Source organism: Rana temporaria, chromosome 6, assembly GCF_905171775.1.
Source record: "Rana temporaria chromosome 6, aRanTem1.1, whole genome shotgun sequence".
NCBI lineage: Eukaryota > Metazoa > Chordata > Amphibia > Anura > Ranidae > Rana > Rana temporaria.
The window spans coordinates 23,583,507-23,871,864 of record NC_053494.1 but is presented as its reverse complement, the minus strand read 5'-3'; the positions used below and the strand labels follow the sequence as shown (position 1 = coordinate 23,871,864).

General features: G+C 43.6%; 4 protein-coding genes across 7 annotated transcripts in view; 2 read left to right on the top strand and 2 right to left on the bottom strand.

Moving 5' to 3' along the window:
- Nucleotides 1–55,272: 55,272 nt before the first annotated feature.
- Nucleotides 55,273–131,703, top strand: MSLN (mesothelin). The gene is made up of 35 exons (XM_040356456.1): nucleotides 55,273–55,445; nucleotides 62,795–62,991; nucleotides 65,726–65,829; nucleotides 67,378–67,493; nucleotides 67,929–68,090; nucleotides 72,079–72,284; nucleotides 74,737–74,831; nucleotides 76,496–76,611; nucleotides 76,709–76,864; nucleotides 80,048–80,253; nucleotides 81,533–81,627; nucleotides 81,995–82,113; nucleotides 84,948–85,103; nucleotides 86,553–86,758; nucleotides 87,976–88,070; nucleotides 88,186–88,316; nucleotides 90,773–90,894; nucleotides 92,252–92,405; nucleotides 96,192–96,404; nucleotides 97,421–97,582; nucleotides 100,039–100,185; nucleotides 102,906–102,955; nucleotides 103,686–103,806; nucleotides 103,940–104,025; nucleotides 109,251–109,383; nucleotides 112,722–112,918; nucleotides 115,192–115,282; nucleotides 117,344–117,455; nucleotides 118,984–119,168; nucleotides 121,925–122,071; nucleotides 122,396–122,526; nucleotides 124,110–124,243; nucleotides 127,502–127,596; nucleotides 129,286–129,493; nucleotides 131,317–131,703. The coding sequence occupies exons 1-35, from the start codon at nucleotides 55,323–55,325 to the stop codon at nucleotides 131,385–131,387; spliced, it is 4,842 nt and encodes a 1,613-aa protein (XP_040212390.1). The 5' UTR covers nucleotides 55,273–55,322; the 3' UTR covers nucleotides 131,388–131,703.
- Nucleotides 131,704–139,438: 7,735 nt separating this feature from the next.
- On the bottom strand, nucleotides 139,439–235,615 carry LOC120943252. Its single transcript, XM_040356455.1, has 31 exons — nucleotides 235,499–235,615; nucleotides 231,328–231,424; nucleotides 228,720–228,763; nucleotides 224,368–224,547; nucleotides 222,385–222,587; nucleotides 215,979–216,085; nucleotides 213,711–213,826; nucleotides 212,034–212,201; nucleotides 201,768–201,970; nucleotides 201,575–201,678; nucleotides 198,179–198,297; nucleotides 195,583–195,741; nucleotides 195,024–195,223; nucleotides 191,683–191,789; nucleotides 188,338–188,456; nucleotides 188,085–188,246; nucleotides 185,056–185,267; nucleotides 183,712–183,815; nucleotides 181,526–181,641; nucleotides 177,369–177,533; nucleotides 174,751–175,256; nucleotides 169,380–169,483; nucleotides 168,013–168,128; nucleotides 166,418–166,576; nucleotides 164,257–164,462; nucleotides 160,630–160,724; nucleotides 157,576–157,691; nucleotides 155,132–155,296; nucleotides 150,905–151,107; nucleotides 149,526–149,629; nucleotides 139,439–139,658 (listed from the first exon to the last, which is right to left on the bottom strand). The coding sequence occupies exons 2-31, from the start codon at nucleotides 231,383–231,385 to the stop codon at nucleotides 139,507–139,509; spliced, it is 4,572 nt and encodes a 1,523-aa protein (XP_040212389.1). The 5' UTR covers nucleotides 231,386–231,424; nucleotides 235,499–235,615; the 3' UTR covers nucleotides 139,439–139,506.
- A 14,297-nt stretch (nucleotides 235,616–249,912) lies between these two features.
- On the bottom strand, nucleotides 249,913–259,285 carry RPUSD1 (RNA pseudouridine synthase domain containing 1). The gene is made up of 5 exons (XM_040355587.1): nucleotides 258,698–259,285; nucleotides 256,099–256,222; nucleotides 253,726–253,828; nucleotides 253,510–253,611; nucleotides 249,913–251,079 (listed from the first exon to the last, which is right to left on the bottom strand). The coding sequence occupies exons 1-5, from the start codon at nucleotides 258,877–258,879 to the stop codon at nucleotides 250,697–250,699; spliced, it is 894 nt and encodes a 297-aa protein (XP_040211521.1). The 5' UTR covers nucleotides 258,880–259,285; the 3' UTR covers nucleotides 249,913–250,696.
- A 5,695-nt stretch (nucleotides 259,286–264,980) lies between these two features.
- Nucleotides 264,981–288,358, top strand: part of CHTF18 (chromosome transmission fidelity factor 18) — a 90,787-nt gene continuing 67,409 nt past the window's right edge. Inside the window, exons 1-7 of one of the 4 annotated variants that reach the window (XM_040356454.1) lie at nucleotides 264,981–265,127; nucleotides 268,521–268,736; nucleotides 270,644–270,785; nucleotides 272,094–272,289; nucleotides 275,146–275,244; nucleotides 283,807–283,859; nucleotides 288,111–288,249. In XM_040356454.1, the coding sequence (XP_040212388.1) occupies nucleotides 265,037–265,127; nucleotides 268,521–268,736; nucleotides 270,644–270,785; nucleotides 272,094–272,289; nucleotides 275,146–275,244; nucleotides 283,807–283,859; nucleotides 288,111–288,249 (936 nt within the window). In that variant the 5' untranslated portion in view covers nucleotides 264,981–265,036. Of the gene's footprint in view, nucleotides 265,128–268,517; nucleotides 268,737–270,643; nucleotides 270,786–272,090; nucleotides 272,290–275,145; nucleotides 275,245–283,806; nucleotides 283,860–288,110; nucleotides 288,250–288,358 lie in introns of all 4 variants that reach the window. The other 3 variants (XM_040356452.1, XM_040356450.1, XM_040356451.1) reach the window with 3 other exon arrangements.

Genomic DNA, 288,358 nt, shown 5'->3' with positions numbered 1-288,358 from the left:
GCGTGCGTTAGAGTGCCAGCAACAATTCTAGCACTAGATCTCCTCTGTAAATCTAAACTGGTAACCTGTAAAAAATTTCAAATCGTTGCCTATGGAGATTTTTAAGTACCGAAGTTTGGCGCCATTCCATGAGTGTGCGCAATTTTAAAGCGTGACATGTTAGGTATCTATTTACTCGGTGTAACATCATATTTCATATTTTACAAAAAAATTGGGCTAACTTTACTGTTTTGAAATTTTTTTAATTCATGAAACAATTTTTTTCCCAAAAAAAGGCGTTTGAAAAATTATTGCGCAAATACCGTGCAAGATAAAAGGTTTCAATGACCGTCGTTTTATTCCCTAGGGTGTCTGCTAAAAAAACATATATAATGTTTGGGGGTTCTGCGTAATTTTCTAGCAAAAAAATTATGATTTGTACATGTAGGAGAGAAGTGCCAGAATACGCCTGGTATGGAAGTGTGTATAACTGCCCGGTATGGAAGAGGTTAAAGGGGTTGTAAAGGTAATTTTTTTTTTCCTAAATAGCTTCCTTTACCTTAGTGCAGTCCTCCTTCACTTACCTCATTCTTCCATTTTGCTTTTAAATGTCCTTATTTGTTCTGAGAAATCCTCACTTCCTGTTCTGTTTGTAACTCCACACAGTAATGCAAGGCTTTCTCCCTGGTGTGGAGTGTCGTGCTCGCCCCCTCCCTTGGACTACAGGAGAGTCAGGATGCCCACTAACACACAGCTCCTTTCTCTATCTGCAACGTAGAGAGCGTCCTGACTCTCCTGTAGTCCAAGGGAGGGGGCAAGCACGACACTCCACACCAGGGAGAAAGCCTCGCATTACTGTGTGGAGTTACAGACAGAAGAACAGGAAGTGAGGATTTCTCAGAAGAAATAAGGACATTTAAAAGCAAAATGGAAGGATGAGGTAAGTGAAGGAGGACTGCACTAAGGTAAAGGAAGCTATTTTGGGAAAAAAAATTACCTTTACAACCCCTTTAACCACTTAAGGACCGCCTCCTGCAGATATACGTCGGCAGAATGGCACGGCTGGGCACAAGCACGTACCTGTACGTCCTCTTTAAGTGCCAAGCCGCGGGCCACGGGCGCACGCCCGTGGTGTGCACCCGCGACCCAGTCCGAAGCTCCGTGACCGCGGCCGCGGGACCCGCGGACCCGATCGCCGCCGGAGTCCCGCGATCGGTCCCCGGAGCTGAAGAACGGGGAGAGCTGTGTGTAAACACAGCTTCCCCGTTCTTCACAGTGGCAGCTTCATTGATCGTGTGTTCCCTGATATAGGGAAACACGATCAATGACATCACACGTCCAGCCCCTCCCCCCTACTGTTAGAAAAACATATGAGGTCACACATAACCCCTACAGCGCCCCCTAGTGTTTAACTCCCAAACTGCAATTGGCATTTTTACAGTAAACAATGCATTTTTATAGCATTTTTTGCTGTGAAAATGACAATGGTCGCAAAAATGTGTCAACATTGTCCGATGTGTCCACCATAATGTCGCAGTCATGAAAAAAATCGCTGATCGCCGCCATTAGTAGTAAAAAAATGTTTTTATAAAAATGCAATAAAACTATCTCCTATTTTGTAAACGCTATAAATTTTGCGCAAACCAATCGATAAACGCTTATTGCGTTTTTTTTACCAAAAATAGGTAGAAGGATACGTGTCGGCCTAAACTGGGGAAAAAATATGTTTTTTTATATCTTTTTGTGGGATATTTATTATAGCAAAAGGTAAAAAATATTGCATTTTTTTCAAAATTGTCGCTCTATTTTTGTTCATAGCGCAAAAAATAAAATACGCAGAGGTGATCAAATACCACCAAAAGAAAGCTCTATTTGTGGGGAAAAAAAGATGCAAATTTTGTTTGGTAACCACGTCGCACGACCGCGCAATTGTTAGTTAAAGCGACGCAGTGCCGAATCGCAAAAACTGGCCAGGTCCTTTACCTGCATAAAGGTCCGGGTCTTAAGTGGTTAAGGAAGTACACCTCTCGTAGTCTACTGTATGTAAGTTGCATTTTTTACTGTTTCTAAAAGTGTCCTATCGCTGGAAGAAGAATCTGTTTCATGTAACTGCTAGTTATTCTTATAATAAATGCTTAAAAGGTAAATTGTGCATGTTCCCTTTCTAACCTCTGCCACACGCTAAGCACCTTGCATCAAGAAGGATGCCTAAGCTATGATTAATTTGTATAAAAGAAGTTGTATATTTCAGTAACATATATCTCCCAATCTACTGATTGTTTGATATGAGCTTTTCAGGAAAATAAATCTCTGCCTATGCATTATTTTATCACTCTTTTATCATTTGAATTGCTGAGGCTTATTTTAATCTGCAAACTGCAGTAAAGTTTATTTGCTAGAACAGCTTTCAACAAAAGAAATTCAACTTTGTACAGAATTTGTTTTAGCCTTCTGATGCTTGGACTAAAACCAATGGCCAGATTCAGGTAGGGCAGCGTAACTTTGTGCGGGCGTAGCGTATGGTATTTACGATACGCCGCCGCAAGTTAGAGAGGCAAGTGCTGTATTCACAAAGCACTTGCGTCCTAAGTTACTGCGGCGTAGCGTAAATGTGCCGGCGTAAGCGCGCCTAATTCAAATGAGGAAGAGGTGGGCATGTTTTAGGGAAATTAAGCATGACCCCACGTAAATGACGTTATCAACGAACGGCGCATGCGCCGTCCGTGGACGTATCCCAGTGCGCATGCGTCAGATAGAATGCCTAAGATACGTCAAACACTGCCTACGACGTGAACGTAACTTACGCACAGCCCTATTCGCGTACGACTTACGCAAACGACGTAAAAAGATAGGCTTGTTCCGACGTCCATACCTTGCATGGGCTGTGCCACCTAGGGAGCAGCTTTATCTTTACGCCGGCGTATCTCTTACGTAAACGGCGTAACTAATTGCGACGGGCGCACGTACGTACCTAGCTCATTTGCATATTCGATGCGGAAAACAACGGAAGCGCCACCTAGCAGCCAGCGTAAATATGCACCCTAAGATACGACGGCGTAGGAGACTTACACCGCTCGTATCTTAGCCTAATTTAAGCGTATCTGGTTTCCAGAATACGCTTAAATTTACGACGGCGTAGATTCAGAGTAACTTTCTCTGAATCTAGCTACAAGAGTCTAAATTGTCAGAGATTTCATGAGAATTATACAACACCCATGCCTCCTTGAGGAAATATGGGGTAGTGCATCCCTATTAAGCTACATCAAAGAGAAATGTGTGTTCTTCAATGTTTGATATCCTATTATATTGTGTAAAATGAATCAGTAGAGAATATGACAATTTTTTTTCCTACTCAGGTCTTTCAAGCAGGAAATTATGTTTCTTGTGGAGTGGCCAGTACACATTCTGTGTACAGAACACCTCCATTTATAGAAACTTAGCAGCTGCAAATTGAAAAGAAAAGGTAATTTTTAATAATAACATCCAATTACAATATGACTTGTATCACAATTGCTATATTATTTTTTCTTTATTTGCTATTTTTTCCCCCGTGAAAGTGGAGTTACGCTTTAAAGAGGAAGTAAACCCTCTTTTTTTTTAACCACTTAAGACCCGGACCATTATGCAGGTAAAGGATCTGGCCCCATTTTGCGATTCGGCACTGCGTCGCTTTAACTGACAATTGCACGGTCGTGGGACGTGGCTCCCAAACAAAATTGACGTCCTTTTTTCCCCACAAATAGAGCTTTCTTTTGGTGGTATTTGATCACCTCTGCGCTTTTTATTTTTCATAAACAAAAATAGAGCGACAATTTGAAAAAAATTTAATATTTTTTACTTTTTGCTATAATAAATATCCCCAAAAAATATTTAAAAAAAAACGTTTTTTTCCTCAGTTTAGGCCGATACGTATTCTTCTACATATTTTTGGTAAAAAAAATTGCAATAAGCGTTTATCGATTGGTTTGCGCCAAAAAGTTATAGCGTTTCCAAAATAGGGTATAGTTTTATTGCATTTTTATAAATATTTTTTTTTTTTTACTAGTAATGGCGGCGATCAGTGATTTTTAGTGACCTCCTTGAAGTCTCTAACACGTAGAGAGCATCCTGCCACACAGATGTAGTTCCCAGGAGGGGGTGAGCACCTCACTGACCACCGCAGTAAAGCCTCCCTTCACGGTGGTGAGTAACAATCAGACAAGCAGGAAGTGAACAGAACAGAGAAGAAATAGAGCAACTTCTGAGCAAATACAAACAATAAGGAAGTGAAAAGAGGAATGTCTGCAGGTAAAGGATGCTTATTATGAAAAAAAAAAATCCTTTACAACCCCTTTAAGTATACCTAAAGGTTAAAAAATAAGCAGAGAAGGATTAGAACACCTGTCAAGTTTTTATTGCTCTCTCTGCCCCTGTTAGGAAGATTCACTTACCCTGTTTGCCATGTTTACTGGTATTATTAAATGTGAAAGAACATTTCAGATTACACCCAGAACCATGCCTGGGCTGGCCATAGGGCATACCGGGCATATGCCCGGTGGGCCGCATGTCACGTCTCCCCCCAGTGTAACATGCAGGGGGTCCAGAACTGTTAGGGGGTGTCTGTGTATCAAACTGTGGGGGGCTGTGTAATGTAAAGGGGTCCAGAGGTGCGGTGCTATGTAATGTAAAGGGGTTCAGAGGTGCAGGGTGCTGTGTAATGTAAAGGGGTTCAGAGGTGCAGGGTGCTGTGTAATGTAAAGGGGTCCAGAGTGCTGTGTAATGTAAAGGGGTCCAGAGGTGCTGTGTAATTTAAAGGGGTCCAGAGGTGCAGGGTGCTGTGTAATGTAAAGGGGTCCAGAGGTGCTGTGTAATTTAAAGGGGTCCAGAGGTGCAGGGTGCTGTGTAATGTAAAGGGGTCCAGAGGTGCAAGGTGCTGGAACCCCACATGCCATCATTAACCGCCACATGGTTGATAATTAAAACAGGCACATCTAAGTATGCAGGCATCCGGGGTAAAGCTGTCCACATAGACCGTCCTCCTCACCGCCTTTGAAGTCGTCCCTTCCATGAGTTGTTCAAGTCTCGCTTTCAGATCGCTATACTGCAGGGTAGTCTTCCTGGGCCCACGATTTCAGACTGACAGCAGTGAGAGCTGTTGGTGAGGAGGACGGTCTATGTGGATCACTTTACCCCAGATGCTTGCATACTTAGATGTGCCTCTTTTAAACATCAACCATGTGAGTTGCTAAATGTTGTACCTTCATTAAATGTAACCATATTGCTACACTTAGAGGCTCCTCTCTTCTCTTTTATACTCTGTAGCTCCTGCTGGATTTTGCTTCTAATACCCTTGTGGAGGCTTCCATTTGTGGATGAACATTTTATGGTTAAACAACCTATCACATTGCTGTAATCTTTTTATATGGACTATAAACTGAAGGACTTATGAATAAATGGTTGTGGAACGAATCATCTGAGTTTCCATTATTTCATATGGGAAAATTTTCTTTGCTATACAAGTGCTTTGGATTACAAGCATGCTTCCGGAACGAATATTGCTCGCAATCCAAGGTTTTACTGTAATACTAAAAATTGCATGAAAAACAAAGAGAAAACACGTGAAAGGCTTCATGAATAGAGTTGAGCGTTTGACGGATGTTCGGGTTTGACGGGTTTGGCCGAACTTCGGAAAAAAGTCCGGGTTCGGGACCCGAACTTGACCCGAAGTTGACCCCGAACCCGAACACTATTGAAGTCCATGGGGACCCCAACTTTTCAGTACTGAAATGTTGATAAAAAACGAATGGAAAGGGCTAGAGGGCTGCAAATGGCATCAAAATGTTGGTAAGAGCATGGCAAGTACTCTGCAAACAAATGTGGATAGGGAAATAACTTAAAATAACATAAAATACATAAAAATAAAAAATAAAATCTTGACCTAGGAGGACGAGGTCCATATGGAGTAGGAGGTTGAGGTGACGGTGGATGTGGCGGTGTAGGTGGAAGCCACGGTGGAGGAGGACAAGGTAGCCAACACAGGTTTTTGTTTTTAATTTATTAATTTTTTAAATTAGGGTACACTCCAAAAGAGTGAGAAAGTTTAGAAATACAAGAATGGCTGGGTAAGGCCGACCCGGTATACGTGTCTATTCTGCACAAGGTACGGACAAGTCCTGTGGGATCCATGCCTGGTTCATTTTAATGAACGTGAGCTTGTCCACATTGGCTCTGGACAGGCGGCTGCGCTTGTCTGTAATAACGCCCCCTGCCGTGCTAAATACACGTTCAGATAATACACTGGCTGCAGGGCAGGCCAGCACCTCCAAGGCGTAAAGGGCAAGCTCAGGCCATGTGCCCAATTTGGAGACCCAGAAGTTTAAGGGGGCAGACCTGTCATTCAGTACATGTAGGCGTGTGCACACATACTGCTCCATCATGTTGGTGAAATGCTACCTCCTGCTAAAACGTTCCATATCAGCTGGTGGTGCTGTTTGTTGTGGCATGCTGACAAAGCTTTTCCACATTTCGGCCATGCTAACCCTGCCTTCTGAGGTGCTGGCGGTGCCCCGGCTGAGTTGGCGACCTCATCCTCCTCCTCCTCTGCCTTCGCCTTGTGCTTCCACTGTGCCCCCGCTGTCAGGTGGGAAATCCACCAGCAGCGTGTCTACCAGCGTGCGCTTGTACTCACGCATCTTGCGATCACGCTCCAGTGAGGGAATTAAGGACGGTACATTGTCCTTGTAACGGGGATCCAGCAGCGTGGCCACCCAGTAATCAGCACCTGTTAAAATGTGGGCAACACGGCGGTCGTTGCGGAGACACTGCAGCATGTAATCGCTCATGTGTGCCAGGCTGCCCAGAAGCAACGAAAAGCTGTCCTCTGTGGGAGGTGTATCGTCGGTGTCCTCTGTATCCCCCCAGCCACGCACCAGTGATGGCCATGAACTGGGCTGGGTGCCACCCTGCTGTGAACATGGTTCCACCTCCTCCATCTCCTCCTCCTCATCCTCCACCTCGTCATCCTCCAGAACTGTGCCCTTGCTGGACAAGTGTGGACCTGGCATTGTTGGTGCAGGAACCAACCCTCTGAGCCACTTGTGAATGACTGGCCTGAAAACCTTGGAAATGATCCCAATTCCTCCTCCTCCTCCTCCTCCTCCTCCTCCTCCTGTGCCACATCCTCTTCCATCATCACCCAAAGCGTTTTTTCAAGGAGGCATAGAACTGGGATTGTAACGCTGAGAACGGCGTCATCAGCACTGGCCATGTTGGTGGAGTACTCGAAACAGCGCAACAAGGCACACAGGTCTCGCATGGAGGCCCAGTTATTGGTGGTGAAGTGGTTTTGTTCCGCAGAGCGACTCACGCGTGCGTGCTGCAGCTGAAACTCCACTATCGCCTGCTGCTGCTCGCACAGTCTGGCCAGCATGTGCAAGGTGGAGTTCCAGCTTGTGGGCACATCACATATGAGACAGTGATCGGGAAGGCCGAAGTTACGCTGCAGCGCTGACAGGCGCGCAGCAGCAGGGTGAAAACGCCGAAAGTGCGCACAGACGGCCCGCACTTTCTGCAGCAGCTGTGGCATATCGGGGTAAGTTTTAAGGAACCTCTGCACCACCAAATTCAGCACATGCGCCAGGCACAGGATGTGCGTCAAACCGGCTAGGCCCAGAGCTGCTACGAGATTTCGCCCATTATCGCACACCACCAGGCCCGGCTTGAGGCTCACTGCCGCCAACCACTCATCGGTCTGTTGTTCCATGTCCCTCCACAACTCCTGCGCGGTGTGGGGTTTTTTCCCCAAACAGGAAAGTTTTAAAACTGCCTGCTGTCGTTTACCCATGGCTGTGCTGAAGTTGGTGGTGAATGTGTTACGCTGACCGGATGAGGAGGCGGTAGAGGATGAGGAAGCGGAGTAGGAGGAGTTAGCAACAGGAGGCAAACTGAAGCACCCTGCAATCCTCGGTGGTGGAAGGACATGCGCCAAACTGCTATCCGCCTCAGGCCCAGCCGCCACTGCATTTACCCAGTGCGCTGTTAGGGAGATATAACGTCCCTGACCATGCTTACTGGTCCACGTATCCGTAGTTAGGTGGACCTTGCCACAGATGGCGTTGCGCAGTGCACACTTGATTTTGTCTCCCACTTGGTTGTGCAGGGAAGGGATGGCTCGCCTGGAAAAGTAGTAGCGGCTGGGCACGACGTACTGTGGGACAGCCATTGCCATCTGGCTTTTAAAACTCTGCGTCACTACCAGACGGAATGACAGCATTTCAAAGGCCAGGAATTTTGAAATGCTGGCATTCAGAGCCAGGGATCGCGGGTGGGTAGGGGGGTACTTCCTCTTCCACTCCAGTGTTTGGGAGATGGAGAGCTGAATGCTTCCATGGGACATTGTGGAGATGTTTGGTGAACCAGGTGGTAGTGTGGTAAAAAGTAAGTTACAGCGGCGTAGCGGATCTCCCATACGCTGCGCCCATGCAATTCTACGAGGATCTGCCCCTAAGTGTTTATCTCACACGTACAGATATGGAGGAAACACTGCAAACATTGGAGGAAACACTGCAAAATATATTTTTTGGCCCTAAATGGGTGTTTTTTGAATAGAACAATAGAAGAACAGTAGCTAAAGTGTTTATCTCACACGTACAGATATGGAGGAAACACTGCAAACACTGGAGGAAACACTGCAAAAAAAATTCCCCCTAAATGGATGTTTTTTAAATAGCACAATAGAAGTAAAGTATCTAAAGGGTGTATCTCACAGTAACATATGCAGTGCTGGTGTAACTTGATTTCTGAAGCAGGACTGACTCCTATCTATTTCTCTCCCTACAAGCAAAAGCAGGAACCTTTCCCTAAAGTATCTATCTCTTGCTGTGCTATGTAGATCGCTGAGTAATTTGATTTCTGAAACAGGACAGTCTGACTCCTATCTAATTCTCTCCCTCAGAGCAGCAGCAGCAGCCTTTCCCTACCCTATCTAAAGCAGAGTGACGAGCTGTGCTATGTGCCTCTAGCTTATATAGAGGCTGGGTCACATGCTGGGTCACAAGCTGCACTGGCCAATCACAGCCATGCCATTAGTAGGCATGGCTGTGATGGCTTCTAGATCACACAAGTAAAACAAATGGTGATTGGCTGCCCTGCAGCGCGCCATTACATTGCCGAACACCGGACCCGAACCCAAACTCGGGTACCAAAAATCCAAAAATCCGGTACGAACCTGAACTTTACAGTTTGGGTTCGCTCAACCTTATTCATGAACTGGAGTTAGAATGGGCACAACAATTGAGGGAGTTTCGCACTGCCCCTCGGGTACACTAGAGCAGGGGTCTCCAACCCCCGGTCCGCGGCCCACTACCGGGCCGCAGCCTGTTTACTGGTGGGCCGTGAAGCCTCCGGTGCGGCGGTGGCGGGCGAGCAGAGAGATCGCCGCACAGAACGCGATCCGTGGAGCGCACTGCTGCCTCTGCCTTAGGAAAGGCCACGGCTTCGGCCTAGCTCCGGAGCGGTCGGCCATCTTGGTACACCCGGCGGCTGCCTAGATGCGCGCTGACGTCATCACCCCTCCCTCATCTGCTCGTGGATCTTCTAGCCGGCTATTCTGACAGAGCGCGTCATTTACAGTGAGTTTTGGCAATGTTGGACTGGCTATTACAGTGAGTTTTGGCAATGTTGGACTGGCTATTACAGTGAGTTTTGGCAATGTTGGACTTGTTTTTACAGTGAGTTTTTGGCAATATTGGACTGGCTATTACAGTGAGTTTTGGCAATGTTGGACTGGCTACGACAGTGAGTTTTGGCAATGTTGGACTGGCTATTACAGTGATTAGTGGGGGCAATGTTGGACTGGCTATTACAGTGTTGAGTGGGGGCAATGGTGGACAATACAGTGATGAGTGGGGGCAATGGTGGATGTTACAGTGAGGTGAGGGCAATGGTGGATGTTACAGTGAGGTGGGGGCAATAATTCTTTTTTTTTTTGCTGATCCGAAAAATGATCCGATCCATGACTCTGATCCGAGGATCGATCCGATCCGTGAGTTTTTTGATCCGTTGCACCCCTAGAAGCAGGCGAGCAGAGAGATGACATCATCTCCCACTGCTCGCCCGCATTACCACTGTTCCGCCCACACAACCCGGCCAACGTATCAAGGTGAAAGTGACAGGCACTGTGGCAATCTGCATCTGGTGGCATGTGGCAATCTGGTGACAGGCACTGTGGCAAGCTGCATCTGGTGGCAGATTCTGCATTATGAGTTTAACTATTTAATTTTATATTACAATATAAAAATAATGCGCTTCAATCATCCTTTCACCATATTAACCATGGTGTTGTGATGATTGAAGTGCTAACACCAGCCATTTCCTGACAAATTGGCAGCAAAAAAACGCATTGTCGGCCCGCATCATCGGGCCTTGGCACAATTTTGATTCACAATGCCGGTCCCCGGTGCCAAAAAGGTTGGGGACCACTGCACTAGAGTACCAAACAAAAGCACACGGAAGTAATTTGAAAGCCTGAATAAGAACATTTTAGGATTGTGCTGCAGGGAGACTTGATGTATTTTTATCCATTATTACGTCACACACAAAAACAGATCTCAGCAGGAAATAACTAAAAAAACATTCCAGTGATGACATTTGAAAGAAATATGATTTGTTTCTGGAAATTATGAAACAACTGTGAGTGAGTGGACTGATCCTTAAAGCATATCAAAGGTCAAAATATAAAATAATGCAGTGCATACTCCCAAAGAAGCCGCTGGAATTTTTCCAAGGTTCTTCCCCAATGGATTGACCCACAGCCAGGCACACGATCTCAGCCACACTTTTCCTCAAAAACCAGTCTAGGGGTGTTGTTTTTATTTTTGGAGAACTTGGATGGGGTTGAGGGAATTGAGTTGGAAACTCCAAAAACATAACTTGAGGACAGTGAACTCCTTTCTGAACAGCTGAAGCACAAGTCCTTGCCTTTTGCAAGCTGTGGATTTGGCGTGTAATAGAAGCAGCTAATAGCGGACTTTTCTGGTTGGGATTTGGGGGGGGCAAGTGGAATCCGTGTATGGTGTCCGTGAGCGGTCCTTGCGGGGTCTGCCGCAGCTGCATTGACTTTTTTCTGAGTCCACAGCTCTCTAACTCACTGAGACCGTCCCTCCCTTACCACCGATGCAATGGCTCAGACCTTTGGCTTGGCCGCTCGGCTCCAGTCCCTCCTGTGTACTGTGTAGAGAGAGATGTAGATTCGGCCGGCGTGGCACCGCCCACTTAAGTGTAGTGGTGGTGGAGTGATCTATGGGACTGTCTGGGGCAGGGACTGTGCTGTGCAGCGGCCGCCCAGTGCGGGAGAGAGAACCAGAGAACTGGCAGGAAGCTTGAGACGAGGAGGACTCGTGGAGTTGAAAATATATAACCGGTGCTGGCTAAATATATATATTCTTTGCAAGGAGAGCCTGGAGTACCTGGTGGTGCAGGAAAACTTGGTAGCACTGGGAATATAGGTGAAAAGGTAAGACTAAAAGGGGATCTATGGGGACCTTGGCCTGCTCTAAAGGGGGATCTATGGGGGACTTTTTAAATTTTTTAAACATTTAAAGAATTTGAAAATCTTTTAAATATTTTATAACATTATACTGCAAGCACTCTTTATATAAATGTTATTTTAACCACTTAAGGACCAGAAGAATCTCCCCCTCAATTACGGGCCATTTTTTGCGATACAGCACTGTGTCGCTTTAACTGACAATTGCACGGTTGTGCGCCACTGTACCCAAACAAAATTGACATTCTTTTTTCCCACAAATAGAGCTTTCTTTTGGTGGTATTTGATCACCTCCTGCGGTTTTTATTTTTTGCACTATAAACAAAAAAAGAGCGTACATTTTTTTTAAAATGTATATATTTTATACTATTTGCCATCCCCAAAAATGTAAAAAAAAAAAAATTTCTTCATCAGCTTAGGCCCATATATATACTTCTACCTATTTTTGGTAAAAAAAAATTGCAATAAGCGTATATTGATTGGTTTGCACAAAAGTTACACAGGGCGATCCTCAAACTAAGTACGCTTGGCCTTTTACCTATCTCACTGATTGCGCCAAGCCAAGTTCTGCACATGCCCAGTGAGCAGCAGATTCGTGCGCGCATGCGCAGTACGGCCGGCCCTTCATTTGCATGGGGTCACGGCTCATTACAATGAAGCACGCCCACTTCATTCCCACTTGCAATAACCCCGCCTTACGCCTCGGAATTTAAGTTACACTTGCGCAATTTTGGACGCAAATGCGCTGTGGATACGGCACTTACGACACAAAATGAGGGCGCCTTAACTTAAATGACATAAGTTTTGACTAACTTAATTTGCGCCGCTGTTTGAGGATCTGGCCCATAGTGTCTACAAAATAGATTTCTTGCATTTGTATTTATTTTAATTTGTTTACTAGTATTGGTGGCGATCAGCGGGACTGCAACATTACGGCGGACAAATATAAAAATGCACTGATTCATGTATAAATGTCACTGGTAGGGAGGGGGTTAACACTAGGGGGCAATCAAGGGGTTCAATGTGTTCCCTACTACGTGTTTATAACTGTGGGGGGATGTGACTTACTAGAGGAGGAGGCATATCGCTGTTCTTACTTAGTAGGAACAGTCAATCTGTCTCTCCTCTCGTGAGAGAATGATGCCCCCCCCCCCCCTCTGAAAAAAGTTCTGCGGACGCCCATAGACCGATGTATGAGTGCTCAACCTGTGGCCTTTCAACGGAACTAAAACTCCCATTATGCCTCTGCGTTTGAAAGTCATGCTTGCAACTGTCAGCCTTGCAATGCATCATGGGACTTTCATGGTAGTTCTGCAACAGCTGGAGGGCCACAGGTTAACCCCTTACCCCCAAATCACATACCTGGTACATCATTTGACTTCAAGTGGTTCTACCAGGGTGCTGTTTTTTAAAGCCAACGGTCGGCTCTCTTGTAACAGCAATCGCAGTGGCTAACTAGCTCCTCCTGTGACTCTCTCTGGCTCTCCCGTCCCACCAGAAGACCTGATATACCAGCTGGCATGTCCCCCGGCTGGCTGGAGACCCATACAGAGCTGGAATCAGTTTTGATCGGGTCTCCGCTATGGTAACCCAGACGCAATGACAAAAAGTCCACTGTGTGATGATTTATAGGTGACAGGTTATTTTTAATGTGACATGCAGGGCCAAAAAGGCCCTGCATGTCTCCTCTGGACTCCACTTGATGTATTGCATTGCATATCGCATTGCAACACATCCTCTCCCGGCTTTGTTAGCTGGGGAAAGTGACAGGGTGACCAGGAAGTGACGTCATTCATGTCACTTTCTAGGTCACCAACAAGAAGGGGAGGAGAGAAGATGTGTGTTCGCTGCTCTCCCTCCCCTCCACTTACCAGCAAGTGGAGGGGAGGGAGAGCAGGTGGTCTCGGGCACAAAGATGGCCAAGCAGAGCCTGGAAAACTTGGTGTGGGGGGGTAAGTACCGGGGGTCTGTGGAGGCAAACCTAGAAAGGGTTAAAAAATAAAACAAGGGAAAAAACTCATACTGACAGGCAGCCTCTAGGAAAGGCGTCTGTAGGCACATACCTAATGTGCCTAGTGGAAAATCTGGCCCTGTGTATAACTTTACCGCTCTGTACAACACATGCTCTGTGTATTGCTGTTCATTGGCAGAGAACATAACTTTCTCTGCCACAGGCAAACAATTTATCTTTTTTTTATTGTATAATTTGTATTAATTCAATCAAATTAAATGAATTGCGCTACACTAAGTGGCAGGGCCTCTCCCCTGTTTTAATTATTGTCTATGAAGTTGGCAGGTGTTCTTGCCACATCTGGGTTGTTCTTGCAACATCTGGGCATTTTCTTCGTTCATTCAAGCAGATTTCAATAAGAACGTTAAAAAACTGTGAATTATATTGTTTTTGGGTTTGGAGACTTGGACATTTACACATCTGATTTCATGCTTTTCTTTGGTATCTTTGGAATAGTAACTCTGCAAGCCTTTCTATATGTTATATGCTTTGCGCAAGCTTGTAGTGCCCTTGTCCCTTGCATTGTTATATTGATGTAGCAATGTCAGTTCTTAGTTGATGAAGTAATTACATTGTGAGTTTTGAATCAAATTAACAGGTACCAACTGGATCAGTAAATATGTTTCCACATATGCTGCTTGTCTATAGTCGATTGATGTGGTTACCAGTGGCGGCTGGTGCTCAATATTTTGAGGGGGGGAGGACAAACCAAAGTCAACCCCCCTGTGGGAGACGGATGGGAATGTGGCGATCCCCCCCTTCCCGCGGGAGACGGATTGGAATGTGGCGGCGATCAGAGGCCTCCTTACCTTAGGAAGGAGGCAGATCAGGCAGACATGGATCCAGGCTACAGCTCCTCGCTCTGGAGCCCTCGCTTCTCCTACAGGCCGAACCGGAAGTGGGTCCTCACTGAGACCCGATAGGCCGGGAGTCCTAAGACTCCCTGGCCAATGGGGTCTCAAGAACTGCTTCCTAATTGGCTGGGAGGAAAATCAGGAAGACAATAGCGAATATTAATTGACTATTGTCACACAAGTTTGTGGGCTCTTGGAACAGTGCTCACCCTGGTGACTCACAAGCAGCATCACTGAGACCTCCCTCTTCTTTCTAGAGCTTGCTAGAAAGATCTGGAAAAGAGAAGGAGAGGTGGAGCTGCCTGGGGTGTTTTAGGGAGCCCTGACCAATCCCCAACCTGGATTGGCAGGGGGGCAGGATTCCTTAAATACCCAGGCTCAGCCCAGCTGGGGAGGAGCTGTCAAGTGGAAGAGCTTGAGTGAGAGAGTGTGTCGGGGCCTTTAAGGGAGCTCCCCAGTCTGGGGGAGGGGGGTAACTTTGGGCTAGGCTCGGATGCAGTCGTGGCCACCTTCAGGAACGCATGAAGAGGTCCTGGACAAGAGAGAGCAAAGAGAGGACAGTGGGAGACAGCACTACTGAGAGACTCCAGGGAGGACAACTGGTCACAGGCAAGGGGTACAGTCAGGAGGACTGGGGAGGCATGCCTGAGAGGTCTGGGAGCTTGCAGTCTGAGATGGGTGCAGAACCAGAAGTGTGGACTGTGGTGGAAGGGGCAGTGGAAAGAGACACCTGCAGTCATAGGAGTACTGGATTTGGGAAGTGGAATTAAAATGAAAAATAGTTTTCATTTCTTTTTTTGCAAACAAATATCTGAAAAGTTTGGCGTGCATTTGTATTCAGCCCCCTTGAGCCAATACTTTGTAGAACCACTTTTTGCTGCAATTACAGCTGCAAGCCTTTTTGGGGATGTCTCTACCAGCTTTGCACATCTGGAGAGTAATATGTTTGCCCATTCAAAATATCTCAAGCTCTGTCAGATTGGATGGCGAGCATTTGTGAACAGCAATTTTCAAGTCTTACCACAGATCCTCAAATGGATTTAGGTCTGGACTTTGACTGGGCCATTTTAACATATGAATATGGTTTTCTTCTATGATTGCCCTGAATTTGGCTTCATCCATCTTCCCATCAACTCTTGTAAGCTTCCAAGTCCCTGCTGAAGAAAAGCATCCCTACAACATGATGCTGCCACCACCATGTTTCACAGTGGGGATGGTGTGTTCAGGGTTATGAGCAGTGTAGCTTTTCCGCCAGACATAGCGTTTTGCTTTTAGGCCAAAAGTAACATTTTGATCTAATCTGACCAGAGCACCTTCTTCCACATGTTTTTTGTGTCCCCCACGTGGCTTCTCACAAACTGCAAACAGGACTTCTTATGGCTTTCTTTCAACAATGGCTTTATTCTTGTCACTCTTCCATAAAGGCCAGATTTGTGGAGAGCACGACTAATAGTTGTCCTGTGGACAGATTCTCCCACCTGAGCTGTGGATCTCTGGAGCTCCTCCAGTGCTACGATGGGCCTCTTGGCTGCTTCTTTAATTAACGCTAACCTTGCTGGGCCAGTCAGTTTAGGTAGAGGGCCATGATTTGTTAGGTTTGCAGTTGTGCCATACTCTTTCCATTTTTTGGATGATTAATTGAACAGTGCTTCGTGAGATTTTCAAAGCTTGGGATATTTTTCTATAGCCTAACCCTGCTTTAAACGTCTTCACAACTTTATCCCTGACTTGTCTGGTGTGCCCCTTGGCCTTCATGATGTTGTTTGTTCACTAAGTTTCTCTAACAAACCTCTGAAGGCTTTACATTAGAGCTGTATTTATACTGAGATTAAATTAGGTGACTTCAGAAGGCAATTAGTTCCACTAGATTTTAGTTAGGGGTATCAGAGTAAAGGGGGCTGAATACAAATGCACACCACACTTTTCACATATTTATTTGTAAAAAAAATGTAAAATCAATTATAATTTTCCTTCTATTTCACAATTATGTGCCAATTTCTGTTGATCTATCACAAAAAATCAGTACAACTCAATTGAAAAACAAACTGAAATCTTTTAGGGGGGGGGGGGTAAAAAAAATATATATATATGGGGGTTGCATAAGTGTGCACACCCTCTTATAACTGGGGATGTAGCTGTGTTCAGAATTAATCAATCACATTCAAACTCATGTCAGTACACACCTGCCATCATTTAAAGTGCCTCAGATTAACCCCAAATAAAGTTCAGCTGTTCTAATAGGTCTTTCCTGACATTTTCTTAATCGCATCCTACAGCAAAAGCCAAGGTGCGCAGAGAGCTTCCAAAGCATCGGAGGAATCTCATTGTTAAAGGCATCAGTCAGGAGAAGGGTACAGAAGAATTTCCAAGGCATTAGATATACCATGGAACACATTGAAGTCATCATCAAGTGGAGAAAATATGGTGACATTACCAAGAACTGGACATCCCTCCAAAATTGATAAAACGACGAGAAGAAAACTGGTCAGGGAGGCTGCCAAGAGGCCTACAGCAACATTAAATGAGCTGCAGGAATATCTGCCAAGTACTGTCTGTGTGGTACACGTGACAACAATCTCTTCACATGTCTGGGCTATGGGGGAGAGTGGCAAGACGGAAGTCTTTTCTTATGAAGAATTTTCATATCCACTGTACTTGAACCATAATAGAGAAATTGAATTTACCGCACTTTTATGGTGAAGAGTTTATGCTGCTATTTTTATCATAATACGATGGTATCTCGTTCATCCAGAATAATGACATTCTATCAAGGCCATATAGGGTAAATGTACAATAAAACACAGTAAAAAAGGGTATTCCTCGCAGGTGGGTTTAAAATGTATATTAAAATGCTAAAGGGGGGAGGGGAGGGAGGTGTGTTATAATTATCTTACAGAAGCTAAGTCACAGCATATCATATATTGTAACTGCAATCTGTATTTGCCCAATGTTGCAATATAGAATGTAACAGAAAGCCTTAAAGCCCAAAACATATAGGGCTAGATTCAGAGACAGTTACGCCGGCGTATCAGTAGATACGCCGTCGTAACTCTGAATCTACGTATCTACTGGAAGCGTATCTACTGGAAACCAGATACGCTTAAATTAGGCTAAGATACGAGCGGCGTAAGTCTCCTACGCCGTCGTATCTTAGGGTGCATATTTACGCTGGCCGCTAGGTGGTGCTTCCGTTGAGTTCGGCGTAGAATATGCAAATTACTAGATACGCTGATTCAGAAACGTACGTGCGCCCGGCGCATTTTTTTACGCCGTTTACGTAAGGCTTTTTCCGGCATAAAGTTAGTCGAACAAATAGCTGGCCTAGCCAATGTTAAGTATTACCGTTGTTCCCGCGTCGAAATTTGAAATTTTTACGTTGTTTGCGTAAGTCCTCCGTGAATGGGGCTGGATGTAATTTACGTTCACGTCGAAACCAATACACTTGGATATGTCCACGGACGGCGCATGCGCCGTTCGTTAAAAACATCAATCACGGCGGGTCACCAGTCATTAACATAAAACACGCCCCCCTGTTCCACATTTGAATTAGGCGCGCCTAGGCCGGCCCATTTACGCTACACAGCCGTAATTTAGGAGGCAAGTGCTTTGTGAATACAGCACTTGCCTCTCTGACTTACGGTGGCGTAGCGTATATGCGATACGCTACGCCGCCTCAAAGATATGCCAGTCTATCTGAATCTAGCTAATAGTCCCATATATGGGATGTGCAACAATAAAATATATGGGCCGGGATTCACGTAGATCGGCGCATCTTTAGAGCGGCGTAGTGCATCTCATATGCGCTATGCCGACGTAACATAGAGAGGTAAGAACAATATTCACAAAGCACTTGCTCCCTTTGTTGCACCGGTGTAACGTAAATTGGCCGCCTAATTCAAAGAAGGTAATCTTGTGCAGTATGTCTGCAGTCTCTGGTAATCTTGTGCCATATGTCACAGTCTCTGGTAATCTTGTGCAGTATGTCACAGTCTCTGGTAATCTTGTGCAGTATGTCACAGTCTCTGGTAATCTCCTGCAGTATGTCCACAGTCTCTGGTAATCTCGTGCAGTATGTCACAGTCTCTGGTAATCTCGTGCAGTATGTCACAGTATCTGGTAATCTCATGCAGTATGTCACAGTATCTGGTAATCTCATGCAGTATGTCACAGTCTCTGGTAATCTCCTGCAGTATGTCCACAGTCTCTGGTAATCTTGTGCAGTATGTCTGCAGTCTCTAGTAATCTTGTGCAGTATGTCCGCAGTCTCTGGTAATTTTGTGCAGTATGTCGGCAGTCTCTGGTAATCTCGTGCAGTATGTCACAGTCTCTGGTAATCTCATGCAGACTCCAGTATGTCCGCAGTCTCTGGTAATCTTGTGCAGTATGTCCGCAGTCTCTGGTAATCTCGTGCAGTATGTCCGCAGTCTCTGGTAATCTCGTGCAACATGTCTGCAGTCTCTGGTAATCTTCTGCAGTATTTCCGCAGTCTCTGGTAATCTTGTGCAGTATGTCCGCAGTCTCTGGTAATCTTGTGCAGTATGTCTGCAGTCTCTGGTAATTTTGTGCAGTATGTCCGCAGTCTCTGGTAATCTCGTGCAGTATGTCACAGTCTCTGGTAATCTCATGCAGACTCCAGTATGTCCGCAGTCTCTGGTAATCTTGTGCAGTATGTCCGCAGTCTCTGGTAATCTCATGCAGTATGTCCGCAGTCTCTGGTAATCGTATGCAGTATGTCTGCACTCTCTGACCGTCTCCTGTAGTATGTGTATTAATGTGCCACTTTACTTGCTCAATTATTTGGGATTGCTCCACTGCTCAGTGAGTGGTAATGATGTGCATTAACCGATAGCAACCAATCAGTGAGCACTAATAATTTGCAGTAACCTCTAGCAACCAATCGGCAAACATAAATTATGTGTTGTAACCTCTAGCAACCAGCCAGTGAGTAGTAAGGATAGGCTGTAACCTCTGGCAAACAATTGCAATCGCTACGTGATCTGCTGCAGTAAACAGATTTTACATCTATCTGCTATTTTTTTGTATGTCTCAGAATGGAGGGGGGGGGGGCCAAGAAAATATTTGCCCAGGGCCCAATCAAAATTAAAGATGGCCCTGCCTGTTCCCATACCTCCCAACTTTCTGAGATGGGGATGAGGGACACCTATCAGCAAAAGTATGTAGGCATAGGACACACCACGTCCCCTTAAAGGAGAATTGTACAAAAAAATAAGATTGGTTAAACCCACAAGTGCTTTTTTTACCACTACTATTTCTTTATATTGGCTTTTGGAATTTACAAATGCAGCAATTTAGAAATCAGATAAAAGGTTTAGCGCTGGGAAACACTTTTTGATAGATAAAAAGTGCATTTTATATACATCTATATAGATCAGACCAAAATGAGGGACAAATGAGGAGAATGAGGGACAGGGGGACATTGCGCCAAATCAGGGACAGTCCCTCGAAATCAGGGACAGTTGGGAGGTATGTGTTACTACTATACCAACTCGCAAAATCCGTGCCAAACCTGGGAGCCAGGCCCTTAAAAATGGCTGCTGGAGTCACATGGGGGCAGTAACATCCAATTGGATAGCTTCCCCAGTGACCCAGGAAACCATAGAGGAATCATGTTCCTCTTAACTTCCTCTCCAACTGCAGTGCCACTGCGGAAAAGCACCACCTGCAGTGGACAAAGTAGACTGCACCCGCCTACAGTGGCATGTTTGCATCCTTGCATTACAGACCCATATTTGTCTCCCACAATTTCCCTTTATCTACAGCCTCAGAAAGAGCCCCATAGAAGTCTTTAAGGCTGTAATGAGCAGACGCTGCCAAGACAGGGAGACTCGCATTGCAGGATATAAACAAGGCCTTGGCCATCGGTTCAAGGTTACAATGCAACTCTAGAGGAAGGGTGGGTTAGAATAGGTCAGGGTAAAGGGACAAATGAATAAGTGCACTTATCCTTTAAATTTCGTGCAGTATTTTGTGTCTACCACCAGATGGTGCTGCAGCTTTACAGAACATACTGCTAATGGCAGAGTTATGAAACCAATTTTGTATCAGTGGCATTTGATTGACAGGTGACCTTTAAAACACAAAAGCGATACATGGAAATATAATCTAAATACATTTATGACATGACTTATGAAGTTTTCTTCTGCATGAAAAATAACACAGCAAGCAATCTACTTCCTGCTTGTCTACCGTCTCCAGGGGTGGACTGACAACTCATGGGGCCCCCGGGCAATAGAAGATTATGGGGCCCCTGGGCTTACAGATGGCCACCAAGCCAGGAGGCAGTTCAAAGGCGGGGCAGCTAAAATCTCGGGATTTTCACATCAAAAGCATGTTGGTTTTGGACATATCAGGGACAGATGTAAAAAAACACAGATTTTTACATACTGTCCCTGGTTTTACCGAGCCTGGCAACCCTGATGGGGCCCCCTAGTGGCATGGGGCCCTCGGGCAGTGCCCGAGTGCCTCAATGGTCAGTCCGCCCCTGACCGTCTCATAAAGTCCTCTGCTTACTTATACAAGGTAGCCAGACTCAGTAAGAGCTTAGAACTTAGTAAATTTTTCCCCACATACTTATTAAACAAACAACATATCAATTTGTTTTAACATGATAATTAGATAATAGATCATTTTATCAATCGGACAAAACATGGTAACCACAGAGCTGGTCAACAGCAGCTGTCATTTCTGTAACCTGCATTAGCCCAGTAGGTGCAGGATTCAGAAATGGTAGGCGGGAAATATATTATTCAATTGCTGGATGTTTTTCAAAGCCATCCCTTAACCGGTTAAGACCCGGACCATTATGCAGGTTAAGGACCTTGCCCCTTTTTGCGATTCGGCACTGCGTCGATTTAACTGACAATTGCGCAGTCGTGCGACGTGGCTCCCAAACAAAATTGGCGCCCACAAATAGAGCTTTCTTTTGGTGGTATTTGATCACCTCTGTGGTTTTTATTTTTTGCGATATAAACAAAAATAGAGCGACAATTTTGAAAATTTTTTAATATTTTTTACTTTTTGCTATAATAAATATCCCCCAAAAACATATATATTTTTTTTTCCTCAGTTTAGGCCGATACGTATTCTTCTACCTATTTTTGGTAAAAAAAAATCGCAATAAGCGTTTATCGATTGGTTTGCGCAACATTTATAGCATTTACAAAATAGGGGATAGTTTTATGGCATTTTTATTAATATTTTTTTTTACTACTAATGGCGGCGATCAGTGATTTTTTTCGTGACTGCGACATTATGGCGGACACATCGGACACTTTTGACACATTTTTGGGACCATTGTCATTTGCTATAAAAATGCACTGATTACTGTGAAAATGGCAATGGCAGTGAAGGGGTTAACCCCTAGGAGGCGCTGTAGGTGTTAAGTGTGACCTTATGTGTGTTTCTTACTGTAGGGGGGCAGGGCTGGATGTGTGACGTCAGTGATCATCGTTCCCTATATCAGGGAACAGATGATCACTGATACTGCCACAGAGAAGAACGGGGAAGGTGTGTTTACACTCACCTCTCCCCGTTCTTCAGCTCCTGTGACCGAATCACGGGACACCCGCGGCGATTGGGTCCCTGTGGGCGTAGTCACAGAGCTTCGGACCGGGTCGTAAGCGCGCCGCCGGCGCCGGCTCGCGACCCACGGCTGGGCTCTTAAAGAGGACGTATATATACGTCCATGCGCCCAGCTGTGCCATTCTGTCGACGTATATAGTCGTGCGGCGGTCCTTAAGTGGTTAATCTGCAAAGAATTGGTGGAAGAGAGATGGGACTTTCAAGGTGCCAAAAACACAACATGAATGTATAAAAAAAATATCAAAAATTGTATTTAAACATAGTTAAAATCAACATAATATCATCATACAATATCCATGCGATTAGAAAAAATACAGTAACTCCAGCTCTACATGTTTCATCAAACGATTGCTTCTTCAGGAGACTTTGACAGATAATGTGTAATCACTGAATGATGATGAATATCTTTTGAAAGGGACTCCAAGTTAGGCCTGTCGGTATATCCAATACCTGTGGATCCTTAAAGCGGAGCTCCACCCTAAAGTGGAACTCACGCTGATCAGCACCCGCCCCCCCTCCGGTGTCACATTTGACAGGTATTTGCACCCACTTCCGGCCACATGCCACGGGCAAAAGACGGGTTTTTCTGACTTCCCGTCTGTCCCCCGTTGTGTGCTGGGAACACTCGGCTCCCAGCACACAGCGTGTGAGCCAATCGGCGGGCTCAGCACGACTCGCGCATGCGCGGTAGGGAACCGGGTAGTGAAGCCGGAGTGCTTCACTTCCTGGTTCCCTCACTGAGGATGGCGGGGGGAGCAGCAGAGAGACGAGCGATCGCTCGTCCTCTGCTGCTGACGGCGCTGGACTCCAGGACAGGTAAGTGTCCTAATATTAAAAGTCAGCAGCTGCAGTATTTGTACCTGCTGGATTTTAATATTTTTTTATACTGGCACATCCGCTTTAATTGCTGGAAAAATGGTATAGATCCCTGGAGATTTGATCATATTTCTATAGCCATCAGTATGAATGTACTACACAGCAAAGTATTGCCAAACTGACACCAGTCCTTAATATGCTGGATGTGGCCTGCAATATGGAGAGGCAAGGGATTTCCACATGGGAGATTGTAAGCTTCAACGAGAAGGGCTCTCTGATTCCTACTGTAATAAAGTATATTGTAGTTGTACTGTCTACCTTCAAGTTGTAACGTGCTGCGCAAACTGTCGGCGCTATATCCTGTATAATAATAATAATTAGCAACTAAAGCACCATTTTCCTTCTGCTCTGATAGCAGAAGCCACATACATACATTTCATGCCAAGATCCTGGATCAAAACTCTCATGCCGCGTACACACGATAATTTTTTCAGCATGAAAAAAAACGTTGTTTTCAGCATGTCCAAAAAACGACATTTTCCCAACTTCATCATTAAAACGATGTTGCCTACACACCATCGTTTTAAAAAAATTATCTAGCAAAGCGTGATGATGTACAAAACACGTACGACGGCACTATAAAGGGGAAGTTCCATTCGCCTTTGGGCTGCTTTAGCTGATTCCGTGTTAGTAAAAGACGATTCGCGCTTTTCTGTCTGTTACAGAGTGATGAATGTGCTTACTCCATTATGAACGGTAGTTTTACCTGAACGAGCGCTCCCGTCTCATAACTTGCTTCTGAGCATGCGATGTTTTTTATGTCGTTTTAGCCCACACACGATAATTTTTTACAACACGAAAAACGACATAGTTTAAAACAACGTTAAAAAATGCAGCATGTTCGGGAAAAAAAATTGTCGTTTTTCAGAACCTGAAAAATGATGTGAAGCCCACACACGATCATTTTAACCACTTAAGCCCCGGACCAATATGCTGCTAAATGCCCAGAGGCGTTTTTACAATTCGGCACTGCGTCGCTTTAACAGACAATTGCGCGGTCGTGCGACGTGGCTCCCAAACAAAATTTGCGTCCTTTTCTTCCCACAAATAGAGCTTTTTTTTATGGTATTTAATTGCCTCTGCGATTTTTATTTTTTGCGCTATAAACAAAAGTAGAGCGACATTTTTGAAAAAAAAATCAATATTTTTTACTTTTTGTTATAAGAAAAATTGAGTAAACTAAATTTTAGTCAAACATTTAGGCCAAAATTTATTTAGCCACATGTCTTTAGTAAAAAAAAAATCCCAATAAAAAAAAAATAGCTTCCTAGCGGCAACAGTGACACTAATACAGCGATCAGAAAAATGATCGTTTAGTGACACTGGCAATAGGGAGTGAAAGGGTTAACTAGGGCGGTGATCAAGGGGTTAAAACTTTATTAGGGGGGGGTACGTGGCTACCCTGGACCTAACACTAACTGACTGTCACACTAACTGTCACACTGACACTAAATGCAGTGATCAGTACATATATGATCACTGCATTCAGTGACAGTGTGACAGGGGGGTGGGGGGGGTGATCGGAAGGGGTTAAGTGTGCCTATGTGTCAGTGTAGTGTTGGTGCGACTTACTGTGTGAGTCTTCTCTCATCTCGGCCATTTGAAAATACCGCCGAGATGAGAGCTGCATCACTTCCTCTGCCTATGTTTACATTTTACAGGCAGAGGAAGTGACACGGCGGAGGCTCGCGGGATTGGCTGGGAGCGATCACGAGGGGGCAGACAGAAACGAACAGCCGCCCCCTCGAGTCGAATCGCTCCCGCAGGTAAGCCGCCCGCCGCACGCAGCGGAGGGGGTCCCGATCGGACCCCCGACCCGCTAGAAGGCAAGGACGTATATATACGCCCTTCTGCCTGTACGTGCCATTCTGTGGACGTAAATAGTCGTGCGCGGGCGTTAAGCGTTTTTGAAAAACTACATTTTTTTTCATGCCGAAAAATGATCGTGTGTACGCGGCATCAGACACAGTTATTTTTGGAATCTCCAGATCCGCTTCTAGTTCTCGCACTGTCAGTCGCTGATCTTTGTTGATTGCTGCCCGTGCACGTTCAACATTTTCACGTGTTCTGCTTGTTGCAGGCTTTCCAGAACGTGGATCACTTTCAACAGATTCACAACCATCATTGAAGCATTTGTGCCACAATTTTATTTGCGCTGCACTCATTTCATTGTTCCCAAAAGCCTTCTGAATCATCTGAGCAGTGTCCACGGAGGAACGTTCAAACTCAACACAAAATTTGATGTTGATTTTTTGCTCTACTCACTCAGTCATTTTGACGGCCACACAGTACACATGCTCACTCCATGGCGTCTAGCATTTCCACTGACTAGCGCAGTGAATTTGTCAATGCTCACACGTGTGCATTTCAGTATATTCTCCTTGGCTGCCAATTTACATGAATGTCACGCAAACCGTGTTCTCGTTATATTAACAATGGCTGGACTTTTTCCAGACAGACTTCATACATGTGCAAGGTAATATGCTCTTAAACAATGGTAGTTGTCTGAGTCACTACCACGTGAGTCATGTTAAAGACATGAACACAATCAATGACAATAACTAGCACAGGGTGGGGCCCTTTTCTCGATTGTCTCTTAACGTCACATTTTTTCCAGCTATGGTTCATAAAGATGTTTATAATACAACCTAGAAAGTTGTATAACTAGAGGGTCAGAAAACACACACCAAAATTACAACAGTTCTATCCACTTGTTATACTATAACCATGCCAGTGATCTTATGGAGAAAACACAACACCTAATCCAGAACCTAAGGCAGCACCAACAATAGCCAAGCCCGAATAGGGATTCTAACCATACCCTAGTCCAGGGGTGACCAAACTTTTTTCAAAGAGGGCCAGATTTCATAATGTGTACATGCGTGAGGGCCGACTATTTTGCCTGACATTTTTTAAACCATTAAAATTAAATGCAAATTAACGAATACGCTGCCCAACGAGAATTATCCTGCCTTTGTGGCTGTGTGTGGTGAAGAGTCTAAGGATGAGCTCAGGCGTGTTATTTGGATATACCGTATTTATCAGTGTATAACTCGCACCTTCACTTTAAGAGGGAAGTTTCAGGAAAAAAATACAATTTTAAATAATGAACTGTGAAGCAAAATAAGGGTCAGTGCCCATGAATGCAGCCTCACCATTGCCATGAATGCATCCTCTGAGTTCAGCCGGATCAATGCCCATCTACAGCCTCGGAGGGGACAGGACGAGCGCCAACGGATTACTTACAGAAGAATCTCCTGTTTTCTTGGTGGCCTTCCTATTACAGAGGCTGCCAAGTAAACAGGAGATTCTCCTGTATGATATCGGACAGCACTCGTCCCACCCCTCTCCCTGTCCCCTCTGAGGCTGCCAGAACGATAAATACGATATATATCTTTTGTGGCCCCCCAACGAATCCCAGTGTGCCACGCGGTGCTCTGGGATTCGTTGGGGGCCACAAAAGATATGTATATGTTCAAATTACCAGTGGGGCCACATTTGGCCCCCGGGCCGGACTTTGGACATGCCTGCCCTAGTCCATCCTGCCCTAGTCCTTCTGCCAAGTAAACAGGAGATTCTCCTGTATGATATCGGACAGCAATCGTCCCACCCCTCTCCCTGTCCCCTCTGAGGCTGCCAGAACAATAAATACGGTATATATCTTTTGTGGCCCCCCCAACGAATCCCAGTATGCCACGCGGTGCTCTGGGATTCGTTGGGGGCCACAAAAGATATGTATATATCCAAATTACCAGTGGGGCCACATTTGGCCCCCGGGCCGGACTTTGGACATGCCTGCCCTAGTCCATCCAAAATGTTACAAATATTTTTGGCTTTAGATAAATTATAAAGCGCCGAGTTGCCGAAAGAAGCCGAACTTCGGTGCGGCTCTATACGGCGCCTGCGCACCGACGTTCGGCTTCTTTCGGCAACTCGTGACGCGCAGTATGCGACGGTCGGAAGCCTGTCAATCAATTAGGAACGCCCAGTCTTGCAGAAGACATACCCGGAAGCGGCGGTGAAAATACGGAATGTACGGGGGAAAAAAAAAAAACAGCCGATTGTCATTAGGACAACTCAGCTGAATGTAATGTTAAAAATTTATTTTTTGGGTGAACCTCCACTTTAACTATTAATCAAAGAAAGGCCGGCTCACAGCATTCTCCTTTTTGTCCTCATAAAACCAACTAGCATACATAATTATAATCATTGTGCTCTTGATACATTGAAATCACTTGAAACGAATGGGTTACCCTATTCATAACACATTTTAATGAGTCCCAGTGAAAAAATATAAATTAGTATTTAATATATTATTATTATTATTATACAGAATTTATATAGCGCCAAAAGTTTATGCAGCACTTTACAATATAAAAGGGAGACAATACAGTTACAATACAATAAAATACAGGATTAAAAACGGCCCTGCTCAGAAGAGCTCACAATCTATTAGGGTGGTACAGGTGGTACGAAAGGTTGTAACTGTGAGGAATGAGCTGATGGAAATGGTAAAAGATTAGTTGGAGGTGTGATAGGCTTCCCAGAAGAGATGAGTTTTCAGGGATTGCCTGAAGGCAGCTAGAATAGGAGTTAGCCGGACAGGTTTAGGTAGAGAGTAGCAGAGGATGAAAGAGGCTCTGGAAAAATCCTGGAGATGGGCATGGGAGGAGACAAGGGAGTTTGTTTGGAAGGTGGAGGATTTCCTTTCTATCTTTTCACTGTTCTGTGGTTCCCTTTGGTTTGATGTCACCATTTTATTTGAAGGAGATCAGTGTATTTTCAGCCACCAAAACTACCATTTGATGCGTCCTTATAGGACATTGGTTTTCTCAAAAAAACTGGGACTCATTGAAATGTGTTATGAATAGGGTAACCCATTCGTTTCAAGTGATTTCAATGTATCAAGAGCACAATGATTATAATTATGTATGCTAGTTGGTTTTATGTTTGAATTATCACGTTATTTGCGTGGCTTATTTTATTGTACATTGGTCCTATTTGTGTGTGTCCCACATTTAAAGCTGCATGCATATTTGCTTTCCTGTTAATCCACTTGACAGCGCAGTATTACCACATTTTTCACATTGCTTCTTGTTCTCACCTGATTAGGACTGGAGTCGTGGAGGAAAATATGATGCGGTTCACCTCTGTTCCTAGGGAAAGAAAAAAAAAATCAGACAGTCTCTGCCCAGTGCTAAATTCGAAAAACTCAACACGCACATAAAGCTGGAGTTGTGCAAGGTAGAGAACCTCCAATCAATTCTATTATTGATAAATCTGGGAGATTGAATGCTACATAGTTACATAGTAGGTGAGGTTGAAAAAAGACACAAGTCCATCAAGTCCGACCTATGTGTGTGTTTATATGTCAGTATTACCTTGTACCTGTATATCCCTGTATGTTGTGGTCGTTCAGGTGCTTGTCTAATAGTTTCTTGAAACTATTGAGGCCCCCCCCGCTGAGACCACCGCCTGTGGAAGGGAATTCCACATCCTTGCCACTATCACAGGCCCAAACAATTTTAAAATGTCATTAAACCCAGATTATTAAAAACGCTCAATATATGTCCTACTGTTGCTAAACACAATGGGGCAGAATATAGTATGCTGATTGATTTCACATTCACAAAACTCGCAAACAAGTTTAGTTTTAATATAAATTAGTATTTAATATATTATTATTATTATTATTATTATTATTATTATCCAGAATTTATATAGCGCCAACAGTTTACGCAGCACTTTACAATATAAAAGGGAGACAATACAGTTACAATACAATAAAATACAGGATTAAAAAGGGCCCTGCTCAGAAGAGCTCACAATCTATTAGGGTGGTACAGGTGGTACAAAAGGTTGTAACTGTGGGGAATGAGCTGATGGAAGTGGTAAAAGATTGGTTGGAGGTGTGATAGGCTTCTCAGAAGAGATGAGTTTTCAGGGATTGCCTGAAGGCAGCTAGAATAGGAGTTAGCCGGACAGGTTGAGGTAGAGAGTTCCAGAGGATGAAAGAGGCTCTGGAGAAATCCTGGAGATGAGCATGGGAGGAGACAAGGGAGCTTGAGAGTAGAATGTCTTGAGAGGGGCGTAGAGAATGGCTTGGGTGATATTTGAAGGCAAGATTGGTGATGTAGCTCTGGCCAGAGTTATGAATGGATTTGAATGTTGTGGTTAGTATTTTAAATTTAATTTGCTGGGCGATCGGGAGCCAGTGCAAGGATTGCCGGAGAAGAGTGGCAGGCACTGAGCGGTTGGTAAGGTGAATAAGTCTGGCAGCAGCATTCATGATAGACTGGAGAGGTAGGCCAATGAGAAGGGAGTTGCAATTGTCAAGGCAAGACATAAAAAGGGAGTGAATGAGTAGCTTGGTGGTTTCATTTGTTAAAAAGGGGCATATTTTAGAAACATTATGAAGGTGAAGTCTACAAGCTTTTACTAGCTCAGATTTAGCCTAGGTTCACACTGCTGCGAATTCAAAATCACAGTAAAATGCGCGATTTTACCGCGATTTCGCGGCCGCGATTTTGCCGTGATTTTTCCGCGATTTGCCGCAATTTCGGCCGCAATTTAATGTAAATCGCGGCCCGAAATCGCAAAAAGTAGTACAGGAACTACTTTTTGAAATCGCAGATGCGGCGTCGCACTGATTAGGACAGTGCCTTTGCCGACAATTGCCGCCGATTTGAGATGCGATTTTGACATGTCAAATCGCATCTCAAATCGTTCCAAATCGTACCCAGTGTGAACCAGGGCTTAGAGAGATTTAGTTAATTGAATTGTCAGGGCTGGTCTCAGCCCTTCCTTCTCTAAGCGGGCCGCTCAGTTGTCTGCTAAGTGCCAGCTCCTATTTCTCCACAGTGACTCACCTGTTGATGATTTCCTGCTCGTCAGTCCTGCCTACTTAAGCCATTTATCTCAGATGATTTCTGTCTTTGCCTTGGTCACATCACAGAGACTACCTCCTGCATTCCTGTTAAAGACTTGCTTGGCTGACATTCTTTCTGGTTCCAGATCCTGCTTGCTGTTCCACTATGCTGATCTCTGGCTCCCTGACATTTGGCCTGTCTGACTTTCCATTAGACCCGGTTCACACTGGGTCGACACGACAGGCGGCTCAGCCGCCTGACGTGTCGCGTCCCATTAAATGCAATGGAACCGTTCTAATAGGAGCGACGCAAGTCGCTCCAACTTAGAAAAAAGGTTCCTGTAGTATTTCGGGGGTGGCTCGGGGCGATCTGCATTGACTTCTATACAGAAGTCGTTTTGCGAATCACCTCTGAAGTCGTCCTCAGGACGACTTGCAGAGTTGCCCCCGAAGTCGTGCCGCCTATGTGTGAACCTTTTTTTATTATTATTACATCTGTCTCGGTCTGATTCATGGTTTCTGACAGGAAGTGGTGCGCCATCTATGCTGATATGTTAGTTATTAAGTTAGTAATGCGAGAGGAAACTCAGGGAGTGAGGTGAGGAGCAGACAGATAGATTTGGGTGTCATCGGTGTATAGATGCTATTGGAAGCCGTGAGCTGTTTAAAATGACCAAGGGAGGATGTGTAGATAGAGAAAAGAATAGGTCCAACAACAGAGCCTTGGGGGAGTCCCACAGAAGGGAGGAGGGGACAGAGTTCAAGGTACAACTGAAGGAGCGCTGTGATAGGTAGGATGACAACCAGGATAGAGCAGATTCTTGAAGGCCAAGGGAACAAAGTTTATTAAAAAGGAGCAGGTGGTCAACAGTACCAAAGGCCACAGAGAGGTCAAGCAGTAGGAGTATGGAGTAGTGGCCATTGGTTTTAGCAGTTAGTAAATCGTTTGTGAGTTTTTGTAAGGCAGTTTCTGTGGACTGCTGCAAGCGAAAGCCAGACTGCAAGGGGTCAAGCAGGTTATTTTCACTGAGGTAGGAGCTAGGGTGGTTGTAGAGATACAAAGAGATATCCATGCGCTGGACAACGATGATTGGGACGATGTTTGGGATTTCCCCTTTAGCTCCCTAGTTTCGTTGCGAGACAGACTTGTGCAGTTTAAAATAGTACATAGAGCTTACTGTACACCTCATAGGCTTCATAAAATGAAACCAGGGCTCTCCGCAGAGTGCTGGAGGTGTGGTGTCTCCCCGGGGGACTTTACACATATTTTCTGGGCTTGTCCTAAGATCCAGCAATATTGGACTGAGGTGCTGGATCTGATTGGCCTGGTCGCCCTGACTACAGTGCCAATGACGATGGAAGTGTGTCTTTTGGGCCTGATAGGGACACTGGTGCCGACTGTTGCAGGGAGAACTTTGATTGGGTTATTACTCTTTTATGCTCGGAAAAATATAGCTATGCATTGGAAGAAACCCACAATGCCTTCCATGGCTCAATGGAAGTGTCTCATAAACGAGAGCCTTCCCCTGTATAAGGATACATATGAAAATAGAGGGTGCCCCCTGAAATATGAAAACATCTGGCGTACGTGGCTAGCAGAACCTACAACGGCTTGAAGAAGTTACGGAGTAGTTTATATATATATATATTTTTTTTTTCAGCTTATAGGTACTATGCAAAAATGGGGTAAAGAAGGATTGTGTGCCTGATTGGGGAATAGTTGCTTCTGATGATGGAGGAGACGTCTGACATACTGGGTATCAAACTGTGTCCCGAGTACGCATATTCCTGTCATGAGTTGTTAAGATTGCAAGCTAACAATACAAAGACTTGTTAAGCACTATCTGACATGCTGTTTATGTCCCTGATGTTTTTTTTTGTTTTCTTTGTCTGTTGTTGTTGTTTATTGTTCAAAAATGCAAAAAAAAAAAAGATTTATCAAAAAAAAAATTCAATTTGGGTACAATGTTGCATGAGTGCATATATGTCATTCAACCAGAAGAGAAAATAGTCAAAGGCCAAAAGAACATTTGATCAGAATAGAAAATACTTTAAAAAACATTTGTTTCTGCCTTATTCTAACAACAGCCACAGCTGCACTAGTTTTAGTAAATCAACCATTGTATATAAAAAAAAAAAAAAAAAACAATGGGATAATGCTTTATTTTTACATAAAATGTTTTTTTTTTATTTTTTTATAGAAAAGACTTGACAGATTTGGCACTTGAACACTTTTCCATTTTACTGGCCTACTGACGATCTAAAAAAAATGTAGTTTCTGTGTTTATCTTTGACATTTAAACCTCTAGTATATTTCAATGGTCTAAGAAAATGTCACTGTACCAGTTATGTTATCACAAGGTAATGCTCAGATCCTGAAATACTGGAATGCTTTATAAAGTAAGTTTCCTTTTCCTTTTGTCAAACCACACCCAACAAAAAAATCCCCCTAGCAAAATTCACAAACCAGCGTTAAATAAGAATTTTCCCCTCTGACATGAAGAAGCTCAAATGAAATAAAGCCTTTTCTATATATAAAACATGGTAGGGAATCAAAATAAGTCACTGGGCCAGATCCACAAACGAATTACGCCGGCGTATCTATGGATACGCCGCGTAATTTTTAAAATGCCCCGTCGTATCTTTGTTTTGTATCCACAAAACAAGATACGACTGAATCTGGGCCCGTCGGATCGTAGGTGCATATTTACGCTGGCCGCTAGGTGGCGTTTCCGTCGAATTCCGCGTCGAGTATGCAAATTAGCTAGATACGGCGATCCACAAATGTACGTCCGGCCAGCGCATTTTTTTACGTTGTTTGCGTAAGGCTTTTTTCGGCGTATACCGCTGCTATATGAGGCGTATCCTATGTTAAGTATGGCCATTGTTCCCGCGTCGAATTTTGAAAATGTTACGTCATTTGCGTAAGTCATTCGCGAATAGGGCTTTGTGTAGAATGACGTCAATGTCGTAAGCATTGGCTTGTTGCGGGTTAATTTCGAGCATGCGCACTGGGATACCCCCACGGACGGCGCATGCACAGTTAAAGACGTATTAACATAAAACACGCCTCCATCACATACATTTGAATTGTGCGCCCTTACGCAGCCGAAGTTACACTACGCCGCCGTAACTTACGGCGGAAATTCTTTGAGGATACAAAAAAATACCCGTAAGCTACGGCGGCATAGCGTATCAGAGATACGCTACGCCGGATGAAAGAATGCGCCGCGCTACGTGGATCTGCCCCATTGACTTTGCAAAATATGAGTACTCTTTATTTACTGTGCTGGGATACAGTCCTGGAACTGACACCAAAAGAGCCCATTTAAACCTGTTGCCCAATAACCCGGCCTTTCTGCCAGCCCTACGATCCTCTTCCTTCAGCCCTTGGAACAAATATGACCACTGTCGACTCTCTCAGGTCCTCCACTCTGACCCTTCTTTAACTGTAGCTAACCCATCTAGTAGCTCCCTGCTCACCCCTCTACAGTGGTTGAAGAGGCAATAGACCTTATCATACATTTGATCTATCACCCCACTAATGGATATAAACAATGGGCCGACCACATTTAAATCCCTACTATTACAGAAAGATCCACCAAAGCATACCATTTCCCATCTATACTCCAATATCCTAGCTGCTGCCCACCCAGACTTCCCCAACTATACGTGGATATGTGAAAAAGAACTCTAGCTTACATTAAACCTGCATATTGGGAAAAGTATTTCAAGTTGACCCACAAATTATTGCTTGTAATCAAGACTCCAGAAAAATAGTTCAAACTTATAACCAGGTGGTATAGATGCCCCTCTGTTCTTCACCATTTCAATCATGCAGCCCCTGAAACATGTTGGCAGTACCTCGCATCCAAGGGCACCATGCTCCATATATGGTGGGACTATCCCAGGCGTTTTGGCCATTTTGGCTGTGAGTCTTCAACGTCTACTGTACACTAATGGCAACTCCAATCCCACTTTCCCCTATGGTGGTGCTCCTCTTCATGACCCCTCAAGTCTACAAAAAAAAGATGTCCTTTGTAATTTTTTAGCCGCAGCCAGAACGGTTATACCTCGCTATTTGAAAACAGCCACTACACCTGCCCTTGTGGAATGGACAGTTGAACTCAATGCCATAAAGGATTTTTAACATTTGCGCAGGAAACTGACAAGGAAGAACAATTTAAAACAACTTGGCTCTTTTGCTTTCCTCCCATCCATTGTATTCTTTTATCCTCTGCTTCACTTTCTTCTTCTCTAACTTTTGGTCTAGCATGGATAAATCAGATCTTTCATTTTGATGATTGGTGCTTCGTTTCTGGTTCCACAAAGTTTCCATTATTGGTCCAATGTTGGACACTGATATTTTGACCTGTTATTGAACCGACATTACATTTTCGCACCTAATCTTGTTTTTGGGTTTGGATTTTGTCTAGCACTTGTCGAGCAAAGAACTTTGTTTCCTGTCTATATTCCCTTAGACCACTTGTTTCTATTATTTTGGTTTATGTCCTTGGCAAATCTTATTGGGCCAGATCCACAAAAGGGATACAACGGCGTATCTACTGATACACCGTCGTATCCCTGTTTCTATCTTTGGAACTGATCCACAGAATCAGTTTCCAAAAGATAGGGAGAAGATCCGACATGTGTAAGGGACTTACACTGTCGGATCTTAGGATGCAGTACCGCATCCGCCGCTGGGGGCATTTCGAGTCGAAATGCCGCTTCGGGTATGCAAATATGCAAATTAGCACTTACAGAGATCCACGAAGCTTTTCAGCTTCGTTTTTTCTCCGTAAGTATTAGTTTGCAATCGTAAAATTAGGGCTGCTTTTACAAGGCCTAAACTGTTTAGGCCTTGTAAAAGTAGACCCTTCTATCCCGCGTCGCCGTCTTTTTTTTTTCACATTTTTTTTTCCCGGCGCAACGTAAAACCGCGCTAAGCACGTCGGGAAAATGACGTCGTGAGCATGTGCAGTACGGCCAGCGCGGGAGCGCGCCTAATTTAAATGGGACTCGCCCCATTTGAATAGGAACGCCTTGCGCCGGCCGGATTTAAGTTACACAGCCGAAAATTTCTAGGTAAGTGCTTTGTGGATCGGGCACTTAGGTAGAAATTTTCTGGCCGTGTAACTTAAATTGAAAAAGTTACGTTGCGCCGGGTTTTTGTGGATCTGGCCCATTATGTTCTTTAATGGGGGGAGAAAACACAATAAACATTATATTTACCTAAAAAACAACAACTTGGGTCTCCTAGTCAATGTTTCATTTCTCTTTTGCATTTAAGGATTGGATTAAGGAGGATACCAAGCAAATCTCAAACCAGCCATGATGGAGTGACTGCAATTCCTCTTCTTCCTGTCTAACCCCCAGGTCGCCCTTCTCCTTCTTTCCCACTTTCTTCTTCAACTGGTTTATTCTCCTTGTCAAAGTATCTTTATTGAGTTGATAAAGAATTGTACAAGCATAGTGAAGAGAACAAGTTACAAGGAGAAGGAACTCTTTAACAAACAAACATAATCATTGTACATTGCAAAAGTCACTTATTTCAGTCAGCCTAGCAATGTATACAGTAGCAATAGTGACTGAATAACTGGCTACCTAGGTTCACTTTGCATTACTTCTTTTAGCCATTGTACGCTAAACTGGGCCTAGGGCCATGTCCCAATGTACAGTCTTTTGGTGAAATCGTTGGGAGTTTCAACGATATTCAACATTGTAATAGTAGTTGCGAAAATAACATTGTTAAGCTAAGAACATGTTTCTGAAGAGGGGGGGGGGGAGAAGGGAGGCAGAGAAGAGAGGGGTTGAGGAAGAGGGGGTCTGCAGGAGCAATCTGAGTTCTGAAGTCCTTGCAGTAGGTTGTTAAATTGGCTGGGCTACCATGGCTGTAAAACATCGTTATTCATTGCATTAGGAATTACATATGTGAACCAAGTTTTCCATATTTTCTCGAATCTGGTGATCGTATCCATATCGATTGCCATCATTTTGGCGTGAGACATTGCGTTGTTCATTCTATTTGTCACTTCATTTAGTGATAAATTAGGTGACTTCCAAGCCTTCGCGAGTGTCTGTTTCGTGGCTGTAAGAAGCTGCAGAATTAGTTTAAATTGCATATTCGACACATTGTCAGGTTTTAGGTTTAGTAGCGCCATTTTGGGATCTAGGGGAATTGTCTTTTCGAAGCGGGCGCTGATAATATAGAACATTTCTGACCAAAAAGATAGTGCTTTTGGACACGACAACCAAATGTGAAAATATGTCCCAGGTGATGAGCATCCCCTGAAACAGTGGTCCGGGTAATTTTGCACATATTTCGCAATCCTGACTGGCACTAAGTACCATCGAGTGAGAACCTTGTAGTTTGTTTCAACCGCTATTTCATTCAGGGATGCTGATTTAGTGTTATTCCAAATTTGTTTCCATTCTCATGCGTCTAGCTCTAGATCTAAGTCCTTTTCCCATTTACACACATAAGGTAGTTTCTCAGAAATGGAACTGGTCCGACTGGTTTATTCTCAGTCATCACCTCTCTACCCACTACTGGAAGCTAGTCTTACATGCTCAATTACCCCCTTTCTGTTAACGAAAGCACATGATAGCTGAATTGTATTATTTTTACTGGTCTTCTGATGAAGGCAACCTTTAACCAATGTGATTGGGCTGTCTACTTCCTAGTTACCCCCTAGATGACATGAGATAGTAGTGCTTCAGCATTAGTTCCTTATGTCTTTCATCACCAGTAACTTAGTACCAATGCAAACAAATTTTGATGTGTATATTCTATCTCTAGTGGAAGATATGAACCATGGGGGTAATCCACAAAGATCCGGCGTAACTTAATTTTTTCCATTTAAGTTACACTGCTTTAAAATTTCTACCTAAGTGCCCGATCCACAAAGCACTTACCTAGAAATTTTGGGCTGTGTAACTTAAATTCCGCCTGCGCAAGGCGTTCCTATTTTCATGGGGGCGATTCCCATTTAAATTAGGCGCGCTCCCGCGCCGGCCGTACTGCACATGCTCGTGACGTCATTTTCCCGACGTGCATAGCGCGAAATTACGTTACGCTGAGCTTTGTGGATTGCGACGGGTCAATAAAGTTGAGTCGGGAAAAAAAAAAGATACGCGCGAAAAAAAAAATTCAAAATAAAAAAAAATCGCGTCGCTGGACAGAAAGGTCTGTTTTTACAAGGTGTAAACAGTTTACACTTTGTAAAAGCAGCCCTAATTTTGCGTTTGCAAACTAAAACTTACGGAGAAAAAACAAAGCTGAAAAGCTTCGTGGATCTCCGTAAGTGCTAATTTGCATACCCGAGGCGGCATTTCGACACGAAATGTCCCCAGCGGCGGATGCGGTACTGCATCCTAAGATCCGGCAGTGTAAGTCCCTTACACATGCCGGATCTTCTGCCCAACTATGGAAAACTGATTCTGTGGATCAGTTCCATAGTTAGGAAAAGGGATGCGACGGCGTAACAGCAGTTACGCCGTCGTATCCCTTTTGTGGATTTGGCCCCATATCACCTCTGTACTATTTAAATAGGCTGCCTTGCCATAATGTATTAACAGAACACACCAGTTTGGCAAAGTGTAAATGGGCCTTTCTTGACATAAGTATTTACCGTATATGTGAACTGGGATTGTACAATCAGAATGTGCATGTGCTCACTGATATTTCTTCACAAACATTTGAACTTTACAGTTTTTTCCTTTTTTGCTGTAGGTTCCCCTGCATGAGCTTTGAACTGGAGAGAGTTCAGAGAAGAGCAAAGGAGAATTTAATAAGGGGGCTGAAGTACCTTAGCCATGAGAAACAACTACAAACATTAAAATTATTCTCCTTCGAGAAGAGACACTTAGGGCCAGATTCACGTAGCTGCGGCGGCGTAACGAATTACATTTATGTTACAACGCCGCAAGTTTTCAGCGTAAGTGCTTGATTCACAAAGCACTTGCCTGTAAACTTGCGGCGGCGTAGCGTAAATCCGCCCGGCGTAAGCCCGCCTAATTCAAATGGGGCGGGGACCATTTAAATTAGGCGCGTTCCCACGCCGAACGTACTGCGCATGCTCCGTCCCTTAAATTTCCCGACGTGCATTGCGCTAAATGACGTCGCAAGGACATCATTGGTTTCGACGTTAACGTAAATGGAGTCCAGCGCCATTCACGGACGACTTACGCAAACGACGTGAAATTTCAAATTTCGACACAGGAACGAAGGCCATACCTAACATTGGCTAGACCACCTAGAGGGCAGCTTTAGTTTTACGCCGCGTATCTCTACGGAAAGCGGACGTTCGTGAATCGGCGTAACTAGTCATTTGCATATTCTACGCCGACCGCAATGGAATCGCCACCTAGCAGCCGGCCTAGAATTGCAGCCTAAGATCCGACGGTGTAAGTCTTAGGGCTATCTATGTGTAACTTGATTCTATGAATCAGGCGCATAGATACGACAATCGTATCTCAGAGATACAACGTCGTATCAGGAGATACGCCGTCATATCGCTTTTGTGAATCTGGCCCTTAAAGTGGTTGTAAACCCCCCCAAAAAATAAAAAATAAAAATAAAAACCTGCAGGACAAAGGCATAATGAGCTAGTATGACTAGCATACTAGCTCATTATGAATTACTTACCTTAGATCGAAGCCCCCACAGCGACCCTCGTTCCTCTCCGCCGCCGCCATGATACCTGGAGTGACTTCTGGGTATCACCGCTCTGGCACTGTGACTGGCTGGAGCAGCGATGAAGTCACTCCCGCGCATGCGCGCGGAACGGCACGATCCCTGCACATGCTCGCGTTTCTGACACTTTCCCATTCAAGACTCGGCGCGCTCAGTGCGCCTGCACCGCGACGTAGACATCGGTGCCCGATTTTCTGCAAATATCTCCTTAACCATGTAGGCTAAGGAGATTTTGGAAGCACCTACAGGTAAGCCTTAATGTAGGCTTACCTGTAGGTGCAAGTAGTATCAGAGGGTATACAACCACTTTAAGAGGGAATATTAGGAGGAAACTATTTAACCTAAGGTCTCTAAAGAAGACACGCAGCTACACAATTAAGTTGGAAATTACCTTTTAATTTCTTGGTGCCAAATGGATATCCAAAACAACCCTAATAACAATTATTCTTCACTAAAGTAAATCTGGTAGGAGAACCTGATATCATAATTTGGCCTTGTAAAGCCTGATGTGAATTTGGCTGCATAGAGCGCCATAGCTCATTTTAATCCAGATCGCCCTGAAGGAGTACCAAGCAGTAGACCAAACTTCTCTGACACAATTTTCTATTTAATATTGTATAGAAATGGGGCTTAGGGTACCCCAAGACCCAAGAGACCCCAAAAAGAGGGAGAGCAGGCAAAGTGGACTATTCCGGTACAGAGTAAATAGATCAATTCAAACGAGAATATATCAAAATTGGGTAAATTTATTGACACAGTATCAAAAAATATAAAAAACATTAAACATCACAAACGAATAAAACAATACACATATCGTGACAACCATAACAGTCACCGAACATATGTCCCATTGGGAGAGTAGAGGTCACAATATACAAGATCTCTACTAGTTTCGTGACATACATCGTTTCGTCAGGAGAGGTTCTATGAGCAAATATTCCCGTTGGCTCAAACGTTCAGACCACCGAGGAGGGTGTCCTATGGCGGCCAGGGGGGTGGATGCGAGGATGGACCTAGCAACTGTATGGGGTACCAAACAGTAATCAAAGGAGGGGTCCCGGGACCACGGTCCCGGTAAACACAGTGCTGTAAAGCACTGGTTAATGGTGATGAGATTGTGTGCACACAAGGTGAGAGGTGCTATTGTAGCGTACTGATGTTACCTGATGCCTCAACAGTGAATGTGAGTATGGACTTTAAACTCGTGGAGTGGATATTTCCCGGGACCCGGCATCCAACGCCATTTCTGCATTAAGGTACAAAATGTCCCAGTAGCAGTATGGCAACCCATCGCCTTTGCCTAAATACTTATCTAACGTCTCACATGCTGTGCCCTGTCTGTAGTGGCTATCTCCTGTCTTCCTGCATTTGGCTTCTGGTGCTGTCAATGAAATCTGCCCCCATAACCAGCAGCTTGTTACAGAGGCAGACTCAAAAGAGGAGGAGCAGAGAGGTGAGAGGATCAGAGAAGAGACATTTCTGGCCCAGAGCAAGAAAGCATAACTTGTTTTTTATTTTGGGTAAAAAAACTATGTTATCCCTTAGAACCACTTTAGTTACTGGTTATTCTAGTACAGTGACCTTGTTCCATTAACATAAACTTCAGAGGCTGTATGCAAAGACCAACCCTACGACCCTGCAATGGAACATTCCAATGTATTGTGTCCCAGTCAGGTGTTCAAATCTTTTACATCTTTGTTATCACTCAGAATCTGGAGACACACCCGAAATATATAATGTTAAAACACAATACTTGTTACATCCCTCCCTCACACAGAAGAGCTGCCAGCTGCAAGACACAGGTGAGCACCAGGTATCTGTATAAAGCCAGGGTCACATCATATAGAAACAATGGCAGCAAAAGAAGACCAAGTGATCTATTTAGTTTGCTTATTCTTTATATTTGCTTTATTTTTGTGTTTTTTTAACTTTTAGATCAGATATGTCGTTAAAACTCACAAAAAATTAAAACGAAAAACCAGCATATTAGCTAAATCCATAAATTGCACCAAAATCCAATCCACATTATACTTGGATTTTAATTGCAAATGATTTTAAAGTACATTTGTGTTGCTTATGATCACACATTTACAGAAAAATCACCAGGAAAACTAAAACATATTTTTTTTTTTTTAGACCCTGACCTAGCAGTAATGAAGTCTTGTACCATGTTAATGTGAAAAGTTTGTAGTTTAAGTGATGCTCTTCATAGGCCAACTTACGTTATTAAAGATGTACGCTTTTAGGAACGCTTAGGTTCCTTGCTAAAGCCATTATATAGTTCTGAATTCAGAATTCTGATATATAAGACAGAAGTTTGGGGTATTATTCTATAGCAAAAGAAAGCATTCAGAAAAAGTTAATGTTTTAAACAAAAAAAAAAATCGTAGTTAATAAACTTGAAGGAAAAGTCACTGAGCTATCAAACATCTATCTCTTAGATTTTACATTTATCTCAGAAATGTGTTATCGGAATGTCATCATTTTATGTCAGCATCCTAATTGTTTTATCTTAGAATTTATTTATCTCTGGTTATTTATATATCTCAATTTTAAGAGATCATAATTCTTAAAAGTCAGCGATAAAGGTAAATTATCTGACATTTGAAAATCAGATTTACTTTTTCTGTTAGTTCCAGGGCTAATTTATTGACATTAAGAAAAAAGAGTTTTTGAAACAATTTAGAAATTGTACATTTCAATTTACAAATTGAGTAGCAAATTGTAAATCTCAATTTATTAATTTTGTAGCAGATTAATGATAATTCAAAAAATATTATCATTGATTGTAAAACTTGTTATTTGACTTTAAATGAATAGTTTTCTTATTGAAAAAAAAAAGAAATGACAAAGATTACATTGAAGTCCAAAATGTTTGATGGATAATTTGCTCTGACTTATTTGTTGTAACTTTGTTAAAAAAACTAGTTTGGTATATAGGCGTTGATTTAGAAGTAGAAAATAAAATGTTTAAAAAGGTTTAGTTAGGTCTTTTGTGCTGATAGACTGGACTGGATACTGTAAAACATTTGTTGGGGGCAGATCCACAGAGCGAGTACGCCGGCCTATCTACTGATACGCCGGCGTACTTTCAAATTACCCGCGTTGTATCTTTAGTTTAAATCCTCAAACCAATATACGACGGCATCTGGGTTAGATCCGACAGGTGTACGTCCTCGTACGCCTTCGGATCTAAGATGCAATACTTCGGCGTCCGCTGGGTGGCGTTCACGTCGTTTTCCGCGTCGGGTATGCAAATTAGCTATTTCCGACGATCCACGAACGTACGAGTGGCCGGCGCATTTTTTTTTCCCGGCGTCTCTAGTCGGCTTTTTCCGGCGTATAGTTAAAGCTGGTATTTTGTATAGTTAGACCTGCAATGTTAAGTATGGCCGTCGTTCCAGCGTTTATTTAGAATTTTTTTTTTTTCGTAAGTCGTCCGTGAATCGGGATGGACGTATTTCACGTCTAAGTTTAAAAAAATGACGTTGTTGCAACGTCATTTAGTGCAATGCACGGCGGGAAATTTCGTAACGTAGCATGCGCAGTTCATTCGGCCCGGGGACGCGCTTTATTTAAATGAAACACGCCCCCTAATCGCCAATTTGAATTCCGCCGCCAGAGATAGACTACGCTGCCGTAACTTACGGCGCAAATTCTTTGGGAATTCGAACCGGCCAAAAGTAAGTTACAGCGGCGTAGCGTATCTCACATACGCTGCGCCCATCTATTTCTATGTGGATCTGCCCCTTTTTTGTATTGTTCCACATATATTATATATATTTAGTTGAAATAGAGGGACAAACTGCCTACAATTTTAAAAATATCAATGGCTTGTGCAGGGACCCAGTTTGGAGGGAAAAAATATCCTAGAATATCTATAGAAATGTTACAATATCCTTAATATTTGAGTTGGCCTTCAGCTCCCAACCCTTACCTGTACTTTCTAGCCTCCCAAGTACAACATATTTCCAGTTGGGAACTAGAGGACACACATCAGTATTCAAGAATCTTAAAGTAATTTTAAAGGCTAAACTTAAAAAAAAAAAAAATTATATTTTCTTGCTCTGTGCAACTGTATTGCACAGAGCGGTCCCATACCCCTCCGACACTTTCCGCTACTCCATCCTCCAGGTTCTCCCCCAGCAAACCGTGTGTTAAGGGGTACCTGTGTGGGCATGTTCCAGAGCCAGATTGTGTGTGTTCATGGACACACACAGAGTCGGTAAGCCACACCCCTGATCCCTCCTCACAGGGGCTTGACTGACAACTGCAGGAGTCCATGGCTGTTACTGCTGCTTGTGTCTCCATTGAGGCCAGAAAAAGGAGTGGTGCTAGACATATGCAGAATGAAAAAAATTGTTTTGTTTTGATTCGTTATTTACATAAATTTGTTTAACTCGTTTAATTTTGTTTTCAGAATTTGTTTCATTTATTTGAATTTTAATTGATTCAAATTCCATTTGAATTGCATTTAAATTCGAGATGAATTGCATTTGAATTTGAATTTATTCTATAAAAAAAATTGACATTTTTATTCTTTCTATCCCATTCTGTTCTATTGTTTTTTCTATTTAATTATAATATTTTATTTCCTGTCCTATTCTTTTATTTTCTAATATATTCTATTCTTTTGTATTCTATTTGAATTCAAATTTATAGTTTTATATTTTTATGTTCTATTATTTTCTATTGTTTACTTTATTATTTTCTATTCTATTATTTTATATTCTATTCTTTTCTAATTCATTTTTTTTTGTTCTATTTGAATTTGAATTAATTCTATTCAAAATTCGAATTTTGGAAGAAGGATACATGCTTGCTATTTTATTTTTCTATCCTATTCTATTCTATTATTTCCTATTGCATTCACATTTTAATTTACTCTATTTGAAATTCAAATTTCAGAAGATGGTTATATTATATTTCTTTCTATTCTATGTTTTATTCTATTCTATTCTGTTAATTTCCTTTATTTTCTATTCTATTGTGTTCTGCTCTTTTATTTTCTATTCTATTTTGTTCTGTTTTACTCTATTCTTTTATTTTCTATTCTATCCCTTTATTTTCTATTCTATTTTTTCTATTCTATTCCTTTATTTTCTAGTAATTTTTTCTCTCTTTGGAAATTCTCATTCAAACTATTCAAATTTGAAAATGATTCAATTTAAAAATTATTTGAATACAATTTGAAAACTATTGGACTATATCGGAATCATTTAAATTCGTTACTATTGTAATTCGGAAAAATTTGTCAGAATTTCAATTCATAACGAAATGAACCACATCTAAGTGGTGTTACAGCTGGAACCGCGCTTGATCTGAGAGGAGTTAGATAAGTCTTTGGGGGGGGGTAAGGAAAAGGTAAAGATAAACATTTTGGCCCAGATTCACAAAGCACTTACGCCGACGTACAACACGTTACGCCAACGTAAGTGCCAATGTGCGCCGGCGTATGTGTGCGGCAGACCCACAAACCAACACCCCGCCGACGTAGCTTGCATACGCCGGTGTAGGGTGGGCGCACATATGGACTGGGCACATGTTGCTGCTCCCATTGATTAGCCATTCAAACATGTAAATGAGGGATATGCACCGATTCACGAACGTGCGTGTGCCCGGCGCATGCTACGCGAGATGTGCGTAAGTTGTACATCCGGCGTAACGTTATTCCCCATAAATGACGTGCAACCCGGCACAGGTCTGCACCAGGGAACACAAGCCGGCGTATTGTGCGTTGGACGTGTGTCTGGCTGGGCGTACGTTATGTTCATGGCGTACGTGGTGATCCGACGTAGCTTAGGCAGTTGTGCCGGCGTGGTTGTGAGCAGGCGCAGGGGGGGTGCTGTGTATGCATCCACGTCACGGCGCATTTGCAGTTCGTAATATGTACCTGTCTGGTGCTCGGCCCATCATTTGCATGGGGTCACGCCCACTTCCACCTACACCAGCGTGCGCCTTCAAAACCTACATTGCTGAATGCAATGCTTGCCTCTCCGCATTATGTTGGCGTGGCGTACGGTGTTTGCTCTACGGCGACGTAATGTGCACCTTGCTCTCTGTGAATCTGGGCCTTTTACTTTAGAACCACTTTAAATATCCATATTAATCCAATACCTTAGATCAGGGGTGCCCAACCTTTTGAAGAAGTTAATATGGAGTACTGCTGAGCCAAGGCAGTGGAAAGATTTTATAGCTACAGTATGTGACAGAGGTCCAAATATCCAGGAAAGGTCTTTGGAGCATTGGTGGCACATGAGTGGAGCACAATTTATTTTGTAATAATTAATTGCTGCCACCATATGTCTTCACAGGATTGGATTGGAAAATTATTTACCTTTTTCTGGACTTTTTGTATGTGGACTTTATCTAGAATCGTTGGGCCAGATCCACAAAAACCTGACGTAACTTAAAAAATCCCATTTAAGTTACACTGCCTTAAAGTTTCTACCTAAGTGCCTGATCCACAAAGCACTTATCTAGAAATTTCAGGCTGTGTAACTAAAATTCCGCCGGCGCAAGGCGTTCCTATTCAAATGGGGCGAGTCCCATTTAAATGAGGCGCGCTCCCGCGCCGGCCGTACTGCGCATGCGCGAAGTTACGTTACGCCGAGTTTTGAGGATCGCGACGGCTTAAAAAAGTTGCGTCGGGGAAAAAAAAAAAAAAAATTACAGCGTCGCTCAGCATGCATTCCTGAGGGAGAACTCCATGCCAATTTTCAAATAAAAAACCGGCATGGGTTCACCCCCCAGGAGCATACCAGGCCCTTAGGTCTGGTATGGGTTGTAAGGGGACCCCCCCTACGCCGAAAAATCGACGTAGGGGGTCCCCCTACAATCCATACCAGACCCGTATCCAAAGCACGCTACCCGGCCGGTCAGGAATGGGAGTGGGGACGAGCGAGCGCCCCCCCCCTCCTGAGCCGTGCCAGGCCGCATGCCCTCAACATGGGGGGGTTGGGTGCTCTGGGGCAGGGGGGCGCACTACGGGCCCCCCCACCCCAGAGCATCCTGTCCCCATGTTGATGAGGACAGGACCTCTTCCCGACAACCCTTGCCATTGGTTGTCGGGGTCTGCGGGCGGAGGCTTATCGGAATCTGGGAGTCCCCTTTAATAAGGGGGCCCCCAGATACCGGCCCCCCACCCTAAGTGAATGGATATGGGGTACATCGTACCCCTATCCATTCACCTGTAGGCAAAAAGTAAAAGTTAATAAACACACAACACAAGGCTTTTTAAAATATTTTATTATTCTGCTCCGGATGCCCCCCCTGTCTTCGTTATTAGCTCAATTACCAGGGGGGGCTTCTTCTTCCGCTCTCCGGGGGTCTTCCACTCTCCGGGGGTCTTCGCTCTCCGGGGGGGGCTTCTCCGGACTCCGGGGGGCTTCTTCCATCTTCTCCCCTCTTCCGCTGTTGACTCGGCGAACCCCGGTTCTTCTGCAGCTCTCCAGTGCCTTCTTCTTCAGCGCTGGCTGCCTGCTATGTTTGTGTGTTAGCTCGATTTCAAACAGGCAGCCGGCGCGGTCTTCTGTGGCGTCAGGGTCTTCTCTTCCTTTCTTCCGATGTTGCCTCGTCGCCTGTTGTCGCTGCAATGATGGAAGCGCGCCTTGCATCACATTTATATAGGCATCACCGTCCCATCATGCTCCGGTAGGTACCCACGTGGTGGGTGCACGTGGGTAGGCACCCACCACGTGGGTACCTGCCGGAGCATGATGGGACGGTGATGCCTATATAAATGTGATGCAAGGCGCGCTTCCATCATTGCAGCGACAACAGGCGACGAGGCAACATCGGAAGAAAGGAAGAGAAGACCCTGACGTCACAGAAGACCGCGCCGGCTGCCTGTTTGAAATCGAGCTAACACACAAACATAGCAGGCAGCCAGCGCTGAAGAAGAAGGCACCGGACATCTGCAGAAGAACCGGGGTTCGCCGAGTCAACAGCGGAAGAGGGGAGAAGATGGAAGAAGCCCCCCGGAGTCCGGAGAAGCCCCCCCCCGGAGAGCGAAGACCCCCGGAGAGTGGAAGACCCCCGGAGAGCGGAAGAAGAAGCCCCCCCTGGTAATTGAGCTAATAACGAAGACAGGGGGGGCATCCGGAGCAGAATAATAAAATATTTTAAAAAGCCTTGTGTTGTGTGTTTATTAACTTTTACTTTTTGCCTACAGGTGAATGGATAGGGGTACGATGTACCCCATATCCATTCACTTAGGGTGGGGGGCCGGTATCTGGGGGCCCCCTTATTAAAGGGGACTCCCAGATTCCGATAAGCCTCCGCCCGCAGACCCCGACAACCAATGGCAAGGGTTGTCGGGAAGAGGTCCTGTCCTCATCAACATGGGGACAGGATGCTCTGGGGTGGGGGGGCCCGTAGTGCGCCCCCCTGCCCCAGAGCACCCAACCCCCCCATGTTGAGGGCATGCGGCCTGGCACGGCTCAGGAGGGGGGGGGCGCTCGCTCGTCCCCACTCCCATTCCTGACCGGCCGGGTAGCGTGCTTTGGATACGGGTCTGGTATGGATTGTAGGGGGACCCCCTACGTCGATTTTTCGGCGTAGGGGGGGTCCCCTTACAACCCATACCAGACCTAAGGGCCTGGTATGCTCTTGGGGGGGAACCCATGTCGGTTTTGTTTTTACAAATTGCCGTGGAGTTCTCCCTCGGGAAAGCATACCAAATGCCGTCACTGGAATGGGCTTTTACAAGGTGTGACTAGTTTACACTTTGTAGAACCAGCCCTAATTTTACACTTGCAAAATAACACTTACGGCGCAAAAAGGAAGCTGGAAAGCTTTGTGGATCGCCTTAAGTGCTAATTTGCATACTAGAAACGGCATTTCGACTCGAAATGCCCCCAGCGGCGGATGCGGTACTGCATCCTAAGATTCGGCAGTGTAATTCAATTACACATGCCGGATCTTCTGCCTAACTTTGGAAAAAGCCTTTTGAGGATCGTTTCCAAAGTTACACACAGACTGAACAGCAGTTAAGTCGGAGTATCTCTTTTGTGGATCTGGCCCGTTGTTTGCATGTATGCCCCTAAATGTGTAGCCTCGTACACACGGCCGAGGAACTCGACGTGCCAAACACATCGAGTTCCTTGGCCAGTTCAGCACTGAAGCCGCCGAGGAGCTCGGCGGGACGAGAGCTCCCATAGAACAACGAGGAAATAGAGAACATGTTCTCTATTTCCTCGCCGAGCTCCTCGTCGGCTTCCTCGGCCGAAAGTGTACACACGACCAGTTTCCTCGGCAGAATTCAGCCAGAAACTCGGTCGGAAGCTGAATTCTGCCGAGGAAACTGGTCGTGTGTACGGGGCCTATGACTGTGCATAATACTCACCCATATGAGATATCTTCTTTCACTATTTTATTCTGTTATTTTGATACTGTGTTGATTTGTATAATTTAAAGTGATAACACACCTATTTTTGATTAAATGTTTTGTAGCTGCAAAGCAGCATTCTGTGAGATGAAGGTGGAGCATACATAGCCACATGTTATAACTGAATTCCCTGGTTTGCTTGACATCCACAAAATAAAGTCTTATGTCACGATTGAGATGTTTGCTGTTATAAAACAAATGATGTGGAAACTCTACAGGTTGGCAAAAATAAACAACAACTTGTGAGGAACAGTTGACATTTTTCAGCTTCAGTGCCACATACTTTGACACCTACATATTTGGTGTGTATTTTTAACGCATCTCTCTGGTTGTTAATGCATGGAGAGAAAAAAAAACAATCAAATCATTTCACCTAATTCCCACAACCAACTCCCCCCACTACCATGACAGTGCAGAAATTCATTGTGACGGAACAGCCCTACTTCACCAAAAATTTGGTTTGCCTGGTTGATAGCTATCATGTGAACCCTGGTACACACGACCAAGGAACTCGACGGGCGAAACACATCGTTTTCCTCGTCGAGTTCCTTGTTAGGCTGTCGAGGAACTCGACAAGGCAAGTTTCTCCATTCCCGTCGAGGAAAAAGAAGACATGCTCTCTTTTTGGCTCAACGGGATCCTCGACAGTTTCCTTGTGGAAGAATGTACACACGACCGGTTTCCTCGACAAAAAAAAAATCCCAGCAAGTTTCTTGCTGGTTTTTGCCAAGAAACTTGGTCGTGTGTACGAGGCCTGAGACTAATGCCGCATACACACCATCACTTTATGTGATGAAAAAAAACGACATTTTCTGTGAAGTAAAAAACGACGTTTTTGAAACTTCAATTTTCAAAGACGAAGTTGCCTACACACCATCGTCTTTCTCACAATGTTCTAGCAAAGCGAGGTTAAGTTCCACCACGTTTTTCCATTGAAGCTTGCTTCGTAAGTAGCTTCTGGGCATGCGCGGATGAAAAAGCGTCATTTTAAACAACGTTTTTGCTACACACGGTCAATTTCTGTGAAGTAAAAGTTGACGTTTTGAAAAACGACACATAAAATTGAAGCATGCTTCAATTATTTTTGGTCGTTTTTTAGAAGACATAAAACAACGTTTTCCCCCACACACGGTCAATTAAAGTGACGTTTTTAAAAACGTCATTTTTTTTCATCACATAAAGTGATGGTGTGTACGCGGCATTATTTCATTAAACAAGAGATGTTTTAATTCCATTAATTATTTTAGTTCATGATAATTATTTCCTAAAATGATTCATTCCTAAATATAAATATTTTTTTTTACTTTGAAAATTTGAATACTTAAAGCGGTAGTTAACCATGGCTTTAAAAAAAAAAAAAAATACCCTGCAAGGCAATGGCATAATATGCTAGTATGCAGTGAACACCTTAGAATAAAGTCCTCCAGCGGTGTGCTGTCACCACTGAGAGAGCTTCCATCTTCACTCGGTCTTCCTTCTGGGTGTAGGAGCTCTGGCTGGGTGAGTGGCTGGGACCACAATGACTCCAACTTACCTTCCCGAACGCACCATCCAATCTACCATATGGTGTGGTGTAGCGCAATGCCAATAATACTGCAAGCACAATTATTGGTCTGTTGCAGTGCTTTAGGCAGCTCTTTCAATGCAAAAAATCCAGCCTATGAAGCCTCGTACACACGACCGAGGAACTCGACGGGCGAAACACATCGTTTTCCTCGTCAAGTTCCTTGTTAGGCTGTCAAGGAACTAGACAAGGCAAGTTTCTCCATTCCCGTAGAGGAAATAGAGAACTTGCTCTCTTTTTGGCTCGTCGAGTTTCTCGACAGTTTCCTCGACGAAAATGTACACACGACCTGTTTCCTCGGCAAAAAAATATCTCCCAGCAAGTTTCTTGCTGTTTTTTGCCGAGAAACTCGGTCGTGTGTACGAGGCCTTAGAGTGCTTTATCCAAGGTTTCAGTAAGAGACACCACAAAGCAACTAATTTCACTGTGCATCCTCTCAAAATTTTGGATTTACACAACATTTTAGTTCTGGTGACAATGGACAACAGGACAAATAGAGAGGTTGAATCTCTCCAGACAGCAGTCATTAACCCTTCCCTACTCTTTCTAAATGAAAAATTAAATATTTTTGGCTTTAGTTACAATTTAAACAATTTAGCTGTTCTCAACAGCATTTGGTAGCATTTACAGACTGGAAATGGGAGGGGTAGTAGATTTTTCTTCAAACATTCCATACAAAATGTAATTCTACAAACTCAGATAAGTGGGATTCATTCAGATATGTCCTTCTTATTCATTGGGTTGCCCTGATCGTTTTACAAGTTGCTATATTGTCCTGATCTTCAGTCAATGTAACAGTACATAATAACATGAGCGGTATCTGTTCAAATCTTTATCAGATGTAGCATTACTTAGTAATGTTGCTTTGGAACTGAGAATTTCTGCTATTATAAACCAGGAGAGGGTATTCAATGTATTCCTTATCTCACTAAGTACTGTGTCCACAGGCAGCTGATATCAACCAGAACCAGGATGGAGAGTCCGACCAAATGGATAGCATCACTTCTCTTCATCGGTATGTTCCAGATATTCCATCCTTATAACAGAATGTCCAAAAATACCTGAAGGGGTAGGAGCAGTCCAGTAATAGATCAGGAGACATATCTCTTATGTAGTCAGTGGAAGGATGGGGAATCTTTGCAATGGATACCCAGATCAATACCTGGAAATGCTTCACAGAATATACCCCCCCCCCCCCCCACACACACACACACACACACAAACGAATTTGAATCTTTGGGTTGTTCCACTTAAAGCTCAACTTTGGGCGCCTGGATTTTTGGACGCCAATATGTTTGAAAGCCAAGGGTGTTTATGCACGAGATGTTTGGTTTGATGAAAACTCTTTCCATCTTCGTTTTTCACTGCCCCTAGAAAGTACAGCTGTACTGGTGTTGTGCCTCCATCCCCCTCTCTGCTCTTTGCTAATCACAAAGCACAGTCTGGGATGATGCTGTAGCCAGTCAGCAGGAAGAAACACATCTACGACAGGGAGCGTGGAACTGTAATATGCTGACTTTGCTGGAGACTGGGTTCCATTCACAGAATGAACTTGCATGAGACATTTAGGTGTTAGGACTGAAACTGTCAATTCACTAGACCGTTTGTACAGTATTTACCGAACAACGCTGCAAACGCTCGGTAAATACCACATTGCCAGGCATTAAAATCCTTTCACAGGAGAAAATAAATAATTAAATTAATGCGGAAATCAAGTAGTGGTCCAGGCATGCAGTATTTGTGGAATGTGTACCTGTTGTTAAGGAGTGGGCGGCCGCCGTGTCCTTAACAACCAATGAGTCATCAGCTGTCGTGAGCTTCCCCACCGACAGCTAAATAAAAAAAATACTTGCCGGTGATAAAAAAAATTGGGAAAAAATGGCATGGAGTCCCCCCCAATGCATATGGATTTTGAATGGAACCTGACCACCAAAATGTAAAAATATAATGGCGTGGGGCCCCCTGCCCCTTACTTATTTAAGAACTGTTAAACGGCGGAGCTGGCAGACAGCGGGAGCCTTCGCCATGAGTAGATCTTTTCTTTTTTAGGGTCGCCATCGGCGGTGGGCTGCGTAATTGACGATGGATCTACACCAAGGGACATTCATTTTTATTTTTTAAATAAAGGACTTGTCAAAAACGATTTTTTTACACTACACATTTTTTGGGGTGAATGAGTAGGGGTACTATGTACCCCTACTCATTCATATAGGGGAGGGGTTGGGATCTGCGGGCCCCCATCTTAAAGTAGGCTTCCAAATTTCTGATAAGCCCTGTGCCAGCAGACCCCCACAACCACCGGCCAAGGTTGCGGGAAGAAGCCCTTGTCCCCATCAACATTGGGACAAGATGCTTTGGGGGGCATATAGCCTGGTATGGTTCAGGTGGGGGGGGGCACTTGCTCTACCACTCTCTTTTCGGACCTACCAGGCTGCACGCTCAGCTAAGGGTCTGGTATGGATTTTGGGGGGGGGCAAAGCTGATGGCTCAAGGACACAGTGGCTGCCTGTTTCTTAACAACCATGATGTTTACTGGTTGTTAAGAAGCCCGCTCCATAACAACTCTGCCCGCTCCATAACAACTGGTACCCATTCCACAAATACTGCAAGCCTGGACCACTATTTAATTTCCGCATACAACTAATTATTTATTTCCTTCTGTGAATGGATTTTGACGCCTGTTCATATGGTATTTACTGAGTGTTTTCAGTGCTTTTCGATAAATACCGCACAAGCGGTCTAGCAATTTGACAGTTCCAGGATCGCATGAGATATTTAGGCAAAATGTGTCCTGACACCTAAATATCTCATGCGAGTTCATTCTGTGAATGGAGCCCACAGTCAGGTGACCACATTATTATAGGACAAAAGGGGGAGATTTACTAAAACTGGTGCACTCTAAATCTGGTACAGCTGTGCATGGTAGCCAATCAGCTTCTAACTCCAGCTTGTTCAATTAAAGTGTAAATAAACCCCCCCAATTATTTTCAGTCAAGGAAGCTGTCACCTTTGCCTCTGTTTAATCTACAACTTGCATGATGCTGCATATGTGATCACTTATGACACCAGCCATTAGATGGTTTGACAGTTTGGTTGAGAGCACAACCAATGAGAATTTCTGGCATGTTTTTGGATGGGTTTACTTCCGCTTTAAGCTATGACAATAACACCTGGAAGCTGATTGGTTTCTATGCAGAGATGCACCAGATTTTGCACCATGCAGTTTTAGTGTCAGGTGACGGGCACACTGTTATTATGGGACATAGTGGCAGTAGAACAGCTTATTATAGGTCTCACTGGCAGTCGACTATCTTATTATAGGGCACAGTCTCAGATGACCACCTTATTATAGGACACATTGTCAGATGACCATGTTTTTTATAGGCCATACAGTGGCTAGCTTATTACATGACATCATGTCAGGTGATTTCCCTTAAACATATTCCTCAGAGGCATGGCAATACAAATGGCTCCTTTGTGCAAACCCATCTTTCTGGTTTTTCAGACAAATAGTTGGTATTCTAAGACATGTGAGAAAACCAACCACAGACTCATTTGTTTTCCATATTGTTCACATTTTTAGACAAGGAATGTTGCCTTTCCCGGGGCTATTGTGAGTTTAATTGTTGCTTTTGTTTTTCATTTCAGGGCTTTTTGTGACTTTATCTTCTGCTGCCAATGTCACGGTAAGTTCTATCTGTTTCCAAACTTGCATTTCCAGTAGATATTTTTTTGCGAACACATAACAAGGGAACATGTAATAAGAAGAAACCAAAAACATACAACATGACAAGACAGAAAAAAAGACAGAGAACTCATCCATGCACAATGTGTGAAAATTGTATTGAAATAATGATTGGGATAGATTGGGATAGACAAGCATCCAAAGAAATATTTGCTGCAAATTGCACTGCGTTTAAGGATAATTCCACCCAAAATGTTTATTTCAGTGCTTGGTTAGAATATATTTACTGTTGAGTCGCCTGACAGTTTCTTAAATCTCTCAAGGACTTTATTGGTGAGATCTCTGCATGGAGTTCTTGGGTCTGCACACCTGTTGTGCTCATTATGAGGAGCTTCCAAGTAGCCAAGGACTGACTCAGTACATAAGGCTCAACTTAAAGTGGCTCTAATCCTCAGTCATGAAATCTGAGCAAAGCACGTATATCTGTAGTGTTTACTTATCTGTCTCTAAAGCTCATAGTGTCGTTTCTCTCTGGTGCCTCGGTCCTCTGTTATCAGCATGAATCACTTTTGAGACGTTTTCACACATGAGATAACATTTGTATCAGGGAGGGAGCTCAGCAGACAGCTTGTCTATTCACAACACAGTTCTTCTGCTGTGTGAAAGGGGGGTGTGTTTCTTTCACTACCGTGAATGGGTATGGGAATGGGGAATGGAGTGTAAACCTTTATGTACCTTCAAGGAAGGTGATGGAGAACAAGAAGTAAGGAAAGGCAGAGTAGCCAGCCTGGGAGTAGAGGCTGTATGGACCTCTAAGAAGATGGTTCTCTACATTAGGGCCCATTGCATAAAAGAACCCTTCTATGGACTAGGACTGGACCATGGGTGTACAAGGCCTTGAGAAGTATACATGGGTGGTGGCTGGTAATGGAAGTTTCATTGGAGGGAGTGGATTGGTTGCTGTATGGTCTACCCTTCAAAGCAGTAAGTCCTCTACATTAGGGCCCACTACTTAATGAAATCCTCCCAAATACTGGGCCTGGACCATGGGTGTGCAAGGCCTTGCAAAGTATACAACAGCTTCCTTCCATGGCTTTGGCTAAAGCAAGTGTAAAGTGTATTGTGTGTAAAAGAGCAGGAGGAGGAAAATCAATGTTTAATGCTATTTCTCTCAAAAATCTCTGTGGTCAGTACCGAGCAAGTGAAAATATGTTATTCTTCTGGTGTTGGGCCCAGTGTGATTATTTTGCCTCCAGCCACAAGGGGCACTGACTCACAGTTCCCCCTGTGCTGCCAGAAATCAAGCATGTCTCCTGTGTGCTGTCTCCAGATGTCAGGCACCTAAAGTGTGCATGAGCTAATAGCTTATTCATGATTCTTTATACCTATAAAAAACAAAAGGAGTATCTGTTATAAAGATAGCAGCTACAGTATAACATAATATACCGAATATGATGAATATTTGTATCATCAGGATATCTGCATTTATACATTTAAATAGAATAATACCTAAATTCTGTGAATTCTATGTGAATAGTATGTTTTAAATAACTGCACAGCTAACATATTTTAATATTATTGTCTGTATTTATTCCAATAGTGTCCGTCCGGTCCTCTCAATGGTAAGTCTATGTTTACCAGCTATTTGTAGCAGCTTGCAATACATATTTGCAGATAGTTATTTATGTTAACTATTTTTTTTTTCCCTACAGAAACAGTCATATGCACTAATATAACAGGGTAAGTTTAATCATTTCTTATTAGCATGGTGCAGACATAAAAAGTTAATTAAACTGTCTAACACCCATGTATTGTTTGTTTAGCTGTTTAAATTGCCCCCAAAATCTTCGTACTTTAAAATAAATGTAATATGACACCAGAAGATGATATCGTTTTTATTTTGTTAGATCTTACACAGTTTGCTTTAGTCAATAAAGAGTCTTAGTAAAGCCAAAACTTTTTTTGTTAGTTTTGGATAGAGTTTAGAAGATAATTAGCTTTCAAAATGGCACCTGGCCTCCAATGTCCTGACACTCCTTTATTTTCTCTTACAGCAACATCAGTGTCATCGATGTCTGCTCTTCATCCTTCCAGCAGTATGCTTGTTTCAACGTGAGTATCTTCATTTACATGTAATATTATTGGTCATATCTGTGAATTGTGAAGGCTTCTTATCATGGGACACTGACATACCAATATGTTAAAGTTCACTTCCTTGTTATGCCTCTATTTAGAGCTCATTATTAGCAGCCCTTCCTGATGACATCCTGGTCAACATGTCCAACTGCTACCCCAATGATACTACTACAGATGCCCTGGACCCTGCATACTTGTCTTTGTTTTTATCCAAGTTGGACATGAACAAAACCAATATCATATTTGGAAGCCTAAACAACAAGGTAAGCACGTTTATTTTGGTGTATTTAGCTGAACTTCCCTTTCTGATTTTGTTATGTGTTAATAAAGTTGGAGAATTTTTATAAAGTTGGACACTGAAAAAAGCAACTAGGTTTGCCAACCTGACTCATGTTCAGGTACGGACTTGAGAGTTAGAATTTGGTTATGTGTTCTTTATTTGAGCTTTACTAGAATTTTCTGCTAATCATGTGACAAATAGGGCACAAAAAATATAAAGACAGTTCTAGGTCCTGCCACTGTCTGGATAGGTAGACAACACACAGGTTTTGCACTAATGCAGAGTGCTAAGCTCCAGAGTATTGTTTTGAGTGGAGAAGACTAGCTTGTGAATGTTCTCCAGGTTTTGTTATCCCTGATCGGGTTCTGAAATTTGAAGGTGTCAAAACTTATTGGTTGGACAAAGCTTTCAATCATGTGTCCAGGTCTTATTAGAAACCTGCAGGATGTGTGGCTGTACAGATGTACACACATGTTATATACAAGGGCCTGAGCATAGTTCAAAGCTCCCATTATTTGACAAGTTTACTTTTAAAAACAGGTGTGAGTTACTGCCAGGAGACTGAAGACAGAGATGTTCTAGTTGAGAGACTGCACTCCATGTTGGAGAGCCTGGGAGACTGACAGTGTGTCTGGGAAACTGAGAAAGCCAGCACAGCTAGGCGAGCCCAGGGGGCTGAGGGAATCTGTAGATCTCAGAAAGTGAGAGAGCCTCAGGTGCCAGGAGATCCCCTATCTAGAGGCCCACATCTATGAGAGGGCCTGTGCAATAGGGGACTTTAACTGAAGACTGAGTGAGCCAGGAGAGCCAGAGAGCCAGGACTGAAGGATCCTGACAAGAGCAAAGGTGCTGCTGAAGAGTAAGTCAGGTGGCTGAGTAGATATGTACGATTCGGTTCATAACGAATGGATTTTCGTACGAATTTGTTAGCATTCGTACATTCGGATCAATTCGAACATCCGAAGAGCTGAAAGTACTAAATAAACGAACAAGCGAAAATACGAACTTACGATTGGACAAACTTACTAAAATACGAAACACCGAAAAAGGAAAAGAACGAAAATTACATCTATAACCAATGATTTGCATTCCGTATTTTAAATCCTTTGTCTGTTCGTAATTTCGTATTTTCATTTGTGTGTTTTGTAAATCCATTAATTTGTCTGTTCGTAAATTTGTGTACTCAAATCGTTTTTTTCGAATGGGCAATGGGCAGTGTAGTTAGTGAGTGATGTATCTTACTTAATATCTTAGCCAAACAGCTTATCTCTTTTGTGTTGAGTCAAATTGGACAGTGTAAGAGAAAGTCTATCTTAATATGGATTAGCTGCGTGTTGAAAATTAAACTAAAATACGAGATTGCGAATGACCGCGCCGCAATGTATTTACGAAAGTACAAAATTATGAATCCATTCGAAGCGCGGTAATAGACACGAATCAACGAAAACCAAACAAAAACAATGTTATGAATCAATCGAAAAGGCAATCTCACATAAGTAACAATTACTAAATTACCAATAGTGTACCGAAGAAACCAAAATTATTATCTAACAAAATTACGAATTTCGAATCAACGAAAATAAATTAGACAGAATTACGAATCATTCAGTATCAACGAAAATAAAACTGTTACGAAATTACGAATGGGTCCGAATAGGAAAACTTGCGTCTTACGAAATTACGAATCTTTACGAATCTACGTAACGAGACGAAACGAAACAAAAAAAAAAATATTTTTTTGTTGTCCACATGTCTTTGGCTGGGTAATTTTTTCGTTACCTGTTTTTGCTTATAACTACTTGTAAAGCTAAAATCCCTGCATGGTCAACCTGCTGTAAAGACTTTGCTTTTTTTTTTTTTTAAGTGGGCCAGCAAGCCACAGTTTGGGCTAACTCACTAAACACGCTCACGAGTACTGAGTTGAACATGGACCATATAAGGATATATACTAATTCTTGTCATTATTCTACTACCCATTGTTAGATAAAATCATAAGTTAAAAATGCAAAAGCGGCCCTTTGCAACTGTGGCCTGGATACCAAGCTTAGAATGGCGCTCGAAGCTAGAGACCGAACTCCCAAGATCCTCAGATAATGCATCAAATCAAGAAAGCGTTGCTCTCCCAACAAGCCACCCTAGTATAGGCATTAAAATGGCTTCAGCCTGTGAATCTCTGCCAAAGGCATGATAATTGTAAGGGTCCTTATGATTAAGCCCAGGTGGGTGGGGCAAAATGTGTCAAGGACGTGGCCTTTGGCAGAAACTTACAAGCTGAAGCAGTTTTGATTCCTGTATAATGGTGGCTGGTTGGGAGAGCTGCGCCTTCCTGATTTCAGCTTTTTGCAATAGCTTCAAAACATCCTAGGTAGTCAATTGTATGTGCATGGAAAAGATGTCCCCCTTGTCCTGGATCTGTCAGGATGGATAGCAGAGGAAGAAGCCGGTAAATCTGTAATTTACTGGCTTTTTCCTTTTCTGAATGAGCAGAGTCGGTGATCACTGACACTGTCTATTCATAACTGAGCATCCTAAATCTTGTATATGATGTCTAAAGCCTCGTACACACGGCCGAGGAACTCGACGTGCCAAACACATCGAGTTCCTCGGCCAGTTCAGCCCTGAAGCCGCCGAGGAGCTCGGCGGGACGAGAGCTCCCATAGAACAACGAGGAAATAGAGAACATGTTCTCTATTTCCTCGTCGAGCTCCTCGTCGGCTTCCTCGGCTGAAAGTGTACACACGACCAGTTTCCTCGGCAGAATTCAGCCAGAAACTCGGTCGGAAGCTGAATTCTGCCGAGGAAACTGGTCGTGTGTACGGGGCCTAAGTTTATGAATGGAGAGGAGCTGCTGTCCATTCATTTTCAGTGCAGCTGAGGCTGCAGAGAGAGGGGCTGGGGAATCTGTGTCCCTTTCCCTGTCCCCGCCACAAAAAATATGTAAATTCTAAAAAATATTAAAAAAAGTTTTTGTAAAAAGCAAAATTGTAAAATTAAAAAAATTAAAATAAACTACTGACACTGGGATTGGTGCAACCCTAGCAAGAAAACCCACTACAGTCTAAATAACATAGTTGCCACATTCACATCTGTTCGGTTTCTGGAAGGTTGCATTTTTGGTTCCATAGACTTTAATGGAAACGCATAAAAAATGCAGTGCTTGGTTTTCTAATGTATTCTGCTGCGTTTTTGCTGTTTTTTCCTGAAATACAATGGACACCTCCCAAAAATGTAAAATGCACAAAAAGCACATTAAAAATGCATAAAACCCCCCTATGAAAAAAAACAGGAAAAAGCATTAACCACAGCCTGCATAGGTGTGAGCCAGACCTTATGCCGCGTACACATGATCATTTTTCGGCATTAAAAAAACGAAGTTTTTAAAAAATGTCATTTAAAATGATCATTTGTGGGCTTTACATAATTTTTCGGGTTCTGAAAAAACACAATTTTTTTTTCCGAGCATGCTGCATTTTTTAACGACGTTTTAAATGATGTAGTTTTTCGGGTGGTAAAAAATGATCGTGTGTGGGCTAAAACGACGTTAAAAACCTGTGCATGCTCAGAAGCAAGTTATGAGAAGGGAGCGCTCGTTCTGGTAAAGCTACCGTTTGTAATGGAGTAAGCACATTCATCACGCTGTAACAGACAGAAAAGCGCGAATCGTCTTTTACTAACACAAAATCAGCTAAAGCAGCCCCAAGGGTGCCTTCATCCGCATGGAACTTCCCCTTTATAGTGCAGTCATACGTGTTGTACGTCACCGCGCTTTGCTAGAGCATTTTTTTAAAACGATCGTGTGTGGGCAACGTCGTTTTAATGATGAAGTTGGAAAAAACAACGTTTTTTCGAGATGCTGAAAAACGTTTTTTTCATGCCGAAAAATGATCGTGTGTACGCGGCATAAGAAGAAGCCATGACATTGAATGAATAAACTCCGTGTGCACTGACACTTGTGTGATGGGATTTATAAGGTGTTGGCTTGAATTCTCACTTGATAAGTCTGCATGTTTGCGATGCCTACGGGCAAATTCTATTTCCTTTGTAGTCCAGAAATAATGTACTATTTTAGGTTGATGGAGTCTTGGAGTCCCATTGCTGGCTCTCCCAGATTAGTGAAAAAACTGGTTTATTTTCAAAGACTTTTGTGTTATTACATATTGCCGTCCATTATATGCTCACTGAAGAAGTTTCCGTATTTCTCAATATATATGTATACACCCTACAATGAGACTTGGAGTTCAGAAATAGGTCACGTCTGTCTAATAGACAAACTTTTATTATTTATAACCAGGTTCGCCATCAGGGGGGTACAGGCATTACACCTGTAAGGGGCCCGATGGTCCACTTCAGCCCTGGAAGGATTTACCCCCTTAATGACCAGGCCATTTTTTGCGATACCGCACCGTGTCGCTCTAACTGACAACTGTACAGCTTTGGTGGTATTTGATCACCTCTGCATTTTTTTTTAGCTATAAACAAAAAAAGAGCGACAGATTTGAAATAAAAACTATGGGCCAGATTCACAAAAGAGATACGACGGCGTCTCTCCTGATACGCCGTCGTATCTCTGAGATACGATTGTCGTATCTATGCGCCTGATTCATAGAATCAGGTTACGCATAGACAGCCCTAAGATCCGACAGGTGTAAGTGACTTACACCGTCGGAACTTAGGCTGCAATTCTAGGCCGGCCGCTAGGTGGCGATTCCATTGCGGTCAGCGTAGAATATGCAAATGACTAGTTACACCGATTCAGGAACATCCGCTTTGCCCGTCGCTGTAAATTTACGTCATTTCCGTAGAGATACGCTGCGTAAAACTAAAGCTGCCCTCTAGGTGGTCTAGCCAATGTTAAGTATGGCCGTCGTTCCCCCCGTCGAAATTTTTAATTTCACGTCGTTTGCGTAAGTCGTCCGTGAATGGCGCTGGACGCCATTTACGTTAACGTCAAAACCAATGGCGTCCTTGCGACGTCATTTAGCGCAATGCACGTCGGGAAATTTTAGGAACGGAGCATGCACAGTACGTTCGGCGCGGGAACGCGCCTAATTTAAATGGTCCCCGCCCCATTTGAATTAGGCGGGCTTGCGCCGGGCGGATTTACGCTATGCCGCCGCAAGTTTACAGGCAAGTGCTTTGTGAATCAGGCACTTACGCTGAAAACTTGCGATGGTGTAACGTAAATGTAATACGTTACGCCGCCGCAGTGTAGGGCGATTCTACGTGAATCTGGCCCTATATTTTTTACTTTCTGCTATAATTCGTATAAAAAAAAATAGATAAAAAAAATAAATGTATTCATCAGTTAGGCCAATATGTATTCTGCTACATATTTTTGGTTATAAAAATCGCAATAAGCGTTTATTGATTGGTTTGCACAAAAGTTATAACTTTTACAAAATAGGTGAAAGATTTAGGGACTTTTTATTTATTTTTTTGTGTTTTACTAGTAATGGCAGCGATCTGCGATTTTTAGCAGGACTGCTAATTTGACATTGCGGTGGACACATCTGACCCTAAGTGACACTTTTTGGTGACCAGTGACACCAATACAGTGATCAGTGCTATACAAATGCACTGATCACTGTATAAATTACACTGGCAGGGAAGGTTAACACAAGGGTGCAATCAAGGGCTTAAGTGTTCCCAAGGGAGGTGTTTCTAACTGTATGGGGGATGGACTGACTGGGGGGTGAGAGACATTTCTGTTACTGTACACTGTGTAAACACACAGATCCACGTCCTGTCAGGGGAGTAGAGACAGCTCGTTTGTTCCTAGTATATAGGAACACCGATCGGTCTCCTTCTCTAGTCAGTCCCACCCCCCCCCCACAGTTAGAACACACCTAGGGAACAGAGTTAACCCCTTGATCGCCCCATAGTGTTAACCTCTTCCCTGCCAGTGACATTTATTCAGTAATCAGTGGCTATTTTCAGCTATGATCGCTGTATAAATGTCAATGGCCTCAAAAAAGTGTTAAAAGTGTCCGATTTGCGCAAACCAAATATTATATACGTTTGTTGCGATTTTTTCACCAAAAATATGTAGAATACATAAAAGCCTAAACTGATAAAGGTTTTTTTTTGGGGGATATTTATTATAGCAAAAAAGTACAAAATATTGGCCCGGATTCACAAAGCACTTACGCCGACGTATCTCGAGATACGCTGTGTAAGTGTAACTATGCGCCGTCGAGATACGCCGATTCACAAATGTAGTTGCGCCCGGCGCATAATATACGCGGTTTGCTTAAGTCGTACGTCCGGCGTAAAGTTATTCCCCATATATGAGGCACAACTCATGCAAAGGTATGGACCAGTGAACACGTATTTTACGTCGTTTACGTAGTTCGTGAATATGGCTAGGCTTAGGTTACGTTCACGTCGTAGGCAGTGATTCGATGTATCTTAGGCAGTTGTTTCGATGTGATTCTGAGCATGCGCACTCGGATGTGGCCACGGGACGGCGCATGCGCCATTAGTTTTAAGTACTTCTATGACGCTTGGCCCATCATTTGCATGGGGTCACGCCTCATTAGCATGGCTCACGCCCACTTCCACTTACGACGGCTTACGCCGAGGGAACCCAGCCCAGTTTGGGAGGCAAGTGCTTTGTGAATTCGGTGCTTGCCTCTCTGCGCTACGTCGGCGTAGCGTATATTGGATACGCTAAGCCGGCATAAATATGCGCCGATGTATGTGAATCCGGGCCATTGTGTTTTTTTTCAAAATTATCAGTCTTTTTTTGTTTATAGCACAAAAAAATAAAACCGCAGAGGTGATCAAAAACAACCAAAAGAAAGCTCTATTTGTGGGGAACAAATTGACATATATTTCGTTTGGGTACAACCTCGCACGACCGCGCAATTGTCAGTTAAAGTGACACAGTGCCGTAACGCAAAGAATTGCCTGGTCAGGAAGGGGGCAAATCCTCCAGGGGCTGAAGTGGTTAATGACGGTGGGTTTAGTGACACTTTAAGAGGACTTACAGCTGCAGCCCCTAAAAAGCAAAGGCATTAGTATTGTAATACCACATCAAAATCAACATAAAGGTAAATGTCAGTGGAAGAGCCTTCCTAGTTGACCCCAGTGCCACCCTGTTGACCTTCACAGCAATTCAAACAGCATGAAGATTTCTCTTATTAGAGCTGCAAAAAGTAAAAAGTGCTGAATAGTAAGCCCACTGTGTTTGGCTTAGCAATGATAGTTTTCAGGGCATTTGCCCAATCTCCTACTTTGTATATAACACATTTAAAAATTTAATCAGCCTGGATGGTTGATGCAAGGAAAGTAAGTAAAAGCTGTAACTAATATCTTGTTTGGGTTAAACAGTTTTCCAGCTTCAGTCCAGGATGGAGGAAATTCCTGTGGAATGGGATTTGGTCTCGACTCATTCAGAATCTGAAAAACCCAGTAGGTCCTATCCAATGGATCCCCAGTAGCCTTCAGCCATTCCTTGTTCAAATTAACCCAGACATGGTGAATTGCCTGCAGCAGCAGAATGTAACCTGTGGAATTTTCCAGGAACTGTGAGTATCTTCCTAATAGGACCATTTCTGGCCTTCTAAGCTAAACAAACTGGAGTAGCTACCATTGCTGAGTTACCTTTGAAGGTGAGTGTTTTAGGGCCTGGCCTAAAAGAAGCATGTAGGCAAAGAAGTGTAGAGACACCCAATAAGCACAAATTTATTCTAGGTCACTAACGCACCAGCTTAGTATGATGGTTCTGACGCACACACCTTCAAAGGTAATGGTAAAGGTAAAGCAATGGCAGGTCTATCCAGAAATGTGCATTTTAGACCTCCATCTATTTCTGATAAAAGCTGGTGAGATAAAATCACCATGTTGGTTCACACATGCGATAAAAAAAGCTTCTAATCATCGGGGGGCCATTAAGATATATACATTGCAGTGTCTTCAGGAAGTCACTTCACTTCCTGAAGACGCTAAGAACAGCGAAACGTATGTCGGAGCGGAGGATCCATCACTTCCGGATCCTGTATGATACCCAAACAGGCTTTACAACCTAGAACGAGACTTGGACCGCACGCCATTGCTGAGGAATAGCCATAATTGCACATGCTGTAAACACCTAGTGCCAGGACAGGCACACCTTACTGCTTTTATATCAACAAATAAATATACTACATTATGAGACTTTTATCTATGTCTCCTGTGAAGTCATTTTTGTACATCCTAGCTCTATCCTGAGGGACCATCGGAGTGGAGTGGTGTTGGCAGTGGAACCAATCTGGTTTTCCAAATGCACATTTTGACCATCCTGTAAAAAGGGGCCAAACACCTCTGGTGAGTTGCCACCTTCCCACTGAGCATTCATGGTGGAAGTACTAGAAGTCACCTATATAGGAGCAACTTGGTTTTGGTGTTGAGATTATAATCATAAACTGACCTTATGCTTCCAATCTGTTGTTTGTTTTTTGATCCATATTCAGTGTTGCACATTTTTTGACATTGCTTTGAATGGTTTACCAAACCTCATCAATAACTTCATGAACACTTCCTTTTATTAGATATACACAAAAAAAACATTGCATACCTCCTAATTTTTTTAATTCCCCAATTTTTATAGGGTAATTATCATAGGTGGGTTTGATTTGCGCAAAAATATGCTCAAATTAGGATTTGGGGTGGTAACCAAAAGTAGTCAAATTTGGTAAATTTAGGATCAAGTAATTTCAAAGCCTTGCCTTGCATTGATTTCAATGTATCTAAAATAATAAATGTAGTTTGCTTATGCTGGCCCTACATATTGCAATTGAATTAACAACAAATATGTAGCATGATGGTTCACAACCCTGACACTGCATAGTTGTTGGAAAATCTAAACAAGATTGTACAAGGTTGTAACATTGGTGGCCAGCTATGAGCTACTAATATGCTCACTTGTAAAGGATCCAGAGGTTAATTTGTAAAAATATGAGACAGACACCTTAATAAGTATAATCATTGTAGAAAGGTTTAATATGCACATATCTTTGGATTACAGAGGGGCATTATTAAGGATCCCCTCTGGTAGCCAGTATTTAAGCAATGATCTGGTTACACAAAGATTCTATAACTACAGTCTGTAGAGTCCTAGACGAGGCTTACATCTTAGGGGTGGTTCCCCAATCCAGACCTACTGTAACCTTAAGGACCCCGGATGGCAACCCCCCTTTTTTTATATATATATATATTTTTTTTTATTATTAAAGGGCTCAGATGTCCCCAGGGCCCCATGTGGCAAACCCCCTTTTTGTTTATTTTTTTATTTTGGTTTATATATATATATATATATTTTTTTTTTAAAGGACCCAGAGGTCCCGGGTGGCAACCCCCCTTTTTTTGTAATTTATTTTTATAAAAAAGAATAATAATTTGTATATATATATATATAGGGCCCAGAGGTCCCCAAGGCCCCAGATGGCTACCCCCCCTTTTTTACATATATTTTTCTGTATTTCTTCTTTTTTTTGTAAAGGGCCCCCCCCCCCCCCCCGGCTTCTCAATTTCAGGTGGCAGCACCCCCCCCCCCCGGTTCTCTGCTCCAGGGGGCCCATGCCTGAAGCTGTGTAAGGGGCCCCATAATTCCTGATGGCGGCCCTGCTGGTCATTATTTAACCTGGTAGACAAAGGACATCTAGTGGTGGAGAAATACTGAAAGAGACTGAAAGAGACAGCTCCCGATTAAAGATGTGTTTTGCATAGTTCTTGTTTTTTTTTTTATTTCACCACTGACAAGGAGCTAATAAAAGAGAGATCTGTTGTATGTACTAAACTATTCTACATGTTAAAGGAGGAAGTAAAGTCTATAAAAAAAAAAGGCAGTCACGCCACGGCCTCCATTAGGAACGGCACGCTCGCCGTTGCTAAAGTGCGCCTGCGCCGTTGTCTACGGCGCATGCACCGTAGAAATTGGCGCCTGTGATTTTTTGTAAATATCTCCTAAATCGTGGAGGTTTAGGAGATATTTCTAGCACCTACAGGTAAGCCTTAATCTAGGCTTACCTGTAGGTAAAAGTGGTTGTAACGGGTTTACAACCACTTTAACCCAAATACAGTGTCCCATTTAATTTGTTATTTTACTTTCCACCTTCCAAACCTTATATAGCCCTTCAAAGCCTCAGCCAAGATTTAAAAAAATATTGACCTTGCAGTATCAATGTCTTTCACCAGTTGTCTTGTTCAGCTTACCAGTCCAAACTGATTAGAGTGTACAATGAGTAATTATGCTGTGTATTTTTAAAATGATCTTCTTTTCAGGGTGAAGAATCTAGACATGGCATTCCCCAACATGACAGATATGAAAAAGCAAGAACTGTTCCCCGCCCTGAAATCACTCCTCGCCAACCAAAAGAAAGTGTCAGGTAGATATAGTTTAAAATGCCATATCAATGACCACTGTTCTGGCTATTGTAGTGCTCGCTCCAAAGGAGCTGCTGAGAATATGCTCAGGTCTCCCTTGCTAGTACAGAGGCTGCTTGTCACAGACACAGATCCAAGCACACCGAATACACAGGCTTAGTCTAGACGATGTTTTTTTCGTGGATTTTATTTGCAGAAATGTGAACAGGAGGGGATTTAAGTTTTTAGGATACTCCAAAACTATAGCAAAAATCAACACTAGTACAAACTTCTTACGAAACCCTCTTCAAAAAATCTTAACTGGTGGTAATAAGGAGTGGCCAGTTCTATAGGTCCATCCAGTAACCTCTGGCACTCAATTTCCTGTAGCAACATGCACGCCTAATGCCGCGTACACGCGATAATTTTTCGGGTTGTAAAAAACGCCGTTTTTTTAAAATGTCATTTAAAACGATCGTGTGTGGGCTTCAGAGCATTTTTCGGGTTCTGTAAAAATGACAAAAAAAAAATTCGAACATGCTCTATTTTTTAACGACGTTTTAAACAATGTCGTTTTTCAGGTTGTAAAAAATAATCGTGTGTGGGCTTTAACGACGTGAAAAATCTGACCCGATTGGGTTTTGAACTAATGGTGTGTACACACATCAGACCATCAGGCCACTTCAGCGGTGGACCGATGAAAATGGTCCGTCGGACCATTCTCATCAGGTGAACCAGTCGTGTGTACAGGGCCTAAGGCCCCATGCACACTGAGCATTTACCAAGTTTATCTGAAAGCCTCTTCTCCTGAAAAGAGGAAAGCAGCATAAAAAGCATAAAAAACGTGCCTAAAACTGCATTTTGCAAACGTTTTTATGTCAGTTTAGGCACGTTTAGGAGTGTCAGGCGTTTGGGTGTTCATTCGTTCTATTGGCCAGAAAATTCATTTACTTGGCCTTTGAAATGAATGAACACTCAAGCGCTAAACGTGCCTAGAATTAGCTGTTTTTTTTTTTTTTTTTGCCCAAACACTCCTCTCCTTAAAGTGATTATAACGCCTTGAGCCCATGTACTTACCTGCTCTATGCAGTGGTTTTACACAGAGCAGCCTAGATCCTCCTCTTCTCTGGTCCCTCTTCTGTGCTCCTGGCTCTCCCTCCTGCGGAGTGCCCCCACAGCAAGCAGCTTGCTATGGGGGCATCCAATACGAGTCACAGCTCCCTGTATCCTTTCAGACATGGAGCTGAGGTTCAGCCCCACCCACTCTCTCATAGGCTAACATGAGGGGGGCGTTTATAGGCAGAAAAAGTCAAACACCCAGTGTGTTTGGGGCCTTATATATAGCCCCAGGACAAGAACAAATCGAGCAGGCCCCATATACATATACATAGCTCCCAACTGTCCCTGATTTCAAGGTACTGTCTCTGATTTGCTACAAGGTCCCTCTGTCCCCTTTTCCTCCTCATTTTGGTCTGATCTATATAGTTGATTTACATACTTAGTGTACAATATACTAGAATTTAAATGCTTGACATGAATCCAACTTCTTTCATTTTTGTCAATCTCTCTAGGATCAGCCTGCTCTCAGAACACTACCAGCAGTATGTGGATAAAACAGAATCTTGGAAAGTTTTCTCAGTTTGCTAACATGGGGGACTTTACAGAACTTAACCCCAATTTCACTGCTGTAAGTAAACAACATACCTAAATAAAAATGAATGTTAACTTGTCATGTTAGGGTAATTCACATGCTACACTTTCCACAAACTTTTTCGTTTTTTACAACATAGAACATATATCTATTGCCATGGTTCTCGGTTTTCATCCATATGGACTCCTTTATCAGCTCCCATTTTGTAGCTGCTAGGAGGTATAGGGAAGCTATGGAATGGGCCATGTGGCTTATCAAATAACAAATATTCCTTGTTCTAAAACAAAAAAGTGAAACATTATTTTTAAATATAACAAAATAAATGTATCCATCTCGAGGGGGTGGTTGTCATAAAAAAAAAACTGTTGCTATTTAAAACAGTTTACTTATATGTTACATTATGAGATTTAGATTGCATATTTATCAGTCACTTACTTATATTACTCTGGAGGTTGTTGTTTTGTTTTGCAGATGGATGCCTTATCTTTCCTAACTTTGCAACAAATTGCATACTTCAGCGTAGATTCCAACGTCACTAATAATTCTGCCGCAATTGGCAATATTTTGGCAGCCGTATCGAATGTTAGTTCAGTGCTTGACTTCCTGTCTTCTCTGAATGCTGCGGCCATGGCGGTAAGTGTTACCTGCAAGTACATCTACCATATTAAAGTGATACTAAACACACACTGTTTAACTTACATTATCCCATCTTTTTGTATGTGGATGATGACACTGTATTTATTTTAATTGAAAAAAAAGTACTTTTTTTCAAAATCGATATGCAGCTGTCACATGACCCAGCTCTCTCTCCTTGTCAAATTTGTTGATTGAAATTTATTAAATCAGGAAACAAGTTCAAAAGCGATACGGGAACATAATATGTTAGAATGCAATAGAATATTATAATTCCTTAATATAACTAAAGGTAAAATGTGTCTCATACTTTAGTCAAAAGATTAATAACTCAGAGAGAAGATTTCCTATATTATTCAAGAAAGAAAAATTCTAAACATTCAATGGTAATATAACAAAGTCTCAAGTTAATAATAAATTGAGATTATCTAGAGTATTTAGTAAAAGAAGCGTTAAGGGATTATCGCTGTTATAATTCAAGTAGGAGCAAATATCAGGAATTTTGTAGTATCATAAGAAACAAGGAATGCGATTAAAAGTAATGCTACTTGAACCTGATAAAGGGAAAGAAGAGGTACAAGAAAAAGGTAAAAGAAAGGTAAAGTAAAGAAGGAGTTAGAAAGGGACGAAAGGAAATGGAAGAGAAGGGATCTCTGGGGCAATGTGTGGCTTCAATCATATAAGTGTGGAAAAAATTAAAATGTAGTAAAAATTTACCAAGGCAACAACAAGAATTAATCTAAATTAGAAGGCAAATAGCGTGTCATCCAAGGGAGCCTAATTTTCTTAAATTTGGATATTTTGTCATGGGTTATAGCCTCTATTTTGGCATGAATCATAGCTAAATAACTAGTTTAGTTTCAGTTAATACCAGGGTAGGGGATTTCCAGGCTTTAGCAATTGTTTGTTTCGTGGCTGTAGTGATCTGTAATAAGAGTTTGAACTGATTACTAGAGAAAGTTGTCGGTTTTAAATTCAAACGCGCTACCAAAGGATCAGGAAAGATGGGCACTGCAAATAATGTCGAAACCATGTGGAATATATTTTTCCAAAATCTTTTGACATTTGGGAAAGTCCACCAGATATAAAGATGGGATCCAGGTTCAGTACAGCCTCAAAAGCAAGATGAGGAGTAATTGGGGCAAATTTTGCAATTCTGGTAGGGACTGGTACTGGTAAGTGCCAATGTGTAATTCGTTTCTAAAGCAGTTATATTTTATAATACAAAGGAATGTTTAGTGACCCAGCTCTTTCTCAGCCGGTCTCAGCCTGTCTGCAGGGAAACATCAGCGGGTGGAGCTTCTAGTCCTCAGTCCTGTTGCTGGTCACATGTTAAGAAAAAAACAGCCTTATTATGTGGTATGGGCTACCTAAGAGGCTATCTAAGGGGTTATCTAGGGGGATGCTCTGCCAAACACAGCCTGTTTTACCCCAAAGTTTGCCATTGCTAACCTTCTTCAAATGGCAGTTGCCTAGCTGGAAGGTTCAACACCTCAGAGTTAGAAATCTAGAACGAGCATGTAGCAGTTATGAGAGTCAGATGACAGACAGAGTTATTTATCTCTACCCTTGCTCCAGGGCAATGACTTCCAAAGTATAATTACAAAATATCAGGCAATTTACATTTTTAGAGATGTCAGCAAACCCTCTAGGTATTAAACAGAATTGGATGTTAAGAGAAATCTTTTAAATAATGGATTTTCAGAGAATTTAAAAATAACAGGTTCCAACTATTTTCCACTCGTAGTCTAAAACATTTTTTTAACAAAACCTCACTCTTTTGTACACCACCGTTTCCTCAAAGCCTTGCCCCTGGCACCCTTTATGAAAGCTGGCCAAACATGAACCCAAAATACGAAGCTCCCTTTTGTCTGCTTGCATAATATTATATTAAGGCGAAGTGCTAATATGGCAAAATTTTACAAATCTGTGAAATTTCATTTTCCTTTAAGTGCCTATTTACATTTGTTTTCTGAAACCACCTAAATGGAAGTCTTTCCAAAACATCTTGATAGTGTGGGGAAGTTTTAGAACATGTGCCAAAATGTTATTTTTGATGAATATGGTTAAAGTATAATGTAAGTCCTATAAATTTAATTTTTGCATGACAAAGGGCACAAAAGAAAGTCAACAGGTATCGGGGCGCTCGATACTCCCCCTTCCTTCGGGTCTAGATGTTGATAGTAAATAGGCATAAGACTACAAAACAGATTTAAAAAAAGATAGGATTCTGCTTATTTCAAGTCCTAATAAAACGCGTTGGCTTTCTTAAGTGATCTAATATCATGCAAAATAAAGATTTGCTGGACTTACATTATACTTGTGGTGCTTTTTCTCTCTCCACATTCATTAGCTACTTTGGGGACCTCCATGGATACCCTGGCTGACAGAGAGCTGCCTCCAAAATTTGGATCCAAAGCTTTAGCCATCAGGGGTTGAGCTCTCTACCAACTCACCTGTTGTCAAAATGTTTAATGCTGAGTGCTGACACTGTTCAGATTTCACCTCATGTCCTGTCTATTTAGTACGTGTCAGACAGAACCAATAGTGAGGGAAAATGCTCTCCCTCCTCAAAGACTAAATAGAACAATTTCATGCAGAGTGGTGAAGAGGGTGGAACTTCTGTCAGGTTTTTATCTCTGCTGTCTTCCCAGTGGGGATGCTTCCCCTCCATGTTTAAAAAAATTGTGAAGAAAAATCTTTTAAATAAGGTATTTTCAGAGAATGCAAAACATAACAGGTTCTAACCTTTTGCCACTCACTGTCCCTTTTAGTTTGTTTAAAAACACAGTAAAAAATGAATTACATCAGGGGGGTCCAACCTGCGGCCAACAGGCCGCATGTGGCCCAAGACGGCTATGAATGTGGCACAACACAAAATCATAAACTTACTCAAAAAAGTTTATTTAATTTTTTTTGTAATAATGCATTTACACTTAGCAAAAACATGTGGCTGAAGAAAAATTTGACAATGTCTCTGTAATGGAGTTTAAAGCGGTTGTATAGTCCATTTTGTAACGTTTACCTACAGGTAAGTCTATAATAAGGCTTTGCTGTAGGTAAAAAAAATATCTCCTAAACCTTTATGGTTTAGGAGATATCCCCCTTGCAATGGGCCGCTGACTGCAGCGGTGCATGCACACAGGGCATTCTTAGCTGAAGGCCCGGCAGACGCCGGACCTTGCCAGAAAAAAGTCTCCCATGCACATGCGCGGGAGTGACGACATCGCGGCTCCAGCCACTCACAGCGCTGGAGCCGCGATACCCGGAAGACACGCCGAAGCAACATGTCAGCTATCTCGGCGTGGACCAGATAAGTTACCGACGCCTCGTTCTAAGGTAAGTATTTCATAATGAGCTAGTATGCAGTGCATACTAGCTCATTATGCCTTTTGCCTTACAGGTGACAAAAAATGTTTTGGGACTATACATCCGCTTTAAGTTTTATCTTCCCAAAGAAAAATATCCCACTCTTCACAATCACGCCTTATTCATGTCATAAGCACCTATATTTGTGAGAACTATTTTCAAAGATGAAGAGCACAAAGTGCAAAATTACAACCAAAATATCGGATGAGCACCTTGAGAATTCATTGAGAAATGCTACTACATCCAACGAACCAGATATTGATGCATTAGTTTATCAAAAATAGTGTCACATATTGCACTAAATTTATGTTGCCCTCTTTTACTTTTATATTATAAAAAAAAAAAAAAAGGCTAGAAGTTTAATTACTCAGGTACATTATCTATATCAGTGATTGTTAACTTGTGGTCTGCCCGACTTTTTCTGCTCATCGGCTATCCTTCTTGTTAGTGTATTTTATGTGTGGCTCAAGACCATTCCTCTTGTTTTAATGTGGCCCATTAAGGTCAAAAGGTTGGACACCTCTGACTTACATCATAGGCAGTGTCTGGTAATCACAGCTGAAGCTAGAATTTTAAGATACGTATTGTATATCACAAAAATGTCTTCTTGTCTCGATAGAAAAATATAAGTTCACTACAACCACCCCTGGCTCAAGCTCTGTTGAACAAGACATTTGAAGCTCTCAGGGCCAATATATCGAGCTTTAACGCCTCAGATTGGACCCAGCTCTTCCAAAACACACTCAGCACGGTCCTGACTGAAATCACCCCAGATCAGCTGAACCTCATCCCTCCAAACCTCAGCTGTGGCTCCTTCCAGGCTATGTAAGTGTTAAATGCTACGTCAACGTGAAACAGATGTACAGCACCAGCCAAAACACGGGACTTTTCATTATGCAAATAGTAACAACCTTCCTAGTCACCAGCCGGCCAACTCATGTTCATTATTACTGGCCCATCTCTAACCAATAGCAGGAAAGAGCTAATGACTACAGACGCTGGTCGCTATTTGCATGACATAGTGTTCCTGTTTTTTTGGTGTTCTGGGGGTGTTGGGAAGCTTTACAACGTAAGTGCCATTTATGTTAGTTGTAGGGCCATCAATTTATTTAAGGCTGAACAGTAGATATTTAAAAACATTAAACTGGCTACATAGTTATCAAGAAATCATTACGTGTTTTTTTTTTCCTATCATCATTCTGAAAACGCTGGCTGCAATACTTTTTGAATTGCGAACTCGGAACATTCTGTAAATGAGTTTCAAATAGTGCCCAAATTCCGTATCTTTAAATTTGTTCTGGGTCAGTGACTCAGAAAGTTTTGAAGCTAAAGTTTATGCATAACAGGTGTAGGGGTTTAACGGTGAATTCCAGGTTTGGCATTTTTTTAATAGGTACATTGGTTCAATTTGGACCAATATAAGTAAGTATATACTATGGGTCTTCAAACTATGGCCCTCCAGTTGTTCAGGAACTACAATTCCCATCATGCCTAGTCATGTCTGTGAATGTCAGAGTTTTACAATGCCTCAGCTGGAGGGCCGTAGTTTGAGGATCCCTGGTATATACAATACCTGTGTGATTCCTATGGAAGCTGAAAATTACTGTTTTAGGCTCCTCTAGTACAGTGATCACCACTAGCTTCCCATGTCAAACAGGGTACTCAGGGAACCCTTTGAATGCTCTCAATGAACACAGACCATTCTCTGATTGGACAAAGTGGCTGGTGACATCATGATTTCCGCCTCCTCCAATCCGAGAAGACTGCATTCAGAAAATGCAAAGTGTTCCCAAAATGTCTCTCTTGCCAAGTGAAAGAGTGACCTTCTATTCTCACAGGCACAGGGGAGCCGCTTGGCACAGGACCCAGAAGCTGTAGTCGGGGTATATTGATACGTTAGTTTACTAAAAACAGTGTCATATATTGCACTAGTTTTATGTTGCCCTCTTTTACTTTTATAATTACAAATATGAAAAAATAAAAAGTTTTATTACGCAAGTACATTATCTATATCAGTGAATCATTAACTTGACTGACTTTTTCTGCTCATCAGCTTCTTGATAGTGTATTTTATGTGAGCCCAAGACAATTCCTCTGCTTTCAATGTGTCCCAGAAAGGTCAAAAGGTTGGACACCTCTGATTTACATCATGGGCAGTGTCTGGTAATCACAGCTGAAGCTGGAACAATTTTTGGAGCTTCTATAGGGATTCCACTTGCATGGCACATATATACTTATATTGGTCCAAGCTGCTCCAATGTAACTTCTTAAAAGTGTGGGAACTCCCACCCAAGATCCACTCCCCCACCAAAGGTCTGCCGCGAGTTATCGCAGGATTTAGAAAGAACTTTAAAGTGGAGTTCCACCCATTTTTTTATGTTTGTCTGTGCTGCATGCCCTAATCTCATAGTGTTCAAAATGGACAATTTTTATTTATTTTGTTGCTTGTAAATACCTTTATTTTGTAGTCCTTCATTACTTCCTCCTCCTTATTAGCCTAGGCAATTAAGTCACAAGGCTATTCGCAAGGGTTTCTGGGATAGGCATCATGTATCCCAGTAGTCCTTGCAAATAGCCTATTTGCATAGAGAAGGGGCGGCAACTTCCTCTGACACTCCCGTTGCTATGGAAACCTGACTGAAACCTATTACATCGCTTGTGCAGCACTGAGCCTGTGCGAGATCTGCAAGGCTGAAATACAGGAAGTCATACAGTCTGGCTTCATGATGCCCACACTTAAGATGGCCACGGTCTATTTCTAGATTATAAACTAACTAAATGCTCTAACAACCTAACAAAACGGACCTTAGTTTACAGACTAACTTTACTAGACTACCTTAAGCTTGTGTATTACAGGGGTATTTATATTTAAAAAGTGAAATTGTGGGTGGAACTCCCCTTTAAGCAAGTTCTTTCTAAATCGCCTGCCCCTGACAGTGACTCGAGCTGGGCATCGCCGCTTAGTGAAGGATTGTCTTGGGCGGCTCGGCTGCTCTTGGCTGCTCTAGTCCTGCAAAGGGAACTGCGTTCCTGCTGTGAAAAAAGTGCAGGGACTCCGTTCCCACGTGTTCCCACCGGACTTAAGCCCTGTTAGACACACACAATATTAGAAAGAACTTAGTGAAATTTTATAAAACACAGAGAGAAGTTTACCAGCATTCAAAATCAAGAATAGATACAAGGACAAACATTTCCAAGAACGAGCCTGATAAAACTGACAAAAAAATGGTGACAGCTGGCAACTTAGCAATTGTATTTTGTCCATTGTTTCTAACAGGATTAAAGGCTTGGACTCGAAATTCCCGAAGATGAATCCTGTAAAACAACAAACAGTTTTTCAAACATTTGTGAAACCTTACTTGAACAAGCAAGGTAATGTGTTTCAACCAAAATATATCAAAGTGGGACTTAAGTGTATCTGAGGACCATAACCTGAAAATGCTATTTCATTGAGATTTAATATTAGAGCTAACCCATCCATTCATCCATGTCTCCATGTTTTATTTTGTTAAAAAATCACTTTGAATGCCCCCCCCCTCCCACAACGTATGTAGCTTTGGCCATCTTGGGCAGATGATTCATGTAGCATTTACTTTATGGAATCCATCTGTCCTTTAGCTCAGGCATTCAGGCAGGAGTGTGTGCTTAGCTAAAAAAAAAACTTCTCCACAGACGAAAGACAGAGAAATGCCCATGAAAAAGCCATGTATGTATGACATAATTTAAGGCCTAGGCAAGAAACCAAGAAGCAACTTATGAAATGTATAAAAAGGGCTATAAGGTGACCAAATACCAGAACAACCCCCCACCCTCTGGTCCCCACTGTACTTATCTCCTGCAATTCTGAGTTCTTAGGGCTCCAGCAATATGCTTCACCAGTCCAGGGCATTGACTACCCTGCTGCTTTCTCTTCTCTCCCTCCAGCATTGCAGGGACCGACCAGACGGATTCTGATTGGTCAGTGCCATTCATGTGACAGTGCTGACCAATTAGAATCTGTCTGGTCCAACCTTGTACACCGTTGAAAAATTATACCTGTATGGCATTTTTTTTTTCTTTTAGAATCAGAACATAGATGCATTGTTGTCTATAGAACATTTTACATTTGAGTGGAGTAATTTACGTGCATATTGTACAGTATGCCGAGGCTGGCTTCTGAATGGGAGAAACGTGTCTCCACTGTTTGTGTTACAGGAGGGCGGTTTGAATGCTGTCTTGGAGTACTCAGGGGTACTCACTCATTCAGAGTGAAGGGTGCCGGTTGGGAAGAAGTAAAATTACTTACAGCTTGCCTAAGATTGGTTAGTCAATATATGAGATCCAGAATTTTTGGAAGCTTGCATCGACTTTGGGTGGGAAAGAGCATTCAAACCTGATTACAGGGACTTTGGTCCTTAAAGGGTTAACCTGCTAGAAAAAGAAAAGGAAGGGGTCAGCACTTGTCTGTGGGGTGGACTGAGGGAGTACACAGCTGTGTGAGAAAGTGTAGACTTACTCACAACTGAGACGTTATTTGCTGAGCTCCTGTGAACTTTCTAGTCCCCTAAGCAGATAGGAACCTTAAACCCTAGTGTAGGACTGGTATACTGGTGGTGAGCCATTATGTTACTTTCAATATACCAGAATTATGGACTGTTTGCATTTACTTTGCTGCAGAAAGCTGTTTAATGCTTGGTTTTGAAAAATGGCCTGCTGATGATCCTTGGCTCCCCATATTACAGTGTATACACAATAATATACACATGTACATGCATAAATTGCAAAACTGGCAGCTAGAAGAGGATGAATAAGAATATTCATGTGTACAGTATATGCATATACATGTTTACGCACATTTACGTCTTTCCTGGAACATCATTTGCGCTTTTTAATCCCGATCTTTCTGCCTGCAATATTCTGCACATAAACATCAGTAAATTATTACGTCTGTGTACAAGAGGCATAAAAGAAAAAATAATGCTGAGATGTTTTGAGGGTAAAATTGGGTTAGACCTGGACAAAAACATTACTATTAATATCATCTTTTTTTCCCACAGGACCTGCCTGCTCCCAGAACCTTAACAGTAGTGAGCTGATCAATCAAAACTTGAAAAACTTTTCTCAGTTTCTTGACTACTCTGATTTGCTGGCACTTAATGCAAACTTTTCTGCTGTAAGTATATGATGTCGAATGATAGTGGAAACACTGCTTGATGAGGTTCACCTTTAAACCACTTCTCTGACTTTGTAACCTTGTCTATGGCTTTCAGTTGAATGCATTACCCCTCCTGACTATACGGCAAAGGGTAAACTTCACATTGGGTGCAAACCTTTCAGCTGACCAAACTGCCAGCATTGCTGGGACCCTACAGAATGCTGGTGATGTATATGACTTCCTGGGCCAGCTTAATGACGCATTTAATGGGGTAAGTAAACTCTTGCTTGCCTTCTGTTAGAAAGTACCACTGTCTAGAATTCAAAAACTGTTTCTTAAGTTATCTTTGAGTAATCCACACTTTGGCATGTACCTTTTTGAAGAGTTCTATGGTCACAACACCTTAATTTTATAACATCCGCATTGTAATAACAATAAAAAGAATAGTTATATTTGACAATCTAATATAAACATACTTGAAAAATCTTCTTTCATGTTGTAAGTTTTGCCTGTCTCCTGACCGTCTCTTTCCACAACTTTCTAGATTCCCTGCTTGCTCTGCAGCTTTTTCTCTGCTGTTTATTTTCCATTTCTAAGAACTATATATCCTATATATCAAACTCCTCCTCTTAGAACTTGTGTAGGTCAGAAGGCAGGCTCCATTAAATGTGTGACACAGCAGTGCCTACTCACAGGGATGAGTGAATGTGTTGCACAGAATTCAAGGAAGTAAATGTAGCGTTTACTCCCGTAGGAGCCACTGGTATTATTCTCAGGTTCTTCCCCAGTGGATTGGCCCACAGCCAGACACATGGTCTCAGCCACACGTTTCCTCAAAAAACTGTCTTGTTTCTGTTGTTTTTATTTTTGGAGAACTTGGATAGGAGTTGAGGGAATTTAGCGATATACTCCAAAAACAGAAACTGTGCACAGTTTGAGGATAATGAACCCTGTTCTATTAAGCTAAAGCAGAAGTCCTTGCACAAAGAAAACTGTGGACTTGGCTTGAAGTGAAACAGTTAAATTTAGAGCTGAAGCAAAAGTCCTTGCATATAGCAAACAAAGGGCGTGGCTTGTAACAGAAGTAGATAATAGCAGGCGTCTCCAAACTTTCTAAACAAAAGAGACAGTTTTTTTGTGCTTCAGACTTTAGGCGGGCCAGACTGTGGCTAGTGGGAGTGGAAATTTTCCTGGCATCCGTGGGAGTAAACATCACATTTGATATTAAGTGGAGGAATAGTGCCCCCATCGTTGGTATCATTGGGAGAATTAGTGCCCCATTGTTGGTGGCAATGGGAGAAATGGTGCCCTATTGTGTCAGTTGGCAAAATAGTGTCTCATATCAGTGGGGGAAATAGTGCGCCAGGAAAAGACAAGCCAAGGGTTAACATCCAGCCCCTTGGCTTCATATTTGGAGACCACTGTTTTAGAGCAGCTAAGAGCATAGTCCCTTCACCAGGAATTAGATAAACTAAGCTGTTCAGGACACCAGACAGTGTCCCCTTTAGCATACACACAGCTGACTTAATAGCACAAGCGGGGTGGCAGCATCCCAAAAGTCTCTAATATCTCTAAGCAGTGTGAACTCACAAAGTGTTCAGGGAAAGCAGCAAGCCCTCCAAGCTAAACTAACCTCTCTGGGAAAAGGCCCCAGGCTCAGTGTGCTCAGAGAATATATACAGTCTCCCAGCAGTCTTCTGGGCCCTGCTTTCTGGGATTGGCCAGGACTGTATACATTTCTATGCTGCTTTTAGCATTGCTTCACACCTATCTTCCAGAGAATACAGTGAGCCAACTAATTGTACCTGACCCAGCAATTGGAGCCACACTGATACAATGAGGAAAGTTAAATTTACCTAATCAAAACACACACAGCTCCACTTAACATAGTGAGCCAGCACTAAATCTAGCTAATCCTAGCACCTATCTTAGATGGTGCTACATAAATGTGTGGGGATCGTCACAAGGTAAGTTTACAATTATTCAGTTTAATAGGAGAAGGTTTTAAAGCATTGAAATACAATGTAGAAATGTACATAATATTTTATATTTAGAATAAGATGTTTTAAGTGATCTACATCAAAATACGTGTGGACGAGCAAGAGTGATTTGGGGTTTTAGGATAACCTGAAAGAAGTTGAGGTACAGAGTGAAGCTTTAAAGAGGCCCTTTTCAGAAACCCAAAAAATTGAAGGTTAAGGCACATTCAATGGGGCAGATCCACGTACATCAGCGCATATTTCCGTCGGGCGTAGCGTATCTAAGATACACTAGGCTGCCGTAACTTACTTTTTCTTTTAATCCTCAAAGAATGCGCGCCGTAAGTTACGGCGGCGTAGTGTATCTTTGGCGGCGTAAGGGCGCGCAATTCAAATCGATGTGATGGGGGCGTGTTTTATGTAAATACGTCGTGACTCGTCGTAAACAACGTTTTTTTTTAACAGCGCATGCGCCGTCCGTGGGGGTATCCCAGTGCACATGCTCGAAATTAAACCGGAACAAGCCAATGCTTACGACGGTGATGTCATTCTACGCAAATCCCTATTCGCGAACGACTTACGCAAACAACGTAAAAAAATTCAAATTTCGACGCGGGAACGACGGCCATACTTAACATTGAGTACGCCTCATATAGCAGGGGTAACTATACGCCGGAAAAAGCCGAACGCAAGCGACGTAAAAAAATGTGCCGGCCGGACGTACGTTCGTGGATCGCCGTATCTAGCTAATTTGCATACTCGACGCGGAATTTGACGAAAACGCCACCAAGCGGCCGCCGGGAAAATGCACCTAAGATCCAACGGCGTACTAAGACGTACGCCTGTCGGATCGATCCCTCATTCCGTCGTATCTTGTTTTGTGGATACAAAACAAAGATACGATGCGGGAACTTTGAAATTACGCGGCGTATCAATAGATACCCCGGCGTAATTCGTTGGTGGATCTGGCCCAATGTTTTTAAGCAACATTTTTTCCTTTCCACAAACTTTTTATATTCACTAGCAATGTGTTGGATACCAGTCCTAGTGTCAGTCAACCTATAGGAGTGGGAAATATGTCTCCAGACAGTGTGGGCAGTCGCACTAGATGCTCATTAGTACAGAATTTCTTGCACTGTGGTAGGTTGCAATCAGATCTATCGAACAATGGTAAAAATTATGAGCCCCTACAATAGAACCAATATGTGATCGCAGAGGCCCCCTTACAGTAAAAAGTGCTTTCAAGTGGATTCACCAAGAAGGTCAATATTTATTTTAACCTGTTTTTACAATCAATAAATACCAACCCTCCCGAAGAATCCACTTGAAAGCAGGTTTAGTTGACCAGTCAAGTTTCTTAGTGGGCATGGCCAAAATGCATCAAACATCTTCTAGTTTACCGATACCCCAGATTGGATCTCTCTGCCTAGCTATAGATATAAGTTCTGAAGTATAATGTTTTCTATTGTTTGCAGAGAAACCAGAGCATGTTGCCGCAACCTTTGTCCCAGGCCTTGCTGAACCAAACCTTTGATGTTCTCAAGTCCAACTTCTCCAACTGGAACAGCTCAGACTGGAGCCAACTCTTCCAAAATAAGCTGAGCTTGGCCCTGCCTGCCATTACCCCAGATCAACTCAGTCTTATAAACCAAAGCATCTCATGTGACTCTTACCAAGCCATGTAAGTATCTACTCATTTTTTGTGGAAGGTTTGGTACTGAAGCTCCAGTCCTGGGCTTCTCTCTCCCATAGTCTGAGGTATGTTGCACAAGGACTGCAGGAGGCTGATACTAAGTCAAATTACGGCACTTATGCTGTTTTAAAAAAAATACATCAATATGCTACAATGATCGCCTGTCCATTAGGGGCGCATGGGCGCCGCCCCCTATCCATGCGTCCGGTTTCCTAATCTACATTTGGGGTGCCAGATGCATTGATTACAATGGGGAGGCTTTAATATGCTTCAAAATAGGGTATGCTCGGGGTGCAGAGCACTGTGCTCCGATCCCACCCAGTTGTGAGACCTGTCACCTGATTGACTGAAAGGTCAGGCGATCCTATTGGATGCCTAGGAGGAAGGAAGAGACGCACGGCAGAAGCCGTTATGATGCAGAGGAGGAGAAGGAGGAGATGCCCTCCCCAGCGCTGCCCGCTCGGAACCTAGATGGACCCCATCAAGTGCTGAGTGACGAACCACAAAATCCCAGATTGGAACCTGACTGGTGGAAGCAGGGGTTGCTTCCCACCCCACCCCCCCCCCCTCAAAAACAACACCAGCCGTCACTGCCACGCTGTATGCCAACAAGTTCCCATGTGCATGAGCCTTAATACAATTTAGTTGGCTTGCGCTTAATCCTTCCTAGTGGTAAATACAACCAGCCTCCGCAGTAAAGGACCATTAGGAAGAATCAGTTGAGAAATTGTTGAGAATTGCATATAACTCTTCACGCAGGGCAAGTTATAGAATTAACATCATATGCTTTTCTAAAAAAGTCAAACGTTTTTCAAACTATAAATGTATTAATTAAATATTCTTAAAACATAAAGTGACCCTGAAAATGTTATATAATTTTGAACTGCAGTTTTCTCGAGAGCTTTGTGTCTTTCAGTTCTACCTACTAATCCCCATTCCCTATCAAGGGAAACTTGAGGAAAGGCTGTTTGTATTTTCCCCTATTGTATGCAAGGGGTCTGTTTATAAAACCTTTGTTGCACGAATGTCAGAAACGTTTATGCAAGCTAACTTTCACTATATTTTTTTGAATAAATTAACTCCAGGATCATCAGCCCCATCCAGAATGCAGTAACGTTTCCAGAAACACCTCAATAAGAAAATATATCACATTTTGGACACTAAATGGAGCTGATGATACAGGAGTTAATCTATTCACAAACATATGGTGAAATTGTGATCAGTAGACCAAGTGTTTTACTCATTCATTTTACTTTATTATCCACAGAGTTGCAGGTTTGAACAGCAAATTCCCCCAAATGACTCCAGGAACCCAGAAGAATGTTTTTAAAAACCTGATCCAACCTTATGTGAAAAACAAAGGTAACATCCTACATAAAACACACCTGCACATCTTTCCTCAGGATCCTTGACTTATTCTTCATATTCTTTGCATGCCCAAACCAGGACTACCTATTAATAAGGCATCGGATTTAGTTCTGAACCTCAAGAAAAAACTCTCACCAAATCCATCACAATGTATGCAAAAGAAATGGCATGTCATTTCTTGGCTCTACAGTGGATTTAGTTTGACTTAGTATTAATAATAATAATAATAATAATAATAATAATAATAATAATAATAAAAATAATAAAAATATACCCCTATAAATGTATTTTTGTTATTATTTTCTGTGTAAAACCCCAAAGAAAAATTAATTATTTTTGGATTTCCCTTTGAAAATTTTAGGTCCAGCTTGTTCCAAGAATGGAAGCAGCAGTGTTCTCCTAAATCAGAACTTTGGAAAGTTTGCCGTGTTTGCAGATTATTCTGAGCTTGTCTCTGGTCTTGGCGATAAATTCAACGCTGTAAGTTTTTACGTTTTTTACTTTTTAAATAAAAATGGCAGGGTGTATACATACAAGAATATGTATACACAAGGGTGTATACATGCCTCTACCGCGATGCTTCACTTTGTGCTTATGGTAAAACATATTGCATTGGGCATTGGCAAGCCTGCTGGACCTGACCCATTCAAGTGAACCGGGATGCCCCGCAACCCTGCACACAGTTTGGCAAAAAAATAGGGTTAAGTGGGAGTGAGGAGGTGTCACATCGCCTCCTCACTGCCTGTCAATCGCCTCTGAAAAGTGATCTTGCACATGCAAATCAGTATAGCACATCACAAGTGCAAGATTGTTTGATGCTTATTATTAATACTTTATACCTATTTAAGTGTATAAATAAGTACTTGGGGCCAGATTCACGTAGAATCGCCCTACGCTGCGGCGGCGTAACGTATTACATTTACGTTACACCGCGCAAGTTTTCAGCGTAAGTGCTTGATTCACAAAGCACTTGCCTGTAAACTTGCGGCGGCGTAGCGTAAATCCACCCGGCGCAAGCCCGCCTAATTAAAATGGGGCGGGGACCATTTAAATTAGGCGCGTTCCCGCGCCGAACGTACTGCGCATGCTCCGTCCCTAAAATTTCCCGACGTGCATTGCGCTAAATGACGTCGCAAGGACGTCATTGGTTTCGACGTTAACGTAAATAGCGTCCAGCGCCATTCACGGACGACTTACGCAAACGACGTGAAATTTCAAATTTCGACGCGGGAACGACGGCCATACTTAACATTGGCTAGACCAACTAGAGGGCAGCTTTAGTTTTACGCGGCGTTTCTCTACGGAAACAACGTACATTTACAGCGACGGGCAAAGCGGACGTTCGTGAATCGGCGTAACTAGTCATTTGCATATTCTACGGGCGACCTAGCGGCCGGCCTAGAATTGCAGCCTAAGATCCGACGGTGTAAGTCACTTACACCTGTCGGATCTTAGGGCTATCTATGCGTAACCTGATTCTATGAATCAGGCGCATAGATACGACAATCGTATCTCAGAGATACGACGGCGTATCAGGAGATACGCCGTCGTATCTCTTTTGTGAATCTGGCCCTTGGTATAAGTATAGCTATCCAATCATGTTCAAATATGCTGTTTTTATTTTTTATTTTTTTCCTTGTATGTTTTTGGGTATTCCTTGCATAGTGAAGCTCCACCTCATTTACTAAGCTATGGAGCAACATCGCTTGCAAAGTGCACAGTCTTTATGCTTTTTGTAAATCAACCCCATTGAGTATGAGGATGTGACCCTGTCCTGCCCTCACCAGCACTGTACCTGAATGAGAGCTTCATTTATCCAGAGAGATAAGAGAGCTCGACACTGGTCCACCATGCATCCGCAAAGGAAGGGCAGAATGTCAACTGCAACAAGTAATAGAATAACTTTCTGTTCAATCTGATAAAGATTCAGCTCAAGGAACATGATGCAGATGAATGTAAAAATCATAGTAGTACTTACAAAAGCACAAAAACATTAATCTACATGAGCTGAAGAGGCCAAGCTGTCTCACTAGCATCACAAATGTCTATGTCTTATTTCGTCAAGATCCACTCTTTCTATGCTCAGGATTTAGGACTGAAGTCCAGTACACGCAATCCGAAAATTGGAATTAAAATTTCATCCGACGTACAATCTGCCAATTTTCGGATCGTTAGTAAGGTGCTTTTCGACAGCCGATTCTGTTTTTTCATTCGACAAAAGCTGGATGTGCAGGCTATACATTTTTTGTCGTATGTGAACTCAACGTCCAGTTTTCATTTTAAAGTGGAGCTCCACCCTGAACAAAAAAATCGAAAATGCTGCAAATTTTATTTTTATTTTTTGTACATACCAGAAGTGCCTGTTGCTAGGCAGATCATCCTAATCTGCCCATTCCTGATCCGCGGTCCGTCTTCTTTCTTCTCCTCCTCGCGCTGCCTCCTGGGGAATGAGGGAGCGGTGTCCTCTGGGACCTTGTGTGTGTCCCAGGAGACATCGCCCATTCACGTAGCGCTGCGCAGTAGGGAATCGGGCGGTGAAGCCACAACGCTTCACTTCCTGATTCCTTCACCGAGGATGGCGGCGGGGCAGCCGAGACCAGAGCAATTGCTCGGCTTCGGCTGCCATCATTGCGGGCACCCAGGACAGGTAAGTGTCCTTATTAAAAGTCAGCAGCTACAGTGTAGCTGCTGACTTTTAATCTATTTTTATTTTTTAACCGAACCTCTGCTTTAATTAGTACGGTTTTCATACAAATAAAAACGCAAGAGTACGCATGCTCAGAAACTAAAGAATACATGCAAAACTAGTCAACACATTACGTCACTTCTGAAGTTGTATTCTGTCATATGAGACTTTTCTTATGGTGAGTAACCTCTTCACTTTCGACATGAGACTAGCATGCACCAAAAACGGACGAACGGTCTTCCGAACATCTGATCGTGTGTACGAGGCTTAAGAGATTGATTTTCTAAAACTAGAGAGTGCAAAATCTGGTGTAGCTCTGCATGGTAGCCAATCAACATCTAACTTCAGCTTGTTCAATTAAGCTTTGACAATAAAACCTAGAAGCTGCTTTATTTCTATGCAGATCTGCACCCGATTTTGCACCCATCTGTTCTAGTAAATCAACCCCAATGTCTGGAGACAGAACTTTAGTTTTATTGTAAAACCCTCAATGGCTCCATTCTCAGTATACATGTAACTGTTCTTTTTTGAAAAACACATGTTCATGCACTGTTACAGATGTGCTTGGTTATAATATTTTTAGTAGGTAAATGGTTGTGTATAATTTGTTTTTTAAACTCATCTGTAGCTGGATGTCCTGCCCTCACTCTCTACGCCACAGTTGGCCAACTTTGCCCTCAACACGAATATGAATCCGCAAATTGCCAACAGCATTGTGGGCGCTCTACAGAACTCCGCTGATATGGACAACTTTCTCTCCAGTTTTAACGTGGCTCTATCATCTGTAAGTGACAACTAAACTCTTACTGGCTCCCATAGCTGTTATGTAAAGGCACAACTATGGGGGGAATGTAGGGAATGATCAATTCTTAGAGTTACTATTGTACAGTTTTCAATGTCTGTGTTCTGACTAAATGCCATCACTATACACAGCTGGACCAGAAAGAGTGCCAAACAAACAATCCGAGAGTCCAACAATGACTTTTTGGTTCAGCAAATGACCACAGAAAGGACAACAAACAGCCAATGCCTTTCAGGAGCCCGTAGAATTTTAATTTCCTCAGGGGTTAAAGTATAACTAAAGGCAATTTTTTTTAACTTTTGGATAGCATGAAAAAGGATTAGAACACCTGTCAGCTTTTTTCACTGTCGGTGTCCCCGTTAGGGAGATTCACCCTCTCTGTTTGTCTTGATTACCGATCTAATCGAAAGTTAAAGTAAAAGAAAATCCCGAATTTTGCGTTGCCCCAGAACAGTATTAGAGGGGATATCTTCCAATGTGGACACTGGTGACAACCAGAGATTTACTTACACTGGAGGGATTTCCTCTCACTTCCTGTGTTGGATATGGGACAGGAAGTGAAGGGACATCTCCCCAATGGCACATAGATGACAAAAACATTTATGGGTTATAATAACTGTAGCGCTTACCCCCCAAGAGGCTGCTGAGAATAAGCCCAGGTCTCCCTTGCTAGTACAGAGGCTGTCAGTCACAAACACAATTCCATGCACACCAACAATACATACTCAGTTTAAGGGATGCTTTTTAGTATTTATTGCAGAAAAACAGTAGCGGTGTTCAGGATACTCCAAAATGATGAATAGGAAGACAATCTTCTATCAAAAATACACATACAGTAGCTGCATACACACATGAAAATCCCAAACACAGGTCTTACTCACAGTGTCCTAGATGCTGTCAGCCACCCAGCTTCTACAGGTAGATCCTCAATGAGTGAGACAAAAGATCCTTCTCCACACCAAGACTTTAAGAGAGTGTCCTCTAACAAAAGTCCATTCGTAGCCTTTTCCAGGCCCTCAGCCCAGCTTCTGCTGAGGTCCAAACTGCAGTTCTTGTCTCACTATAGCTGTCTCCGGGGACATCATCCCCAGGAGGATTGGAACCCTCCTAGCAGAGAAATAAGATTCTGAAAAGGCCTCACAAACATTTATCAACTCTCCAGCCACCTTCTTGATGCCTCCTTTCAGGGATTGGCTGGGACATGATAAATATTCATTCTGGACAGTTGACTCTTTCTGCCCTTTTTTCTGAAAACAGAAGCAGTTTGGAAACACCCAAACTCCCAGATAGAAAACCCTGACTAGATAAAAACAAAAAAGATTCTCCATGTTGATGACTTATGTTTGTACTTGTATAAGGAATTCTTGTCCTGTAACTGTATTAAACATTTGATAAAGTTAGAATTTCTCTTGATTTGTGTCATGTTTACAGAACAACCAGACCTCTGTTGATCCAGCTTTGTCCAAGGCTGTGCTTACCCAGATCTTTCAGAATTTGAAGAGCAACTTCAGTTCTTTCAATAGGAGTGACTGGGCCCAGTTATTCCAGGATAAACTTACTGCTTTTTTGCCTGGTATTACCCCAAACCAACTCAACACCCTACCAAAGAACTTGCCATGTGACTCCTACCAGGCCATGTAAGTGTCTTGTGTAAAATGTAAAATGTATGAGGCCAACCAAGACTTCAATAGCAGAAATTAGGTGAAAGTCTTCAAGTATGTGTTAGTTGGTGGTAAATAAGTAGCAGTTGTTGACTGGCCAGTAACTATAACCGGTGTATCTAAAAAAGGATTATTCTTAAAGTTAAGTCTAATTCGAACCACTAAATACTGAGATCATTTTTTCATAATGGAGTTGGTTTACCTGCCAAAGGATTTGCATTTTTGTCAATCCAGTCCTGGGATTTACACAGCCCTACCAAACAGCATAGCTAGCCTGGTGATAGCAGATACGCCGTCGTATCTCTTTTGTGAATCTGGCCCTAAGATCATATCTTCCTTCCTATAGTTTGTAAACATATGAAAAAGGGGGTAAAAATAAATTATATAAGTTGCAAACATCCTAAACACTCCCACCAGGGAAGATACTCATGGCGGGAGGGGAAGCGAGAGCATGGAAAGATAAATAGATGCCATATGGTAAACTGTATTCAATTATTTAAATATATCCATATGCAAATATAGATATAGAAAGGCCCATAACTACCATCTACATCCCTACTCCCCATTGCTGAGAACCCCATTAAAATGTTGGTATGGGGCCCCATGAACTGTAGCTTTGCCCCTGCATGGATGATAGTAGCTCTTCATAGACCCTACTAAGGGCTTGCATTCAGCCTTTACAACTTCTTGTGGATGTAGCCATCAAGGGAACCTGGTTTAAGGAGGACCTGCAAGGATAGCCTTCATGATACACCGGAAATTGTAAATTCTCCCTGTAGATCAAGTTTGAAATTCTTGAGCCATTTTGTAAAGTTAAGCTGGTCATGGATGATTCGTTTTTTGGGTTTCTTTGACAACTGTTTTCTGCATGTTCCTTCGATAGAACAACTTCTGTTAAGATGGAATGGCCACACACTGATCAGAATTGTGGTCAATGTATGGCCAGCTTTAGATGTTTCTACTTTTTGTGTTACCCAGCGAGTTTGAATTAGAGATCCACTTTTTTCTAACAATGGCCATAGTGTAGATCGGGTAGATATCTATTCATGAAAAGCTTTGTAAATCCAGCAAGAGTTTGAACCCTACCCTGTTACCCTTGAACTCCAATTATCTGGTTTCCATGGATCATGCTTACAATTCAGGAAATAAACTCAAGACATTTTTCTAATGTTTATCTATCTTCTTTTTCACAGTTTGAAAGGCCTGGATACTAGTTCCCCCCAGATGTCAACAGGAACAAAACAAAGCACTTATAATACCTTTATCAAACCCTATCTGACCACTAAAGGTATTCAAACTTTTTATTTAGTTCTCCTGACTGTATTTCCAAAGCATACTATAGAAATAAAAATTTTCAAAAGGCATGTTTCTACCTGTTTTTCATTAATTGCTTTTTCTCATAGACACTTCTAATGCCATAGTCTGCTATAACCAAACCAACGCCAACTCCTCCGCCTGGCTTGTGACTAATATGGCTTCATTCTTGTCAAGCACAAGTGATGTGGATCTGATGCACTTTGCTAATGATACCATGGTAAGACTGGGTACCTCTTGCCCAAGGGCCCTTAGTCAGTTATCCAGTGATTTTATTTATTGTATTCTAATGAATTTGACAGTATTTCGAAAAGGAGAAACTTGAGTCTGCCAAATCAAACTGAAAAAAAAATGATGTATGTGTAGCAATACCCCTGAAGGAGCGGCTGGTTAGTTTATGTCTGCCGCTACCCCACTGTTCTCCGTGTTAGCTCAGAATCTCGGGTTAATCAAATTTAAAAAAACACGGCTGCCAGTCACTGAGTCTTTTCCAAAGGCTTTTTATTTAACCACAACGTTGACGGAACAAGGGGAATGGAGGGAGAGGGAAAGTTTAGGTACCTTTCTGTAGATCAATGAAACTTTGAGATCCCTGAGACAGGTGCACTCACTGTCGTTGGATCTTGCTCACCCGGACAGGCCCCTGCCACAGACCTGGCAGCCGGAATGATGCACGAACAGTCAAAGGTGATGGTCTCTGCCACGAACTTTATAGTATCAATAGCTGCTGAACGATCCTCTGCCACAGGATCCAATAATCAGAATTGTCCTCAGTAAACTCAGTTGCACAGTATGAAAAAGTTCCTTTAAGCCAACCCAGCAATACTGTGAAACAGATAGGTCAGGATGCGTCCTCCAACTGAGGCACCAGGCTTCTCTCGAGATACCAGCCTCCAGCTGTGTCCTCTCCAAGACGAATCCTCCCCCGGTTCCTTCAGTTGACCAGCTTCTTCCCGCAGGACAGACAGCATAGGATCACCCTCGAGCCAGTAGGCCCCAGATAGCTTCTGGGCCTACCTCCAGTTGAGAAGCCTCGGGCCAGCTGGCCCCGAAGGCAAAAGAGGAACTGTCACATTCCCCAGGTCAAGGTGACCATGAGGCGAGAGAGACAGAAAAATGGCATTCACACCTTAAGTACCCTCTCCCAGCATGCAAAGAAACTCCCACTAGGTTGGTTCTGGGAAAGAGCACCCAATACACTGTGACTGGCTGTAACTTCCAACATGGAACAAGAGGGGACAATGACACCTGCTGGTATCCGTGGGAAATACACTCAACTCAGTCAAAGCTGAAGCAAAAGCCAATTTAGCCATAAAACACAAATCTGAAATAACTACATTTCAGATATCCCACTCAATTTGAATAATAGCGCCTGATCAACAGGAGCAGGGCGCTACATATGAATGAGTACAGAGCAACATTCATATGTGTCTTTTATATCAACCTGGAGCTCAGCTATAAAGATGGTCATATAAAATGCTAAAAGAATTGAGGGATCCAAAAGAGGAACTGTTCACATTACAAAGTTGCCCCTACACTCTTTGTTGACCTTTTCATTTATATTATGTTATGGAGAATGTAGAAGAAAGAGTGCGAGAGCACCTAAAGCTCACAAATAGGTAGGAGCAGGGCTAGAAACTATGGCAGACAGACTTCAGCTCTGGAATCCCCAAGAGATAAGAATCAGGTGATTCACCACAGGAAGCTAAGCCTTATTACACTATATGACTAAAGGTTTGTGGACACCCAACAATCACACCTACAGTACATACAGTATAAGACCAAAACCAGGTGGGCCACCCAGCTGTGTTCTTTCGAACTTGTGGCAACATTTTGGGGAAGGTGCTTTTCTGTTGCATCTCGACCCGATTGACAGCTTCGGCTCTGTTCCTGTGTGCCTGTGTGCTGTGTGAAGGGAGTCACTTCCTTCCAATCAAATGTCAGAGCTCTGCAGAATGTGATTTTAGCTCTCTGCCCCCCTTTTTTTTAACAACTCAGACAAGCTTTATAATTTCTGGACTTTAAACAAAAGTAGGGAATTCAAGAAACACAAACCAGGGAAGCTCATGCACCAGTGCAATAAACTTCTTTATTGCTCAAAGATAAATTGACACTTCAATGCACTCACTTGCTCCCAGAATGACAACAAGCTCATCACACAAGTTTTGTGGGAATCCAGCTCCAGAGCCCCTGTAGAGACACCACTGAATATAATCTACTCAGCTCCATGCATATTCATTGTAAGGGAGAGAGGAGAGCGGGAAGCCGGCCACAACAATGGTATGTGTTTGGCAGTCGCCAGAAATATGGAGGACCAGCAGCCATTCAATAGAGCAGCGTGCACCTGACAGAGACTGTGCAGGTTGCCAAGGTTATGATGCATTTCGGTGGCTTGGCCTCCTTTTTTAAGCATGCTTTTTTAGTTGGTCACACCTGAGCATGAGAGTGGGATTAATGGTTAACTGGTGTAGGAAAAAGAATACGGCAGATAAACAGGTGCAATTTACTGTATGTAGGAGGATTTGTTTCATCTCTGTGTAGCACCTGAGGCCAGTCACTTCACTGGGTGTATGTAAGGGTTTACAACCACTATAATGTGAATGTAGAATTAACTATAAATGCCTGTAATGGAATCTATAAATGAATTTGATTCATTGCTGACTCTTTTCTTTGCAGCTGCAAATTTTTGCCAACGATGCATCCTGTGTTACACTGGCAAGTAAGCTGAATTTCTCTCAGAACACAGCCGTTTATTACACGTCACTTCTGACATCCAGCGCAAATTTCAATCTCTCCAGGTAATTAACTGAACCATAGATCACCTTCCAGTATCCTAAAACACACTTGTCACCACCCAACACAAAAAAAAATAAGAATGCATGCGAGTTATAAATTGATCAAGTTGTTGTTAGGCTTTTAGAACTTATCTGGTGATATGTGCAGTACAACACGGTTCTAATATAAATGTTTACTGATGTCGTAACAACTCATGCTACCTTGTAAGGCAGCCCTCAAAATTTCCACTCGCCTACTAGCATTTGGCGAGTGGTTTTAAGCTGGGGGCGAGTGATGACAGGGCTGCATGACCAATCTCCCTCCAATCTGTGCCTACACTTAGAGTCCCGATGAGATTGGCGGCCGAAGAGGAAAGGTGCATGCTCGGGAAAAGTAGTCTGTTGAGCCGCGCACAGGCAGAGCAGTACACAGGTGCTCTCCTTACAATTCTCTTTAAGCCATGGGACCTAACAGTATGACCTCTCTGAGCCTGCCCCCCTCCCCCAGGCCCCGACCAATGTAGCTGGAGAGGAGAAAGTAATGAGTGAGGTGGAAGATTGCAAAAATTACCACTCCGGTGCAGCGCTCACTGAAAGTTGCCCTGACATGAGAGCGGCAGCCTTCTAGTTTGTGCAGTTTTCTTCTCCTTGTGCTCTATGTAAGTTTAGCCTGAGCACTGTGAACAGACTGGTCTCAATGTGTGATGTGCGCTGTCAGTGTGCGCTGTGCTATGGTGTCAATGGCTGTGCAGTTGTGTGGATCTCAGCGCTGGATTTTACTCCCTCCCGCTGTGCTGCAGCTCCTCTCCTCTCTGCCAGCCTGAATAAAAGGGGGAACTGGGGACATGCAAGCGTGGAGCCGCACACACAGGCTCCTGATGATGAGATGAATGGGAGAGAAAGAGAGAGGATTGATGGGAGTTGCAGAGGAGACAGCAAGAGAATGGGGAAGAGACCCAGTTCTAGTGCCCTGTCCCTCTGGTCTGCCCCCAGTGCCCTGTCCCTCTGGTCTGCCCCCAGTGCCCTGTCCCTCTGGTCTGCCCCCAGTGCCCTGTCCCATTTTGTTAAAGTTGTTGTTGGTAATATTTAATTTTGTAACTTGATTCTGCATAAAACATTGTCATTCCATGAGATAATCTACGAGGGCGTGTTTACGGGTGCAATTAGGCGCAGGGCAGTGTATGAATTAGGTGGGGCAACTGGTGGCGAGTAACTCTTGAGGCCTGGCTAGTAGCTCAGGGTGAAATTTTGAGCCCTGTTGTAAGGTATTCTGTTTTATTTACATTAGCAGATTTGTCATGTTCTGCTAAATATACATTGATGTACACATGTATATGTATGTTTACTTTTTACCTAATAAAAATCTTTTGTGTTTTTCCAGTGCCCCTCCGGTATTCCTCTGTTTCCTGAAGCCTTCTGCACTCAAGAACCTGACTGTAGCTGATTCTTTAGCTCTTACCAACAAAATCAACAAGCAATGTTTCACCACTGCTCCAGGGCAGGCAGCTTCTAACCCCACCACTGAGCAGCTGCAGGTAATGTTTTTCTTTATCATTTGTTTTTATTGACATACTAGCTGAATACCCGGCATTGCCCGGTCTTCCTATCTTAACCTTTTGGGGAGGAAAATCATAGTAATATAAATATACCCATCTTTTATATAAGGGTGTAGGTAAGGGTTAATTTAACTGTCATATATTTTTATTTGGCATATAAGTAATATGTGTACCAGGTATTATTGAAATATCTCCAGGCGTACAGAAGTTATGTGGGAACATACATTTCCCATTGATTTGCATGGGACTTTAAACAAAAACCCCGACCCTCACAAATGGGGGTAGTTAAGGGATAAATTAACTATCCTATAGTTTAAGTGGACATATAAGTAACTTGTGACCAAGTGTTATCGAAATATCTACAGCCGTTTGGAAGTTATGAAGTAACATGTATTTCCCATAGAGTTGAATGGGACTTTAAAGGTAAACCCCGACCATGGCAAATGGGGGTGGGTAAGGGTTAAACCACCTATCCTATGTTTGTTGCTGACATATAAGTAACATGTGTGCCAAGTTTCATGTTAATATCTTTAGCCGTTTGGACGTGATGCTGGAACATACATACATACATACACACACTTGAGTTTTATATATATAGATCTAACACTCTGAGGCTATGTTTGGTCATAGACAGACAGGCAGTAAGATATACATATGTCCTCAAACCCGCCAAGACCAGCTAAGGTGCTAACCTGCATCTTGACACTCTATTCATTCATTAACCCTTTTGCTGCCAGAGCCATTTTTGCTTTGTGTAAAAAAGACCTGGGGGCAGATCCACAAAGAGAGTATGCCGGCGTATCTACTGATACGCCGGCGTACTTTCAAATTTCCCGCGTCGTATCTTTGTTTTGAATCCTCAAAACAAGATACGACGGCATCTGGGTTAGATCCGACAGGCGTACGTCTTCATTCGCCTTCGGATCTAAGATGCAATTCTTCGGCGTCCGCTGGGTGGCGTTCCCGTTGTTTTCCGCGTCGAGTATGCAAATTAGCTATTTCCGACGATCCACGAACGTACGAGCGGCCGTCGCATTTTTTTACGTCGTCTCTAGTCGGCTTTTTTCGGCGTATAGTTAAAGCTGCTATTTGGTGGCGTACTCAATGTTAAGTATGGCCGTCGTTCCCGCGTATAATTTAAAAAATGTAATTTCATTTGCGTAAGTCGTCCGTGAATCGGGCTGGACGTAATTCACATCCACGTCACAAAAAATGACTTCCTTGCTACGTCATTTAGCGCAATGCACGGCAGGAAATTTAGGAACGGAGCATGCGCAGTTCGATCGGTGCGGGGACGCACTTCATTTAAATGAAACGCGCCCCCTACTCGCAGATTTGAATTATGCGCTGTTACACCGCGAGAGATAGACTACGCCGCCGTAACTTACGGCGCAAAATCTTTATGGATTCGAACCAAACTGCAGTAAGGTACGGCGGCGTAGCGTATCTCAGATACGCTGCGCCGGGGCAGATCTTTGTGGATCTGCCCCCTGAAGATTACATAAACCCCCCAGTAATATATATTTTCTGAAAGCAGGCACACTAGAGAACAAAATAGCGATTGTTGAAATCTTTGTATTCCCCCCCTCCCCCCAATATTAGTGCAATAGTTTAAAAAAGGCAAAATTCCAGTAAAAAATACACTAAAGTAATTTTTAGAGGCACACAAACACAATCAATGACCATTTTTTGGTCAAATATAAAAGATGAGTAAATAGATACTGGCCATGTCATATTGTATGCGCTTGTGAAATGGCCACAACCTTCAGTACCCTATATTTTTCATAAGCGACACTTTAAAAAGCCCCTACAGGTCATACGTTGATGCCGCGTACAAACTATCGGAATTTCCGACAACAAATGTTCGATGTGAGCTTTTAGTCGGATATTCCGACCGTGTGTAGGCTCCATCGGACATTTTCTGTCGGAAATTCCGACAACAAATGTGTGAGAGCTGGTTCTCAATTTTTTCGACAACAAAAGTTCTTGTCGGAAATTCCGATCGTGTGTATGCAATTCTGACACACAAAAATCCTACGCATGCTCGGAATCATTGAACCTACTTTTTTTCGGCTCGTTGACGTAGTGTTGTACGTCACCGCGTTCTTGACGGTCGGAGTTTCCGACAGCATTTGTGTGACCGTGTGTATGCAAGACAAGTTTGAGCCAACATTCCATCGTAAAAAAATCCATGGTTTTGTTGTCGGAATGTCCAATCGTGTGTACACGGCTTTATAGTTAATTGTAAATAAAGGGCTTAGCATTATTGATCACACCTTAGCTTGTGTGGCAATATGTACCATGTGTAGAGAAATCAATGCTTTCATACATAGGTGCCAATAACGCATGCATTTACTTTCATACAGGCATGTATGAGGGGGTGGGGAGGATCAAACATTTTGTGGGAGGGGGGATTTTAAGTGCCTTAATTTTTTATTTACTAAAAAAAATTTTATCACATAGGGGACTTTTTGGTGATAGGTTCTCTTTCATGAGTTATTATGGGTCTAAAAGACCCTTGATGTCACACAAGCCCTTCAATGAATCTAATGGAGTGGTAATGGATTACTGCCATTGATAAATTGATAAACGCTCAGACTTCTTGGGGAACTGATGGCTATTGGCGCCCTATTAACCAGCTTGTAATACCCACCCAGCTCATTCAACTGTCAGCCAAGGACTTCCAGCAGACAGTTGAATATAAACAAAGTTGCTGGGTAGTATAAAAAAACAAAAATGGCATGGAGCCCTCAAAAATGTATACCAGACATTTATGGATCAAAAGGGGAAGCTCCACCCAAAAAAAAGCAGCCTGGCAGGCCAAGAAAGAAGATGAGCTTGTGCCTCCTTCGCAGCCATACTGGGGCACATGCCCTCAATATAAGGGAGGTACCTCGCCAGGGGAGCCTCCCTGGGTAAAGAACTTTTTCCCCATGTTGATGAGGACAAGTTCCTCTTCCCCACAACCCTGGCCCAGTTGTTAGTTTTGAAAATTTTAATTTTTCTGTAGTAGCTTGTATACATTGTCACTTCACAAGCAGGTGAAGAGCATCCCCAGTCATGTTATTAAGCATAATTTTCCTCTCCAAATGAAATTATTTCAATTTTTTTCCCTTGGTATATGTCCCCTGAGGCAGTGTCTAGCCCACTGTGCCTATCAGCCTAGAAATGGGCATTACTAATTGTAAGCATTTAACTCTCATTGGCTTTAATGGGGTACATTTAATAAATAACCTCTGAGGGTGAAAAATAATTCAACATTTAAAGGGGGCGTACCATCATCCAGAGTATAGATATATATATAGAGGAAATGGCTCTAAGGTCCCCAGACCAAGGAGCCAAGTACAAGGGGGTTTTTTTGGGCCATGGTTGGACTATCGCGGTACTATTAGCAAGGTATGAAATGTAAAAAAGAACAGGTAAATAATAAAGAAACATTTTATTGAATACAAAATCAATAAAAAACATAATTGGACAATAAAGAGTTAAAAAATACAATAAATGACCAACATAACACCAGTGTAGTAATCCCAGAAGGGGGAGAAGAACAGTGGGTTGAAAGTCGTATCGAACATCTTTACTAGTTTCGCGGCTAGAGCCGCTTCATCAGAAGAAAGTCTAAAATAAAATGACATGCGCCAAACAATTAAATATTAAACAGGGATTACAATGATAAATTGGCAGGCCTCCATCTAGGTCGGGCTAAACCCCTCTATTATTAGTCTTTTTTGTATCTTTCAATATTTTTTGTGTATCTTTCCACAGATAGCCATGTCTCTGGTCAGCCAACTGACCAACTTCTCATCTAACACGATTACTGATCTGGGCCAGTCAGCCGTGGGTCTGTCTCCAGGACAAATTGACAAAATAAGCGATAAAGACTTACAATCCAGCGTGTCTTCACTGGCCAGTGTCAGCGGCTGGAACAAAGGCCAAACCAGGTCTATCATGAAAAAACTCTTGAATTCAAACTTCACAGTGAGTAAAAAAAAAATCACTAAATGTATTACCTCCTATTTATGCTTATAGTACCAACATGTGCTGCCGCAATCTGGCCTAGTTTACACTTGCAGCTGGGCTGGGGGGTGGTAGAATAGGCAGTTGAGTCACATTTTTTTCTTCCCCCCAACAACAGCAGCCCTTAAAGTGATATTAAAGTCTTGTTTTTTGTGTTTGTTATTTTTAAACATGTTGGGCCAGATTCAGAGAAGAAGTACGCCGGAGTATCTACTGATACGCCGGCGTACTTTCAAATTTGCCGCGTCGTAATCTTTAGTTTGAATCCTCAAACCAAGATACGACGGCTTCTGGCTTCGATCCGACAGGCGTACGGTGCAGTTTTACCCCCAGCTAGCGGCCAAAAAAACGGTTAATACCGCCCGCAATGCGCCTCTGCAGAGGCACATTGCAGGCGGTATAGCCGCGGTTTCCCATTGCTTTCAATGGGAAGGAGCGGTGGAGGAGCGGTAAACACACCGCTCTTTCACCGCTCCAAAGATGAGGCTAGCAGGACTTTTTTTCACGTCTTACTAGCGCACCGCTCCAGTGTGAAAGCCTGAGGGCTTTCACACTGGAGAAACAGCGGCCGCTGTTTCAGGTCGGTTTTCAGGCGCTATTTTTAGCGCGATAATGCCTCCAAACCGCCCCAGTGTGAAATGGGTCTAAGACAGGAAGTGTGTTACTGGCAGGATCACAAATGAAAGTAGAGGGAAAAATATGAAAGACGAAAACGAAAAGCAGCCACCAGATCTAAGGACTGGTAAGCTGTAATTTATCGCAATTTTGGGTTTGGCTTTAGATACATTTAGTGTGATAAGTATATAGTTGACTTGACTGTCTTATATATAGACAAGAACTGAGATAAGAAGTAGCACAGCATTATATGTAGCAACTAACTATGGTCCCCTATCTCTTTTAAACTGATGATTGGCATACATTGATAGTATAAAAAGTACATACAGTAGTTAAACAATGTTTATTGCCTTTCCCCTCAGATTGCAAACTTGACAAACCTTGGCAGTTTGGTGAGTGGATTGCCGAGTCAGAAACTACTGGAGCTGGACCCGAAGAATGTGGTAAATGCTGTGAAGGATGCTCAGTTTGCAAGCCAGCTGTCTAGCGCACCATCAGCCCTGCAAAATGCATTTGTAAAACAGGTAGGAAAATTACTCTCAAGACAAATGTTTCCTGCAAATGGGTCAATAAGTCACTACTTAATAATACTGTATATACAGTATTATATATAAAATAAAATAAAAAGTTGATCTCCTGATTGACTTCTGCCAAACAGGGAGGACCACACACAGAACGCGATTAGGCTGGTCCCTGCTGAACCAACCAAATTTTGATTATTGTGTATCAACCTTACGTTTGTAACCATGTTGATATGTTAGACAATATGTTTGTCTTTTACTAAAACAGTATGCAGTAAATGGAATACACTTTTATAAGATGACGGATATGTTTATTGATTTAGAATGGTATTGCAAGTCCCAGGGCTGTAGAAACAACTAAAAACGTATTTGATTTTCGGTTATCCTTACATTGGTGGTCAGTGGGAAAGTTGGCCTTTTACAATGGTGGTAAGTTGAGTGGTGTCCCTTTACATATAGTAGCCATTAGGAGAAGGGTGTCCTTACAATATACTCAGTAAAAGATGTACCTTCTTTCATATACATTCAGTGAGAATATAGTAATGCTCCTTATATTGTTTTTTTTGTTAGACATGGTCAATTTGTTTCGTCCCAAATTAGTTTTTCGACAAAAAGGGACAAATTCCTTTTCGTCTCGGAATTATTCTAATTAACTAAATTCCATTTAATGAATTTTTGCAAATACGGAAACTCGAAAAAACAAAAATCAGAAAATTAAAAAATTCGGAAATCCAAAAATAAGAACGAAAATTCAAAAGAACAAAAATAAGAACGAAAATTTAAAAACCCGAATATTATAAAATCCGAAATTATAATTAACTATCTAATAATATATATTACTAACTATTAAATTATAGGTATTTGAATTTCTTTTTAAATTTGGCTGTTAGTGAACGCAATGAATACAAATGAATACAATGAATGAATGAATGAATACAATTCTACCAAAGTTATGAATTATCTGAATGCAGAATGCCGCATCTAAACAAATGGAAAGTAACAAATTAATAATAATAAGAAGATGAAGAAGAATGCAACTTTTTATTATTATTATTATTTATTTTTAATTCGTTACGTTCCATTCATTTTGAAGCGTCATTCGTTATTTTGGATCATTTGTAACTTCAGATACATTTGTATTGGTTGTGTTCACTAACAGACAAATTTGAAAGGAAATTCCAATACCTATAACTTAATAGTTACTGTATTACTAGTTGGTTAGTTAGTTATTATTTCGGATTTTCATTCTTATTTTCAAATTTCCATTCTTTCGAATTTTTGTATTTTAGTTCTTATTTTTGGATTTTTGAATTAAAAGTTGCGGATTTTAGAATTTTCAAATTTTCAAATTTTCAAATTTCGAAATTCAAATTTACAAAGTTACGAATGTATTCGAAATAACGAATTTCGATCATAATAAATGACCCGGAAAAAAAAAAACGAAAATGAACAAATTTTTTGGAATATTGATAGTCTAGAATACTGTACATGCACCAATTTATTTGGGGCAGTAGGAGAAGAACATTCTTATGGGATCAGAAAGATTAAGAATGCCTCTAAGGCCCCGTACACACCATAGAATCTATCCGCAGATAAATCCCATCGAATGGGTTTCAGCGGATAGATTCTATGGTGTGTACACTCCGGCGGATATTTATCCGCGGATATTTCCGAATTCCAGCAGATAAATATTTGTCGACATGCACAGAATATCTATCCGCTGGAATCGGATCCCACGGATGGATCCGCTCGTCTGTACAGACTCACCGGATCCATCCGTCCAAAGGGATTCCCCGCACGCGTCGTAATGATTTGACGCATGCGTGGAATTCCTTATATGACAGCGTCGCGCCCGTCGCCGCGTCATAATCGCGGCGACGGCGCGACACGTCATCGCCAGAGGATTTTGGCGCGGATTTCAATGCGATGGTGTGTACACGCCATCGCATAGAAATCTGCTGAAATCCTCGAGAGGATTTATCCTCCGCGGATAAATCCTCTCGTGTGTATGGGGCCTTAGATTTTGGTCAGTGGGAAGAATACCACTTATAAAAACATTTTAAAATATCATTGGTGTCATGCCTCTGCCAAGCGACGTTGGCCATGAATATGGGTAGGCACCATCAGATGGCTAGAAATTGTTGCACTTCTCAAGGAACCCTTATCAGCCTCTGGAGGAAATCTAGTGTTGCAGAAAACTTTTGAGGATGGCTTGTCTAGACAATGACCGATACTGTTGTGTTTCAGAGAATTGAGATTTCTTATATTGTCTCCTGAACTCCACTCTCTGCTCACACTTCCTTAATTTTTTTAATGTTCCCTATAACATAATAAAACTTCAAGTTATTAAAAAAACGTGCAAAAAAAAAAGTTGCAAAGCTTCATTAAGCCCAAAGATTTCTAAAGTTTACGTCCAATAGATACTGTGTGGTCACAATTCTCTTCCGTCTTCTTCCTAGATTATTGCTGCAGATTCCAATCCATCAAGCATTGTGAAAAATGTTCCTGCAAATTTGGCTTCTTTCATCCCCAGTTCCAAACTGATTTATAAATCTGACAAGCCAACTTTGCAAGACCTCAACAGCAAATCATGGACCCCCAACCAGGTACGAAGGGAATTTCTACCAAATAAACTTTTGAAAAACAGTCTTTTTCTTAAAGGGGTTGTAAAGGTAAAAAAAATTTCACCTTAATGCATCCTATGCAATAAGGTGAATAAACATCCGACAGTACCGACCCCCCCCCCCCAGGCCTCGTTTTACTTACCTGACCCCTTGAATGTCCCGCGCTCACCCCCGTCATCCTCCTCGGTTCTCAGCCTGGCCGTTGATTGGCCACCGTGGATGGATTGAAAGCAGAGCAACCATTGGCTGGCGCTGCTGTCAATCACATCCAATGACACTGCGCGCCAGGGCCTAGTGATACAGTCGGCGGCTATGGCCGCCAGCTGTATCACGGGAGCACGTCCGCAAGAGCTTTCCACCATGAGAGCTCGCATGAAGGTGGAAAGCTCTTGCAAGGAGGAGGAGATACAGCCGCCGAGGGACCCCAGGAGACGTGGATCGGGGCCACTCTGTGCAAAACGAGATGCACAGTGGAGGTAAGTATACAGTAGCATGTTTGATTTATTTATTTTTTTAAACATTTTTGCCTTTAGTGTTCCTTTAACCACTTACCCCCCGGACCATATTGCTGCCCAAAGACCAGAGTACTTTTTGCGATTCGGGACTGCGTCGCTTTAACAGACAATTGCGCGGTCGTGCGACGTGGCTCCCAAACAAAATTGGCGTCCTTTTTTTCCCACAAATAGAGCTTTCTTTTGGTGGTATTTGATCACCTCTGCGTTTTTTATTTTTTGCGCTATAAACAAAAATAGAGCGACAATTTTGAAAAAAATGAATATTTTTTACTTTTTGCTGTAATAAATATCCCCCAAAAATATATAAAAAAACATTTTTTTTTCCTCAGTTTAGGCCGATACGTATTCTTCTACATATTTTTCGTAAAAAAAATCGCAATAAGCGTTTATTGATTGGTTTGCGCAAAAGTTATAGCGTTTACAAAATAGGGGGTATTTTTATGGCATTTTTATTAATATTTTTTTTACTAGTAATGGCGGCGATCAGCGATTTTTTTTTCGGTATTGCGACATTATGGCGGACACTTCGGACATTTTTGACACATTTTTGGGACCATTGGCATTTTTATAGCGATCAGTGCTATAAAAATGCATTAGATTACTATAAAAATGCCACTGGCAGTGAAGGGGTTAACACTAGGGGGCGGGGAAGGGGTTAAGTATGCCTGGGTGTGTTCTTACTGTGGGGGGGGGGTGGCCTCACTAGGGGAAACACTGATTTTCTGTTCATACATTGTATGAACAGAAAATCAGCATTTCCCCGGCTGACAGGAACGAGAGCTGTGTGTTTACACACACAGCTCCCGTTCCCCGCTCTGTACCGAGCGATCGCGTGTGCCCGGCGGCGATCGCGCCCGCCGGGCACACGCACGGGAGTCGGGGGCGCGCGGGGGGCGCGCGCGCGCGCGCCTCCGGCGGCGCGCGTGCGCCCCTAGTGGCGGCTAAGAGGTAGGACGTCCATTTACGTGGTCTCGCCTAGGAGAGCCACCTTGTGGACGTATAATGACGGTGCGGCGACGGCAAGTGGTTAAAATTAACACTTCAAGTAAGTCCATAGGGCACATGCCAGCATTACCAAACCTTTTTATTAGTACAGAGTAGAACGCCAGACTAAACTTTTTTTTTTAGTTTTAGATAGTATGAGAAAGCTTAAGAACACCTGTCAAATACTATATTATTATACAGGATTTATATAGCGCCAACAGTTTGCACATTGCTTTACAAAATGAGGGCAGACAGTACAGTTACAATACAAATCAATACAGGAGGAATCAGAGGGCCCTTCTCGTTAGAGTTTACAATCTAGAAGGGGGGGGGTCAAGTTTAACAAAATTTAATACATGTGGGGGGGTGAGTTGATGGAGAAAATAAAAATACAGTTGTTGTTAGGTGTGGGTAGGATAGGCTTCTCTGAACAGGAGGGTTTTCAGGGATCGTCTGGCCTTGTACACACGACCGGATCTGTCTGATGAGAAAACGGTCTGCGGACCGTTTTCATCGGACATGTCCGCTGGGATCATTTGATCTGATGGCTGTACACACCATGAGACCAAATTCCCCGCGGACAGGATACGCGGTGATGTGGCCGAGCCGTGGCTGCGACGATGACGCAGCGACGTGCGCGACCCTGGAAGGTCAATGCTTCCACGCATGCGTCGAATCACTTCGACGCATGCGAGGGCTTTCGGCTGAGCGGACATGTCCGGTGAGTATGCTAAGAAACATTTGTCCGCTGGAAACCTGTCCGCTCGGCCGGGAATCCGGTCCGGTCGGCCGTACAGACGACCGAACATGTCCGCGGAAACTGGTCCGCGGACCAGTTTCAGCAAACATGTTCGGTCGTGTGTACGAGGCCTAAAAGCTAATATAGAAGGAGATAGATGGACAGATTGGGGTAAGGGATTCTATAGGATTGGAGAGGCTCTGGAAAAGTCCTGGAGGCGAGCATGGGAGGAAGTGACGAGGCAGCTTATAGAGCAGGAGGTCTTGAGAGGAACGAAGAGAATAAGTAGGTGGGTATTTAGAGACTAGCCTAGTGATGTAGCTGGGGGCTCAATTGTGGATGGCTTTGTAAGTAGTTGTTAGTATTTTTAATTGAATTTGTTGGGGGAGCGGAAGCCAGTGGAGGTTATTGACAGAGAGGAGTAGCATAGATATCTGTCTAAATTTACGTAATTCTTTTGCCAGGCTGCCATGTTTATGGATGACGTGCTGTCTACTACAACCAATTACACACAGTGAGTATTTTACCCCAGCATTCTGTAAAGTGACACGTCTGTATACAGATGTCATACTGTATGTTTTCCAAAAAAGAAATTTACAAATTACTGTTTAAATTTATAATGGAAAAGATCATGGATGTAAGTTTAAAACACGTTTAACCACTTAAGGACTAGAAGAATTTGCCCCCTTAGTGACCAGGCCATTTTTTAAAATCGCAGTAAAACACTGCTATTTTACCTCGATTTTACCGCGATTTTAAGGCTCCGCTATAGGCCTATCCAGTGTGAAAGGTGTCTAATGAAGAAACATCAGTGGCTGTCCTAGCTTCATTCAGCAAGAGCCCACAGCGTAGCACTCGCCGCATGTCACTGGAGAGCACATTGAACAAATTTTATAAGTGGTCAGAAACTTGTAAATAACTCATGAAAGAATAAAGTTACGTTAACACCAAGATTACCATTGTTTTTCTTGTGAAATTCCCAATACGTTTGATGTGTCACATGACTCTCTTCCTATTGAAAAAACAAAATTTGGATTCAAAATGGCCGACTTCAAAATGGCCGCCACGGTCACCACCCATCTTGAAAAGTTTCCCCCCTCACATATACTAATGTGCCACAACAGGAAGTTAATATCACCAACCATTCCCATTTTATTAAGGTGTATCCATATAAATGGCCCACCGTGTAGTTTACCTTTAAATGCAATCTGTAATTAACCGTATATGTTTCTCCCTTCATTTAGGATTTCTGCATCTGTCCTACAAGGTTTTACTTGCAGCACCCCCAGCAAAATAGATAACAACCAGCTAAAGGCCCTGGCCAAAGCTTTGAAGACACAAAGTGCTTCGCTTAGTGAAGCTCAGGTGAGCTGTACATTTCACACTGCTACAGGGGGGAGCTATTTAAAGGGACAGTATAATTATTTTTGTACATTATATTACATTTATTATGCTCTTGCAGATCATTTTAATCAGTCTTTTTTTTGTCTCCTATTAGCTGACCTGTCTATCTAGGCAAGTGACCAAGAATGGCTACCCAGCAGATCTGGATCAGTATCCTACAGAAGTGTTCCTGTTTCTAAAGTTAGTTCAGAACTTTATGTGGGGAAATAAATAATATATATTAAAATATGTAAAGTGGAAAAGGGAAAATTTATTTTTTTAGGTGCTTACAAATAATAATGGAAAACAAATATTAAAAAAAGGTATATCATTTTAATGAGAATAGCGTTAAAAAAAGTACAACAGAACTGGGTTGTTCAAAGATATTCAACATATTCATGGTGAAGGTGGTCAACAAACAAACAAGAAACAAACGTTCGATTTAGGCAGAGATTTCCTATTTGTATATTAACCCAACATGTTTCGCCTGATAGCTTCATCAGGGGATGTACAAATCAATCAGGGAATGCGTAAGACTGTACAAAAATACAAAGGAAAATAGCAAAAAAAATACACAAATATTGAAAGAATCCATATCACATTGTAAACAGAAAATGTACACTTAGGGCCAGATTCACAGTGGAGATACTCCGTCGTATCTCTGTTTCTATCTATGCGGCTGATTCATAGAATCAGTTACGCATAGATATCCCTAAGATCCAACAGGTGTAATTGTTTTACACTGTCGGATCTTAGGATGCAATACCGCGGCCGCCGCTGGGGGGAGTTTGCGTCGTAAACCAGCGTCGGGTATGCAAATTAGGAGTTACGGCGATTCACAGCGGATTTTCACGTTCGCTACGTCGCCGCTAGTCTAGTTCCCCGTCGCAAAGTTAGTCGTCGTTTTAGGTGCCCTAACTTTAATCAGCAAGCGTATTGCTGTCTAAAGTATGGCCGCCGTTCCCGCGTCGAAATTTAAAAATCAACGTCGTTTGCGTAAGCCGTCCGGGAATACAGAATTACGCTACGCGCGTCGCCGTTCGAAAAAATTACGTCACGGCGCGCAATGCACGACGGGAGTTCGGAAACGGAGCATGCGCGGTAGGTCCGGCGCGAGAGCGCGCCTAATTTAAATGGCACACGCCCATTTAAATTGGCCCGCCTTGCGCCGGAGGACCCCTGGGGTAGGTTTTCATCGCAAGTCCTTGGTGAATCAGGCACTTGCGATGAAAAATTGCGGCGGTGTAACGTATCTACGATACGCGCATGGTGTAACGTATCTACGATACGTTACGCCGCCGCTCTTCTATGTGAATCTGGCCCTTAGTTGCCAAAAAAAGCCCCAATGGGAGGAGAGCCTACCACACCAGGATTCCCGGAAGTGACCACTGTCGAAGGGGACCAACCAACCCAGTGTATATATATATATATATTAAAGGGGTTGTAAAGGTAATTATTTTTTTCCCTAAATATCTTCCTTTACCTTAGTGCAGTCCTCCTTCACTTACCTCATCCTTCCATTTTGCTTTTAAATGTCCTTATTTCTTCTGAGAAATCCTCACTTCCTGTTCTTCTGTCTGTAACTCCACACAGTAATGCGAGGCTTTCTCCCTGGTGTGGAGTGTCGTGCTCGCCCCCTCCCTTGGACTACAGGAGAGTCAGGACGCCCACTAACACACAGCTCTTTTCTCTATCTGCAATGTAGAGAGTGTCCTGACTCTCCTGTAGTCCAAGGGAGGGGGCGAGCATGACACTCCACACCAGGGAGAAAGCCTTGCATTACTGTGTGGAGTTACAGACAGAAGAACAGGAAGTGAGGATTTCTCAGAAGAAATAAGGACATTTAAAAGCAAAATGGAAGGATGAGGTAAGTGGAGGAGGTCTGCACTAAGGTAAAGGAAGCTGTTTAGGGAAAAAAATAATTACCTTTACAACCCCTTTAATATATATATATATATATACACTGGGTTGGTCCCCTTCGACAGTGGTCACTTCCGGGAATCCTGGTGTGGTCCAGGGGTGCATTAGAGGTGGCTCTTTAATTAGGCAGATTAGGCAGTTGCCTAAGGCCCCGCGCTACCAGGGGCCAAGCGGCCGCCTTATATACCTAATGTGTGTGTAGAAGTGGAGGGAATGTCCACCGGTCTGTGTCCCTATGGCCGTTCTTAGGGGGTACTCGTAGTGCCTGCAACTAGCTTTCCCTTGCCAGGGGCGGACTGACCGCCTGAGCACCAATCAATGAGCGGTAATAATGTGCAGTAACCTCAAGCAACCAATCAGTGAGCGGGAAATATATATATGTTTAATGTTATTTGATTAAAGAGTAATTGGTTAGAGAAAATTCTAGACACTGTAAATTCCAAGTTCGTAGGATTTAAGACTCTTAATATATGTAATTTATACAATTAATTTCTATTGCTATTTTTTTGTTTTCGCATTTTGGGCGTGAATGGGGTTCATATCTAAGATTTGCCTAAGGCCTCACAAAGCCTAAGGCCGCCTCTGGTTGTAAATTACATTTTTTCCTTGTCATTTTGCTGTGGCACTCTTATAAACATAAAAAAGATGTGCTACTTTTCAACTCCAGTCCAGTTCTTTTTTCAATCCAGTTAGGGTTTTTTTTCAACTCCATTCCATTTTTTTTTTAATCCAGTCCGGGTTTTTTTTTCAACTCCATTCCAGTTTTTTTTTTTAAATCCAGTCCGTTTTTTTCCAACTCCAGTCCAGTTTTTTTTAAATCCAGTCCGGGTTTTGTTTTTTCAACTCCAGTCCGTTTTTTTTTTTAAATCCAGTCCGGGTTTTTTTTTCAATTCCAGTCCAGTTTTTTTTTCAAATCCAGTCCGGGTTTTTTTTTCCCAACTCCAGTCCACTTTTTTTAAAAAATCCAGTCCGGGTTTTTTTTTCCCAACTCCAGTCCACTTTTTTTTAAAAATCCAGTCCGGGTTTTTTTTTTGGAAAAAACCCGGACTGGATTTTTAAAAAAACTGGACTGGAGTTTGAAAAAAAACCCGGACTGGATTTGAAAACAAAACTGGACTGGAGTTTGAAAAAAAACCCGGACTGGATTTGAAAAAAACTGGACTGGAGTTGGGGAAAAAACCCGGACTGGATTTAAAAAAAAATGGACTGGAGTTGGAAAAAAACCCGGACTGGATTTAAAAACAAACTGGACTGGGGTTGGAAAGAGAAAACCCGGACTGGAGTCAAAATCCATCATCTCCATCCTCAGTTACATTACACACCACAATACTGCCCTGCCTCCCAGTGAGAGGTAATGATGTGCTGTAACCTTTAGAAAACAGTGAGTGATAAGGAGTAACCTATAGAAACCAATCAGTGAGCAGTAATGATGTGCAGTAACCTCTAGCAACCAATCAATGAGCGGTAATATTGCACAGTAACCTCTAGCAACCAATCAGTGTGCGGGAAATATATATATGTTTAATGATATTTGATTAAAGAGTAATTGGTTAGAGAAAATTCTAGACACTGTAAATTCAAAGTTCGTAGGATTTAAGACTCTTAATATATGTAATTTATACAATTAATTTCTATTGCTATTTTTTTTTCGCATTTTGGGCGTGAATGGGGTTCATATCTAATATTTGCCTAAGGCCTCACAAAGCCTAAGGCCGCCTCTGGTTGTAAATTACATTTTTTCCTTGTCATTTTGCTGTGGCACTGTTATAAACATAAAAAAGATGTGCTACTTTTCAACTCCAGTCCAGTTCTTTTTTTCAACTCCAGTCCAGTTCTTTTTTTCAATCCAGTCCAGTTCTTTTTTTAAAACCAGTCCGGGGTTTTTTTTCAACTCCAGTCCATTTTTTTTTTAAAACCGGGTATTTTTTTTCAACTCCATTCCAGTTTTTTTTTTAAATCCAGACCGTTTTTTTTTTCAACTCCAGTCCAGTTTTTTTAAATCCGTTTTTTTTTTTCCTTAACTTTATTTCATTTTTTTTTTTAAATCCAGACCGTTTTTTTTTTTTCAACTCCAGTCCATTTTTTTTTTTTAATCCAGTCCGGGTTTTTTTTTCCAACTCCAGTCCAGTTTTTTTGCACTCCGTAATGTAAACAATCCTGGTCATACATGTCCTCTCCACTTTTCTGCAATTCAAGTCTGCATGAGGAGGGGTGTGGCTAATACTCAGCTCTGCTAGCACAGAGCTCTGTAGTGTGGACACAGGAAGCGTATTTTAAGGCATTTCCAAGCAAAAATCAGTCACAATTCATAGTGCGGAGATACAGAACTACAAAATTTTTTTAAAAAGTGGCTTTGATTATGCTTTAAATGCTGTAACCCAAAGCAGCCAATTAGCATTCCATTGGAGCTTGCTGCCTCTGGGCCAATATCCTGTATTCCTTTTCCACTAGTGTGAATGTGTTATCTAATGCCCCGTACACATGATCGGAATTTCCGATGGAAAAAGTCAGATGGACTTTTTCCATCGGATTTTCCGATAGTGTGTAGCCCCATCAGTGGGCCGGATTCAGATACATTGGTGTATTTTTCCGGGTGGCGTAACGTATCTCAGATACGTTACGCCACCGTAAATTAGGGCGCAAGTTCCGTATTCAGAAAGAACTTGCGCCCTTGTTTACGGCGGCGTAACGTATGTGTGTCGGCGTAAGCCCGCCTAATTCAAATGTGGATGATGTGGGCGTGTTTTATTTAAATTACATGTGACCCCGTGTATTTGACATTTTTTGCGAACAGCGCATGCGCCGTTCGTAAAAAAATCCCAGTGCGCCTGCTCGAAATTACGCCGCAAATCGTCAATGCTTTAGGCGTGAACGTAACTTACGTACAGCCCTATTCGCGAACGACGTAAAATTATTCAAAACTCGACGCTGGAACGACGTCCATACTTAACATTAGCTAAGCCTCATATAGCAGGGGTAACTTTACGCCGGAAAAAGCCTAACGTAAACGACGTAAAAAAAAATGCGCCGGGCGGACGTACGTTTCTGAATCGGCGTATTTACCTAATTAGCATATTCATCGCGTAAATATACGAAAGCGCCACCTAGCGGCCAGCGTAAATATGCAGCCTAAGATACGACGGTGTAAGACACTTATGCCGGTCGGATCTTAGGGAAAAGGGAAAAGGCATAGTTACGATCACGCACACTCAGAGATACGACGGCGTATCCGGAGATACGCCGTCGTATCTCCTTTCTGAATCCGGGCCAGTGTTTTTTCATCGCAAATTCCGATGAATTCCATCGGAGTTTAGATATAGAACATGTTCTATTTTTTTCCGATGTAATTCCGTCGGAAATCTGATGTGATTTGGCCGGGCAGAAGCCTGATTCATTAGAATACATTTGCAGTAGAAATGTCATGCTATAAAAAGGTACATACTGTAGGTACGTTTGTACGTTTGTTTCTGCTGTTTTTCTGATCCCATCACTTTTTGTTCCTGCAGTTCCTCTATGTATATAAATGGCTCCATTGGTTGCCAAGACTTCTATGCCAAAGTCGGATCTGCAAATGTCAGCATCCTACAGAAAGGATCTAAGCTTCGCAACAACCTTCTAACTCAAGCTGTGTCTTGTTTGGTGAGTAGATCCTACACTGCATCAGGAGCTCTGTCAACGTAAACATGTTGTCTCAATTGTTTTTATGGCCATTTTTTAAGCTCCCAGCGAAAAGTAATGTTTGAGAAAAAATGTAAAGAAAGAAAGAAACATTTTATATAGTTTGTTCCTGGGAAATACACTATATTACCAAAAGTATTGGGACACCTGCCTTTACACGCACATTAACTTTAATGGCATCCCAGTCTTATGGCTAGATTCAGAGAGATGGCCGCAACTTTGCGGCGGCGTAGCTTAGCGTGTTTAGGCTACGCCGCCGTAAGTTAGCGAGGCAAGTACTTGATTCTCAAAGTACTTGCCTGCTAAGTTACGGCGGCGTAGCCTAAAGCGGGCGGGCGTAGGGGCGCCTAATTCAAATTTGTCTGAGGGGGCGTGTTTTATGATAATGAGGCTTGACCCGACGTGATTGACGTTATTATTTAACTGCGCATGCGCCGGGCGCCTACATTTCCCAGTGTGCATTGCGACTAAGTCCGCCGCACGGGCCTATTGATTTTGACGTGGACGTAAACAACGTAAATACCTATTCACGGACGACTTACGCAAACGACGTAACATTTTTGAATTTCGAAGCGAGAACGGCGGCCATACTTTAACATTACTATTCCATCTATTAGATGGAATAACTTTAGGCCTGATAATGCATTACGGAAACGGCGTATCTGTACTGCGTCGGCCGGGCGTACGTTCGTGAATAGGCGTAACTAGTGATTTACTTATTCTATGCCGACCGCAATGGAAGCGCCACCTAGCGGCCAGCCAAAATATTGCACCCTAAGATAGGACGGCGCAAGCAAGGTTTAAGTGTATCTCTGTTTGAGAATACACTTAAACATAGGTCGGCGCAGATTCAGAGTTAGGTCGGCGTATCTACTGATACGCCGACCTAACTCTACCTGAATCTAGCTATTTGTCTGTAGGGTTCAATATAACAGCTTCAACTCCTCTGGGATGGCTGTCCACAAGGTTTAGGAGTGTCTATGGGAATATTTGACCTATTCTTCCAGAAACACATTTGTGAGGTCAGGCAATGATGTTGGACGTGAAGGCCTGGCTCACAGTCTCCGCTCTAATTTATCCCAAAGGTGTTCTATCAGGTTGAGGTCAGGACTCTGTGCAGGCCAGTCAAGTTCCTCTACCCCAAACTCGCTCATCCATGTCTTTTTTGGACCTTGATTTGTGCACTGGTCCAAATAATTTGGTGGAGGGGGGATTATGGTGTGGAGTTGTTTTTCAGGGGTTGGGTTTGGCCCTTAGTTCCAGTGAAGGGAACTCCTATGGTGTCAACAAACCAAGACATTTTGGACAATTTTATGCTCCCAACTTTGTGGGAACAGTTTGGGGATGGCCCCTTCCAACTTGACTGTGCACCAGTGCACAAAGCAAGGTCCATAAAGACATGGATGAACGAGTTTGGGGTGGAGTGACGTGACTGACCTGCACACAGTCCTGATCTTAACCTGATAGAACACCTTTGGGGTGACCTAGAGCGGAGACTGCAAGCCAGGCCTGACCTCACAAATGTGCTTCTGGAAGAATGGTCAAACATTCCCATAGACACTCCTAAACCTTGTGGACCGCCTTCCCAGAAGAGTTGAAGCTGTTATAGCTGAAAAGGGTGGGCCAACTCAATATTGAACCCTACAGACTAAGGCCTCTTTCACATGGGGCGGATCAGTAATGATCCGCCCCGTGAACCTCCGCTTGCTCAGCGGGGATCGCTCCATTGAATCCCCGCTGAGGCGGCGGATGACACTGTGCAGGGACCGCCCTGTCTTTTCTACGCTCTCCCCTATGGCGGGATCGGATGAACACAGACCGTCTGTCCATGTTCACCCGATCCGATCAGCCAGACAGATGGAAAAGTAGGTTTTTACTCCGTCAAACTTTGGCGGATCGGAGCGGGTCGGATGTCAGCGGGCATGTCACCGCTGACATCCGTGGCTCCATAGAAGAGCACAGAGCGCCCGTTCAGGTCCGCCTAAAAAACTGTCAGGCGGACCTGAACGGGCCTCACGTGTGAAAGAGCCCTAAGGCTAGGATGCCATTAAAGTTCAAGGAGCTGATCCTCAAAGAAATTATGCGGCGTATCTCTTGATACGCCGTGTAATTTCGAATTTTGCGCGTCATATCTTTGTTTTGGTATCCACAAAACAAGATACGACGGCATCTGTGTTAGATCCGACAGGCGTATGTCTTCGTACGCCGTCGGATCTTAGATGCAATTTTTCGACGTCCGCTAGGTGGCATTCACGTCGTAATCCACGTCAAGTATGCAAATTAGCTTTTTCCGGCATATAATTAAAGCTGCTATATGGTGGCGTACTCAATGTTAAGTATGGCCGTCGTTCCGTGTCTAATTTTAAAACATTTACGTTGTTTGCGTAAGTCGTCCGTGAATGGGGCTGGACGCCATTTACGCTCACGTTGAAAACAATGACGTCCTTGCGACGTCATTTGGAGCAATGCACCCTGGGAGTTTTTACGGACAGGGCATGCGCAGTTCGTTCGGCGTGGGGACGCGCTTCATTTAAATGAAACACGCCCCCTACCCGCCCAATTTAAATTCCGCCGCGAGAGATACACTACGCCGCCGTAACTTACGGCGCGAATTCGTTGAGGATTCAAACCAAAGCCAGGTAAGTTACAGCGGCGTAGCGTATCTTACATCTGCGCCGGGCGCAGTGTATGTATGTGGATCTGCCCCCATGTGCGTGTAAAGGCAGACCTCCCAATACTTTTGGTAATATAGCGTATATTGATCAAGTCAGGCCAGGCATTCCATTTGATACTCAAAGTTGGGAGTTTTCACTTCCTTAAAAATTCAATAACATTAGAAGATTTTGACAAAATTTGCAATTTTGTGGAAATGCGTTGGAATCCATGGATATGTAAAATTACGTTTTGGTGGCTTCTAAGGTTGCAATGTGCTTTAAATTGCTCCTGATGGTTTCAAAGGCTCCTTTCAACTTTCCCGGACATGTTCCTTTACCAAAAACGTCCCCTCATTAGTTTATATTTTTTTACAGAAACAAATTATTGTTAATTATAAAATGTGAAATGACAATATGCAAGTAATGTTCAAACACAATAATAAAACAAATATACAAAGAACAAAAAAAAAATTAAATAGACGACCCTAAATAATCCACCCCACAAAAAAAAAAAGAAAAGAAAAGCACATTCTAAATAACAACAAATCAAATAAATAGGTAAATCATTTTTTTTTCACAAATGTTTTTCAGTAATTTTTTTATTACAAAACAACACTCATGCTAACCGGTTATCTGTTGTCTCAGAATGTTACAGGCTTTAATCTGACAGACGCGAACATCCAGCTACTTGGTCAATTGACCTGTGACCTGAACGCCACTTTCATTGAGAGTTCCTCAGGATCAGGAACTTTACTCTCATACTTGTCTCAGTGTAAATCCTTCACTGATGCTCAACAGACCTCCATCCAAAAAGTTCTCAGCAGTGCAAACTCCGCATTTGGGTAAGTACAACATTTTTTTTAAATATCTGGTTCAGGGCTAAAGTATAAATCAGAGGTAGAAAACCTCGGCCCTCCAGCTGTGGTGAAACTACAAATCCCATCATGCCTCTGCCTCTAGGAGTCATGCCCAGGGCCGATCCGCCCTATAGGCTCACTATGCAAGCCGCTTAAGGCCCCGCAAAGCTACGGAGGGCCCCCAAATTACTAGAGGCCCCGCCTGGTGAGAAGTCATTTTCAGGCCCCTCACCCCGCTTCTCAACTCGCTGGCTGCATGGGAGAAGAGGTAAGAAGTTAGCCCCCCCCCCGCTTCTCAACTTTAATGTGACATGTAATTTTGCTTAGGGCCCCAGGGAGGTCAGGATCGGCACTGGTCATGCCTGTGATTGTCAGGGTCTTGCAATGTCTCATGGGACTTGTAGTTTCAAAACAGTTGGAGGGCCGAAGTTGCCTACAACTGGTAAAAATGGTTCAAAAATATTATTGCTAATCAGGTAAATATAAAGAATGTTCTATAGAACCAAAAGGTAATGTACTGAAATAGATCTGAAATGCTGGGGAGATCAGACTACATACACTGCAGACTTGCACACAAGTAGGATACAAGAAGGACACATTTTTGCCATTTTATTTTCTAATGTTGGATTCAGTGGTAAGTAAGACCGTTTTAATGCTATCTGTTGAGATTCCTTCCCTTTTTCTGACACTTTTAATGAAATATATGAGACTTTTGCCTGTAGCTGGGCTTTCTTGCACACAGCTTCATGGCATGTAAGGTGGCCGCTGAGGTTGTGTGCAAAGAAATGCTGCTGATATTAGTCTGAACTCTCTTTTCTTACATATGCTAACACTGTGGAAGAATCCGACACACCCAGAAGTGTCAATTTTTTCTATTTTGTTAGTGCCGGTTCACACTACAGCGACTTGGGATCATGGGGTTCTAAATGTTCGCGCGAACGTTCGGTCCGTTCGAAGGTTCTGGTGCGAACCGAACGGGGGGGTTTCACTTTCAGCTCATCCCTAGATCTGACTTGTGTCGCCCCAAGCCGCGCGACATGAAAAGGTTCCTGTACTACTTTAAGGCGACTTCTATCCGACTTGTACCCATTGATTTCAATGGAAGTCGCCTCCAAAGTCGGATCACTGTCTTAACTGAAGCAACTTTACAGGAAAAGAAAATAGTTTACTCAGGAAAACCCCTCCCTCCCACAGAGCTGATTATTCTGTGATTGGCCACAGCCAAAGTCGCCTGTCCTGGAGGCAACTTTAAGTCGCGTTGTAAGTTGCTCCAAGTCACGATGAAGCCGCGCTGAAGTCGCCTTGCAAAGTCACGCTATAAACAAAAATAGAGCGATAATTTTTAAAAAAATTCAATATTTTTTACTTTTTGCTATAATAAAATTCCCCAAAAATATGTAAAAAAACTTTTTTTTTCCTCAGTTAGGCCGATACGTATTCTTCTACATATTTTTGGTAAAAAAAATTGCAATAGGTGTTTATTGATTGGTTTTCACAAAATAGGGGATAGTTTTGTGGCATTTTTATTCATAATTATTTTTTTTACTAGTAATGGCGGTAATCAGCGTGTTTTATCGTGACTGCGACATTATGACACATCGGACACTTTTGACACCATTTTGGGACAATTGTAATTTTTACAGTTATCAGTGCTATAAAAATGCACTGATTACTGTAAAAATTACACTGGCAGTGAAGGGGTTAACCTGTAGGGGCGCTGAAGGGGTTAAGTGTGACCTGGGGAGTAATTGTAGCTGTTAGGGGGCGTGGCTTGGCGTGACACGTCAATGATCGCTGTTTCCAAAGACAGGGAACAGACGATCACTGACATGTCACTAGGAAGAACGGGGAAAGGTTTGTTTACACTTACCTCTCCTCGTTGTTCAGCTCTGTGACCCAATCGTGGGACACCAGCGGCGATCGGGTCCGTGGGTCCCACGGGCGCGGTCACGGAGCTTCCGACCATGTCGCGAGCGCACCGTTGACGGGTCGTGAGCGCGCCGGCGGCGGTGCGCGCAACCCAGGGTTGGAATCTTAAAGGGGATGTACCTGTACGCCCATATGCCCAGCCGTGCCATTGTAGCGATGTATATCGTTGTGCGGCGGTCGTCAAGTGGTTAATAAATAAGATATGATCTTTGATAGGATGACAGGGTCTCTTTTAATAAATGATACCAGGCCTGGCCATCAACATTTTTATTTATTCTCTGACAACTTTGTAGTTAATTTATTCTGTTTTTATTTATCTATCTTTCAAGGAATTCATCCACCTGGACGCCAGACACACTAAATTCACTTGGAGGAATAGTTGCATTTTTAGGCCAATCCTCAATAGGAACTATTCCCAAGGTAAGTAGGGGGAATAAGGGTCTATAAATGTTATTATCGCATTAGTAGGCTCAGAATTGTATGCAACTCTAGGGGCAGATCCACAAAGAAATTCTATTGATACGCCGGCGTAATTTCAAAATTCCCGCGTCGTATCTTTGTTTTGAATCCTCAAAACAAGATACGACGGCATCTCGGCTTGATCCGACAGGCGTACGTCTTCGTACGCCTTCGGATCTTAGATGCAATTTTTCGGCGGCCGCTAGGTGGCTTTTCCGTCGTAATCCGCGTCGAGTATGCAAATTAGCTATTTACGGCGATCCACGAACGTACGTCGGCCCGACGCATTTTTTTCCGTTGTTTGCGTTCGGCTTTTTCCGGCGTACAGTTAAAGCTGCTATATGGTGGCGTACTCAATGTTAAGTATGGCCGTCCTTCCCGCGTATAATTTAGAATTTTTTGCGTCGTTTGCGTAAGTCGTTCGCGAATAGGAATTTGCGTAGAATGACGTCACAGTCGTAAGCATTCGTTGGTTCCGGTTTAATTTCGAGCATGCGCACTGGGATACCCCCAGGGACGGCGCATGCGCAGTTAAAAAAAAAAGTTGATTACGTCGGGTCACGACGTATTAACATAAAACACGCCCCCATCACAGCCATTTGAATTCCGTGCCCTTACGCCGCGAGAGATACACTACTCCGCCGTAACTTACGGCGCGAATTCGTTGAGGATTCAAACCAACTAAAAGTAAGTTACAGCTGCGTAGCATATCTTAGATACGCTGCGCCCGGCGCAGATGTATGTGGATCTGGCCCCTAGCGTTTGCCAAAAAGTCTAATGTGTTTGGAGTTTTGTAGATTTAAAATGTATATAAACTCAACAACATGGTCTGTTTTGGTCCATTATTTACAATTACAAAGGCAGTTTTTATATTTATTTGATAAGTGTTATGCCCCGTACACAAAATCGGATTTCCCGTCGGAATAAACTCCAGTGGGTTTTCCCAACGGAATTCCGCTCAAGCTGTCTTGCATATACACAGAGGCACCAAATTCCGACCGTCGAAAACGCAGTGACGTACAACACTACGACGTGCCTAGAATAATGAAGTTCAATGCTTCTGAGCATGCGTCGAATTGTTTCCGAGCATGCATGTTTTTTTTCTCCGTCGGAATTCCATTCAGACAAACGGAATTTCCGATAGAAATTTTTCCATTAGAATTTTCTACTGAAAAAGTCAGATGGGGCATACACACAGTCAGAATATCCGATGAAAAAAATCCGTCTGACTTTTTCCATCGGAAATCCCGACATATGCGGCATAAATATCCATGTTGTCCCTGACAGAAATCCAGTGAGATTGAAAGTCTCTGCCCATTTCTCCTCTGAGAACTACAAAACACACCACCCCTCACCTCCATAGCATGGAGTTGTTCTGTAGTTCACAGAGGGTCGGTGGGCAGAGCCGAGTGCACAGGAACTTTTGAGCTCACTGGATTTCTGTCAGGATCTGTAGTCCATATCAGGTTGGAGCGGCCTAGGGTGGCAACGTTGCTTCTTGGGTGAGTGTTGTCACCCAAGGACAGGAAGTGTGTTAGTGGCACCACCGGGTAAAAATAAAGAAAGTAAAGACTGTAAATAATAATAATGCAGCCACCACATCTAAGGTCTGGTGAGCTACAATATATTTCATTTATGTTTTTGGATTCAGATGAACCTTAAAGCGTTTGTTACCCCAACACTTCATATTCCTGACCTGTGCCTGCTGTACCACGTGCTTGTATGAGAAAGTATCCTGTTCTCTTTGTAGTGCTTCATTTATGTGAAATCTCTGGTGTTCCTGCCAGTCCCTCTGATTTACTATTAAAAACTGACCCCAATAAGTAGGAGAGCACGCCTTGGTCAGTTCTCTAGCTATGCTGGGAACTCAGTGTTCCATCCTCCAATGATCAAACTTGTCCTGACACCCCTCCCCCTCCCCCAGCACTACACAGCTATTCACTGGCAAGCTCTGTTGCACATGCCATCAAACTCTTTATCTAATTTTCATTTAATCTCACTAATGTTTCTTATTCTCAACAGGAAAATTTTAATTCCTGGATGAAGACTGCTGTACAAAATTCTGCCTACTCAAGAGACCAGTTTGCTACCTTTGTGAAATATCGTGCTTCCTCCAGATCACGACGTGCCGCGGGTGAGTGTAGTAAATGTGTTCAATCACATTCTGAACTGATGGTGAAATGGATATCCCCTGGCACAACTCCAGGGCAACCTAAAACTGCCTCTGACCCAAATTGTGAAAGCATGCAGATGAAGAGAAACAGTCTGTTTCTTTCAATGCCCCACTGCAAAGAGAGGGAATTTTTATTGTTACCACAGCTTTACAGACAAAATTACATCATTCATATGAGCACAACTGATTCGCTTAGTCCATATATGGCTTTCTTCCTTTGGCGTCTATTCTTGACCTTGTGGCTTTCATTAAAGGGGAAACAACAACTACAAGTAGATATTGATGGTCAGACTTTGAGGCCAAGGAAGTATATTAAAAAAAAAGTTTAATATCATATTAAATTACAAAGAAATACATAGTGATAAATTACAATTACAACAAATGACCACTGTATACAAAATCCTCAGAAGTCGCCGACGCACGTTTCGCTGTGGGGCTTCTTCAGGACGATAACAAGGATTTCGTGAGATAGTATGTAACAGAGAACAAGTAGTTATATAACAGATATAACAGATGGTCTCTTGTGGCTTTCATTTCACACTCATTCGCCATTTTGCTTCTTCGGTGGAGGGGGCCGGAAGGAGTGAGAAGTAACAGCTGTTTTCACTTATCACCCCTGAAGGTTTTTTTAGCTCTATAATAACTTTTAAGGAAAATAATACTTGTTGCAACACACCCACACACATCTATATATATATATATATATATATATATATATATATATATATATATATATATTTGTATAGCTCAAGAAATAAAATAAATAAAAGAAACAAAACAATATAAGAAAGAAAAGCAATATTTGAGTGGTTTAGGAGAAAAATAACATAAACACAAAATAATCATTTTATTAACTCCATCACAATGGAACCATTAAGGTTTTGCCTTGAATGAATTAAAGGTTTTTAGGGGCCCATTTATAACTGTGCATTTTAATGTACATGCACAAGTTTTCCAATGTTATTAATGGCTCTAGTTCATACCCGTGCGATGTGGTGACCGGCATTGGCCAAAAAGGTGATTGTTCATTTTTTAATGCCACAATATGTCTTATAGAAATTGCTTATGGGAACGTAAGCATACTTCAACGATGACCATTGTCCTGACCATAGCAATAACAAATACTGGAAAAAGCAGAAACATAAGTGTGAAGCCAGCCTTAAGCTAGCCATAGATTGTACAAATTTCCGTGGTGGAAGGAAAGAAAATTGCTCAACACAGTTAATGTGGATGGGGAATCCCTCTCACAGTGCTATTGTTTTCTGCTGACAGGGAGACTTCCAACCGCCAGCAGTGATCACATGCAAAAAGACATCAGGCTGGTTGTACTGAAGTTGATTGATGGATCAGTACAACCAGCCTGCCCATAGATGGATCGAATCTTGGCTGTTCACTGCTGACCCAGCCGAGATTCAATTAACCTATGGTTGACTTTAAAGTAGAATTGTAGAGGGAATCTGTGATCTAACATGACTTCCTTTCATTGTAGATTGCCAAAGCGGCAAGCAGATTACAGCTAGCAATGTGAACGATCCTCTCCTCCCGCTGAATTACAATGTCGCTGATCTGGATGCCTGCTTGGATAATGAAACTCTTCTAAATTACCTGAGCATCTTGAGCAGTAGGGCGTTCACGAATGAGCAACTACAAGTCCTAAAGAATAGACTTGATGTGGTAAGTGTCTATCAGTTTTTTTGTGGTTGGCTTTTTTAAAGTAGAATCAAAGGTCCGCTTTCTGGGGCAGAGATCACCCCCCCCCCCCTTCAGTCTTCTACCCTTGGAGCTTAGACAAGTACGTACATCATATGTACATCTTACTCTTCACGGCTAAATTCTGAGCAATACAGAGCAGCCCAAATTGCTCTTGCAATGAGATTCCACCTGCTCTGTATTACCCAGGAGTCAATCAGTAAATCATGCCCAGCAATTTGAAAGGCAGGGGTAAGGTAAGTACTGCAAGAAAAATGTATTATTTGTGGACAATTATCAACAAATCCAAGCACCTCATCCCATATGGTACAAAAAATGAATAAAGAAGGGGGGGGGGGTACCTGCGGAACCCAGGGACTATTGAGATGGTGCTAATAGAAAATCAACTACAAGGGAGTATAGAAAAATAATTTTATTTTTAACAAATAAATATATAAAAACATCAATCAAGATGAAAATGTAAGATCTCCAAAGACATAATCGGAAGACCAATTGAAGCATTGTCTTGTATACTTGCTCGACATGTTTCGCTCTGTGGAGAACTTCCTCAGGAGCTTTTAGACGGGCAATGCTAGGCATCAAAAAAACAAATAATTAATTTACTTTAATAGATAAGTACATTAAATGACAAAATAAATGCAAAAGTTGACTGCATGGCATTATATTAAAATATATAAGAAATACATGATATTCGTGCAGAAAGTGTATGTTACTGCAAGGTTTGCTTTAAAATGTTGACAGTAAATGGTCAAATGCAATAAAAATAAAAACATTCCTGGTTATTAGATATACAGGCTCTGTTTTCTGCTACACATGACTGTGCTTTACTGCTCTTTGTCGCAATGTAATATATAGGTCATCTGACATTAGTGCTCTCCCTGGGTGGCTGATATCTCAACAGTTGTTTTTAGCAAAACTATATCTGTTGCAGGAACCCAAAGTTCTTGCCATTATGTGAAAGTATGAACTGCATAATTGCACATTATGGTGGACACCCATACACAGAGTGAATTGCGACTGGTGCCTACAGGCACCACTCCACCCGAAATCATTCTATCTGAATGGTGGTAAATTGTTGGTTGATCAGTGACTGCAGCCAATCAGCCGGACTATAGGCAGCTGGATGAGAGAAATCTAAGAGCATATGGCCAGCCTCTAGCATGCCCTCCTCCAGTGATATGAGGTCTACAATCCCTCTTGTTGCTCCATTTATGGCTGCTGACATCTTCTCCTAACCTTCTTCTGCATTCAGCCGCTTTTGGTTCAGCTATTGGACAGTCACTGGTGAAGTGTATGGTAATGACCCAGAGGTGTACGCTGCACTGAGCAGGCACCGCATGTTCAGTACATTGTTTAAAGGGGTTGTAAAGGTTCATTCTTTATTTTCTAAATAGGTTCCTTTAAGCTAGTGCATTGTTGGTAAAACTCGTCAGGCGACTCAGCCGCCTGACAAGTCGCGCTCCGCTCTGTTCCATGGAACCGTTCTAATAGGAGCGACTCAAGTCGCTCCGACTTAAAAAGGTTATTGTACGACTTTGGGGGCGACTCGGGACAACTTGCATTGACTTCAATACAGAAGTGATTTTGCAAGTCGCCTCTGAAGTCGTCTTGCCAAGTTGCCCTCAAAGTCTTGCCGCCCCTGTGTGAACCGGGTCTAAGTGTACTAGGAAAATATTTGTTTTGTTTGTTATTAGACATGTGCATTTCGTTTCGTTTCGACAAATTTTTCATTATTCAGACATTCGGATGCATCCGAATTCCCGAATTAGAAAATTAACTAATTTAAACAAATTCGAAAAAACGCGAACGAAATTCGAATCGGATTTGAAAACAAATACTATTCGAATCGAATTTGAAAACAATTTGAATCAAAAACAAATTCGAATGAAAATTGAAAGCAAATTTGAATCAAAATCTAAAAAATATAAATCGAAAAAATTCTAAAATTCGAAAAAAGAATACAATAAAATAGAATATAAAATAATAAAACAATAGAATGAAAATCAAAGAATAGTAAAGAACAGAATAGAATTTAATAGAATGTAATCAAATACAATAATACAAATACATACAATCGAATTCGGTTGAAATAATTTCCAATCCGGTGGAAATAATTTCAAATCTTGTTGAAATCATTTCAAATCCAGTGGAAATAATTTCAAATCCGGTTGAAATAATTTCCAGTCCGGTTGAAATCATTTCAAATCCGGTGGAAATAATTTCAAATCCGGTTGAAATAATTTCAAATTCGGTTGAAATAATTTCTAATCTGGTGGAAATAATTTCAAATGCGGTTGAAATAATTTCAAATTCGGTTGAAATAATTTCCAATCCGGTTGAAATAATTTCAAACCTGGTTGAAATATCATCGAATTTGGTTGAAATATTAACGATAGTGGATGAAATATTATTGAATTCTGTTGAATCCGGTAGAAATGTTTTCGCATTCGACTGGGTTTTTTCGAATTCGGTCGAAAACGATCGGATTCAACCGGGTTTTTCGAATTTGGTTGAAAGCGATCGCATTCGGCCGGGTTTTCGAATTTGGTCGAAAACGATCGAATTCCGAAAATGAATTTAACAAATTTAACGAATCTAACTTAACGAAATTAATTAAATAACGAATTACATTGAAACTAAACAAATGTTTTCCTTTTGCACATGTCTATTTGTTATTAGATGATCACCCTCTTATTATGTCTCATACATCTTTCCTACAGATCTATCCTGGAGGTTACCCAGAAACTCTTTTAAGCAACCTGGGAGCCATCAGCTTCCTGTGTACATCAGCCGATATTACCAAATGGAATATCACCTCCGTAGACACTTTGGGAAGTTTGCTGACAGCAGGACCACCAAACAACCTGGTAAGTAGAAGGTTGTGAGCTACTTCTGTGACAGAGTCCTGGTTGGCCATAAGTCTTATTAACTGCAGGTCCAGGGCTCTGGGTGAAATATAAGACCAAGTCATGAGTTTCTTCGATGGCAGGATCTCTGTGTGGTGCTATTGTGAAAGCAGTGACAAACAGCAGCCAATCACAAAACAGATTACTTTAAGGGAACCTGTCATTTTGTTTAAAGTCTAACTGCTGTTATAGTGTATATTTGAGTAAAGTGTGCAGGAAAATGGCATTATTTATGCAAAATACATTGCTGCTTCTTTGACTTTTTCCTTGCTTTGTTATTTTCAGGCCCAGATTATCATTTCGCAGTATATTAATTTGGGTAACCCATTGAGTGGAGCGATCAACACCATTAGCAGCAAATACATATGTCTCTTGAATTCAACACAGCTGAATCTTATCACACCAACTGCTCTAAGGTCAGTGAAGTCTCTATAACACAGAAGGGACAGTCTAAAATCTATTTGTTTGGCATATTTCTCACAATGTGTTAGAAGTGTGTAAAACATACTTTTTATAATGGAGAGTAGATACCATAATCCGTAAAACACCACATTGGGCCAGATCCACAAAAACGGGTGTATATTTAGGCGGGCGTACCGCATATCATATGCGCTACGCCGCCGTAACTCAGAGTGGCTCGTAGGGTATCCACAAAGCACTTGCTCCCATATGTGCACCGGCGTAATGTAAATCTGCCGGCGTAAGCCCGCGTAATTCAAAGTAGGCTTGAAGTGGGCGTGTTGTATGGTAATCTGGTATGACCCCACGTAATTGACGCTTTTTACGAACGGCGCAATGCGCCGTCCGTGGACGTATCCCAGTGCGCATGTGCGAAATCACATCGCAAATAGTCAATGCTTTCGACGTTAACGTAACTTACGCAAAGCCCTATTCGCAAACGATTTACACAAACGACTGAAAATTCGACGCTGTCCCGACGTCCATACCTAACATTGCGTACACCTCATAGAGGTAGGGGTAACGTTACGCCGAAAAAAGCCTTACGTAAACGACATAAAAAAATGCGCCGGGCGGACGTACGTTTGAGAATCGGCGTTTCTAGCTAATTTGCATACTCTACGCTGAAATCAACGGAAGCGCCACCTAGCGGCCAGCGTAAATATGCACCTAAGATCCGACGGCGTACTAAGACGTACGTCAGTCGGATCTAGCCCACATTCAGGCGTATCTTGTTTTGTGGATACTAAACAAATATACAATGGCGCATCGTAGAACTTACGCGGCGAATCAATAGATACGCCGCCGTAAGTTCTTTGTGGATCTGGCCCATTGTTTTCTGCACATTGCACTTGACATTTAACATCATTGATAGAATACAAGCCATGCTGTTGAGCCTGCAGTGACCTTCAGGCCCCGTACACACGGCCGAGGAACTCGACGTGCCAAGCACGTCGAGTTCCTTGTCGAGTTCTGGGATGAAGCCGCCGAGGAGCTCGGCGGGCCGCCTTCTCCCATAGAACAACGAGAAAATAGAGAACATGTTCTCTATTTTCTCGTCGAGCTCCTCGGCGGCTCCATCGAGCCAAAACTGTACAGACGACAGAGTTTCTCGGCAGAATCCGGGTTTTGACCGAGTTTCTCGGTGAATTCTGCCGAGAAACTCTCTGTTCTCTGAAAAGTGTCCCAGAGAATACTCAGTGTTCGGAGAAAAGCTTGGTCCCATGACTTTGACGGGTGATATCTTCTTCCCAATAAGCTTCTTTTCTTTTGCCTATTCAATAAAGTGTATGAAGCTTCACCCTGCAACCAATGTTATGGAGATCATGCTGAAGAATATGCTTGAACCATCACAAGATTACCAGGAATCATACCAAGAAATAAAATATTCCAATATCTATCCAAAAACGAAAATATTAATTTTGAATGGACTCGTCCTTTGCATGCAAACTAATTTGATGCTTTAAAATTGTATTCCTAAACCTAATCCATTATATGTCATGTTATGTTATATCTTATGTTCTCCTCTCACTATTGGCAGTGATGCCCAACCTCTAGACATATCAACCTGCAACCAGTCGGTGAAGGATGCTATGTATATTAAAGCGAACACATCCTATCAGGACGTGGCCAACCAAACATCTGCCTATTACAACCTTCTAAAGCCATACCTATGTAAGTAACATAGCTAGGACAATTCATTTGAGGAACACACCTAGTAATTTGATGACTCTATTCTTTGAAGGTTGGGGAAAGGTAACTCATGAACAGTGGTCTTTGGGATTGTGTACATAGGCATCAAAATCAGAGGCAAACAAAGAATACTTAGTACCTTCAGGTGTATTCAACTTAGTTAGTAGGTCAGTAGTGAGTTTCAGTAGGGCAGTTTTAGTGGAGTGTAGCAAGCGAAAGCCAGACTGTAAGGGATCAAAAAGGTTGTTGTCAGTGAGGTAGGAGCTAAGACAGTTGTAGACTAAGCGTTCTAAAAGTTTTGAAGCAAACGGGAGCAAGGAGATGGGTCTTAAGTTGTTCAGGCTGATGGGATCCAGTGAGGACTTTTAAAGAATATGAGTAACCTGGGCATGTTTTCCAGGGGAGGGGAAGGTGCCAGTAGAGAGGGAGAGAGTGAAGATGTGAGCGAGGGAGCATTAAATAGAAGAAGAGGGTAACCGTAGTAGATGTGAGGGAACAGGATCCAGGGGGCAGGTGGTAAGGCGTGCTTCTCAGAAAACTTTAAAGACCTCTTCGGTAGTAGCAAGGTCAAAAGAGAAGAGTGTTGAGAGTGGATTTGTACAGGGTATGTTAAATGGGTTAGATGTCTGTGCAGTGGAGATGTCCCCATGAATTGCACCAATCTTGTTTTTAAAGGGATTGGCAATCTCATGAGCAGTGAGCGAGTTACTGGGTGGAAATGGTGGTGAAGAAAGTAGAGAGTAAAAAGTAGAGAAGATGCTACTAGGACTGGAGGACAGAGTAATAATGAGGGTGACAAAGTAGGTTTGTTTAGCAGCATGGAGGGAAGAATTGTATTTTAAGAAGGCAGATTTATATTGGGTGAATGCATGCTGGGAGTTGGTTTTACGGTACACTCACTCCAGTGCTCGGCTATGACTTTTAAGGTTTCTGGTGTTGTTGGTCTGCCAAGTGTGGAATAGTCGAGGCCTAACATTTTGTGTAGTGAAAGGAGCAAAAGAGTCCAGTGAGGATGAATGTGAACTGTTGTAGATAGAGGTGGCCAGGTCGGGGCAAGACAGGGGTGAGATTTTTTTCATGGAGGTGGTCAGTTGCAGAGTAGAAAAGAGAAGTGGCGAAGGTTTCTGAGGCCCCGTACACACGACCGAGTTTCTCGGCAGAATTTAGCCAGAAACTCGATGGGAGCCGTATTCTGCCGAGGAAACCGGTGGTGTGTACACATTTGGCCGAGGAAACCGACGAGGAACTCGTCGAGCCAAATAGAGAACATGTTCTCTATTTCCTCGTTAGTCAATGGGGAAACTTGGCTCGCCGAAATCCTCGGCGGCTTCACAAGGAACTCGACGAGCAAAACGATGTGTTTTGCCCGTCGAGTTTCTCGGACGTGTGTATGGGGCCTAAGGGTAATTGTTTTCTGCTTTTCTCTGTGTAATATGTTTGTAATTTCCTTGATCAGCAGTTGTTACTTTTAAATAATGTATATTTAACTTTTAAAATGTTATTATGGTAGAAGAACCTCCAATTCACATGCGCACTTAATGTTCACTTACCAATTGTTCCCAGTGACAACAACTAAATCATATAGGCTGCAAAAGGCAATGCAACACTACTCAAAAGTATTTACTGACATATAGGGTGGAACTTTTTTTCAATTGCCTAAGATTGATCGAACAAAATATCTGTGTGTCTGAGAACTGTTCAGGACAACATTTATAAATGACAGATTGGATTTTTGATCAGTTTGGTCTTCTCACAGAAGACACAGATGGCAACAAAACATATTTTCTAGTACTGCTGGAAAAATGCTAGATCGTTTGTAAGGCTTCCTGCATCCTTCTAACCTCGTGACCCTTGGCCCCACATTTCTTGTCCTGGTGTAAAGATAAATAGACAAAAATAAAATCTTGCCCGAAGCTCTAACGGTTTTTCATTCTATCACAGTAAAAGACTCTTTCCCTAGGGAACGTGACTTGGTGATTGGCCAATTTTGTCAGCCAATCAGCATTAGTATTAAGAAGTCACAAACCCTGACGGAGGAAGCCGTTGCCAATGGATTTAAAAATGTTTGGGCCCATCCAACCTTAAGCATTCTGTTGCAGTGTATTATTGCACACCTGTAAATGCATATTATTTCACACTATAACATGTGTTCTAGGCAACCCATTTATTATGAACGAACTACTAATGCATAACAACAGATGAAAAAAACACACATGATCCTTTTTTACTTATGCTAATCACCATAAAATGTATGTGTTGAGGTGTGTTTGTGGTGTGTTGGACTCCACTGTAAAGTGTGTTAGAATGCCAAATTTTCTATGAATGGCACCCCAATACACTGCAACATAGAGCAGGTGTGCTGCCATGTTTTGTGGTAAGGTGCATTGCTAAAACACACAAGTGTGAGTGGGTCCTTAAGGCAAGAAATAGTAGGGGTATAAAACGGATTTGTTGGGTAATGCTCAAGTTTACCCATTAAAAACATATACCCCGTAAGATCCAATTCAAATGTGAACCGCTGCTCTTAAGATTCTTTCACAACTTTTTGTAAAAGCAGATGATAGAAGTCCATGTATACAAGCCCTTACAAAATGTGTGGTCTTCAATTTTCAGAACTTGTAAAAGTCTTTTTCACAATGGCTGCCATGGACTGTATGCAAATTGTGGACTTAGGCTGGGTTCACACTACTACACTACTTTCATCCTACTTTGCTCTGCTACATTGGTCCTACATTTATCCTACATTGGTCCTACATCCATCCTACTTTCATGAACAGGATACTACTTTGGTCCGACTTCAATGATATTCAATGGGCCTGAAGTAGGATCAATGTAGGACCAAAAGTAGTACAGGGAGCATTTTCAAAGTCGGACCGACTTGTGTAGGACGCTACAAGACGCTCTCATAGGGAAACATTGAACACAGAGCAAAGTAGGATGAAAGTAGTGTAGTAGTGTGAACCCAGCCTGAATGTGTGTTCTGTTCTTTCCACGATTGTTTGTCCTCAGATTTCACAAAATATGTTGTGTTGTGCCATCTTTACTTCCTCTTCCACCAAATCTGATATACTTTTTAATACTTGTAAAGAAGTAAAATATGTCAAAATAAATTGTGGAAATTCCTGGTTCATGAACTTACCGGTATGTTACCTTAAAAAAATAAAGAATACTGCAAACAACATAAAACTGTGAAGTTTGCAATAAAACCACAGTTATAAACAACTACCTTTGTGTTATCAGCTGGTGCACCATTGGCAGACCTGAAGACATTCTCCGCCAAAAGTCCCAACATGGATATCTCAACCTTTGCGAGCCTGAACCCGAACTCTGTGGTGGTAAGTGTAAATTACAGAATTGTCACCCATTTAGGCTAATTCAAGAAGGCAAAGATGTGTGTGCGAAGTACAGTGACCCAGAGCAACCAATCAAAATTTATCATTACTAATCTGAGAATGGGGGAATATCTCAAATGTTGAGTTTTAACCAAAACAGGATTAGAGTGGATATCTTCCATTGGAGGAGTATGTTAGTGACAAATGATTAATAGGACATTTTCCTCACTTTTGAGAGATTTCCTCTAAGCTTTTGTATCTACAGGGGGGGGGGGGGGGGTTAACGTGTCATCTCCCCAAGGGACACAGATGGGCAAAAAAGTACTGATGGGGATTTTTTTAATTTGTTTTACGTATCCTTTATTTATATATTCAAAGGGAGGTACAGGTAGCATCTTACATCTCTTCCATAAACTTTTTAGTATATTTCATTTCTCAACAATCCTCCGTTTAACTTCAACAATTCAGATATACAAGACAATAAAGAAAAAAACAATACAAACGGCCAAGTCTACTATCTACTTTACAACAGTTTATGCAAGTTCCATCTAACCCGTCCACCTCCTAGTCTCCTCCTACTTCTTCTCTATTAAGCTTTTGCATATTCCAACTTTTTGTTGGCCAGTTAATCTTATAAATACCTCTGTCTTAATTCAGCGGCCCCTCAGCTTTAGTTTTCTCTAACTTGTATTTGACCAAACCTACTCCCGTCTCCCTTCTATTTTATATTCTCCCCCCTCCTTCCCCCCTCCCCATTCAAACCCTTTAGATCTACCCCTACCCCCACCTAAGCAAAAAAATATCCGCTCCTTCTTACCCCCCACTGCCTCCCTCCTCTCCGCCCCCCCCCCCCTGATGGGGATTTTAACCCAAAATAATTTAAATGTCACCCGGTACTTGGGACAGTCTAAATGCATCTTTTTTTTTTCTTTTCAATTTTAATTCTTTGTTTTTGGAAGAAAGCAAGGAATACATTTTTACAAAAATCACTCTTAACAGGGTATTAGTATCTATCTAATAGGTCACTATACATTAGGTTCAATTTTCCCCAAAGCGTATAGACCCATCATCCCAATGCGTCAAAAACAACTATCTCCCCTTAGGCCTCGTACACACGATAGGTTAATCAGAGGACAATGGTCTGAAGGACCATTGTCTTAGGTTAACCTATGAAGCTGACTGATGGTCCGTCGTGCCTACACACCATCAGTTAAAAAAACGATCGTGTCAGAACGCGGTGACGTAAAACACAACGACGTGCTGAAAAAAACAAAGTTCAATGCTTCCAAGCATGCGTCGACTTGATTCTGAGCATGCGTGGATTTTTAACCAATGGTTGTGCGTACTAATGATCGGTTTTGACCTATCGGTTACCAATCCATCGGTTAAATTTTAAAGCAAGTTGTCTTTTTTTTAACCAAAGGTTAAATAACCTATGGGGCCCATACACGATCGGTTTTGACCGATGAAAATGGTCCTTCAGACCGTTGTCCTCTGGTTAACCTATCATGTGTACAAGGCCTAAGTCATACACCCAGAAACTCAACCCCACGTCCGGGGGCCTTTAAAGTGTCCCAAGCTCTGGGGAGGAGTCTCTTTATAATGTCAAACCATCTCTTCCCTCGTATTTTACTCAAAAATAAAAAATCCAAAAAACGAAGTCTAAATGCATCTTATCTTTTGTCCTACCAGAACCTCACAGTCAGCGATGTAAAGAGCCTGCTTGGCAACAATACTGCCGATCTGCTCAGCCAGTTATCAAGCACAACTGTCAGTCTATGGGTCCAAAACCAGAAACAATCTGACCTTGACACATTGGGCCTGGGTATCACAGGAGGAATTCGGGATTTTACCACCACAGCCACTACCACCGCCACCACCACCGCCACCACCAAAGCTAGTAAGTATATTTACTTTAATGTTAACCTTCCTTTTATTATTATTATTATTATTATTATTCAGGATTTATATAGCATCAACAGTTTACGCAGCACTTTACAATGTAAGGGGGGGGGGGGGGAACAGAACAATTACAATACAGTTCTATACAAAATGAATAGGAGGGCCTTGCTCATGGAGCTTACAATCTAAAGGGAGGGGAGGTGGTACAAAAGGTAATAGCTGATGGAGGTGACTCGGGTACAGTTTTTAGGTGGAGGTGGTGTAGGCTTCCCTGAATAAATGAGTTTTCAGGGATCACTTAAAGGTGGACAGGGTGGGGGCTGACCGGACATACTGGAGCAGGGAGTTCCAGAGAATGGGAGAGGCTCTGGAGAAGTCCTGGAGGCGAGCATGGGAGGAGTTTACAAGAGAGCAGGAGATCTTGGGAAGAGCGGATAGGACGATTTGGGCGATATCTGCAGATGACGTTGGTAATGTAGCTGGGGGCAATATTATGGATGGCTTTGTATGTTGTGGTTAGAACTTTGAATTTTATACAATGTGGAATGGGAAGCCAGTGAGGGGATTGACAGAGAGTAACTTATAATTAAAAAAACAGGATTTAAAATTACATCTATGAATTTCTCAGGAATGTCCTAGGTTCTAGAGGCAGAGCTTTATCCCAAAAGCAGAGATGTTTAGTCGTTAAACAATGCTATTAGGCTTTTATTATCAAGGCTTAATTGTAAATGGCAGGTCAAAGTGTATGTAAAACCCAACAACAAACTTCTATTTGCTCCCCTTTGGTCGGGTAAATATATAATTTAAAATGTTTTATTTGCTCTATATGTGCAAATTACCTTTTGAGTTTTTCTGTGATATCCCTAATAAGCCCTTTCATTTTTCCCTTGTATCACAGAACACCTCCTCCCTATTTTGTAGAGAAGAGGTGTCAAACTCAATTTTATAACAAGCCACATCAGCATTATGATTGCCCCTTGTATCTGTAAGATTAGATGTTCAGAGCACCCCCTTCCCTTACATCAGATGTCAAGTGCATCCCATCATCAGAAGTCAAGAGTGCCTCACTCTCTCTTACATCACAATGCACCAACTTACCTTGTGTTGCTGCTGGGAAGAAGCTGGGGGGGGGGCAGAGCTGTGAAGCAGAAAGTGCAGGCTCTGGAGGAGGACCAGAGGAGTGCTGGAGTCTGCTGAATGCTGAGAGCAGTGGAGGTGGAGATGAGGGGGTGCTGCAGCTGCACAGAGAGGTAAAGAATCTAAAGGAGTAGTTCTGTATGCCTCTCTTCTGCTGACTGCTGAGGTGGGGGGTGGCAGAGATGAGCCTCTCTGAGGCAGCTAGGAGAAGATCAGGATCCCGCAGAGAAGTTCTGCTTTCTCTTTGCTGATAACTGCTGAGACAAGGTGGGGGGGAGATGGAGGGGTGTCACCAGCTGCAGGAGAGGTGCGAGGGCAACATGAAATGGCCTGGCGGTTCGGTTGTGGCCCACGGGCCTTGTGTTTGACACATGTTGTAAAGTGAGTAGAATTGGAGGTGTTCTGCCGTTCCGAAAAGACAACTGGGCAGGGCTGACACCATTCCTTGTGATTTCAGTCCAGGAAAGCCACTGTGTTGTCAGCACATAACAGGAAACGAGGAGCTGAGTGCATTTCTACCAGGGTCAAATAGTTTTTTATGTACTTGCAGGGTCTTTAAAGGGATGAAACATGAGAAAATGTTCATATTTTTCACAGATGTACTGCAAATTATTAATTTTTTTTATGCCCCGACATATACGGTACCATAAAGTCTTACATATTAATTCCCATTTCTCTTTGCAGATGCCGCTTCAGTTTTCCTACAGTCCCTATCTTTTGTCCTGACAGCTGTGGGGGTCACCTTTCTTTTCTGAGACACTCAACCTTGAATTGTGTCCAAGGACAGATTCAGTTTAATTATGGACAACGCAAACCCTCATTTTTGCTTTTTTCTTATATATGAAATATGGGGTGGCTTTAAAGGAATTATTATATGTTGTTTGTGGAAATAGCAAAGATTGAAATTATGATACATGTATATATACCATTTGCCCAAAAAAGTGGACTAGTCCTCTAAATGGATATCAGGCTTATCACACTTTCTTTTCCTGTAGTTATTTTTCTTTTTTCTTTTTTTAAGATTTGTGAACATTTTAAGTACCGTATTTATCGGGGTATTGTGCGCACCCGCGTATAGCGCGCACCCCCAACCTGGAAGGGAATTTTCAGAAAAAAAAAAACTTACAGCTTGAATGCCCCTCGTCGGTTTCTTGCCCGGCGTGCATCGGCGACCTTGTCTGGTCCGGTGCCCATCTGCGGCCTCGGTGGTGTCTTCCCATGCTGTCTCTGAGTCGAATCCCCACTTCCCGCGCTGTGTTTGAACGCCGCCGCCGACATATACCGAGCGCAGTACGCTCGTCCACGCTTGGCTTCTCACGCATAAAGGCTAGGAGGCGTCACAGCGCGAGAAGCGGGTATCGGCGTATATCGCGCACCCACGATTTTGCCCTTATTTTAAGGGCAAAAAAGTGCGCGGTTTACGCCGATAAATACGGTACACACTCTTACAAAGACCATTGTACTTTAACAAATTAAAACTGTTCGACCAATTCCCCTCACTCTGCCTACTTACCAATTGATTTAACATGCGCAAGACAGAACAAATACTGTATCTCTAAATTCCCGTCCTGTTTGACACGCTTCAAACAGACAGAAGGTGATAAATCTGCAAAATAGGAAAACAGACAGCAATAAAAGGTTAAAGCGGAGCTCCACCCTATACAGGAACCTCCACTTATCGGAACCCTCCCCCCTCCGGTGTCACATTTGACACCTTTCAGGGGGGAGGGGGTGCAGATACCTGTCAAAGACAGGTATTTGCACCCACTTCCGGGGGTCCTCTCTGCTGGGACTCGGCGGGGAGTACGTCACTTCCCGCCCCAGCCTGCTGTGTTCTGGGAAACACTCGGCTCCCATAACACAACGGGGACCAGTGAGGATGGCGCTGTGCAACTAGCGAATGCGCCGTAGGGATTAGGGCAGTGAAGCCGGAGAGCTTCACTTGCTGATTCCCTCACCGAGGATGGTGATGGGGCAGCAGAGTGACGAGCGATTGCTCATCCTCTGCTGCCGACGTTGCTGGACTCCGGAACCGGTAAGTGTCCTAATATTAAAAGTCAGCAGCTGCAGTATTTGTAGCTCCTGGCTTTTAATATTTTTTTTTCGGCGGAGATCTGCTTTAACAGACATTTCCCCATATGCTTCCCCACTCCAAAACGAAAAAGTTGTTTTGGGTGGAGTTTGAATGCTTTTTTTACCTCCATAGATATGACTTCTATTTGACTACAAGAGGTGCCATGAAGTTGCAGCCAGTGACAGTGGCCAAATAGATGGCATTAGCCAGAGTACCAAAAAATTTGCTTTGAAATGGTGTCTGAACTAGCTACGTAGCTACTTAATATTCACAGAAGAGATGTCAAGTATGTAGCAGAACATGCTCAAAATTGCTGATTTATAAAATAGGCCAAGGACGAGTCTTTAGCTTATCTTTTGAAAAAAATTATGATAATAATTCTAGTTACAATGGGTCATATATCTCCAAGTGGCAGTCTTAGTCATCAAAGGACTTCTGAAAGGTAGCCTTTGCAATAACCTGAGGCTAACCCAGCCCCTGCCCATCCAACATCTGGTGTAAATGAGACCCTTAGGCCTCGTACACACGACGGGACATGTCCGATGAAAACGGTCCGCGGACCGTTTTCATCGGACATGTCCACTGGCGGATTTTGGTCTGATGGCTGTACACACCATCAGACCAAATTTCCCGCGGACAGCGAACGCGGTGACGTGGCCGCGCCGTCTCCGCGACGATGACGCGGCGACGTGCGCGACCCTGGAAGGTCAATGCTTCCACGCATGCGTCTAATCACTTCGACGCATGCAAGGGCTTTCGGCCGAGCGGACATGTCCGGTGAGTCGTACAGACGACCGAACATGTCTGACGGACAGGCTTCCAGCAGGCATGTTTCTTAGCATGCTAAGAAACATTTGTCCGCTGGAAACCTGTCCGATCCGCCGGAAAATTGTCCGGTCGGCCGTACAGACGACCGAACATGTCCGCGGAAACTGATCTGCTGACCAGTTTCAGCAGACATGTTCGGTCGTGTGTACGAGGCCTAAGTCTCAAAGGGCCCAGTCTGCACAAATATTAGCTCTGTCCCCAAATTCCATTCTTTGTTCAAGCATTTTTATATCTGCGTCCAAGTACTTACTAGTGCCTACTAAAGATATACTGTAGCTTGTAAAATGAATAGAAGACTGCCCATACAATTTACATTTAGCTTTACCAAAACCATATAATATGAGGTCAAAACTAAACACTTTTGATTTGTATATAATCAGGAAGGCCCTTGCACTACATAGTTGACGGTAAATCTAAAGGGTATTGAATAAGAAAATTGTATAATGTATGGCCAGCCTAACACAGAGGTATGATTATGAATTTCAGAAGACATGGCTATCTCAACTGTGTGCACACGAAATGTATATGTAAGAATTTATCTAACTGCATTTTAACCTCAGAAGGAATTTGTTTACATGTAAAGATCTATTACACTGCCAATAAAATAGAGAAATTATATTTGTACAGTTTTAAACGTATTGTATTCTGCTGATATCTACATGTTGCAGATGCAGGGTATGTGCAGTAACCCTTGTTTCATTATGGGAAATACAGAAGTAGCAGCCATGATGCTTGAATAGTTTTTTTTGCCAGATGGTCATGTGACATATGGAAACATTTGAAGAGAATATTTATAAAGACCCTGGGCCAGATTCTCGTAGAATCCGCGGCGGCGTAGCGTAAGCCACTTACACCACGCCGCCACAATTTACTGGAGCAAGTGCCGTATTCTCAAAGCACTTGCTCCGTAATTTGCGGCGGCGTAGTGTAAATGGCACGGCGTAAGGCCGCGTAATTCAAAGGGGGCGGCTTGTATTTAAATTAAGCGTGCCCCCACGCCGATCGAACTGCGCATGTGCCGGCCGGAAAAATAGCCCAGTGCGCATGCTCCAGCTCACGACGGAAAACGTCAATGAAGCCGACGTGAGCGGCATTTACGTAATGCCCTATTCGCGAATGACTTGGTAAACAACGGAAAAAGACGACGCTGTCCCGACGCCATACTTAACATGGCATACGACGGACCTTCGTAAACTTACCCCTCATATAGCAGGGGTAAGTTTACGCTTACGGAAACGACGACGAGGCGGCGCAAAAACGGTCGGGAATCGGCGTATCAGGCTCATTTGCATAGACAAATGAGAAATCGTCGTAAACGCCATCTAGCGGCTAGTGTGGAAATACATCTAAGATCCCACGGTGTAAGTGACTTACGCCAGTCGGATCTACGCCGTATCTATGCGTAAATGATTCTAAGAATCACTTGCATAGATACCCGGGCTCAGAAACAGAGATACGACGGTGTATCTGGAGATACACCGTCGTATCTCTTTAGAGAATCTGGCCCTATGGAGACAGAGAGCTAATGCTAATGCTAATAACTGGCCTTAATGACAAGAAGCACATGGAAGGGCAACGCATGTCAAACAACAACAAAGATTTATTTTTTAGCTCAACTTACCAGCCAGCCTGCAACAAACCAAATTGTCTCGTTCACATAAAAACAGGGGTTTAGTTTGCACACAATTGCAGATACATGTGTAAGTTGCAGAGGTCACGTCATGGCACCCCAGTATTATCTGCAATCCTAACTCTATACATTTGAGAGCCTCCATAGTCGGAGTACATATATAAAAAATTGATGGTAGGTATGCCTGGAGGTAGTCCATCCCCCCCTAAAGGCAGAGGAGTGCATTGGACTCCCAGTAAACAGCACAATGGCACACACCACATAACTAACAGTACAAACATATGGTAACTGCCCCATCTTTTTTTTTTTTTTTGTAATTCCTTTATTGACCAAAGAAAGTTACATGCAACAGTGAAAGAAACCAACATTCACAGTATGTCTATTAAGTAACATTTCGGCTCTAAAAAAGTCATGAACTGCCCCATCTTTTAACTGGCCTTAACAGCAAGGAGCACATGGAAGGTCAAATAACAACAAAGAAAAATTCCCACTATGGACAGTGACACCTCCATCCCCACTGAGACCCAGAAGGGCGACACCGAGACCCGGGTCCTTGAGCGGAGGCAGCACGAAATTTAGGCAACGAGCGATGCTGGGTGCAGTGACACCATACTGAGATTGACAGTAGAGGTAGGCATGCGAGATCGGAAGTGTCAGGCTGTCCAGGAGAGGCGGGCGTAAGGGAAACCATAGACCGGAGGGGAGAGTGTGTGACAGGCAGTCGGTGAAGCAGCGGGAGCACAAAGCAATGCTGACCAGGGGGAGACTAAGGTACTGGCAAACCCTATAGGAGACTGTGATAGAGACTGAGTACCTGAGTGTGGCTGAGTATCTGAGTACTGCTAAGTGACTGAGTAACTGTTGAGTACCCAAGTATTGTTGGAAGTGCCTGAGTGTCACAAACTATGGTGAATGAAAGTGAACCACAACTGCAGAGAATTTAATTACTTTAAAGGAAACAGTGCATTTCTCTGTGCAGTATGACATTCCGTATTGGACCCCAGGCGTCACTCTTAATCTTAACCACTTCAGACCCGCGCTATTGACAAAAGACGTCAACAGCGCGGCTCTCAAGTGCCAAGTGGACGTCTTTGGACGTCTTTTTAAAAGCATTACCCACGCGCGCCACTGGGTGGCGCGCAGCGGGTAAACACTGTCCCGGCGCATCGCTGAAGAGCCGCGATGTCCGCCGGGTACACGCGATCGGCGGTGACACAGCAGGTGACAGCAGGGATGTGGAGCTCTGTGTGTAAACACAGAGCTCCACGTGCTGTCAGAGGAGAGGAGACCGATCTGTGTCCCTTGTACATAGGGACACAGCATCGGTCACCTCCCCCAGTCAACCCCCTCCCCCCACACAGTTAGAACACACCCAGGGAATACATTTAACCCCTTCCTCACCCCTAGTGTTAACCCCTTCCCTGCCAGTCACATTTATACAGTAATTAGTGCATTCTTATAGCACTGATCGCTGTATAAATGTGAATGGTCCCAAATTTGTGTCAAAAGTGTCCGATACGTCCGCCGCAATATCGTAGTCCCAATAAAAATCGCAGATCTCCGCCATTACTAGTAAAAAAAAAAATAATAAAAAAAAAACATAATTCTGTCCCCTATTTTGTAGGCGCTATAACTTTTGCGCAAACCAGTCGCTTATTGCGATTTTTTTTTTCTTTTTACAAAAATACGTCGAAAAATACACATCGGCCTTAACTGAGAAAAAAAATATTAAAAAAAAAAAAAAATGGGATATTTATTATAGCAACAATAAAAAATATATATATATTTTTTTAAAATTGTCGCTCTTTTTTTGTTTATAGCGTAAAAAATAAAAACTGCAGAGGTGATCAAATACCACCAAAATAAAGCTCTATTTGTGGGAAAAAAAGGACGTCAATTTTGTTTGGGAGCCACGTCGCACGACCGCGCAAATGTCAGTTAAAGCGACGCAGTGCCGGAAGCTGAAATTTCGCCTGGGCACGAAGGGGGTTTATGTGCCCAGTAAGCAAGTGGTTAAGCAAAGAGTTTGGGGTTCATTACATCATCTGTCACTGCAGAGAGGAATCCTTTTAGGAAGTAGGCCAGGAGGTATTATTGCATACCAACAAGCAGTAGATTAAAATGCATATGCAAACATGTTTCATGGACAGGCCAATATGACCTATTCAAGGGTTAACAAATATGCTTCCTTGCTATTACCGCAAAGAACCTTAGAAGTCACAAAGCAAAAACACCAGTAGTAAACAGGTTAGTTATATTAGACACCATTAGTGCAACACAAAAGCAGTGGCTGAGATGCATCATTGTAACACACCATGAAAAATGAACAAAGGTTTTTTCTTTCAATGAAAATTTATTATAAGCATTGCTGGCAGATTCTTATAGGGAATACAATCAATGTACAATATACTATGATCAGCTGATTCTTACAATAACAGAGAAATTATATGTTGACACAACACTCCCATGTCTTCCATGATTAAAGGGGTTGTAAAGATAAAAACACGTTTCCCTAAATAGCTTCCTCTACCTTAGTGCAGTCCTCCTTCACTTACCTCATCCTTCCATTTTGCTTTTAAATGCCCTTATTTCTTCTGAGAAATCCTCACTTCCTGTTCTTCTGTCTGTAACTCCACACGGTAATGCGAGGCTTTCTCCCTGGTGTGGAGAAAGCCTCTTGAGGGGGGAGGGGGCGAGCAGCAGGGTCAGGACACTCTCTGCTTTGCAGATAGAGAAAGGAGCTGTGTGTTAGTGGGCGTCCTGACTATCCTGCTCGTCCCCTCCCCCCTCAAGAGGCTTTCTCCACTCCAGGGAGAAAGCCTTGCATTACTGTGTGGAGTTACAGACAGAAGAACAGGAAGTGAGGATTTCTCAGAAGAAATAAGGACATTTAAAAGCAAAATGGAAGGATGAGGTAAGTGAAGGAGGACTGCACTAAGGTAAAGGAAGCTATTTAGGGGAAAAAATAATTACCTTTTTCAACCCCTTTAAAGTACATACAATATTCCAGTTCATAGTTATTTATTTAACAAGACATTCTGTTGTGGGAATATATATAGTATACATATATAATAAAGTTCACTGCGGAATTTCCCATTGCTCCCAGATTAGATTGATTTAAAATGAGTTAATAAAGATAAAGCTTATGCCGCGTACACACGGTTGTTTTTCGGCATGAAAAAAAAACTTCATTTTTCAGCATGTCCAAAAAACAGAGTTTTTCCAACTTCATCATTAAAAACGATGTTGCCCACACACCATCGTTTTTAAAAAATAATGAACAAAGCGCGGTGACGTACAACACGTACGACGACACTCTGAAGGGGAAGTTCTAATCGCCTTTGGGCTGCTTTTAGCTGGTTATTTGTTAGTAAAAGACGATTCGCGCTTTTTTGTCTGTTACAGCGTGATGAATGTGCTTACTCCATTATGAACGGTAGTTTTACCTGAACGAGCGCTCCCATCTCATAACTCGCTTCTGGGCATGCGCGGGTTTAAGCTAAGAATAAAGTATGAGACGGGAGCGCACCTTCGGTAAAAGTAGCGTTTGTAATGGAGATAGCACATTGTTCACGCTGTAACAGTCTGAAAAGTGCAAATCGTCTCTTACCAAACTTTTACTTAACACGCAGCAACATGAGATTAGCAAAAGCAGCCCCAAGGGTTGTGCCAGTGGAATCGAACTTCCCCTGCCGTTGTATGTGTTGTACGTCACTGCGTTTCAGAATGAGGAGATTTGGTCTTGACAGTGTGTACGCAAAGAAAGCTTGTCGAGTTCCTTAACAAGCCTAACAAGGAACTCGTCGAGGAAAATGATGTTTCATTTACGACGAGTTCCTCGGTCCTTCCAGAAGGACATTTTATTTTGTTCAAGTCTGAGGCCCCGTACACACCATAGAATCCATCCGCAGATAAATCCCAGCAAATGGGTTTCAGCGGATAGATCCTATGGTGTGTACACGCCAGCGGATCTTTTTCCGCGGATATTTCTCCCCTGGGATGGATTCCAGCAGATCGGATATTTGCTGACATGCAGAACATATCCATCTGCTGGAGTCCATCCCAACAGATGGATCCGCTGGTCTGTACAGACTCACCGGATCCATCCGTCCAAAGGGATCCCCCGCATGCGTCGTAATGATTCGACGCATGCGTGGAATTCCTTATATGACAGCGTCGCACACGTCGCCGCGTCATAATCGCGGCGACGGCGCGACACGTCATCGCCAGAGGATTTCGGCGCGGATTTCAATGCGATGGTGAGTACACTCCATCGCATTAAAATCTGCTGAAATCCTCGAGAGGATTTATCCGCGGAAACGGTCCATCGTGTGTATGGGGCCTAAGATAAGTTGCATAACAATGTATAACTTCCTGTGTCCAAATTGGGGTAAATCCTTTCCAGGTCACCAGCTGACAGAATGGAGCAATAGCTGCCAATATTTTGGGTAACCCATTGAACTGTGTTCGAGGTGCCAATGGTACATGGATCATCTGGAAGAAAAAAGTGACAGGTTGAATGTTTTTTTCTACTCACTGATCACAATAATGAAAGTGAAAATTAAGAGAAGCAAACGAAAAAAAAAACGAAACAAGTACAATAAATACATATCTGCACTACAAGGTTGCAGATACAAAAAATAGCTCTTGATCTGCTTGAAATCCAGTGAGCTCCTAAATTTCTGTTTGAGCTGATGACATAGTGCTGCACTTAAATCCCAAGCAGTGTTGTTATTCCTGCCCAATTCTCCCTGCTGCACTACAGAACACATCTCCTCTTATGTTGCAGAGAGGAGGGCTGTGTCTTGTAGTCCAGAAGGAAGAACTGGGTAGGGCTCATACTGCATGGGATTTAAATGCAGCAGAGGCACTGTGTTGTCTGCTCAAACAGGAAGTTAAAGTGGAGTGCCAACCACTTTAATTGAACCTGATGTAATGCAGGTTGCCAAGCTTGTAGACTAACAGGGAATCCATAGTATTCTTTTAGAGAATGTAGAGCTGTATTATGTTATTTACTTTCTTTCCTTGCATATATTCACAGTAAAACTCGTTTTTTAGGTACTTGACTTTTTAGTCAAGTAAATATAAAATAATGCTTATGGTTTAGAGGTTTTCCTGTCGGGAAAACTGCGATGAGAGCTTTGGCCGGGAATTCCGGACGTGTGCATGCTACACCACAGTGTTTCCCATAGGGAAACTGCCGGGAAAAAGATCGCCGGGAATCGTGTTCTCATTTTTCCTGCCGCGATTCGTGGCAGTTTTCCCGTCGGGAAAACTGCCATGGAGCATACACACGGACAGTTTTCCCGGCCAAAAGCGGTCATGGAAAACTGGTCTAGTGTACGAGGTCGTGTGTACGAGGCATTACAGTTAAGAGTCTGGAATGACTCAGAGCAGAGAGACCCCCCAAAAAAAAGGATAACAGAGCAAATTGATGAGTTGATGAGTTTTTTGTACTCCTTCACTGTCCAATCGGCAGGTTGAGGGTGAGAAAGTGACACCACTATATAACTAAACTCTAATGCCGCGTACACACCATCGTTTTCTGCGATGGAAAAATGCGACGCTTTATGTGCTTTAAAAAAACGTCATTTTTCAAACTTCAATTTGAACAACGACGTAGCATACACACCATCGCTTTTTCACAACGCTCTAGCACAGCGCAGTTCCGTCAATCACGCACGACGTCACTATAAAGGGTCGTTTCCATGCGGAAGACGGCCTCTTTTGCTGATATCGTGTTGCTGCGTGTTAGTAAAAGTTTGGTGAGATACGATTCGTGATTTTCAGTGACTGTGCTTTAAATTTCGTTTTCTGTCGTACAGTTTGTCTATTTGTTGTCGGATCTGTGATACAGTGCTTGTACTAAGGACGTATTTGTTTAGGCATTACGTTTGGTGTGCACGGTGCTGTTTAGCAGGTCGTTCTTCAAAGGCCATTCTTTACTTCAGGGCGTAATTTTTAGTCTGATCTGATTTGACGACCGTTTTCTAGCCATGTTGCGGGTACGAACTCGTCGCCGAGATCGTGCTGTGCTTGTTGTTAGGATGTGTGCTGCATCCCAGCGACGGTCCATGAACAGGGTGAGGAGGAGGTTGTGGACCAAGAACTGGTTGCTACGCAGGGACCAGTTCTCTCATATGCCTCTGCTGCGGGAGATCCGAGAAAATAACCCTGATGATTTCAGGAATTTTCTTAGGATGTCTGACCCCGTATTTCAGCAGCTTTTGGCTTTGGTGTCGCCATATATCACCAGGCAGGACACCGTTATGCGGGAAGCCATCACTGCTGAGCAGAGGCTAGTTGCTACGTTGCGCTACCTTGCAACAGGGAGAAGTCTGCAGGACTTGAAGTTCTCGACGGGCATCTCCCCCCAGGCTCTGGGCCTCATAATCCCTGAGACCTGTTCGGCCATCATTCAGGTTCTTCAGGAGGACTATGTTAAGGTAAGTGGTGTTCTTTCAATGGTCAAACTAATTCCCAAAAAAAAAAAAAAAAAAAAAAAATTCTAATATGCTCAGAATGCTCACTTTGTCTCTATGTATGCTGTTCTACACAATTAGTAAAGCCCTACATGTTTCTTTAATTTAGCCAACCTGTCCATCATTCTATGTTGTGGGCAAACCCACCTAGCATAGTCCCTATATTCCCGTTTATTTGTGGCCTCCATTGTAGTGCTGCATTTTGTGTGTCCCTATATCCCCGTTTATTTGTGGCCTCCATTGTAGTGCTGCATTTTGTGTGTCCCTATATCCCCGTTTATTTGTGGCCTCCATTGTAGTGCTGCATTTTGTGTGTCCCTATATCCCCGTTTATTTGTGGCCTCCATTGTCCAAACCCCCCCCCCTAGATTTTTGAAATACATACTAATAATTATTTTTCTTATTTAGATATTTTTTGGGGGGTTGTTTCTCATCTCATCTTGAGCCCCACTCCCCCTAAATATATTTTTTCAACATCAGAGGGGGGGTGATTAATATGCTTAATTGTTCACAATTTTTTTTTTTAATACTAACCTTTTTTGTTGAATTGTTGGTGGGATCCCTTGTAATTTTAGCTATATTCTGTTTAAAATCTTTGTTCTAATGTTTTTTATTTTTTCTTTCTATCCAGTTCCCCACCACGCCACAGGAATGGCAGACTGTGGCAGCGGACTTCTCCCAGCGTTGGAACTTTCCGAACTGTGGAGGAGCCATTGATGGCAAGCACATCCGCATTGTGCCCCCACCCCATAGTGGATCCCATTTCTTCAATTACAAGGGGTTCCACAGCGTTGTTTTGATGGCGGTGGTCTCAGCAAATTACGAGTTTTTGTACGTGGATGTTGGGAAAAATGGCCGGATGTCGGACGGCGGTGTCTTTGCGGAGACGGAGTTCGCACAACGGCTTCGGTTGGAGGACCTAGGATTGCCACCTGCGGAGGAGAACGAAGAGGGTCTGCCCTTCGTGTTTGTAGCAGATGAGGCTTTTGGTTTGGGTCCCCACCTCATGAGGCCATTTCCCGTACGCACCCTCACCCATGAGAGGAGGGTTTTTAATTATCGGCTGGCCAGAGCAAGACGTGTGGTAGAGAATGCCTTTGGAATCATGGCCAGCCGATTCAGATTGTTTTTAACAGCAATAAACATGGCGGAATACAAGTGGAATTATATTATACTATCTTGTTGCATTTTGCACAATTTTTTGAAAAGAAATTCTCAAACGTACCTGACGGTATTGCCTGATGAGGCTGATCTTGTGGCTCCGGAGCCGGGACATCAGGCTAGCCATAGAGGCTTGGCCCCCCAAACCGCACGTGCAGTGCGTCAATCCTATGTGGACTATTTTATGGGGAGGGGGGCCATTGCAATGCCTGATCTTGATTAAAAAAATAAATTTTCTTTTTGTTTGATGAAACAGTGTTTATTTGTTTGATTTTAGTTATTTGTAAGTTTTGGGGGGTAATGTTTATTTTTCGTAGGTTCTCATCCAGCCATGTGTTTGGGATGTAATAAATTCCCATGAGTGTTAAATCTTAATAACTCTACAAATATGCCTGAGTAATTGAATGAGTCTGCATTGATACCAATAACTACACACAAATTGTTTGGAGTCCAAAATGTTATTTATTTGTTACTTTTTTACTTTTGATTAGTACAACAAATCAATATTTTTATTTTTTTGGTCTTTTTTGATTATTAGAAAATATAAAAAATTTTTTTTATTTTTTTGGTCTTTTTTGATTATTACAAAATATAATTTTTTTTTTATTTTTTTTGGTCTTTTTTGATTATTACAAAATATAATATATTTTATTTATTTTTTTGGTCTTTTTTGATTATTAGAAAATATAAAAAAAATTTTTTCTTTTTTTGGTCTTTTTTGATTATTACAAAATATAATTTTTTTTTTATTTTTTTGGTTTTTTTTGATTATTACAAAATATAATATATTTTATTTATTTTTTTGGTCTTTTTTGATTATTACAAAATATATATTTTTTTTTTTTTTTTGGTCTTTTTTGATTATTACAAAATATAATATATTTTATTTATTTTTTTGGTCTTTTTTGATTATTACAAAATATATTTTTTTTTTTTTTTTTTTTAATTCAAGGAAAAAAGAAAATACACAAAAAATTAAACCCTCCCCAAAACATTAATAAAATTTTTAAGCTGCCGTTCCAGCGTCTTTGCTTTGTGACGTATTTCACGGCAGGCCAGACGTATGTCCTCAACTTGGGCCCTGCAGGTGAGAACCTCGCCGATGAGGAGCTGGGCACTATACGTGTCCAGTCCCTGACCAGCCCGATTTCCTCCTGAAATGTGGAACCAAAACATGTGTTAAAAGATTGTATGCCTATATCTATATTCACAGAAAATGTGGTAGATGTTACTTTACCGGATGTTGAGGCAGGTTCCTCTTCCTCTACATCCCTCGGGGGTGTGGCTTGATTGGCTTGTGCCTCCTGCCTTTGTGCTTCATTGTGCCCTACAAGATTGAAGAAAGGGAAAACATGAGGTTCAACCATTACGAGCGGCCTGAAATGACACCCAAAAATTAATAAATGCTAAACAAAAGGTCACTATTGTTGATTTTTAAACAATTATCAATAAAATAGACCAATATTTAATCCATTCACAAAGTAATCTCAAATCAGTTAACACAATTTTTACGTTTAGATATGTAAGCTAAACAAGTCTCCCCTGGATCTGCTCACCCCTGTGTGTGACCCAACATAGGTTGTGATTGTGACAAACAATTGTGCTACTGAGTACACATGTTCAATAAAAAAAGGAGTAGCAAACGCTCCTTTTTGTGAATCTCAAGGTATTTACGTTTCTTCTAAAATAAGGTGAAACACATTTCCATCTATTCCAGAATTGAATACACCTTTTTTTTAAGCCCCAAAAATGTCACAACTTTCATATTTGTGTCGACTAATTGGTCATAGGAGTCGTCGTTCATTCGCCCACAATTCCTCAATTTACGATTTTTGTTCAGATACAGTGCTTCAACTCCCCTTTGCACATGCCAACTAGGCATGATGCCATTTCTCGTTAATATGGTATTGGATTATTGAAAGTCACCGAATGAACGACGACTACGACGACTGCATCATGCGTCCACATTCATAATATTCATTTTATGGTCAACCTGGCACAAAAAAAAAAATGGCACAAAGAACACACAAAAATAATTAAATACACATGGAAAAAACTTACTTCTTCTTCGAATCACCTTATTAATTCGGTAAAGTTGGTGGGGTTCCCTTTTTTTCAAATCCGACCACCTTTTGCGCAGGTGCTCTCTGCTCCTGGTTTTCCCAAACTTCCGCTGGAGCCTACGGATGACCTTCTCCATAATTTGTGCTTTTACTTTATTGGGATGCATGTAGGGGCCATGCTTGGCATCATAGTCCTCCCTCCTCAATATGGTGACCATCTCCACCATTTCATTAAATGACATGTTGGAGGCTCTGCAGCGGAATCTGCGGCGTGGTTGGGCCTGGCCTGCCTCCTGGCTTGAGCTGGAATACACCTCCATGTTGTCCATCTTTTCTCCCTCACCAAACGACAGAGAAGGGGCGTGGAAAGGACGATACCGAACGTCAGGGGCGGGGTGTCGTGCGGAGCGTCATGCGTGCGTAGTGTAAAAGGGATGGGACGTGTTTGGAAACGGCCTGCATAGTCTGTGGAAGAAGTCGTAATTCCCGATCTTTCCTAATAACGACGAGACGTAAGTTTTTAATTCCGACTTTATTATAGTGAATAGGGAATGAGTTTGTGGGCTAGTTAGGGGAAGTAAGCTAGTGCCTTTAATTACATTATGTTTTGGCTTCTGTTTCATGTGCAGAAAGAATGGATGCCTTCAAGGATGCGGACTTCCTCACAGACTTCATCCAAAAATGGAAGGAACATCCAGTTCTGTGGCAAACCAAAAGCACACTAAATAAAAACAAAGATGCCAGGGAGAAAGCTAGACAGAGCATGCTTGTTTTTGTGAAAACAAGGGTCCCCAACGCCACAACAGCCACTGTGAAAAATAAAATCAATTCCATCAGGGGCACCTACAGGGCCCAACGGGTCCAAGTCCTGGCCTCAATGAGGTCTGGGGCTGCAGCTGACTCCATATACAAACCAACCCTGTGGTACTATAGTCAGCTGCAGTTCCTGGACGACCACATTGAGACCAGGACATCCATGTCTACCCTTCCCCCAAGAGGTAGCTCCCAGCTTCCCAGCAGCCAATCCTCCAGTCTTCCCTGCAGACAAGAGCAGACAAGCTCGGAGGAAGAGGAAGAGTTCCTGGAGGACCCCAATTGTGAGCCGTGGAGAATGGTATGTGTTTTTTGTTTGAATTTAGTTAGTATATGACAAGTATAGTAATAATGGTAAATGTATGTTACTATTGTTCTAAATTCTATGTGAATCTCGTAAGTTTAGGGATAGGATCAATAGTCAGTAGTGGGAAAACATGATGGGGTCAAAATGGGCAAATTAATAATGTTGATGAAGGAGTGGGTGGCATTTTCAGATAGGCCAGTAGGGGGGGAGTAACGCAATACACCTGCAAGGGGTCCCAGATGGAAGACACCCTTTTTTAGTACTATCTAGTTGACACTAAATTGATTAAATTACTTTTTGGGGAAAAGGCCACTTATTTACTAAATTAGGCATGCAACAACCCACATAATTCCAGGGGGACCATGTCTGAAGGTGTTTAAGGGGCCACATAATTAAGGATGGCGACCCTGTGTGTAATATATATTGACATTCAATTTGCATCACTCATGATTGTAAAAATGTGTGTGATTAATGACAAACACAAATAACATATGTTCCTTTTTTTCATACACAGGCAGACCCAAGCCAGGAACAGCCAGGGCCAACAGGGAGCCAGGAAGAGACAGGGCCCACAGGGAGCCAGGAGGAGCCAGGGCCAACTGCAAGGCAGGAGGTGGCAGAGCCCACTGGGAGCCAGGAGGTGGCAGGCCCCAGTGGGACCCAGGAGGCACGCCGGCGGGATACCATCTCCCGGATCCCTCCATTCCGCAATCCAAATAAACGGCTCAGGAGTATGCGACAGATGGAGGAGGAGACCCAGGGCCTGCTTCGCCAAGCTACTGCAGCCATCCGAGAGCCACCCAGTGAAGTTGAGGGGTTCGCAGCGCTCATTGCAGCAAAGCTGTACAATCTGGAGCAGAGCCAGCGTGTGCGCTGCGAACTCCTCATGTTCGAAGCCATAACCATGGCATCCCTGGGGCAGCTCGATGACGACACCCACATTGTGCGGATTGCTCCTCCTGTCCTTGCTGCTCCTCCTGCTCCTGCTCCTGCTCCTGCTCCTGCACCTGCTCCTGCTCCTCCACCTGCTCCTGCTTCTCCACCTCATGAGGCTGCTATGGCTCCTGCCACCTCATCTCCTCCAGGAACCCAGCCCCCAAGGACTCGGGCTACCGGGAAGGCTGCAGGGAAGACTGCAGGGAAGGCTGCTGGGAAGAAAAGGGCGAAGAAATAATACGGTGCCCCTGATGGAATTTTTATGTGGACTCACAGGCTGTATTTGTGGCTTCGGGGACCCTTGTTTTCAGAAAAAAACAAGCATGCTCTAAAGTGCTGCCTACCCTGGCATCTTTGTTTTTATTATGTTGTGTTTTTGGGTTGCCACTTTTTTTTTTTCAAAATTTTTATGAAGACTAAAATAAAAATTAATTTTTCAGCCAAATTTCAACATGTTTCTTTATTGTAGATTTGAGAGATCAGTATTGAGTGGGCAGACCCATTAAAAAAAAAATTATGCAAACATTAACAAGGTAAAAAAACATGCTTGTGGGTGAGTAAACTAAAAAATTAGGTTGTTGCAGACACTTCACACACTCCTAAATAAAAACCAAATAGAGATTACTAATCAAATTGGTGACCAAAATTTTAAAAATAAATAAAAGGTGGACCAATATATATATTTAAAATGTTTAAGATGGAAGATACAACTAAATAACAGAACACAAACATAAACATTATCAAACAAGAAAGAAACTAATTAAAAGCTTGTCATAACTATGCAACAAGATCAGCCGCAACAAACGTCCATTTCTGGGTAGCAGTTAAAAGCAGGGGTTAAAGAAGCGCTTTCTTTTCTTGTCTATAAGCTGAAAAACACCTTAACGAATGTGCTGATTCCATTCTGAACAGTCGTTTTACATGAATGAGCGCTGCCGTCTCCTAACTTGCTTCTGAGCATGCGCGGGCTTAAATCGACGTTTTTACGTACACACGGTCAATGTTTAGAACACAGAAAACGACGTCGGCCAAAAACGACACATAAAATTGAAGCATGCTTCAATTTTTTTCTGTCGTTTTTTAGAAGACAGAAAACGACGTTTTTGCCCACACACGGTCAATTAAATTGACGTTTTTGAAAATGACGTTTTTTTCCATCGCAGAAAACGATGGTGTGTACGCGGCATAAGAGAGGAAATACAGTCATCCTCATGGCTGCACTGTCTGACAAAAAACAGCTTTTATTACGACCTGTGATATCATCATCAAGCCTGTAAAATTCCTGCAGGGGTAGCGCTGCAGGGAGGTCATTTTCTGGCTTGCACCCAGAACTACATCTCGGAAGAGCCCTTTCTGTACATAAAGGGGCAGATCCTCGTAGAATTGCATGGGCGCAGCGTATGGGAGATACGCTACGCCACTGTAACTTACTATTTGAAGCTTCGAATCCACAAAGAATTTGTGCCGTAAGTTACGGCGGCATAGTCTATCTCTTGTGGCGTAATGGCGCGCAATTCAAATGCGGCGAGTAGGGGGCGTGTTTCATTTAAATGAAGCGCGTCCCCGCGCCGAACGAATTGCGCATGCGCCGTCCCTAAATTTCCCGCCGTCCATTGCGCTAAATGACGTCGCAAGGACGTCATTGTTTTGACGTGGACGTAAATTACGTCCAGCCCGATTCACGGACGACTTAGGCAAACAATTTTTTTTTTTTTTAATTATACGCGGGAACGACGGCCATACTTAACATTGCGTACGCCACCAGATAGCAGCTTTAACTATACGCTGAAAAAAGCCGACTAGAGACGACGTAAAAGAATGCGACGGCCGCTCGTACGTTCGTGGATCGTCGTAAATAGCTAATTTGCATACTTGACGCGGAAAAAATTACGGGAACGCCACCCAGCGGACGCCAAAGAATTGCATCAAAGATCCAAAGGCGTACGCCTGTCGGATCTAACCCAGATGCCGTTGTATCTTGTTTTGAGGATTCAAAACAAAGATACGACGCGAGAAATTTGAAAGTATGCCGGCGTATTAGTAGATACGCCGGCGTACTCTCTTTGTGGATCTGCCCCAAAGTGTTTAAGCTTTTGGGAGTCAAGCCACCACCACTGTTTTTCTGGCAGTTAAATGAATGTATGCATGTAGAGAGGACAAAGAGGAATGGGGGATAAGCCAAGATCTGTAGTCCAGCAGGCAGGGCTGATAATGCCGGTGGGGTTTTTGGGCAGCAAAGGCACTATGTTTTCATATCACCACAGGAAGATAGGAGCACCCTGGATTTCTAACCAATCAACATAAATGTTTCTGTACTTACAGCATTTTAAAGGCTAAAACATGGGGAAATGTAGATGTTTTGCAGAAATCTATTGTAAATGTTTTTTTTTTTTTTTTTTCCGTTTATGCTCTTATGCCCTAACAATAGTATCTCCAATTGGATTTTCTAAAAGTCCACATTGCTCCTGCCAATCTTGAAGTCCTAAGACAGGGGCTTCATATTTTTTTGGTAGAAATTATTCCCCCAACCTCAAAAACACAGATCTCATTTGGTTCTAAAGAAGAAAAAAAACAATAAGTGTCCCCTCTTTACGCTTACCTCTATTGTTTACTTTATAATTTAAGAAACCCCTAATGAAGTTTGCTACGTCCTTCTTTTTTGGATCTGTGAGACTTGAGAACACCGAATTCATGACAGAGACACTGCAAAACAAAAGACGCAGCATTGTAAAAAAAAGGATTCAGTGTAACTAATGTTTCATACGTTCATACGTGATTGTTGTTGCTCAGTTCATGTCCCCTACATGCAGTGGCAGAATAAAATGAGGGTAAACCAGGAAGCTGCCTGGAACCCCAGACTGCAAGAGGGCAGAGGCGTATCTAGTAAAAATAGCGCCTATGGCAAGCACTGAAACTGCACCCCTGTCGAAACATTTAAAACCCATCTTTCAGATAACCTTAAAAAAAAAAAAAAAAAACAGCTAACAAAACTAGTGATATTTATCATCCCTTGTGATACCTTGTGTAGTGACCTATCCTCTGTATGGAGAAATCTGGGGTTTATTAGACCCCTGATCCCTCCTCTGCCCTCCAAGGCATATTGGCTGCTTTCTTAGCTGATACCAGCCAGGTAAATGCAGAACCGATACTGGAAGTGATGAACTCTTCATCACTTAAGGCCTCAGTTTTCACAGAGGAGAGAGAGAAACTGATGTTCCTCCTTCTTCTTTGTGCGCTGCCAATCCGACCAGATGGAATGGGAGAGCCTGGGAGAACAGGGGAGGCTGTGGCTGAACGCAGCAGGGATAGCGCTGCCATTGTCCATTAGCAAAGGTGCTGAATAGGAGATCCTGCCTATGCTCAGGAGGAGGGAAGAAGAGACCCTCAGACCCTGGGAAGTGCCTTGCTGCCCAGGCACTCAACAGCTCTCCCTTCATATGGCGCCCATGGCACTTGCCATGGCTGCCATACCCTAGATACGCCACTGCAAGAGGGTCCATGGGGATGAAAAGATTCAGGTTAGGCAATTCTATCCTGTTTATAGTAACTCCGTTTCAGCTCAAGTCTTTAGAATTTTTCTCAAAAGGTGATCAGTGATTGCTGCCTATGTATTAAGATCAGACACAATAGAATGCGCACTCAGAAAACTTGAAAACAATAATTAGATATTATCTGCCATCATCATATGAGTCAATTTCAAAGAGTACATCGCTGCATAGGATCCAATTAAAAATTAAAACACTGCATCTAAAATCTTGCAGAAATGGTTTACAAGCATGTTAGACACACGTCACATATGTCTATGTACACTAACCCTTACTCATGATCCATATAAACTAGAATAAAAAAAACAAGGTCTGTGGTACAAATTATCCACCACTAATGACATGGCTCTGTTATCACAAGCTATGCTCAAGTCTGCCGAATTGCAAGCTAAAATCAGCTGTAAATGACCAATGATCTTGAAAGATTACTTACAAGGCCTGGAACTGTGGACAGCCAATGGTGTAAGGTATGTCATCTAAAATGCTTGCATCGATGGACAGTAGGAGGAAAGAGATACCAGTCAATGAGTTTTGGACTTCTGACGCAGATAAGGTATCAAATTTGGTGAAAATATTCTTTGAAGCGGCTCCCAGCAAAGCTTCTTTCACTTTATTGTTTGATAGCAGAGTTGGGTCCTCAAAGACAATGAAGTAAAAATTTTATCATGAGATCAGCAAACCCTGTAGAAAACTCTTTTAGCACTTTGCATACATACATAACCTTCCTAGATAAGTTCCTGGGGAAAGTCCAAGATGTCATAACCAGGGCCGTCTTAATAGCATCATGGGCCCCTGGGCAAAGTAATGCTCTGGGGCCCCTACAATGGAGGCAATGCAGGTAAACAGACATCAAATAGGTAGGAGGCAGACAAGTGGGTGCCTTCCACCTTTTGGGTGGAGCTCCGCATTAACTACATGAACAATCATTCTGTACAGCAAAGAAACAGAGAGGAAATACTACATACTGACAAAGCTGTCCTGTGCATATAATATATCTGCTAGATTGATGCCTCCCCAGAACTCTGACCCCTCTACACCCCAGATATCCCCCCAGAACTCTGACCCCTCTACACCCCAGATATCCCCCCAGCACTCTGACCCCTCTACACCCCAGATATCCCCCCAGCACTCTGACCCCTCTACATCCCAGATATCCCCCCAGCACTCTGATCCCTCTACACCCCAGATATCCCCCCAGCACTCTGACCCCTCTACACCCTGGATATCCCCCCAGCACTCTGACCCCTCTACACCCTGGATATCCCCCCAACACTCTGACCCCTCTACACCCCAGATATCCCCCCAGCACTCTGACCCCTTTACACCCTGGATATCCCTCCAGCCTTCTGACCTCTCTACACCCCATATATCCCCCCAGCACTCTGACCCCTCTACACCCCAGATATCCCTATACACCCCATATATCCCCCCAGCACTCTGACCCCTCTACACCCCATATATCCCCCCAGCAGTCTGACCCCTTTACACCCCAGATATCCCCCCAGCACTCTGACCCCTCTACACCCCATATATCCCCCCAGCACTCTGACCCCTCTACACCCCAGATATCCCCCCAGCACTCTGACCCCTCTACACCCCAAATATCCCCCCAGCACTCTGACCCCTCTACACCCCAGATATCCCCCCAGCACTCTGACCCCTCTACACCCCAAATATCCCCCCAGCACTCTGACCCCTCTACACCCCAAATATCCTCCCAGCACTCTGACCCCTCTACATCCCAGATATCCCCCCAGCACTCTGACCCCTCTACACACCAGATATCCCCCCAGCACTCTGACTCCTCTACACCCCAGATATCCCCCCAGCACTCTGACTCCTCTACACCCCAGATATCCCCCCAGCACTCTGACCCCTCTACACCCCATATATCCCCCCAGCACTCTGACCCCTCTACACCCCAGATATCCCCCCAGCACTTTGACCCCTCTACACCCCAGATATCCCCCCAGCACTCTGACCCCTCTACACCCCAGATATCCCCCCAGCACTCTGACCCCTCTACACCCCATATATCCCCCCAACACTCTGACCCCTCTACACCCCAGATATCCCCCCAGCACTCTGACCCCTCTACACCCCAGATATCCCCCCAGCCCTCTGACCCCTCTACATCCCAGATATCCCCCCAGCCCTCTGACCCCTCTACACCCCATATATCCCCCAGCACTCTGACCCCTCTACAGCCCAGATATCCCCCCAGCCCTCTGACCCCTCTACACCCCAGATATCCCCCCAGCACTCTGACCCCTCTACACCCCAGATATCCCCCCAGCCCTCTGACCCCTCTACACCCCATATATCCCCCCAGAACTCTGACCCCTCTACACCCTGGATATCCCTCCAACACTCTGACCCCTCTACACCCTGGATATCCCCCCAGCACTCTGACCTCTCTACACCCCAAATATCCCCCCAGCACTCTGACCCCTCTACACCCCAGATATCCCCCCAGCACTCTGACCCCTCTACACCCCAAATATCCTCCCAGCACTCTGACCCCTCTACATCCCAGATATCCCCCCAGCACTCTGACCCCTCTACACACCAGATATCCCCCCAGCACTCTGACTCCTCTACACCCCAGATATCCCCCCAGCACTCTGACCCCTCTACACCCCATATATCCCCCCAGCACTCTGACCCCTCTACACCCCAGATATCCCCCCAGCACTTTGACCCCTCTACACCCCAGATATCCCCCCAGCACTCTGACCCCTCTACACCCCAGATATCCCCCCAGCACTCTGACCCCTCTACACCCCATATATCCCCCCAACACTCTGACCCCTCTACACCCCAGATATCCCCCCAGCACTCTGACCCCTCTACACCCCAGATATCCCCCCAGCCCTCTGACCCCTCTACATCCCAGATATCCCCCCAGCACTCTGACCCCTCTACACCCCATATATCCCCCAGCACTCTGACCCCTCTACAGCCCAGATATCCCCCCAGCCCTCTGACCCCTCTACACCCCATATATCCCCCCAGCCCTCTGACCCCTCTACACCCCATATATCCCCCCAGAACTCTGACCCCTCTACACCCCAGATATTCCCCCAGAACTCTGACCCCTCTACACCCCATATATCCCCCCAGCACTCTGACCCCTCTACACCCTGGATATCCCTCCAACACTCTGACACCAGGTTTTGCACTCTTCAGTTTTAGTAAATCAACCCACAGTTAGAATTACATTATTACATTCTACGTTGCCATGGAGTGTGAATTGTTCAAGTTACATGGCTGCAGGAGTAATCTGTTTGTCAAATCATCATCAGCAAAAATGTTTAAATGGCATTACAAATGGGTGACAGATGGTGTCGAAGTCCCTGTTTAGGAATGGTCATTACAAACTGATGCAGATACTCTTTAAAGTCCCTTGCAAACTAGTTGCCCTCACTGTTTGTTTTGTATGGTTAAGATTTTTTTTTTCCAAGTCTGTGGTCCATTTGGGACATTTTTTCTCAATTCTTGTCCTGGAGATAACACAATAAGTGATAAAGAAGGTCCTTTTAAATACTCATAATTCCTTCCAGAGAATCTTTGCTCAAGTGCTGGGTAGAACTTCCATATTTCAGAAAAATTGGGCCGGTTGGCTCAAGGACAGCAGAACCACTGTTATTTTTTGATATTGCTCCACATATAGTTGGTGTACTTTCTTAGATTGATACCATTCAATAATCTTTGCTCCATATTCCTTACACCACCCTTATATTTTCCTACCCCACTTTTTGTAATGCCTCCCATACTGGATCCATCCTGTCTTTGTTGATGACCGAATGGCAATATTGTATAATGTTTTTTCTACTTATATTGTAAAGAATAATATAAAAATAAAAAAAAAGTCACCAAGACTGAGGCCTCTTTCACATTGAGGCGTTTTTCATGCGGTACAGCGCTAAAAATAGCGCTGCTATACCGCATGAAAAATCATGCCCTGTAGTGTTCAATGTGAAAGCCTGAAGGCTTTCACACTGAAGCAGTGTGCTAGCAGGAGCGCTCCAAAAGTCTTGCTAGCCGCATCTTTACTGCGGTATAGGAGCGGTGTGTTCACCGCTCCTATACCGTGCCTTCCCATTGAAATCAATGGGAAACCGCGGTAACACCGCGGTAATACCGCCCGCAATGCGGGCGGTATTAACCCTTTTTCGGCCGCTAGCGGGGGTTAAAACCTCACCGCTAGCGCCTGAATATCACGGTAAATACGACGGTATAGCGGTGCTACAAATAGCGCGGCTATACCGTCACCGCGGCTCCACGCCTCAATGTGAAAGAGGTCTGAAGCTTCATCGGGAATGTGACATTTTACTGCAATGCACAGATGTGAAGCCAGGCTAAGACCCCTTTCACACTGGAAACGCATATAGCGGAGCGTTAAAATATCGGTAAAACACTGCTATTTTACCAAAATGTTACCGCAATTTTACCGCGTTTTTAATTCATTTCAATGGAGAGGGGCGTTTTTGGAGCGTTTTAATAGCGCTGTTTTTACCGCAAAAACGCGGCAAAAACGCACCAGTGTGAAAGGGCTCTAAGGGTTTGCCTGTCCTTTTTCATTTGCAGCAGAACTTAGTTGCACTGTAAATTGCATTGATGTTGCTATAAGTTGGCTCACTCAAAATTAGTTCCTTACTATTAAAACAGACTGCTGCAATGTTTTCATGTAGGTAGACAGAGAGGTGATGTTTCCTTTGAAGGTGTCCACCACAGTTGATATAGCTGTAACGTTATTAATGACATTGGATTCAACAGATGCAGCAGCCCGCTGGGTAGCACTCAAAAGATCTGCACCCGACGCCTATAAAACAAAGAAAATACTTATTAATTCATCATTTCCAGATCAGTTCCCACCTCATTGCTCAAGATATCTAGATTCAATTACCTCCTAGATTCAGGTACATGGCCGCAACTTTGCAGCGGCGTAGCTTAAGGCATTTAAGCTACGCCACCGTAAGTTAGCTAGGCAAGTACATGATTCACAATGTACTTACCTGCTAAGTTACGGCAGCGTAGCCTAAATCAGCAGGCGTAAGGGCGCCTAATTCAAATGTGTGTAAGGGGGGCGTGTTGTATGCCAATTGTGCTTGACCTTACGTTTTTCACGTTTTTATTTAACTGCGCATGCGCCGGGCGCCTACATTCCCCAGTGTGCATTGTGGCTAAGTACGCCGCACGGGCCTATTGATTTTGACGTGGACGTAAACTACGTAAATCCCGATTCACGGACGACTTACACAAACGGCCGGGCGTACGTTCGTGAATCGGCGTATCTCCTCATTTACATATTCTACGCCGACCGCAATGGAAGCGCCACCTAGCGGCCATCCAAAATATTGCAATCTAAGATAGGACGGCGCAAGCCGTCGTAGCTTAGATATGTTTAAGCGTACCTCTGTTTGAGCATACACTTAAACATAAGTCGGCGTAGATTCTGAGTTAGATCGGCTTATCTACTGATAAGTCGGCCTAACTCTTACTGAATCTACCTAAATGTATTTTGATATTATATTGTTCTGGGAGGGTATACTTAAAATGATCTGTCAGTCACCTACCTGAATAGATTAGTTCACTTTTTCAAAAAAGTTTAAAGGTAAACAATTCACAACACCCTCGACTACCCCTCCAGTGCTCATTACATGTACCTTATGACAGCATTCTTCTGCCGTCCTCTTCAGCCAGTATAATGACCAGGTGCTTTAAAGAGGTTGTAAAGGTTAATTTTTTTTTTTCTAAATAGGTTCCTTTAAGCTAGTGCATTCACAGCATCTCCCGCAGTGATGTAGTCCCAAGGGAGGGGGGAGAGCACGCTGACTAACCCCCAGCCAGAACGGCTCGGATGATGGGGGCAAGCTTACTGAGGAGGAACAGGAAGTGAGAAATTCAGACAAAGAAAAACATTTTTTAGAAGGGAAATCGAAAGAAAAAGGTAAGTGAACCAACAATGCACTAGCTTAAAGGAACCTATTTAGGAAATAAACCTTTACAACCCCTTTAATGCTTCAGACAGCATTGGAGGCTGTATAGCAGCATACTGTTTGCAATGACGAGTTTGGTTAACACTGGCTATGTGGCTGCAAATACCGTTGCAAATCTCTACTTATCTGTCAGAAGAAATGGGCTTTAAAAGGATTCTCACTGGTCAGTGTGGTCGCGTGGCCAGCACTGACCAATGAACACTTGCCATTGCTTGCATTGTGTTGGTACACAGCCTCTGGCACAGTGTTGTGATGTCTTAGGCCTCATACACACGATAGGTTAACCAGAGGACAACAGTCTGAAGGACCGTTGTCCTAGGTTAACCTATGAAACTGACTGATGGTCCGTCGTACCTACACACCATCTGTTAAAAAACTGATCGTGTCAGAACGCGGTGACCTAAAACACAACGACGTGCTGAAAAAAACGAAGTTCAATGCTTCCAAGCATGCATCGACTTGATTCTGAGCATGCGTGGATTTTTAACCGATGGACTTGCCTACGAACGATCGTTTTTTTCCCATCGGTTAGGAATCCATAGGTTAATTTTAAAGCAAGTTGGCTTTTTTTTTAACCTAAGGTTAAATAACCTATGGGCCTTCTACACGATCGGTTTGGACCGATGTAAGCGGTCCATCAGACCGTTGTCCTCTGGTTACCCTATTGTGTGTACAAGGCCTTAAAGTGCCTGACCATTATACGGGCTGAACTCCTTTATATAGCAACTATTTTGGGTGCCATAATGGATTGCCCACCTACGTTCAATCTGCTTCCTTGGGTCCTCGTTGAATCACACTTACACAGCCCCCACACACCATCACACTTACACAGCTTATTTTCCTGAACTAGACAGCTGTGTCCCCCACAATATTTTCTTCTCCTGTTGTCTCTCCTTGTCTTAGCCTCACCTCTCCAACACCTCCGAAATACATAGAATTTCAGCGCCATACAACTGATTGATGTGAATGGCTCCGGTTGTTTTGTAAAGTGCAGTTTGGTATGTTGGCAAAGTATAAATTTAAGTAACACTGTAAAAGCTCTGTGAAACAACCAGGTTATCCGATTAGCATGGCAGGATGTGGCAGAAGCAAAACAACTCACCACATCGAAATCCGGGCGCAAGACTTTGATAGCTCTCCACGATCCTGATGTCACGTAATGTCCCCAGTATTTGCCTACCCATGATCTTGTGTCAAGGTTACCCAAGCAGGCAGAACCTAAGCATACATTTGTTTTGTTAAGAGCCATAGGGTGCAGATTATGCATTGCAATAAAGAAGGCCTCATCTACTTAATAAGCACCTAAAACAATAAAATAAGAGTACTGTATATAGGCCCAAGTATAGGGACTCATCTATTTCTATGAAGAAAACCCAGTGACCGCCTTACCTTTCTGAGCTTGGCAGGGTCCTTTGAAGCTAAGACATACAGCAATACTAAAGTGAGGCAGGCATAACCTATAAAGGTAGCTTTACTTAAAGCGGTGGTTCACCCTCCTTAACAACAGTCTAGCATTACATTCGGGATAGTAGCGCGAGCTACAGTATGCCGGTCTGTATTTTTTTATCCCCGTACTCACAGTGCTATTGTACATTGAAGATTCCGACTCCCGCGGGGAATGGGCGTGCCTATGGAGAGGGAGGATGATTGACGGCCGGCTCTGGCACGTCACGCTCCCCGACGACAGCCGGAGTAGGTCTCGGCTCTTCACGGCGCCTGCGCACAGGCTATGCGCAGGCGCCGTGAAGAGCCAAGCCTATTTCGGCTATTTCCGGAGAAGCGTGACGTGCCAGGGCTGGCCGTCAATCACCTTCTCTCTCCATAGGAACGCCCATTCCCCGGAATCTTCAATGTACGATAAAACAGTGAGTACGGGGATAAAAAAATACAGACCGGCATACTGTAGCTCGCGCTACTATGCCGAATTTAATGCTAGAGGAAAAAAAAAAATATAGGGTGAACCCCCGCTTTAAGGCCAAAGGTAGTGTAACTGGGGTATTTAAATAAACTTTATTGAAGTTTAAAAAAAAAAAAAAGGTCACACCATGGTATATAAAAATCCTCCAACCACCATATTATAATCAAGGGTTGACAACATTGTCACGTTTTAGCTACTTGAACCCAGGCAAAAAAATCAGACCTTCCTGTCCTAGGGTGACAACCCTGCTCACCGCAAGTGCCTGATTCACCAAGCACTTGCGATGAAAACCTACGCCGGCGTAAGGCGGGCCAATTTAAATGGGCGTGTGCCATTTAAATTAGGCGCGCTCCCGCGCCGGACCTACCACGCATGCTCCGTTTCCGAACTCCCGCCGTGCTTTGCGCGCCGTGACGTCATTTTTTCGAACGGCGACGCGCGTAGCGTAATTCCGTATTCCCGGACGGCTTACGCAAACGACGTTGATTTTTACATTTCGATGCGGGAACGACGGCCATACTTTAGACAGCAATACACTTGCTGACTAAAGTTAAGGCACCAAAAAAAAAGTGTAACTTTGCGACGGGAAACTAGACTAGCAGCGACGTAGCGAACGCAAAAAACCTTTGTGGATCCGCCGTAACTCCTAATTTGCATACCCGACGCTGGTTTACGACGCAAACTCCCCCCAGCGGCGGCCGCGGTATTGCATCTTAAGATCCGACAGTGTAAAACAATTACACCTGTCGGATCTTATGGCTATCTATGCGTAACTGATTCTATGAATCAGTCGCATAGATAGAACAACAGATACGACGGCGTATCAGGAGATACGCCGTCGTATCTGCTTTGTGAATCTGGCCCAGAGAGTCTATGGAGTAAGGCTGCACATGCTCAGTTTGGTGTGTATTGCTAGAGAGATTTTTTTTCTCCTGGGAGAGTAGATGTGCGCAGCACAGGGCCAAACAGCACTGTCCAGACAGAGGGTCATGGGTCAGTCAGAAACTCCTCCTGCAAGCTTTAATCAGTGCATGGCTGGACACTGATATTAGTCACAAGACTTCGCTAACTGTTGAAGAGAAAAGGTATTTAGCAGTTTATATTTACTAAAATAATTGCATGTCCATGTTTTGTGTACTGTGAGAGACCAGATATAGTGAATGCGGGCTTCTGGGTTTAGTAACACTTTAAAGCGTAAGTTCACCTTTACAGAAAAATCTGTAAGGTGAACGTACACAGGATGCCCTCCTCACCCCCCCCCCCCCCCCAGTCCCGCTGACCTGTTATGCGGTGATCTCCCTTTCTGATCTGACCTTTCTGATCTGCAAGCCTGATGACTCCTTGAAAAGTATCTAAATCCAAACATAAACTTTTATATATTGCAATTCAGCAGTCCTTAAAGTGGGGGTTCACCCTAAAAAAAAAAAATTCTTTGTCTACCATGCCATCCAGCATACTAGCGTCAGCTACAGTATGCCTTTATTTTAATTTTTTTCGCTGTACTCACAGTTTAATCCATTAGTTTAGTTTTAGACTCCCGCGGGGAGTAGGCGTTCCTATGAAGAGGGAAACATGATTGACGGCCGGCTATGGCGCGTCACGCGTTCCGAAAATAGCCGAAATAGGACTCGGCTCTTCACGGCGCCTGTGCAATCAGCTCCTAGTCTGTGCGCTGGAGCCGTATAGCGATGTGAAGAGCCGAGTCCCACCTCTACACTCCCCTTGTCAATATGCATTTTCTCCTGTGTATTTCTTACACTGAGCTTCGGCTATGATCACTAACATCCAGTCAAAACCCAGAAAAGTCACCACATGACTTCAGCATGCCCAATCATGCCTCAGTGTGGAGCAGCCAAACCTGGGAGAGCTGGAGAAGAAAGGAGGAGAGGATCTGAAGTACACAGAATGCCTCTCTCAGGCTCCTGCATGAGATATGTAAATCACCTGTCACTCACAGCAAGGGGGAAGAACTGACTCCTATTTCTCTGTGTGTCAGTTTTCATCTTACTGAAAAAAGATAAGAGGATTGCTCGTAGCTGGATTAACTCTTCGTGGCAAGACTGGGCACAGATGACATGAAATCCTATACTGTACAAGGGGCAAGTCTTAATTAAAAAAAAAAAATTTGGGTTTACATCTTTAATCAACCGTATGAATGTGATGAAGGGGAAGCAAATATACAGGATGCTTTGCTTGTGTATAATTCCTCTCAAAGTGTCTGGATGTCAGTTACTGTACCTGTGCTTGCTTTCTGTGCTGTCAGAACTAAGCTCACAAAGTTAAAGACATCAGTGGGGTTTTTAGGATTTTGAACACCGATTAAGGGTTCCATGCTGCAGAATAAAAAGGAAAAAAAATGTTAATCTGGGGTTTACTGGAAATTTCAAAGCATACTACCTCTCATTATTTTTCTAACACAAAGACCAATGGACACCGATTGCAAGAGATGGACCAGAACAATTTGCCATTGGATGGAGGACATTGATGGTCAGGTGCTAGCTAACAAGCACTGAAAGAAACCAACTAACATACAGATGAATAGATATACATCACTCTTCGACAACGGCAACCCCCTCAAAAATTTGAATAATCCCTTTCAACAACCAAAGCAAGCTAATTCCACCTGAACCATCCCTGAGAAAGGTGGAAGTGGCTAAAAAGTATGCCTTGATCTTCATTGTTTACACCAATATAACAATATCGGGCTAGATTCACGTACGGCGGCGTATCTTTCTGCCGGCGTAGCGCATCCCATTTGCACTACGCCGACGTAAGATAGTGAGGCAAGTACTGTATCCACAAAGCACTTGCCTCCTAAGTTACGTCGGCGTAGCGCAAATGGCCCGGCGTAACCCCCGCCTAATTCAAAATAGGCAGGTAGGGGGCGTGTTGTATGGTAATGAATTCACGATTCATTACCATACATGTAAATGAAGCGCCGTACGCATGCTCAGTATCACGTTGCAAATACTCAATGCTTTTGACGTGAACGTAACTTACGCCCAGCCCCATTCACGGACGACTTACGCAAACGACGTAAAACGTAGAATATTCAACGCTGATCCGACGTCCATACTTAACATTGGCTGCGCCATCTTTTTGGTGGTTTATCTTTACGCCTGAAAACGCCTTACGTAAACGGCGTATCTTACATGCGACTGGCGAGCGTACGTTCGTGAATAGGCGTATCTACGCCATTTACATATTCTCGGCGTAAATCGACGTACACGCCCCTAGCGGCCAGCGTAAATATGCAACTAAGATACGACGGCGTAGGAGACCTACGACGGTCGTATCTTAGCAACATTTAAGCGTATCTCAATTTGAGCATACCGCTTAAAGATACGACGGCGCGGATTCGGACTTACGACGGCGTATCTACTGATACGCCATCGTAAGTCTTTATCAATCTAGCCCATCATCTACAGAAAGTTTCACAGTCAGATCAGAGTAAAGCCCCTTTCACACGGGCCAGGTCAGTAATGATCCACCTCCGTATGCTCCGTTTGCTCAGCGGGGATCGCTCTGTTGATCCCCGCTGAGCTGGCGGATGACAGGGTGGTCCCCGCACACTGTGCAGGGACCGCCCTGTCTTTTCTCCGCTATGTGGGGGATCGGATAAACACGGACCGTATGTCCGTGTTAATCCGATCTGCAGACGGAAGTAAAAATAGGGTTTTCTTCCGTCTGCAAAATCGGATCTTTGCAGGAGGCGGATGAGATCGGGTGTCAGCGGATGTTCATCTGCTGACATCCGCGATCTCATAGGGACCAATGTATGTCCCTTTTTCATCCGCAAACAGATGGGTGAAAAAGCGGACATACGGTCCGCACGTGTGAAAGGGGCCTAAGGGTTGAACTCAGAGGAGGACTGGGAACCTTCAATTTTTTTGGGCAAACATAACCAAATGGCCGTTTACAGCAAGGAGAGATTTCTGTAAAAATTGTGCCATTGGGCCATAGTTATAAGCATACATCTTGCAGCATCAGCTTATTTTGCAGTTCTCATCATTCGGTCCCATGACATTTCAGAGCTTCAAAGTAATCTGGTAATCCCTGCTCTTAAAGGGGAGCATGTAGCTATATAATGCCCATCATGTGGTTATGAACTGCAGGTCCTACTGTGTGAATTATCTCAACTCAAGGCCACCAACCTTCCACAACCTACAGCAGCCACCATAGCTATGGGGCCTGGAGGCTCAGCATGCTGTTAGGCCTCGTACACACGACCGTGGAACTCGGTCGGGCAAAACACATTGTTTTCCTCGTCGAGTTCTTGTTAGGCTTGTCGAGGAACTCGACGAGCCAATTTTCTCCATTCCCGTCGAGGAAAAAGAGAACATGCTCTCTTTTGACTCGACGAGTTCCTCGACAGTTTCTTTGATGAAAAATGTACACACTGTCGTGTGTACGAGGCCTTAGGGTTGGGAAGGAGCTCATCTATACACAGTGAACGGGACAATGCTAAATATGGTCACTAGGGTTGCGCCAATACCATTCTGTTCCCGGAGAGTACGAGTACCGATACCTTACAATCAAGTACTCGCCAATACTTGAAAACCAACACCTTTGCAGTGCAATTTGAGACCATACGAAATGAATGGGCTAAAATTGCACTACAAAGAATCGTATGCGATTTGAGCAGGAATGCAGTGTGATTTCTGTCTGGATTGTGAAGTTGATATAACAAGCCTGGATTCACACAGGAGCGGTGGGGGAAACCACATGTGATTCGGACAAGAATCGCACCGCATTCCTCTTTAAATCTTATGCAATTCTTTGCAGTGCGATTTGAGCCCATTTGTTTTGTATGGGCTCAAATTACATCGCAAAGGTATGGGTTTCAGGTATCTGAGCATGGTCAGCATCGGCACCAATACCAATACCTAATAGGAATCAATTGTTAGCCTCTTAAGTAAAGCATATATAAAAAATTAAGTAGTAGTACCATCATCCAAAACTAGATTAGATAGAAATAGGGCTTAGGGTACCCCAAGACCCAGAAGGCCCCAAAAGAGGAAGAGCGGGCAAATGGACTATTCCGGTATAAGATAAATAGATAATTTCCGCTGGGTCCCGGGATATACCTATCTTTTCGAGTACAAAGTCCATCTCGGCATTCATTATTGAGGTGCCAGCTGGTAATATTATTTTGATTCCCAGCTTTTTTCACTCTTGTATATTGCTCTCATCCCCACTAATCAGTGCCTTACAGCACTGTACCTACCGGGACTGTGATCCCGGGACCCCTCTTTGATTCCTGTCTGGTACACCACACAGTTGTCAGGTACATCTCCGCATCCACCCCCTTGGCCGCTTTAGGAGACACCCTCTACGGTGGTTTAGGCGTTTTGACCTGACGGGATAATTTGCTCCTAGAACCTCTCCAACGAAGCGACATATGTCTCGAAACTAGTAGAGACTTTGTGTATCATGACCTCTACTTTCACCGGGATCCCCCCACAGGACTTAGTTTCGGTGACACGTTTGGTTGTCACGATATTTGTATTGTTTTACCTGTGTTTTATATGTTTTGATACTATGTTAATAAATGTACCCAATTTTTTTTTTTATATTCTCGTTTTGAAATTATCTATTTATCTTGTACCGAAATAGTCCATTTGCCTGCCCTTCCTCTTTTGGGGTCTTCTGGGTCTTGTGGTACCCTAAGCCCTATTTCTATCTAACTATAACCCAATAGGGTTGCAATATAGGCTTATGCACCACCTAGAAACAGAAATTTAAGGGGGGGACTTATCAAATGTTGCTATAGGGTGTATAAGAATAATAATATTATTAACATTAATATTAATAACAGTTTTATGTCACGTTTTTCTATAAATATGAAAAAATATGTAATCTTACATTGCAGCCAGGGAGTCACAGCCTATATCTGTTGGAATGTAGCTGAAGGACCTGGCATTGAGGGATGAGAGGAACATCTGGAGCTTATTTTCCATAAAGTCCCTGTAATCGGCCACAGTGAAGGAAGAAAAACTAGGTTCAGCTTTGCAGAAGACTTGTCCAAGGAAGCCTTTAATAGCTGCATTATTGATTTCAGCGATTCCATTCTATGACATAAAAAGACACGTTCGTCAAATCAACTGATTATTTTTTATGATACTGTATTTATAATCTTGGTGGGGGTTTTTTTTTTTCTGTGCTTCCACACATTGAGATATTTGCACAATTTGGGCAAAAAAAGCAAGTTGTACAAGGATTTAAAGAGTGATAACAAAAAAAATGGTATGGATTTCCCAATGGAATAAAGAATATTCTTTAGCTGTGGAAAAGTTGTCACAGCCACGAATGATGCCATGCAAGGCACTATGGGCAGAGTGATTAGTCTGCACCTGGATCATAATTTTTAAAGTGTATCTAAAGCCATTTATTTTTAATAGAGTGAGTTTTTATTGCAGTTAGTTTGTGTCCAGTGTTGCCCTAATGTCCTTAACAGATATTTTCTTCCAGTAAAAATTAGGGCTTTTGGTGGAGTATTGACTGGCACCTCTGCCAAAAGACACTGGTTGAGATGGGCAGGTGCCGCCCACGGAAGGAGCAGTCGACCGCATTTGCCAATACAGCTCCTCTAGTCCTGGCTGCAGCCCTGTCCCGGCAGAGTGATCTGGCCTCTGCCTCTCCCCACCAACATAGCTTCACTTCTCCTGGGGCTGCTGCCGCGTTCTGGGAGACGGGCACCATCCGCTTTCTCGTTTACCTCCCCCTGCTCCACTGTGACAGTGTCCAATCTCTTCACAGCAAGTGCCCCATGCCACTGGAATGAGGATAGAAGCGAAATGGGGACATTTGTTCCGGTAACTTTCTTTGGGCCGGTTCACACCATGCCGGCACCAGAACCACACAGGAACTCAAATGCAGTTCTGTGCAGTGCAATCGCACCACACCACACCAAAAGTAGTGCACTACTTTTTAAAATGCACTGTAATGCCTCGTACACACGGTCAGACTTTTGACCATGCAAAAGTCCGCCGGAAGTCCATCGGAAGTCCGACGGAAAGATAGAGAACAGGCTTTCTATCTAAGGTCCATCGGACTTCCGACCAAATAAGTCAGATGGAGGCTACACACGGCAGGACTATCTGAAAAAAAAAAGCCTGTCTGCCTTGGCATAACTTTATTGCATGGTACAAAAGTACCATGCGATCGGATGTGGGCAAGTGCAGCCAAAGGCACTGCGTTTGCGACCTGCGTTTGGAGTGTCATTAACTTTATATTGACGCCTGCTGCAGATTGCAAATGGAGTGCATTTTGCTTGTGGTCTGAATCGCACAGGGATGCACATCGTGTTCCTGTACGATTCATGTGCAGGCACGGTGTCAACTGGCTGAGAAGATTTATTTTACTCTGAAGAGACTTTCTCTTGCTACTGTTTGTGTCCATGGGAAAGAAAGTAAATGAAAGTTTCCCTAGATGTAAAAAAAAAAAAAAAAAAAAAGGCCTAGCAGGAGGCTTGCGCCAGCGATAAGGAGGCTGCAGGTATAATTAGAGGTGGGGGGTGGGAAGGACATGAGGAAAGAGAGCGAGGGGGGTAAAAAATTGTCCAAAAATGGAAAGGGGATAGAAAGGGGGGTAGAGAAGAGGAAGGAGGGCGAATGGTAGAAAGAGGAAAAAAAGGGGGGGTGGGGAAGCAATCCCCTCGGGGGATGAAAGAATGGTGACAGACATAAGAGAAGAGTAGGCAATGTATGTGTTGGGGAGCTATGTGAGTAGGAGGGTTTCGTCCAAACCAGGGGATAGGTAGTGGGTCACCCATGGATTCCAAAGCTTCTCGAATTTGTGCACTTTGTCCGAACTTATTTCTTTTTTTCAACCCAACTATGTAACAAACTTGCAAAATCATATTTATATTATATTTCAACAAAGAAGATGAAAAACAGAAGGGCTAAACAATAGTAATGTGCTAAAAAGATAAAGAAAAATAAGAAATGGAAAATGAATATAGAAAGTAAAAAAATAAAGGATAAAAGATGCAGAAGGTAAAAAAAAGAAGAAGAAAAATAATTACCATTTTAGCTGCTACATTGAAAGAATCCATGAAGGGACCAATAGATTTGCTGTTTATTGCTGACAAGATTGTATACATTTTGTCCTTGTCTGACAACACATTTTTGTTGGCCAAAAATGAACCCAGCTGCTTCGGAGTGAGATCTGACACTGCGTCCATCTGCCAAAGTCGAAAGAACCAATGTCACTAGAACGCTGGACATAAACAATGGTTTATACCTGGTGAATTATCATTTATAAAAACATCTGGATATTGTTTTCCTCACTAGATGCCGAAATCCAAGTGTAGTGCACGTCATATGAGCATAACCTGGAAACTGTAATACTGGCCCATCCCTGCCCTGCTTATAAAACACGGGGGAATTGGAGGCAAATTTACAACATTGAAGATTTTGTTTCATTTGTTGTTGGTGTCCCAAGGTGATATTTCTTAGGTGTCTGTCCATTGTGTATAGACTGGCTGTCACACAGGGCTTCCCAAATTGTTTACACTATACAGCAATTGGAAGCCACATATTTTAAATTTTTTGCCTGGATTTGGATGCATTATTCTCTGCCTAGTTTCATACTGTGTATCAATCCACCCATGCACTTAGCTTGCCTTCCAGTCCACATTCATCTAACCATTCATCCAACCATTCTTCATCATCTTACCAGAACCATGTAAAAGATGCCTATGTAGAGGTATATTAAAGCCCAACTACATTGAACATTTTTACATTTTCTTTTCAATAGAGTCAGTTCAAATGTCTAGTTTTTATTGATACCTGTGTTCTCCTTGGGGGAATTTGTGCTCACTTCCTGTCATTGTAACATCAGCACAAGAAATAAAGGGACGTTGCCCATTCTAAATGACTGTGCTTTTGCTGCTGTTTCCGGTGAAATTCTATCCCTTGCTCTCCTGGTATTTCCATGAAAGAAGAAGTATAACCAAGTATAACTTTTTTGGCCGTACTTCCCCTATGGATCACAGAAGTGCAGTTTGTAAAGGTGAACAAAACTAAAAGAACAGAGAGATGCAACACACATCCGATAGAGAGGCTCTAATCAGTGCCTGAAAAAGTTCTGGTTGTGTTTGGGCTTAGAGATACTTACCCAGTCCTATTTATGTGTGAAAAGGAATTTTCTCTTGGTTGGACCCTATCTGCACCACCCTCTGATGACCATGACCTCAGCAATCAGCTGGGACATGTACTTCAGGCTAGTGTGGATGTCTTCTGTAGACCCCAAAAGGCAATGCAGGTGTCTACTGTGGGCCCTAGCAGATACTCTTGCCTGAGATAAGCTAAAGTCTGGCTTGGATTATTGTGTGACAGTCTATCATAGCAGTAAGCAAAAACTATGCCAGCAGGTCTGCATCCCTTCCACATTATGCAAAAATATTAAAGTTTTTTTTCTGCATCCACGTTGGAGAGATTTCCCATCGCTTCTTGACTTTAGAGTAGGTGAAGGGAAATATCTCTAAAAGTGGCACAGACAGCAATAAAAACAAGACAGAAATTGTAACTCCTCTCTGTCCCAACACTTTTCTTTTTTTTTTCAAAATTAGCTTCTTTTTTTTTGGTCTGGAATTGGGCATTTAAAACATGTACTTACCACAGAAAAGCCTGGGTTTATAGCTAAAATATCAGCCAAGGGGGCTGCTACACGCATTTCACCCAAATTGCGAACAAGCCAAATGCCGCTGTTGCCTGAGGTGGGGCATGCAGATCCTATTAAAAAAAAAGAAAGACAACTAATTGAATTGCTTAGCTACTTTGAAAATATATTTTAGTTTTAGCATGATGTATAGCATTAATATACTTCTTAAGGACTCTGGCAGTGAGGTTTATGAACTAAAGGTACAAGCTCTGCCAACCTAACATGGAAACTATAGGGCCTTTGTCAACAGCCCTTTGTTACTGTTAGATGGATTTTTCAGACCCATATAAGTCTGTGAGAATGAAAAGATGTCTTGATGCAGGTCAAAAGTAGCAAAACTGCAGGTCAAATGTACCTGTCAGTTAATTCTGAATCATCTTCGGCCGCGTACACACGATCGGTCCATCCGATGAGAACAGTCCGAAGGACCGTTGTCATCGATTAACCGATGAAGCTGACTGATGGTCTGATGTGCCTACACACCATCAGTTAAGAAATCGATCATGTCAGAACGTGGTGACGTAAAACACGACGACGTGCAGAAAAAAACGAAGTTCAATGCTTCCAAGCATGCGTCGACTTGATTCCGAGTATGCTTGGGTTTTTAACCGATGCTTTTGCATACTAACCATCGGTTTTGACCTATCGGTTATCAGTCCATCGGTTAAATTTTAAAGCAAGTTCTAAAATTTTTGACCGAAGGATAACTGACCGATGGGGCCCACACACGATCGGTTTGGACCGATGAAAAGGTACGCGGCCTTAGAAGCATATTCAACTGATGTCATTGACACAGGCCCAAATGGAAGGATTGACTATTTATATGATATATGAAGTAATCTGTAAGGGGGTGGACTGGTGTTCCATCATGTCCTCCATGTTTCCCTCCCTTGTTGGGCACCAAGCAAGGGTCACATGAGAGGTATCCCTTTGGGTGGGTTCTTGGACTATGCCAGGCATTGAATGGAATCACTAACCCTTGTAATGGGTAATATTTTGCCTGAGGGCATACTCAATGCCTGGGGACAAGGCAGATTCAAAAAAGGGGAAAAAAATGCAAAGAAAAAAAATAGTAGATGACTTAAATGACCCTGAATACACACCAGTCAACAATCCCCCTTTCTCAAATTAAAAAGTGATTCACGCAAATTACACCTAACCAGCTCAGTTCCACATTAGCTATATTGCTCCACTCATCCTTACCCATAACTAAAATATCAGCTTTGAGCAGACTGACCCTTGAAAATTAAACAGTAGAGGGCAACTTGCATTTAAACAAGGACATTAAAGGGACAAACCATGCATTAAATGTGATCTCTTACCAGTTAATTCTTTTTGTCTTAGGAGGTATGACTTGGCCTTTGAATAAATTACAGCTTTTACGTCATCTTGCAATTCATTGTAGGAACTGCTAAACCCAAAAACGCTGCATATTGAGAGGAGAGTAAATAATATAGCAATTTAAGAAACAATCTAAATTTTCAGCACACAGTTAACAGTTATAAAGTACACTTATGCCGTGTACACGTACACACGATCGGAATTTCCGACAACAAAACCGTGTTTTTTTTTTTTCAGGCGGATGTTGGCCCAAACTTGTCTTGCATACACACGGTCACACAAACGTTGATCTGAAATTCCGAACGTCAAGAACGCGGAGACGTACAAAACTACGACGAGCCGAGAAAAATTAAGTACAATGATTCCGAGAATGCGTCAAATTGTTTCCGAGCATGCATAGGATTTTTGTGTGCTGGAATTGGATACACACGATCGGAATTTCCGACAAGAACTTTTGTTGATGGAAAAATTGAGAACCAGCTCTCAAACGTTTGTTGTCAGAAATTCCGGCAGCAAATGTCCGATGGAGCCTACACACGGTCACATATCCGAACAAAAGCTCACATCGAACATTTGTTGTCGGAAATTCCGATCATGTATACACGGCATTAATCTGAATTGTTCATACATTTCACAAGACCCCGCTGCTAGATCAAGCAGGGCTTTTATGATGCCAGTAGGCAGGACAGCAGCCATGTGTTCTATACTTAAAGCACAGTGGCCCGGATTCACAAAGCACTTACGCCGATGTATCTCGAGATACACCGCCAAGTGCAAATATGCGCCGTGGTATCTATGCGCCGTGCTCACAAACCGAGATACGCCTAAAAAAAGGCTTCATCCGACCGACGTGACTTGCCTACGCCGACGTATCGTGGGCGCATATTTACGCTGGACGCAAGTGGCGCTCCCATTGATTTCCTATTCAAATATGGAAATGAGGGAGATACGTCGATTCACGAACGTACTTGCGCCCGGCGCATAATATACGCGGTCTGCGTAAGTCGTACGTCCGGCGTAAAGTTATTCCCCATATAGGAGGCGCAACCCATGCAAAGGTATGAACCAGGGAACACAAGCTGTAGTATCTTTTGTCGTTTACAATGTACGTGAATATGACTAGGCGTAGGTTACGTTCACGTCGTAGGCAGTGATCCGTCGTATCTTAGGTAGTAGTTCCGACATGATTCTCAGAATGCGCAGTGGGATGCGTCCACGGGACGGCGCATGCGCCGTTCGTTATTCGTATCTTTATGGCACTCGGCCCATCATTTGCATGGGGTCATGCCTCATTTGCATGGCTCACGCCCACTTCCATTTACGACGACTTACGCATAGGAAACCCAGCGCAGATTTGGCAGCACTGGCTTTGTGAATGAGATACGCTACGGCGGCATAAATATGCGCCGATGTATGTGAATCCGGGCCAAAGTCTCTCTCTAGATCTACCATTCTTTGCATGGAAACTCCCTGCAGACTGCAGTAGGAGTGGAGAAAATACAGGAATTATTTCCCCTAGGCATCCAGGTGTTCAATCTGGTGTCTGAAACCATGCCAGGGTCAAAAGTGAACAGAAACCTACAATGAACAGGTCCAACCTTGTATCATGTTGGCTCCCCCTTTTTTTTCTTTTTCTGAAAGCGCTTGTTCCTTGACTGCCTCTGACTCCAATTAGTCGCAGACCCTTAACAAGTACACAGCTATTAAATTTACAGCACCCAATGTGCATACTTTTTTAAGATGTATACAGCTAAGTCATTGTGTAATAGCCAAACAAGCATTTTCAGAAGAATAAATCTAAAATCATTCATTTGTGAACATGACTTTTAACATATTTGCTGTTTCCAAGTTTTTGTTAATATAGAGAATTGTAGTTCCGCCACTAGAGGGAGCTCTTGTGGTCTCTGCTTGCCTCTGCAAATATATCAGCCACACAGGGAATGCATTGTTTTCAGTGAACTGACATGTGGGTGGGACCTACTCACACAGAAGATGGGGGACTATTTGTGAATGTGCTCACCAATGGCGGCCCGTAAATCTACATGCAGTGAGCCAGACGCATGGATTCCAATGTTTTTTGTTTTTTTTATAGAAGCACATGATTAGAGCCTGAGGTTCTAATAGGCTTCAAAAAAAGGAGTCGCATACTAGCTCATTATAAAAAACTTACCTTAGAACAAAGCTGTTGCAGCGGTGCCCACACACCGCTGACACGGCCGCCATCTTTCCCAGGGTTTCTTCCGGGTTTAGAGGCTCTGGCGCTGTGATTGGCCGAAGCCGCAATGATGTTATCGATTCCGTCCAGAACATTCGAACCCTTACAAGGCATTGAGGGCCTTGAGGTCCAAGATTGGACGGACTTAGTCCTTCTTTGGGACCACAAACAGATTCAAATAGAATCCCTGAAACCTTACCTGCAGTGGCACAGGTAAAAGTTTCCCCACACCTCTGCAAGTCTTGTACTGCCCCCATTAGGGCAGTCCGAGGAAGATTTAGGGGAAAGAATCTGTTTGGTGGACAGGAAAGAAACTTGATCCTGTACCCCGAAGTGACCACCTCGCAGACCCACTGGTCAGAGAGCAGGGAGGTCCACCTAGTTGCAAACCCGTGAACCTGCCCCCCCACCCTGAGTCGTGCGGGGAAAAACTTAATGCGGTAGCAGGCTTGTTTGCTGGCTTGTTTGGCTTGCACACCCAGGGATGCTTCTGTCCCCCAGCTGGACCTTTGTCAGCTTGGGAGGATCTCCCATGGGTCATGACTGACGAAAATACCACTTCTGCGTGGAAAATGAAGGCCTCGACTTACGGTGTTGGTCCTTCCCTTTAGTGGACTGAGGGAGAAGTGTGCTCTTACCTCCAGTGACATTCTTAATAATGTTGTCCAGCAAGGTACCAAAAAGCCTCCCAACTTTGAAAGGCAAATCTGCCAGAGCTTATTTGGATGCTTGGTCAGCGGACCAGCTTTTCAGCAAAATCAGGTGGCGCAATACCACCGCAGATACAAAGGCTCTGAAGATCAAGGGGGCCGCATCCAGAGTGGAATCTCAGACATACACAAGGCCCTGCACCAACTGGTCGGCCAGCCTTACGCACTCTGGAGGAAGCTGATGCTCCTCCATTGTCTGTTGCAATATCCTTGCCCATTCACAGTAAGTGTCTGAGACACCAAGGTTGCAGCCAAGATAGGCCGCAACGCTGACCCCAGCATGGTGAACATGGAACGGCTCACCGCTTCGGACCTCCTATCAGTAGGGTCCTTAAACGCAGGGGTCACCTCTACTGGGAGAGTGGTTACTTCATTCAACCGAGCGACCGGGGGGTCAACGACCAGAGGAGAAGCCACATTTTTTCAAAAGGCTCTCCTCAAAAGGATTCCTTATCTTATGAATTTATCAAAGAAAGAGACATAAGGAAAAACCTTAACAGAGCGGTCGATTTGTGCGACACAAAAGAGACTGAGCCCTCCGTGGAAGTCTCAGCTGAATCCTCCAGCTTGAGAGAGTCCCTCACAACATGATTCTCCTCACCGGGAAGGTCCTGGTCCGCATCCTCTGACAGTCCAGGACCAGTGTCCTGTGACGCAGCCAGGCCCGAATCTGAATCAGAGCATTCCCCGGAAGATGGCGGGGGGAGGGGCCGCTTCCACCCTGGCAACAAATGACTCCACGGCTGCCAATAAAGCATCCATGGGAACCACAGGTGCAGGGGCACCGGTTGCTGCCTCATGAATGTTTGGGGAAAAAAGGTCAGCTACTGACTCCATGTTGCCCACTAACAGCCCTTAGGGACTAAGTCAAGACACCTTAACTACAGTAATGTCCACCCTCCTTGCTGCACTGACCGGGGGGAGTTACCCAGGGGACTCACCACCCAGCAAGAGACCGCTCAGAGCCGGCAGGAGGAAAAAAAGGGGGTGACAGAAGGCAGGTAAAGGGAGGACAGGAGAACCCCTCAGACCTAAGAATGCCCAGCTGTTCCATCCTGCCGAGGCAGGAGGAACCGTACTTACCCATCCTTGCCAGGACTTGCTGGTGCGTCACTGACAGACCTAAATCCGAGTAGTATGGAGTAGCTGTTGGCCTGGTCCACTGTGAGTGAGACAACAGCAGCCCAGTCATATGTGGACTCCGGAGCACAAAGCTCACCTGCCACCCCTGGAGCCATGGGGTCTGTCGTGGCCGACCCAGCGCGTAGCTAAGGTCTGCTCACACTCGATGGCCGGACTGGGGGGACTACAAGGATCAATAATTTACAGCCTGTCACCAAGCCGACAGTTGATAGAAGATTTCAAAAAAGAAAAAAAATATATATAAATTTCTTCAGGACCATGGGCCCAAAGGGAGCCAGGTCCTACTCCTCTACTAGGCAGAAAAAAACTGAGCTGTTGGCTGCAGTGTGAGGGGTTATAAACAGAAGGACCGCCCCCTGGGCTGGGCTGTTCAGCTTTGCTAAAGTTACATGTTTTAAATGTCTAACATGTCTGCCTAGTCCTCTCCTAATAGACGGAACATAACCCACAAGTCAAGAATATAAGGAGCTGTGTCCGTCCATGGACAAAAGAGAAATATGGATTTTAAATTGTAAGCAACAAATGTCAGATATAGGCTTAGGCATGAAAGGGTTAATATCACTTCAAGGGCTCATTCACACCATGCCTGCATGAAAATTTATGGGAACTGATAGGAAAACCGCACATATTTCACTTGCAGAGACATCAGTTTCACATCAGTTTACCTCAGTTTTCATGCGCGCCATTCATGTGCCCTGTTCACACCAATGTTGATGTCATGTCAGTTTTTCCTGCGCAGGTTGTGATGTGAACAGAGCACATAGAGCACCATTGTATTTGTTTTTTTGTTTTTTTGAGCCCTTGAAGAATGAGTGCAGAAAAACTAACTTCTCGGGAACATGGTGTGAAGGGAGGCCTTATGGAACCTAACCAAGCAGGAACCATAGGCTAAAAATAGATAATTAACCTCTTCACAGGGACCGAATGCATATATGCGGCCTCTCAGCAAGTGGGCCTTGACGTCGAGCGGCCTTTGTAAAACACTTACCGTGCTCCCGACATGGTAGCCAGCGGTTACAGGAAGGCTTTCTGATCATGTGACCACTGTGACAGCCAATCTCAGTGGTCACATGACCCAAATGACCTCCCAGCGTTTAGAACCCTTTAAAGTGTCGGGAGGGGGGAAGTTTAAATAGACTCAGGCATCTACTCTTATTTTGTACTATTTTTTACTGGATGAATTAAAGTTGGATTCTGATTGGTTGTTATGGGCCATTTTCAGAATTCTCATTTAAACATGTAATAAGTAAGGACTCTTGAGGCATCTTTATTACTCATACTTACACAGACTGGTAAGATGTGCAGTCAATGGTTTCAGGTATCTGTTGAACCTGGTTCGCTTGGAGGGATGGGAGGAACTTGCTCATTAAGGCAGGGCCAGAGCCAGAGCCCGAGATAGAGGCAGAACCCGAGCCAGAGCCCGAGACAGAGGCAGAACCCGAGACAGAGCCCGAGATAGAGGCAGAGCCCGAGCCAGAGCCTGAGATAGAGGCAGAACCCGAGCCAGAGCCCAAGATAGAGGCAGAACCCGAGTCAGAGCCTGAGATAGAGGCAGAGCCCGAGCCAGAGCCCGAGATAGAGGCAGGGCCCGAGATAGAGGCAGAGCCCGAGCCTGAGATAGAGGCAGAACCTGAGCCAGAGCCCGAGATAGAGGCAGAACCCGAGCCAGAGCCAAAATAATCATTCCACTGTCTATTGCTGAAAGAAGGAAATTGTTTTGAGATGATGGAGAAGATGGAACTGGTAATTGACTGTGAAATGAGCCCATAGTCAATGGTCACAGCTCTGTTCTGTAGGAGAGAAGAAGGGGAGATGAGATTATACAATATATGGAAAACATTCTGCACAATTGAAGGCTTAACTGAAGTATCTCTAAAAAAGAGGTACTTACACACTTACATTTTATATATGTTTTACCCATCAAAGCAATGTATTTCTGTCCATCTGGTCCTGAGATATATACAGCCCTGACAGATTGGTGACAAATATGTCTACTTGCTGAGCTACTCCAACCAAATGTATGTTTTAATTTGGGTTAAAGCAAGGGCTGGTGCAAGGATTTTCGACACCCTAGGCAAAACCATTACACTGACCTACCTGACCCCTACACTGGTCTACCTGTCCCATATACTCACCTAATTCCCCCTACACTGACCTACCTGACCTACCTGATCCCTACACTGACCCACCTGACCATTACACTGACCTACCAGACCACTACACTGACCTAAATACACTGACCTACCTAGCCCCTACACTGACCTACCTGACCCCTACACTGACCTACGTACACTGATCTACCTAATCCCTACACTGACCTACCTGACCCCTACACTGATCTACCTGACCTACCTGACTATTACACTGACCTAACTGACCAATACATTGACCGAACTGACCACTAAAATTACCTACTTGACTACTACACTAACCTAACTGACCCCTACTCTGATCTACCTGACACCTACACTGATCTACCTGACCCCTACACTGACCTATCTGACCGCTACTTCCTGCACTACTCACACAGGTCAGAACACGCCTGGGGCTTCACTGGGACAGAGGCCGTGGCTGTGCCCTAGGTGGTAGTGCGCCCTAGGTGGCTGCCTAGTTTGTCATCACAGCCTGCTGCTTTTTGGGAGACCAATTGTATCTGTTTTTATTGCTATATGCAAGTTTTTTAAACCTATTGCCCAAGAATCTGCTTAGTGTGATTCCCTTTGCAAGTTTTACTTGGTATTTTTTGAACAAATGTTTTTTTATGGGTTACACTATGGGCATATGTGCTTTTTATTTTTCATCCTGCTGATGAACCAAACCTGCCTGGATCACATTTGGCACGTGGAGTTTCCCTTCATAAGGAGATGTAATACGCGCATTTGATAGACATGTGCACTTCTTCGTTTTCGTTTCATTCGTTTTTTTGGAAATTCGTAAAATTCGTAAAATTCAGGAAATTTGAAAATTCGGAATTTTGAATTTCGGAATCCCGAATTTCCGAATTCCGAATTTCCGAATTTCCTGAATTTCTGAAAAAAGTAAAAAAACGATCGAAACGAAAATGTAAAATATGAATTTCGTAAATTCTAATTTTAGATTTTCGCAATTTCGAATCTCGAATTTCCCAAATTCCGAATTTTCGAATCTCAAATTTCCCAAATTCCGAATTTTCGAATTACCCAAATTCCGAATTTTTTAATTTTGGAAATTCCGAATTTCCGAATTTTCAAAATTTGGAATTTCGTAAATTCGGAAATTTCGGAATTAACGAGTTTGTCAAAATTTGTTAAAAAAAGAATTAGAAACTAAACAAATTGCACATGTCTAGCATTTGACCATACTATATGATGGTCCACAGGATCCGGTAAGAGGCTTTAATACTTGGTGTCACCTGGTGGTGGAAGCACTACGAATTGTGATTACGGGGACACTAGTGAAGCAAGTGAATCGTAGATGATTTGTTTCCTTTGGACTTTCTTGTTTCACATACGTTTTTCCTTTTTATCCCTTGTGAATGGGCTTCTATGGACACACATATTTGGTGTAAATGGGTCCCTAGTTAGGCCCCTTTCACACTGGGGCAGGATGTGTGGTGGTGGTATAGCACGCTAAAAATAGCGGCGCTATACTGTCGGAATTGCCGCGGAATTCGGCCGCTAACGGTGCGGTATTAACCCCCTCTAACGGCCGAAAAATGGTTAATACAGCTGGCAATGCACCTCTGCAGAGAGATTATGTAGGGAGATTTGTTTAATCTCTGTGTGTAGGCTGTTCACTTCACTGGGTATACAGTAGGAGAGGGTTTACATCAACTTCAAGAATCTTTACAACACAACACTTCTGGAAATAAAATAAAGACACTATAACTGTAGTAGTATGGAAAAATTACACCTGCCACCTACCTTTTGTGGAGTTGGCTGTGCAGCACGGAGGTACGCATCTGTGTCGCTGAAAGACATCTTCATCAGTCTATCATTGAGAGCGTTGGCCTGGACTTGATCGGTAAATACATTTTCGGTGAGTGTCACAGAGGCCAGCTGGCTGGGGCTCAGGAAGTTCACTGTTGACTGAGAAAGAAAAATCTTATTCTGAGGCCTAGTACACACGAGAGGATTTATCCGCGGATACGGTCCAACGATAAATCCTCTCGAGGATTTCCACGGATTTTGATCCGATGGAGTGTACTCACCATCGGATCGAAATCCGCGCCGAAATCCCATCGCGATGACGTGTCGTGCGCGACGCTATCATATAAGGATATCCACGCATGCGTCGAATCATTACGACGCATGCGAGGGATGGGTTCGGACGGATCGATCCGATGAGTCTGTACAGACCACCGGATCGATCCGCTGGTTTCCGATTCCAGCGGATAGATTTGTAGACATGTCTACAAATTTTTATCTGCTGGAATTCGGAAATATCCGCGGATAAATATCAGCTGGAATGTACACACCATAGAATCTATCCGCTGAAACCGATCCGCTGAGATTTTTCAGCGGATGGATTCTATCGTGTGTACGGGGCCTAAGGCAAAGTGAAAAGGTGTTGATAATGACCCAGCTTGCATATGTAGATCTGTTTATATTTTCAAGAGGTTTTCATGGATAGTTGTACAAATATTCTGCAACAGAAGACTGCAATATCAACTACATTTGAAGGAAACCTGTCTTGATAGAAATATTGGAGAAACCATTACTCCTCTTATTTTTTTTTTTTTTAAGGTGTACCTTCTACTAGAAGTTTCTATTACACAATGGGCCAGATTCTCAAAAGAATTACGCAGGTGTATCTACAGATACACCGGCGTAATTCGAAAATCCCGCCGGCGTATCATTGTTTTGTATTCTCAAAACAAGATACGCCGGAATTGGGCTAGGATCCGACTGGTGTAAGTCACTTACACCGTCGGATCCTAAATGCAATACTACGCTGGCCGCTAGGTGGCTTTTACGTCGATTTCAGCGTTGCATATGCAAATGAGCCGAATACGTCGATTCCCGAACGTTTTTGCGCCGCTTCGCATAGTTTACGTTGTTTCCGTAAGCGTAAGGTTACCCCTGCTATATGAGGGGTAACCTTACGTCGGTCCGCCGTATGCCATGTTAAGTATGGCCGTCGGGACAGCGTCGGGTTTTTCCGTTGTTTACGTCGTTTACGGAACTCGTCTTGAATAGGGCTGTGCGTTAATTACGTTCACGTCGCAACCAATGTATTTGCGGCGTACTACGGAGCATGCGCAGTGGCCTACGTTTAAGGCCGGCGCAAGCGCAATTCGTTCGTCACGGGGGCGTGCTTAATTTAAATACAAGCCGCCCCCTTTGAATTACGCGGGGATACGCCGGGCCATTTACACCACGCCGCCGCAAATTACGGAGCAAGTGCTTGGATAATACGGTACTTGCTCCAGTAAGTTGCGGCGGCGTAGTGTAAATAGCTTACGCTACGCTACGCCGGAATCTACGAGAATCTGGCCCAGAATCTATGCTCCCCCAACCATCTAGTGGGATTTGCAAAGGAGTATAGATACGTAAGACACAGAGGACAATGACAGCAACTGTCTTTATTGAGAACGTCACACTCTAAAGCCCTGTACACACGATCGGATATCTGATGGAATCAAATCCGATGGATTTTTCATCGGATATCTGATGAAGCTGATTTTCATCAGTCTTGCCTACACACCATCAGTCAAAAATCTGATCGTACCAAAACGCGGTGACGTACAACACTACGACAAGCCGAAAAAAATGAAGTTTAATGCTTCCGAGCATGCGTCGACTTGATTCTAAGCATGGATGGATTTTTGTCCGATGGAGTTCCACACAGACGATCAGATTTTTCTAGCGTTTTTTTATCCATAGGAAAAATGTAAAACATGTTCTATTTTTTTTCACCGTTGGAAAAAAACCCGATGGGGCCCACACATGATCGGTTTGTCCAATGAAAACAGTCCATCGATTTAAAAGCCAGAGCAAAATGGGGATTATCCCCATTAGCATGCGAGACGTGTCAACAAAACAGGTGTCCCTATTGAAAGATTTCTCTTTATTATTATTGTTGCAGTGACTATTGTAAAATGTTGTATTTTCCAACATCTTCTGTCCTGGTAAAATTACTCATCAGGAAAAATAGAGAGAAAGGCTCTCCCTAGCAGTAAAAATAGCAATATAAACCCGACAGGAATTTTAACCCTTCCGAAACTAAAAGAAAAAGTTTGGGTTTTAGATAAATTTAGATAAATTTAACTACACTTGATGGGTGCTTTTGTTCTGGGTTAGTCCAGGTTTAGATGTACACTAAGGCCCCGTACACACGACCGAACATGTCCGATGAAACTGGTCCGCGGACCAGTTTCATCGGACATGTTTGGTCGTGTGTACAGCCTATCGGACCATTTTCCAGCGGACAAAAGTTTCTTAGCATGCTTAGAAACTTGTCCGCTGGAAACCTGTCCGTCGGACATGTCCGCTGGTTTGTACGTCTAACCAGCGGACCGAAATCCTGCGCATGCGTCGAATTGATTCGACGCATGCGTGGAAGCATTGAACTTCCTGGTTTGCGCACGTCGCCGCGTCACCGTCACCGCGTTCTCTGTCCGTGGGGATTTTGGTCTGATGGTGTGTATACACATCAGACCAAAATATCCCAGGAGACATGTCCCATGAAAACGGTCCGCGGATCGATTTCATCGGACATGTCTCCTCGTGTGTACAGGGCCTTAGAAAGACACCTGCAATAGAAGCCCATTCATCCAGTTTGAATAATAAAGCCTAGAGGGCAAGAATGGGGAGTGATGGCCCACCACAATCAATCATATAAGTCTTTGCGATCTAATCTAAGTTAGGCTGTAAACTGTAGACATGTGCACACTGGAAAATGTTTTTATTTTTTTCGTTTCGGATGCATTTGTTAGGTTGATATTTTGTTCTATTCATATTCGTTGTATCGGTCCAGTTCATTTTATATATTTGTTATACTAGGTGGATTCGAAAAGTTTTCCAATTTCTTTATTGTCTTTATGGACAAATCTAAATTCAATGTGAATAATAGCTGGGGGCTGCCATGTTAAAGACTGGGGGCTGCCGAGTCTTTAACAACCATGATTCCTGGCTGACAGCAGAATGTAAACAAACCAGGTGCTGGTTAAAACAAATTTTAAAATAAAAACAGTGTGCCCCTCTAATCCATATCAGGCCCTTCAGGTCTGGTATGGATTTTGAGGAGAATCGTATGCCATTTTTTTTTTTTTGTTAAATGGACCCTTATTCGAACATGCAGACCGGCAGGCTCCTGAACCACACCAGGCCACATGCCCTCAACATGGGGCCAGGGTTGTGGGGAAGAGGCTCTTGTCCTCATCAACATGAGGACAAGGTGTTTTGGAGGAGCTCCCTCAAAGCAACCCCCCATGTTGAGGGCATGTGGCCTGGTGGCATGGTTTGGGGGAGGGCGCTTGCTCATCCTCTCCTATTCCTGGCATTCCGGGCTGCAGGCTTGGATATGAGTCTGGTGTGGATTTTGGGATTAAAACCATTTAAAATTGGGTTAGAGGAGGACCCCCAGGCTGTTTTTTTACTTCTTTTTTTTTAAATCGCCACTTCTGCTGTCAGCAGGGAATCCCCCTGACAGCAATTGGGTCATGGTTGTTAAGGATGCAATGTCTGCCCATTCCTTAATAACCAGCTCTTCACAATGAATTTGGATCATTCCTTATATTATCTAACAAATTCGAAATTGTGATGACATCTGAATTAAACAAATGAACAAATGCATTCCTTATTTTTCGTTATAACTTTTTTTCAGATTCGTTACCATTCACTTCTATGTCCATTCAGAAATTCTAATACATCCGAATCTCCAAAAATAAAATTATCATCCAAAAAAATTATCAAAACGAAATGAACTGCTCATGTCTAGTAAAAATTCTGTATAATAGTAATACTAATAATAAGGTATTACCACTGTGATTGGATGCGATAAGCAATCATCTGTCTTTCCTTTGTGCTATTTTATGCTAAGGGTCATCCTGGCCAGTAGGAAGTAAAGGCACACCTACCCAATTGAAGCCGGGATAAATTTCCTTGAACTGGGAATAATTCATATAAGGAGAAAATTTGCCTACTGAGTTCTTGATTGCAGTGGCGCTATTCTCTCCATCCTCAGGACAGAAACCTGCAAGAAACAGATGACAGAATGTTGACCTAAAAAAATATACATATTTTTTTTTTTTACATTTTCTTCCTGTAACATACATTTGCAGTGCATTTCTAGTGATGTGGTAGCATGCATAGTAATCACTTTATTCTGGACAGAATTACCCTGACCCTGGTTGGTGGTTGCACATTACTACAGGAGAGGAAAACAACCCCCCCCCAACCACCAAACATCATCATTTGGGGAAAATGCAGAGCCACAGCAAGAACTAGAGAGTTAATAAGATAATATTATAATAAGGTAATATGGTAGATACCAAAAATGCATGAACAGATTATTAATACATTTTCAATATATTTCAAACCGGAGATGACCAAGGCTATATATGCAGCTCAATTTTTAGCATCTACAGTATATATTATTATTGCATTATGTTTTATATGAAACTAGAGGCAATACAGGGAGACACAATTTTAAAATGTCCCCTTCCAAACACCAGAATAAGACAATACTTTAAATGCAAAATGATGTAAACAATTATGAAAAATTAAGATCATTTAAAGTCTACCATGATTTAAAAAGACAAAATGCTTTAGTAAAAAAAGTGGAAGATGTCTTTTCAACTCTGCCTTATAAGCGTTGTGATCAAATGCATTCAGCAGGGAAATTCATTATGTTTGTTCTCCATGTAATATTCAATTTGGCCACTAATAGGAGCCCAGAATACATTCACTGTTTTACAGAACCTGGAGACAGTTTAGCTTTAATATAAGCTCCCGTCATCTCTTATTAGGTAAAAAGGAAACAGGTGCATCCTGGGAGCCCATTGTCCATCTTAAATCTGTTGTTAACCCCACTTGGGGTAAGTCTATAATAGGGCTTACTTGTAGGTAAAATGAATATCTCCTAATCATGTACCGTTTATGGACGTATTGCCATCTGCAGCCTAGTTATTTCATTGTGTTTTTGTAGTTTCATACATTGATTGTATGTATTGCTCATCTGTTTTTCCCAATAGTTTCACCCCACCCTGTTTTTGTCAATCAAGCTTCAAGATTCCATTCAGCCTGGCTGATTGCAGGATAGGAGATTTTAGCTGCATGTTAAGTTACATGCAGGGAAATGTGTAGCAAGGACAGAACAACTAGTTCTCAATCATAGATACATTGACAGTCCCTAGGATGGTCCTTTACACTAAAGCCTCGTACACACGACCGGGAAAACTGCCAAGAGAGCATTTGCCCAAGAAAACCGGCCGTGTGTATGCTTCCTCGCGGTTTACCCGGCAGGAAAATAGAGAACCTGCTCTCTATTTTCCCGTTGGGATTCCCGGCGGTTTTAAACCCGGTAGTTTTATTATGGGGAAACACTGCGAGGGAGCATACACACGGCCGGGATTCCCGGCCAAAGATCTCCCCGTAGTTTTCCCCTACGGAAAACCTCTCGTGTGTACACGGGAAAATTACCAAGCAGGTTCTCGGTTTTCCCGTCGGGATTCCCGGCGGACTTTATACCGCCGGGAATCCCGGTCGTGTGTACAGGGCTCTACACCACTGGGCTGCATCCAGTATGTCCATTTTTCAAACTATTCCTTTATACACCAAAGGGTTAAAATGAGGACATAAACCCCTATCTGGAAGTACAGGGCTTCTTTTCTAGCCCTAAAGATGAATTTTCCCACTGAAGGAAAGTTTTAAAGTGATGAGGTGATAAACCCCATGAATCACAGCATGAGTATATGCATCACTCCGCTACCAGTTTACCATGCAGTGGAACTAGAAATTTTTACTTTTTTTGTTTTTTGCTTTATTGGAGTATGATTCTTTTTTTCTTTACAAGTAGACTAAAAAATGCATCATGTAAATACGTTGTGGGAACTATTTGTCTGACTCTTGGGGCATCTGGGCCAAAATGTTTGAAAAATATATAGCAATCATTAAATACAACAGCAGAACCCCATTATGCTGCAATCACAGCACTTCTAAAGGTGTCCCTATGCCGGTCTCCCAGCTCTCACCAGAATGTTCACCCCCCCCAACAATTTAATTTCATTACAGTGCAGTATTCCAATTTATGTGCCGACCATACCTTTATCTGTTGTTTTGCTGCGGATATATCCATTCAAAACTCCAAATAGGCTCAAGCGATTGTCAGTTGTGAAGTTATCATAATTATTGTCCAACTCCTGCAAACTGTGCGACACAAAACAGAAACCATATAAGCTCCATCAAACACTGTTTTCACATTTCACAAAAAATGTACACAGTTATTAAAGTTTATGTATAACCAAAGCATCAGGTTATTTGTTCGTCCTGCCGTGTAGATAACCCTTCACAACCCGTATTGGAGGCTCAACAATATCACTCACTTAATATTCTGTAAATGAGGGGACATCCCAACCTTGACAGCTGTGAGCAGAGGATTAGCTCCCATTGGAAGAGTTCCCCTTACCTCTTGCCCTTGTGACAACTATTATTTTGGAGGTGTCAGAAACCATGAATCCGACCGAGACAGAATTACAGTTAAATCACACTTGTTAAATAATAATAATAAAAATATAAACAGTAAACGTAGTCAAAACATAGCCAGAGTTCAGGAACCGGATCAGATAGTCAGCCAAGCCAAATGTCATAGAGCCAGAGAAGAGCGTACTAGAACAGCAAGCAGGATCAGGAGCCAGAAGGGATGTCAGCCAAGCAATGCTGGCCATACACTATATGAAATTCGGTCGTTCAAACAGTTTGTTCGTTTTTCAAACAGTTAATGGGCACAAAATCGATAATCGTTGGGACGTTTTTGAGCCGAAAAAACAAATGACAAGTTTGGAAATTATTCTGCTGAACGAACGATAAATTGAAAGGTTAATGTGTTTCCCGTCTGAACTTTCTGCACTAGGTATATGTAAAAAAAACGAACCAAATTTTATTTATGTCCACTGAACGATTTATTGGTCATTACATGGTGGCAATGTCGTTTGCGCTCATGGACGAACGTTTGTTTTTCGAAAGTTTGTTTGAACGCTTTTTTGTATAGTGTATGTCCAGCACAAATCTTCAACAGGAACGCAGGAGATACTCTCTGTGATGTTGACCAAGGCGAAGGCAGAGAGCAAGTGAGCTGGAAGGCTTAAGTAGGCAGGACTGACAAGCAGGATCATCAACAGGTGAGTCACTGTGCAGAGATAGGAGCTGAGAATTAGCCGAGAGCTGAGCGGCCAGCTCAGAGAAGGAAGGGTTGAGCCCAGCCCAGACAGGAGGTAAATCTATCCACAACTAAAATGTACAAAAATAAGTATTGCCATTGGATACACTTGAATACACTGGTGCTTTAGGTTACAGGACACTCTTCCTGACCACCCCAGGGGTGGTCAAAAAATTATTTCCAATAAAATTAAAAGAAAGTTTGAACATAGATGAGACATCTTGGACTTACATCATTTTGTATGCACTGCAGTCAGCAGATTCCAACAGGGTGGACAACTGTTTAGAGTTTATGCTGAAAAATAATGGTTGTAGTCTATTAGACACCAAGGCTTTCCAATCGCTAGAGCTATAAGAGGACAGAGAGTTATTGATCACGGAGAGAGATGAAGATATCAATTGAGAGCCAACCGTATTTGACACTGATCCCGAACTCATGTTCTTCTGTAAAACAAGACCAACACAAGCAACAATTCTATTTAAAAAACAATTATATATATATAATATATGTTCAGTGCTCGCAACATTTCTTCATAACCAATATCCTCCAGCCCCTTTATTAGCTTTGTTGCCCTTCTCTGTACTCACTCCATTTCCAGTACATCCTTCCTGAGGACTGGTGCCCAGAACTGGACAGCATACGCTAGGTATGGTTAGACCTATATGACCTATAGTCTTTTTCTATTCTATTTTATTATTTTCTATTCTATTTATCTTCTATTCTATTCCTTTTTTTTCTATTTTATTATCTTCTGAAATTCAAATTTGATTCGAAAAGTATTCAAATTCAATTTTAATTTGATTTAAAGACTATGCAAATTTCATCTGAAATTTTTTGGTTTTTCAGATTAGTTTTAAATTTGTTGCTATTGTAATTTAGAAAATTAGGTTTTTCAATTTCTCTTTATTAGTTTATACAAAACGTTTACAGTTATACAAGGTTCATTACAATATGCTTGTGTTCCTTCTTATTATGTGTTAAAAAAAAAAGAGCCTTGATTAATATCTATTAGCTTCTTTATCATAAATAACTACTACATTCATACTAATATATTATTACTCTCTACCATACCCATTCATACCCCATCATGTCAATCAAACAAACTCACAAAAAAAGTCTCCCCATTCCCCCTTCTTTCCTCTTTCGATTTTATATCCCCATAGGGGGTTACCTGTTCTTTTCCATTTATAGATATTCTATCATATTTGTCGAGGACCGAAATTCATCCTATTTTTGCCATATTCCTGGCATTTGATTCTTTATATATCCTTCTTCTCTTATCTGACTTTCCATATACCGTATTTTCCAATGTATAAGACGACTTTTTAACCCCTTAAAATCTTCTTAAAAGTCGGGGGTCATCTTATACGCCGGTAACCTAACATCCCTTACCTTATCCTAAGACTTGCAGGATCGCGGCCGTCCATTTTTCAAAGCCGCGCCTCCTACTTCTTCTGTTCCGTGATAGGCGGAACACTCAGTTTCCCAGGAGACACTGTGTTTAGTGTCCGCCTATCACGGAGGCCCTCTCGTCCTGTGTTTAGTGTCCGCCTATCACGGAGGCCCTCTCGTCCTCGGACGAGAGGGCCTCCGTGATAGGACGAACACTGAACACAGTGCCTCCTGGGAAGCTGAGTGTTCCGCCTATCACGGAACAGAAGACGTAGGAGGCGCGGCTTTTGAAAAAATGGACGGCCGCGATTCTGCATGTCTTAGGATAAAGTAAGGGCATAGCGAGTCTGCCATGTAATGGGGCACAGTCTGGCATGTAATGGGGCACAGTCTGGCATGTAGTGGAACAGTCTGGCATGTAATGGTGGCACCGTGAGGCAAGGCATGACTAGTAGGAATGGGGTAGTCTTATACGCCGAGTATATCCCAAAACCAACATTTTGGCTGGAAAATTAGGGGGTCATCTTATACGCCCAGTCGTCTTATACGCCGGCACATACAGCGTATTTTCCGGCGTATAAGACGACTTTCTGGATGCAAAAAAATGCATCCAAAGTCGGGGGTTGTCTTATACGCCGGGGACGGTCTCCGTGCTGCGAGAGCGTCAATGATTTAAAAGCCGCTCCTTCTCCTCAGAGTGTTTTGTGATAGGCGGAACACAAATCTTCCCAGCAGCGCCTCTGTTCTGTGTTCCTCCTATCACAGATGCCTTCTCATCCTCTGACGAGATGAGAAGACGTCCGTGATAGGCGGAACATAGAACAGAGGCGCTGCTGGGAAAATTTGTGTTCCGCCTATCACAGGACAGTTTGAGGAGAAGGCGCGGCTTTCAAATCATTGACGCGTGCAGCACGGAGACTGTCACCGCCTGCAAGTCTATTCAGAAAAAAAGTGAGTGATTGCACTGGGGGGCAAAATAAGGCACAGTGGGGCAAGTTCAGGCACAGAGAGGGGAAAGTGATTGGAACAGTGAGGGACAAGTGATGGCACAGTGAGGGGCAAGTGATGGAACAGTGAGGGGCAAGTGATGGCACAGTGAGGAATGTAATGTAATGGCACAGTGAGATTTGAAAAAGCCTGTTTCTGTCAGCGGTTCTGGCTACCCCTCAGCTTTCAGAAAGACTAGAAAGAAGGGGGTAGTCTTATACAGTGAGTATATCCCAAAACCAAAATTTTTCCTGGAAAATTAGGGGGTCGTCTTATACGCCCAGTCGTCTTATACGCCGGCACATACAGCGTATTTTCCGGCGTATAAGACGACTTTCTGGATGCAAAAAAATGCATCCAAAGTCGGGGGTCGTCTTATACGCCGGGGACGGTCTCCGTGCTGCGAGAGCGTCAATGATTTAAAAGCCGCTCCTTCTCCTCAGAGTGTTTTGTGATAGGCGGAACACAAATCTTCCCAGCAGCGCCTCTGTTCTGTGTTCCTCCTAAAATATGGTATCTCAAATATTTTACTCCAAAAACTATTCACCAGATGACATCCGTAGTAATTCAGGAAATTTGGATACATCTGAATTCCTAAATAACTAAACATTTGTCCGAATTTTGCTTCAGAACTAAACAAATCGCACATCTACTAGGGTATACAGGCACATGTGTCTGCACAGTGTCCTGTAACCTCGACCCCCACTATCAGGAAGAAGAGATGCATGGTCACATAAGAGAACTTTTTTACCTTGTAGATCAGTTAAGGTAAGAAAGATAATTTCTGAAACTAAGCAATTTATTGTAAGTTATGACGCCTGCAAAGTTATAACTTTGCTGAAAACATGCTTTCCTTAAAGGTTTTGCGCGTGTCACCATACCTTCTTCAGAGTCGCAGACATTGTGTCCAGGAAGGAATTGACATCGCTAACATCAAACTGCCGCAACCTGGCTGCAAGCTGGTAGGCAACTCCCTCATTTGTGGCCTCGGAGACAGCAAAATCAGCCATCTGATTAGGGCTGAAACTTCTCATCACATCCATCTGGAGAATGACAGAGGAACACCAATACGATCAGTGGTGTTAAAGAAGAACGGGTAAATAGAAAAGCTGCAAAGACTGCACTTATACTCACAGGGCTGGGGTAAATTGTTGTGTCTTCAAATTGACTAAAGGACACATATGAAAAAAAACGGCCATAGTTCTTTTGGATATAGACTTCAGGATTCTCCCCCTTCTGTCCACACTTCACACCTGTAACATAGGAAACTTTCATTTACAGCACCTTGTATTTATTTAAATCTCATGCAGACTTTTTTTCCCAAATTTCTCCATATTACTAAGAACAATGGGCCAGATTCACAGAGGAAATACGCCGGAGTATCTACTGATACTCCGGCGTATTTTCAAATTTGCCGCGTCGTATCTTTATTTGTAATTCACAAAAAAGATACGATGGCTTTTGGCTAAGATCCGACAGGCGTACGGCTTCGTACGCATTCGGATCCTAGGTGTAATTTTCCGGCGGCCGCTGGGTGGAGTTTGTGACGTTTTCCAGCGTCGGGTATGCAAATTAGCTGATTACGGCGATCCACGAAGATACGCGCGTTCGTCGCAATCTCTTACGTCGTCGCTAGTCGGTTTTTCCCGTCGCAAAGTTAGGCCTGCTTTTTCATGGCTTATCTTTAGAACAGCCATGTTAAAGTATGGCCGTCGTTCCCGCGTTGAATTTCAATTTTTTTTTTTTCCGTAAGACGTCCGGGAATACGAAACGACGTAACGCACGTCGCCGTTCAAACAATACGTCGGGGCGCCGTAATTTCGCGCAAAGCACGTCGGGAAATTTCCTAACGGAGCATGCGCAGAACGTTCGGCGCGGGAACGCGCCTAATTTAAATGGTACACGCCCCATTTGAATTAGGCGGGCTTGCGCAGGACGGCTTTACGTTACACCGCCGTAAGTTTACACGCAAGTGCTTGGTGAATCAGGCACTTGCGCTGAAAACTTGCGGCGGTGTAACGTAAAGACGATACGTTACGCCGCCGCGGATGTACATGAATCTGGCCCAATGAACTTAATTATAAAGAAATACAATATTTCCTTATTAGGTCAGTTACATCACAGAAGGAATCTCATGACATCATTTGCTGTACTTTTTTTTTTTCTGGAACCACTTCAGTGCCGGGAATTAGAATACAGTAAAACCTTGGTTTGCGAGCATAATTTGTTCCAGAAACATGCTTGTAATCCAAAGCACTTGTATATCAAAGCATTTTTTTCCAGGGTATAAAAGAGAAGAGAGGCACCTCTTAAAGGGTCACTAAAGGAATTTTTTTTTTTAGCTAAATAGCTTCCTTTACCTTACTGCAGTACTGGTTTCATGTCCTCATTGCTCGTTTTTGCTTTGATGTTGCTGTAAAACTGCTCTGATCTCCACACTTCCTGCTTGTCTGGCTCCTTATAACCATCATACTGGGAGCTTTTCACGATGGTCTAAGCTGTTTTTTATCCATAGGAAAATTTTCTATTTTTTTTCAACGATGGAAAACAAACCAATGGGGCCCACACACGATCGGTTTGTCTGATAAAAAGGGTCCATCGGTCTCTTTTCATCAGACAAACCGATCGTGTGTACAGGGTTTAAGTGTAGCAATAAGTTGCTAAATGTTGTACCTTCATTAAATGTAACCATATTGCTACACTTAGAGGCTCCTCTCTTCTTTTTTATACTCAGGTGTGACATGACGCTTATATCAAGACATCGCTTGTATATCAAGGCAAAATGTATTAAAACATTTTGCTTGTCTTGCAAAACGCTCTCAAACCAAGTTACTCTCAAACCAAGGTTTTACTGTATTTGATGAACTAAAGAAGACATACCCACAATCAGTTTTGGGTTTTAGTATAGCCAATGGAAAATGGGGGTGCAGAAATTAACATTGGGAAAATCCTAAACAATGAGAGTTGGAGATTTAACAAAAACATTCTATAAAAAACACCAGCCTAGTGCCTTATCCCAAGGCTTTTATTAAAAATCTTAAAAAAAAAAGAAAAAAACTCACAAACGTATGAATAAAATTAGCTTATCAAGTCACTCATCCATAGCTCAGTAATCCAAGACTCAGCAGAACTTGGGGGGACCTCACCGGGATCCCTTCTGGTACACATTTTGAAGGCATCACCTTCTTCATCAGAGCCTTCGTCATCAGCCCTGATGAAGAAGGTGATGCCTTCGAAATGCATCAGTCAGCAGGGATCCAAGAGAGGTCCCCCTATATTCTGCAGACTGATGAGTCTTGGATTACTGAGCCAAACTAATTTTATTCATACATTTGCATTATTTTTTATTATGATTTTTAATAAAACGTATGAATAATTTACGAATTTTGTAATTTACAAATATCAATAAGCTGTTTTATATTTTTTCGAATTTCTGGATTTTCACATTTTGAATTTACGAATTATCGAATTTACGAATTTCTGGACTTTCAAATTGACTATTTTTGAATTTCAAAATTTATGAATTTTCAAATTTTCGCATTTACGAATTTACAAATTTACGAATTTTTTAATTTTCTAATATTCTAATTTACGAATTTTGGAATTTTACACAATTTCACATTCTCAAATTTACAAATTTATGAGTTTACGAATTTGCGCATTTGTCGAAATTCGGTAAAAAAACTAATTTGGAATGAAACGAATTGCACATGCCTAATCTAAGTACCTTTTCCCTAATCAATATATAGTTGTCACATGACCCAAATTTTTCCCAGCCTGTCTACAGGGAAACATAAGCAGGAGGAGCTTCTAGTCCTCTGCTGGTCACATGTTAAAAAAAAAAAAAAACTTTGGAATACAGAGTAAAAATCAAAAATATCAATATGCTGTTTTATATTGTCATACAAATATATATTTGAAATAAAATTGTTGTTGTTTAGTGGAAATAACATGGTGTGGGTGGATTTCTGCCAGTCACGGACTGTGTCATGCCCCTCCAGCCTGTGTCTTAGAATAAGAGGGAGGTGAAGCCACCATTAATTTACATGTAATATGCCAATCCCATTGAGTTTAGCTGGTTAATGGGCATGGAGGAGGAGGGAGGGAGTGGGCTGTCATTTACCACTGTGTATACGCCCACATGTGTGACTCTATAGTCACATGGGCTGCTCCAATGTGATAGGGAGAAAATGCTCAGGGTATGAACTCATTGAAAACTGAGCATGTGCAGAGTTGCCACCAAAACTGCAAAATCTCTAGCTGAATTGGGGACATGAACAGAAGGGGGAGACAGAGAGCAGCAGGATCAACCAGGTTTTTTGAATGCAGAAAAGGAATCTCATAGTGACTGAGTGAGTACGAACAGCATGTAATATACTATTTATTGATTGGTTTAGTGATAGTTTAATATTATGATTTTTTATGATGTGTTTTGATGAATCATGTCAACATTGCCATTACACAGATTGTTTAGGTTACCTGATATAGCCCTAACGGAATCAAACTGTGGTCGGATAAGTTTGTCATATACAGCCTGCCGTGACTTCGCACTCATTCTATCATACACATTGTTTAATCCAGTCAGCCTGTAGGAGAAGAAAATTTACCAGATGTTGTCCTCTGATCTAAAACCAAACTGATTTTAAAAGGTGTACATAAAACTTCAATGCAACCATGAATAAAATATCAGCGTAACCAAATCACTCCATAATAATAGTAAGCCTGTGTGTCCTATGCATAGAAAAACTGCTTGCTATGATCGGCGGTGAAATATGGTGGTTGCCTTGTGCCGTTATGCTGATCCAATGATTTTAGTACTTTCAGAGTCAACTAGTTTTCTAAAACGAAGAACAGCAATCACGGTTATCTAATGCAGTGTTTCTTTTCAGTTGAGGCACCCTTTAAAATGATGGACAGTCTCGAGACAAAATGTAAAACAAATTACACTTTTGCACACTGGTTCTGACTAGCAGTGGCGGCTGATGCTTACATTTTTTGGGGGGCGCAAAGAAACTGAAAAATTCTGGAAAATACTGAAACAGAAACATCAAATGCAGCCACTGTGCCTATCATATGCAGCCACTGTGCCCATCATATGCAACCACTGGACCCATGAAAAGCAGCCACTGTGCCCATGAAATGCAGCCATTATGCCCGTGAAATGCAGCCACTGTGCCCATCAGATGCAGCCACTGTGCCCATCATATGTAGCCTCTGTGCCCATGAAATGCAGCCTCTGTGCCCTATCAATTGCAGCCTCTGTGCCCCATCATAGGCTGCTACTGTGCCCCCTCAATTGCAGCCTCTAAGCCCATCATATGCTGCTACTGTGCCCCCTCAATTGCAGCCTCTGTGCCCATTCTATGTAGCCACTGTGTCCCATCAATTGCAGCCTCTGTGCCCGTCATATGTAACCCCTGCCCGCTCGCTGTCTGACCAGCACTTACCCCATCTTGAGTCAGGCAGCGGGTGACGGTGGCGAGCTGTGAGATGGGAAGCGCGGGTCAGGCGATGTGGCTTTTGTGTCCTCCGTGTCTCTTCTTTTGCTAGCTGGCCAATGGGATTGCCTGGCCTTCAGCCAATCAGGTGACCGGTATTAGACCTGCATCTCCTGATTGGCGGAGAGATGGTTCAGTGTTAGAAAAGCAAATATTAATTTGCTTTTCTGAGGGACCGTTTTCATCGGTTGAACGATGAAGCTGACTGATGGTCTGATGTGCCTACACACCATCAGTTAAAAAAACGATTGAGTCCAACGCGGTGACGTAAAACACAATGACGTGCAGAGAAAAATTAAGTTCAATGCTTCCAAGCATGCGTCGACTTGATTCTGAGCATGCGCAGGTTTTTAACCAATGCTTTTGCGTACTAACCATCGGTTTTGACCTATCGGTTAGGCGTCCATCGGTTCAATTTTAAAGCAAGTTCTCTTTTTTTGGACCGAAGGACAAATGACCGATGGGGCCCACACACGATTGGTTTGGACCGATGACACTGAACTTCAGTCCGTTTTCATCGGTTTTGTCTGATCGTGTGTACGCAGCCTGACACGCCTGGATGGAATGCAAGCTCTGCGATCCAAGTCCACCTTTTTTGAAGCCTATTAAAGTCTATGGCTCTAATCATGTGCTTCAAACCACCAAACCCCCCCCCCCCCCCCCCGCCGCTGGAATTCAGGCGTTTGGTGTCCGAAAAGGGGCCGAACGCCTAAAAGGGGGTGGCAACGGCGACTATGGATAGATTCATGCAATGCAATTAAGGATTCTTTATAATTTATTTCAGATTCATTGAAATTTGTTACTGTCGTGATTGGATACTACCGAATCTCAGAATAACGAAAAATTCATCCCAATTTTGATTCGTAACCAAAGGGATTGCACATGTCTAGAAAGTATTTGAAGTATTGTTCCTTCTAGTGAGAGGGATGTGCACTTCACACAAGAATCAGATTTACTATTCTAAAGCAGAAAGACCAACCTTTCAATTAAATTGATTAATTAAAGTGGTATTAAAGGTTTTGCTTTCTTTTTTTTTTTTAAATAATGTTATACTTACCTGCTCTGTGTAAAGGTTTTGCACAGAACAGCCCCAATCTTCCTCTTCTTGGTTTCCCCACCGATGCTCCTGGCTCCTCCCCCTTGATCAGTGCCCCCAATAGCAAGTAATTTGCTATGGGGGACCTGGTGCATGCTCACTCCAGAGCCCTGCTTGATGTGTCCATTAGACACGGCGGCGTAACGTATCGTATATACGTTACACCGCCGCAAGTTTTCATCGCAAGTGCCTGATTCACCAAGCACTTGCGTGAAAACTTACACCGGCGGCCTCCGGCGTAAGCCTGCATAATTCAAAGGGGCGTGTGCCATTTAAATTAGGCGCGCTCCCGCGCCGGACCTACTGCGCATGCTCCGTTTTGAAATTCCCACCGTGCTTTGCGCAAAGTGACGTCATTTTTTTGAACAGCGACATGCGTAGCGTACTTTCGTATTCCCGGACGTCTTACGCAAGAAAAAAAAAATTGAAATTCGACGCGGGAACGACGACCATACTTTAACATAGGCTGTGTAAAGTTAGGGCAGGTAAAACGACGACAAACTTTGCGACGGGGAACTAGACTAGCAACGACGTAACGAACGCGAAAAACCGTCGTGGATCGCCGTAAAACCTCATTCGCATACCCGACGCTGGAATACGACGCGAACTCCACCCAGCGGCGGCCGAGGTACTGCATCCTAAGATCCGACAGTGTAAGACAATTACACCTGTCGGATCTAAGGGCTATCTATGCGTAACTGATTCTATGAGAGATACGACGGCGTTTCAGAGAAACGCCGTCGCATCTCTTCTGTGAATCTGGCCCATAGAGCCGTGACTCAGTTCTGTCTCCTCATTGGCTCACTGACTGTGATTGACAGGCGTGGGAGCCAATGGCTCCTGCTGTTGTCTCAGCCAATGTGGTGAAAGTGTCGGGACAGCCGAGAATCTTGTGCGCATCGCTGGATCGAGAGGGAGCTCAGGTGAGTAATAGGGGGGGCAGCAAAAGTCTTCAGTCTTTGTAACCACTTTAAGTCATTACTGTTCAAAAGTAAATCCTGAATTAAACAAAACCTAGTCTGATCTAACCACCACCTTCCACACAGGCCAAGTTTCCATACCTGCTATACCAGAAAACTAAATTGTTAGGTAGCCTTTAAAAATTAGGTTATGGGTATTTACACACATTCTTTATTTTAATGAGTCTGTAGGGAGGCCACAAGTGAACCGGACATCCGCCATATTTAATAAAACAACTAGCATTTAGATACAACACATGTACGTACAGTTGTTGATACGATGCACATTCCATTGGGTAGTCGATTTTCTCCAGTTGTGTTCCATCAACATTGTGAAGGATGGGCATTAGTGTGTCCTGGAACCACGACTTCCACTGGACTGGCTGGAAAGTTTTCATGACTGGAGAGAGGACGTTGAAGGTTTTGTTCAGGATCAAATTCCCCATTGGGCTGTTCTGCAGGTCCTCCTACAAATCATTAACCACTCAGTTTAAAATCAACATCCAAAATGTTTTTTTTAATAAATGACAGTAAATAAAGGCCAAATGGTCCATCTAGCCTCCCCTATTCATTAGGCTGCATGAGTAATTTTTTGGCGTGAGCACCATTAATGTGTACTTATAGCCAGCTCTTTTAAGTTTTTGATAGAGTGGTGTAGGGTTAGAGCCTATGTCAGCTTTAAATAATACGTATAAAAAAGTGCACTTTTTTATACTTATTATTTAGACTACAGTGGTTCTCATAGTGTGAAAGCAGCTTTTTCGGAAAACCATAACTGTGGCTATACACACATATTTTTTACTATGCGTAAAGGTTTACAGCTTACCGAAGCCCTACTGTTGACCTGATCTAAGAATTCTTTTGCTTTGTCACTGGAGTCTATGTTGTCCAATACTGGAGTAATGGCTGATTCGTTCTTCAGGGCTCCAGACTCAATAGTGTAGTCTGCCAATTGAGAACCAGTGAATGCGTTCAGGGACGAAACCTATAAGGAATGATCAGACATGTAAACATCCACATACATTATCATGCTTTATTTTTATATCTGGTGAGTTTAGTTACTCAATTTAAAAAGAAATCCATCAACCTCACACAAATTCTTACTGAGATGTTCCAAAGGAAGGCAACTGATGCCAAACATGCCTTATAGGAGGAAAATAATTCCTAAGGTCAGGCGACTCCATTTTCTAGATCAGAATATTATTATTTTAACTTGTATAACTCTGGACATTTATTGAAAGAAAAAGTTTTTTTTTTTCAATTGTTGCTTTTCCCATTCCTTCCCTATTTGATATAGCATGTGCCACTCTAATGCCGCGTACACACAGTCGGAATTTCCGACAACAAATGTTCGATGTGAGCTTTTGGTCGGATATTCTGACCATGTGTAGGCTCCATCGGACATTTTCTGTCAGAATTAGAGTTATGTGCTAAAATATAATACTACTTAAGATTTGGTGGATCCAGTAGTGTATTTAGGTTTTGTGCTGCCCTAGGCCTGACTAAACTTGTGCACCCCCTAATTTAAATATGACCCACCCCTTCCTGTCAAGACCACACCCCTTTCTGTTTAAGTTTTTCGAGTGGAGACATCAGTTCTTAGGGCTTAACCACTTAAGCCCCGGACCAAAATGCTGCCTAAAGACCCAAGGGGTTTTTACAGTTCGGGACTGCGTCGCTTTAACAGACAATTGCGCGGTCGTGCGACGTGGCTCCCAAACAAAATTGGCGTCTTTTTTTCCCCACAAATAGAGCTTTCTTTTGGTGGTATTTGATCACCTCTGCGGTTTTTATTTTTTGCGCTATAAACAAAAATAGAGCGACAATTTTGAAAAAAATGCTATATTTTTTACTTTTTGCTATAATAAATATCCCCCAAAAACATATATAACATTTTTTTTTCCTCAGTTTAGGCCGATACGTATTCTTCTACCTATTTTTGGTAAAAAAAAATCGCAATAATCGTTTATCGGTTGGTTTGCGCAAAATTTATAGTGTTTACAAAATAGGGGATAGTTTTTTTTTTTTTTGTTTTTTTTTACTACTAATGGCGGCGATCACCGATTTTTTTCGTGACTGCGACATTATGGCGGACACTTCGGACAATTTTGACACATTTTTGGGACAATTGTCATTTTCACAGCAAAAAATACATTTAAATTGCATTCTTTATTGTGAAAATTACAGTTTGCAGTTTGGGAGTTAACCACAGGGGGCGCTGTAGGAGTTAGGGTTTACTTTGTGTGTGTTTACTAGTGTAGGGGGGTGTGGCTGTAGGACTCACGTCATCGATCGTGTCTTCCCTATAAAGGGAATGACGCGATCGATGCGCCGACACAGTGAAGCACGGGGAAGCCGTGTTTACACACGGCTCTCCCCGTTCTTCAGCTCCGGGGAGCGATCGCGACGGAGTGGCTATAAACGAATAGCCGCGCCGTCGTCCCGGATCGCTCCTGAAGCCACGGGGACCGCCGCATGTACGGGGGGGGGTCCCGATCGGACCCCCGACCCACGTCAAGCAGGGCACGTATATATACGTACATGTGCCTGCCTGTGCCATTCTGCTGACGTATATGTACATGAGGCGGTCCTTAAGTGGTTAAAGTGTCATCTATAGTTCTACTTTAAGCACAAATTTCTGATAATTTTATGGAGAGGACTAAGAAGATATAACCAGGCCAATGGTACAGCAGAAAACATATAGCACAGTGAGGAAGGTTTGTGGTCCAGGATGATAGGACAGTCAAAATTAGAAGCAGCTTGCGTTACACTAAAGCCCCATACACACAATCTGACGTTTTTACAACAAACTTCAAAATGAGCAGGTTTTCAAAAAAATCCGACCGTGTGTACGCTCCATCGGACAAACTTTTTCTGTTTCCATCGGACAAAAGTTTGCTCTGCAAACAGACAAACTTTTCGACAAAAAAAGTCCTACGGTGCAAAATCCTATCGTGTGTACAGAAATCCATCGGACTTTAGTCCAAAGTACAAACACGTATGCCCAGAACCTATGTTAAAATCAACCAAAAATAGCAGAAGTTGACCAAAGGGTGACGGTAAAGAGCAGAAAAATCACGTGATTTTGGGAAAGTTTGCAGAAAAAGTCCTGCCGTGTGTATGCTATGGGTGTTCCCAGCCAACGCCCTTCAAACAAAAATCCACGGAAAAGTTTGTTTGAAGTCCTACCGTGTGTATGGGGCTTCACAGTGTAGCGCAAGCCGACGGGGACTCTTTCCGTGCTACCCCCCTGCAAAGTGCTGCCCTAGGCCTGGGCCTTGTTGGCCTAGGCCAGGATACAGCGTTGGGTGGATCCCTAGTTTCCACCATGTAATAGGAATAAGCAATGACAAAAAGACCTTATTTTAGTATCATGAATTCCTCTCTGGAAAAAATAAATAAATAGATTATAGAATTCTTACCGGGTTGAATTCTGGGTTGCCTGTTTGTAAATCTGCAAGTGTAGCCTGTCCACTGAAATTTCCAAAGAATGTCATAAGCCATTTACTACTGCTTCCAGAAGGAGTTGGACAAGCACTTCCTGCACAAAAGAATTGACAAACAATACAGTCTAAAAATGCCACAAACAAAAGAAAATAAAAAGATTTTGGGCTAGATTCACATAGATCAGCGGATCTTTAGATCCGTGTGATCTATGTGATTTAAGATCCGCTGCCGCAAGTTTGAGAGGCAAGTGGGTAATTCACAACACACTTACCTCCAAACTTGCGGCGGCGGATCGTAAATCCCCCGGCGGAATTCAAATTCCGCGGCTAGGGGGGGTGTACTATTTAAATCAGGGGCGTTCCCGCGCCGATTTAAATGAGCTTGCGCCGTCCGCGAAATTACCCGGCGTGCATTGCTCCCACTGACGTCGCTAGGACGTCAGTGGTTTCGGCGTGAGCGTAACTTGCGACGCGCGGGTTTCTGAATCAGCGTATGCAAACGACGTAAAAAAAAACAAAAATCGACACGGGAACGACGGCTATACTTAACATTGGCTGCGCCTCATAGAAGCAGGGGTAAGTATACGCCCGGAAAACCGCTACGTAAACATCGTAACAACACTGCGTCGGGCCCGCGTACGTTTGTGAATTGGCGTATCTCGCTGATTTACATATTTCTCAGTGTAAATCAGCGAGAACGCCCCCCGCACCATTTTTAAATTGCAGGTAAGATCCGACGGTGTAACACAGTTACACCTGTCGGATCTTAGGCATATCTATGCGTAACTGATTCTATGAATCAGGCGCATAGATACGACCAGCCTAAGTCAGAGATACGACGGCGTATCAGGAGATACACCGTCGTATCTCTCTGTGAATCTAGCCATATATATATATATATATATATATACATACATAATATATATATTTAGACACACAGAAGCGAATGAGAATCATTGATTTATTTTTAATTGGAAAATTTTACAATTGAACGTTGGCTTCTTCAAAGTATGCACCATGTGAGTGTACGCAGAGCTCCCAGTGATTTTTCCATTCTTTATTTCATCCCTGGAAGTCTTCAAGTGGGATGGAGTTCAGAGCCTGTGTATTGGCTCTTTGGACGTTATCCCCACTACCAAAATGGTTTCCTTTCTCATGTTCACTTGGTAATTCTCATTCCCGCTCCAATCATTCTGATAATGAGCCGTCGGTCACGGTTGAGAACAGATCTCGCCGTTTCGTTTTTAACTGATGGCTCACTATCAGAATGATTGCAGAAAAAACGGGAATTGCCAAGTCAATCGTTTTGACTGTTTTTGGCCTGAAAAGAATGGAAAACGAATGCAGACACTAAATCAAAGGACTGAGGGCCAGATTCACATAGAATCCGGCTGCGCTGCGGCGGCGTAACGTATTCCATTTACGTTACACCGCCGTTTGATTCACAAAGCACTTACCTGTAAACTTGCGGCGGCGTAGCGTAAATCCGCACGGCGCAAGCCCGCCTAATTCAAATGGGGCGGGCACCATTTAAATTAGGCGCGTTCCCGGACCGAACATACTGCGCATGCTCTGTCCCGAAAATTACCCGACGTGCATTGCGCTAAATGACGTCGCAAGGACGTCATTGGTTTCGACGTTAACGTAAATGCCGTCCAACGCCATTCACGGACGACTTACGCAAACTACGTGAATTTTCAAATTTCGACGCGGGAACAACGGCCATACTTAACATTGGCTAGACCACCTAGAGGGCAGCCTTAGTTTTACGCCACGTATCTCGACGGACACAACGTAAATTTAGAGCAACGGGCAAAGTGTACGTTCGTGAATCGGCATAACTAGTCATTTGCATATTCTACGCCGACCGCAATGGAATCGCCACCTAGCGGCCGGCCTAGAATTGCATCCTAAGATCCAACGGTGTAAGTCAATTACACCTGTCGGATCTTAGGGCTATCTATGCGGAACTGATTCTATGAATCAGCCGCATAGATACGACAAGCGTATCTCAGAGATACGACGGCGTATCAGGAGATACGCCGTCGAATCTCTGCTGTGAATCTGGCCCTGAATACTTACAACATTTTTGTTAACACGAGCTCCAGCCCAAATTTTTTTTTCCTTTTCATAGAGTGGGAGTAGACCCAGTGTCAGTTTTTATTCCTGTCGGCGTCCTTGATGGGGGAGGGGGCTTTCTGCTCATTACTTGTCAGGACAGGAAGTGACATAAAATCTCTCCAATAGGGACACAGACACAAACCAGATTTTAGTAAGGCTAGGCAAGAATGTCTAACATTGGTTTAATTGCCCTCTCTCCAGAAGACAACTGCCCCTCTTCTGCCCACCTTGTAAATTAAATAACATGTATCACTATCCAAAGCTAACACAAAAGAACTAGACATTTTATTAGTCATCTGAATGTAACATTAATTGAAAATAGTCGTTTTTTTGTCTTTGTGTTTGTTTTGTAGCACGTCCTTTTTTTTTTTCGCTGATAATCCTTGATCATTTGTATATGGATTGTACCAGGAGGGTCAGGTAAACATAAATAGGAGAGGATTGGAGGAAAGAGGGAAATGGATTCTTCTAGACAGTCTTCTTAATAAAAAGGGAGCTACCGTTTTATAGCCAGATTCAGGTACAGTTACGACGGCGTATCAGTAGATACGCCGTCGTAACTCTGAATCCGCGCCGTGGTATATTTAAGCGTATGCTCAAACTGAGATACGCTTAAATATTGCTAGGATACGACCGGCGTAAGTCTCCTACACCGTCGTTTTACACTGGCCGCTAGGGGCGTGTACGCTGATTTACGCCTAGAATATGTAAATCAGCAAGATACGCCAATTCACGAAACATACGCAGGGCCGTCACGGTAAAGATACGCCGTTTACGTAAGGCGTTTTCAGGCGTAAAGATAAACCACCAAAAAGATGGTGCCGCCAATGTTAAGTATGGACGTCGGACAGCCGTCAAATTTTTCACGTTTTACGTCGTTTGCGTAACTAGTCCGTGAATGGGGCTGGGCGTAAGTTACGTTCACGTCGAAAGCATTTACTTTTTGCGTCGTGATTTGGAGCATGCGCACTGGGACACGTCCACGGACGGCGCATGCGCCGTTCGTTCGAAGCGTCATTTATGTGAGGTCACGAATAATTTCCATAAAACACGCCCACCTCTTCCACATTTGAATTAGGCGGGCTTACGCCGGCCAATTTACGCTACGCCGCCGCAACTTACAGAGCAAGTGCTTTGTGAATACTGCACTTGCCTCTCTAACTTGCGGCGGCGTAACGTAAATAACATACGTTACGCCCGCACAAAGTTAAGCCGCCGTACGTGAATCTACCTATTAGTGTTTAACAATACCTGTAGAAGCCAGGACTTCTTGGTTGAATGTTTTGATTCGGTTATACATGGCTCTTCTTTGGTCATCATCCAGTTGAGAATAGACTTTACTGAAGCCCCCAACACTGCATACAGAGCAGAAGCCTGTTAAAACCATCAAAAGTCCAGCACAATCTATTGTACCAGTAAAGATTCAATAATAATGTAGACGTACATGTTGCTTTGGGAAGAGCAGTCAATATCCATGCGAAGGGAGCCAATGTCTTTGGGGGAAGAACTTTCGAGAAAAATCACAAGTTCTTCTCCCAACCATAATTTATAATCATTCGTGGTCTTTAAGCTCTCAAACAATGTTGACTTCAATGTTGTGAAAATCATGTTCCGGACATTGCTGTCTGGCAGCTGTGTAATCTTTTTCTGGATAGGACAATAATAAAGAGAAACACATTTAAAAGATGGGTAAAGCTTCTAAATTAACCACCTACACCTAAACTGACAACCTCCCTCCCGCATGTCAGTCCCGATTTCGAGGGCGATTTCACAGACATCTGTGCATGTTCCTGCACAGATGCCAATGACAATCGCACCCCGAAATCGGCAAAAGTAGTACAGTAACGACTTTTGGGAATCGGAGCGGTGCTGCAAATGCGGCGTCGCGCCGATTCAGACGGTGCCATTGCTGGCAATTTCAGCTGACTTGGCATGCGATTTGACATGTCAAATCGCATCATTGTGAACCAGGGCTTAAATTGTTATTAATTTATTTAATTAAAGGGGTTGTAAAGGTTTGTGTTTTTTCACCTTAATGCATCCTATGCATTAAGATGAAAAAACACCTCGCTGTCACCGCCCCCCCAGCCCCCCTGTTTTACTTACCTGAGCCCATTCCCCTGCTGTGCGCGTCCCCCAGGAACCTCTTCTCCACTGCTTCTCGGCGTTGATTGGATAGATTGATAGCAGCGCAGCCATTGGCTCCCGCTGCTGTCAATCAAATCAAATGACACGGCCGCCGAGGGGCGGGACCGAGTCATACACTGTGTCTATGGACACAGCATGTATGACAGGGAGCGTGCCCGCAAGCTAACCCCCTCGGGATAAAGCTTCCCAGAGAGGGTTAGCTATTGCGGGGAGGAGCAGAGACAGCCGTCATTGGACCCCAGAACAGCAGGATTGGGGCCACTCTGTTCAAAACAAACTGCACCTCGGAGGTAAGTATAACATATTTATTATTAAAAATAAATAAAAATTAATCCTTTACAACCCCTTTAATTCATTTTTTACTGTCCCTTAAAAAAACATCCTGTCAGTGTGAGGCGAGTGGAGACGATTACCGGCACTTCTGTGTTTACATTTGATCAGCTGTGATTGGACACAACCAATCACATGGGTAAAGAGCCACGTCATCGGCTCTTTTCCAAGATTGTGGTTGTGCCGTGTCCCAGGGACATAGCGCACTCGGGATCACCGTGCTGCCCACCCCCCGCGTGCAAGAGCGGTCAGATTGGTGAAAAGTTATGTGACGTTGTCCCAGAACGAGAGTAAAAGTGGGTTTAACCTTTGTCTTTAACCACCTCCCGCCCATCGTATAGTCAAATGACGGGGGGCAGGAGGTTGTCAAAGACAAAGGTTAAAGCCACTCAGGCCTTGTACTCACGACCGGATCTGTGCGCTGGAAACTGTCTGCCCGACAGTTTCCGGCGTACAAGGCTGATTTGTGTTTTGTTCCGCTGGCGTGTACACACCAGCGGACCAAATTCCCGTCGTACCGGAACGCGTGCACGTAAACTACGTACGACGTCACTATAAAGGGGAAGACCAAAGTTAATGGCGCCGCCCTCTGTTCCTCTTTTGCTAGTTACGGGTTTGCTCGTGTTAGTGAAGGTTTGGTTAGAGCTGATTCGCGCTTCTCGGTCTCCAGGCTTTGACAGCGTGTATTCACGGGTTCAGTGCGTGTGCTTGCGGTAACGTAGTTGTCATTCGGCTATAGGCAAGCAGGTTGTTTCTGCTTTAGCAGTTGCATCCTGTGCGCTCGTATCTGTTTGTCACGCGTTTGTCGCAGGTAGTGCTGGATTTGCGAGTGCTTTCTGTTTCAGTGTGTTCTTGACTGACCAGCCGGCCGGTTTGAAGCCATGATGGAGCAGCAGCGTCAATTTTCGCGAGTTGGTGCTGTTTATGGGATGGCTGCTGGATATGTTCATTTGTCCAGTACTTTGGCCAGAAACAGGGGGCGGAGGCGTTTCTGGACCAAGAATTGGTTGCGCCAGCGTGACCAGTTCTCACATATGCCTCTGCTTAGGGAACTCCAGGAGAATAATCCTAATGACTTTAGGAATTTTCTCCGCATGACGGACCCCGTATTCAACAGTCTGCTGGAACTTCTGTCCCCCTATATCACGAGGCAGGACACTGTGATGCGCCAAGCCATCACGGCCGAGCAGAGGCTTATTGCCACGTTGCGGTACCTGGCGACTGGGAGGAGCCTGCAGGACCTCAAGTTCTCGACAGGCATCTCTCCGCAGGCGCTTGGGGTCATCATACCGGACACGTGTGCTGCCATCATCAAAGTTATGCATGAGGAGTATATTAAGGTAAGTTTCCTGGCTGTAATAATGTTGCTAACTAACTTTATTTTTAATTTCCCAGATATGCTGTGTGTTTAACTAACGTTACCTTTTCTCCCTATGCATGTTGATATAAGCTTTACATGTTTTATTCTTGGCCTACCTGCATATTTGTCCCTTACCCAATATTAACCTGTCCAGCATGCTATCCTAGGGACAAACCCACCTTGCCATTTTTTCAAACAGGACTTTTTGTTTTTTGTGTCCCCCCCCCCCCCCTTCAAACTTTTATTGTCCCCATCAGAGGGCTGTGGAGTCTCTTAATGAAGTGGCCCTATATATTTCATTTCCCAAATTCTCCATGCACATTTTTCTAATGCAATTTTAATACTGTGAACTGTCACAAGGATGCTTGTAGGATGTTTTTGTTACAAAGTACTAAATCTCTATTTTTGTTTGTCCCCACAGCTACCCTCCACACCACAGGAATGGCAGTCTGTGGCTTCCCAATTTGCCCAGCGGTGGGATTTTCCAAACTGCGGTGGAGCAATAGATGGGAAACACGTCCGCATTGTGCCCCCACCCCGCTCGGGGTCCTACTATTATAATTACAAGGGTTATCATAGTATTGTGTTGATGGCGGTGGTATCGGCACAGTATGAGTTTCTATATGTGGACGTGGGGAAGAACGGCCGGATGTCTGATGGGGGAGTGTTCGCACGGACTGATTTCTATGATCGTCTCCAAGCTGGTGGTCTGGCATTGCCACCAGATGAAGATAATGTGGAAGGACTTCCGTTTGTGTTCCTAGCGGACGAGGCTTTCGGGCTTGGTCCTCACCTCATGCGGCCTTTTCCCCAGAGGACCCTCACCTCAGAGAGGAGTGTGTTTAATTTTCGGTTGGGCAGGGCTCGGAGGGTAGTCGAGAATGCCTTTGGGATACTCACCAACCGGTTCCGCCTGTTCAGGACATCGATACATCTGGCGGAATATAAATTGGACACCGTTGTATTTGCCTGCTGCATTTTGCACAACTTTTTACGCAGGCACTCCCAGACGTACCTACCCGACATCGGTTCTGAGGCAAGACTACCCTCAGATCCCCTTCCCGGGCTGGACACTGGTCGCGCTGGCTTGGCCCCCCAATCAGCTCGTGAGGTACGCGACAAATATGTTGAGTACTTCATGGGTCGGGGGGCCATTGCTATGCCAGATCATATTTCTTTCTAATTCGGCCCCCAAAGAAAGGAATATTCTAAAAAATAATAAATAATTAGACCATTGGACTTTATACAGTTGTTTGTCATTAATGCTTTTTCTCTTTTTCTGTCTTCCTGGTTCTCTAACTAACTTCTTCAATTGTAATGCATAATTGATTTCTCCACTTTTAGTAACTAACCACATTTTGCACAGTATTCACTCATCTACAAACAGGGTATTGAGTCTAGAAATAAGAAGCAACTCCATTTGTAAATTTTGAGGTCAAGTATTTTAATTTTTGCTTGTTCATGACCCCAAAAATTATTTTATAGTTTTTTCATTACTCCCTGCTTTTGTACTTAGGAGTCTACAAAAATTTTTTAGATTTTTTTTTTTTTTCAGGTAATTCAACCAAAAATATTATGCAGATTATACATTTATTAACAAGTTCACTTTTTTTTTTAGCAAATATAGTTAGATTTATTGTTTACATATATATATATATATATATATAGATTATTTTTGGTGGGGTGTTTACCGCCTTATTTTTTTTTTTTGGGCATATTTTTTATGCACAAAAAACAATAATTTTTTGACCATTTTTTTTGTTTTTGGTGTGTTTTTCTAAAAGTAAATTTTTCGGTGAGATTTTGGAGTCAAATCTCTACTTCACTAAATTCAGTGATTAGAGAGATTTATAATTCTATATATATATATTTTAAATTTTTTGGCGTTGTTTATTCTTTATGGTCTAAACTTTATAGTATCCCAAAATGTTCAACATGGTCAAAAAGTAACAAAATCCAATTCCAAAAATATAAAAACTCACAACAGCAGTCAGTCATGGTGTGCTTTCACACTGGAACACGCCAAAATTGGAAGATACACACATTCAGTGCAAACTCGCCAAATGTCATTGGTTCAACAGACAAATGGCCACATGTGCTATCTGACATCATGGGTGATCAATGTCTGTGTTCTGTGGGAGCAAACCCTTCCTCTCAACTACTTGAGGATGGAGGAGGGGGTTGGACCCACAAAGCACAGACATTAGATATTCTGTGATGGCAGATAGCACATGTTGGCACACTGTGTGTGTATCTTCAAATTTTGGCGTATTCATTATTCAAACTGTAAAAATGTTTGTGGGGGCGGGGGATGGGCGGGGGGTGTTTCAGTCTTTGACACGGCCCATCATGTCAATAATGTTTTTAAAATTAGATTCGATCACCATCATTCTTTGCCGCATATTGTCCATTTCCGTGCTGCATTCCAAAAGGACATTTGTTACATTCTGTTCCATGAGAAACATCCTTTCACGCATATTGTGCATTTCAGTGCTGCACTCCATTACCTGCTGAATAATTATAGCAGCACTTGCACGTGAAAATATTGGCACACCATCCTCCTCCCCTAAAAAAAATAAAAAAAATGGCATTTACAACATTATTTTTCGATGAGGCCTATCTACATATGTTTTTTTGAAGCAAGCTAGGGTGACACTGACCTGATGGGCTTCTCCTTTCCACCTCTTCGACATCTTCTATCACTCCTCCTTCTTCCACCACCTCCCCATCATCTTCTATCACTCCTCCTTCTTCCACCACTTCCCCATCATCTTGGACTCCTCCTTCATCCATCAATCCACCTTCTTTCAATTCGCCAAATTGTTCTTCCGCCACTTGCCCTTCATCTGCTATAACTTCTAAGTCCAAAATTACTTCTTCCTCCTCTCTTCCTTCCTCCTTTCTTCCTTCCTCCTCTCCTTCCACATCCTCCTCTCCTTCCACATCCTCTTCTCCTTCCACATCCTCTTCTCCTTCCACATCCTCTTCTCCTTCCACATCCTCTTCTCCTTCCACATCCTCCTCCTCCTCCACATGTTGAGATGGCAGATTTTGGCCTTGTCTGGCCCTCTCTGCCTCCTCCAAATGCTGGCGACTTCTTTCCCCTGAAATAAACCAAAAAAAATGTAGACTCATCAGCACACAGATATTGGAGAGCATAAATCGCACACATTGCTTAGAAGATGCTTTCATTTAGTTACTTTTATCTTTCACCAAACCTACATTTTGCAATTACTTCTATATGGCAAGCTCTGATCCTGCCCCTTTTTAGCAAAGTGACACACATGGATGTCCCCCCTAAACAGTATTTCTGTGAGACCCTACCAAAACCCATTTTTGATTTGGGGAGACACAGGTGCTCTGCATTGCAGATGTGAAAACATCTGCTTTATTACCACTGTTTTTAGAATGAATCCTGTTTGCCTTTCCCATTCTCATACTTTTTTTTTCTAGAACTAGCTTTTACACAATGTTTACAAACAAAGTTTTTGGCCAGTGAGCCATGTCCAGGTGTGTTGTTCCTGGAATAACCGAGCCTTTCTGAGAAACTATGTGATGTTACGTTGTTTACTAAGAACACTATTTGTAAATATGTAGTTATTTATGTCCTAAAAAATAAATGACAACATGTCTTTAAAATTACAAGCAGGCCAAGGAGGCAGATGGTGAAATATACATGGCAACACATTATTGCAGACAATCACCCCCCCCCCCCAACCCCAATATATATTTACTTACTTTTACGCAGAATTTTAAGTATTTTCTTCATCTTATGTGGCTCCCTCAATTTTAAGTCTGACCATCGTTTCCTCAGCTGTTCCTTGGACCTGGTGATCCCAAACATCCTCTGCATTCTCCTCGCCACCTTGTCCATAATATGTGCCTTTCGGCGGTTAGGGGTCTTGTATGGCCCTAATTCACCATCATAGTCCTTCTTTCGCATGATGTAAACTAACTCCACCATTTCCTGGAACCGCATATTAGTGGCTTTATATCTTCTTTGCCTTGATCGGGACGTCCCTGCCTCTGTCCCTTCACTTGTGGCATGAGAGCATCGTGCCCGCTCGTGTGACATCGCCATCTTTCCTTTCCCACAGAGATTATGGGCGTGGAAAAGATGAATTCTTACGCCATGGGCGGAGAAGAGGGCGGCGTTTAATACATACGCGGAGTGTAGAGAATGCAAACAACGTGTTTACGTCGGTTACGCGGAGAATCTTCGAGCGCATCCAGAACATACACAGTTAACGCCATATTTCCTAAACTCATTGATTAGGGGCCTCACAAAGGTGACGAGGGCGGGGTTTAATAAATACGCGGAGTGTTTAAAAGGTTTACGCCGTGATTACGCATCTTACGCGGTAATTAGGCGAGCGTGAGAAACGAGGAGCGAGAGACAGGAAGGTAAGGAAATTAAAAATGTGATCAGCAGAGGCCTTGAAAATGTAGACACATGGGATGGGGGTTTGGGCTGTTGGTTGCACCCTTTTTAAGCTATTCTGTCTATGGGGTACCACAATGTTATTTTGGTTTCCAAATGCTTTTGGACACCTCACAAAATAGAGATGTGAACAATGCTGTACCTCATTGACAAGTTTTTGAATGGTGTATTCAGATCAGGCAAAGTATTGTTCAAGTGTTGGTTGTACAGAGGTCATTAGGAAGTGTCTTTTATGTCATCCATTGTCAGGGGCAGGAGATCTACACATGAAAGAGTGCCTAGATGAAAACTGTCATTTGTAAGCATTGTTTATTTTTATATATTTAAAATATTTACTGCAATGTGAACAATGGCTCTGCATCTAGCAAATCAATGTTTGGTACAAGCAATGCGGCCGAGCTGCCAATCATTGTTTAAACAAGAGAGACTGTGTTTGTAATTAGATATAGGTAATAAATTTGAAGACACATATTAGATCAAGGTCAACGCTGATCCTTTGGAATATTTATTTTTCTGTGGTTTATGTTTTTGTAATCTAGACTCAAAAAGAAATATAATTTTTGAAAAATTACAATGGACCTCCTACAAAGCAAGGAATCTATAGAGGCCTTACTCCAAAAATATCAGGAGACGCCCATCCTGTGGAATTCCAAGCACTCTTTATATTGCAATAAAGAGGTACGAGCGGCAGCACTAGAAGAGCTAGCAAATTATATGCAAACTTGGGTGCCAGGATGCACTGCCAACATGGTGAAGGATAAACTTGCCAACCTCAGAAGCACATACAGGAGAGCATACAAAGCTAATAAAAGCAAAAAATCGGGAGCAGCAGCAAGACAAGCAAAGGAACCCAAACTGTGGTATTATAAACAGATGGCTTTTTTGCGGGACGAAATGGAAGGCAGGAAAACGATGTCCAGTCTTTCTTCCAACCTTTCCTCCATGCTACCTTCCAGCGGACCTTCCCCAGATGACCACAGCCCTGCAGAGTCGGAGGAAGAGGGCCTGGCTGACAGAGATGCAGATCTGCCACCCTTCGATGAGGAGGTATAGTAGTTTCCTCTATATTTCTGGCGTAAATAATTCTTGGTGGATTAATGATTAGATATTGTAAAAAAAAAACCAAGCTGGGAAAAAGCAAAAAAAAAGGTGTTCAGACAAATAGGTGTCAGAGATGACAACTGCAGGGGTCAGAAGTAGAGTGTATTCAAGTAATAATGAACAGAAAATACAAAACGAAAAACATGAAAATGAGTGTGGTTTTATTAAGCGAAATTGTAAAAAATTTCCTTTTTTTTCCACACAGGAAGAAGAGATCAGCCAGGAGGTGGCAGATCCTCAGGTGTCTGTCAGCCAGGAGGAGGCCGGGGTCAGTGGCAGCCAGGAGGAGGCCGGGGTCAGTGGCAGCCAGGAGGAGGCCGGGGTCAGTGGCAGCCAGGAGGAGGCCGGGGTCAGTGGCAGCCAGGAGGAGGCTGGGCCCAGTGGCCTGCAGCAGGTCCACCCGGCCAGGAGAACCACCACCAGCCAGTCTTCTCCCCCCCAGGTGAGGCCATCAGGCCGAAGGAGGCAGTTGAGGCCTGTGGAGGAGGCAAGCCTCCGCATGATCCAGGAGGCAAGCGCCATCATGAGGGCCCCCCTCAACCCCACAGAGGCCTTCAGTGCCTCATTGGCCCATGATTTAAATGAAGGGGAGGAGGACCAGAGAAGACTGGCAAAGGCCCTGATGAACCAGGTCCTTTGGTGGATGCAGAGGGGCCTGCTGACCCCAGACACTGGGCTATGTGACCCGGCCCGGCTTGCGGAACACCATCCTCCTGCTGCCACATCAACCCCACCTGCAAGACCCCGTGTTCGATCCGCTGGAAGGCTGCCTGGAGGGAAGGCTGGAAAGAGGAGGAAACGTTGATTTTCTGCCTTCCATTTCCTTCCACATAAAGGACATCTTGTTTGTACTACCACAGTTTGGGTTCCTTTGTTTGTGTGCTGCTGCTTCATATTTTTGTGTTTGGCTCCTGAGGCTTGGAAGTTTATCCTTCACCATGTTGGAAATGCAAGTTTGCATATAGTTTGCTATCTATTCTAGTGCTGCCGTTCTTTTTATTTTTTGTGATGACATTTGCCTGAATAAAAGGCTTTTTGCTTTCATTTGAAAACATGTCTATTGTTTGTTATACTGTGGGGATTATTAGGCAGCAAACCTTTAATAAATATACAATGGGTAATTTACAAAGGACACACTCCTTGGGGGGGGGGGGACATTTGGTGTGCCAACATGGTTTAATATTCTCTAATGAAACACCAAAAATAAAAAATAAAAAAAAAATTGAAAAAAACATGTAAAAAAAAAATATTTTAAATGGTGACATAACTAGAAACAACAAAAAAAAAAAAATATATGCACATTCCTTTACAAAAATGACTACTATAAATTATGGAGGACCACCAACCAAAACACACGTCTGGCATAGAAAACATTATTAAAGGATTACATCACAAGCAAGAAATGTGACATTTCAGTATGGGACAACTCTATTGAAATTGCATCAGCAAGAGAACGGGGTTATTCTAGCAAGAGAAGAATTAATAAAACGAGGCTTGAAAATGTGGTTTAGTGCGCCTTTTTAAGACATTGTTCTCTTGCTAGAATAAAAGGTTTCTAATGACGAATGTGCCATATCCCAAACAAACGCGAGTTTTACCTGAACGAGCGCTCCCGTCTCCTCATTTGGACTGAGCATGCGCGGGGTTTTTGTACGCTGCTTTTGTGTACAGACGACCGAACATGTCTGACGGACACGATTCCAGCAGACTGTTTTAAAGCAAGACCAGGAAACAGTTGTTCGTTGGAAAACGGTCTGGCCGACGATTGTTTGCTGGAATTCTGTACGTTACTGCCTACACACGAACGAACATGTCCGCTGAAACTGGTCCGCGGACCAGTTTCAGCAGACATGTTTGGTCGTGAGTACGGGGCCTCATGCCTCGTTTCCACTGAACGGAGCGGTTCGAGTCGGTACAGTTTGGAACGCTTAGAATGGTCCGGTCTATTCTGGTGAGCATTTCCACTGCAAGTCGGACTGTAGGGGGCCATACAGGGTTTAGAAAAAAAGCCAAGCGTGTCCACCAATCAGTGGAATGTATTGTAGCTCCGCCCTAACCGAACCGTTTCATTTTCTATGGCCCCACATCTGAAGCAGGACCCAGAATGGTGAGGTACGGTTCGGTTTTATGGCACACTTTCATAATGGAAACACCCAAAATAGCATACCGTACCGAACCGATCCGCTCAGTGGAAACGAGGCATTAGACTTGGTCTTCCCTGCTTCCTACCTCTGTTCTCATCAATGTGCTAATCACATTTTTAAAACCTTCCTTCTTTTTTTTTGGAGAAGGGGAGCTATCTTGAAGGCAAGGCTGAAGCTTTCACTGACCTCTCGAGCCACCTCGTTTATTGCGGGAAAAAATGACTTGACATCCTCAGTATCACGTTTTTTCATTTCAACAAGGATCAGGGCTGCGTCCAGTTGGTTTGTGATTGCTGTGGTATTCGCGAGGAGGTTGCCCAGATGTGCACCAGTGAGGAGGTCTAGGCAAGAAAACTAGGCATGAAAGAAAAAGAATTAAGACAAAAATGAAAGTTCATTGATAAAACAGTTACTGCAAAGTGAAAATCCAGCAAAATATTCTTTTAATGTTCATGGTTTTGCACAGAACAGAGGATGAGTAGAAATTCCATCAGGAATACATTACTATCTGTGTCACTGTTGGGTACATTGCCTTAATTTTCCTGGTGTAATAAAAAAAAAAGTCTCAACTCATGCAAAACCTCAACGGCGTTACTTCCGGTGTGGCTACATCAGCAAACAGCTGTTCTCTGGGCTTTACCGCGCATGCGCGACTTCACCACTGCTTTATCGTGCGTGTGTGGACGCTATTTTCGGGTCCAGAAAAATTATAGACCCGAGCGGGTGGGCAGAGTGGCGATTTGTTTAATCTCGTCATCGTCAGCACTGCGTCCACCCCCGCCCCTGCCCCTAACACGCCCCTAGGCTGTTCTTTCTAATAACCCCTACCGAAGGAAAGTGGGAGGGGGAGATAGAGCGGTGCTTAGAGAGGGGGCGGGACCCGTGCATAGCACTGTGTCTATGTATGTATGGGAGGTCGAGAAATAAAATAGAGCTGTGCCTGTGACATTGTGTCTATGTATGTATGTATGGGAGGTAGAGAAAATAAATAGAGCTGTGCCTGTGATCTGTATGGGAGGTCAAGCTAAATTATACAGCAGTGTCTGTGATCTCTGAGAAGTGCTGGATCGCCTCTGCTGCTTTTCCTCCAATCAGGGGCCAAAGAAGCTGAGTGGGAGTTTCCCTGTAGCCCTCACACTGGAGACTCGTATGCCATCATCATGGTGTCCCAGGACAGTGGGTACTGGGTCTTCCGAGGGCAGAGCACATGTGTGACCCACTTTTGAGTCACTGGTGGCTTAGGGAGAAGGAGAGGGCTCCTGGGTAGACATGGGAGAAGGAGAGGGCCCCTGGGTGGACATGGGAAAAAAAGAGGTCTCCTAGGTGGACGTGAAAGAGGGCCCCTGGGTGGACGTGGGAGAAGGACAGGGCCTCTGGATGGACGTCGGAGAGGACCCCTGGGTGGACGTGGGAGAAGGAGAGGGCCCCCCTGGGTGGATGTGGGAGAAGGAGGGGGCTCCTGGGTGGATGTGGGAGAAGGAGGGGGCTCCTGGGTGGATGTGGGAGAAGGAGAGGGCCCCTGGGTGGACATGGGAGAAGGAGACTGCTCCTGGGTGGGCGTGGGAGAAGGAGAGGGCTCCTGGGTGGACGTGGAAGAAGGAGAGGGCTTCTGGGTGGACATGGGAGAAGGAGAGGGCCTCCAAGGTGAATGGGGGAAGAGGAAAGGGCCCCCAGGTGGTTGGCAGAGAAGGAGTGGGCCCCTCTTAGCCATACGCTTTAAGCCCCTCCCACCATTAAGACTTTGGTCACACCCACATTTTGCCATTATGTGTGCAGCAGCTCACGGGCACCCTCAATTGTCCCTCATTCTGAAGTTCAAAAGTTGGGAAGTATGTATATTATAAAGCAAAAAACTGTATTTACCGCGTTAAACGTGGAGTAGTAATATTGAAATTGATAGACTGTAGCTTTGCGGGAAAACCTCTGGAACATGACTTGGACAAAGCTCCTACTATCGGTGTACAAGCTGCTACAGACACCTATAAATAGAGGAGGGGAGCGAAATTACACAAAATTTGTTATAGTCATACAAATAGATTCCTAATAACCAGCAACAATTCACAGAGGTGCACATCTTAGACTTGGGCAGTGTTCATTGTGAGCATACACCCTAGCATGGGCGTAGCATAAGGGGTTGCAGGGGTCACAATCGCAACCTCACCCCTAACCCCAGGGGGCCCCTGCAGTAGGGTGACCAGACATCCCCAGTTTCAGGGGACAGTCCCCTGATTGAGGACACTGTCCCCGGACCAAGTCTGTCCCTGGTTTTGTCCAGATTGGATTTAATAAGGGGCAGGGGCAATTTCAAGGACAGTCAATGCAGAATTAAAATAAAAAAATTTGAATTACACACCCCCGCTCCGCCATGCCTACTAGCTTAGGGGGGTTGTATTTCCATTATCTGTGCCCCTTTCTGATGATCATGTGCTGGTCGGAGCGGAGGGAATATTTCTTCAGTTTCGGACACATGCCCATTCAGCTCCGCTCGCATGTTCTTCTGCCTTGGCTCAAATCCTGGCCAGCCACCTGCCTATTGCCTTGCCTTCCCTGGCGGAGTGATCTTCCTCCGCTCCCCATCCAGTAGTAGCCGGGGGCCCAAAGAGTAAGACTTAAAGGGGAGGTTCACCCTAAAAACGACTTTCTAGTATTACAATGGCCCCCCACATTACAATACGATTATGCCTATTATGTTTTTTTTTATGCTGTACATACCTTGGTACAGCTAATTCACCCGTGGCTTCCGGGTTGCGAGTCCCGCGGGAGTGGGAGTTCCTAACTTGCTGGTGATTGACGTGATGACCAAAAACGAGCTCCCCCCGTCGCGTAAGCTGCGTCACGATTGCCGAAAGGAGCCGAACAGCGGTGCGCAGGCGCAGTATAGCGCCGACTCGCCGTTCGGCTCCTTTCGCCAATCGTGACGCAAGGCTGTGAGGCGGGCGGGGACGGGCAGAGAGTCGCTGATTGCTGCCATTACTAGTAAAAAAAAAATATGTCCCCGGATTTCATTTAAAAAATCTGGTCACCTTACCCTGCAGCCTCCCTGTCATATATCATATCCTCCACAAAGTCCAGCTTTGAACTGCCCTAGGGCCCCACAGCCAGACTCCAGTACTGGGCTTCCACTATGCCTTCCACATTCCACACCCCTCTGTTCTCATTGGCTGGGGAGAAGCTGTGAGCCATTTCCTGAATTTTTTTTTTTCAAAATGTCTTTTTTTTATTAGTTTAGCAAAAAAAAAAAAAAAACCCCCAGTGTTGATCAAATACCACCAAAAGAAAGCTTTATTTGTGGAAACAAAATTATAAAAATGTTGTTTGGGTACAGCTTTGCATGACTGCGCAATTGGCATTTAAAATACGACTGCGCTGAAAGCTGAAAATTGGCCTGGGCAGGAAGGGGGGAAAGTGCCTGGTATTGAAGTGGTTGAAGCAGAACTATAGGCATTTTGGATAGAGCAAGAGAGGGATATAATCCCTGTCAGATTTTTTTTCACCTTCACTTCCTGTCCCATAGCCAAACAGGATGTGAGAGGAAATCCCAGCAAATTAAGGGATTTCCTTGGGGGGGGGGGGGGGGGGGGGTACCAGGTCACCAGAACTAGTGTCCCCATTGTAATTTTATGGCTGGATATATATATATATATATATATATATATATATATATATATATATATATATATATATATATATATGTGTCCTTTATGTTAAAACTCAGCAGCTACAGTATTCGCAGTTGCAGCCTTTTCAACTTTTTTTTGTGGGTACCTGGAGCTCCTCTTTAACTTTGTTTAACAGGGTCTGGAGAAGGACCAAAGGAGGGTTGAAGTCAGCTGCAGGAGTCTGCTAAATACTGAGACAAGGGGAGGCGGAGAGGAGGGGTGCTGTGGCTGCACAGAGAGGCACAGGGTCTGGTGGAGGAGTTATGTCCTTCTCCATACTTCTGACTGCTGAGACTGAGGGTAGGGGCAGAGAGACAAGCCTTTCTGTGGTTGCAAGGAGAAGCACAGGATCTGGAAGAGGAGTTTCTGTCCTCTTCTCTGTTTGGCCAGATTCAGCCCGTGGACTTTGCGTTTGACACATGTGCCCTAAACAGCTCACTCTTTCTTAACTCAAAAAGCTGCAAGATCTTACCTGAGGTGCTATTGTAATGATAGTCCATGTATCGAATGATCCAATTAAACACAGAGCTTATGACGTTGTCGGAAAATTTATCAAACCCACTGTTGATGCCACTAAGTCTGGAAGAGAAATTAAACAGAAAAAAAAGTTTACTAAAGCATCCTTAGGATTTGATGATTCTAGTGGCCATTTTGTTCTAACATGTACCAAGCCCAGAGGGTACCACTGTCAACCTGTGTCGGTACTCAGTAAAGGTGAACTTAATAATGTCCGTTTAGAAAGGTTGGGCCAGATTCACATAGGTTAGCGGATCTTTAGATCCCCGTAACCTATGTGGTTTAAGATCCACCGCCGCAATTTTTTGAGGCAAGTGGGTAATTCACAAAACACTTACCTCAAAACTTGCGGCGGCGTATCGTAAATCCCCCGGCGGAATTCAAATTCCGCAGCTAGGGGGAGTGTACTATTCAAATCAGGTGCGTCCCCGCACCGATGGGAAATTTTCCCAGCGTGCATTGCTCCAAATGACGTCGCAAGGACGTCATTGGTTTCGATGTTTACGGAAATTACGTCCATCCGTATTCGCAATCGACTTACGCAAATGACGTAAAAAATTCAAATTTTGTCGCGGGAACGACGGCCATACTTAACATTGGCTGCGCCTAATAGAAGCAGGGGTAACTATACGCCAGGAAAACCCTTACGTAAACGGCGTAAAGTGACTGCGTCGGGCTCGCGTACGTTCGTGAATTGGCGTATTTTGCTGATTTACATATTCTTCACGTAAATCAGCGAGAACGCCCCCAGCGGCCATTTTAAAATTGCAGTTAAGATCCAACGGCGTAACACAGTTACACCTGTCGGATCTTAGGCATATCTATGCGTAACTGATTCTATGAATCAGTCGCATAGATACGACCGACATCCGCTGACACCCGATCTCGCCCGGTTCCGCATTCCTCCGATTCTGCAGACGGAGGAAAACCCTATTTTTCCTTCTGTCTGCGGATCGGATCGGCTGAGCACGGACATACGGTCAAAGTTCATCCGATCCCCCCATAGAGTAGAGCGGAGAAAAGACAGGGCGGTCCCTGCACAGTGTGCGGGGACCGCCCTGTCATCTGCCAGCTCAGCAGGGATCAACGGAGCGATCCCCACTGAGCAAGCGGAGGTTTACTGCGCAGATCATTACTGATCCGCCCCGTGTGAATGGGCTCTTGCACACCGTAGGAAGGATCCATGAAACAGAGGGACCGACAGTGATTTGTTTTAACTTTAGAGGACGCTGGCAGGGCGCATATCTGTTTGTGGGTCTGGCGCACAGATACGACGGCGCACATTTGCACTTACGTCGGCGTAACTTGTTATACGTCGGCGTAAGTGCTTTGTGAATCTGGGCCTGTGAGTGCAATCCATTATTATGGTTGATCGTAAAATAAATTAACATTGCTGTACTAGGACTCGCCTGGCGCTTCTCTCCCCTCTCTTGCTTTTATCTTCCTCGCCACCCATTTAGCAGCCTCGCCACCCATTGCAGCATTTTAACAGGGACTCATTTTAATGAGTAGTATACCCCCCATAACCTTTGATTGAAACACACACTCTGCTTCTCACAAACCTTTACTTTGCATCTTTTTGATGTCTCTTCTTTGTAATTTATACTGTGCAAGATTTATGAGCATTTGTATACTATAGTTGCAACTACCAGGTTCCTTTAGCGTGGAATTCCACACAAGCTTTGTGTGTTTTATATCTCCTGGTTAAACCTGTGAGCTATTTCAGGGATTTCATTTTTTAAGTTGAAACCTCCTTTTAGGCTTGGTTCATACTATTGCGATTTCAGATGCGACTTGAGCCACACAAAATCGCACGCCAATGGAAATCACATTGCTGTCAGCGGTGCCTATTTACATCAATGCAGCACAGCACGATATTTACAAAAAGGGTCCTGTGCTACTTTGATGAGATTCCAACGTGATTTTGGCCCATTAAACCATAAGCTGCGTGGCCAAAACGCAACCAAGTCACACTACAAAATCACACCGAAAATCGCATCAAATTGCAGCCACAGTAGTGTGAACCTAGCCTTTAGGCTGCATTCACACCTAAGCGACAGCCGCGTTCGCGTGTAGCGGCAGATTTGCCGCGAGTACAAATGTTTCAATTTTTTTTTTTTTCTAAAAGTATTCCCATTGCTGTCTATGGGAAAACGCGCCTGTCGCGTGAAAAAAAGGGTCCGGGACTTTTTTTCAGGCGACAGGCGTTGCGCGTCTATGAGATGTGAACCATCTCCATAGACAGCAATGGGAATTCTCCCCTCTAGCGGCAGAAGCGTCCCGCGTCGGGCGTTTTGTTGCTGGTATGTTTGCAGCTGAATCCGCCCAGAATTGAATATTGAACGTGTTTAATTCCCCATAGTCTAAATTGCTGGTATGTTTGCAGCTGAATCCGCCCAGAATTGAATATTGAACGTGTTTAATTCCCCATAGTCTAAATTGCTGGTATGTTTGCACTGATGAAACGCCATCTTTAATTGAAATAATGGCAACTTTTTTGCTTATGTCTTTTGCTTAACAATCTGTAGACTATCCACATACCTTGCTTTTGTTTTTGTTTCCTCCCTTTGCTTTACCCCTAAATTATGGCCTTTCCTTATCTCTATTAGCTGTCCACTTGTAAATCTGTTTCTTAAGTGAGAATTCTGCTCTGCATAGCCAGCCATTTTATTACCTTCCTAATTAGTAATTGGAAGAACACACCCCCCATTCCTAACAGTATATATCTAACCATCTCTTGGGAAAGGCACGTTTGCCTAGGGGTGGCACGTTTGCAAATGGGGTTCTTTCTCAAAGTGGGGGGATTTATCTAAGTGGGAGCACTTCTGAGCCTGCACTTCAGCGAATGCACAAAGCGTAGGAAAAGAAAAAAGAGATTTGTTAGACAGGTAACCTTGTTCACACTCTCTGCTCTTCCTCCCCCTTCTAAAATGCTCTGTCTACCACTCCTTCTGACAGCTGCATCTTCAATCCTTAAACTGGCTTTCATTCATCCCTCTTCTCCACCCCACACCTTGTATATATCACCCTCACTTCTGTCCTCCCCTTATTACTGCGCTCACCAACTCTGGCTAACTCTAAATTTACACGCCCAATACTCCAAACAACTGGGGAATGTCCCCTCATATAAATCACATTCCCACATTACCTCCCTCACCCTTCTGCTTCTCCTATCCTCTGGTGATGTATCACCAAACCCTGGGCCTCCTAACTGTGCTCAACACACCCATTACCCTACACCCTCTGGCTGCAATGCACACAATCTAGTTCCCATTACTCTTCTTCCCAAGACCAGACTCCCTTTCTCTTGCGCCCTTTGGAATGCTCGCTCCGTCTGTAACAAACTAACCTCCCTCCATGATCTCTTTATCGCTAAATCATTTAATCTTCTCGCCGTTACCGAAACCTGGCTTCACGAATCCGACACTGCGTCTCCTGCTGCTCTATCTCACGGTGGTCTTCTTTGGACTCACTCCCCCAGAGCCAGTGGACGCAAAGGAGGGGGTGTTGGAATCCTTTTAGCCCCACATAGCACCTTTCAGGTACTTCACCCACCTCCCTCTCTGTCACTCTCCTCATTTGAGGCGCATTGTGTTCGTCTCTTCTCCCCAGTTTCTCTAAGGATAGCTGTGATCTACCGGCCCCCTGGCCCAGTATCATCCTTTCTGGATGACTTCTCTGCCTGGCTACCCTACTTTCTCTCTTCTGAAATCCCCACAATCATTCTTGGCGACTTCAACATCCCTACTAATGCTAGCACTCCTGCAACTTCAAAACTTCTCAGTCTAACCTCCTCCTTTGACCTGAAGCAATGGATACAGGCTCCTACTCACTCCGAAGGCAATACCCTTGACCTTGTCTTTTCCCACCTATGCATTCCACGTAACCTCTTCAACTATCCTTACCCCCTATCTGATCACTACCTTATTAACTTCACTCTCTCCTTCTCCTCCACCTCCTCTCCACCCAAACGCCTAACAGTTTCTCGTAGAAACCTTCACCATATCAACCCTTTTCTTCTATACTCTGCGACTGACCACCTCTACGACAAAATCGCACCCCTGTCCTGCACTGACCTAGCCACTTCTGTCTACAACACTTCACTTCTAGCATCACTGGACAGACTGGCCCCCCTCACTACACGCAGAATAAGGCCCCGCCCCCTTCAACCCTGGCAAACAGATGATACCAGAAGTCTGAAAAAACACAGCCGTGCTCTTGAGCGCCAGTGGCGCAAGAGCAAGTCCAAGGAAGACTTCGTCCAGTATAAATCTGCCCTCCAAAAATACAATTCCAGCCTCCTCACTGCCAAGCAGACCTATTTCATCACCCTCATTAAAAACTTATCATCCCGTCCCCGTCAACTCTTCTCTACCTTCAACTCTCTACTTTGTCCCCCACTGCCTCCACCCACCAACTCACTCACTGCCCAGGAGATCGCCAATCACTTCAAACAGAAGATTGATACAATTCGCAAGGAGATCTCTACTGTTCAGATACCCTCCACACTTCCCACCTCATGCCCACAGGTACAATCTTTACTTCCCTCTTTCAACCCCACCACTATAGACGAGGTCGCTAAATTACTTGCCAACGTCCATCTTACCACCTGCGCTCTGGACCCTGTTCCCTCGCAAATGCTACGTTCACCCTCTGACTCTATTCTACATTCTCTAACCCACATCTTCAATCTCTCCCTCTCTTCTGGCATCTTCCCTAACTCTTTGAAACATGCACTAGTCAGCCCCATACTTAAAAAGCCCTCACTGGACCCATCCAATCTTGACAACCTACGTCCCATCTCCTTGCTCCCCTTTTTATCCAAACTCCTTGAACGTCTAGTCTACAACCGACTGAGCGTACACCTTGCTGATAATAACCTTCTTGATCCCTTTCAGTCTGGATTTCGTCCTCAACATTCCACAGAAACTGCTCTCCTAAAACTTACAAACGATATACTAACAGCCAAAACTAAGGGACACTATTCTGTGCTCCTACTCCTGGACCTCTCTGCCGCCTTTGATACGGTTGACCACCCACTCCTCCTCAAAAAACTTCACACCTTTGGTCTCCGTGACTGTACTCTTCGCTGGTTCTCTACTTACTTATCCAACCGTACCTTTAGCGTTACTTACAATTCTATTTCCTCCTCTCCTCTTCCATTCTCAGTTGGGGTCCCCCAAGGTTCTGTTCTTGGACCTCTCCTATTTTCAATCTACACCTCCTCCCTGGGTCAGCTGATAGCCTCCCACGGCTTCCAATACCATCTCTACGCTGACGACACTCAAATTTATTCCTCTACCCCTCAACTCACTAGCTCATTTTCCTCACGTATCACTAATTTACTATCAGATATTTCACTTTGGATGTCGCACCACTTCCTCAAACTCAATCTATCTAAAACGGAACTTATCATTTTCCCTCCCCCACGTGCCTCTTCCCCTGATCTCTCTGTCAAAATTAATGGCACAACTATCGGCCCATCCCCACATGTCAAGGTCCTAGGTGTAGTCCTGGACTCTGAACTGTCCTTTAAACCTCACGTTCAATCACTGTCCAAATCTTGCCGCCTCAACCTTCGCAACATCTCCAAAATACGCCCCTTTCTAACCAATGACACCACAAAGCTCTTAATTCACTCCCTGGTCATCTCTCGCCTTGATTACTGCAATTCCCTTCTCATTGGCTTACCTCTGCATACTCTAACCCCCCTTCAGTCCATCATGAATGCTGCTGCCAGACTCATCCACCTTACCAAACGCTCTGTCTCTGCTTCCCCTCTCTGTCAATCCCTCCATTGGCTTCCACTCACCCAAAGAATTAAATTCAAACTACTAACTACTACCTACAAAGCCATCCACAACTCTGCCCCCAGCTACATCACTGACCTAGTCTCTAAATACCAACCTAATCGTTCTCTTCGCTCTTCTCAAGACCTCCTACTCTCTAGCTCTCTCATCACCTGCTCCCATGCTCGTCTCCAGGACTTCTCCAGAGCCTCTCCAAGCCTATGGAACTCCTTACCCCAATATATCCGCCTATCTCCTTCTCTACTAGCTTTTAGAGGATCCCTGAAAACCCTCCTCTTCAGAGAAGCCTATCCTACCCACACCTAGCAACTGTATTTGCATTTGAGTCCATCTGATCATCCCCCACAGCTACTACCCTTTGTTCCACTTGACCCTCCCTTCTAGATTGTAAGCTCTAACGAGCAGGGCCCTCTGATCCCTCCTGTATTGAATTGTATTGTGACTGTACTGTCTTCCCTGATGTAAAGCGCTGCGCAAACTGTTGGCGCTATATAAATCCTGTATAATAATAATAATAATAATAATAATGCAGTCTTAGTGCTTGGTACTTACATGTTCTTGTAGGTGTCACAGTTTATAGTGTCCGGGATTTGTTGGACTGCTTCAGGTGTGATCCCCCCTATGAAATATCGGAAAGTTTCCTTGAAGTCTGAAGTCTGGTCCGCCATCGAGGAATTTAAACCAGATACATATTTGTTAAGCATGTAAGTCATGGCTGCTTGTCTCACCTCCGGGGTCATTATTTTTTCATCAACCTGGGAAAGGAATTGTTTGAAGCTGAAGTGTAAGTGTTTTGACATCATTTCAGTAATTCATGCAGTGCAGAATAACAAAGCAATTTCCCTATTTACCCCAATTTGGCAAAATTGAGGATTATAATTTTGTTATTTTATTATTATTACTATGCCAATAGGTATTTCAACAAAGTTTTTCTCCTGTAAATTACACATTAATATTTGCTTTGGCCACTTTCCCTTACCAGTTGTTGTTTTGCAAATAAGCTAAACCAGGGGTCATCGACCCCCGGGCCGTGGCCTTTTTGCACCCGGGCCGCAAAGGCTGCACTGTCTGATGTGTGACGGCGGAGCGAGCAGAGAGATGACATCATCTCTCACTGCCCACCTGCATCACCGCTCTTCCGCGCTCACAGCGGGGCTGCTATACTGCTGGAGGTGAGGCGGGGGAGCAGAGACATGAGATCATTTCTCACCACCCGCCCCCCATCACCGCTGTTCTCCCTCAATACCCACTACTCCAGGCTTTCCTCTGAACTAATGCGCACGCCTGTTCTGCCACCACTACAGTGACAATCTTCATGTGGTGGCGGGTGACAATCCACATCTGGTAGCAGGCGACGTGGCAAATGACAAGTGACAGGCTGCATCTGATGGCAGGCGACGTGGCAAGTGAAAAAACTAGGGCTGTGCAAATTAACTTTTAATTAATCGATCAATCTTTAATTTTTTTGATCAATCAATATCTTTTTGATCGATTTAAATTCTTTTGATTGGTACTCACCTCTCCGCTGGCTTCTGGGCCTTCAGGGAGTTCCATCGGAGATCCAGTAACGTCACGGACACCGGCTGGGCTTGCCATGTCCATCTGCATGCCGGTGGGACCTTACTATCGGCCACATGCAAGGGCTGTTACACTTCCCTCTATCAACCTGGGATTCTACAGCCATCCACTGGGAGTTGTGATAGTTCCCTTCATGGGACATCTACATGCCGACGGACTGATGTTAACCTCTCCTCATCTGGATTCAGCAGTGGTATTGTTGTACACATTTTTATACCAGTATCATACTTAGCTACATGTTTTTATGACTGCTTTTGGTACCGTTTTGTATTACTCGCACCATTTTTACAGTTTATGTAGCTACATCGATTTTATCTCCAGTGCAATATTTATTTGGTTACCTACTTGAAGACTATAAAAGTTTTAATGCTATTCCCATCGAGCGCTGCCTTTGTGTGTTGGGAATCGGCCTGCAAGGAGATCAGCTAAATGTAGTTGGATCTGTATGTGCGTTATAATTAATCGGAATGTTGATCAGTAACAGCCCTAGAAAAAAACACATCTGGTTGCAGGCGACGTGGCAAGGGACAAAACGCATCTGGTGGCAGGCGACGTGGCAAGGCACAAAAACGCATCTGGTGGCAGGCGACGTGGCAAAGGGACAAAACGCATCTTGTGGCAGGTGACATGGCAAGTGAAAAAACATATCTGGTGGCACGTGATGTGGCAAGTGACAAACTGCATCTGGTGGCAGATGACGTGGCAAGAGACAAAACGCATCTGGTGGCAGGTGACGTGGCAAGGGACAAAATGCAATGCATCTGGTGGCAGGCGACACAGCAATGGACAAAATGCATCTGGTGACAGGGAAGGGACAAAACGCATCTGGTAGCCCCCCCCCCCCCCTCCCCGGGCCTTGACACAATTACATTTGCTTCCACAACATTGGGGACCATTAAGCCAAACTACAAAGTTACACAAAAGTATTGCAGGCCTTCATTTAGCATGAACCCTTACCTCCGCAAATTTCATGTTAAAACTAATCATGAATGTGAGCACTTGCTGTCTAGTGGTGGCGCTGTCCTGTGCCTTCAGAGAATCCAAGACCGTCATTGTTTTACTCACATCCGTCAAAGCATTAGAGCTCATAAGGTATTCAACTTTCTGTGGGATGCTGGTCTCAGAGATGATTTCTAACTGGAATAACAATGTTTAGCGTTATCGTCCAAGTTTTATCCATAATATGATACAAATTTCAAATGTTGAAAAAAAAAATCTATTTAGTTTTGATCGTCAGAAAAAAATAAGTTGGCATCAGCCTGTTGAATCTCCATCACAGCAGCTCTAAAACTGGAAGAGGGAAGGGCAACCCTAGAAGGTAATCAGGTGCTAACAATATATAGGAAAAGAGAACAGGGGGACAGAGGGATGAACTGCTACTGCTCCTTCACTGTCCAATCACAGGAGCAGCAAAGAGGGACCCGAGAAGAGGAGGATCTGGGCTACTCTTTACAAAACCAACTGCCCAGAGGAGGCAAGTATGACATGTTTGTTATTTTTAGAAAATAAAAAAATAGACTTTACAATCACTTTAAAGCGGGAGTTCACCCATTTATTAAATTTTTTTTTTTCTCCCCTTAGATTCCTGCTCGCTTTGTCTAGGGGAATCGGCTATTTGTATTAAAATATGAGCAGTATTTACCCGTTTTCGAGATGCATCTTCTTCCGTCGCTTCCGGGTATGGGTCTTCGGGAGCAGGCGTTCCTTCTTGATTGACAGTCTTCCGAGAGGCTTCCGACGGTCGCATCCATCGCGTCACTCGTAGCCGAAAGAAGCCGAACGTCGGTGCGGCTCTATACTGCGCCTGCACACCGACGTTCGGCTTCTTTCGGAAAATCGTGACGCGATGGATGCGACCGTCGGAAGCCTCTCGGAAGACTGTCAATCAAGAAGGAACGCCCATTCCCGCAGCCCATACCTGGAAGCGACGGAGAGGATGCATCTCGTAAACGGGTAAGTACTGCACATATTTTAAAACAAATAGCCGATTCCCCTAGAGAAAACGAGCAGGAATCTAAGGGGAAAAAGTGCCCTCTAAGGGTGAACCCCCGCTTTAAGTTATTTTAGTTAGTTATTATTTCAGATTTTCAATTTTCCGGGATTGCAATATTTCCGGATTTCAAAATTTCTGTTTTTCTTTATAATTTTCGATTTTTATTAAAATTTCCGATTTTTATTTACATTTCCGAATTTCAGATATTTTTTTTTCTAATTTCTGAATTTCAGATTTTTTCAGATTTCAGATTTTTTATGAATTTCCGTTTTTTCTTTTTGCAACTTTTTTAGAATATTCGGAAAAGTTCGTCAAACGTGTTTTTCGTTAATTCGAATATTTGCCAATTAACGAATTTGTCAAAAATCGTTAAACGAATTTGTAACTAAACTAATTGCATATGTCTACTAATAGGTGTCCCTCATTTCAAAAAGTTGTGAGGTAGGGTTCAGCTTTAGGCCCCTTTTCCTAAATAGCTTCCTTTACCTTAGTGCAGTCCTCCTTCACTTACCTCATCCTTCCATTTTGCTTTTAAATGTCCTTATTTCTTCTGAGAAATCCTCACTTCCTGTTCTTCTGTCTGTAACTCCACACAGTAATGTAAGGCTTTCTCCCTGGTATGGAGTGTTGTGCTCGCCCCTCCCTTGGACTACAGGAGAGTCAGGACGCTCTCTACGTTGCCGATGGAGAAAGGAGCTGTGTGTTAGTGTGTGTCCTGACTCTCCTGTAGTCCAAAGGAGGGGGCGAGCACGACACTCCACACCAGGGAGAAAGCCTTGCATTACTGTGTGGAGTTACAGACAGAAGAACAGGAAGTGAGGATTTCTCAGAAGAAATAAGGACATTTAAAAGAAAAATGGAAGGATGAGGTAAGTGAAGGAGGACTGCACTAAGGTAAAGGAAGCTATTTAGAAAATAAAAAACAAACCTTTACAACCCCTTTAAGCTGTTTCTGATTATGTTAGGACAACAATTAAAATGTTGTGCAGTATGCAGTAGAGAATACTAGTGCTTGAAAATTTGCAAACTCAACAGCTAAAACATGCAAAGAAAAAAAAAAAAAAAAAAAAAAACACCCCCCAAAAAGGTTTATCAAGAAATTCAAGGTATACTTGATAGGAGTTTTTTTAGCCTTTTTTGAGAAATTCTATATAAAGCTAGTAAATGTACAAAATATAGGGGATCTGAAAGATATATTTGGGTATGGGACCTCGCACAAAACACAAGGTTATGAGCCTAAGGAATAAACAAATCTAAAATGGCTCTTATGAGCTTCTTACTAACTTAAATATAGATCAAACGTTTTTAAGGATCTGCCTATACTACATGGTTGCTGAATTGGACCATCACTCCAAAATGAGGACATGATGGCAATGCTGTCTAAGCTGTTTTCATTCAATTTTTTTGTGCATACTTTTGTGAATAAGCAAAATAAATTGGATAAAAGTAACACATCGTCCAACCACACAGCCTGGGACTTACACCCATTTGACTGTGCTTGATTTAAATAGATCTCATTATGATCTATCTAGGCAGCAACTAGCTACATTGGCCCGGATTCACATACATCGGCGCAAATTTATGCGGGCGTAGCGTATCTAATATACGCTACGCCGGCGCAGCGCACAGAAGCAAGCACTGGATTCACAAAGCACTTGCTCCCACTCGCTCTTAGGGCCCATTCACACCTCCGCAACAAGTAACGGCGCGTACACGGCGTATTTTGCCGCGAATAGTGTAACTTTTTTTTTTTTTTTTTTTTTTTTTACAAATCCTTCCCATTGCTTTGTATGGCCGAACGCCAATTCCGCCTGAAAAAAAGGGTCCGGGACTTTTTTTCAGGCGGCAGGCGTACGGCATCTATGAGATGTGAACCATCTCATAGACAGCAATGGGAATTCTCCCCTCCAGCGGCACGAGTGTCCGGCGTCGGGCGTTTTGTCGCGGAGGTGTGAATGGGGCCTTAAAGATACGCTGGGTTTCCTTGGCGTCAGCCAGCGTAGGTGGAAGTGGGTGTGAGCCATGCTAATGAGGTGTGACCCCATGCAAATGATGGGGCAAGCGCCATAGAAGTACTTAAAATGAGTGCGCATGCTCAGAATCACGTCGGAACTACTCCCTAAGATACGACGGATCACTGCCTAAGACGTGTACGTAACCTATGTCCAGCCCTATTCAAGTACTACGTAAACAACGTAAAATACGACGGCTCTGTTCCCTGGTCCATACCTTAGCATGAGTTGCGCCTCATATATGGGGAATAACTTTATGCCGGACGTACGAGTTACGCAAACCTCGTATATTATGCGCCGGGCGCAAATACGTGAATCGGCGTATCTCCTTCATTTGCATATGTGCATAGAAAATCAATGGGTGCGGCAAATGCGCCCAGCGTAAATATGCGACCACGATACGACGGCGTAGGCAAGTTACGTCGGTCGTAGGAAGCCTATTTTTAGGCGTATCTCAGATTGTGGGCACAGCGCACAGATACGACGGCGCATAGTTAGACTTACGCTGCGTTTCTCGAGATGCGTCGGCGTAAGTGCTTTGTGAATCCGGGCCATTCAGTTTATCTTTTTTCATATAAAGTAATGGAAATGTGATTAGGAAGTTCAATATTATGAGGTTGTCAATGTTTCCTTTATGGAAATCATATCTCCTTTTTAAGAAGGAAACCACGAAAGAGCTAAGACTAGATGAGATCTCAAAGAAAAAAACAAACACTCAACCTATAGTAGTCAAAAAATGTAGATGCCGTCATATTGTGATTCTTCGACCTTCAAGCAAGTCATTTTTTAAGGTATGACTTTAATTCAGGCCACAATTTCAAAATTAGCAACACAAAATGACAGACATCTGTTTATTTTATTTTAATTTATTTCTTTCAAATTATTTTATTTTCAGAAATAAAATAAAAATTACAATAAATCACAATACATATCAATATGAACATAACCTAGTAAATGTCAGCAGGAACTAAAAAAGACTTACAGAGAGAAGGATATAGAAAATCTCCCCCCTTCAGATTTGAGAAGGAGAGAAAAAAAATAAAGATTAAAAATTAAAGATCATACATTGTAATAAAATATGTGAGTATTAAAAGTTAAACAATTAAAAAAAAAAAAAATGATATATTGATGTAAGAAAGAGAAAGGACTCCTTATATAAGCTAGCTCAATAGAAATAAGGATACTTATAATCTCCTGGTGCCCCTATCGGGTTCAGACATCTGTTTATTTTATATACAGAACAAGAATTCTCCAATCCTAGGCAGCAGATAATAAAAGAATAAATACACATTTTAAATACTTACAGTATTGCGTGTTGTCTGACTTGTCTGTCCATTTATACAGTGATCTAAACATAACACAAATGACAATTAGAATTTATTTTAACCATCCCAGCTATAGCCAAATGATGTCCGCAGGAAGGATCTCCCATCCTGGGCGGGCGTCATATGATGTCCTGGGTTTCTCGGCCGCTTAGGGGGCGCGCGCGCCCGCCACGTCGTTTGGGAGCCGATGCGCGTGACCGGCAGCTGCGATGTCCGCCGGGCACCCACGATTGCCTGATAACAAAGCAGAGACCTCCACATCCTGTCTTTGGAGAGGAGACGGATAGTGTGTTCCCCGTACAAAGGAACACCGATTGGTCTCCTCCCCTTGTGAGTCCCCTCCCCCTACAGTTAGAATCACTCCCTAGGTAACATATTTAACTCCTTGATCGACCCCTAGTGTTAACTCCTTTCCTGCCAGTGACATTTATACAGTAATCAGTGCATTTTTATAGCACTAATCTCTGTATAAGTGTGAATGGTCCCAAAATGGTGTCAAAAGTGTCCGATATGTCCGCTGCAATGTCACAGTCCTGATAAATATTGCAGATCACTGCCATTAGAGCCCTTTCACACTGGTGCGTTTTTGCTGTGTTTTTGACGCGTTTTCGCGGTAAAAATAACGCTATTAAAACAATCGCTCATAAAACGCTCCCCATGCATCTCAATGGACCCTTTCACACTGAGGCGTTGCACTGGAGGAGCGTTAAGAAAAGTCCTGCAAGCAGCATCTTTGGAGCAGCTTTTGAGCGCTGAAAAAAACGCTCCAAAAACACCCCTCTCCATTGAAATGAATTGAAAACGCTGTAAAAACGTGGTAAAAACGCGGTAAAACGCGGTAAAATCGCAGTGTTTTACCGCTATTTTAACGCTCCGCCATAAGCGTTTCCAGTGTGAAAGGGCTCTTACTAGTAAAAAAATAAAAACATATAAAAATGCCATAAATCTATCCCCTATTTTGTAGACGCTACAACTTTTGCGCAAACCAATCAATATATACTTATTGCGACTTTTTTTACCAAAAATATGTAGAAGAATGCATATCGGCCTAAACTGAGGACATTTTTTATTTTTTTTTTAAATTGGGATATTTATTATAGCAAAATAAATATATAAACACAGCAGCTCCAAAACTCTGCTAAATGCCTATGTGTTCATGGACACAAAGGGGTTGATTTACTAAAAGCAAATAGACTGTGCACTTAGCAAAAACTCTGCAAGAGCAGCTGCTCCAGAGCTTAGTAAATGAGCAGAAGCTCTGTCTGACTTCCATCATCCAATCATGTGCAAGCAAAACTTTTTTTTTTTTTTTTCCTTGCACGTGTTTGAGTATTCTTTACAAAGTGAAGATTTACCTAATTTACTAAGCACTGGATTAACTGCAATTTGTAAAGTGCACAATCTTTTTGCCTTTTAGTAAACCAACCCCATATGCTTTTATGGAGTTAAGTTTAGGAGCTTTGGCAAAAAAACGCCAAAAGCTCCTAAAAGAATATATTCCATGTTGGAGCAAATTTGATCACACTAGATCAGCTGCAGGTTTACTGTCCTGAGAACACTTTTTCAGTTACTTTTTTTTAGTCTTTTAATTGAACTCGAAGGGCATATGTTATTTTTTAACCTGACTTTCTATATACAGTATACGTAACAAATGGCTATACAGTGCAACACATTTCAAATACCTTAAAATGTGCATACAAGCTTAAGAATAAGAAGCATATAGGCCCAGATTCTCGTAGAATGGCGTAAAAATGGGTGGGCGTAACGTATCTGATTTACGTTACGCCGCCGCAAGTTTTTCAGGCAAGTGCTTTATTCGCAAAGCACTTGCGTGTAAAGTTGCGGCGTAACGTAAATCACCCGGCGGAATTCAAATTCGGCGGGTAGGGGGCGTGTTTCATTTAAATGAAGCGCGTCCGTGCGCCGAACGAACTGCGCATGCTCCGTCCCTAAAAAATCCCGGCGTGCATTGCTCTAAATGACGTCATTGGCTTGGACGTGGACGTAAATTACGTCCAGCACCATTCACGGACGACTTATGCAAACGCAAACAACGACGGCCATACTTAACATTGGTTGCGCCTCATATAGCAGGGGCAACTTTACGCCAGGAAAAGCCTAACGTAAACGTCGTAACTTTACTGCGTCGGCCGCGCGTACGTTCGGGAATTCGCGTATCTAGCTAATTTGCATACTTGACGGGGAAATCGACGGAAGCGCCACCTAGCGGGTAAAAAAAAAAATTGCAGTTAAGATCCGACGGCGTAAGAGACTTGATATCTATGCGTAACTGATTCTAAGAATCAGTCGCATAGATACGACGGCCCAGATTAGGACTTACGACGGCATACATGGCGCTGCGCCGTCGTAAGCCCTTTGAGAATCTGGGCCATAGTTCCTGTAAATCCAAGATAACAATGTACTATTTAGCATGTCTTTTTATGATGTTCCTTCAGTGGATTGCTGAGCCAAAATCAAGTTGGCTACATTCATATTGCCCAAGGCATGTTCTCTATGAAAATTAATTGTAATACTAAGGTCAGGTTAATTGCCAACAAACAAAGTACAATAAAAAAAAAAAACTTACTTGAAAGCAGTATTCCTGACATAAATAAAAGGACAGTTGAGGCCGATATCCTGACCATCCTTCCAGACACTTGTCTGTGTCTGTGCTCCTCTCTGTACTGTAGATAATCATATTTGTAGTTATTGATATATAAACTGGTTGATTGACTGTCATAAAGGTATGCATGTTGTTATCCAATCTCAATTTAGAATAATTACATAATGCAGTCTAAATTGTAGGGTAGGTGCAAAAAAATCCTGAACATGCTACCTAGAATTAAAATAAAGAACTGGTCCAACATGGCCCATAGAGTTCAAAAACTTTCTATAACTTTTGACTGAAGGGAAAAAAGGGAAGGGAAACTTTCTACAACTTTTGACTGAAGGGAAAACTGAAAGGAAAATTGTAATGGTTAACAGTTTAATTTTTAAACCAATTGTCAGAACATTTGGGGGTCAAAATAATTTATATTTATATATGTATAAGGCCGAATATTGTATATTTTTCATATTCATATATATTTGACATGAGATAAGCCATTTTGGCTCTTAAGTTGAAATTAAGTTCATAGCTCATGAATAGACAGTGGTTTTATGTCTTACAAAGAGACTATGGCCCTGATTCACAAAGCACTTGCGCCAACATATCTCAAGATACGCCGTCGTAAGTACAAATGTGCGCCGTCATATCTATGCGCCGACCCACAAACTAAGATACGCCTAAAAATAGGCTTCATCCGACAGACGTAACTTGCCTACGCCGGCGTATCGTGGGCGCATATTTACGCTGGACGCATGTGGCGCTCCCATTGATTTCCTATACAAATATGGAAATGAGGGAGATACGTCGATTCACGAATGTACTTGCGCCCAGGGCATAATATACGCGGTTTGCGTAAGTCGTACGTCCGGCGTAAAGTTATTCCCCATATATGAGGCGCAACCCATGCAAAGTTATGGACCAGGGAACACAAGCCGTCATATCTTTTGTCGTTTACGTTGTACGTGAATATGACTAGGCGTAGGTTACGTTCACGTCGTAGGCAGTGATCCGGCGTATCTTAGGGAGTAGTTCCGACGTGATTGTGAGCATGCGCACTGGATGCGTCCACGGGACGGCGCATGCGCCGTTCGTTATTCGTATCTTTATGGCGCTCGGCCCATCATTTGCATGGGGTCACTCCTCATTTGCATGGCTCACGCCCACTTCCACTTACAACGATTTACGCCTAAGAAACCCAGCGCAGATTTGGTGGCAAGTGCTTTGTGAATTCGGTGCTTGCCTCTCTGCGTCGGCGTGGCGTAAAGAAGGCCATACTTAACATTGACTAGTCCAGCTATTTGATGGAATAACTTTACGCCTGAAAACGCCTTACGTAAACGGCATATCTTTACTGCGACGGGCGCACGTACGTTCGTGAATAGGCGTATCTAGTCATTTATATATTCTACGCCGAACTCAACGGAAGCACCACCTAGCGGCCAGCCTAAATATTGCACCCTAAGATACGACGGCGCAGGCTGACGTATCTTAGCTAGGTTTAAGTGTATCTCAGTTTGAGAATACACTTAAACTTAGGACGGCGCAGATTCTGAGTTAGGTCGGCGCATCTACTGATACGCCGGCCTAACTCTCTCTGAATCTAGCTATAAGACTGGGATGCTATTAGAGTTCATGTGTGTGTAAAAGCCAGGTGTCCCAATACTTTTGGCCATATAGTGTATGTATGTATACCCTAAAAGTTTGAACTTGAATAGCTAGAAGAAGCACTATTCCAAATAAATAAAAAAAAAAAAACATCAAGTGGCTATTTACATATTTTTTAAGTGTTTTTACACTCTAAATAGAGAGCGCAACCCTTCTTAAAAATGTACTGGGGTGGGATTGTTTTATATTTCTGACACCAATCCAAATGAGAGTATAAAAGCTGGATCAGCATTAATTACTGTGAAACCGAACATCATATTAATAACAATGAATCTACATACTGATGAATATGGAAAAGGCTCTATGAATAATGGTAGTAGAACTCGTCTCAAACCAGATCAGCAGCATAACTGATATAAAAAGCTGTATTGCGCAACATAGTCTGGGAATAATAACAGCAGCAAAAACATTAATGTACGACTGTAAACTGAATTTCCTCTTCTTTAGCTGTAAATTTTAACGTTTTTCCTGAATAAATAAAAAGTTTCTTTGTTTAGACCAATATTTGTTTTAAGATGAAATGTAAAAAAAAAAAATACGTGTTTTTTGAGGCAACAAAGGCAAAGGACCCACAAAAGTCCATATAAATGCAAAAATACCTAAACGTGGAATGGATTAAATGTATATAAGCAGTTTAATATACTTTTTTTTTTTTTTTTATGAGAATCATTTATGTTGATTTTTGGATCTCTTAAAATATATCTAAAGGCAAAAAGTTTTCTTTGCATTTAGATAGAGTGGAGAGGGATTAGAACACCATTCAGGTTTTTATTGTGTGCGTCTCTGTTAGGGAGAATCACCCTATATATTTGTCCTGTTTACCATTATCACTGAAAGTGAAAGAAGACTCAAAATTTTGGGTTGTCCCCAGAAAAGTAATAGAAGGCAAAACTTCCAATGGGGACACTGGTTATGGTGACCTTGGGTCCCCAAGAGATATCCTTAATTTACAGGAATTTCCTCTCACTCTTTGTATTGGCCATGAGACAAGATGTGAAGGTAAATATCCCCAATCGGACACAGAAGGCAAAAAATAAACCAACAGGGGCTGTAACCCCCCCTTACTCTATCCACAATGAAAAATAAAATCTATAGTTCTACTTTAACTTCTTGAGACCCGCGCTATAGCCGAATGACGGCTACAGCGCGGATCTGAATATCCAACTGGACGTCAATTGACATCCGCCCCTTTGGGGCGTTCCCCGCGCGCAGCGGGGAAACTCTGTGTTGGCCGTGTCCCTTGGACACAGCCAATTACAGATCGCCGCGATTGGCCAATCAGAGTGGCCGTTTGCGATGCGATCTGTGCGGCCAATGAGAGATGATCTCATATGTAAACATATGAGATCATCTCTCATTGCCGGCTCACACAGAGACAGCGTCCTGTCTCTGGAGAGGAGACCGATCTGTGTCCCTTGTACATAGGGACACAGATCGGTCACCTCCCCCAGTCACCCCCCCCCTCCACCTACAGTTAGAACACAATGCAGGGAATACATTTAACCCCTTCCTCACCCCCTAGTGTTAACCCCTTCAATGCCAGTCACATTTATACAGTAATTAGTGCATATTTATAGCACTAATCGCAGTATAAATGTGAATGGCGCCAAAAATGTGTCAAAAGTGTCCGATGTGTCCGCCATAACGTCGCAGTCCCAATAAAAATCGCAGATCGCCGCCATTTCTAGTAAAAAAAATAATAATAATTCTGTCCCCTATTTTGTAGGCGCTATAACTTTTGCGCTTATTGCGATTTATTTATTTTTTTTACCAAAAATACGTAGAAGAATATGTATCGGCCTAAACTGAGAAACATTTTAAATTGGCACATTTACTATAGCAACAAGTAAAAAATATTGTATTTTTTTTCAAAATTGTCGCTCTTTTTTGTTTATAGCGCAAAAAAGAAAAACCGCACAGGCGATCAAATACCACCAAAAGAAAGCTCTACTTGTGGGGAAAAAAGGACGTCAATTTTGTTTGGGAGCCACATCGCACGACCGCGTAATTGTCAGTTAAAGCGACGCAGTGCCGGAAGGTGAAATTTCACCTGGGCAGGAGGGGGGTATATGTGCCCAGTTAGCAAGTGGTTAAAGTAAAAAGTTGCAAATATAAAACATAGATAGATAGATAGATAGATAGATAGATAGATAGATAGATAGATAGATAGATAGATAGATAGATAGATAGATAGATAGATAGATAGATAGATAGATAGATAGATAGATAGATAGGATAGATAGGATAGATAGATATTTATTATTTACTTTATTATTTATGTTTAAACTTATGCCTCAAATATTTTCTTTTTTTTAGTTCCCTAAAATCCAAAATTGCAAAAATTAAACTGCATTATAACAAAAAGTATTTTTTTAAACTGTGATAAACCAGCATTAATCTGGATCATCCATCCCATTGCCATGAATGCCTAATGATTGGGTAGGTAGAGGTATTGTAGTTAGTGAGAATAGAAGGTGGTACTTACTTTGGTATTAGTCCTCTTCACCTGTCCTTAGAAGAACTATGATGTAGACAGGTATTTTGTCACCTATAAAAGGAGTACGGATAACTTGGCATAAGGCTTGGACTGCAGTCAAATGGCCCAGCCCAGATAAAGGATGTTCCATACGTCACTGCATTCGTAGCTTGTGCTATTTACCCATCAGGGAACATTCTCTGGCCTTAGGTACCTTTCTTTATGCCTGCCCTGTACCTGTGGAGCAATAGGGCACAACACTTCAGAAAGAGGGGGTCAATTTACTTCAGAAATAACTGAATAAAATATCACTTCTAAATTAAATCACCTCTAAAATTTGGTTTTCAGTTTTGTTTATTATGTACGCACTTTTGCTTTATTCTTGCAGTTCTGTAATTGTATAGTACTACCTTGAATTACGAGCATAATACGTTCCAGAAGAATGCTTGTAATCCAAAGCACTCGTATATCAAATCGAGTTTCCCTTATTTATATCTAATTTTCACTGAAGCGATGCATTCTTGGACTTTTATGTATTGATAACAAACTATTGTTTTATTCTGGCTTTCTAGTTGTAGTACTGACTCACCAGGAAGAAAAATAATTAAATATTCATTAAGTAAGAAATGCAAACACCTTGTGTTTGGCCAACACAGAACAAGGAAAAATTAATCTGTCAAAATAATGATGAATTTTAAAGTTGCTTAAATGCCTTAAAGGTAAAGAGGACTTTGGGCCAGATTCACGTAGAATCGCGGCGGCGCAACATATCGTAGATACGTTACACCGCCGCAAGTTTTCATCGCAAGTGCCTGATTCACCAAGCACTTGCGTGAAAACTTACGCCGGCGGCCTCCGGCGTAAGCAAGTTTTCATCGCAAGTGCCTGATTCACCGAGCACTTGCGTGAAAACTTACGCCGGCGGCCTTACACAGCACATACGTGTGCGGTGTAAAGATAGGGCACCTAAAACGACGACTAACTTTGCGACGGGAAACTAGACGTAGCGAACGCGAAAAACCGCCGCGGATCGCCGTAACTACTAATTTGCATACCCGACGCTGGTTTACGACGCAAACTCCCCCCAGCGGCGGCCGCGGTATTGCATCCTAAGATCCGACAGTGTAAAACAATTACACCTGTCGGATCTAAGGGCTATCTATGCGTAACTGATACTATGAATCAGTCGCATAGATACTCTGAGAGATACGACGGAGTATCTGAGATACTCCGTCGTATCTCCGCTGTGAATCTGGCCCTTTGTTTTTAAGTCTGGTGTTTTTATTAAATATATTGCTCGGGGACACTCCTTGTGTAATAATACATCCATATCACTACTGTAATAAATTTCACCTAGTGCATGAAATTCTTCTCTGGTGAGGCAAATGTAGACTATTGAGAATTATTGCCACCAAAAAATAAACATAAACTATATGGCCAAAAGTTTGTGAACACCTGTCACAGCTATATGAGCTTATTGGAGATTCCATTTCAAAACAATAGGCAGTTATAGAGAGGTACTTTATTGCGAGAGTGTCAAGAAGAAAGCCATTGTTCAAAAAAAGTCATAAGAAGTCCTGTTTGCAGCTTGCGAGAAGCCATGTGGGGGACACAGCAAACATGTGGAAGAAGGTGCTCTGGTCAGATGAGACCAAAATTGAACTTTTTGGACTAAAAGCAAAATGCTATTTGTGGTGGAAACTAACACTGCCCATCACCCTGAACACACCATCCCCACCGTGAAACACGGTGGTGGCAGCATCATGTTGTGGGGATGTTTTTCTTCAGCAGGGACAGGGAAGCTGGTCAGAGTTGATGGGAATATAGATGGAGCCAAATACAGGGCAATCTTAGAAAAAAACCTGTTAAAGTCTGCAAATGACTTGAGACTGGGGTGGAGGTTCACCTTCCAGCAGCCAACAACCGTGAACATACAGCCAGAGCTACAATGGAATGGTTTAGATCAGGGATCTGCAATTAGCGGACCGCCAGCTGTTGCAGAACTACAAGTCCCATTAGGCATAGCAAGACTAGGACAGCCACAAGCATGACACACAGAGGCAGAGGCATGATAGGTTGTAGTTTTGCAACAGCTGGAGGTCCATATTCATGGTTTAGATCAAAGCATATTCATGTGTTAGAATGGCCCAAAGTCCAGACCTAAAACCAATTGAGAATCTGTGGCAAGACTTGAAAATTGCTGTTTACAGACGCTCTCCATCCAATCTGACAGAGCTTGAGATATTTTGCAAAGAAGAATGGACAAACATTTCACCATACCTCCCAACTTTTTGAGATGGGAATGAGGGACACCTATCAGCAAAAGTAAGCAGTCATAGGACACACCCACTGCCACGCCCCCTTAAAAGAGAATTGTACAAAAAACAAGATTGGTTAAACCCACAAGTGTTTTTTTTTTTATCACTACTATTCCTTTATATTGGCTTTTGGAATTTACAAATGCAGCAATTTAGAAATCAGATGAAAAAAGGTTTAGTGCTGGGAAACACTTTTTGATAGATAAAAAGTGCATTTTATATACAACTATATAGATCAGACCAAAATGAGGGACAAATCAGGGACAGCTGGGAGCTGCGATTTCACTCTCTAGATGTCCAAAGCTGGTAGACCCATACCCAAAAAGACTTGCAGCTGTAATTGCAGCAAAAGGTGGTTCTACAAAGTATTGACTAAGGGGAGATGAATACAAATGCCCCCCAGATCACCAAAACTAGTGACCACATTGGAAAGTTTCCCCACTATTACTTTTCTGGGGACGACCCAAATTTTTGGATCTTCTTTTACTGTACTGAATTTCATAAGAATAGTAAAAACATAATGATCCATCTGCCTTCCAATACTAGCCATCATTGTAGTTAATTCACACTAGTTACATTCAGGACAAGTTTTTTCCCCAAGTAAAATACTGGAATATTGATTGTCTGTGTAAAAATATGCCTCGTGTATAAGTAGGGTTTATAATAAGGTAACCAAAAGAAAGGCTAATATAGTCCTTGGTACAATATATGGCCAAACATCTGTGGACACCTGACCATCACACCTATAAGGCTGGATTCACACCTATGCAGTTTTAGTGCTTTTTGCATTCTGCACCATTTAACATTGTTTCCTATGGAACACGTTCTGTACTGCAAATCTGCAAAATACAAAAAGCACTAAAAATGTTTAGTGCTTCTTGGAAATCCCATTCCCAAATCATGTTTTTTATTATGGAGCCACCCCTACACCTTTGTGGATATAACAACCTCCTCACTTCTGGGAAGACTTTACACAAGATTATGGAGTGTGTCTGTGGGAAATTGTGCCCACTGAGCCAAAAGAACATTTGTGACATCAGGTAATGATGTTGAAGGAAAGACCTGGCGTTGGTGTTGAAGGAAAGACCTGCCGTTGGTGTTGAAGGAAAGACCTGCCGTTGGTGTTGAAGGAAAGACCTGCCGTTGGTGTTGAAGGAAAGACCTGCCGTTGGTGTTGAAGGAAAGACCTGCCGTTGGTGTTGAAGGAAAGACCTGCCGTTGGCGTTGAGGGAAAGACCTGCCGTTGGCGTTGAAGGAAAGACCTGCCGTTGGCGTTGAAGGAAAGACCTGCCGTTGGCGTTGAAGGAAAGACCTGCCGTTGGCGTTGAAGGAAAGACCTGCCGTTGGCGTTGAAGGAAAGACCTGCCGTTGGCGTTGAAGGAAAGACCTGCCGTTGGCGTTGAAGGGAAGACCTGGCTTTGGTGTAGAAGGGAAGACCTGGCTTGAAATTTGCATTTCAATCCAATCCCAAAAGGTGATGCTTAGTCAAAGTCAGGATTCGGAATCTTGTGCACAGGAACATGGTCATTCTGGTACAGAAAAGGGCCTTTTCCAGTCTGTTCCCAGGTTAAAACGGCACAAAAATGTCATTGCGTGCTCTTATGCCCCGTACACACGATCGAAAATTCCGACAGCAAAAGTCAGATGTGAGCTTTTGAACAGAAATTCCGACCGTGTGTAGGCTCCATCTGACTTTTTCTGTCGGAATTTCCACCAAAAAAAGATTGAGAGCCGATTCTCAAATTTTCCATCGGAAAATCCGATCGTGTGTACTCTGCACTGGAAACACCTAAACACAATCATTTGGAGGGGCATCTACAAACCTTTGGAAATATAGTGCATGTCCCTGAACACTACCACATGTACACAATCACATAAAACAAGAAAAAAAAATACATTAATAATTTGATAAGTTTTAATTATTTAATCCTTGTGCATGGTTCTTGTGTAATATAAAGATAAAGCATAAAAAAAATACAACAGTAAAACAGAAGCAGTGTGAAAACATAAAACTGAAGCAAATATTTTAAATACAGTCAAAAAAAGAAATAACAAAAAAAAAAAAACATACATTTATCATAAAAAAAAAAAAAAAAATCTTCAAAATGTTACATTTCAAGCATAATACATGTTACCCGTTATCGTCTAATGGATATATTATAGCCCAACTCCAGCAAAAAAAAAAAACCTTTTTAGTTCCAGACAGTGAGGAAAAAAAACTATGTCAAGTATTTACTGGTCTAAATACACATACAGTAAAACCTTGGTTTGAGAGTAACTTGTTTTGAGAGTGTTTTGCAAGACAAGCAAAATGTTTTAATACATTTTGCCTTGATATACAAGCGATGTCTTGATATAAGAGTAGCATCATGTCACACCTGAGTATAAAAGGTTGGGGGCGACTCGGCAAGGCGATCTCAAGGCGTCTTGAGAGGCAACTTGCAAAATGACTTCAGTATTGAAGTCAATGCAAGTCGCCCCGAATCGCCCCCAAAGTCGTACAGGAACCTTTTTCTAAGTCGGAGCGACTTGCATCGCTCCTATAAGAACGGTTCCATTGACTACTGTGGACCGCGACTTGTCAGGCGGCTGAGTCGCCTGACAGGTCGCCCCAGTGTGAACCGGCTCTAATGAAGGTACAACATTTAGCAACTTATTGCTACACTTAGAGGTGCCTCTCTTCTCTTTTATACCCTGTAAAAAAAATGCTTTGATATACAAGTGCTTTGGATTACAAGCATGTTTCTGGAATGAATTATGCTTGCAAACCAGGGGTTTTACTGTTACTGATAGAAGCTAAGACTTCCGAACACATTGCTTCAATAAAAGAAGCATCTAGATTCAAAGAAGCTCACTTGCTGTGGAAAGACCCCTCGCAAAGCAAGAATCTCCTTAGTGGATACCCATAATGTGACTCAAAGCATACAAACACAAAAGAAGTGCCAAACCAAATGGTAAGAGTCGAAATCATAATATAAATCACATAGAATTGCCAACGTGTTTCACGATCAGGGCTTGAAATTTTTGTGAGGGTTTAAGTGGACTCAATGTAACAGGTATCCAAAGAGATCTGAAATATATCTGGCTTGACTTCTCATGGGAGTGTTATGGAGTCATGCAGTATTGACAATCCCAAGCCTGGATTAAAAGGGAGTTCCAAGGGAGCTGCGGTGGCTCAACGCGATTGGCACTGCGTGTCAGGAATGCTGGTAGATCAGACTGTGTGACTGCACAGAGGAACCAAACAAGGTGAGTAGTGAAATAAAGGTGTTTATTTACAAATGTGTGAACCACCAGTGCACAATAAAACGACAAACAGTATGTACAAATAAAGGGGAATACCGTATTCATAAACGAGCCAAGCCGAGGTCATACACATGGGAGGTCAGTAGATGGGTGAGGATGGGAACACAGCGGATCAGGGAGCGGATGGATGGACAGGCTGCGGGGCAGGAATCCAAGAGGGAACAGGAACCAATGTAAACAGGCAAAGGGAAGAACGGGTCCAGGATAAGCTCAGGATGGGGAACAGAAACAGAGTCCAGATAGCAGGGTCAGATAACAGGCTCAGGTCCAGGAGGTATGACGATACCAGGGCGAGGAGTGATTACACACGCCGGGTATTTATAGAGGCGTGCTGATTGCATTCAGGTCACACCTGAACGCAGGAAGGGCTGTATGCTCCATACTGCCAAGAATGCCCCGCTGGTGGACGCCAGTACTGCAGCCCAAGGATAACATAGCAGTAACACCAGCAGGGGGAACCTTCCCTGACACTGCGCTGACAAGCCATTCACCTCTGCAGCTAGGGGTTCGGATCCCGGTCTCGGCTACATGTGAATTGAGTTTGGTGGTCTCAGCCCGGCTCCCGGTGGGTGTGCTATGCGAGGTAAGCCTGCGCTTAGTACGACCACACCCCTCCCACAAAAACCACCACACTTACACGCACTCGAAATTGGGTTAACATGCACGCACTTTGACCACGCGGTCTCTAAAAAGAGAGGCGAAGGACTGTGGGCTGTGTGGGAGGACCCCCTCACACACCCGCCATTGGAGAAAGGTGGCAGATTGCCTCTGGGGGAGGCCTGCCTACTCCCAACTCCTGCAGTCTGGCTCCTCTCTCGAGTACACGCACAAAAAATACACTTTAAAAAAAAATAAAGGGGAGTTCCAGCCTGACTTTTAATAAAAAGACACTTACCTGCTCCACGGTAACTTTTGGGTGGAACTCCGCTTTAAGGTGGAGATGATTGGACATCAAAAGGGTGTTGGAAGTGTTCTATGTGATCATATTACAAATCATTAAAGCAACTTGGGCTCTCTTAGGTTGGGTGCTGCTTTTGTGTTTTTATTGGTGTCTGCGTCCCTGTTGGGGCAGATATTTTCGAATTTCCTGTCCCTGAGACCACTGTCAATATCTCCCCAACAGGAACACAGACAGAAAGATAAAAACTTGAAAAATGTAGGTCGAAGGTGCTGGATCTGAAATGGTCTCTGTTCCTCATGGTCAAGGTAAGCCCTTACTGAAGAGCACAATGATTCTGGTTACACACACCTACACAACCAGTTGCTGAAAACGCTTTTGGAATAAAAGAGTGAGATTTTTCCCCAAATTGGAACAACCCCCTTGTCAACCCACACATTTCAATTAAAGCGGAAGTAAACCCATCGATCTAAGGCCTCGTACAGACGGACGGACTGTCCGCTGAAAACAGTCCGCCGGACCGTTTTCAGCGGACATGTCCGCCCGGAGATTTCTGTCTGATGGTTGTACACACCATCAGACAGAAATCCACGCGTACACGATACGCTGTGACGTGGCCACGCCGTCGCCGCGACGACGTGTGCGGCCCTGGAAGTTCAATGCTTTCACGCATGCGTCGAATCACATCGACGCATGCGAGGGATGGCGGCCGATCGGACATGTATGGTGAGTCTGTACAGATGACCGAACATGTCCGACAGACAGGCTTCCAGCGGACGTGTTTCATAGCATGCTAAGAAACATTTGTCCGGCGGAAAACGGTCGGCTGGACAAATGTACGCTGAAAACCTGTCCGGTCGGCCGTACACACGACCGGACATGTCTGCTGAAACTGGTTCGCGGACCAGTTTTAGCAGACATGTTCGGTCGTGTGTACGGGGCCTAACAGTTTCAAAAAGCAGTTACATTTCTGGCATGCCGGGATAGCGAACTGTCACATTGATTGTGCTCTCAACCAAACTGTCAAACCATCCAATGGTTGGTGCCATAACTGATCACATGTGCAGCATCATGGAAGTTGAAGGTTAAACATAGGCCAAGATGGCAGCTTCCTTTTCTGAAAATGATAGGTGGGTTTACTTACACTTTAAATCAGCAGTTTAAACTCCGATAAAGAAGGGAGCCATTTAGCCCATCAAAACACAATGGCTTATTGTCTTGATGAAATAAATACTCTTGTACTCCTAAAACTTGGGTGTGGCGCTCCCATTTTCATTACACCTTCCAGCAATAAAAACCCCACTGAGGTTGTAGCCCTTTCATACTGTATTAGAATGTGTTTTTATTGCTGCATGTGTCTGTGTTCCAGGGATCTCCTCTCACTTACCATCTAGGTAACAATTGTCACTGGTAAACAAAGCAAAAGAAGTTCTTCCCAACAGGATCACAGACAGCATTAGACACTTCCTCACTGTATTCAGAATTAAACGGAAAAAAAATGGCTGGATTTTGTATTTTTTATCATTTAGAGCATGGATATGCAATTAGTGGACCTCCAGCTGTTGCAAAACTACAAGTCCCATCATGCCTCTGGGTGTCATGATTGTGGCTGTCAGAGTCTTGCTATGCCTCATTGGACTTGTAGTTCTGCGACAGCTGGGGGTCCGCTAATTGCATATCCCTGATTTAGAGACTGCCTTAGCTCCTTTGAAGAAAAAAGGCCTGGAGCCCAAACAGAAATGTAACAATGAATAAGGCAGCCCATACCTTACCATACAGGCTAGTTGTACAGAAAACGATTCGTAGATCAACTTCTGTACAAACAGCCTGCCAATACATGGATAAAAATGTGTCAGGTCCCTGCTATACCAGATGCATCTATGTATGGCCACATTAAGTCAGGGAAGGTCTCCTCCCTTAGGCCCCTTTCACATTGGACCTGTAGCCGCGGTGTCGGTATATCGCCGCAAAAAATAGCGGCGCTATACCGCCGGGATTGCCGCGCGAATCGGCCGCTAGCGGTGCGGTATTAACCTCCCCGCTAGCGGCCGATAAAGGGTTAATACTGCACGCAATGCGCCTCCATAGAGGCGCATTACGGGCGGTATTGCCGCGGTTTCCCATTGTTTTCAATGGGAAGGAGCGGTGAAGGAGCGGTATACACGCCGCTCCTCTCACCGCTCCAAAGATGCTGCTGACAGGAGATTTTTTTGTCTCCCGCCAGTGCATCGTCTCAGTGTGAAAGCCCTCCAGCTTTCACATTGAGGTAGCTGGGCAGGAGTTTTTCAGGCGGTATAGCAGCGCTATTTTTAGCGCTGTACCGCCTGAAAAACTCCTCAATGTGAAAGGGGCCTTAGATAGTTCCATCTGAAGTGTCAGACAAAGCAAGCATCAGAGCGGGCAGCATCGGCTGTGCTGTTTCTTAACCCATAGTGCTCCAGAAACCACTTGTCATATATAAAATATTTACTTATAAAAGAAAGGATGTAGAAATATTATAAAAAATATTTTATATATATATATATATATATATATATATATATATATATATATAATATATATATATATATAAACCAAATAAATAAAAACATAGAACTAGGAGGTGCACCGAAAGGAACCGAAAATGCAGAATGCACCATGCTGAAAACCGAAAAATTACAGTTTTAAAAATGTCGCCGAACAGTTAAGATTGACACAGCGGGAGACCCTCCCTCGAGTATAAGCCAAGGGGAGCTTTTTCAGCATAAAAAATGGGTTAAAAAAGTCGACTTATACTCGAGTATATACTGTAAATGAATATGAATTTATTGTCATTTATTATCGGCACCTTTAGAAAAGAAAAACTCATGAAAAAAATATATCCCTTTAAATCAGCGGTTCTCAACTCCTGTCCTCAGGACCCACTAACAGGCCAGATTTTAAGTATTACCTTGGGGAGATGCAGACTAGAATACTGCAATCACTGAGCAGCAAATGATATCACCTGTGATGTATTTCAGTTATCTTGCAAACCTGGCCTGTTATGGGTCCTGAGGACAGGAGTTGAGAACCACTGCTTTAAAATTCTATGTATGTCTTCACACTGCTCCGTTGTGCTTCCATTGTGGTTTTAAAAATCCTGCACCAAAAACGCTCCTCCCCATTCAAAATGCAGCAATAATGCACCCATGCTACGTTTTTGATTTACACGACATATGAAAAACACGCCATAATCACAGTAATATGGTGGTAAAATTGTGCCAAAATCACGTGCGTTTTCGGAGCCATTATCTGCAACGTTTTCTCTTATCGCCAAAGTGTCGAAAACAACATTTTCGGACGACATGTTTCAGTGGCTGAAATTTCGGTGCATCTCTTCTCTACCCAGGACCTTTGTAGTTTCCCTCTTTTAGCAATTTATCTTTACTGTTTCAGCAACCGAGTTTCCTATTTTACATTGGACAGCCAATCGGCATCATCGGTGTCCAGTGAGCAGGAAGGTGATCCAGGTCAGTGGTGGTAAACCAGGAAGTAGCGGAGCAATTTAACCAATTAACAATGTGTGTATCACAAGAATGGCTGACCAAAATAACTACGTATCAGGTAAAAACTATAAACATTCATGCATTACAACCATGTAGTTAGCTCTTTACTCCATTTTAAAAGTAGCAAGCAATTCATTAATTTAGGCCCCTTTCACACTGAGGAGTTTATCGGCGTTTTAGTGCTAAAAATAGCGCCTAAATACCGCCTGCAAAACTCCTGCCCTGCAGTCCCTACACTGGAGTCTTGCGCAAGCAGGACCCCTCCAAAATCCTGCTAGCAGCATCTTTGGAGCGGTGAAGGAGCGATGTGTTTACCGCTCCTTCCCATTGAAATCAATAGGAAACTGCAGTAATACCGCCGTCAATGCGTCTCTGCCGCTACTGGGGTTAAAACCGCACCGCTAGTGGCCGAATACTGCCGCAATTCCGTGGGAATTCCGATGGTATAGCGCCTCTAAAAATAGCGCCGATATACCATCAGCGCACCTCCATCACCAGTAAAAAAGGTACACATGGGAGGAGCAGTTCACGAAACATGTACAGACCAAATGCCTCATTCTTTACTAAATTTTTACCATTCACTTGTTATTTCGAAGCATCATAAAAATCTAGTAACTTTTTTTATAAGGGGGGAAATAATAAATCTGTGTTCTGTATAGCAATTATTCCCCTTTTCCCATTGCATCATGGGACAGAATTTGATTGGCTCCACTGGCCAACACAGAGTCTGGCTATCCCACAGACCAGGCTTAGGAGACAGTTTAAAGGAGGTGGATGTTCCAATTCAGTGGGGTAGATTCAGGTATCTCCGCCTAAAGTTACGGCGGCGCAGCGTAGTGTATTTACGCTACGCCTCCGCAACTTACAGGAGCAAGTGCTGTATTCACAAAGCACTTGCTCCGTAAGTCGCGGCGGCGTAGCGTAAAAGGGGCCGGCGTAAGCGCGCGTAATTCAAATGATCCCGTAGGGTTCCCGCGCCGAACGTACTGCGCATGCGCCGTCCCTAAAATTTCCCGACATGCATTGCGGTAAATGACGTCGCCATTGGTTCCAGCACCATTCACAGACGACTTACACAAACAACGTAAAATTTTCAAATCGCGACGCGGGAACGACGTCCATATTTAACATTAGCAGGAGCAACGTTACGACGAAAACGACTTACGCAAACGACGTAAAAAACTACCGCCGGGCGCACGTGCGTTCGTGAATCAGCGCAAGTATGTAATTTGCATACTCTACGCTGACAACTACGGGAGCGCCACCTAGCGGCCAGCGTCAGAATGCACCCTAAGATACGACGGCGTAAGAGACTTATGCCAGTCGTATCTTAGGCTAAAGTCGGCGTATCTAGCTTTCTGAATACAGAAAGTAGATACGCCGGGGCAACTAGATACGCCGGCGTAATTGTTCTCTGAATCTACCCCACTGTTCCCACAAGTTTCGACTCCGGTAACCGCCAACAAAATGGGGCCATGATGAGTCTGAGCAGCATAAAAAGTCATACAATAGGGGGGGGGGGAAGTTGAAAAAGTTCTGCTCTACATCTACACTGTAAATCACTAGCTGGTGAACAGACACAAATGTGAAACAACTTTGTCAAGAAGGCAGACTATTAATAAATATGGCTTTAATTATCTTCCTATGCACACCCAAAGAAGGCAGCCATTTTGTTATGCTGTATCAATAATTATATAAAAAAAAAAAAAGCAGCCCTTCAAATCAGTAGGAAGTGATCTCACCAAAACACAATCTATCAATTTACCAGGAAGTAGTGACATTACTGAGAAAGCTGTAAAATCAGCCAAAGTAGTGACATCATCGAGCAGCCTATGAATTCGCTGGAAACCTATGACATCACTGCAGAGGCAACCTATGAATGCACTGGAAACCAATGACATCACTAGGATGGTAACCGATGAACTCATAAAAATGAGTGAAAAAAACTAAATGGCAGATGATGGACTTTTGAGGCGTATAGAAGTTAAAAAATGTAATATTTATTGAAAAAAAGAGAAACATATAAAATCATTAAAAAGCATATAGATAACAGTTAAAGGGTATTCCTAAGAATGCCTAGAAACGCTAAAAATTAGCATAGCACAGCACCTATGACCTAGGGATACAATAGACATGTGCAGGATGAAAAAATTTGTTTAGTTTCGTTATTTAATTACATTTGTTTAGTTAAGTTCGTTGCATTCATTACATTCGTTTTCGGGATTCATTTTGTATTCGAAAAAAATTCTACCGCATTCCAAATAATTCTAACGTATTCGAAAAAAATTATCAAATTCGAAATAATGCTACCACATTTAAACAAAACTATATATAACCATTTCCTGAAATTCGTATATAGAATGAAATCGAATTTGAATAGAAAAGAAAAACAAGAGAATAGAATAAAATATAATATATATTTATGTTCTATTGTTTTTCTAGTTTATTAACTATTCTATTATTTTCTATTCTATTCTAATCTTTTCTATTCCAATTCGATTTCATTCTATATGAAATTCGAATTTTGGAAAATGGTTATATGTAAAAAAAAAAAAAAAAAAAAAATCGAATGTGGTCGTTTTTTCTAATTCGGTAGATTTTTTTCAAATGCAGTAGATTTTTTCTAATCGAATTACATTTTTCAAATTTGATCGACGTTTTAGGAATTCGGTCAAAATTGTTTTAAATTCTAATATGAAACTGATCTTTTATAATCTTTTCTATTCAAATTCGATTTCATTCAATAAGAAATTCGAATTCCGTATAAAATGAATTCAAATTCGAATAGAAAAGATTAGAAAAGAAAAACAAGAGAATAGAATAAAATATAATATATATTATAATTGATTCTATTCTGTTCTATTGTTTTTCTATTCTTTTATATTTTAGTTTCCATAAATTTTAATTATTTTCCAATCTATTCTAGAATTCAAATTTATAATATTCGAATTTCGGAAGACTGTCATGTTCTATTTTATTACATTCTATTAACTTATATTCTATTATTTTTGATTCTATTGCTTTATTGTTTTATATTCTATTTTATTGCAGTTTTTAGAAAATCGATTTGTATTTTTTCAAATTCGATTCGAATTTGTTTTCAATTCGATTCGAATTTCGTTCGCGTTTTTTCGAATTTGTTTAAATTCGTTAATTTTGTAATTCGGAAATTTGGATGCATACGAATTTCCGAATAATGAAAAATGTGTTTTGAATTCGTAACAAAACAAAATGCACATGTCTATATATAAATAAAAGTGGAGAATTGACGATCAATTCCCACTACTAATATGATCGTCAATTCTCCACTCTTATTTATATATTGTATCCCTAAGTCATAAGTGCTATGCTATGCTAATTTTTAGCGTTTCTAGGCATTCTTAGGAATAGCCTTAACTGTTTTCTATATGCTTTTTAATGATTTTATATGTTTCTCTTTTTTCAATAAATATTCAATTTTTTAACTTACGGTATATACGCCTCCAAAGTCCATCATCTGCCATTTAGTTTTTTTCCAATTTTGAATTATCGGGACGTGGCACTGTGAACTCCTTAAACCTCAGTTCCACAGCCCCACTCTGTGATGATCTGATTCATTATTTCATAAAAATTAGTGACATCATTGCAAAAGCAGCCTGTGAATGCATTTAAAGACAGTGGGGTAGATTCAGGTACCGCTGCGCACTTCTTACGGAGGCGCAGCGTACCGTTTTTACCCTGCGCCTACGCAAATTATCTGCGCTACGCTTCATTCATTAAGCAGTAGCTACGTAATTTGCGCGGGCGCTCCTTAACACTGCCCGGGGTAAGGGCGCGTAATTTAAATGATCCCGTAGGGGGCGTGGATCATTTAAATTAGGTGCGTTCCCGCGCCGAACGTAGTGCGCATCCCCCGTCGGGAAACTTTCCTGACGTGCATTGCGGCAAATGACGTTGCAAGGATGTCATTTGCTTCAAAGTGAACGTAATTGGCGTCCAGCGCCATTCACGATTCACTTACGCAAACGACGTTAAATTTTAAATTTGCGACGCGGAAACGACGGGTATACGTAGCATTGGCTGCCCCTGCTAATAGCAGGAGCAGCCTTACGCGGAACCCGACGAACGGAAACGACGTAAACTGTGTACGCAGGGCTCGCGTAGGGTTGTGAATCGGCGTTAGTATGCAATTTGCATACTATACGCTGACCACTACGGGAACCCCACCTAGCAGCCAGCGTAAGAATGCAGCCTACGATACGATGGCATAAGAGCCTTATGCCAGTCATATCTTAGGCTGCAGTCGGCGTATCGAGCTCTCTGAATCAGGAGCACTCGATACGCCGGCGCAACTAAGCAATTGCGCTGCGTAACTATGGTTACGCAGACGCAATTGCTACCTGAATCTACCCCACTGACATCACTGCAGAGGCAGCCTATGAATTCACTGGAAACCAATGATGTCACTATAAAGGCAGCCTAGGAATTAATTGAAAATAAATTAAATCACTGCAGAGGCAGCCTATGAATCGAATATAATGCAGTGACATAATTGAAGAGTCAGAGGCGCCCTACAAATTTACTGCACACCAGTGACATCACTGAAAAGGCAGCCTAAGGATCCATTGGAGACCAGCAAAGAAGGCAGACTTTGAATTTACTAGAAAGTGGTGACATCACTGCAGAGGCAGCCTGTGACTTCAGTGAAAACCATTGCCATCGCTGAAACTCCATACACCCCACCACTGAAGTGCCTCTGGCACTGTCCATAAAAACATATCCTTCCCCTGTGGTTAGGTGGAGCAAGATTTAAAAATTTACAACATAAAAGCAACCCTAGTCTTAACAACAAATTTAAGACGTTGTTTAAAATAAACGACCCCTGGCATGCGATATTCTCCTATGCTATGCCACCCGGGGCTTGGTAAAAAGCATTAAAATTACCCTAGCAGCAGTAAATGGAGTATTGCTGGTGAGCATCTATGACACCAAAGATGCCATCGAGCGGTGCACTGTGGTCCTACAGCTGTGGCTGAACCAGAGGTGGATAAACTATTGCTAAGATGTTACGGCTTCATTTCCGGAAATTAAAAACGGAAGATGAAGTCTGGTGTGCGCGGCACGGTTTTGTACCTTGTGGCATTGGCTACAATGCAAAAAAACACAACTTGATTACAACAGGTTATTCCCCAGGCCACTCCGCCAGCCACTGTTGGCACACAGCGCTCTCCTCCTCTGTCTCCATTTTTTTCTCCACTGGCTTCGGTGGCTCAGCCTTGCCTTCTGGTTCAGGACTCTCCATAGAGAAGGCCTTGTTGATAAGGTTAGCCATGGCTTCACTCAGGCTCTTCATAGTTTCTGTCGGTGTCCAGTTGGGGTCCATTTCTGGCTGAAAGGGGTCAGGAGCCGTGACTTCGATAAGCTCGTGGTCGGTGGGGATACGTAGGTAGTAGGCATGCAGCATCATCCTATACGGCTCAGTGTCCTTCTTAAAGCTATAGGTAAAGTCTCCCACGATGGGATAGCCCAGGGCACTGCAGTGGACTCTAAGCTGGTGCGTCCGGCCTATGGAGATAATAAAGGCATTATTCGAATGCTCACAAGAGCAGCATAAAAATAGAAGAAGGGGTTGTATCTTCACCAAGTCTCTAATGGTGCGTACACACAATTGGAAATTCCGACAAGAAAAGTCAGATGTGAGCTTTTGGTCGGAAATTCCGACCATGTGTATGCTCCATCGGAAATTTGCTGTCGGAATTTCCGCCAACAAAAGTTCCTATCGGAAAATCCGCTCGTCTGTATGCAATTCCGATGCGCTGAAAACCACGCATGGCCAGAATCAAGCAGAAGAGCCAAACTGCCTATTGAACTTCATTGATCTCGGGTCATCGTACGTCACCGCTTTCCTGGCGGTCGGAATGTCCAACAAGATTTGTGTGACCGTACAAGATTTGTGTGACCGTGTGTATGCAACACAAGTTTGAGCCAGAAAAAATCTTGTCGGACATTCCGACCACATGTGCCGTTGCTTCAGGTTGCCCCATTGTGCACGTGCTGATGACATTGGCACATGCAGGGGAAATCTCCAGAACCATGCAGGTTTAGGAGATATCCAGGGTAGCTACAGGTAAGCCTCAAAGGGGTTGTAAACCCTCGTGTTTTTTTCACCTTAATGCATCCTATACCCCCCGTTTTACTTACCTGAGCCCCTGCGTCGCTTTCCAAACGGCTTGACGGCTCTTCATTGGTTAGATTGATAGCAGTGCAGCCATTGGCTCCCGTTGCTGTCAATCAAACCAATGACACAGTGTGCCGGGGCGGGGCCAAGTCATACACTTGGTGGTTATGGCCGCCGACTGTATCACACGGGAGTGCGCCCGCAAAGTAGGCCTCTAGGAAGAGAGCTTCCCACAGGAGGTTAGTTCTTGCGGAGAGGAGCCGAGAGCCATCGTGGGACCCCAGAAAAGGATGTTCGGGGCCACTCTGTGCAAAACAAACTGCACAGTGGAGGCAAGTATGACATGTTTGTATTAAAAAAAAAAAAACTGATCCTTTACTATCACTTTAACCGCTTCAGCCCCGGACCATTTTGCTGGTCACAGACCAGGCCACTTTTTGCGATTCGGCACTGCGTCGCTTTAACTGACAATTGCGCGGTCATGCGACGTGGCTCCCAAACAAAATGTACGTCCTTTTTTTTCTACAAATATAGCTTTCTTTTGGTGGTATTTGATTACCTAATTTGGTGGTTTTTATTTTTTTCGCATCAAACAAAAATAGAGCGACAATTTTGAAAAAAATTCAATATTTTTTACTTTTTGCTAGAATAAATAAATTTTTTCCTCAGTTTAGGCCGATACGTATTCTTCTACATATTTTTGGTAAAAAAAAAAAAAAAAAAAATCGCAATAACCGTTTATTGGTTTGCGCAAAAAAGTTATAGCATCTACAAAATAGGGGTCGTTTTATGGCACTTTTATTAATATTTTTTTTTTTTCTTTACTAGTAATGGCGGCGATCAGCGATTTTTATTTAGTGTAACTTTTACAGTAACCAGTGCATTTTTCATAGCACTGATCGCTGTAAAAATTACAATGGTCCCAAAAATGTGTCCGATGTGTCCACCATTTTTACAGTAACCAGTGCATTTTTCATAGCACAGATCGCTGTAAAAATGACAATGGTCCCAAAAATGTGTCCGATGTGTCCACTATTTATGGTGGACACATCGGACACATTTTTGGGACCATTGTCATTTTTACAGCGATCAGTGCTATGAAAAATGCACTGGTTACTGTAAAAATTACACTGGCAGTGAAGGGGTTAACCACTAGGTGGCGCTGCAGGGGTTAAGTCAGTACTAGGGAGCGGTTCTTACTGTTAGGGGGCGTGGCTACACGTGACACATCACTGATAACCGTTCCCGATCAAGGGGAACAGCCATCAGTGACAGTGTCACTAGGCAGAATAGGGGAATGCCTTGTTTACAAAGGCATCCCCCTGTTCTGCCTTTGCCAACTGCAATCGCGGGACTCCCAGGAACATTGAGTTCCCGGGACTCGCAAGCACGCTGGGTGGCAAACTTAAAGGGACGTACAGGTACGCCCATTTGCTTGCCCATGCCATTGTGTCGCCGTAAATATGCGTGCGGCGGTCAGTAAGTTGCTAATATAGGCTTACATGTAGCATAAAGTGGTTGTAAAGGGTTTACAACCACTTTAAAAACAGATGACTTATCAGGTGTTTCCATTGAAGTCTATGGGGCCAAAACACCCAGATCTGTCTCAAAAGCATCTTGTGTAGCTTTTGGACTGTTAAGCATTCACCTACAGGTGCCTGGGCACTCAATATGAAATACTTGGGATTTTGGATACTGAGCATTTTAGATCCGTAATGTAACTGGTACATTATAAATGCAGAGTTAAAGTTTTCTCCTCTATGACTAAACTGATCACCCCCCCCCCCCCCCCAAGCACAATTGCTGACCCTGCATACCAGTCAATGGCTGTAACAAAACTTTGGTGACAGGTTCTCCCTTGTATAATCCATGCTGTAGGACGGTCAGATAAGTCTGACAAGTCTTTTCATTCTCACACCCTGCAGAAAGAAAGAAACAAGAGAGTGTGCAGTGCAAATGTTAGTGCATGTTTGAAAAAACAGATAAATGCAAAATACCAAAGAAAAAAAATATGTAAAAATATTAAACCTCACCTTCAGTCCCTTCCACACACATCATGTGTGTGAGCCCCTCTTGTGTGTTCTTACCAATGGCCAGTGTGATGGTCATGCAGCTCTGTGTAACACTGCCCCTGACCTGTGTGGGGAAGTCACAAGTATCGGTACAGAAAGCTTCAACAGGACACAAGTGAATGCGACTATTTTAGGTCCATGAAAATCCCACGACTAAAACCTTGTGCGGAACTTTAGTCATTTTTTTCATCTTTCTATCGATTAAATCTTCTGCCCTTGTTGTTTTAACTTTGGATAGTAAAACATTGTTTTTCTGCCAGTAAAATACCTTATCCACTTGCTTACTGGGCACTTAAAGCGGGAGTTCACCCAAAAAATATAATTTAACAGTAGATTCCTGCTCATTTTGTCAAGGGGAATCGGGTAGTTTTTTTTAAATCAACGCTGTACTTACCGTTGTAGAGAGCGATCTTCTCCACCGCTTCCGGGTATGGTCTTCGGGACTGGGCGTTCCTATTTGATTGACAGTCTTCCGACAGGCTTCCGACGGTCGCATACATCGCGTCACGAGTAGCCGAAAGAAGCCGAACGTAGGTGCGGCTCTATACTGCGCCTGCGCACCGACGTTCGGTTACTTTCGGAAAATCGTGACGCGATGTATGCAACCGTCGGAAGCATGTCAATCAAATAGGAACGCCCAGTCCCGCAGCCCATACCCGGAAGCGGCGGAGAAGATCGCTCTCTAAAACGGTAAGTACGGCTTCGATTGTAAAAAAAACACCCGATTCCCCTTCGCAAAATGATCATCAATCTAATGTTAAAAAAAAAGGTTTTTGGGTGAACCTCCACTTAAAACTGCCCAGATCAATTTTCAGCGCTGATGCACTTTGAATGACAATTGCATGGTCATACAACACTGTACCCATATTATTATTTTTTTTCATTTTTCCCCACAAATATAGCTTTCTTTTGGTGGTATTTCACCTCTGCGATTTTTATTTTTTGTTTATATATATATATACACACATACATACATACATACACACACAATTTTTTTTTGTCTTTCTCATTTATTTATTTTTTTGTTATACAATTTTGCAAACAGGTAATTTTTCTCTTTCGTTCATGTGCGTTGATGAGGCTGCACAGATGGGCACCGATAAGGCGGCACTGGTGGGCACTGAGAGGTGGCACTGAAGGGCATAGATAGGTGGCACTAGTGGGTAGTGAGAAGTGGCACTAATAGGTGACATAGATAGGTGGCACTGACAGCTGGCAGTGATGGGCACTGACGAGTGGCAGTGATCGGCACTGGTAGGTTACACTGATAGGCAGCACTGCTAGGTGCCACTGGTGGGCATTGATAGGTGGCACTCATGGGCATTGATGGGTGGCACTTATTGGCACAGATGTGGCAGAATTGCCTCTTCCTCTTCGGGACCGATGTCCCTTGCACATAAGCCGGTGATTGGCTTTTTTTTTCTCCTCATACTGTTAAAAAAACTATTACCAAGCTTTTGTTTACATCACGTGATCAGCTGTCATTGGCTGACAGCTGATCACGTGGTAAGGGGCCGGGATTGGCCCCTTACTCGGATCTGTAATCACCCGATTCTCAGTGACTCGGGTGATCACAGCTCACGCCCTGCAGGGCGCACGGGGAGCATGCGAAGGGGAGGTCCGTCTATTGACGGCCTCCCGGCAATTGGGGCCCGCGCTGTGGCCGTCATTTGGATGTCTAGTGGTTAAACAGCTTCCTCTTTCTTGTCTAAAAAAAAGCCTAGGCTTATGACATCATACACGGCATTCTCTCTCACTCTCATGATAGTTTGCAAGGAAGGGAGGGGGGGGGTGAGTCATAAGAGGGCCAATGAGAGCTTCAAAGCTGAAGGTGTGTGTCTGTGTAAATCCAGGAAGTGAACAGGCAGCAGCTTCAGCTGCCCACAGTTAAAATGATTGCAGCTAGACTCAGTGAAGGGAGATTTCTGCAGCATATTTGGCAAGTACAGAATCACAGTATACAGTTGTGCCCATAAGTTTACATACCCTGGCAGAATTTTACCATGAGTGAAAGAAAAGTTTTTGTGTTATTTAAATTCTCTGAAAAAATGGCCAAGAAATCATAAATTCTGCCAAGGTATGTAAACTTGGGTGAAGTGCAGAACTCCTTCAGACTGTCTGTGTAAGCCGTCTCCTTGCACCTCGTATGGGCAGGCAGTTAGACACTGGCAGGAAGAAACAATGAAATGCCAAAGCGCTCAGCAGGGCTGTCAATTCCTTTTAGTTCATTAAAAAATTGAATGATACAGCGAGTTTGGGAGAGAATCATGTGTATTTGAACTATGGAATTAGTCTTTGCCTAAAGTTTGTATAGAGGTGAAGTTTTGTACTTGCCAGTGCCAGGTAAGCCTTGGTGACCGTGCGCTCCTTAAAACACTTGTACGCCCGTCCTGCCGCTTCTTTGCTAAGGGCGACGCACAAAGCCCCGCTAGTAGAGAAGTCCAGCTGATGGCAGAACCTGAGAGTTGGAGAGACGATACAAGGATGAAAACCAAACAAGCTGGAAGAGTGCTAACCACAAACACACAACACGCCTACAACACACAACACGCCTACAACACACAACACGCCTACAACACACACTGACTGCAAGTTCATTTACATCTAACCTTGCTTTGATTCCACAGATATTAACCCTTTCACTGCCACGCCAATATTTTTTATTTATTTTTTGTGCAAATTTTAGGCCTGAAAACCCACAAACTATATATATTTTCTAAACGCAAAGACCCTGGTGAAGAAAATAGTGGTAGTCCCGTATCTTTATGTCATAGTATGTTAGCACAATGGTTTATCAAATGCATATCTTACAAGCATACAGTAGAGTTACTTTTAGTGCACGTGAACTTAACCACTTAAGACCTGGACCAAAATGCAGCTAAAGGACCAGGCCCCTTTTTGCAATTCGGCACTGCGTCCCTTTAACCGACAATTGCGCGGTCGTGCGACGTGGCTCCCAAACAAAATTGGCGTCCTTTTTTTTCCCACAAATAGAGCTTTCTTTTGGTGGTATTTGATCACCTCTGCGGTTTTTATTTTTTGCGCTATAAACAAAAATAGAGCGACAATTTTGAAAAAAAATCAATATTTTTTACTTTTTGCTATAATAAATATCCCTCAAAAATATATAAAAAAACTATTTTTTTTTCAGTTTAGGCCGATACGTATTCTTCTACATATTTTTGGTAAAAGAAAATCGCAATAAGTGTTTATCGATTGGTTTGCGCAAAATTTATAGCGTTTACAAAATAGGGGATAGTTTTATTATTTTTTTTTTTTTTTACTACTAATGGCGGCGATCAGCAATTTTTTTGTGACTGCGACATTATGGCGGACACTTCGGACAATTTTGACACATTTTTGGGACCATTGTCATTTTCACAGTAAACAATGCATTTAAAATGCATTGTTTACTGTGAAAATGACAATTGCAGTTTGGGAGTTAACCACTAGGGGGCGCTGATGGGGTTATGTGTGACCTCATGTCTGTTTCTAACTGTAGGGGGGTGTGGCTGTAGGTGTGACGTCATCGATTGTGATTCCCTATATAAGGGAACACACGATCAATGACAGCGCCACAGTGAAGAACGGGGAAGCTGTGTTTATACACAGCTCTCCCCGTTCTTCAGCTCCGGGGACCGATCGCGGGACTCCAGCGGCGATCGGGTCCGCGAGTCCCGCAGCTTGGGACCGGGTCGCGCGCCCGCAACCCACGGCTGGGCATTATACAATTACGTACAGGTACGTGATTGTGCCCAGCCGTGCCATTCTGCCGAAGTATATCAGCGTTAGGCGGTCCTTAAGTGGTTAATATATACTGTATAAGGGTGGTTTAATAACCCATGGCAGGGTTTTTATTTTATTTTTTGCCGTTTGTATCCCATTCTTGAGATTTCCCTTCACTTCCTGTCCCATAGCCCCAACAGGAAGTGAGATTAAATCCCTCCAGGGAATCCCTGGTTTTGCCATAAGAAGTAGTGTCCCCAGTGTACTTTTATCGGCGGCGGAAGAGGGCCCCCCCTCCCGCCACTCTCCTGTGCCCTCCGCTACTTACAAGAGTCATCGGCAGAGGCTGTGCCAATCGGTTTCGCTCTCGTACTTGGTATGGAGACGAGTGAGGGGGAAGATGGCCCATACCCGTCTCCATACCATCACAGGGCGGAAGCAGCGTCAAAACGTCACTTCCGCCCATAGCTTTTTTTTTTATTACATTTTAGTGTAAATATGAGATGAGGGTTTTTTGACCCCAGATCTCATATTTAGGAGCTCCTGTAATGCTTTATTTTCTATTACAAGGGATGTTTACATTGTAAAAATAAAAAGGTAAAATAAATAAGAAAAAAAAATGTTTTAAAGCACCTCTTCCCGCCGAGCTCGCGTGCAGAAGCGAATGCATACGTGAGCAGCACCTGCATATGAAAACGGTGTTCAAACCACACATGTGAGGTATCGCCATGATCAGTAGAGCGAGAGCAATAATTCTAGCCCTAGACCTCCTCTGTAACTAAAAACATGCAACCTGTAGAATTTTTTAAACGTTGCCTATGGAGACTTTTAAGGGTAAAAGTTTGTCGCCATTCTACGAGCAGGCGCAATTTTGAAGCGTGACATGTTGGGTATCAATTTACTCGACGTAACATTATCTTTCACAATATAAAGAAAAAAGTGTATTTTTTTCCCCAAGAAAGTGCACTTGTAAGACCGCTACGCAAATACGGTGTGACAGAAAGTATTGCAACGACCGTCATTTTATTCTCTAGGGTGTTAGAAAAAAAAAAGGATAATGTTTGGGGGTTCTAAGTAAATTTCTAGAAAAAAAAAAACAGTTTTTAACTTGTAAACACCAAATCTCCGAAAGAGGCTCAGTCCTTAATTGGTTAACTGATGCTATTAAGCCCAAAGGCTGTCATTGCCGGCCCTAATAGTCACTCACCTGAACCCATAATAGGTGTCCGGATCAGCCAGCTCGGGGAATCGCTGCTTCAGCTGGCTCTGTACTGTCACTTTCTCGTACCACATTTTGCTGTCTATGCGAATGTCCCAGTGCTTGTTCACCACCAGGAAGTCCGGACTCTGGTACAGAATACAGAGGTTCTCCATGCTGCCCGGCTCCATCACTGATCAAATACTGCCTGAAAGAGACAAAGTCCTCCTGAGTGACACCGATGAAAACTTTCCAGAAGAATCTGCAGCTTCCCCTAATGAAAAAAGGGACAGGTTCTCTTTTGGATCACAGAAGTGCTCATATTTTTACCCTCCTGTGACCAGAGTTGGCTTACTGTGGGTAATAGCATGCTGTCAGCTGATGGTACAGAGCCACTCCAGGCTCTGGAATGATCCCGACCATTTTGTCGAGATTCACCCAGTTGCCTGATTGACATCTAGCTCCGGCTCTCAGTGCACAGCTGTGAGCCAAAGCCAGCTGCTCCCGCTCCCCTCTCCAGCCTGGTGCTCCATTGAGTAGTGAAAGGAGTAGAGCAGAGAGCTGGCGACTGACAGTCTCTGCTCTCCACTCCGAGACAGGGTTCGACAAACCCCGGGCGCCAGGTCGCATTTGCGACTAGAATTAGCGACCTGAGTGAGTGAAAAACGTATATAGCGCAACACATGCGAACTGAATCGCCTCTGGGTGCCACAGCTGGGGTATCCTGTGTCTCCGTGCGCCCCCTCCTTCTGCCGCGCGATCGCATCGGGCCGGTAATTGAGGCAGTAGCCTATGCTTCCTTCTGTGATCTGGCGCCATCTTGTGGTGGCCGTTGGTATGACAAGAAGAAAACCAGCAACGCTAATGGGGCTTCCTGCCTGTTTTAATGCCCGCCCATCTCCTTCCCAAAGTGGAGAAGAGAAGGAAGTGTTTGCAGACGTCATCTGGCACCTTTGGCCTAATGGTGAGTGTGGGGTGGCTGGTTTAAATAGCTTCATATAGCCTTTTTTTTTTTTAATAGCTTTTATTTATTTATTTTAAGTAAAAACTGTTTATTTTTTTCTTAATTAAAATGAATTTATTATTATTAGTCTTCTCCCTGCTTGGCCCCTTTCACACGGGCTGTCTGATCAGGTTCGCCTGCCAGTTTTTCAGGCAGACCTGATCGGACACTTAGACCCCTTTTACACTGAGCCTCCCATAGCGTCGGCGGTAAAACGCTGCTACTTTTACCGCTGACGCTATGGGTGGAATTGTGGCGCATTTCGGCCGCTAGCGGGGTGCTTTTAACCCCCACTAGAGGCCCGAGAAAGGGTTAAAACCGCCTGCAGCAGCGCTTTGGGACCATTGTCATTTTTCACAGCTTAAAGCGGGAGTTCACCCATTTAAAAAAAAAAAAAAAATCTCCCCTTAGCTTCCTGCTCGTTCGGTCTAGGGGAATCGGCTATTTATATTAAAATAGGTGCAGTACTTACCCGTTTTCGAGCTGCATCTTCTTCCGTCGCTTCCGGGTATGGGTCTTCGGGAGCGGGCGTTCCTTCTTGAGTGACAGCCTTCCGAGAGGCTTCCGACGGTCGCATCCATCGCGTCACTCGTAGCCGAAAGAAGCCGAACGTCGGTGCGGCTCTATACTGCGCCTGCGCACCGACGTTCGGCTTCTTTCGGAAAATCGTGACGCGATGGATGCGACCGTCGGAAGCCTCTCGGAAACCTGTCAATCAAGAAGGACCGCCCATTCCCGAAGCCCATACCCGGAAGCGACGGAGAGGATGCGTCTCGTAAACGGGTAAGTACTGCACATATTTTAAAATAAATTGCCGATTCCCCTAGTAATAACGAGCAGGAAGCGAAGGGGGAAAAGTGCCCTCTAAGGGTGAACCCCCGCTTTAAAATGCATTGTTTACTGTGGAAATGACAGTTGCAGTTTGGGAGTTAACCACTAGGGGGCGCTGAAGGGGTTATGTGTCACCTAATGTGTGTTTACAACTGTAGGGGGTGTGGCTGTAGGTGTGACGTCATCGATTGTGGATCCCTATAAAAGAGATCACACGATCGATGACACCACCACAGTGAAGAACGGGGAAGCCCGCGACCCACGGCTGGGCTTAAAGATCAACGTACATATACATTGATGTGCCCAGCCGTGCCATTCCGCCGACGTATATGTGCAGGAGGTGGTTCTTAAGTGGTTAAAAAAGCAGCAATTTAGAAATCACAGATAAAAGATTTAGCTCTGGGAAACACTTTGTGAAAGATAAAAAGTGCATTTTTTATACAACAGACCATTTAGATCAGACCAAAATGAGGGAGAAATGAAGAGGAAAGAGGGACATTGCTCCAAATGAGGGAGAAATGAAGAGGGAAATTGCTCCAAATGAGGGACAGTTGGGAGCTATGCAGTCATTTACTGAGAAGATCATTGTGCTGCTGTTTCTCCTCCCCCAGGAATCTAAGGTCCTTATGCAGCTCACAACAGAGGGTAGGTGATCACTTATAAAAAAAATAAAAAAGTGAATAAATATATTTAGAGTATCTTTATATGTATACACAAATCTTTTGCCTTTGATTTTATACTGTATAGGTTGTTTTACATATACTTTAATTCCTATATCATCAGCTTCATGTAGTAGCCAAAATGTGGTATATTTTCTCATTGAGGAATGTATACTGCATTTTGGCCACTAGATGGAGCTGATGATTAAGGAATTAAAGGATCAAGTTTTTTTTTTTAACCTTCTTGCATATAAAAAAATAAAAATAAAATAAAATAAAAACACCTTCTCTGTGCAGACCCCCCCCCCCCCCCCAATATTCACCTGAGCCCCAGCGACGTCCATGAGTGCTCCAGCTCTCTAGGGACTCTCCCTCCACATTGGCCGAGACAGCAGTTCTCGCTACTGCCAATCACATCCGATGAAAAGAAAGAGGGGGCGGGGCTAAGCCATGGCTCTGTGTGTGAATGAGCACGCAGAGCAGTGGCTCAGGAGCCCCCCCTCCCCAAGCAGAAAAGTGCCAGTGTGGGACCCGTAGGGGTGTAACGGATCGTCATTGATCCGTGATCCGCACGGATCAATGACTTCGGATCGGCACACACGTGATCCGTGGCGTGCCGCGGGACTGCAGAGCAAAGGGGTAAAAAAACACATTGAAATTGTCTCCGCTGTTTGCCACGCTGTGATAGACAGAATGCGTGTCCAATGCGCTGATGTGTTTTGTCTATTACAACGTGGGCTTAAGAGGAGGTGGGGCTGTGTACGAGCAGGAGTGGAGACGTTTAAACATACGGGCGGTGAGTTCAGTTGGTTTCTAGCAGAGAATGTTCTGCTGCCGTCCATCCGTCCATCCGTTCCCCCCACACTTCTCCCTGCTGGCTCTGATAACCCCCCCCCTCCCGTCCGTCCCCCCCCCCCCCTCCAGCTGCCTTCCGTCCATTCGTTCCTCCTCCCCCAGCTGACGAGTCTCCTGTCCTTGCTGCAAATAGCACACAGTGAGATGGGTAAGCTATGCTCTTCCCCATCTCAACTGTGAGGACTGTTTTTGGAGCTGACAGGGTTAACAAAGAGAACCTGTCACCTTCAATTGCTATGACACAGGGAATTGTTTTCTCTTGTGTAATAGCAATAAAGTTAAATGTAAAAAAAAAATAAGAAATAATTCAATTAATAAAAAAATAAGTAATTAAAAAGTAAAGAAGAAGAAAAATATTAAAAATAAGAAAATTATACAAAAATTAAAATAGTAAAAACGACAAGCTACAAAAAAAAAAAAAAAAAGTGATAATGTAATAAAAAAAAAAGAAGAAACAAAATATTTGAACTAACCGTGCCGCCCCTGCCATCCAACTGCTATTCTCCGGGGGGTGGTTCGGTTGGTGGGGAGGGGGTGCATTGCAAAACCTGGCCTTGGGGTGGCAGGGAAAGGAAATCCAGCCCTGCTGGCTGCCCTCTCACTTCTTCCACCCTGGCGAGGCGGCAATTTGGGGCACAGTGAGGCGGCAATTTGGGCACAGTGAGGCGGCAATTTGGGGCACAGTTAGGCGGCAATTTGGGCACAGTGAGGCGGCAATTTGGGGCACAGGGAGGCGGCAATTTGAGGCACAGGGAGGCGGCAATTTGAGGCACATGGAGGCTGGAATTTTTTTTTTTGCTGATCCGAAAAATGATCCGATCCGTGACTCCTGATCCGAGGAACGATCCGAACCGTGAGTTTTTTGATCCGTTGCACCCCTAGGGACCCGAGAAAATAAGGATTGGGGCTGCTCTGTGCAATACCATTACACAGAGCAGAGGAGTATAACATTTTTAATAATATCACTTTAAAGTGAGTGTGAAGCCTTATTTTTTTTTTTTTTTAAAGCCCAACTCTGGGCCTGCACTATACAGGTGCTTGTTTTGTCTATCAGTGAGGAGAAAGCTTATACTTGCCCAATCCTCCATTCCAATGGAAAGAAGTGTCCCCCTATGGCCCAGAGGTGAACCGTCCACAACTCAACAACCCTGGAGGGAAGGGGTGCCGGACGGGTCTTGTGCTGGAAGGATCGGAAGATCGGGTAAACAGATCTCCTTTCTTCTCTCCACCAGAGGAAAGCAGGGAGACACAGACCCACTGCACGGGAAAACTTGTGTATTTTCACCCGGAGATGGGCTTTAAAGCGAGAGGTCCACACAACAATGGAAACTCCGCTTTTTGGGACCCTCCCCCCCCCCTTCCAGTGTCACATTTGTCACCTTTCAGGGGGGGGGGGTGCAGATACTTGAGACAGGTATTTGCACCCACTTCCGGGCATAGATTCCCGCAGGGGTCCCCCCCCACTGTCTTCTGGGAAACATGCAGGTCCCAGAAGATAGCGGAGACCAGTGGGGACACGCATGCGCGGTAGGGAACCGGGAAGTGAAGCCGCAATGCTTCACTTCCGGATTCCCTCACCCAGGATGGCGGCGGCAGCATCCGAGGACAGAGTCGGCCTTGGCTGCCAACATCGTGGGCACGCTGGACAGGTAAGTGTCCATTTATTAAAAGTCAGCAGCTGCAGCATTTTAATATTTTTTCATACATACCCCATGCAATCTCTCCACACACACACATACTCCATGCAATCTCTCCACACACACATACTCCATGCAATCTCTCCACACACACATACTCCATGCAATCTCTCCACACACACATACTCCATGCAATCTCTCCACACACACGCATACTCCATGCAATCTCTCCACACACACACGCATACTCCATACATACCCCATGCAATCTCTCCACACACACACACACGTACTCCATGCAATCTCTCCATACATACATACCCCATGTAATCTCTCTCCACACACACATGCATACTCCATGCAATCTCTCCATACATACATACCCCATGCAATCTCTACACACACATACTCCATGCAATCTCTTCACACGCATACTCCATGTAATCTCTCCACACACTCCATGTAATCTCTCCACACACTCCATGCAATCTCTCCATACATACATACCCCATGTAATCTCTCTCCACACACACATGCATACTCCATGCAATCTCTCCATACATACATACCCCATGCAATCTCTACACACACATACTCCATGCAATCTCTTCACACGCATACTCCATGTAATCTCTCCACACACTCCATGTAATCTCTCCACACACTCCATGCAATCTCTCCATACATACATACCCCATGTAATCTCTCCACACACACATGCATACTCCCTGCAATCTCTCCACACACACATACTCCATGCAATCTCTCCATACACACACATACTCCATGCAATCTCTCCATACACACACACATACTCCATGCAATCTCTCCACACACATACTCCATGCAATCTCTCCACACACACATACTCCATGCAATATCTCCACACACATACCCCATGTAATCTCTCCACACACATACTCCATGCAATCTCTCCATACACACACACACACATACTCCATGTAATCTCTCCACACACACATACTCCATGCAATCTCTCCATACACACACATACTCCATGCAATCTCTACACACACATACTCCATGCAATATCTCCATACACACACATACTCCATGAAATCTCTCCACACACACATACCCCATGCAATCTCTCCACACACATACTCCATGAAATCTCTCCCTACACACAGCATGCACTGTACACAATCTTCATGCACACAATCACACACATCCTCCTACCTGCCCGTGTTTGTGTGATCTCTGGCTGGCCGCACAGCCCCCGTCCAATCACCGACCGGCATTGCCGCCGTCCGTCCAATGGGTGCGGAGGGGAGGGTCGGGTGCCGGCGGGTCCCCCGGAAGTGGAAGTGTGGCGGGAATGTTGTAGCGGACGGAGGAGACGATGGAGGATGACTACGGTCTGTACGGGGTGGAGGATGATGACTACGAGGATCAGTTCTCCTCCGAGCTGGAGGTGCTGGCCGAGCTGGAAGGTGACCGGAGAACGGATGGGGCAGACCCCGCATAGTCATACCGGAGAGCCCTGGCATTATGTATAGCGGAGGAGGGGGTGTGCTGTCATATACCGGAGAGCCCTGGCATTATGTGTGTAGCGGGGGAGGGGGTGTGCTGTCATATACTGGGGAGCCCTGGCATTATGTGTGTAGCGGAGGAGGGGGTGTGCTGTCCTGTCACACATGTATTCCTGGAGAGGGGGTGGGGGATCATAATTGGGGGAGCTCTGTCATATACTGGGGAGCTCTGTCATATATTGGGGAGCTCTGTCATATATTGGGGAGCTCTGTCATATATTGGGGGGGAGCGCTGTCATATACTAGGGGGGGGGAGGCTGTCATATACTGGGGAGCTCTGTCATATACTGGGGAGCTCTGTCATATATTGGGGAGCTCTGTCATATATTGGGGGGGAGCGCTGTCATATACTAGGGGGGGGGAGGCTGTCATATACTAGGGGGGGAGCGCTGTCATATACTAGGGGGGAGCGCTGTCATATACTAGGGGGGGAGCGCTGTCATATACTAGGGGGGGAGCGCTGTCATATACTAGGGGGGGAGCGCTGTCATATACTAGGGGGGGAGCCCTGGCATTATGTGTATAGCAGAGGGGGTGTGCTGTCCTGTCACACATGTATTCCTGGGAGTGGGGGATCATATACTGGGGAGCGCTGTCATATACTGGGGGGAGCTCTGTCATATACTGCGGGGAGCGCTGTCATATACTGCGGGGAGCGCTGTCATATACCGGGGGGGGAGCTCTGTCATATACGGGGGGGGAGCTCTGTCATATACGGGGGGGAGCTCTGTCATATATTGGGGAGCTCTGTCATATATTGGGGGGGAGCTCTGTCATATACTAGGGGGGGGAGGCTGTCATATACTAGGGGGGGGAGGCTGTCATATACTAGGGGGGGAGCGCTGTCATATACTAGGGGGGGAGCGCTGTCATATACTAGGGGGGGAGCGCTGTCATATACTAGGGGGGGAGCGCTGTCATATACCGGAGAGCCCTGGCATTATGTGTATAGCGGAGGAGGGGGGGTGCTGTCATATACCGGAGAGCCCTGGCATTATGTGTATAGCGGAGGAGGGGGTGTGATGTCCTGTCGCACATGTATTCCTGGGGAGGGGGTGGGGGATCATAATTGGGGATCGCTGTCATATACCGGAGGGGAGCGCTGTCATATACCGGAGGGGAGCGCTGTCATATACCGGAGGGGAGCGCTGTCATATACCGGAGGGGAGCGCTGTCATATACCGGAGGGGAGCGCTGTCATATACCGGAGGGGAGCGCTGTCATATACCGGAGGGGAGCGCTGTCATATACCGGAGGGGAGCGCTGTCATATACCGGAGGGGAGCGCTGTCATATACCGGAGGGGAGCGCTGTCATATACCGGAGGGGAGCGCTGTCATATACCGGAGGGGAGCGCTGTCATATACCGGAGGGGAGCGCTGTCATATACCGGAGGGGAGCGCTGTCATATACCGGAGGGGAGCGCTGTCATATACCGGAGGGGAGCGCTGTCATATACCGGAGGGGAGCTCTGTCATATACCGGGGGGGAGCTCTGTCATATACCGGGGGGGGAGCTCTGTCATATACCGGGGGGGGGAGCTCTGTCATATACCGGGGGGGGGAGCTCTGTCATATACCGGGGGGGGGAGCTCTGTCATATACCGGGGGGGGAGCTCTGTCATATACCGGGGGGGAGCTCTGTCATATACCGGGGGGGGAGCTCTGTCATATACCGGGGGGGAGCTCTGTCATATACCGGGGGGGAGCTCTGTCATATACCGGGGGGGGGCTCTGTCATATACCGGGGGGGGGGCTCTGTCATATACCGGGGGGGGGAGCGCTGTCATATACCGGGGGGGGAGCGCTGTCATATACCGGGGGGGGAGCGCTGTCATATACCGGGGGGGGAGCGCTGTCATATACCGGGGGGGAGCTCTGTCATATACCGGGGGGGAGCTCTGTCATATACCGGGGGGGAGCGCTGTTAATACCGGGGGGGGAGCTCTGTCATATACCGGGGGGGGGAGCTCTGTCATATACCGGAGGGGAGCTCTGTCATATACTGGGGGGGGGGAGCTCTGTCATATACCGGGGGGGGAGCTCTGTCATATACTGGAGGGGAGCTCTGTCATATACCGGGGGGGGGCTCTGTCATATACTGGGGGGGGGGGCTCTGTCATATACCGGGGGGGGGAGCTCTGTCATATACCGGGGGGGAGCTCTGTCATATACCGGGGGGGGGGGAGCTCTGTCATATACCGGGGGGGGGGGGAGCTCTGTCATATACCGGGGGGGAGCTCTGTCATATACCGGAGGGGAGCTCTGTCATATACCGGAGGGGAGCTCTGTCATATACCGGAGGGGAGCTCTGTCATATACCGGGGGGGAGCGCTGTCATATACCGGAGGGGAGCGCTGTCATATACCGGAGGGGAGCTCTGTCATATATACCGGGGGGGAGCTCTGTCATATACCGGAGGGGAGCTCTGTCATATACCGGGGGGGAGCGCTGTCATATACCGGAGGGGAGCGCTGTCATATACCGGAGGGGAGCGCTGTCATATACCGGAGGGGAGCGCTGTCATATACCGGAGGGGAGCGCTGTCATATACCGGAGGGGAGCGCTGTCATATACCGGAGGGGAGCGCTGTCATATACCGGAGGGGAGCGCTGTCATATACCGGAGGGGAGCTCTGTCATATACTGGGGGGCTTTCATATTTGTATGGGGGGCTGTCATATACTGGGGGGGGGGGGGGAGATGTGGTGTGCTGTCATATTTGTATACTGGGGGGAGGTGCTGTTACCGTATGCATTCATACTGGGGGAAGCTGTTATATATGACACCCTCCACAGTATACAGCGGGTATCCCCCAATATGAATACATAACACCCCCCCCCCCCCAGGCTACATATATGTATATGCAGGGATCAAAGGGGGGGGGGGGGGGGACATCAGTATTGTGTATATATTGGGGGGGCGGGGGACCGTTATATATTTCTAAGGGGGGGGGTGAGGTGCTATATATGTATACTGGGGGGTGCTGTTATGTATTCATACTGGGGGACACCAGCTGTCACCTATGTATTTTGGGGGGTGGGCAGCAGGAATCTGGTGTGTGTGTCTGTGTATATATACTGGGGGACACCGGCTATCACCTATGTATACTTGTGGGGGAGGGTGGCGCAGGGATCTGTCATGTGTCTATTGGGGGACACGGCTGTTACATGTAAATACTGTGGATGGGGGGGGGGGGGGGCTGTCGGTGAAGTTGTATATTTATTTATACTGCAGGGGGGCACAGCTGTCATGCATTACCTTACATTCCCCCCCCCTTTTTTTGTTTAAAAGGAGATGTGGAACCTTCCCGCCCCCAGAGCAGAGTATCGCAATATCGCAATAAACTGTCATTTGAGGAGGCGATTTCCACTGCTGATCACCTGACCCAATCTGAGAGCCGAGAGAAGAACGGAGGCGTAAACCCGGGGAACTCAAAGAAGCGCGACGCAGCTTTTCTCCATCTGTCCGAAGAGGATGAATTCTCCGACAGCTTCTATGAGCCCCCACTCAGTATGTCCCCCCCCCATCTCTAGTGTGTGTGAAATACATTTTTTATGTGTGTATGTATATATCTGTGTGTGTGTGTGTGTGTGTGTGTGTGTGTGTATATATATATATATAGTAAAACCTTGGTTTGCGAGCATAATTGGTTCCAGAAACATGCTTGTAGTCCAAAGCACTTGTATATCAAAGCAATTTTTTACAGGATATAAAAGAGAAGAGAGGCGCCTCTAAGTGCTAAATGTTGTACCTTCATTAAATGTAACCATATTGCTACACTTAGAGCGGTGGTTCTCAACCCTCTCCTCAGGACCCACTAACAGGCCAGGTTTACAAGATAACTGAAATACATCACAGGTGATATAATTTGCTGCTCAGTGATTGCAGTATTCTAGTCTGCATCTCCCCAAGGTAATACAAAAAACCTGGCCTGTTAGTGGGCCCTGAAGACAGGAGTTGAGAACTGCTGACTTAGAGGCTCCTCTCTTCTTTTTTATTTATTTTTTTTGTACTCAGTTGTGACATGACGCTACTCTTATATCAAGACATTGCTTGTATATCAAGGCAAAATGTATTAAAACATTTTTCTTGTCTTGCAAAACGCTCTCAAACCAAGTTACTCTGTGTGTGTATGTATGTATATGTATATGTATATGTGTATATATATATATATATATATATATATATATATATATATATATATATATATATATATACAAATTGATCCCCTACAGATTTTGTAATTTGCCCACTTACAATGAGATGAAGGGTCTATAATTGTTATCATAAATGATAAAGACAGAATATCAACCAAAAATCCAGAAGAAAACACACAATACAAATGTTATAAATTGAGCTGCAGTTCAGTGAGTATAAAAGAAAAATGCTGACTATGACCCTATGAACACAATCCCTACTGTGAAGCACGGAGGTGGAAACATTATGCTTTGGGGCTGTTTCTCTGCTAAAGTGAAAGTAAAGTAAAAAAAAGTGTAAGGGTTGAGTCAGCTTCTCGCATCTTATGTCTTGCATACTATTAAGACAATAGTAACAATGGGTGATCTATAGAATGCGCCCTAAAATGCCGCCCACCGTTGCGCCTGTGGAGGAGTGGATGATGCCTAGCTGCTGTTTAGAAGATAATAAGTGAACAAAAAGAATATAAGATGATGAAACTCTCTAAGGAGTGTCAACAAATTAAAACAGCGCTATCAAATAACTGTGCATATTTGACTATATGAAATACATTACTACAACCCATATGTAATGATATACAGTGATAATAAACAAAATATATCCAGTTTAAGAAATAAACACTAAACTGTGACTGTAATAATAAACGCCCGTGATTGACTTAAACGTGAAGTGAACGCACTGAAAGTGCAAAAGACAGTCTTTAAAAATGATTTAGAACGTGGCCAAACAAAGCAAAGTTCATGTGTATAAGGATCCTGCGATCTTCAAATTTTTCAAAAACTTCCACCACACCCGACAGTGCTCAGTGACTCCTCCCCCATCAAATGGACACTCACCGGATAGGTATGCCTCACACTCTCGTGTTTTGGCACAAAAAACCTTATCAGATGTAGTTGTTCCCGTCAGTAAAGATGTAATCCAAATATGACATCCAATCAGTTCCACATATATGTCAGAGAGAGACAAAAGAAGTGCAAATAGTGTGATACCATCAAAGGTTTAATAGCACACCAAAATAAAACTTCAAACAGTGCACTCACAAACAAAATCTGGTAAATCATCATTTGACCCCCGAGGGGGTCCCGACCCCCCAGGTTGAGAACCACTGGTCTAAAGCTAAAAACTAGTGCTTTGGCACAAAATCTAGAACAATCAAAATCTTATGGTAATTGTATCATGACACAGGCTTTTTCTTGATATTCTAACTTTTTCTTCTGCAGCTCCTAAACCAAAACGCCCCAGAATCGATGCTGTTAAGAAATTGAATTTTGGTTCAGATGATCAGTCTTCGAATAGCTTGGTGATTAGCGATGATATTACTCCTCCACCATCCCCGAATGTAACAGACCAGAGAAATGAGAGGTAAATAAAGCTGAAATATGAACAGCTCCAAGGCCACTGTCACACTTGTGTGACTTGGGACTGTAAAGTCGCATGACAAGTAGTACCCCATGATTTCCACTATCTGTGCGACTTCAAAGTAGTCCCTGCACTACTTTGTTCAGGGTTTGATTCGTCTTGAGGTCCATAGACATCAACATTACACAGGCATTGCTTCAAGTCACGTGACTTTCAGGTTGTACAAGTGTGAAAGGGGCCTAAAGCTGACCGTTTCCAGTGATCCCAGTAGAAAGGGGTTGGTGGAAATCCTTTTCTCCATTTGTAGAGAAAGCTGACATTTTTGCAGACTGTGATGGTCCTAAACTTTAGCTGGCTACACATTATAGAATTTTCTTGTAGTTTTCCTTTAGATTTACCTACACCATATAATATGAGGTCACACCTAAACACTTTCAAATTGTATGCAATCAGGCTGGCCCTTGTACTACATAACTAAAGGTAAATATAAAGGAAATTGAACAAAAAAAGAATTGTATAATGTGTAGCCAGCTTAACTCTATATTTCGGCCACCAATCGGAAACCTAATTAGAGGCGTGTCCTACAACTTGCCTATTTTTGTACTTTACGTTTTCCCTTGAGCGTTTAGTCTACACTTTTTAGCTGCCTTGCCGGCCCTCGGGTATTCCTGGAGAATGTGTGGGAAGGTTTGTGGGCAGCAGGATTGCAGATAATAGAGGAACTCCCGCTTCCCTAGCACCACTACCTGTAAAGCCTGGTACACACGATCGGATTTTTCGTGGATCAAGCTTCCAAAGGGCGTTGGCCATAAACTTGGATTGCATACAAACGGCAAAGAATTGTCAGCCCCGTGTGTTTTTTTTTAACCGATGGTTAAATAACCTATGGGGCCCATACACGATCGGTTTTGACCGATGAAAACGGTCCTTCAGACCGTTGTCCTCTGGTTAACCTATTGTGTGTACGAGGCTTGACAGAAGTTGATCAAACAATTGACTTGTATCGAGTGGGGCCATACACTGACTAAAATCTGTCTGGTTCCGGGGGTTTAGTTTATGGCCAGCTTTAGGGTGGCGAGTCCAGTGAAGGGAATGCTCAATAAAGCAGATTAGAAAACCTCTTTCCATTACCATCGCCCCCCCACCCCAAGTTTTTGTCAGCTGTTTCTGGTCCTTCTCCCTTCTGTGTATCCATAGACATGGAAAATGCTTGTATTTACATGCACACCTGACAAGTGCTTTGCTTATGATTGGTCAGATGACTTTTTATTTAAAGCTATGGTTATCATAAGTTCTGTTTCCTTCCAGTAGAAAACAAATGTTCCAGAGCTGTCCTGCTCTTGAGGTCAGTGATATGGCTCCTCTACAAAACACCCCGAACAAAACCGAGCAGAGACGTGTACTTACACGACCTCCCGTATTTGAAGAGTATATTCATGTGACGGCCAGTGATGGTACCAGAGTTTACATGGCCATGAAGGATGACCCGGAGGGCACAGGAGCTGAGGTAAATCACAATTGTCCTGGATTTATAGCCAGCTCTTCCCAGAGTTGATATTAATGGGTAGAAATGCCGGATACACACTGACCAGCTTCTTCTAGAATTTGGCGATTCCAGTGGTTGGATTTTTACTGTGGGATGGATTTACTTAAAGTGGAGGTTCACCCAAAAACTTAATTTTTAACATTAGATTGAGGCTCGTTTTGTCTAGGGGAATCGGGTGTTTTTTTTTTTTTTTTTTTTAAATCTAAGCAGTACTTAGCGTTTTAGAGAGAGATCTTCTCCGCCGCTTCCGGGTATGGGCTGCGGGACTGGGCGTTCCTATTTGATTGACAGGCTTCCGACGGTCGCATACATCGCGTCACGATTTTCCAAAAGTAGCCGAACGTCGGTGCGCAGGCGCCGTATAGAGCCCCACCGACGTTTGGCTTCTTTCGGCTACTCGTGACGCGATGTATGCGACCGTCATAAGCCTGTCGGAAGACTGTCAATCAAATAGGAACGCCCAGTCCCGAAGACCATACCCGGAAGCGGCGGAGAAGATCGCTCTCTAAAACGGTAAGTACAGCTTTGATAAAAAAAAAAAACACCCGATTCCCCTAGACAAATTGAGCCTCGATCTAATGTTAAAAATTGTTTTTCGGGTGAACTCCCGCTTTAAACTGGAAAATGCTAAATCTGATGCTGGCTTCCAGATTTGTTTATTTTTTTTTTATCTTATTTATATTACTCACATTTTGGGCTTGTGGGCTTCACATGCGCACTATCTTCCGGGACACGGTGCAGCTGAGCGACCGCCATGCACCGCCCATTCTCGCGCATGCTCATTATGTACGGCTCGCAGCACCGTACACTTCGCACGTTGCCATCACAACGGGCGGCGGCGGAAGTGCCAGCCCCGTTGTGATGGCAACGAAGATAAACTAAACAGAAACTGAGCCTTTTCCCTGTGTCACTTCTGATTTTGAAGTAACGCAATTTCAGCCTTTGGCGCTGCCCACTGACTCCTGGGAAATGATGACGCACATCTACCAGGAGCACGGGCACTGAGGGAAATTACGTCAGGCGCCACAGGGAGGAAGTGGCAAAATGCTAAGGACCACATGGCAACAGTGCTGAAAAGGGTGAGTTAAAAAAAAAATCCAAATGTTTTTGCTGATGCATAATACTGTTGATTTCTGCAAAGTTTGTTTTTTTTTGGGTGGAACTTCGCTTTAAAGTGGAAGTAAACTTCCTTTTACTTTACCTATAATAAGGCTTACTTATAGGTGGTGTAAATATCTCCTAATCGTGTACTGTGGCATTACTGGCGCATGCGCTCAGAACAGGGCTCGACAAATCCCGGTCGCCAGGTCGCCATGGCGACTAGAAATGGCGTCCTGGCGACTTGGCTTGGAAGGTGAGCAAAAAAGAAAAAACCTTTTTTTTGTGAGCTGGCGCCATCTGGTGGTGAGCCGTTGGTATTACAAGTTAAGCATTACAAGTTAAACAGCAATTCTAATGTCATTTTTCGCTATTTTTCACTGCCATCTTCTTCCTTCTAATTAGAACCCCCAAACATTATATATATTTTTTATCCTAACACCCTAGAGAATAAAATGGCGATCGTTGCAATACTTTCTGTCACACCGTATTTGCGCAGCGGTCTTACAAGCGCACTTTTTTGGGAAAAAATGTACACTTTTTTAATCAAAAAATAAGACAACAGTAAAGTTATCCCCATTTTTTTTAATATTATGAAAGATAATGTTACGCCGAGCAAATTCATACCCAACATGTCACGCTTCAAAATTGCGTCTGCTCGTGGAATGCAGACAAACTTTTACCCTTTAAAATCTTCATAGGCAACATTTAAAAAAATCTACAGGTTGCATGTTTTGAGTTACAGAGGAGTTCTAGGGCTAGAATTATTGCTCTCGCTCTACCAATCGCGGCGATACCTCACATGTGTGGTTTGAACACCGTTTACATATGCGGGCACTGCTCACAAATGTGTTCGCTTCTGCGCGCAAGCTCGTCGGGACGGGGTTTGTTTTCTGGCTCCTAACTTTTTTAGCTGGCTCCTAGATTCCAAGCAAATTTGTCAAACCCTGGCTCAGAAGGAACGGCCACCCGTGCTGTTCCTTCAGAGCCCTGTACTTTGAACAGCGGGTCCTGCGTGGGAGGGACATCGTGGCTCCAGCCAGTCAGAGCCGGAGCCCACAAATCCGGAAGCAAGACAGGTGAAGATGGAGGTGGCTGCAGCGCTGACATTGTGGTGCTGGAACTGCTTTGTCTTAAGATAATTTTCACATGATGTGCTAGTAGGCAATGCTACTAGTACAATATGACTACCTTGCAGTGAAAGAAAAGAACCAGCGTTCTGCCACCACTTTTATAGAATAAGCGCAAGTTAAAAGCTGATTGGCTGCCACACAGAACCGCACCAGGTTTTGCATTCTTCAGATTTGTTAAATTAACCCCTTTGTGTCTCTACTACCCTCTCTGACAACCTAACCAAATTCTGTCTCTTGAGATTCCCCTGTTGCCTATTTGTTTTATGGAGCGTCCATAACTGGATTTGGGGTGGGGGCTTGTCTTGTAATGGCCATTACAACAAATATATTGTCTCACTGGAGTTTATAAGATATCCAAGAATACAGTATGCAATTCTGCTTACCAGAAACCTTACTACTGAAATGTATATTTCCTGATAAAATGAAAGCCAAAGCATAATTGGTTGCAGCAAGTAACGGCACAATACCACTGTGTTGCCTCCAGTGTTCCTGGTTTGTGTCCAATTCAAACCTGTATCAGTTCACTGGTTACATAGCTTTATAAGAAGAGTTTAACTTGCGTTCTTTACACCTTCATTTCTTTTAGATCATCCAAAAGCTGGGGGGCCTTAATTGGAGAGGTGACCAGCAATTGCATCTTCTTGGAGTTCCTATCTCTTACCTGAAGGAGCAGGTAGCAGATGAGGTAATGATTGCGTATGTTACCTTGTATGACTTTTCTAATTGCTGAGATATTTGTGCTGTCTTCCTTACCAATAGAGAGGCTAAAGCCTCGTATCACACGATCGGATTTTCTGCGGACAAAGCGTAGGACGTTTGGCCAGGAACTTGCATTGCATACAAACAGCAAAGAATTGTCAGCCAACAAACACAAAACTACGTTTAGCGACACCTTTTGGGCAACTTATGCTAATGTTGTGTTATGGTGAGCATTGCTTCTGAGCATGCGTGTTTGTACTTTGGAGTTTTGTCCGGACTTGTGTACACATGATCGGATAATCCGACAAAACATTAGTTGGCGGACAATTTTAAAGCATGCTATCCCACATTTGTCTGCGGAAAATCCGACATCAATTGTTCGATCCACTTGGCACAGTAAGTGAGAGAAGATGGCCCTAAATGGAATTGGAGAGAAATGGAAATATGACAGAAATATGGTCGTCCCTTCTTTATGCAAAAAAATAAAAAAGGAAAACAGGAGTTAGGGCCAATTCACACATTAGGGGTTATTTACCAAAGGCAAATCCACTTTGCACTACAAGTGCAAAGTGCACTTGAAATTGCACTGAATGTGCACTTCGAAGTGTAGTAGCTGTAACATCTGAGGGGTAGATCTGAAATGAGGGGAAGCTCTGCAGATTTTTTGTCGTCCAGTCATGTGCGAGCTAAAATGCTGTTTTCCTTGCTTGTCCCCCTCGGATCTACAGCGACTGCACTCCCAAGTGCATTTTGCACTTGTAGTTTGCACTTGATGTAGTGCAAAGTGGATTTGCCTTTAGTAAATAACCCCCAATGTGTGAATTGGCCCTAACTCACGTTTTTTATTTTATTTATTTGCATAGAGAAGGGATGACCATATTTCCCTTTCTCTCTAATTCCATTTAGGGGCATTTCCCTCACTTACTGTGCCACTAGTGTTAGAAAAGGAAGAGGGATTACAGATGTCACCGGGACAGACAGAAATAACCTGTCCGAAATTCTGACCTGTTTATGGTGTTTGTTTTTTCTCCTTGTGCGTGTTGGAAAGATTTTTCATCACTTTTATGCTGAGACTGGAATCTCCCCAATTGAGAGACAGACCACAACACAAGGGGCTCTAACCCTTCCCTGCTCTATTCAAAAAACAGAAATGGTTTTGGCTGGAATTGCTATTTTATTGTTTTACATAATGAATTGGTTGAACCTTTCACCACTACAGCCAACCCTTTTTGCACTGCCATAGAACCAAGCAAACAGGAAGTCGCTCTGTACAGGAAGTCGCTCTGTACAGGAAGTCGCTCTGTACAGGGTTGAACTTGAACTTGACCCTTTTTTTCATAATACACTATAAGGCTGCATTCACACCTGAGCGTAGGTCGTTTGGTCGTTTTTTCCGGCGTTTTGTCGCGCGTATTCATGCTTGTTTGCATACAACGTCGTCCGACGTTTTTGTACTTCGACGTTTGTTTTTTTAGCCAATAGGAAAAATGATCATCTTTTCATCACTTGTTGCTATGTTGGTAGATTTTTTTTCTCTTCTGCCTGGGTGAAATGTTCTATTGATTAAAGCGACAAAACGCCCGTAGTCGCTCTAGTCGCTTGAATCGAGCGTTTCCATTACTTTCTATGGGAAGAAGAAATGCTTAAAAATGCCCAAACCGCCCAATTCGCACGACAAAAAAAGGGCCCAGAACTTGTTTGAGTTTCAGGCGTTCGGCGTCAGGCGTTTTGGAGTGGAGATGTGAACCATCCCCATAGGGAATAATGTATTTTCTTTCTCGTACATCACGGGACACAGAGCGGCATATTCATTACTATGTGGGTTATATGGAGTACCTTCAGGTGATGGACACTGGCAATCTCAAACAGGAAGTCCCCTCCCTATATAACCCCCTCCCATAGGAGGAGTACCTCAGTTTTTTCGCCAGTGTCTTAGGTGTTGGTCATGGATTAGCTTTGCCTCTGTATCCTTGGGATTAAGGCGGGCTAACCGGATCTGTCCAAAGTGCCTCAGCGCCAAAGTGGACAGTACCCGGGCCCCAAACCGTGGGGTTTTGCCTATAATGCCCTCTCTAGAGGGATGGACCCTGGGCCCAGGACTTAGAGCTTTTCCTAAGCCAAAAGTATCCTGTTTGCCAGGGTGCTATATGGGTCCAGGTCAGTCGGTTCCTTCCTAGGACCCCAGTACCTGATGGTCTACTACTTTACCCACGGAGATGGGAGAAGATTGGACTGTTGTTGCTTGGCAAACGTCCTGCGGCATGGAGCAGGTAAGTGGAGAGTCTGCGGGACTTGGTCCGACAGTGGGCTCTCCAGGGGAGATCTGCGGGGGGGTTTGCCTGAGTATGCTCTGCATTGGCACCATGGTCACTATGTCTGTTATGTCTGGATGATCTAACTTTTCCCCCCATGACTGGATCCCCCTGTCTAGGCATCTCTTTACTGGCTACCTGCTGCCCCGCTGGTTGGGAAGGTCTTCTTTGGAGATCTGTCTCAGGGCTATAAATGTGTCCTTAAGAGGCCTGTGTTTAAGTCCTACCTGGCCGGGGTTTTTGAAATTGCCGCTCTGCAGCCGTAGGGCGATCCTCTCTCTGCTTCCTGAAGCCTGGCAGCGCGTCTCCGTGTGTTCCCCTCCCCTGACATACGGGCGCGCGCGCGGGCGCGTGCACACTTAATAGAGCAGTTTCGCGCCGTTCGGGGGGGGGGGGGAGGGGAGCGTGCAGGCCGGCGTCGAAAGAGGCGGGCTTTCGCCTCTGTTATCTGAAGCAGGTCCTCGTTATGGCTCAGTCTGAAACTGAGCTGAGAGCGAGAGGACACAGAGCGGCACACTAGTGACCCCCGGTGGCAGGAAAGGGGTAGTACATGCTAGGCTTAGCCTATGCATATCTATTAGGCCAAAAATCCTCTTTGCAGCAGGTTGGAGGCTGGTAAAGTATTGGTGGGGCTATATGTTTTAAAAAAAAAAAAGAAGAAAGCCTTTAATAAGGTAAAAGAAATATATATATATATATATATATAATAATGTATTGGAAAAAAAAAAAAAAGTGGTTCTTTTTTGTTGGAACATACGGAGCCCCACCAGGTTAGGGACATTAGTAATACTACTGTTCCCTTAACCACGTAGTTTTTTCCTAGCTACAAACAGTCAGTTGTTGTATGCTGGGGTACCTCGGTCTTGTACCATGGCTCCCAAAGGCTCGGGATCTAGAGGGGCAAAAAATGCCAAAAAACAAAAGGGTTCCCCCTCAGATTCTGAGGATATGAGTCAGGCTATGCCAGTACTCTCCCCACCTGTTGACCCAGGGATGGCCGCCTTGGTTGAGCCAATAGGGGGGTCTGGTGCGGAGGCTGGCCCAGATCCTCCCAACCCGGTGTTTATCACTGAGGAAATGCTAGCTATCTCCTTAGGAGGGCTAGAGAAAAGATTGGCAGCTATGATCGCTAATTCGTTGCCAGACAAAAGGGTTCTCTCCCTAGGGGACTTAGAATCTCAGGAGGACCTGGTGGACCAGAACCTAGAAGGTTCAGAGCTTGAGGATTCTACTGTGGAGGAACCATTCTCTGCCTCCCAAGCAGAAAGTATGTGGATCCAGTCCTTGACAGACATGGTCCGATCGGCATTTAAGTTGCCCTTACCGGAGCCTCGGGCTCCGATAGTTTCCTCCTTGGGCTCTTTAAAAGCCCCCTTGAATAACGCAGTTTTTCCGGTCCATCCTCTGTTGGAGGAATTGATTTACCAAGATTGGGTACGACCGGACAGAATCTTTTTGCCGCCTAAAAGATTTTCTGTTATCTACCCCATGGAAGAGAAATTTTCCAAAAAATGGGCGCCCCCAGCTGTGGACGCAGCCATCTCGTGCGTAAATAAAACATTAACTTGTCCGGTAGAAAACATACAAATGTTTAAGGATCCGGTTGATAAACGTTTAGAGACACTTTTAAAGGCTTCCTTTGCTACGGCAGGAGCAGTGGTACAGCCGGCAGTAGCTGCTATCGGAGTTTGTCAGGCTTTGAAGGTCCAGACTAAACAGATGTTGAAAGACATCCCTGCCCAACAGGCAGAGGAGCTATCTGATATTCCCAGAGCTTTATGCTTTGCGGTGGATGCTATAAAGGACTCCATCCAGCAGGCATCTCGTTTATCACTATTAGTAGTGCATATGAGAAGGCTCTTATGGTTAAAGAACTGGGCGGCCGAGCCCCCATGTAAGAAACTTCTGGCAGGGTTTCCCTTCCATGGGGGAAGACTCTTCGGAGAAGATCTAGATAAATACATTCAGACTATATCGAGTGGTAAAAGTACCCTCCTACCAGTCAAAAAGAAGTTCCGGGGTCCTGCCTTTAAGAGGCCGATTTCCCCTGTTCCGGGGCCCTCAAATTCCAGGCAGTATCGACGGCCTCCTGCGCGATCCAACTTTAACAATAAGTCACAGGGACAGGCCCCTGGGGGCAAGAGGCCATGGTATCGCAAACCAACAAAGCCAGCCCCTAAGTCTGCCTTATGAAGGGGCGCCCCCACTCACTCGAGTGGGGGGAAGGCTTCGTCTCTTTTCGGAGGTTTGGGAAGCCAACATCCCCGACAGATGGGTCCGGTCATCTGTGGCCAGAGGCTACAAGTTAGAGTTTCTAAAGTTCCCGCCGCCTCATTTTCAGGAGTCAAGGGTACCGAACGATCCAGCAAAAAAGGCCTCGTTCCTAACGGCATTGGATCGTCTGCTCTGCCAGGGCGTGATTGTAGAGGTACCAGTCCAAGAGCAAGGACTAGGCTTCTACTCCAATCTATTTGTTGTACCAAAGCCCAACGGCGATGTCAGACCAATTTTGGACCTAAAAGGTTTAAACGTTTACCTAAAGGTTCAGTCATTCCGGATGGAATCGGTTCGGTCAGCAGCCGCCGCGCTCCAGAAGGACGACTTTCTAGCTTCCATAGACATAAAGGACGCTTACCTTCATATACCGATCTTTCAGCCACATCAAAGATTTTTACGCTTCTCGGTGGCTCAGCGTCACTTCCAGTTTGTGGCACTTCCTTTCGGGCTGGCTACGGCCCCCCGGGTGTTTACGAAGGTTCTAGCTCCAATTTTAGCCAATCTAAGAATCCAAGGGGTCACGGTCCTAGCATACTTGGACGATCTTTTGATCATAGATCACTCACCGGCTTGCCTGGAGCAAGCGGTTGCCCTCACGGGTCAATACCTCGAGAGTTTCGGCTGGGTCTTAAACCGAGAAAAATCAGCATTTCAACCAACAAAACAGTTGGAATATCTCGGCATGAGGTTAAATACAGCTCAGCAAAGAGTATTTTTACCCCTGGTAAAGGTCAAAGCTATCAAGGAGTTGATTCAGCTGGTTCTAAGCAAAAAAGAACCAACTATTCGCCTATGTATGCGTTTACTAGGCAAGCTGGTGGCTACGTTCGAGTACCTTACGCACAGAGCCATACTCGCATCCTTCAAGCAGCCATTCTGGCGGCTTAGAGCGGGAAAGCACAGGCCTTGGAGTTTCCTTTAGCTCTATCATCAAGAGCCCCGGCAAAGTCTGTGCTGGTGGTTAAACCCTCAGAATCTGCTGAAAGGGAAATCCTTCAGCCCCATAGCCTGGAAGATAGTGACCACAGATGCCAGCCTAAAAGGCTGGGGAGCGGTCTTGGATGGTTACACTCGCCAAGGTACTTGGGCAGCGGCGGAGAAGCAGCTGCCCATCAATATCCTGGAGCTCAGAGCTGCTCGGCTAGCCCTCCTGGCATGGACATCCAAATTGAAGGGATTCCCGGTGAGAATACAATCAGACAATGCCACGGCTGTGGCATATATAAACCACCAAGGGGGAACCAAGAGTCAGGCCGCTCAGAAGGAAGTGAGCTTGATTGTTCTGTGGGCAGAGGCTCATGTGCCCTGCATATCGGCAATATTCATTCCCGGAGTGGACAACCTGCAGGCAGACTTCTTAAGTCGCCAAACTATGTCGCCAGGGGAATGGTCTCTACATCCCCAGGTTTTTCAGACAATCTGCCAAAGGTGGGGTGTGCCAGACGTGGATGTCATGGCATCGAGGTTCAACAAGAAGCTAGACAGGTTCATGTCCCGCACAAGGGACCCGATGGCCTGCGGAACCGATGCGTTAGTTTGCCCTTGGCATCAGTTCAAACTCCTTTATGCTTTTCCCCCTCTCCAGTTACTACCCCGCCTGCTGCGCAGGATAAGGATGGAGCACAAGCCAGTAATCCTGGTTGCTCCAGCGTGGCCCCGGAGGGCATGGTACTCACTAGTCTTGAGGATGGCAGTAGAGGACCCTTGGACTCTTCCTCTACGACCAGACCTACTCTCTCAAGGCCCGATCCTCCACCCTGCATTACGGCGTCTAAATTTGACGGCCTGGCGGCTGAATCCCTGATTCTCAGGGGTAGAGGTCTGTCTAAACAGGTTATCTCTACCCTGATCAGGGCTAGAAAGCCGGTCTCCAGAATAATTTATTACAGGGTTTGGAGGGCCTATGTAGGCTGGTGTGAGTCCAAGAAATGGCTTCCTCGCAAGTATACCATTGATGGAGTGTTAAGTTTTCTCCAGCTGGGAGTGGATAAAGGCCTGGCATTAAGCACAATTAAGGGACAGATTTCAGCTCTGTCAGTGTGGTTTCAGAGGCCGTTGGCCACCCACTCGCTGGTTAAGACCTTCATTCAGGGGGTCTTGCGTATTAATCCTCCGATCAAGTCGCCAATTTGTCCGTGGGACTTAAATCTTGTTCTATCAGCTTTGCAGAAGCAACCCTTTGAGCCTTTGGCTGAGATTCCTTTGGTTTTACTAACAAGGAAATTGGTATTTCTGGTTGCCATAGTTTCAGCCAGGAGAGTGTCAGAATTGGCTGCCTTATCTTGTAAGGAACCATATCTTATTCTGCATAAGGATAGGGTGGTTCTCCGTCCTCATCCTTCTTTTCTGCCGAAGGTTATATCCGGTTTTCACCTAAACCAGGATTTGATTCTACCTTCCTTCTTTCCGAAACCTACGTCTAGAGAAGAAGGGTTGCTGCATACCCTAGATATTGTCAGGGCCATGAAGGCCTATCTTAAAGCTACAGAGAAGATTCGGAAAACAGAGGTGTTGTTCATTTTGCCGGACGGGCCCAAGAAGGGGCAGGCGGCTGCAAGATCCACCATCTCGAGGTGGATTAGACAGTTAATTACTCAGGCCTACGGCTTGAAGAGGTTGCCTCCTCCTTTATCAATAAAGGCTCATTCTACCAGGGCCATGGGCGCCTCCTGGGCAGCACACCATCAGATCTCTATGGCTCAAATATGCAAGGCGGCAACCTGGTCTTCAGTCCACACGTTTACAAAGTTCTACCAGTTGGACGTAAGAAGGAATACTGATACAGCCTTTGGGCAGGCAGTGCTGCAGGCTGCGATTTAAGACCCTCGGAATCGGGGGCACCCTTGATTTAAATTTACATTTAAATTTATTCTTTTTTTTTTTGACTAAGTTGGATTTATTATTATTATTTTAGAGTGTACCTCTAATTAAATCCTGTTGTCTTGGAAAGATGTCTCCCTCCCCTCATTAAAGCATTGCTTTGGGACATCCCACATAGTAATGAATATGCCGCTCTGTGTCCCGTGATGTACGAGAAAGAAAAGGGGATTTTTAATACAGCTTACCTGTAAAATCCTTTTCTTGGAAGTACATCACGGGACACAGAGCTCCCACCCCTCTTATAGGGACCATTTTGGGAGGCATACTGCTTGCTACAAAACTGAGGTACTCCTCCTATGGGAGGGGGTTATATAGGGAGGGGACTTCCTGTTTGAGATTGCCAGTGTCCATCACCTGAAGGTACTCCATATAACCCACATAGTAATGAATATGCCGCTCTGTGTCCCGTGATGTACTTCCAAGAAAAGGATTTTACAGGTAAGCTGTATTAAAATCCCCTTTTTTCCCCTCTAGTGTTTTTGAGCGTCGCGCTTCAGGCGACAAAACGCTCAGGTGTGAATGCAGCCTTACGGCCGGTTCACACTGCAGCGATGCAGGAACTCTGCGGATTCCCTCATCGCATATTTCCCTGCGGCAGTTCACACTGCCCTATGCGAACTGCTGGGAGTGTCGGTTAAAAGTGAATGACACCGCCAAATCAATTGGCATATCGCAGTGCAATCTGCAAACTCGGACAGGAATCGGATCGCATGGGTATGAACACCCAAGCAATCCGATTCTGCTGTGAACAAAAAAGGGTCCTGTGCGAGTTTGATGCAAATTCAGCCATACGATCTTTATGGCTGAAATCGCATCGCACAGAGATCGCATGTGATTTTTTTTTCACTGCAGTGCGGTGCCAATCACATCCGATCTCTGACATCGCACCAGTGGCAACCGGCCCTAACTCCTGTTTTTAGAAGAACCTTAGGCATCGAATACACCCCCTTCTGTAGGCATCACACTTGTTCCTATATTGTTTGCTGTTTAGTGCTGGTAAACTGTACCTGTATCTCTTCCTTAGTTGTGCGCTTAATCCACGATCTCTTTTTAATATATACAAAAATTCTGTCTTCTAGCGTCGGCGGCAGGTGTTGGAAGAGTCTCAGCGGCTCACGGAGTTGTTGAGCAGGTGAGTGAATAACTGACAGCTTCTGTCAAAGTGAGGTAAAAGTGGAACTGTGGCCAGGCTGTGGGCACTCCGTTATTTGTCTGCAATGCCCCCAGCAGTGAATCTTAAAGCAGAACTAAACCCATCGATTTACTTGTTGGAAAAAAAAAATTACATTCCTGAAAAATTGGAAATGCAAACTGTCACATTTACTTGTGTGGGATTAGTTTTTGTAGTTGTGGATAAACCCAAATTATATATATATATATATATATATATATATATATATATATATATATATATATATATATATATATATATATATATATATATATATATATATATATATCACCAAATCCCCAATACTATAGAAACAAAGAAGGAAAAAATTGGATATTTGGGTGCAAAAAATGTCATATATTGAGTAGATTATAATAAAATATTTTTATTTTGAACACCAAAATAAAAACAGTAAAATTCGAGAGTGATAGTACAAAAATACAAATAATAGGACAGTCAAATGGAATAGGTTCCCGACGTGTGCTCAACCAAACTGTCATCAAATGGCTGGTGTCATAACTGATGACACATGCAGCACCATGGCAGTTGCTGATCAAACAGAAGCAGCTTCCTTGACTATAAAGGCTAGGGGGGTTTAATTCCACTTTGAGGCTGTCAGATCGGCCTCTACAAACTTGGCAGTGTCTTTAAAATGGAGAGCAACTGAGCATGTGCAGAGCAGGATGAGACGGTGTATTACAGTAGCTTAAAGCGGGAGTTCACCCAATGATTTTTTTTTTTCCCTTTTCCCCTTAGATTCCTGCTCGTTTTGTCTAGGGGAATCGGCTAGTTGTTTTAAAATATGAGCTGTACTTACCGTTTTCGAGATGCATCTTCTCCGTCGCTTCCGGGTATGGGTCTTCGGGAGCGGGCGTTCCTTCTTGATTGACAGTCTTCCGAGAGGCTTCCGACGGTCGCATCCATCGCGTCACTAGTAGCCGAAAGAAGCCGAACGTCGGTGCGGCTCTATACTGCGCCTGCGCACCGACGTTCGGCTTCTTTCGGAAAATCGTGACGCGATGGATGCGACCGTCGGAAGCCTGTCGGAAGACTGTCAATCAAAATAGGAACGCCCAGTCCCGCAGCCCATACCCGGAAGCGGCGGAGAAGATGCATCTCGTAAACGGTAAGTACAGCTCATATTTTAAAACAACTAGCCGATTCCCCTAGAGAAAATGAGCATTCATCTAAGGGGAAAATGTGTTATGTACGGGTGAACCCCCGCTTTAAACCGTATAGAAGGAAAGAGAGTAACCGCTACAGGTGGGTGTGTTGGGAAAATCAGCAGCAGTTCAGGAAATCCAGGGTGCTGGCAATGCACGAAGCAATTGATATAAGGAAAGACGTGATGGACAGCCGCACTCCAACAAAAAAAACATAAGGTTGTCTTTATTGTAAAAAATAGATAAAAGATGCACTACAAAACAAGCAGAACACAGGGAAAACAGCCTATGCGTTTCACACTCCATTGAGGCGTTTTTCATGCGGTACAGCGCTAAAAATAGCGCTGCTATACCGTATAAAAAAAAATCATTCCCTGCAGGCTTCAATGTGAAAGCCCGAAGGCTTTCACACTGAAGCGGTGCGGTAGCAGGACCGCTCCAAAAGTCCTGCTAGCCGCATCTTTGGAGCGGTATAGGAGCGGGGTGTTTACCGCTCCTATACCGCGCCTTCCCATTGAAATCAATAGGAAACCGCGGTATTAACCCTTTTCCGGCTGCTAGCGGGGGTTAAAACCTCACGGCTAGCGCCCGAATATCGCGGTAAATACGTCGGTATAGCGTCGCTAAAAATAGCGTGGCTGTACCGTCACCGCACCTCCGCTGCCCAATGTGAAAGCGGCCTTAGTGCTTAGTCATGGCTCACCGTATAGGCACTTGTTTTTAATGTTTTTACATTACCTGTTTTTGCTATACCTGAAAAAGGGGTCAGTCTGAAGTACCGTAATCTAATCCCCAAGGAATTCCCTTAATTTGCCGAGATTTCCTCTCACTTCCTGTTTTAGCTATGGGACAGGAAGTGAAGGGAAATCTTCACAATGGCACACAGATGGCGGGGGGATCTGACAGGGGTTATAACCCTCCCTTACTCTACCCAAAACCCTATAATTTAGTTATTCCATAGTGCCTGCAGATATGAAGTTCGGTGAGAGATTCTTCTAAATTACAGTTGTGGAAATTACCACATATGGCCCCGCCACATTCCTGGGAACTGTATTGTGTCATACTGCCAAAAATGAAAGAATCTTCCCTTTTTTTTATATATATATATATCAGGGGTTGACAAATTTGCTTGGAATCTAGGAGCCAGGTAAAAAAGTTAGGAGCCAGAAAACGCGCCCCGTCCCGACGAGCTTGCGCGCAGAAGCGAACACATACGTGAGCAGCGCCCGCATATGTAAACGGTGTTCAAACCACACGTGAGGTATCGCCGCGATTGGTAGAGCGCGAGCAATAATTCTAGCCCTAGACCTCCTCTGTAACTTAAAACATGCAACCTGTAGATTTTTTTTAAACGTCACCTATGAAGATTTTAAAGGGTAAAAGTTTGTCGGCATTCCACGAGCGGACGCAATTTTGAAGCGTGACATGTTGGGTATGAATTTACTCGGCGTAACATTATCTTTCATAATATAAAAAAAAAAATGGGGATAACTTTACTGTTTTATTTTTTAATTAAAAAAGTGTAATTTTTTCACAAAAAAAGTGCGCTTGTAAGACCGCTGCGCAAATACGGCGTGACAGAAAGTATTGCAACGATCACCATTTTATTCTCTAGGGTGTTAGGATAAAAAATATATATAATGTTTGGGGGTTCTAATTAGAGGGAAGAAGATGGCAGTGAAAATAGTGAAAAATTACATTAGAATTGCTGTTTAACTTGTAATGCTTAGCTTGTAATACCAACGGCCACCACCAGATGGCGCCAGATCACATCTGGTGGTAATAACTTGTAATACCAACGGCTCACCACCAGATGGCCCCAGCTCACACAAAAAAAAAAATTTTTTTTTTTTTTTTTTTTTTTTTTGCCCCCCTTCCAATTCAAGTCGCCAGGACCCTATTTCTAGTCGCCATGGCGACCTGGCGCCCGGGATTTGTCGAGCCCTGTATATATATATATATATATATATATATATATATATATATATATATATATATATATATATATTAGTGCTGTCAGTTAAACGCGCTATTAACGGCGTTAACGCAAACCCATGTTAACGCCGTAAATTTTTTTATCGCGCGATTAACGAGGCGGCGTTCGGGGGTTATACCGGGATTATGCCTGCAGCCGCAGGCATCATCCCGGTACCGTTGTTTAGAGCGGGCGATCGGCTATCCAAACATAACAACCGATGTAGCTAAAAGCCGCTCGGTTGTTATGCCGGAGGAGCGGGAGGGGACATCCCCCCCCCCCCCCTCCCGCCGCCTTTCGCCGCTCTGACCGGGCCTCCCGTCCCACCGGGAGACCCGATCCTAGATCCGCCGCCTTCTGTGTCCAGGTTGGAGACTGACACTAAGCCGTAAGCGGCTTTGATTCAGTCTCCGCATTGAAACCACGGAAGCGGCGTCATGACGTCACTTCCGGGTTTCTCGGCTGCCAATGGCGCCGGATTTAAAAAAGTACACAGTATTCAGAATCGCCGTTTTCGGCGATCTGAATACTTTGAAGTGCAAAGGAGGGCTCGGAGGTCTTTTAGACCCCGATCCCTCCATAAAGAGTACCTGTCACCACCTATTGCTGTCACAAGGGATGTTTACATCCCTTGTGACGGCAATAAAAGTGATCAAAATGTAAAAAAAAAAATAAACACAATTTAATATTATAAAATAAAATAAATAAGAAAACAAAAAAAAAAATGTTTTAAAGGGTGAACCTCCTTAATCGCGCGATTAATCGTGAGTTAACTATGACATTAATGCGATTAATCGCGATTAAACATTTTAATCACTTGACAGCACTAATATATATATATATATATATATATATATATATATATATATATATATATATATATATATATATATATATATATATATATATATATATATATATATATATATATATATATATATATATATATATATATATATATATTTTTGGATACGCTTGTTTATTTAGACTATTATCTTATGTAAGAGGAAACCAACAGCGATGGCCCTTTTAGTATGTTTGCAATTGATGCCGTAACCTGTTGTGTTTCCAAAGTCAAATGACGGAAATTAATGAGACGGAAAGTGACTCTTTGGAGTTCGGTGAAGGTGAAGAGGAGGATGAGGTGTCAGAACATAACCTCTGGGTGGACAAATATACCCCGAAGTGCTACACGGAACTGCTCAGTGATGATGTAAGCTTTTTTTTCTTATGTTGGATTCAAAATAAAGTTTGATTTCTTTGAATTATATTGGAAACAGTAGAGCAAAATGTGAGACTGTTTGAACATCACACTATGATAT

Coding starts and splice junctions, on each gene's coding strand:
- MSLN (XM_040356456.1), top strand. CDS start 55,323: ATGTCCAACTGCTACCCCAATGATACTACTACAGATGCCCTGGACCCT. Junction 90,895..92,251: donor GCAAATTTCAATCTCTCCAG/GTAATTAACTGA, acceptor GTGTTTTTCCAG/TGCCCCTCCGGTATTCCTCT. Junction 104,026..109,250: donor GAAGTGTTCCTGTTTCTAAA/GTTAGTTCAGAA, acceptor TTGTTCCTGCAG/TTCCTCTATGTATATAAATG.
- LOC120943252 (XM_040356455.1), bottom strand. CDS start 231,385: ATGGTCAGGATATCGGCCTCAACTGTCCTTTTATTTATGTCAGGAATA. Junction 213,827..215,978: donor TCATTACAATAGCACCTCAG/GTAAGATCTTGC, acceptor CTCTATTTATAG/GTGTCTGTAGCAGCTTGTAC. Junction 198,298..201,574: donor AGAAGTCCTGGCTTCTACAG/GTATTGTTAAAC, acceptor TCTTTTGTGCAG/GAAGTGCTTGTCCAACTCCT.
- RPUSD1 (XM_040355587.1), bottom strand. CDS start 258,879: ATGGAGCCGGGCAGCATGGAGAACCTCTGTATTCTGTACCAGAGTCCG. Junction 256,223..258,697: donor GACACCTATTATGGGTTCAG/GTGAGTGACTAT, acceptor TCCAACTCTCAG/GTTCTGCCATCAGCTGGACT. Junction 253,829..256,098: donor CCAAGGCTTACCTGGCACTG/GCAAGTACAAAA, acceptor TTCCCCACACAG/GTCAGGGGCAGTGTTACACA.